This window comes from Cynocephalus volans, chromosome 6 (assembly GCF_027409185.1).
Source record: "Cynocephalus volans isolate mCynVol1 chromosome 6, mCynVol1.pri, whole genome shotgun sequence".
NCBI lineage: Eukaryota > Metazoa > Chordata > Mammalia > Dermoptera > Cynocephalidae > Cynocephalus > Cynocephalus volans.
The window spans coordinates 133,778,115-134,066,472 of NC_084465.1; the positions used below are offsets into that span (position 1 = coordinate 133,778,115).

The window sequence follows — 288,358 nt, forward strand, 5'->3', positions numbered from 1 at the left end:
AATATCTTTTTAAAACTGTCATAACCCTGGATTATAACTATATTCCTCCCTTTCTTCCTCCCCACCTCCCCAGGATTTGATCCATAGAGTTGTGTATTTCTGGATTCAAATTTAGTAAAACTGGTTTCCCCTCAGAAGTAAACAGTGCATTTCCTAGGAGTGTCATTGCCAACTGCAAAGATGGAGCAGCATCTTTCAGTGTTGCAGCACAGAGCCTGCGGCAATCTGGAGGTCTTGGCTGTGATTTCAGTCTTTGGGGGAAATTAGGAAAATAAAGCTGAGGCCAAAGATAATTGACACATAGAGAGAGATAGGACAGTCCGGATCTTGTTGGTAGAAGGGAGCAGCCCTGAGAGACCAGAGCGAGGCAGGCAGCTGTCACTAATAAGAGAACTCAGTGCTTTCCTGTGGGCTTGGAACGGAAAGCGAGAATTTGGAGGACTAGGAAGTAGGGTTGATAGCAGGATGACTTCTAATGCTCAGCTCTTCCTTCTGGTCGTTTTCCAACCTACTCCAACACTTTAGAGCACCCTGGGGTTTGATCTCAGTAACAATTTAGAAATGCCACAGTCTTTGTTGGAAAGAAAGTAAGAATTTATTTTGAAAGTAAACAACTTGGAAAAGACTAAGGAAAGTGTTTCAGAATCTGGTAGCTTTGAATTTGGGGTTTCATATCACTGGCTCTTTTTAGCTACGTAACACCCCCCACCTTACCCGTTAATGCTTCTTAATATAGAAGGTAGTAGGCTGGAGTGACGCAGTTTCCATGAAAGATAGCATTGAGATGTGGCTATTTCCTTTGTCTGAACATCTTGAAGAGTGTAACTTAATGGATTGTGCCTTCTCCCTCCCCCAGTACACTCCCATGAAGCCCCTGAAAGAATAACTTTATCCCATAGAAATTTATGGTACGGTATCATATTGGGAGACTTGAGCCCAAAAGCACTTTCTCACGGTGTGTTGATGTAAGAGTTTCCAGCTGTCCAGAGTGCGAGAGCCAGTGCTGGTCCCCAGAGGGTTGCTATGGGAACAATGTTATGGCAACTGGTTTTCATCACAGACCCTGCAGTCCCAAAGGCTGACTTATAACCGCATGCTAGTATTTAATGGTTAACAATAACCTTAAAATCTTTTGAAATTTAAAAATAAGTTCTGGTGGTGTGGAATGACTAGGGGAATGCAGTGTGGCTAGCAGTGCAGCTGTGGTATGTATGAGCTGATCCCATCCAAAATTTTGGAACCATGCTCATTAGAAAGAGTGTTTTTGATGTTTTCCAAAACAGCTTATTCTGAAAGCATTGATTATTTACTTTACTCCCCATTGTAAACTGGGGTACTTTAGACCACTTGCTTAAACTAATCCTTGTGTTGCCGATAATGGTTACTTTAACTGGCCGACTTACTTCTGTTTAGTCTCTTCTTGCCTGTTCTTAAGCCCTAGCTTTCTCAACTTTTCTTCGCAGTATTCAGGCTTAACACATACTTTCACCATGGAGAGCAGCTAAGGAGGTTTGAGCTGCTTTTTGAGGATTGTTGGTGATCTCAGATTCATTCACTTAATTTGCTCTTGATGGACCGAGACTATCAAGAGGCATTCCCGCAGTCTGCTCTCCCTGCCTTTCTGAACTCCGTTTTACAACTGGCTGAAGTGAAACTGTCTTTGCTGTCAAACTGCTCTCCCCTTAAGTCTTAGGAGACATTAGGACCCATGAGTATTGCAGTCTCAGCCTGGCTTAGAGTTTCTCCCGTCCAGTGAAGTGGGAGAGTTGAAGCTGTAGTGTCTGAAACTTTTGAGCCACAATTTACAGCAAACACTAACAAATGAATCCAGACCCAGGATTACATACGCATGTACAAACGTAACTGGAACAAAAGCACTTCCTATACTAAGTGCGAGGCATACTTGTATTTTCTGTTCTGTTGCTTTTCTTTAAACAATATGCTGGTCGTGACACACTAAATTGATTTATAACCCATTAATGCATTGTTACCAGCAGTTTGAGAACTACTGCTTAAAGGAATTATCAGCAGAGTTAAGAAAGAAAATGATGTGTTCGATGAATTCAGGGCAAAAGTATCTATCTTTTTTTTTTTTAATACGGAGATAACACTTGGCTCTCAAGGTTAGTGTGAAATTGAGCAGATCATAAAACCTTGAGTAACTTCAAATGCTAAGTACTTCAAAAGCAATAATTCTTAGATTTAAAATGAGACTTGTCCAGAAGAACCAAAACAAGCAGCATATAAGCCATCTTTAAGGCTACTGGCAGCATGGCTGGCTGTAAATTGTTGGGTAAAGTAAGATTAAACAAGTGTTGTAAAATAAATGGGAGGTCAGTTAAAGTATGAGATAGTGTTGAAACAAGGATAGGCAGAGGGAGTTTAGTGTTATGTATCAAAAGTGTCTGTTGAGAGGAAAGTGGTTTGTTCAGTCCTTTGACAATTATTTCCTAAGACTCAGGAAGCGCTAGATTACATTTCTTTTAATGTTTTTAATTGAAGTATAAATATATATAGAAAATCATAAAACACATCATGATACATTTTTCACAAAGTGAACATCTCCTAAAGTAACTAGCAACGAAATCAGAAAAGATAATGTCATTAATGCCACAGAAATCGCTCCATGACTTATTCTAGTCACAGCTGTGGTCCTGATTTCTAACATCATAATTAAAAAAAAAAAATCTTTGTTGATATATAATTCACATTCCATAAATTTTACCCAGTTAGAGTAGGGGCTTTTGGTATATTCATAGAGTTGTACAACCATCTCCACAATGTTAAGTTTAAAACACCTTCATCATTCCAAAAAGAAACCCAATTCCCACTAGCAATCCCTCCCCACATAGGTTAGTTTTGCCTGTTTTTAAAATTTTGCCTGTTTATGTTTGACTTCTTTGGCTCAGTTTAGGGTTTCAGATATTCATGTTGTGAGTTGTTCATTCTCAATGCTAGAGCCCACATATGATCCATTCTACTGTTGACGGACGTGGGTTTTTTCTGGTTTTTGCATGAACATTTTGTACACATTTCTTAGTGAATATAAATTTCTGGAGGGTATATAGCAAGGTGTAAAACTTCTGGGTCGTAGAGTTTGTATATACTCAGCTACAGAAGATACTGTCAGAGTATTTTCCAAAGGGCTGATGCCAGTTTACACTCCCACAAGCAGGATTTGAGAGTTCCACTTAAGATACGTCCTGGTCACTCTTGATATATATATATATATACATATATATACATATATATATATGTATATATATACATATATATATATGTATATATATGTATATATATATATATTTTTTTTAACTGGTAAGGGGATCGCAACCCTCGGCATGGTGTGGTCTGCACCACGCTCAGCCAGTGAGCACACCGGCCATCCCTATATAGGATCCGAACCCATGGCCTCGGCTCTACCAGCACCGCACTCTCCTGAGTGAGCCACGGGGCCTGTCCTCTTGATATATTTTCTGTTATTAGCCCTTCTGGTGGTTATAATGGTATCACATTGTGGCTTTAATTTGCATTTCCCTGATGACTAATAAAGTTGAGCACCGTTTTCATATGTTTAATACCCATTTAGATCTTATCATTTGCAAAGTTCCTATTTAAGACTTATTTTTGTCCATTTTTTCCTATTGAAGTGCCTGCCTTTTTCTTACTGATTTATGGTTCTTTATATATTGTGGCTAGACATATGTATTGCAAATAGTTCTCCTGCTTTGTTGGATAGATATAGTGTGAATACTTCTCCCATCCTGTGGCTGGCCTATGTGCTAGAGTACTTTTTATGCAATGGGGAAATAATCTTATGACTGACTAGCTCAGATATTGGCATAACCTTTGTTAGCTATCTTTGTCAGATTTTATAAAGATAAAATCATGTTAATCTTAATGTAACTTTTCCTCTTGTTCAGTGAATGTCATCATAATGGCATGCCTAAGAGTATAGAATTTGAGAGAAGAGGAAAACACATGAATTTCTGCACTTTTTGTTACACTTTAGTTTTTTTGGATTATTATTTCATTAAAGACTTAGCTATTTTTTTTCTTCTTTTGTGTGCAAGTTTATTTACCCTATATGTGTGGTGTAGACACTGCTAGTTGCTTACCCTATTTTCATTCTCTCTCTCTCTTTTTTTTTTGTACTAACGGCACTTATTTGTTCAGAGCTGCTCTGTGCAGTTGAAACAGTTAAAAAGATTCTCTTCCAGGACTCTTTGTAGTTAGGGTTGGTCATGTGACATGGTTCTGCCAATGAGCTATGGATAGATGTCTATTGGGTGGAACTTCCAGGAAAACTATTGCTTTTATAAGAGAAACTAACATACATGTTTTGCCCTTTCCCTGTGGTCATGCTGCTTAGATGCTTGGCAGCCATCCTGCGGTCTTGACAATGAGAGGCACAAAAGATGACAGAACAGCATTCAAAGCCTCATTCTTTGCATTGTGGAATCATCATATGAAACTTGTACTGCTGCATTAGGGTTCTTCAGAAAACAGAACCAATAGGAGATAGAGACAGAGAGGGATTTATTATAAGGAATTGGCTCATGCAGTTATGGAGGCTGAGAAGTCCTATGATCTGCTGTCAGCAAGCTGAAGACCGAGGAAAAGTGGTGTAGTTCCTGTTTGAATCCAAAGGCCTGACAACCAAGAGAGCCAGTGGTGTAAGTTCCAGTCTAAATCCAGAGGCCTGAGAATTAGAAGAGCTGATGGTATAAGTTTCAGTCCTAAGGCAGGAGAAGACTGATGTCCCAGCTCAAGCAGTCAGGCAGAGTGAATTCTCCTTTACCCCATCTTTTTGTTCTATTCAGGCTTCCGTCAGATTGGATGATGCCCATCTACAGTGGGGAGTGCAATCTACTTTACTCAGTCTACTGATTCAAATGTTAATCTCATCCAAAAACACTCTCACTGACATAACCACAGAATAAAGCTTAACCAAATATCTGGGCCCCCCATGTCCCAGTCAAGTTGACCCATAAAATTAGCCATTCCAACTGCCTTCCTACAGGTCTCATGTTATATGAAAACAATATTGAGTAAACTCCCACAATTGAGTTTTCATTATATTCTGTTTAATTCAGTCCCTAAGCAGTATACACATGTAGTAGATTGAATTATGTCCCCCCAAAACTCACTAAAGCTTCAATTGTGTCCCCCAAGTTTTATGTATTAGAAACTTAGCCCCCACTGTGACTTTTAAGAGGGTGGGAAATCCTATTATGGTAATTGGAAAGGTGGAACCTTGAAGAAGTGATTGCATTGTAGGACCATGCAATGGTGAATGGATTAAAAATGTTGGTCAGGGGTGTGGTTCTGAGGGCTTTAAAAGGAGAGGAGAGTCTGTCTTTCTCTCTGCTCTCTCTGCTTCCACCATCTTGCAATGTGAGACTCCTGGGTAGCAGATGCCACCACCAGATGAACTTTGGACTTCCCAACCTCAGAAACTGTAAGCAATAAATTTTGTTTTGTTTATAAATCACCCAGTTTCAGGTATTTTGTTATAAGCAACAAAGACGGACTAATACAACATATAACTCAAATTTCTTGGCCTTCAAAATCATTGCGACTCATGGCAAGTTTGTCATGGTTCTCTAAGGTTATGTCTGTCTCAACTGGAATAAAATCTGACTTTGCCACAACTTGCTAAGATATAAATAGATATAACAGCATTCACTTGAATTGGTTCTGTGGATATTGGAATAACGTGGTTTCAATTACAGGAAAGCGATAAATCAAACTGATGTTAAAAAGCAGTTTAAAGACAACCAGGTATTGGAGCAGATGCCAAAGGAGTTCTTCTGGCCTGTTGTTGAGATTCTCAGTCACCCAATTTACTGGATAAAAGCAACTAGATCTTGTTCCTCTGTTGTGTTCTTCCCAAATCTCCATTAGAGTGAGAAGTGACTTTGAGAAGAATAAACTCTCTTCTGAATATCTGTCATGGATACGAAAGACATTTGAGAAAATGCATGACTGTGACTTCATCATTTTGGTAAAAGTAGCTTGATATGCTTCAACTCATTATTCCTACAATCCCTTCTAAGATAGCAATTCACATTACACTAATGTGGGCCAAAACAGTAATGTTTTTTGTCCTTTATGACATTTTTTTGAAATTTAAAAATTGAAAGTGAGTTTGTCCTGTATATTATAGCAGTAGATTGTTGAGGTCTCTATGAGGTTTTAGAGCCCTTTAGTTCACCTTTGACTGGGAACCTCTAGTTGACTAGCAACGACTCGGAGGTGAAGGGCCGGATTTCTGGTCAGTACTGTGCTGGCTCTGTAGCTGTTACCTCTCAGCTCAAAAGACACCTTCTGTAGTGTGTGTTGTCATAGACTCTGCAAACCAAGTCTCTCCTTTGCTGGCTGGCTTTTTGTTAGGTTCTGTGTGTAGTGGACACATGAGAGAGTGGCCCCTGGGAGACGGAAGAAGGGATCTGCTCCTTTCTGTTTGCCTCCTGTTTCTAACAGTGAGGACATAGCAGTGGTTCTCCAGCCAAGCAGTGACAGGTAATTCCTGGAGGAACAGTGGGTTCCGATGTACAGTTTTTACATGCTGTGGCACCAGCTTCATCCCGCCACTCAAAGATCACAGCACCATTAGCCAGCACCTGCTCTTCACAGGTTTGAATCCAAGCTCTGCAGGATCCTGTCAAGTTCCTGAAGCACCTGTACGTCAGTGTAAGCAGCGTCTACTCCTGAGAAGATTGACTCCCAGCTTCATGGGCTCCTTCTTCAAGCTTCTCAATTTCAATAAGCGCAGGCCATTGCCTTTGTGCCTGTCCTAAATATGGTAGCTGCTTCCTGCAGTTATTGTCTCTGTGATTCCCAAGTGTCCTCTTTTTGCCTCTTTATCTTGTCACTCTCTCGTTAGTAATTGTGTATATTAAATCATCTCTGTTAAAATAATTAGTGTGGTTCTTGGTCCCTGATATGATGGGCAACCAGATTTTCAGTTCTTGAAAAAGGGGCATGAGACCCAGGTCATCTTCCAAGGAAACCCCAGATCAGATGGATTTTTCCACTTGCACTTGTCAACGTAATGTATGGACTTTTCCCTACATGATTCACCTCCCATGGGGATAACTGTCAGAATATGTGAAACTACCTACTCTGGCCTTGTTCCCTCCTTGATTCCCACTCTCCTGTTCCTCAGTCTCTTCAAGACATTCTGTCCATTCATTCCTGTTTCTTCCTACTTTATCAGCATCTTCTTGGCTTCCCTTTTCTCTCTAGTCAGTCTAGATCCCACTGTAATCATTTCAGTCACTCTCTTACCAGTACCTTCTATAATTTTTGTCCTTCTGCCATGCCCCACGATAAAAGCCCACACCAGATCATTGCAACATTCTCCCAAGCCCTGGCCAGGAAGTGCTGTGGGAAGGAATTCATGACCACTCAACTGCTAAGTGTCCAATGTCAGCTGGACCCTCACTGATGTAGGTCTTCTAATGCCTCATGACTGCCCTATCCTACCCTACCCTGCTGCCTCTTTCCCACCTCACTTGGAGAGTGGCCTCACCTGTCTTTCTCATGCCGGGTTGACTATGGAGGCAATTTTCACTTCTATATCCACCTCCAAACTTACTAGCATTTTTTCTCATCCAACTTGGAGGAAAAAGTGTTCCTCCTCCTGCTTTCTTGCCAGCTTCTAATATGTTATATAATTTACTTTTTATTTCCTCCCCTCCACCCCCAGTGTAATATATGTCTCATAAAGGCAGAGAATTTGCATCTATTTTGTTTGTTGCCTTGGTGAGGTATGGGAAGATTCCAAGACTTTTGGCCTGAGCGCTGGAATGGTGTAGTCACCTGTAACTGAGCTGAGGAAGGCCATTGATGGAGCAAGTTTGGTCGGGAGTGTCAGAGGCTCAGTTCTGGACATGGTAGCATGTTGGACATCCAGGTGGAGATGTTGAGTTGGCAGTAGGATGTGCTAGAGAGGAGGTCCAGGATGCAGGGAGAAATATAGGTGTCATCAGCATATAGATGGCATATAAAGCCATGAGACTGGATGGGAGCTACAAAAAGTGTAATTGTCCCTAATAAAGAGATGGAGTCCAAAGACTGAGCCCTGGGACACTCCAATGCTAAGAAGCCAGGGAGATGAAGAAAAACTATCAAGGAGACTGAAAAGGAGAGGCTGTGGACTGTAATAATAGGAAAACCAGGAGAATGTGATATCCTGCAATTTAAGTGAAGAAAATGTTTCAGTGAAGCATGGGGTTCAACTGTCCAATGTTGCTGGTAAATCACACAAAATGAGAACAGAATTAACCATTGGATTTGCATTGTGAGGAGTCATCCTTGACCTTGACGGGGGTGGGTTTGGTAGAGTGGAGGGGATGAAAGCAGGATTGGTGTGGGTTCGAGAGAAAAATGGATGAATGAAAGAAAAATAAAAGGAACCTGTTAGCTTGGGGGATAAAAACTTATGAAGTGAAAAACTGGTTTTTGATTAAAAACAAAAAACAAAACCCAAAAATCTTGGAGCAGTTGTCATACTGGGCGCTGTAAATTTCTCTCTACACTGTTTATTCTCCTGAATTGCAAATACAGGCCCTTGGCTTTTGCTTGAATGGATACTGACTTTGCTGGAGCATGGCCTGGTGCAAGCCACAGACTTACACCTTAGTTTTATCTCCCTTTTCCTGCCATCTCTCTGATGGGTCAACTCCCTGAATGAGGTAGCAGTGAGAGACCCCCTGTCAACACATTTGTTGATCTCTTGTCCTTGGGAATCATTTTAATCTCTTCTATCTGTTTGATGCTGGTGACCTCCTCTCCCCTTAAGTTGTGGTAGTGTGCCTGTCCCATCCACGAGAGTGGAAGCAGAGGAATGACTGAGAAGCTCCAGGCCAGCTCACTAGTCTCATCAGTGGCTCCTTCTCACTCCTCTTTTTAAGAGTTTTACAGAAGAGCATTTTTGAACTGGTGTTCTGGAAAAAAGTGCTGGCTATTTCTAGTGCTTTCTACTGGGGTTCGGGTGTTTACTTTGTATTCTCTAATAATCCAAATAGTAACTGGAATCACCTTGTTGGCACCATGTAAGGAAGGAGAGAGAGAGAAATGTGGGAAAGAGTAGGAAAGAAAGGGAAATAATCTCATCTTCCTGCGTACCAGTTTCTTTCATGTGACAGAGCTTAATGAGGAGATAATAGATTTATTTTCTGAACTGTGACATATTTACATGTAAAAGGTCCTTTTCTTTCTTTGCAGCTGGCTAGTACAGGGATCTGAACCCGTGACCCTGGGTTATAAGGCTGCGCTTTAACCAGCTGACCTAACTGGTCAGCCCTTTCTTTTCTTTTTAAAGCATAGATTATTTGGAGATGCTCTGGTTGCTTCCCTAAGGAAAGAAGGCTTCAGGCTCTCCCACAGGCAGTTTTTAGGGCTTAGGAAGTAGAAAGTGCTGTCTTAATGGGATCACTTTCAGACATGATTTACATTCAGCTGGCTCTAGTGACTGGCATTTCAGCAAGGGCTTCCTATCTCAGGGAGGCCAGACTTTCCAGTTTCCTGTTGGTGAAGGGATGCCTGTTGGGTTGGGGTCCAGGGGTTCGATTGCAGCAGGCTCTACTAAAGTCAGCCAGCCGGTCACCGTCTTCCCCATAAGTAGGGGGCTTTTTGTACCTGCGGGCCCAGTGGGCTGTTGCTTTGGTGATGGGATGCAGAGGGTGGGCAACACAGAGTTTAAGCTGCAGTGTGAGCACAGAGGGTGAACAGTAGGGGTTGTAAAGAGCCTGAGCATCCTGTGTGACTGACACTTTACATCCTACACGGAACCAGGGACAACATGGAGACAGACTAAGGACAATACCCTAAAGCCCAGACTCCATGTTCCTTTTACCATGGACTGTTCTGTGGGGACAGTACACTTACTACACATAAGGAACTGTCTGTAATGAACAGTGATACAAATACTGAAATAGTATCCTGACAAAGACCGGCCTCTATTCTCAAATCCTTTTTGTAGTAGAAGGAATACGAAATTTAGGCTACTTATCTTGTATAATTAACAAAAAGAAACTAGAATAAGAGGGAATTAACCTCTACTAAACAAACCAAGCTTGTCTATATTATCAAGCAAGTCAATAAGAATACTACCTATAGACTGACTTTATAAAATGAGCACAGTGAGGACACAGGCACCTAAACTACAGATTTCTAGAGCGTGCTTAAGCATTTGTCACTTAGAAATAAACAAAATCCGCAAGAGGCAACTGGGATCTTTTCATTTTGAAAATGCTTTAATAAGTGTTGACAACACTGTTTTGCAAAATGTAAAGGTATTATACAAATTCTTAATACAAAAAGAATAAATTAAAAGCAGATTTCTTTTTAATTCTGCAACTTTGTCTACAACATACATCTTTTTCATTGATTACAGTTGAACAGAATCCAGTAAAATCATTTTACATGCTCTACAGTCAGTTTCAGGAGCAACCTAATCTTTTCCCCCCAGTATTAGAGTCCATTTTACACAACTTGTAATAAACTATTGACATTAATGTATATGTAAAACTTTACACGTAGTTAACTAAGCAGTAACTGGTCGTCTGATAGCACCTGGATGGGGTTTGCTATATTTAGAACTAAACTAATACTGAATGAAAACAAATTGGAATTTTAAGTTTCAACACTCACCTGCATATTATAAAATAAAAAAATCAAACTGGCTCACAACATAGTCTGATGTATGTGTTTTCACCAGTCTCCTGGCTTAAACCGGCAATTTCTTACACACATCCAAAGAATCCAGTAGGGTTTTATATTAGATCAGAGGCTTCATAGTTCATCTTATTTTGTTTTAAAGAAATAGGGATATATAAAGAGTTTGCAAGTGCTTGTATACAATAACTACATCGTTTCCCACCACACCGATCATTAATCATGTCAGTCTGAGGACTAACACTTTATGTACATTTTGTATTAATTGAACACAGCTAAACAGTAAAACCTGTTTTACTTAATCTGTCTTTACTACCAGACTATCATGATGCTTGCTGGAACTGTAATTCCTGTTTCCACTCCATTCTTTTCTGCCCCCCGAATCTAAAATGTAACCCATGTTTAGAAAGAATTTCTGCCTCTCATTTCTTGTAACCCAACTGGGCTACAAGCTTGATCCGATTTACTTTAGACTTGAATTCAAACTATTATACTTGTCGTATAACCTGTAACCGTGTAACCTCGTCACCTTCTCTAATTTCCCTTTTGACTGTTCCTGTTGCACATAGTTCTGTCTGATTATTCATGTATCTTCTTTTGGGAGAAATCAAAATGGCACATGTATAATGTTTCCGAATGGGGAAGGAGAAAAACTGTAGCTCTGACCATCAAAATAAGGCAACAAAATCAATCAGTCCTTAGAATCAATTAGTAACATCATAACCAGTTTCTATTTATCCTGCAAGTTTATCCCTAAAACGTTCTGGAACTATTAATCCCTCCTGCAAGCTGGAGCCACCAGCCCAACCATGCACAGAGCTGGGGAAAGTAGACCCTGAATCGTTCATAGAGAGGTGACAGAGGCAGCCGTGGCCCACCTGGTCCCAGCCAGGTGTGCGTGCTCCGGCTCAGCTCCTTCCAGTGCTTTCCAGGCTGCAGCAGAGGGAACACCGTGGGTATTTATTTCGTTTTAGTGTTCATTCTTACTCCTGGTCTGGTAGAGTCTATTGGTATTCTTAGATTACACATACATGAGAAACAAAGATTTTTCTTTTTATGCTAAAGCTAATTTCAGTTTTGCCTTCCCATAAAACCACCCCCACCCCAACTCCTGTCCCTGGCTGTCAAATGCCTTTCCGATAGGAAGTCATTACAGGTGAGAACCCGCCCCCCCACTTGCGCCAACAAGGACAGCATACCACCTCTGTGGAGGCCTTTTTGTGCCATCATGAATAACCAACTAAGATTGTGCACTTGTTAGTTACTACAAAAGTATTTTTGAGGCCTTTGAAGATTGATGGCTTTCCAGTTGTGTATCAAGCACAGCTCAAAACACATGTAAACGTGCAGCTCCCCCACGTGTTATTTTTTTCTTCTTTCTTCCTCTTTTGCTATCTGCAGACAAATGTGGTGCATTAAGGTGACTGATAATGTTGTAGGTGTCTGGGCCCTTTGGGAGCTCATATTTTTTTCAACCCTGCTCTGCCTGACGGCTAGTAGACACTGAGTAAAATCTTTTTACCTAAGGGCATAGTTGGGTTCTTTGAACACGTGACACGCAGGAGAAGTCGGATGTGAGCTCTTTGTCACACAAGTGCTAACAAACATAAAATAAGCCACAAAGTCAAACACTTGAATGGGCCGCCATGTGCTTTTTCCCTTGGTTTCCCATAAAAAAGAAAATGAAACACCTTGTGCAAAAAATAGGATACACTTTTACTGGTCGTTTTAATGAGAGAGAACCACTTTTGGCAATTATCACCTTACAAATCCAGAAAGGAAAGCAGCACTGTGTCTGGGGCTTGGGCTGAGTCACCCGCACAGAACAGGGCTAAGCGTACACTCTGCTCCTCCCCATGGTCTCTCTTCCTTCATGTCCAGGTTGGTGGAGGTTCTGGGTCACTGTGCCAGCAAGCCTCCCTTGTCTTTACCATCACATTGGTCAGTCCTTACCATCACATTGGTCAGTCCTTCGGGCTCTCTACCGAGAGGGAAGGGGGCCGTCAAGGGAGAGAGGACACAATTAACACATGGGTGACTTTCACTTGTGATGTGTAATTAGCAGTTTAGAATTGAAAAGGAATTTCATTGCAGAAAGAATGTCTTCCTCGTGGCCCCTCCTGTTTTTGTGTTTTTATTTTATTTAATCTTTGGCAGCATAGAATTGATTGTGATCCTCTGATGGGTCTTGCTTTTCATCCTCCCCTCCCACCACGGCTACTCCCCCCTCCTCAGCTGTCTCATTAAGGACTATTTCAGGTGTGAACTGAATATCCCCCCAGGTGTCCTCTTCATGAAGAGCTTGGTTGGCCTACAGGTGGCAGGCTGGACACAGCTGAAGAGTCCTTCTGGATCACCCTGTACTTAAGTCCCCTGTTCTGTACTCTACCAATGCTACTTGTCTGCAGGAATTTGATGCCAGCAGCTTCCCTGATGGTTCCTGGCCTGGGGAGCTGTCATGACAGGGGGAAGCCACCAAGGTGCCATCGAGGATTGGTGTCTGGTTCTCCGTGGGCAAGAGAGCCAGGGGACACACAGTGGGACCGGAACCTTCCAGAGTGTCTCCTCAGTCAGGTTTTTAAGGGTGAGGGGATGCGGAGACGGGAGGAAAAAAGTGCTGAGGGCCGAAGCTGGTGCAGGTGACAGTGCATCTGGGTAAGGCAAATGAGAGGCAGTGAGGTGATCTCAGAATGGCGTTGAGGCGGTTGGATTGGGCCGGGCTGGCTCACACGAGGGTCCCGGGCTTGGCCTTTTCCTGCCCGTACCACTGGACATCAGCTAGTTCTGGATAGAGGGAGGAATCCAGGAAACAGCTGTCACTGTAGCTCCTGCGGGGAGTCCGAGAAGGGAGATGTGCGGTTAGTGGAGAAGTGGGGCGCTGCAGGCCTGCATGCCCACCTAGCGGGGCCTGTGTGCTCTCCGGTCTCCCTACACAGGGAGCCTGGCTAGTGCTCCCCACAGTGCCAAGTGGACAGAGGCTCTCACAGACGGAGAGAATCCATACAAGGGGACCTCCTGAAACGCTGAACATCTGTGACGGGGTGAAATGCAAGCTGCCACTTACTGAAGGCTGGGGTTGTCAAGCTCGGCTGCAGCCTGCAATCCCCGGGGATTTTCAAACATGCTCACGTCTGGGCCCCACCCAGGGATGCTGGTTTAATTGGTCTGGAGTGTGCTGGGTCCTGGGGGGCTCTCAAAGCCCCCACAAGTGATTCTCAGATGCAGCCAAGGCTGACAACCCCCTAAGCTCTTTTCCACAGGATGGCTTTTCCCACACAACAGATGCTTGGGTTGTGCTTACAGGAGACCCAAGGGGTCAGAATATTTCACTAGTAGATTTTTATTGTGTCTTGGAAGGACATTCCAAATGTGAGGTTTCCCCATAGTGAAACTGAAGTGATATTTTGAATTTTGTTTAAAAAAATGTTTTAAAGTCGATGCTGACTTTGCTTTATTCTAAGTAGTATGTATCATTTTGTGATTATATAAAAGAGTTCATTTAAAATATACAGGAAAGTACACAGAAGAAAATAAAAGTTTTTAAAAAAAGTCTGTTTCAGGTAGACATTACTATTTAAGTTGGGTAGAAGGTTCTTGAATATCAAGAAGCGATCTCATAGATATGCTGAAGTCAGTAATCATTACTAGGCATCATTAGTAGGGAATTCACCAACTATCCTAAACCAGTTCTTTCAGCTCCTCCCCTGCAGCTGATCTCCCTGTACCCAGTGCTAGGAGTATGGATGGGGATGGGTGACAGGAAGACACCTTAATCCAATGTAGTTCAAAGAAAAGAGAGTTTCAAGAGAGTCTTAGTAACAAACACAGCCTCATGCACAGTTTATGATTGAGGATAATCAGCCATCCCCATTTTTCTGTTTCCTTTGCTGACTTCTCTAGGAAAAAATGGATGAAGGTATTCTGGACTTTGTAAATGTTTCTCATCTGTCCTTAAAAAATTCATGAAAGCTGGAAAATGCCAAGGTATCTATGAGCGTACTGATGGATTTTAACGTGAGTCCTATGCTTGGCGCACAGAAAATATACCAGGGTGAATTCTGCTTTGATGTGGCTTCAGAAGCAAAGTAGCAAAAGGCCCTGAATTATGACACTGGTCATGAACATTACTGTGTTAGGTGGCAAATGGACGATTCTGTTATACCCACTCTGCAAACGTTCTCTCCACCCTGACAAAACTGCCTCTTGCAGTTTGCCTGAGGGACTGAAAAACTTCTGATGGGAAAGGTGGCTGTCCCCCCTTGGGGGACAGTCTCTTCCTAACTCCATGTGGTCCTGGTGGTGTTCTCCACTATGGTGCCAGGGGTGGACAAGTGACTTAGGTGGATTGACCACAGTTACTGGTTCAAAGATGGCCACGTGCCCAAGCAAGGACAAGCAGCTGTGAAACCTCGAGGATGTCAGTTTCCTCCTAAGAATGAAATCGACAGGAGCAAAGCTAGAGATGGAAAGGGAACTAGCCAACCCTGGCCCAGCTGCGCCTTCACCTCCCCAGTGACATCAGCCAGTACAGGCTCCCATTTGCTTACACTTGTTGAACTGATTTCTTCTTCATGTGCAACTAATACTGCCACATTTAAATACAGTAGTTTCTTAAACTCTTGATGGAAATTTTGTGTAGGAGACAAATGTGATCTGGATCTCTTTCGGACAAAATTTTCTTTAGGGGTATCAGAGAATATAAGGAACACCTCAGCCAGTGTTTCTCAAAGTAGTCCTGTGAGATGCTCTGAGGAAATAAAAGAAGGTTCCATGGACAAATAAGTTTGAGGACTCTGCCTTTTGGAGCACTGCGCTGTACATGGACATATATAAAGGCTCTGTGAAGTCCTGCATTACTTTGTTTCACCCAGAACTTACCAAACAGCATCACCTATTAACATTCACAGAACACACTTTGGAAAATACTATCTTAAATAGCCTAATATTATAAAATGTGATTGAATCTCTCATATATTGAAGCCTAAATGTCTTCTGGTTGAAACTATTACAGTCAAAAAAAAAAAATGTTGAGTGATAATTATATCACAAATACAAACTACCTCCGACATATAATCTGCTTCAGAGGAACTTAACAGTCCTCTGTAATATTGATCACTAAGGCTCAAGGAAACGCCATGAGTTCAGAGCAGTGGCATTTGGACGAGGCAGTAGGTTGTGTTCCTGTGGTAGTTTATTCTGTGAAAAGACAGCCTAACTCTTGCTTGGCCCATACTGCTCTCCTGTGGTTCATCAGAGAGGCTCCTGGATCACAGAATCCCACATATGATGGGGCATTCAAGATATTGTCAAGTCTTGTGGTTTTTACACCTTTAAAAACTCTTGGACTTTTTGTTTAGCTCATTAGAAATCCAATGCATAAAATAGATAAACTGAGATCTGAATGATGGGGGGTGGATGGGAGATGCTGGTGGGTGCCCTTGATTGGTGATTTGGTCCCTACCTGGCCCCTGGTGGGGCCACAATGTGGAAGCCACTGGCCTGCCCTTCTCCCGTCTCAGAGAAGGATGGAGCTGACAGCATCCCAGAATGAGCTGCCATTAGTCTGAAATGTAACTCTTTTTCAGATCAAAATTTATTTACTAAAGGAATAAAAGAGAAAACAATGACAAAATGAAGCTAGAATAAAAGACGTGTTCATCCATACTTTAGATATTCTACATAGAATATTTGTTAATGATCCCCATCACAATTGAAGTACGTGTTTTCTAAAAGCTGTAAGTGCTGCTTAATGTGTTGGTATCTGATTCTCACGTTATAGGGAAGAAACCCTTGTTCTGGTGGCTCAGCCAAGCCCTTGCTTCTCATTGTACAGATTTAGTTCTGTGCAAATAGTCAAGAAATGCCATGTGCTAAGAAAGCAAAATTAACAACAGAGACCCTTGAGAAAGCAATTATTCTTCACAAATAATACAAACAGGGTGGCACTGAATAGTCCCCCTATTAAATTTAAGTAAGTCATTTACTGAAACATGGCTTACTTATGACAAAGATCTAGGTGTGTTCTCTAAACTGTGACCCAGGAGAGAAGCTTAGACCTGGGCACTCTTGGTTCTAAGCCACCGTGGGTTCCAAGAGCAGTGACTTCCATGCCTGCTGATGGGATCTGCCTATGGGGACTTCCACTGCAAGTGGGCCCCTTCCTAGGGTTATACTCTGAGATGGCGGGTACTAGTTAAGCCAGGGCCTCTGATACCAGACAGGTGGTGAATTCATGAGCCTCTGTCACCCACATCTTAGTGGAGCTTGTACCTTACAACTGTTTGACATAGGAAGGTGGGTGTAAGATCTTGGAGGGAGGAATTTCAACAGAATTATTTTTTGTAAATTTTACAAATTAATTTTGTAAATGTACCTTTCAGCAATGGTTTATCTTCCTATCTTACTAAATGTCAGGCAATGCTTTATCTTTGTATCTCATTAATAATTGAGAAATGTGATTTGACTACATTCTCACAGCAGCTCTTAAAAACCTGTTTAACTCTCAGCTTCCTACTACCACCCCCAGTCCATCACCCTTAGTGGATGGTCATGCCCTTCATCCCGGGGGAAAAAAGGCAATTCTTTCGACTACAAAAATGTCGATCTCATGTCATCGTTCTAGCTCTAAACTTCTCTTCTCTGGCACCAGAGGAGGAGGTGTCCATCTTCCTTTGACAGGCTAAGCCCCTGCTTTTCTAATCCCGCATCTGCCACCACAGGGAACTTGTAGTAAAAATTGTTGCTCATCTCTCTCCTCATTTGTTCCCCATCTTGTCCCAACCTACTTGTCAGGCTGCAGTCCAGCCGTTTCTCTACAGCAAAACAAGACTCTGCTGTCCCCAAACACCCCCACTAGTTTCGGCATCTGTATTTTTGCCCATAGAATGACCTCTCTCAGTTTCCACCCGTCCAAGCCCCCTCCTCCCATCTCCAGCCTTTGAAGCCAGGCTTATGTAGCATCTCCAGGAACTGAAAAGTGACCCATCTCACCTCTGAATCCTCTCAGCATTTTGTTTTTAAGTCAGAGCACTTACTACAAAAGCATGGTGGTTTCTTATTTCCCTTGTATAACTACTGGTGGATTTTTAAATTGCTGATTTGAACTTGAACTTCTGGAACTGCAGTCTCTAGCATGTTTCCTGGATTATAACCAGGGTTTGATATTTTTTATCTAATAAATTTATAACTTTTTATCCACTTTTGCATGATGTTCCTATCATTTTAGTTATCCCTTAAAATGTTATTTAATTTCAATATCTGTGTCCCAATTAGATTGTAAAGTCCCTGGGGCTGGGAACCAGACCAGGGGTTACAGCTTTATGCCCACTGTAGCAGTGAATCACAAATTTCAACATGCATTTGATTCATCCAAGAATCCTGTTAAATGCAGATTCAGATTCAGTAGGCTGGGGTGGTGCCCAAGCGTCTTTCTAACGCACTCCCAGGTGATGGTGATGGTGGTGATGGTGATGATGATGATGATGATGATGATGATGATGATGCTAGTCTTTGGACTACATTTTGAAAAGGGAGGCTCTATAGAATTTCGTACAAGGAATAGCTGTCATTTAGGAATGCTGGGATGAAATTATGGGTGATCTTTGGGTGTCTGAACAATTCAGTTTGCTCTTGGTACTTTGAAACTTACATTGCAGTGATGATGTTCCTTTCATGGACACTGATTACTGAATCAGTAAAAAGCTTCTACAAATACTTGTGTGTACGTAGAGCCTGGGAAGGTCTAAGACATACTTTTGGGGTCTTTTCTGGGAAGTAGCATTGGGAATATCTAACACCTGATGTAAAAACATATGTATAAACATATAGTTATTCATGTATCTAGAAATAAGATAAAAATAATGGCTTCCACATCATTCAGACGTTTCCTTCTAGACATTCTGACATGGGTAAAGGCAAACATACATAGCACAGCTGGGATCACAAACTCACGGGCAGTAAGAATGAAACATGCCCTTACGATACCTCTATTCATCAGTACTTTGGTGAGATGGAGACTCAGACCCATCCATAATGGGTGAGTTTTCTGTTGCTTCTCTGAACAAAGGAAAGCAGAAGAAGGAAGAGAAGAGAGGTCATGTTAAAGAAAGGAATTGACATGGACATGATTAGTAGCTTATTAATACATTGGAAAAGCCCACTGATTAGACACCCAAGTGCTAGAGACAAATACGCAAGTCCTGCAGAACTTTCAATCCCCATAACTGAGTCAAAGAACTCTTTAGTTTTGTTAGACAGGCAGGCCTTGGCACTTTTTACCCGTCGTCTCATTATTTTATTACGTCATAGAGAACAGTATTGTTTGCTAGTGATAATTCAACTCTATCTGGCAAAACAGTTTACTTCAAGGACCAAAACATCTTTTTGCTTCAAACTTATCTTGAGTCCCAGGCTAGCTATTTGTTGTGAAATAGGCAAGTTTTAAGACCAGCTTAAGTGCATAGACATGTGAGGGCTGCCCGTAAATTTCTGAGCCTGTTGTCAAGTCAAAAAACACGATCATATATTTGGATCAGGTGAGACTGAGCGTAATCCAGAAAATTGTGAGGATCCAGAGAGGTATCTTGAGATCTGAAGTTCCCTATTTGAGTGAGATGGCTTAGCCCCAGGAGATAAATATAGAGAAGATGTGTTATTCTTCTATGAGTTAATCTTGGTGAGACTCTTGAACCCTAAACCTTGCAGAGGCTGCCTAGCTACACAGGCTAGAGCTGGAGTGTGGATGGTATGTGAGTGTTGTTAATGATTTGTAATGAGGACAGAGGGGTAGCTACCACCCAAAAGACAGATTGAGGGGTAGGAGTGGACACAAGAACACTATAGTTGGGACTATAGATTCTCTTAATTCAAAAGGAATAAGAGGCAGCATGTGGGATAGTTCATTGACTGTCAGACTTGAGTGTGCGTCAGAATCGCCCAGAGGACTTGATACAACACAGCTGGCTGGGCCCCAGCCCCAGAGCTTCTGATTCAGTAGGTGATGGGTGGGTTCGAGAATTTGCATTTCTGAAAAAATCCCAGGTGAGGCTCATGCTGCTGGCTGGGGGACCAGGCTTTAACAAGTACTGGAAAATGACAGGGTTTGGGGTCACAGAGAGCAGGGCTGCAATACCAGTTCCCTCCAGATGTGTGACTGGGCAAGGCACATACTTTCTCTGAGCCTCATCTATAATACTAAAATATCTGGCTATTTCCCTGGCAAGGGTGCAGTGAGGATTATATGTATGAGCTCATGTATGTTAGGAGAAGCTCCCAGCTTTTGAGTACACAGCAAGCACTCAATCAGTGTTAGATCCCCTTCTCTTCCGTCAAAAACAAAGAGTCCAGAAAGCCTGATTTAAAATCACTACAGGTAAACTTGCAAGAACAAAAAATGCCTGCCAAGGGTAGGAGCCTGAAATGTTGTCAGTGGGGCCAATTCTGGAATTGTGGTCTTTTCATGATTCAACTCACAGACAGCTGTCAAGGTTTTCCAGACATCTCCACCGATGCAAACCAGAAACTGTGGATAAAGCTGGATGAGGGGAACCCTGACTCCTTTAACCAACAGATGTTTAGAATGTGACGTCCACTTAGAGGTAATGTTTTAGGAGCAATACAAGAGGCGTATAGACCAAAGCAGGTTGCCTGCATCTGCCAGGCCCTCCGGTAGATCAGAGAACACTAACTGGCCATGAGATTACAAAGCTCTATGCCTACATTTAGACCTGTGAACGGAGCTGACTTTTGGTTTCGTTATTTTGCTGTGGGCAGCTTCTACTTGAAGGTCTCAAGGTACCTGATCCCCTTTGTTTATGGATAAGGAGCAAGAGGTTGGCCAGGCACAGCCTTTCTTCTTCAGGGGCATCCTGATACTGAGACAGCAGACACACTGAGATGCATGTGAAACACCTGGCCAGGCCCAGGACAAGGAGGTGCTTAATTAGCTGTCTTTCCCCTCAGCCGTCCTTGACTGGCATTTTGAGTTGGCCTGTGTGTAATCTGAACCCAGATCAAATGTTCTCTGGAATTCTGACCAAAGAAGCACAATTGTACATCCTGGTCTGCTTGCTTACATCCTGGGGACCACGACCTACTTTAAAAGAGAGCACAAAGAATTCACCCCTGTAAAGGGACAGCAAGGGGCAGGAGTGAGGTAGATGGGGACAGCAATTCATGGGGCTTCTTTTGAAAGGAAGATGTTTCCCAGTCATGAGCCCTCATCATGCATTTGCTGATCCATCTTAATGTCACTAGGATCTTAATATCTATGACACTCTTCCGAGCTGACACCACCTAGAACCTGGAAGAGGATTAAAGGCCTGGAAGAAGAACTCACCCAGTCTGCCAGGTCAGGATGTGGTGGGGACTGCTTGGGGGGGTGGCTCCAATTTCACTCGACGGTGTTGAGCTTCTCTGGCTTTGAGGTAAGGCAGCTGTGTGTAGGTGGCGTGGGAAAGGCAAGAAGACAGCGGTCAGACACAAGTGGAGGAGCTTGCGACTCATTGGCCCACATGAACCCAGGAGTCACCATTTCCAGGAATGCTGGGTATGACCTCATGGCAGGGTCTCAGTGACCCTACAGCAAGGTCACAGTGGAGAAAAACCTCTGCCTCCACCCCTGCACCCCACCAATTACATTTTCTCCCCTAAATCATGTTCCTCCATTCTGAGTCAGCTGACCTGGGAGAAGTGGCCATAGGATAGAGACGGCTTCTACAGCAGCAGAGAACCTGAAGCCCCCGCCAGTCCTTTGAGGGAGATTTGGGCAGGCTCATGCAGGCAGGGAGGGCCCATTTGTCTGGACAGCAGGGAGATATGCCTTAGGGCATTTTCAGATGTGGCCTGCGCAGGAAAATGATGCTCTCCATTATAAATAGAGAGCCTCGAAAAAGGTTCTCAGGGCTTGCTCTCTGCTATTTCAGGATTATCACTGGATGCTTTCATACACTTCGAAGGGGGCAGGGCTTTTAATAGCTCATCCAAATCTGACTACTAGGAGTTTACTGATGTGGGCAGCATAGAAGTCTAGTCAGGATTATTCAGTAGGAAGTAAATCCTACGTAAATGCATCCTTTGCTTTCTTGAGAATCTTTTTCATCAGTAAGCTTCAGACAGAGTTTCTTAAAAATTTTACTCTAAAATATGTTCCAAAAGATCTACCTAATCTCTTTAAGTAAAACAAACGTACAAGACAAGCACTACAGTTTTGATAGAATATAAACACTCTTGTGTCTTTGTTGGCAATATTTACAAACCACTGTTTCTTCTAATAGGGTAACAGATGATCATGCCCTTTAAGTGGTACACATTCTCAAAATGTGGATCCATTCTCGAAATCTTCCTGGGAAGTCAATGGCAAATTTCACTGGCCTTATTTTTACAGATGAAGATGGAACACGAACATTCTAGGACCTTGAAGGTCCACGGTACACTAATGATTACCTGAATCATTTTTATTCTGGTCTCTGGAGCTTGTCATTTGGCCAATGTGACATGATATACCAGTCAAAGGTGTGTGGGGGCAGAATGCAGGAGCCTGGCACACCTGGGCAGCCAGGGTTCCTTTTCATCCTGCTCACTCCAGTCTCCAAAAATCTCCTCCAGTTCCCCAAAGATGAAATCTCCCCCATTATCTTTCAGATAATTCCCCTTTCCCCTGACCTTTGCCCTTACTTAACCTACCCTCTTACTTAAACAAGTCGTGGTTTGCTTCTAACTTAATTTATTCTTACAATGTTTGTCATTCCTGTTATGTCTCAAAATCCTCCCCCACTTCCTTTTCCTACAGTAGGATGCAGAATCTCTTATCACTTCTGTCTCCCTCTCTATGGGTGGTGTGAGCAGGCAAATGAGTGTGTAAATATGCTAGTGCTGAGACCTGTGCTGCACATGGTAACTGCTCAACCAATGTTAGTTATTATCACTATTATTGGTTCTTAGGGAGAGGGATGAGAATGTAACTTCTTAAGGAAGTTTTTACTTGATTTACATTTTTACTTGATTCAGTACTGCTCAAGGCTCTGAGCACAAGAACATAAGGTAAACCTTAGTTTGATTGCAGGAATTTCCAGATGTAATATCAGGGGTATTGAAAGTGCTTTACAAAAATTACTCTGTGGATGTATCATAATATTACTGAAATGGGAAAACCAGGAGCAACCAAGAGCTATCTACCAAGACATCGATGTCAAGTGCAGAGAGCCCGTCTGCCTCTACCTGGGGAGACACTGCCAGATCTCAGGGCTTCAAGACCCATACCCACCCCCAGCCCAGCTTTCCTTTGCAGGTGTACAACTCGGGTCTCTAACTTACTAGAACCTCACCGTTCACCAGGGTAAAAGTGCACCTTTGGCTGGAAAAACCCTGAGACAAGACTTCACATAACTGTCTTAGATTTCTGTCCTCACAAGGGGAAGCGCTGGAGGGATGGTTTGCTCCCTAACTAAGGTAGGGCGAGGTGGCTCGGCCCACTGTGGAGGGTCAGGTGCACGGTCACTGTGCAGGACCAGGGGCAGAATGGGAGGGGGCTCTGCGGGGGGCTGGAAGCCCGCAGGTTTCCCACAGCTGACAGCAAGGTGCTGGAGTCAATGACAGCCCTTTCCTCTCTGCGTGGTCTAAGGTCGCCCGCTCTCACCTGACGTGGCCTTGCACATCTGGGGCATCCTGGTGACCCTGCTGTGCGCCACGAAGGTGCTCTGGGAGGAGGTGCTGTACTGAGAGCCGCTGTCCGAGGAGGTGGAGCTGGTGTGCGACAGGCGACTGTGCTCCTTGTGCGAGGCGGTGGAGCGCTGGTACCACTGTCGCAGCTCGTCCGAGACGGCGGCGCGGCCCGCGCCCTTGTCTTGGGCACCCTCGCGGCCCAGCGACGGAGTCCGCAGGATCTGCGAGCGCGACGGCGTCAGGCGGCCCGTGTCGCCCTCGTCGCCGCCGCAGCCGCCACGCCAACTCTCCTTGAACAGGCCGCCGGCCGTGTAGGAGTTGGAGGTCTTGAACTGCGCCTTGACGCTGTAGTGGCCCTCCTGGTCGCTCTCCAGGCTGCGTACCACCACGGGCGTGGCGCTGCCCTCGATGTACAGCGGGTACTCCTTGATGCGGTACTGCGAGCTGGGCTGGCTCTGGCTGTGCAGGTACACGCCGCCGCCCGCGCCCCGCGCCCCGCCGCCGCCGCCCCCGCCGCCGCCACCGCGCGCCGCCAGGTTGGGCATGCTCCCGGAGCTGGCCGCGCCCAGCGCGCCCGCCGCCCGCGCCCGCGCCCGCTCCCGCTGGCGCGCCTTGGACGGCGAGTCCTCGGCCAGCGTCGAGTAGTTGGCGTTCATCTGCGCCGGGTAGTAGTGCTCCGAGCTCGAGTGGCTGGTGCACGACGAGCAGTCGTCCATGGGGTCCGAGCCGTTGCTGCTACGAGTCCGCGGGGTGTAGAAGTCGGGGCTCCCCGTGTCGTTCTCCGAGCCCAGGAGCTTGCCCTGGGACTCCAAGCTGGAGCTCCGGTGCCTAAAGTGCAGGGCGAGGCTGTGCAGTCGCGTGGGGCTGATGTCCACCGACCTGCGGGGAGACGGGCTGGGTTGGTCTGGGGGTGCCCGGGGACGGGGAGGGGGTAGAGGCTCTGGGCTCACCGGACTTGGGGCAGAGCAGAGCACACGCCGGCTCAGAGCCTCCGGCCAATGGGAATCCAAGCGCGTCCCACTGTCCCCAGGCTAGAAAGGGAACTGCTGGTCCTTGGAGGTAGAGTGGGAAGTGGGACTGAAGTTAGGACTCGCACAAGGGTTTCCTCTGGAAAAAGTATGCCAATAGCCGGGCGTACTTTTATGTTTTAACCCAATACTGTTTTAGAACGCACATAAAGAGATCCCCATTCCCCCAAAGACTCGGAAATGGGCGGCTGGTGGAGCAGGAACATGTATAATGAATGATGTGCATCCTCCCCCACCACTACTTTGTCTATAATCCGTTCTGCTTATTTGAGTCCTCACTATCAATATCCGTCAATAGCACCTGGCAGACGGTGTTGCCTCATGCCAGGACTATGTGTGAGATTCCTGGTGGCCCCCTTGGCCAAGTACAGGAAGCAGTGGGTTCCAGTTCTGACTGTCACTCTGGGTAGACTCAGTAGCCCCCCCACCATGTAGCCTTCTGTGACCTGGTTTTGCTTCTTTTTAGAAAATGGAGGTATGATTCACAGAAGCCTAATTTTTGCCTGTGTTTTTTGTTCTTGATGAATTTATACCTTAAGGCCTTAAAGGAGTCTGGTATAAATTTGGTCTCAGTAGACAGATATAAGAAGACTATGGTATCAAATAAAGATCACCCCATCAGTGCAAGGCTGTTCTGGTCCCCGCTTTTCCCGAGCTAGCCTTTCTTGCCTCCACTTCCAGTAGGAAAGCTCCTCCCATGCCAAGTGTCTCCAGTAGCCTGGGGATTCTCCCGCTAGGTTCAAGTAACCACTGGATGTGGACAGTGGGCTGTAATGGGTCTGTTGGCTAAAGTGGGCTTACTGCTGCTCGCTCAGTTTTTTATTCTGCTTCATTCATAAAAAGAACCTAGCTCACAGATTCAGGCCTGATGCTAGCCGACCCATTATTTGGGCCAGTTTTGGGCCAGCCATACCTAATTTTACAAAGGAAGGGCTGGTCCAGGGAGGAAGGTAGCCCAAAGGCCTGGCAGACTCACCTCGTGGAATGGACGTAGTGGGGACTCCGGACCCGTAGGTCTGGTGTGGACGGCATGCTGGACTGGGAGTTCCAGTGAGGAAGGCTGCGGATGGGGCTGTTCTGCAAGGAGCTGCTTCCTCCTCCTGCCTCGGCACAGCTTCCTGTGCTGGGGAAGCGCTTGTGGCTACTGCAAACCAGAAGAAGCCACACTGATCACGGCTAGACAGACGGTCCCTTGTCCCGCGGGAGGGCTTGCTTGTGACATAGATGTTGATGTGGGGAAAGCTTGTCCAGGACTTCCCCTCTTTCCCTCTGATCTCTTCTGTGGTTCTCAGCCTTTCCCCCCAGCAGTGGGTGGGGGTCCTCGTCCCCGATGCCCCACCCCCCTCCACAAGGCAATATGAGATTTGAGACTCCTCAGCCTTCTCTGTAACAGGCAGTGTGACTGTTCTGTGACACCCCTGCCCTCAATCACAGTTTTGTTTTCCAAGAGACAAATATTTACCTGTCGGGCACCCACATGGAGCTTTATAGGGTATAAATAAAAGCAATGAGAAAAACAGAAAAGCAGAAAAAATGCCTTCCAAGAAAACCTCTGTACAATATCAGCCCTGTAATGAGCTGATAATGTACAGGTCCGATTACAGCTGTTGGCTCTGGAATTCTGCTGGATGATGGCTTAGGGTTCCACACCACTTTTGGATTCCTGGGAGTGGACTCCCATTTGCCATTTAGGAATAGTGCTGCCTAAGACTCTCTAACTAATTCCGGTGGAATTTAACTACATTAAAGCCATCTGCCAACACCTTGATTGTGAGCCAAAACCACAATTTCCCTTTGAATGACAAATCTGCACCTCAGTAGGATCAGCGGCAGAGGGCGCTGTGAGCACAGCACTGTTGAAAGGCAAACCCAGGAAGGAGGAACTAGGTTGATTTGACTTCGTACTTTGCGGTTGCTATTTGGGATAGCCCTTTGATTCTTTCACAGAGTGGACAGTGACCTCTAGTGTACTTCATGACCCAACTCACCTGGAATGACTGTGAGAGGAACGTTTCTTGACCTTCTCGTAAGGCTCATCTAAGGAGGACTCACTCCACATTTTGGGCTTTATGGGTGACTTGTCATAGTCATTGCGGTGACAGTGCATCTGCCTGAGTCCCTCCAGGGACTGGGGAGGTGGGGGCCTGTTGTGCGATGGTGGCCGAGGAGGGAGTCCCTTATGAGGAGACTGTAGGGGGGATATTGTGCTGGTAACCTGAGAGTCTTCTGTGCAAAGACAGAAAGACAGAGAGGAACTGAGCACGGGTCATCCTTCTCACAGACCTGAGACACAGCCCCCACTCTACCACCACCCTTACTTCAGCACCTTGAAGCCACACGGGCACATTCACACTTTTCCTTCCCTCAGATAATGAACAGCCTCATGACCCTTCCCCATTACTTCTCTTCTTTAAGAAGAGTCAATCCAAACCAGAGCAAAGCAAACCCAAACTTCAAGCAGAGTTAAATGGGAAGAGATGTATCATGTCTCATTAGACACAAATGAAGTCTGAATTTTATTAAACACTGTCAGTAAATGATTGCTTCACAGCAAACAGCAAAATGTAGTTATTATTATATTGTATGTTTTCTTTCAGTAGACACTAAGCATCTGATTTGCTTTGGGGGAGTTTAAGCTCCATGAGGGTTTTGTCTATTTTGTTCAATTATATCTTCAGTGCTGTGTGAATGCCAGCTGACACACAGTAGATGCTCAATAAACATTTGTTGGAGAAAAAATGAACGAATGTATGTCTGTTCAGTGTAGTCATTGGTGGTGAGTCTGGGTATCTACTCTTTGCTTTTTTTTCAGAGCTATCTATATTCTCTTTTAATCTGTTCCCATATATTTTAATTTTGGAACTGCTTTAAATTCTTCGGGAAGGGGTTGAGCTACAAGTATTAAATATTAATAAATCATTTCCTGCCTTCAGGGAGTAATGATCTAACACATTAATGTGCTCGAGGACTTTCTGAGGAAGCAAATTCAGTTAGTCTAGGAGTGCACTGTCTGGAAGGGCACTGAGCAGTGGATCTGCAGAGAGGGAGATGAAAGAAAGAACTGGAGCCAAGGCGTGGGGGCGAGGAGGTGGGGGTCAGGGGCAGGAGATCTGTGGGAGCAGACAGCCACCGTGTGCACCAGAGGGGCAAGGAGCTCAGCTGCTGGGTTTGAATTCCAGGCTAATGGGTTGGGATTTGGTCTGAAAGCCACAGGAAAACTTGACAACTTCTCATGCACGGATGTGTCAGGGTGAAAATCCTGCTTTAGAACTATTCATCTGGGGCCAGCCCCGTGGCTCACTCAGGAGAGTGCGGCACTGGTAGCGCCGAGGCTGCGGGTTCGGATCCTATACAGGGAAGGCTGGTGCGCTCCCTGGCAGAGCGTAGTGCAGACAACACCAAGCCAGGGGTTGCGATCCCCTTACCGGTCAAAAAAGAAAAAAAAAGAGCTATTCATCTGTCAGGGTTCAACAACGGGCAAGGCAGAAGTGAGAGTTGCAGGAGAAGAACACACAAAAGCACACAATTCCCAGTAACCTTTCACTTGACCCTAAATTCATTTCCAACTATTATTTTTTTCACAGCCTAATTCACAGTACTCCTGCCTTGGACATCCACTTCCATTCCCCCTTGGCCCCTTGAATCAGTAAAAAGCAGTCCCTCGGGAGAGCCCGCGATGGGAGTGTGGGGCCAAAGAGAGGCAGTAACGTCTCTCAGGAGGTGTGGGCTCTGGAACATGGAGAAGAAACTGTAACCATGAATGATGTCACAAAATCAAATCAACTAACGACGTTATCCATTGCTCCAGCAACTCCCCTGCTGCAAAGGAACCCCACTAATGTGTTCCTGTTCCCTTCCTTGGAGAGACTGGGGTACACAGAGGCCAATGACAGGGCTGGGGTCTCTGATATTCACACGCCTGCCTGCTCCCTGGTAGCCCCATGTCCTTCCCACCCACATAACAAAGCAGACAATAAAAATATCACAATCTGATTTCTAATAGCAAGGCCAAGACGACTGGGTAAATAACCCGCCAGGTTCTCCCCACATCAAGAGAAATCATTATTATGATGATGATGATGGCAATTATCATTATTACAATGACTTGGGTAGGGAGGCCTTTTATGTTTTCCATCTGCATAGCTACTTATCACTGCCCGCCTGAGGTTTCCCTAAAGGCAAAAAAATTATCTGCCACTTGATGTATTTCCACATCATTCATGCCCTCGCCTCCCCAAGTTGTGGCTTAACATCCACAGGAACATTCTCAGAGATGGTCTGTCCTGGGAATTCTTTCTTCTATGTTTAGTGGTGATGGTGGTGAGCTGAGAAGTTGGGGTGGGAGATCAGTTCTGTTTTTCTAAGAACTTCCCATGAAAATATCCTGGTTATCCTTAAAATGCCAGATTTTAAGTGTTCAATGGGAACTAATAGAACAATTTTCAAGGCCTGGCTAGGTGTCTAAAGGGACATCTCCCATTTCTTTTTCCCTGTTGTCTCAGAAAGGGAAAGAAGGTTGGTTTTATTCCTTCTCACCACCCCTAGATTCTCCTAGTGGGTTTCTGTCTTTGATCTGTAATCCAATTCAGTGTATACCTCTTTCCTCCAGATCTTATGAGTACTCAGAAGGCAACTATGCATGGTGTTCAGATCTCTGTTGAGTTAAAAATGTGATTTTCGCTGTAAAAAAGTGAAGCACCACTCACTGAATACCACTTTACATCTTACCTCTGGGCCACAGGATATACAAAAATTCCAGTAATTATGTGTTTATGGAGCACCCACCCCCTTCCAACTGAATAGGTGAATACTGGAAATGAGAGTTTGCCGGGACTCGGGCTGCCAGCCTGACCTGGCTTTTGCCTTTGCCCAGACGACACACAGATTCATCTCTGCTTAACCTGTGCTCCATGGTTTTAAGCAGGAAATAGGTAACCTACCATCCTCAAGGACGAGGGCATCTGAGAGGGAGCTGTCTTCACTTGCAATATTTCCATCTGAGAAGACAAAAGCAAAAGTCTATGAGTTTAGCTCATCCCTTAAACAAAGCTCTATCTGTAAATACAGCGTGTTTCTCACCACCCCATAGCTTCCTCTCTGTGCTCAGAAAGAACCCATGAGATGTAATACAAATGCGGTTGGGCGTTTATTTTGACAGGTCCTGTCGGGGGGACACTAGCTTATCCTCCCCACCCTGACAGTGTTCCCCTGTCTTTGTGTATTTGGGCTCTTGTTTCTCAGGATGCTGTCGTGCAAGTAGCTTAACATCCAATAGAGAGGCTGCCCAGGCCTGGTTCAACCACATCATTGTCCCAGAAAAACTCAGGGCATGTACCGACTAAACCAGAGGAAGTCATCTGCTATTTATCGTACACATGCGAAACGAGGGTAGGGAACTTTGCTTCAGCAATGAATGGCTTCTCAATAAACGTCTTAAGTTATTAGTAGAGAAAACAAGCTTGCTAAATACAGACTCCAACTCTCCAAAGCTTATTTTTATAGATACCATTCAATTAACCAGGAGAACACACCCAAGAGGGAGACAGTAAAATAATCCTCCCTGTTTAACTACTGGGGAAACTGAGGTGTAGCCAGGGAGAGTGGTTTGTTTAAGGCTGCTGTGCACCCCAGGCAAAATTAGCAAAGGTCCCAGGTCTTTAGATTCCAGGTTTAGTGTTTTATTTCTTGAAATAAAAGTCATGCTAAGGAGGTAAGAAGAACCTTAATGACTCCTAACTCAAGTGGGGCCCTGTGATGAAAAGATCGTTTCAATAAGGCAGCACGCAGAGAAGGTATATTCTTGAGCAGTTAAAAAAATTGGCCATAGGCTTGGACACGAGGATTCATGAGCTGGTACAGATGAGGATTTAAAAACTGACTGTGTTGATAGTCCAAATAGAACAGCCCTCCCTTTGGAGGCCAAAAAGCAGGCTTTCCTGTGGCTGACCAGCAACATGTTCATCCCTGAGGCTGGGCTCTGTTAGCTCTGCTGGATGTTTCTGCAGTGGCAGGAAGCCCCGAGTGCCTTTGAGGGACAGAAGGAGGTCTCACAGGAGGCATAAGACAGACAAAGGCTGGCTGACAGCAGTGCTGCTAGGAAGTGAGGAAAAGTGACATGGTCTTGGCCAAGGACAACAGGGAAGGGTGGGTATGTCAGATTTCCTAGAGCAAAAGGATTTTTTAATGGTCTCTCTCTCTCTTTTAAAACTAAGAATTCACTTTATTTGTATTGCTTCATGGACTGTGAGCAACTGAGAGCACTGACCGTGGCATCCTGACATCTCCAGTAACTTTGCTTCCCTAGTGTGCCCACATTTTCAGGTTGCAGCTAAATATACATGGAACTGTAGAACAACAGCCATAATGTCAAATTTACCATTTTTAAGTGTCCAGTTTGGTGGCATTCAGCACATTCACACTGTTGTGCAACCGTCTTCTGTTTGGATAACGTTTTCATTTTCCCAAACTGAAACTCTGTACCCCTTAAGCAATAACTCCTCATTCGCCCCTCCCCCCAGCTCCTGCTAACCACGATCCTACTTTCTGTCTTCCTAGAGCAAATGTATTTTAAACATGCAAAGACTGGGAAAGAATACTTGAGATATGTATTTTCAAGAATTTGCTGACTTAGAAGAAAAGGATTCTAATGGTTTGGAGGGACTTGATGCTTGTTGGTGGTATTTCCTTCTAATGTTTACCAAAGATAATCACCCAAACTCCTAACCCCTGACATGAGCTCAGGGCTCTAGACTACTGGAGGGGGGGTGGTCCCATCCTCCCAAGATTCAGCTCTTGGGATAGGAGAAACCTGCAGATAGGGTCAGCCTGAGGGGGACAGAGGGTTGGCAGGGGCTGCTCCAGGACAGGAGGCCCTGCCACTGTGTACCCCGCCACCCACCTCTCCTTCTAGACTTGGGGAGGGATGGTCAGGAGAACGGCAGAGCCTGGGCTAGCCTGGGGCGAGGCTGGGCTAGCCCAGTCAACTCGGCTCAGTTCACGGTGAGGGCTGAGAAGAGTGTTAGCTCGTGGCTGCAGGTTCTCCCTGGGGGCAGTGATAGTGACAGTGACGGTCCGAGCTGCACAATCCTTTTCTTCTGTGGATGGAGTGCACTCGCTAGCTCTCACCTGTTATCAGGCCTTATTTGCTTCAAATTATGGGTGGACAAGTTAAGGCACAGGGTGCTTAAGTAGCTGCTTGGGTCATGCAGGGGGCTGGGCTTTAGGACCACCATGGGACTGGGTGTCTGGCTCCCCGAGACCCTCGAGTGGGAGTAGTGTGGGGCAGCTGGCTTGGCACTGACCGTCTATGATCAGCGAAGCCCTCTGGGTGGGTTTCTTCCCAGACTTGATGCGGTTCTCGTTGATCGCGTTTTCAATCTCCTGCAGCTTCTTCAGTGCGTTCAGATAAGAGGTTTTCCTTTGTTTCTTCAGTTTTTTGCTGACGTTGGGGTCACTGGCTAAGCGGCGGGCAGCCTCCGTAATCTGGGACTGAATGGCAAACTCCCGTTCCAGGCGTTCCAGCTCGGCTTCCTGTGGGGGGAGAGCCACGGCTTACACTTACTGGGGATGCTGAGCAGGGAGACGCCCATCCTCCCCACCGCCTGTCCCTGCCCCAAGATGAGCCCCCCTCCTTGGGGACACGCTTACCAGGAAATCGGCAGTCCCAGTGCCTAACCCCAACCATACTTGCCTGACCCCACAGTGGCAAGAGAGTGGCCCCATTCCTAACATCTCTGCCAGCCAAGGGCACACCCACTTTCCAGACCCGTGGCTGCTGTTCCTTTCTGGGGACAAGTGTTGGTCTGTACACTGGCACCATCATTAGGAAGCAGAGATCCCATGTTGCAGGGCTTGGGCTCACTGGCTCCATTTCTACTGTCCCAGCCAGGTTCACAAAGACAGAAGCTTTGTGGAAATTCAGAGGCCACTGGTTGTTACTTCCTTTTCATTCCAGGCATAGGGTGCAGCATTATTTTTAGAGCAGTCTTTCTGTCATTCTTTGCTGTGGGTGTGCCAACAGGGAGCTCACACATGTGCATGTCCCCCTGCCACATGACCTCTGTCCCACATATGTGTGCCCCTCATGTTGGGATGCATGCCCACTCACCAGTGTATCTTCTGGAGGCTCTTTTTGTGAGCTCCAGCTGTCCTTCCCACACCTGCCTATTCATGGGAGCTCTGCTCAGGCCACGATTGGGCCCTCCATGAGGCAGAGACCGTGGGTGGCGGTGGCCAGTTTCCTCCAGCTCCTCAGGTGAGCTTCAGGGTCTCCTTCCCCTGCTTTTGTGTAGCTCCCCTCCCCCAAATCCTTTCCTTTGGCCAAGAGGAGCAGATGGGTAAGTTTTCCCTCGTACATGGGCCTGGGTGACATGAAGCTGTGGCTGTTGGAAAGCCTGGTGGACCAGATATGATGACCAGATGGTGTGCCCACTGTGGGCCTCTGCAGAGCACCGGCTCCTCTGCAGCACGTGCATGTGCACCCGTGTGCACCACAGCTGAGGGGCAGGGGAGGAGGTGGCATGCGTGTGGGGATCTGGGGTGAATGCAGAATCCCTGCAAAGTGTCAGTCTGTCCCTTTTCCTATTTCCTATTCCCTAGTGAAACTCCTGGGTTCAAAGCTAGCTCCAAACAGCACCTTCTAACATTATGATTCTTAACTGCGGGCCACCTCCTATCTGGCCAGGCAGGGGCCAGCAGTCTGGGCAGCACCTGCAGGAGCTGCAGACTCTCTGCCTAATCCACACCCAATACCCCCATGACAAATGCACCAGAGGCTTCTTCAAAACAAGTAACAAGGGAGGCCTGGGGAGATTGCACATCTTCCCTTAGGCAATTCACAGTACAGGAGCTGGTCTGACCAGGTAGGAGGAGATCGCCCTGTTTGCTGGAGCCAACAGCTCTTCCTAGTTAGTGGCCCCAATAAAACATTCTTGCCTCTGGGCACAAAGCACCAGGCTGATTTTTCCATCAAGACAACGTTCTTAGCCTGATTCCACTTACTTTTCCACACTTTAAGCCCAAAGGGAGCAGGAACCAGGACAATGTGCTCCTGCCAAATCCTTCAAATGCTGGCCACACTGTTCTCTCAGAGGGAGAGGGATACTGAGAGGGACTCCTGCCCCGTGTCTTGGGAAAGGCAAGTCACCAAAGGATGAAGTCTGTTCTGTGAGTTTGGGCTCCACCGAGCAGCTGATCCCCAGCTGTTATGATAGCTCTGGCCCAAGACACTGACCTAGAGCTTTGTGGGAGCCCAGGACAAATTCTCACTGCCTAAGCTAAGTCCAAGGCAGAACGCCCTGTCTGTGCACGTGGCAGTCTGTCGTATGAACAGGGAAGCAAAGCGCATTTCCAGGAGAAACCAGAGCAGCAAGAGAGCCGAGGCAGAACTCTTCCTTCCCAGATGAACTCTTGAGTTCCAGCCGTGTCTGTGCTGTCTCCTCTTACCCATTTAGGGAAGAGAATATGTGGGACAAGTGAGGAAGACATAGAATTCTCAGGGGACTGGAGTCATCCTTTACTGAAAAGTGTGACAGGTACAGTGGGACTCTGGGAATCCCAATGCGGTGGAGGACTGCCCACTAAATGTGGGGTTGCTTTGTAAAGTTTAGTGCCGGGTCTCTGCCGAAGGAGAGGAGCTGAAGTTCTTAGGCAGGTCTGATCAACAGGTGGAAGTGAAAAATACTGAACCTGATGGTCTCCTAAATCCCACCCTCCTCACCCCTGGCTCCCACCCGCAGCCACTGTGCCCCGCATAACATTTCTTCTCCATGTCAAGCAACTAATGTTGGTCAAGTGTCAAGCAGGTGCCAGGTACCAGTTACGTGTTTTTCTTATATACTAGCTCATTTCATCCTAGTGACAACCCAAGGAAGTGAAGTAAAGGGTTGTGAACTTCATTTCACAGAAGAGGAAAAGTGCCTTGTTGAGCTTTAATTTAGGATGAAGCAGTCTGGTGTGCCTACCAGTCTCCTAGGGACCTGCAACTGCAGATCTCAGGAGATTTGTCCGGCACTTACATTGGCCCCAGGGCACTTGGGTCCCCTTTGAAATCACCCTCATGCTAACCCTACCGCAGGTGTTCCATGAGAACGTCTGTTTCCCTCAATCACTTTCTTAAAAGACTAAAAATACACAGTATTTCTTTTACCACTGGCTTTGAGACTTGACCTTTTAAGCCCTCTGTTCAGTAGCATGTTAATTAGTAACTTTACTCAGAATAAATTTGGGAAGACGAGGTCTGAAGGTATACCTGGCCTTTAATTTCTCTTAGTCTGAGGCTGGATACTTATTACCCAGCCAAGTCTTATTACCCAGACCCAAGTTCCAGCATCCCCCACCCCCAAATCTGAACTCTGTAGCCCCAGCCTCCATCTGTGTTCAGTCCAAAGAGGCTCAAAGTCACTCTTCCAAACACAGACAAGCAAAAGCAGGACAGACCAAGCATCTTGTTCATGTACTCGCAGCGATTCTAGCAGCCTGGTGAAGCTAAGACCACAGAGAGCAGGCTTGGCTGGTCTCTCCCAGACAGCAGCACCCTTGCACCTGTTGACATGGCCTAAGTCTTTCTTCCTTTTCGGTATTTTCCCACAGATCAGACATTAGGCTTGACACTCAGTAACAAAGGGCTGATTAAAAGATAGCACAAATCTTTCCATGAACTTTTGGAAGTACCCTCATACCTGAGTATTATTGGAATGTTCTCCCCAAGCTTAACTTAGCCGGTTGTGATAGGCCTATCGTGTTAGACAAATAGCTTCACAAGAAATCTAAATGCTCACTAATGCAACCAAACTAATCCAACTGAGGGGAACCACGTACCGACTAAGGAGTTCACTCGAGAAAGGTTAAAAGGAGAGATATTGGCATTGTGTTGAAATGAAGAAATTGTTACAGAAAACCTGGAAGCTCTAAGAAATGGGAAAATTGAGGATAATGCAAGAGAATCCAGCAACAGAATGGAAGGACGCACCTCTCCTTTGGGCAGGATTTTCTGCTCATCCAGCTTGAAGGCTGTCCCTATTCTTCTCCGAACAATGGGGGGCTCCTCCCCTGGATCCAGAGGATATTCAACTGGCAGTTTGCCTGTGAGCTCCTGTGCATGTGAAAAAGCATTTAGAGTGGGCATAAATCAGAGTAGGGCACATGCTGCTTTTCTAGGATGGAAACACGCACACACACACACTTCAATGCACAGACTCAACGCATAGATTAGAGACATTAACATTAAGCCCTATGCCTAAATAAGAGTTCATGAAATGAAATTTCATTTCTCTAACAATGTATGAGAGTAATGCTCTCTTACATAATAGATGCACGTCCAAAGCTTCTTGCAAAGTACATTTGTTGAGTAAATAAAGTTGTCATTGGCTTTCATTATAAAACCAGAGTTTCATTCACTCCTTTGTTAATATACTGAATGTCTGCTGCATGTCTGCCATGTGCCAGGCGAGGTCACAGCTGGTAAGGAGTGGTCAAAGCGAGTTCTCGGGTCTTTCTAGCTCCAAACCCTGTGCTCTTTCTAGAGTGTATCAAATATTCCCTCTCAGATATCTAAGTTTAGAATTTCTTTCCAGCGAGTTTTCTTAAGAGGAGTGGTATCTCTAGGACAAATCCCGGAAAAGTGCATTATTACATAATTTAGAAACTGAATATAGGTAATAATTATTGCACTCTGGCCAGATGCAAATAGGCTGCACTTAAAACACTAAACTATATACAAATAAGAGTTTTCGCAGAAAGTGAAAATTGAACCCATAATATTGATACGGCTACTAAAAAAAATCTGTTGTGCGTGTGTGTCTTGGCTTCTGGAAATCTATGGGTTGTGGGTACAATGACAGTGAATTCAGTTGACAGACCTCCACAGGGACAATGATTCTGGGCAAAGGCTGAGGATCCGAGGAATGATTCCGGGTTAAAATGAGGCTTTATATCAGTTTGTTCCATCTGGGCTGAACAGATATCAAGCTTGAGTCAGCAGCCAACCCACACTGCAGAGGCTGGTGTCAGCTGCAACAAGTCACTTCCAGAGACCAGAAAGAGCAGGGGCAGCCACTGTGTGTCTCCAACGACAGAGGGGCACTTCCAGACAAAGCCCAGTGCTGGGTTTCTAGCCCCAAAGCAACACAAATGCTGCATAGAGACTCAGGGGGCTGCTCTGATAAGGAAATGCCCACAAGTTTCTTCTCAGGAACACCCATCGTCCACATAGAAAGCTTTTGTGCAGGGCAGCCCAGTCCTGAGTGTCCAAGTAGTGGGAAAACCCAAATTGTGGGAGGGTGATTCTGGTCCCTTCTCCTGCACTGCTGTGTGCCGAGTGCACGGGGGTGGTCACGTGTGTGCATATGTGTGTGCATACGTGTGTGTATACGTGTGTGTGCCTGTGAGCACACACACACTCACCCCGTCTCCTGAGCCTCTTTCCTTCTGTGTTCAGATACCCCGGAAATGACCCCTTGGACTTTTTATTCCTCAATGTAAGCATTTCAGAGCACAATGGCCAACTGTTTGAGTATTCAACACTCTGCAATTTTCTTCCCTATTTCTTTTTTTCTTTTTTAAAAAAAATATGGTTTAAATGTCTCCAAAGTAGTTATGTGTTTATTCTGCAACTTTATTTTATCTGCTTCCCTGAAAGTCTGCCTATAAATAACACAACCTATTGAGGGTTTTATATTGTGAAGACTTTTTTTTTTTTAAACCTTGAAACTTATAAAAAAGAGGGAAAAGTTGTTAAAAATTGCCATGGATTTATAACTCTAAAGTGTTTGTGGTTTTAAACCGTATTTAAAAAATGAGGCTGCTGAACTTTCACTATCCGCTTGAAGGTATCTGAGTCAAGGGCTTGATTCTCCAGATATTTCATCTGAATTCACATGTAACCAGAGCTGTGAGGTGAAGCAGTCATTTAATGCTCAGTTGTGGGGGCCTTGGCTTGGTTGCTCGCTAGATTCTGCCAAATGCCCACACTACCTCATTCTGGCCAAGGGGTCAAATAGTGTTTCTTGTTAGTCTGAGCTGAGGGGAGAGATATATGTGAGTGGCACAGAGTTAGCGAGACGACTTCTCCAATCCCTTTAGTATAGATGAACAAGAGACTGTGATGGGACTAATACTAAGAAAATGAGCACGGGAGAAATCTGCCTGCAGCTGCTTCTCATTGCTTCTCCTAACGCTCACGTTATGTTTTCTGGTGTCAAAAGTATAAGAAGTGGGACCTTTTGTTTTCCTCCTTTTGCTTTATTTTTTAAGAGACAGTGAGACTTTCTAATGCATGCTAACCTTGCCCTGACACGTTTCTGACATTTTCTAATGTTGGTTCCCTGCTAGGCTTAGGGAATTTTCCTTTATTAAAAGCAAAACAAGGCTTTACAAATTATTAAAGGCAGACACCAAAACCCATATTTTTTCAATGCTTCAAGCATATTCTTTATACAAATGTTGCTAGTATTAACAGTATCACACAGCGCACTCCCCAGCCAGACCAATTACTTTCCTAAGATTTGCAATGGATTTGTGCTAATGTGGTTCTGCTTTGAGCGGGCTCCGGTTTAAATCAATCCAGACCATAATTAAGCCAAGTTGAAATGTAATGTGATCTCGTTCTATGGGCCCTTGTTTCATTCTTCCTGCTGCAAGGCATTATTATTTGGGGGAGGGGAATATGTTTCTTTTACTTAGTTTGGGACCCTCTTTATATTTCCCATTCTGAACTGTTTACCAACCAGCTCTCTGTAATGTTAAGTGGAGCACGATTTCTCTCCAGAGAGCTCCGCCACATTATGTCATGTGCAAGCACACGCACATGTGTGAACACACATATGTACAGTAATATGAATTACAATAAAAACAAAGTCTCCAAACATTTCTAACAAAGAGTCGTGGAATAAACAGAATAAGGTGGAAGTGACCATTTAAATAAATATAGACAGTGGTTTACAGCAGCCTCTTTACCCCCATGAAAATTGAGACCAGTGTATACCCAGGCTCAAGGAAGCATTGCTTTACACAATATTTAAACATACCACTAGACCAAGACTTCATTTCTTTTTTTTTTTGGCCACTGGCTGGTACGGGGAACCAAACCCTTGACCTTGGTGTTATAAGGCCACACTCTAATCAACTGAGCTAACCAGCCAGCCCAGATTTCATTTTAAAACTTAAGAGAGTTAAAGAAATACCAGACCACGAGGTTTAAAGGGGATTATACATTAAATGAAATCTTGGTTTCCTTATTAACTTCCAATGATGCTTCTTAGTATGATACCCAAAGACAAATTTGAAATATCCTTGAGAGAAACAAAAGCTACCACAACAATAAATGTAGGCACGAAATCGTGGGAAGTTGATGGTGAGCCATTCCATTCATGAGGTAAAATCACATGAGGCAGGGCTTTATAAACTGTGGTGTACTGTGCTAGTATAAGGGACTTTCATTATGACTGGTCACTGGGCCTCTCGTGGGGTCCCATTTAGGATTTTGCCAGCACAATCTTTAACAGGTTTCACAGTGTTTCATCCACACCTGCTAATTCTCTTTCTGACAAAGCACTAGAGATCTGGGCATTTCCAACATTTGTGAGAGATCTCACCACCCTGGTAGGCTCTCTGGATAATCCCCACCCTTGCTTTTTGTCAACACATTAAGATTGATAATGTCACAGGCAACATGGACTTCCCCGGGATGAGACAGTGAGTGCTTACAGCTTCTCGGAGACAGAGTTTCTTCAACTCCTCCAGCCTCTGGCGCAGAGCTTCTTCCAGAGCTTCCTGCCGGGATTTCAAGGCGGCCAGCATGTCTTTCTTGGCTGACTGAGAGCTATCTGATTCCTGAGAACCTGCCAATAAACAGTGGGGTTATTAGGCCAGCTGACAGGGGGACACACATCTGGACTACTGATGAATTTAACTGGAGCCAATGCAGTGGATATGGGGTTTACCCCAGGAATCAAGGGAGTGTGAAATAAAACAGGTGCTCAGAGTTCCAAGGGTGAGGAGCGAATTCCAGCACCACATGGGATGTATGGCTGGTCGGAAGGACAGGGGGGTAAATGGACACTCCTGCAAAAGCAGTTTATCTTTCTTGATTATCTTAAGATATGTCACATACTCATTTGAATTTCACTAGCATTTTTAATAGACTTTACACAAGCCAGCAGTTTTAATACGTATTTTTAATTTTCTTTTGCCCATTTAAAAATGCTTATTTATTTTTGTTTCATGCAAAGATATGTATATTTATCATAAAAAATTTGAAAATGGAGACAGTTGTAAAAATAGCCCATAGACTAGTCATCCGGAAATAACCCCTGTTAGGCATTTTCTTTTGACCGTTTTAAGACATACATTCAAAAAGTAAAATGAAAAATTTATTGTGTTTTTTTTTAAACTTAATATTGTATCTTGAATAAATTCCATCCTAATAAAAGTTATACATATTTTTACATGCTTTCCTGGAGAGACTATCTGCATGATGGCTCGAACAGCAGGCTGCTAGGAAACTTTTGCAAAAGGCAAACTGTGAACCAAACAAAAAGAAAATAAGCTAAAATGCCAACTGGAGGAATTAGGTTAGATCAAAAGAATAATTTCTAGGCTGCAATGTTTGGATTCTGAAATAGGTTTCCTGCAGTGAAGCCATTCTACTTTCTGACCTTGGAAAAGGCACATTGACTCCCTGGAAAAGGAAAGGCTGTATAGGCTGGTGATTAGTTTTTTTCTCTTGCCCGTAGTGAGCAGAAGTGTTAGAAACAGACAGGCATTACTGGGTGGTCATTCAAGGGGCTCAGCCCATGCTGTTGACCACAGTGCCAAACAGCCTCAAATACCTGAAAGACTAATCTAATTAAAGCTGTGCAAAATCTCTACAGTGGAAATCATCACACTCTGCTGAGAAAAATTAAAGACCTAAATAAATAGAGAGACACCGTGGGCATGGATTGGAAACTTGATGATGTAAATGTGTCAATTCTCCATAAATTAAACAATAGAATCAATGTAATCCCAATAAAAATACAAGCAGGATTTTTGGCGGGAGAGAGTAGGAACTGTATTTCCATAGGAAACAACTGAATTTTTGGGTTATTCAGTGAATGCATGAGAGATTTGAGAATATCCAAACAGAATTCCCAGAGTCAATGGTTCTGTTTCTTCCAGTGGTAAAGAAGGCATCTCAGAATCAGAAGGCTAGAAAGAACTTCTATGCTTTTGCATCAAACAGCAAACCATAAATATACAACTCTACTCTTTAAAGTCTGTCGGCAGGAAAGCCCCCATTCCCTCAATCGCCATGCACCTAGGTTCCTAAAACCCTCATAGTCAAGAACTCTCAATGTACATTCTGAACTCTGTCTTAGGCTGTGTTCTTCCCCCCCCCCCCACCATTCAGTTGAGCTTGAATTAGAGAATATCTATCACTGCAGGAACGAGCTCTCTTCATGCCTCCACAGCAGCTAATAAATAGCAGCTTGAATGAACAAACAATGTTATCAGTTACATCCTTGGGTGCTATGATTAAATTGTATCTCATCTCAGTAAAAAAAGTCTAGTATCTGTAAGCTGTTACTTTCTAGAACCTTCCTTCCAAGCTTTGAATCATGTTTGCAGCTCTTTCCTGGATTTTGACACGCTTCAGTTGCAGGTTTCCAAATTCAATAGCAAACTCAAATGAAAGCTTGATCCTTCCAGTGCCTCATGGTTCTCATATACTAAATCCATATGGGATCATACTCATGCAATAATATCACCACTGGATATTATTGCAGGCTCCCCTTTTTGAAATGGTTCAGGTTTTCCACCTTCATAAGTCAATTACCCTGTGCTTATCAGTATTAAACTATCTCCAGTCTACATCCATCTAATGCAACATGGCTAAATCACTTTGAATCTTAATCTGGTTCTCTTAGTAATAGTCGCCAACGACAGTTGAAGACACAGGAAAATTTAATGAGGTACTCTCTGTTCCATCATCTAAAGAATTAATAAGAATGTAAAACAATACTGGAAAGAAGTCAGCCTTTAGATTTAAAAAACAGGCCTGGGGAAACCTGGGTCCAAAAAGACTAGAGGATTTCTAGCTCAAGTGAAAAATTCTTTGTTTTCCCCTCACCCCTGCCTAACCTCTCAATAGGAAATGGTGATTTATTAAGTCAAATCTAAGAATTAACTATGTTGAAGAATGGCAAAAATCACAACAATATGAAACTCTGGGAGGTAAAGCACACACAATTTTTGTTTGATTGGGTCTCTAGTTATGGGATTAGCTAAGATTTGGCCTTGAGTTACAGGGCTCATTAATACTACCTAAATTATTGCTATTTATAATAATTAGCCTAAATACTAAGCCCACATAAGACATGCAAGATAGTCTTGGCAGGCTGGATGGCCCAACAGTCCCTCTCTGCATCTGGCACCACTAACGCTGGCTGGCTCAGTCTCACACCTTCAGCCTGGAAATTGCTCCAGGAGGAATGTGGTGTCTGAGTGCTAAGTCATATCCCTGCAAAGTAACTGAGCCAGATGGCCCTGGACATGTGATTTCCATTTTAGAGGTTAAAGCTGTGTAGGGGGTAAACCAGATCTGGGTTTGATGCAGTCTACTCTTGATGTGTGATCTTGGCAAGTTACCTGCCCTCCTTAATTCATTGTAAAGACTAAATGAGATAATGCATATACAGTATTTAGTACTGTGCCTGGAATGGGGAAACCCTCAATCTAGGGTAGATTTAGCATGAGTGCACGCGCACACACACACACGTTCACCCCCTAGTAGAATTAGAAAGAGTGAAATGATTGAAACTGCCTCCTCACTGTTACTCAAGGAGGTACTGGTCAAAGAAAAGATCGTCACTATGCAATTCAGTTTAAGACTTGGGCTCCTAAGCTCACTTTTAGAAAAGAGCAATTTAGGTCTAGGCAGTGTTTACAAATTATGTTTCTGGAGCCACTGGGTTTGCAGATGTGCCTTTGGGGCTGCTGTGGATGAAAGTGGGAACAGGTTCTAGGAGGTACAATGGGCCTGGTGTCCTCCACTCCATACTCCTCAAGCTGGAGCAGCTCCGCGTTAACCTGTTTTGGCGGTTTGGGTTGTCATATTGCATATTGCATATTGAAAAGAGGTTCCCACTGGCTTTTCTTCTTTAAAGGAAATCCACTGTTTTAGGGCAAGGGATCTGAGTTCTCATGGCTCTCAGTTTCAGAGCTGGGGTGATGTGAGCCTGTAGGCTGTTACCTGCAACTAGGCAGACACGGCCACGAAGAGGAGAGGCGGCCAATGCTCAGTAACATGGACACCCCAGTACCAATCCCACAGAGAGAAGCTCAAAGGGACAGGATGGGGTGCCTGCCCTGCTCTGGGATGCTGACCAGGCTTTCCCTCCTCCACAGGTGCCCGCTAGGCATGCCCTGAAGTATCCGGTTGGTTGGCTCTGAAAAGTGAGAAGGAAAGAAACCAGCAAGATAGGCAGAAATCAGGAGGCACAGATTCACTCTTTGGCTGGCCAACTTCATCTGCTCAGGTGACAGAGCAACTCCAGGAAGAGCCTCAGGGCTCAGGTCAACGGGAGGGTCACAGAGAAAGGTTCATGAGCATATAGAAAATGACTTCAGACACAGGAATAATTCCAAATCAGCACCTGGACTTGGGGAATGGAATGGAAGCTCTTAGTTCCTATGATTTATCCATTCCCAGTTATTTGAACACATATGAGGGTGCTTCAAAAAGTTTGGGGAAAAATACAATTGAAAGATAATATAAACCTTTCCATGAAATTTTTGAAGTACCCTCATACATGCCTTTGCACATGCAAGACTTCTCCAAGGTTATGTTTAGCTCCTTAGAAATTTAAAAAGAATGTAAATTTGCTATCTTTGAGAGGCGCAGTGACTGGTAGGAAAGACACCTGGATTTTCATCACACATCTGCTATTAAATGGCATAAGGCCTTGGGTTACTAGCCTCCTGGAGCCATCATGTCCCCAACAATAAAGTGACCAATTGGCCAATCTCCTGGATTCCTCCAAACTTGAAGAATCTATTACTTAATAAACAAGCTAGGTAGTTCCCTCTTGCTGCTAGCAGTCTTTTTTTACAACTTTTATAAAAGAAACCTTTTACACAGTACAATCTCCCCTCCTTTCTTTACCATCCCAACCGTAGGAAAACCCAGCATTCTGCCAACTCTGTCCTCATTTCAGTTACTGCTCTAGCCACCCTCGGGTTGGAAGGGCATGTCTACTTACCAACCAGAGCCTACAGGATTTACTTCTTCATCTTATCAACAGACCAAAGCAAATATTTGTCATCTTGAATGCTAAACAGAGTTTAATCTGAGCTGCCATTGGGATTAATGAAGTAGAAAGATGGATGGAACCTCTTTACTGTACCTAGAAGAGCAAGATTTAAAAATTTATAGATTGAAAAAAAGCAGTAGCCAAAGGCTACTTGGAAAGGGCTGTGCAAGGATGAGGAGTTGGTAAAGAGTCAAAGGAAAAACAGGTGATTTGAATAGTTTTGAAAGGTACATGTAACGTGTGAATATATACATTAAACTTTCTAGGAATATCAAAGTTTATAGGAAAGAGTGTTCTGAATATTCTTTGGAAAACACAAACTGGTATTGCAGTGTCCTAAAGCAGATGCCCACAGCCCAGCAGTTTAGAGTTACCAGGTCTGGGTGTATGTTTCAGCCTTGCTATCAAGGAGCTGCAGGGACTTGGGAAGGTTACATAACCTCTCCAAGTTTCAGTTTCCTCCCCTATAAAATGAGAATGAAAACAGAACTTTTTCAAAAGTTGGGAGAATTAAAAGGGAGAATGCTTGGAAGATGTTTAGAAGAGAGCTCAGGACATACTAAGTGCTACATGAATATTAGTTATTATTTTTTATTAAAGAGTGTTCTCAATCCTTGTTAGGAGTTGGCACCCCATTCTAGAAAGCCCCATACTGTAGAAGAGGAAGAGCATTTAGTGGACAAGCAAGCAGACACATTTAAAGAGCATTTTGTGCAGTGCTGGTAGATGCCCCTCTGTGGCCCTGTCAATTAGGGAAGCTCAGGAGAAGGGAAAGGAAACAGATTTTTATAGAACTGCTATGCAGGAGCTCTCTACACACCACACTTCATTCAGTCCTCACAGAACCATTACCCCATTTTTGCAGAGGAGGTCACAGGGGTGTGAGGAGGCAGAGCTGGGATTCTACCTCGGCTCTGGTCTGTTTTGTCCCCTTGAATGGAAACTCCATGAGGGTGGGAACTTTCTGTCTTGGTCACTATGGGGTTGCCACAGTAAACACAGTATAGGATGCAATCATCTCGGCCCTCCAAGCCTAGGCTCTTTCCATAGGACTGCACGGATCAAAATGCAGAAGGAAGCAGGAGATGGAGCCCGGCGACTCCAAAACAGAAGTCTCACGTGTAAGGTGAGGTGGGGGAGACAGGTACCGTGGACATGCTTATAGGAGAGCTGAAAGATGAGCCGAGCCTCAAGAATAAGAGGGGCATAGTTGCCACAGAAGGGGGAATCCACATCCTGGGAGCCAACTGGGTAATCAACCTGGATTGCAGGTGATCCCCTCTAGTTGGGTTTTTTTCTCTCCAAGGAAGTTAAACCTCCCTCTGTTTTACTGCCAGGAAAACAGAGTGTCCGATCAGTTTAAACATTTCCTCCCAGCTATTGCCCAGTAAGCATCTATTTGAATGATACTAGATTGAAAACATAATCTGGCCCATGTGGAAGAGAAAAAGAGCCGACCGTAAAGAGGACAGTTCTTATCCAAACACTGCCAGAGAGAGATTGAGTTATTCGCTTAATGTCAGAAAGTCATTTGCAGGGAGTGTTCGGCAATCTTTTAAGTGAACTACCCAATGCTATGGATGTTATTGGAGACCGTGGAGACACTGTCTCTATCACTACTGGTTTTCCATTTTCCAGCTGGGGAACTCCGCACCTCAGGCCCATGGGCAGCAGGATGTGGGGAGGACACCCGAGGAAACTGCAAACACACGGAAGGATATCCTTCCTCACTCAGCTGCTCTCCAGAATTTGCTCCAATCATTCAAAAGAGCCTGGGCGACTCAGCACCGGACGGGAGTGCGCATCCTGCTTAGAGGACGTTGTCCGGACGGTGGCTCATCTGTTTTTACACAGACAGAATACTGGTGACCAGCCACTGATTTCAGAGACAGAAGAGGTACTTTCCTCTCTGGAAGAAAGGGAAGATTTGAAACAAACAGTGTCCCCAAGAAGAAAGAAATCTGTTATCCTAAAAATAAAGGAAGGAAATGACAATCTGTCTGTTTAGGTCTTTAGGAAAAGAAACCACAACAATAAAGAAGGCATATTCCCAGCAGATCTGTAAAAGCTACAAGGAAAAGCTTTGGCAGACACCCCAGGAACAAAAATGAAGAAAAGGTTTGAACTCTTCTTTATGATAAAGAGATATTTAGTTCCCTGACAACTCCTCAGTAATGGATTCCTTACAAAAAAGATGTCCTAGGAGACCATGTGATATAATGCCACATTGCAGATTGCAGAATAAATGTGTTATCTCTAGGGACCGCCTCAGAGAATTAAATGTGATGTTGAACATGAAAAATGCATGCTTGGAAAACTTTTCATCAGGCTTAGAAATTTTAGAAATAAAATAGTTCACTTCAGAGAGTATTGAAATTGAAGCTCTTTGAAAAGCAAGCACCTTTTGATGATAGCTGTGTGTGTGTGGGGGGGTGTCTCTGGATAGCTTTACCTTCTGGCTACATTTCATGGCTCAGTGGCACTTTCACGGCTGAAGAGTACATATGTAACTTAAGAGACAGACAGACAGAGAGAGAGAGAGAGAGAGAGAGAGAGAGAGAGAGAGAGAGAGAGAGAGAGAGAGAGAGAGAAGGAGGGAGAGAAAGAAAAAGAGAGAATTGAACAATTAAAAAAAATTAGCAGCCTCTGGTAAAATATCTAGCTGAAACTATTGTTTGTGAATAACTCATATAGTTTCCACACTTAGACTGTGAAATGAGGGAACTGATTTTTCGGGTTCCAGGATTGTTATTCTATTGCAGTCTTGAAGTTTGGAAATTAATTGTCAATATCAATGATCCCAGCAAAGGGGTACTCAAACAGAGGGCTGGCCTAAATGGAACAGAGAAATGCCTAGGAGAGGTGATAGCGATATTTCTTTTTCAGTGTTTAAAATTTCAATTGGAAAGATATCCATTTACATTACACATTGTCATTCTGTCCTGGCTCTCTTAGCAAATATTCCTTAACTAGTAACACCCCAGGGCATAAATATAGCAGTATAAATGAACTTATTTGGTTTTTTTTTCTTCCCAAAATAAGAGCAGAAAGGGATAACTATTCTGTCTCTTCAATTTTGATTCAGGCCAGTCCTGCGCAAATAAGTTCAGAAACATTCATTCCACAGACAGAGATTTTGCAGTGCTCCTGGTTACACAGTCCAGCACAAACAAACCCTGGCAGATCTGACTCCTTTGGCTGAGACTGCTGGGCTGTGCCCATGGGCAGAACAGAGGTTATGAACAAAATGAAGGCTCCTGGAATCCTGCTCATCATTAGACCTAAAAGGAGAGGCGACAGGCAGCTCTAATGGAGAACTTTAAAAGGCCAGAGAGAGATACAGGAAGGAGATAGAGTCAGGGCAAAAAAAGAAGGGATAAAGACAAAAGACAAAGCAAAAAAGAAACCATTGTGATTTATACCAGCGTAAGGCAGTGAATTTTGAGCTGATTGTAGCTATGACCACAAAGCTGGCAGCTGCCTATCAGATCACCTCTCTGTCCGGAGCGATGGCAGATAGCTGGCATCTTCATTGTTACATTAGTTATTAATAAACGTTCTAACAATGGAAGGAAATGCTAGCATTCAGAGAACGAGAATGTGTGAATAGTTGAGTAATGCATGTGGACAGATCCCAGGCAGTCCTAGGACCTGTGCTTAGCACAACATGTTTTCTTCCAGAGTAGAATGTGTCAGAGCTGGGGTAAAATAGCAGACTGCAAGTTTTGTATAATTTTTAGTTTTTTAAACCAAAGATCCATCATGGATTCTTCACAATCCTGCTGATCCCATTAAAGATGACTCGATTGACACCTCATTAATCACACAAACAAATTTCTATTTATAAACACACCATGTCGTTTTGTTTTGCAGAGAATGAGTAGTTGAGGCCCCTATATTTCCACTCAAGGAGTCTCATCATTCCATTTAAGAAAGGATGCATAGTAACATTTTTTGTTTGGGTGGTTAATGCAATAAGCCACAGGCCCTGCAGAACACCGGCTATTTCCTAATCTGGTTTATGCCATTTTCTTTAAATAGCCTGAGAGCAAAAACATATCTCTCTTGGACCCTGGATCCCACTGATGTGAGAATTGTTCTGTGATGGAAAATCCCCCAAACAATGCTTGGAACCAATCTGAGACTCTCTCCCACTTTCGGACAAGCTATGAAAAGGCCATGTGTCTTCAGCTACAGTGACAAATGCATCTGCTGTTTTTGTTTTGTTTTGTTATTTGCTTTTTTTTTTTCTCCCCTGCAGTCTTTCCTGGGATTTCAAGTAGTGGGGGAAGGGAAGGGAGGAATAAACCCTTTGAAGTTCCCACAAAAAGGATTTTGGAGCCTTTTCCCCCACCCCCACCATGAAACATCTTAACCAAATGGTTTGCATTCATAGCTGTCCTCTCAAACTGTATCTGAATCTTCTGAAAATGTGTTTCATGAAGCACATATACACAAAGGCAATGGACAGAGGCATCTACAAGTTTGGAGAAAATAATGTAGGTTCTTACAGGCTGAATAAAATGTCCCCTGCTGACTCACCTCCAGTGGTCAGTGAGCAGGTTTACTGAGCTCCCGCACAAATGGAGTTAGGATCCAGGTCCCATAACCTTCCTCAGATCTGAATGCCACACAGTGCTGTATCAGGAGGTAAGAGTTTGATTCCTTTGATTCCAACATGGGCTGACAGCTCTGGCTAAGATAATACACAACCTCTAAGGTTCTCCCCTAGGACACAGTTCTACAGGTCTCAGTACAACAGGATTCAGGGTGTCCTGGCCCTAAGTCTTTAGAAATCATTTCAAGTATGTTGACCTTCTCTTTTTGAAATGCTAGCCCATGGCTCAGGGCATTAGTAAGTGTGAACTTCTGACTTCTTCCATAGTTATCAATGACGTTTCTTTAGCATCTGGAGCCTCAGATACCAAGTACTGGACTTCAGTAATTTTAAAAGCAATTATGTACCCTTAAATAGGAAAACCACCTTCAAAGTTATGGCAGCTTGGAAATATTTTATCTCCATATTACATCAATAAACAGTATGCAAAGTCATTGCAGAGAGATGCTACAACTTTTTTAATGCTGTGTATAATAATGCTCCTAGCATAGATAGGAGCTAGAAAAAGTGTTTGTGTCATATTACAGTGCTGTTGCACGGCTCAGTACACCACCATTTGGGTCTAGAGAAGGGAAGGAGGACACATGAAAGATCACAAGGATGGACACTATTGCAGTACAAGGATGATTTGATATGATTAACCTTTAAAGGTCTAATACCAGTATGACAAAGGGTTACAGCACAATTTGAGGGAAAATGTTGGTGGCAGGTCATATGAGAGTTCTTAGCAAGGCCCAAAGATACCACATTCAGGGAACATGGAGGATTCCTAAAGTACAGCACATGCAGGAGTCTTACTAGTATTCTTCAAAATTTAATTTCAGTAACTGTGTATTGAGCACCTACTGGGTGTCAGTCTCTGGTCCACGGTTAGAAGAAAGGATTTTCAGATGGTGACTAGTTTCTCAAAAAGCTTTAAAGGAACTAGACACCATCTAATAAGGGGTGAAGGAGAGAAAGCAGTTTACCAAATTGGATACTGGGTTACATGTACCCCAATTTCCAAATTTAAGAATATAAGGTCTGGAGAGTGTAATAAGAGTGTTTAATATCAGGGCTGTCCTGGAATAGCAAGCCTGTGAGCTTGTCCTATCTGTGGGGGCATAGGACAGGCAAGAGGACAGAAAGGACACAAAAGAAAAGGGTGGGAGACTGGCCAGCCGCCTTGACATTCAGGCCCACAGCAAGATCTCAGCATTGTGGGGGATGTGAACTCGCCCCTTCTGCGGAGACTACCACCGCCTGTCTCAGGTCAAAGGTTCCTCCTCCCAGTGCAAGAGAGGACAGAGGGCAGCTGTCAGCAGGCCTGGCGAGAGTGAGGACAAGCTCTGTGGATCCTAGGAATTCCTGCTTTTAGTGATGGAATGCTCTGGAATGCTTCCTGTTTGTGGTCTTTCCCGCCATTGTCTGGACTGTCGCTCCTAAATCATGGGGGTGGGGGTGGGGCATCCAAGGAGCTTAACCTTGGCATTAAAGGATGTTTTTCAGGCTCAGACTTGCAGGTCTGGGAAGGGTTTGACATGCTCTGAGACGAGTCATGGGGCCCTCTCCTCACCCATGTTTCTTCTTGCCTAGCTATGTGGCAGCAGAAAGGGCTGAAGGATTTAGAGGTGACCACTGGAGCCAGTCTGCAAGTGACCTGGGCTCCTTCTATTACCTCCTAAACATCTTAGCCTGGGACCCCATCACCAAATTATTAAACATTTGAAATTCACTTTAATATCTTGGGATACAGATGCATAGACAAAGGGTCTTCAAAAAGTTCCTGGAAAGATTAGTTTTATCTTTTAATTCTATTTTTCCACAGACTTTTTGAAGTACCCTTGTATATTAGGTATAGATTCAACGAGAAGGTTGTCTTGGGATTTATCTTCTAGTCCACCAGATTGATTATTAATATCAACCTGATGGCAGTAGTGGAGATCTCTAGTCTTGAAGATGCTTGGATTTCACTTCTGATGGTTCCATGACGCCAGTTTCATCTCAGGAGGTTTGGGACTCCTGTTCACAACCTCATCTATAGCTGCTGTTAGTTTATTGCATTTGACTCCCTGGATGTTGCCAGATATGGGTGGCCCATGCAGATGGAACAGGACCCAGGCTTAAAATACCTGGGTTCCGTGATCTTGGACCATACCCCCACCTCATGGTTTTGTTTCTTTAGCAGGAGTGACCTTCAAGTATAGTTCCTGAACCAGCAGCAGCAGCAGCAGCAGCAGCAGCAGCAGCAGCAGCAGCAGCAGCAGCAGCAGCAGCAGCAGCAGCAGCAGCAGCAGCAGCAGCAGCAGCAGCAGCAGCAGCAGCAGCAGCAGCAGCAGCAGCAGCAGCAGCAGCAGCAGCAGCAGCAGCATTACTTGCAACTTGTTAGAGATGTAAATTCTCAGACTCACCCCAGACCAACAGAACCAGAAACCCCGGGGGATGAGGAGGCCCACCATCTGTTCGAACACGCCCTCCACATGGTTCTGATACATGCTTAAGTTTGAAGAATCCATGCTGGAGTCCAGCTGGATTCCCTGTGACTAGGCAAGGAGGCAGGTGGGCTGACAGATCCAGGCTCCAATCTGAGACTCTGGGCTTTAACAGGGGTTGAGAAGAACCACTGTATGTTGTGTCTAAATACAAACAAGCTGTTGGCCCTGGCACTGTCCTCTGCACCCAGCAAGAGACTGGGAGTGGCATTTTCTCTGATAGAAGATAACATTCTCTACAGTCTTCACTGCAAACTCCTAAGCCTGAAGAATCTGAGGCAGAGAGAGGTTTCTAGTGAACCCCGTGTTGATCTGGCAGAGGCAGATGCAGGTTTTACAGAGCCTGAGCTTATATAATTTGGGGGGCTCTACTTAAGAAAAACAATACAAAATGCACTAGGATCGCAGATTTTATAAGACAGCGTGACCATGTGACCTCCAGTGAATGGCCCTGGACTTAAGCTCTGCTCGCCACGCGGTAAATCTGCCTCTCAGTTCAGGAAGGGCGTCCATCCTCTCCCCAGTCCTTTCGTGGTGAACTTGTTCCTGGCTATGAGTGGATCACGCAAGCCCAGAAGCTAACCAGACAATTTTTAGCTCCTCTTCCTCTCTGGTCTCTTCCTTTTTTATTTGTTGTTGTTTATATAGTTATATAAATTACCCTGGAAGCTGAGGAAGGGTAATGACTTCTCTTCTCGCTATATTTTCCTGGCTCAGAGGCAAGGTGACGTGGCTCCACTAGTCAATCAGGCTTTTCTCATGTGGCCTGGGGAGTGACCTCCAATTGTTACACTTTTCTAATATTTCCAAACCATTTCTGCCTCCCTCTCTCCCCTCCTTCCCCAAACCCACTTCTCTTCCTGCATTTCAGCAAATGACTCCAATGCTCCAATGGCTCGGAGCCTTCTGTCCCTCCCAACATCTAATGACAAAATGGCTTGCCCAAGGCTCACAGAAGCAGACATGGAACTAGATCTTCTGACTCTCAGTCTCAAAAGGCACTTAACCACTACTCTACTCTCTAATGGTTGCCAGGGTTAGGGAGGGGATGGGGGGGGGAGAAGGGATGGACTAACGAGTTCAAACTATGCTATCTGCCCTAAGCGAATCATTGTGCATCTACCCTAAGTGAATCATTCTACAGTATATGCATGTATTGAAACAGCTCACTGCACACCACAAAAATAAATATAAATAAAATTGGGAAAAAAGAACCCCCACCAAAAGAACCCAAAAGGTGCTTAATCAAGACACCACATCCTATGACAGCAAGTTTCTCCTTTCCTACATGAGCATGAGAATTCTACACTTTTTAAAGTCCTGAGATGTCTACCTGGGAATAGAACAGAGAGTCTCTCAGCACCACGACCCTGAACTTGAGCCCTTCCTTCGTATAACCCCTCTTTCTGCCCTTGGAGGTGACATTCCTCACAGTTAGCCACGGGCATTCCGGAAGGCTCTCAGGGGTACTCGCAGAGGCTTAGGTGTGACCGACAGTCCTTCCCACACTGTGTGGTTCTGCGGGCTCTCCCCCCCAACCCCCCTTGATGCTTTTGAGCAGTTTTCTCAGATTCCCATCTGGCTCCAAACCTTGATCTGGAAACCAGGGCCAGCTGCTGGCCAGCAGGACAAGCTGCCTGCTGTCCCCGCCTCCCCAGGGCTGTGCTGGGGTCGCACCACCATCAGGACTGCTGTCCCCCCACCTGAGGACAGCAGGCTGCCGCTGCTGCCACTGATGAGCTTCCCTTTGCTGCCCATGTTGGCCAGCTTCGAGGTCTTCAGTGTCCCCGTCTCGGTCAGGTCAATGGCGATCTCACTCAGACTCCGAGCCGCATGGATTTTGGACTGGAATGGAAAGAAAAGCAGGTTACAGAGGGGAGGTTCACCTGCGAGACAGAGCAGGAGCCACTTGCCTGCTCGTCCTCCTTAATCCAGCAAACCGACTTACCTCCCCGACTTGCAGCATTGTTATGTTTGTGTCCTTGGCCTGATCATTAGTCACTGAAACTCTGTGAAGGAGCAGAGGTGGCTCGAGTATACACAAATGATGGACTTGTTTCACCTATGGATTCTGAGCCTGATTTTAGGACAGTTATTTAATCTCACTGAGCCTCATTACCCCCAAGTATAAAACAGGGAGACACCACCTCCCACCCAGGGTCTGGTTAGGGTCAGAGGAGGGATGGCGTTCCCTCTTGTCCCCTGTCCTGTCCTCCCCTTTCTTTTCTGCCTGGCACACAGCTCTCAACAAACAGCTGTGATTATCATTATTATGTGCTTAAGCAAGGAGGAAAGAATCATTTTCAGCTCTCTGAATGACATGAGATATGTGACATAAATTCACAAAGTTTCAATAAATACTAAAATGATTTAACCTCCTTAGATTGCCAGCCATCTGTCCACGGAAAGTGCAGATGATGAAGTTATGATACTCTAGACCTGCAGTCACAGTGTGTGCAGGTAAGAGCTTCTGGAACAACTGCTCATTTGGATACTTGGGGCTCACCAAAAAGTGTTTGACACGGCGCTTTGTTTCTGGTCCGCTTCCTACGTGCACGTGCTGAGGTCTTCAGAGTATGGTTCAAACACCACTCCATTTAGGCCACACGTTAATTGGCCAGATTTGGCTGATAGTCACAGCAGGTTAGAAGAATTAGAAAAGGGTTCTGTAGTCACAGTTACATTCCTAAAAGTAATTGTTCTTAGTCAAGCTATCTGCTCTGTTTACCCGCTTCTGTAAGGGAAAATGTGTTCGCTTTTCCTGCACGTGTGTCTGACGTTTGTTTTTTTTTCTTCTTCTTCAGGAAGTCAGTTTTCTGAGAGAGTGCTTCAGGCTACACCATGAACTTCATGAAGACAACTACAAGGCATGGTAGAACCCACACATCTGCCCATCTGTCCGTCTTTCCGTAGCCATTGGCTGTAGTACACACAGGGACGGAGCTAGGTAAGACTCACAACTGGGGTGTCCAGTCACTTAATGGAGGTCCCCCCAGGCCTGTGTGACAGGGTCTTCCCCGCACACAGCAGAAGGCTGGGGAGGGCCTGTAGGCTGCTGCCAGCCCGCCTTGGCTCACAGGCTCCCTTCTCTGCCCAGGTGCCCTGGGCTGCCCAGCAAAGGCATGGGAGCCCTGGTGGCTCTGTCTTTCCTCTGCCCTTGATGTTGCTGTCACCACCGGTGAATTAGGATGACTTCCGATTGCTGTGCACTTTCCTCGTGTTAACAGTAAGAAAGTCTGTGGGCCAGAGGACACGCCGAGAAGTTCTGCTTGATTTGTTGACCTTGCACGAACTGTCTCCTCCTCCTCCTCTCTGTCCTGTGGTTCCTTCCTTGACTATGTCTCCTGTCTAACCTCAGCTTCTTCCAGGTCGACTTCCCCTGGTTAGGGTTTCCTTGCTCATACAACAATCCTGGCTGCTGGGCCCTGGCAGGATTTTGGCTACCAGCAGAACGCAGGCAAGGCTTTTTATTTCATCCTGACGTGGCATATCAGTAGCGCGCATCTGCTTCTGCTTTACGCTCCAAGTGAGCACGGCGAGCAGAAACCATGACTTCTTTTCTTTCAGCATTACTTTTACCAAGACCCATGTTTTCATCAAAAGGAGCCCACGCTTAAACAGTTATGCAGTAATAACTCATGAAGACCCAGACCAAGTCAGGACAGTGGTGAAGGGTCCGAGCTCTGAAGTTAGAAAGACCTGGATTAAAATCTCGGCTCTTCCCAGTTAAACATGGTTGGATCTTGATCCTGAACCTCTCTGATCCTTGGATTCCTATTGTAAAATGCAGACCTTAAAACCCACGTCATAGAGTTGTGATAGGACTAAATTAGAATAGGATATAAATTAGGCAGTAGTTTGCTAACTGAGGTTAGATTGATATGGCTCAACCCGATATTCTGGGGATCTCATATATCACATGCAAAACCTGTATCTACCTCCTCCCCGCAACTCCTGCCACACATCAGTCTCTGAGGCCGAAAGCAAACATATGGAAAAGGGAAGAACAGATCTCCTTTCTGAGGGAGACTAGATTCTTGGAAGCTTTAGGAGACTACTGGATTCTTTCTGGGATGGAAATAACACAGTGACCTAGCACTCAGAGGAGAGAGGCAGGAAACCGAGAGGCGATGAATATGACAGGAAGAGTTTCTCCTTGCAAAGTCACGTCTTTGAGCAAACCTGAAAGAGTCTCCAAACTTCTGAACATTGCCCTATAAATGTTGCTCAGATTTATTACTGATACCCCGTGAGCAAGGTTTAATGGTCTCCTACCGTGCTTTCACTCTGCTTTTGATTCCAGATGGAACGAAGAAGAGCAGACTTGATCAGGAAGAAATTAGATAGAAGGAAAGACGTTTGGATTGAGGGCCAATGCAAGAAGTCCCCACTTCGAGTTCAGAGGAAAAGTGTCTGATGTTTACTCTAAACAGTTTGAACTTTCAAACATTTCCCTCTGAAGCCCATAAGACATTCCTTGGCTCTGGGCTACAGAGGTTGCTGGGATCTAGCTGACATTTCTGATATTTGGGGTCAGCATCTGTGAGTTACAGTCATAACTGGTGCCTGCCCAGCTTCTCATTCTGTTTTTTTTTGGGGGGGAGGGGACACAGGGAACCTAACCTTTGACCTTGATCTTACAAAGTGGTACTCTAACCAACTGAGCTAACAGGCCCGCCCTTCAGTTTCTCATTCTGAATAAGCCACAAGGAACCGACCAGTAAGCTTCCCTCCACTCTGCCTTGAATAGTGGAAGGGTCCCTGGAAGTACATGTATGAGACCTGATGGAGGGGACAGAGGTGGCGGGAGAGAAAGCGGGGGAGGGTAGAGGGGACAGAGATGGACAGAGGGAGACAGAGATGGATAGACATTTTCTTAAATGATTTGCACAATGACCCTGAAGGAAGAAGATAAATACCGAGCATCAGGGGAGAACATGAGACTTCTTGGCTACCCCTCCTGCTGACTCAAACCACTAGACCGCACTTGTCTCTCTGGGGTTGATAAACATCACTTGGGAGGCCTGGGCTTTGCTGAAGCACTTCAGAGAAAGGAATGGCTGGCATGGCCCAATACAGTAGAGCATGGAGCAGCGGCCAGGATGCCAGCCAGCACTGGCTGTCTGGAAATATTCTGAAGCCTTTTGTGCCGGGCCTGTGGGCCGTCACCCACCCAGAGGCCGTACTGCCCACTGGAGATGGATTGCCCCACTGCTCTATAAAGAACAACGTTCCAGAAAGGGAAGGTGTTGTAACATAATTCCTACAGGGAATTTCATCATCTCTGATTTAATTTGGGGACCTGTTAGAGAATTTAAACTTTACGAAAGTGCTGGCCAGGGGATAGTAGTAGATTAATGGTGATGTGAATAAAAGACAGTGCACATTTCCTAAAGCAATTTCAAAAACATTGTGCCATTTGACCAATCAATAATTTTGGCCAGGAATTTTCTTTTCTGTTCTCTATTTAGGGAACACGATGAAAGACTCGCCATGGTCATCGAGCTGGAAAAGTCCCCCAATTTCCAGATAGGGACCCTTGCTCCTCCCCCGTCACTGAGGCTGACATGCAGGGCTCTGGAGTGCAGTGAGCACACGCTTCCTGGGGGGAAGTTCTTCTCCTGAGGGTTTGGGTGTCTTCTTCAGTCCCCCAGGGTTACTAAGAGGGCCAGCTGAAATTTTCCTAATGCTGTGGGCATTTGGTTTTACCTCTTAAAAGACACTGCTTGTTAATAAGTGATGTACGATCATTTCTGTTCGAGGTTTACTTGTTGTACAAGCGGGCTGACCTGTAAGCCTGTTGAATACAACTTCCCAGCTGCAGAGTAAAACCATCTTCCAGAGATGATCCGAAGAGCCCCAGAACAGGCCTCCTGGAATACCCGAGAGAGAGACTCTATGCAAAAAGCCAGCAAAGGGAGAAGGAGCTCGAACGGCCAATGTCGGACTGTCCATAGGGTGAATTACACTTTTTCTCTTCTCCTTTCCTGTGGTACCAGTGTGTGGGGGGTCTGCCCTTGGGAGGAAGTGGCAGTGGGGCTCAGGAGAATTGCCTAACCCTCTACCCCTCAACAACCCCCACCCAACAATTCAGAGCATGAAATCAGTGCTCTAAGGCGTTGACCTCCAACTCTTGCCCCTGGTGAGCAACACGCCTACCGTCTCAAGTATACAGCATTACTCAAAACACCTTGGCCCTGCTTCTTTTGATCTAATCGAGCTCCCAGTTCCGGTGCCAAGGCCCATCAGTGCCAAGAGAGCCATGGAACGCTCTCATTATTCCTAAAAACAAAGACACTCCAACCTGTACTCATTCACCCCAGAAAATGACCCAAAAAGGGGTCAGGAAGAAGACTTGGTAGAGGAAAAAATGTTTTACAGAGGAGAACGTGGCTTCCACATGGGACAGGCCCTGATTTAAAACAGAATCATGGCTGGGGGGATGATTTCAGTTCTTCCTGTCCTCTTTTTCTTTGCTCTCTCTCTTACCTGCTACTCCACTCCGACTCTCTCCCTCCCTCTCACCCCGCTAAGGAAAGAGAGACCCCACACAAAAGGAAAAGAAGAACCCAAGATGGCACCGACCCAGTGAATCTTGGGCCCAGTAAGCACAGGGTCCTTCTAGCCCCTCTGAGGAACTCACACAGTGGCAGGAAAACCTTCTGTGGGGCTGGGACCCACCAGCCCAGGGCCAAGGTCAGTCTCGCTCCGTACTGCATCCCAAGCCAGCAGTGTCCTGGAGGAAGTTTCAGGGCCCACTTTGGCAGGATGCTTCCCCTGAGGGGGAATGAATGGGAGCGGCTTGTGGGGGGACCAGACTGGAGGAAGAGGGAGCAGAGTGTTGACAGAAGCCGTGTGTGAACCAGGGAGACGTCATTCTCCCACCCACCAGAAGACGCAGCCTTGTGTCTGGATGCGGGGTGGGTAAACAGTCTACCCAGGCCTGAGGCGCTAGGTCTACCTTAGGGAAACAGGGTTGTTACTTTTTTTTTTTTTTTTCACTTTACCAGTTTTACATTTTTAAAAATGGAGTTGGCAGTTGGAAAAGCCTGGAGGGTGTTCACAGCAATTACCTTAAACAGTTAGGTGATGTCTATTTGTTGAGAACGGTTACCTTTTTTTTTTCCTTCTTTCAAAAGGAAAACAATATGCCACTGTTTAAACACCAAAAAGGGCTTGACTACTTGCTCCTAGGAGAGTTTCCTGAGGTTCAAAAGCGTGGTCGAAATTCCTCAGCAGGGCCCTACGTGCCTGCAGGAAAAGGCTTGAGCAGCTCTGGCTAGGCTGGAGCCCCTGGACTGAGCTGCATGGAATGTGCCCTCTTGTAGAGCTAGTCCCCGTCCTCCCACCCACTGCCCTAAAAGGCAAGTCTGCACCTGTGTGTACCTCAGGGCCAGAGACATGGTGCCTCCCCCACCCATGACAATGGCCCCAGCTCACCCTCGGGCCAGCTCATGGCCTGGTGAAAGGTCTGGTCACTCACCTTACTCTGCTTTCTGTCCAGATAGAACTGGTGTTGGCTAATGGCCATAGCCCAGATGGACTTGATTAATGCTGGACACGCGTACCACGTGTGCACTGCAATGCCACTGTGCCCGAATGTCCTCCTTGTCACTGAAGCCCTGGGAAAGTGAGAAGCACATGGTACAACCACATTTACCACGAGAGAGTCCATTTGTCAGTCAGCGCTATTACTGACAACCCACCAGGTCATAACATCCCTGACACAGAGATGACAGATGAGCTCACATACAAACATAGGTGTGCACACATGCACACACATGTGCACATTAGGGAAACTGGCCAGCAAAGGCTATCTTTCAATGTACTGACTCCTTAGGGCTCAGAATTTGGCCAAGCCTCTGCCTTGTCCGGGATAAATTGGGTCATTCTAGGTCACTGGATGGTCCTTTCTGATCTTCAGCTCCTGGCATTGGGCCAAGACAAACTTCAAAGACAGGAGAAGTCTTTGACAAACTCTCTATTAACTGGGTAATGCTGCCTACAGTGAAGATGAGTGAATTCTTTCCTAATCGCCACAGGCGACAGCACTTGGGGGCATCAGGACTTCTTATATCATCTAACTCAATGTTCCTGGAGAGATCTGATTATCAATTTCAAATATATTCAGAGATGGGGAGGGTATAAGGAATCAGGAAGAGGGAGATGGAGAATAATGATCCCAGACAATCCCCCCAACCTTTATAAATATAGGTACATTTATAAAGAGAATATATGTATGGAGAGAAGCAATCAGACTTTAAAAATGAAAACAAGATACACTGGCCTCCACATAATTCACCACATTCATGAAGTCGGGGGAAAAAAGAGTTACATGGTTATGTTAGCAGAGAAATATATTTTATAGAACAGGCAGATTATTTTGCACATGAAATCTGAGAATGTGTTTGCACTTGTGCCCTGGAGCGTGTGTGTGTGTATCTGTGTGTGTGTGACAAGGAGATGGGACAATGGAGTGGGGTTTGGAGCATTTGACCTGTAAGTCAGAAGAAAAATGTGTGTTCTTAAGATTAAGATATCTAATTTGGAAGAAACTTGGGGTAATCAGGGCTTGTGAATAGTAGCATTTTTTTTTCATGGCAAATTTTGCCTTGAAGAAAATTGAAAGCTGCTCCTATCATCTTACTCTGGGGACTAGGGATTGAACGATGGGGTCTTCCTCAGCCTCACTTTTAAGGAAACATTAAAATCTGGTTGTTAGTTCATGGTACTGATTCTAGGCAGCTTTTTCTTCCCTTTGGTTCAAACAAAAGTTAAGGAAAAAATGGCAGCGCATGAAAAACAGTTGAAAATAACTGAACAGGAGCTAGTGAGAAAGTGAGGCGGGATCCCAGAGGTCCCCGGAGATTTAAAAGAAACTGATCTGAGCTCCCAGTCTGGCTTTCATAGCAATTGCTGCTCCTGGGAGCGAGTAAACATTTTTTTCCAGAAAAGCTGAATTAGAGAGGAAAAGAACTTTTAAACGTATTTTAGAGAAGGGGGTGCGAGCTGGACTAGGCCCGGTGCTTCTCTTTTCCAGGTAAGGGGAGTAGGGAGCGTTAAGTGGCTGGTCAGGTCTAGGTGGTTCCTAGGCCATCTACACACCCGACAGCTTTCCTCCTTCCCCCTTATTGATTTCCCTCCTCCACTCACCTCTCTCCCTTTAAACACTCCCCTTCACCCTGACTTTTCTATTTTGCTTAAACTTAGAAATGGATTAATCGCCAAGCCAAGGGAACTGCAGAAGCAAAGGGAGGCATGGAGTTACGGGGTAGAGGAGGACAGGTCCATAGTGGATCCCGTGCTCTGAAGCAAAAGGACGACAGGGAAAGGTTGTCATCACACCTGTGCCAATCAACTCAGAAAGCACCCTCTGCCCTGGATAATCCCGTCACTGTGGCTTCCCATGGATGACATTGTCGCTGAATGAGTCTGTGTGGCACTTCTCGCCCTACCCCTACACATCATCCCACTGGTGAGGTCGATTAGATTCATCTTCCCTGCTCCCAGTCAGAAAGGTGACAAGCAGTAGGAGCGGACATTCAACTCAAAAAGCACCACGAGGCCATGAAAAGAACTGAGTGGGACTCAGACCTGGTTTTGAGCTTGGGCTCTGCCACTGAACTAAGTAGCTGAACTTGAGCATCTAGAAAAGGTGTCTTTAATGCTGTCGTCCACTTGGGTGTCCGCCTCTGACCTCCCCAGGCCTCTCTCCTGCCTCATGCCCCCTCCCTTCCTGTCTCTAGGATAACACTTGGGGGGATCAAGGGCTGTCTCTGGGCCTCCCACTTCCCACTTACCTTCTCGCCAGACCCTCCCTTGCCCACCTGACACCTCTAATTCCCCCTTAGGGCCCACATCACGGCTTTAATCCCAGTCACCCTTTGGCTCAGCTCAGATCTCTCCTTCTAAGGAATCCTCTCCCAACCTGCTGGGCCTTTGGTGGCCGTGACATTCGGCATTCATGGCCTGCATCACTTGGCATTTAGTACATACCACCTTGTGTATAATACAGCAGTAAAGCGCATGAGCTTTGAAGCCAGAAACTTGCTGGGTTCCAATCCTGCCTTTACTACGTCCTAGCTATTTGTAACCTAAAACAGGTTACTTTATTTCTTTTGCCTCAGTTTCCCACATGTAGAAGAGAAATACAGTAATACCTGTTTCATGGGGTCGCGTGAGGACCCGGTGAGAGAATGGGTACAGGTACGTAGCACCTGCACATGGTAGACCTTCTCTAAGTGCAAGTGCCTTCTCCTGCCTACTTGACTCACTGCGCTGGAAGTTGTTGAAGGAAGAGGACCCTGCCTCAGACTTCTTTCTGTACCCTGCCACAGCTAATGCAGTACCTGAATGTAGACGCTTCTTGACAAACGTGATTGATTGCTTTTGTGTACCAGGCGAAAAGCCCACTTAATAGTAATAGTAAGATTTGGACCCTCTCCTATATTTCTGGACCTTGGGAAAGGGAAGCATATTTGGTATTACTCACTGATAGGGTGACGGATGCAGAGAGCATCTGCAAACGCACACATGCTTACACACGCGTGGTGAAAGGATTTGTCCAACATGCCTCTGAGTGAGCAGAATTCCCAAGACAGCACAGCACGGTGGGTCTGTCTACTCTCGTGCTCAGTGCCTTAGATTATCCAATCCCTAATTTTTATTCTGTCAAGTATCCCCTTTCTGCCTCTTACCCACTGTGCAAAATTCATTTCACTCTTTTTACACTTAAACTTTCTCTTAGGCTCATACGCCTAAGAATCTGGTCTGACACAGTTCATCTGGAATAGTAACAGTGGGTTTCTTCTTGACTGGAATATTATTTGGGGCATCTATCTCCCTCCCACCCCTTGGCCTGTACAGGATTACTGCTCTACCAAAAAGGGTCTTCTGGCCATGAAACCCTTCACAGCACCCTGAGAAACGATGAACAAGCAACTCTTCTGCTAATGCTGTCTTCACCTGACTGCAGAGACATGAGCGCTCGAAAACCTTCTCCAATTGCTGGTCCTGTTGTAACTGCGGGGCCGGGATAAACTCTTGCCTGCACCAGGAGCTGCTGCTTGAGGCAGATTACAGCAGGGCAAGCGGCACATCAGTCCTACCATGTTATCACTGGCTGCAGGAACAGAGGTTACTGCAGAAGCCTGAGCACTCTTGCTGGGGGAACGTCTCAGTCATGTGTCCTGAGCTCACTGGGGGAGGGGGGAATGGTAGCTTGTTTTGAGGGCTTAGAAACCATGTGTGAAGTGCAGTTCGTGCCAACCCCTCTTTCCAAGGCCAAGGCTGGAGTTTCAACGATGCCTAAAATCCATCTTGGCTCCTCTAGAGAGTCTGATCTTTGTAGTGTCTTCCCAGGCAAAGACAATCTTTGTATTGTCTTACCTCCTTGTTGTAAATCTGTTTTCAGATCTATGGAAAGTGATTTATTCTTAGGTGTCAGGCCTGGTTTTAGGGAATTCTGCTGCCAGCAACTCAAGGACTGGTGGTAGACAAAGAGAGGACAGGCAGTGGGTATGAACTGCGCAGACCCTGTCCATGCTGGGCTCGTTGCATTCCAAACCGGGGCCCTATTGTCTGGCATCTGACTTACAGAGCCCGCAATTGTACACTGGGGCTTCTGGGGTGCTATGTGGGGTGCAGAGAAAAATAATAGCATTTCCTTCACATCCACCCACACGCTAACACCCTAAGATTACAGCTCTAGGAATAAAACATTTGAGCCCACTGCTTGGGTGATAGATTCCTTTCGGTATCGGCTGTCCTGTCTGAAACACTCTTAGAAGCTCTGACAAGGGATCTGTTAGACTCTTCTCTGGCAAAAGCTTCCTAAAGAGACTTAGGTCACTGCCCAGTTTCATTTGGTGCTTGTTATGAAGTGGCACAAAGCTTCTGTGCAATATCCTAACATGTCAGACAAATCTGCAAACACATGAGCAAGTGACACATGTGGCCAGGTCAGGGAAATGTTAATTTCACACACACACACACACACACACACACACACACACACACACGCACACACGCACACACGCACACACGCACACACGCACACACACTTGAACCCACCACATTTATCAACACATGCAGTACAAAATGAAGCTTTCCTGTCTGATTTGAACTCCGTTTTTCATGACCCACCATCCTCTCCCCACACCCCAAACTGAACACGAACGATGATAACAAACATAACAGTGTAACTCCTGTGCCGGCGAGCCAAGCACTGGCATAAGAAAAGGATTTTTCAAGCTTACCTGCGTGGGTCATGAACTTCCACGGAAAACTTCTTTTCCCTGAAGTACAGGTTCTCCAACTGTCTCCACTGGAATATCTGGACAGAAAAGAACGTAGTTTAAATTCAGGAGCCGTTGGCTCACGGCTGCTGTCCCCTCTTTGCCGGTTAACTTTCCACAGCTGGTGGTTTCCTTATCAAAGCAGGGACTGTGCAGTTGTCTGTGCCTGAGACACACGTGCACACACACACACACACACACACACACACACACACACACAGCTCTCTGCAGTTCAAGTCCAGGCAAGGTGGGTGTGGATTTTCCTGCAGGTCCTTCCAGGGAACGGAACAAGTTCTTTTCAAGTCGTTCCCCTCGGGTTGGCCTTTGTTGCGTTTCCCATGACAGCTCCCAGCTTTTCAGGCTTTTCCCTCTGAGGAGGCGGTGGGGGGCGGGTGCCCTCGGAGGCGGTGGCGGCAGGGCCAGCTGCGGGCCGGCCAGCGCCAGCGGGCTCCCCCCTCCAGTGCTGAAATGGGAAGGCGCTCACATTCCCAGCCTCCCGTCGGGACTCCACTTCCTGCCACTAATGTGCAAGAGCCTCTGAGAAGGGCGGGGGCTGCCCGGACCTGATTTCAGGGCAGGCAGGCGACTCATGATCACAGTATGAGCCGGTCGAGCTCATTCTTCCTGCTGCACAAAGAAAAGCGAGAGTTCTGCTGCTGGACTACAGCTGGAGTCTCCCCAGGCTGGGTCAGAGGGGGGCGAGAAGGGAAGAAAAGGGGCCCTGGTGGCCATGTGGCCGTTCTTCCTTCGGACCAGTGAACCCGTTAAGGAGGAAACTGACTGTCATGTTTGGAAGTAATTAGGGCAGCATCCGATTGCTCTAACAACAGGGTTCCTTTCACTGGAGGAAAAAGCAAGTTACTTAACCCTTCAGGAATTGTTACAAGAGGTTCAAGTTATGTGCACACACATTTGTATTCATATTTGGTGGATATTGCCTCCTCTTCCTACTATTTAGGATTTGAGTTTATTTTGCTGAAAGGGGACTAAAGCAGGAATCTCGTTCTTGTCTTTCCCCCTGGGAATGGCTGATTCTTTCCTGCTCCCCCTTTCTCTGCCCACTGAGTGGACGTATATGCTTTTAAGGGTCTCATTCCAGACTCTGAGTCCTCAGATGTGAGGCGCCTGCCCTCTCTGACCTGCTGCTGTTCTCTCCACCTTAAAGAGGCGATGGTCATTTCCCTGGATCTGATCTACCTCTGGGACCAGGACACTGCTAGTCAATGCTTGGCCCGTGAACCTACCACCCCATGTAAAACCAAGCTGGAATAAAGAAGCCATCTCTAGAATGGCTGCATTCTTTTATCTTCACAATCTCCTCTCTGGCATTTTAAAATTATTTTATCTGCATAAGTAACAGGAAGGAGGACATCTATTATCTCATTGTAGAGCCAACTCTTCTGTCTGCTGCTCAGAGTGCATTTTACCCCAAAGCCCAAGGAAACTGTACTTTTCTTTCTCTTAAAGGTCAATTCCAAGCAGGTGGAGAGACATTTCTAGGAAAGCAAACGACCCAAAGCCCCGCACTGGCTCAGACAGCTCTGCGTCTGAGACACAGATTCACTGATGCTTTAGCAAAGTCTTTGTTACTCAAATACACAGGTCCGAGCCTCATGCTCCTATCTGATGCTCTGCCGGTATAAATCCCTCAATGAAACCCAAAGATTCTCTCTGGCCCCAGCTGTTAGGTATTTACAAACATTCCACCTGAACTCAGCCACAGCCTCAAAAACACCAGAACTAACCAGTTCCATGACATTGGCCTCATAACCTTGGTACAGTATACAGAACAAATTGGTCAGGCATGCAGGCTTCGGAGTCTGACTATGTCTGTTTGAATTCAGGTTCGTCTGCTTTCAAGTTGCTGGACCTCAGACAAGTTACAGACTTTCCTTTAGCCTCAGTTTTTGCATCTGTAAAATGGCAATAAGGGCCCCTCTAAGGTAGATCTTAGCAATAGATCCTTAGTACTATATTGGCACAAAGTAAGCACTCAATGAACTTGGATCTTACTATGATTCCTAACTGTTCTTACTTCTCCCAAATCCTGGCAACTCAAAGAGAATAACTCCAGAACAACCTGAATAATTTTTTTCCTTAAATTTCCTAACTCACGCTCTGACTTTGGGGATTTTTTAAAAAATAGATTATTTGTGTGTTGGAAATCTTCAAGTATAAGGAATTATTCTCCCACCCCTCCCTTTCTCTCCCCTTTTCTCAGAAGAAAAGGATGTGGGTGGTAGATGGCTGGACCCTGCAGGGGTCCCTCAGCTAAGTTCTGCACCTATTTTGGTCAGGCAAAGTGGGGCCTCGAACAGAACCACCTTCATGGACCTGAGGGCCCCTTGCTCAGCAGAGCTCTGGGCTTGGTTTACTGCTCTGCTGTTTCATCTTGAAATTCTTAGTGAGTTTTGATAAAGGGGCCCTGCATCTCCATTTTGCACTGGGCCCTGCACATTATGTAGTTGGCCCCGGTCTCTGGTCCTGCTGGTGCTGGCAGGCTCTGTGTGGGCTCAGCATCATGTGGGATAATTTGCCCACCCTGGGTCTGAAAGGCAGGCCCAGAGAGGATGGATGCTCTAGCCCTCCAGGAGGAAGAAAGAAAGCTAAACCTGGTGTGAGCATGCCTGAGAAAACCCTGACTGATGCGGAACCCCAGAGCAGAATGCTGAGAGGTACTCATTCCCTGGCAACTCATCCCTTCTCCACTCCTTGCAAAATAAAACACAAACCAAGCCTTTGCTTTAAGTGCTCCCTGGTGTTGCTTGGTGTGGAGAGCCTTGCGGCTGCCAAACGACCCAAACGAAACCATCTGGACTGTGCTGTGGGCCCCTCAGCCACGGCCACTGTAGCAGCCCGTGGGAAGGCTGCTGCCTGCTGCTTCTGCTCTTGGCGGTGAACCCTGGAGTCCTGGCTCCCAGGCGTATTTCTCGGATGATGCACACGGTGTGTGGGAATTTTTGTAACAGGGTGCAGAATGATGGATCCCCTTCAATGTCTGCTTTAAGCATGAATTTTTTTGTTTTGTTTTGCAAATGAAATACTGGGAAGGGAGGGTGGGAGTAAGGTGAACGAATGGGTAGTTAGTTTTTCAGGATTGGACTTTTGCACTGGGACATTAGAAGGGTCCCAGGATCTGCAGAGGAGGTGTGTATGTAAAAACATTGGCCTGATCCTTTCCTCCTCACTTAGGGGAGAGAGGAGTTGGGGGGCTGGGGAGCTGGGCACACTGGTGAGTAGGAGTATGACGGTGGTGGGCACAGAGAGGGCGGGGGCAGCTGCTGGTGGCCTCCAGGGCTGGTTGTCACTTGCTGTAAAGGCCTGGTACTCTTCATGAGGGTCTGGGGAGTTTCTGTCTATGGGTCCCTGTGCCCTACAGCTTAGAGGCCTTCCTGCTACACATGCGGTTCTGAGGCCGACAGGTGAAAAACAACAGGCAATAAACAAACAAGACACTGGACCTTGCCTCCCCCTGGTAAATGGCGTAAGGTGGGCTCTAACTGGCTGGTTTCGAGCAGCCCAATTGTCTGTGCCACATCAGGGGAGCCTTCTAGGCTCGGTCTAGCTACCAGGCAGCCATCATAACCCTGCCACCATGTAAAGACGTCTACGCACTTTGTGACTCCACATAAAGCCACATCAGACACGCATGATGATCATCATTAGGACTGGGCTAGTTCCCTTCGGATTTTGCACAACTCCCATGGCCCTTTATGCCCAAGGAGCTAATTAAAAGCTAAAATACGTAGTTCTATCAATAACCAAAGAATTTATTAATTAATACCTATTAAAGCAAGGCCCTTCTCATGCACTTCATTTAGGAATCTTTAAAAAGCTCTGCAAACATTGTTTCTTTGATCATTTAGCATCCCCTAAGAAGACTGAGAGGGATATTTTCTTCTTGGGGAAAACGAGGTCCAGCAAAATTAGGGGAAACTGCCTGAGGCCACACAGCAAGTCAGTGAAGGAACCAGAAATAGAAGTCAAGGGCACCTGGTCCATTACTCTAACCTCTAACTATGTTGCTTTCCCCATGAGTCCCCCAATTAGTGGGAACAGCTCTTACTCACTAATGGGTGGTTAACTTTACAAGTGGAATAATTTTTACAAATGAGAAATGATGTGACTGTAAGTAGGAAGTCTAAAACCAAATCTTTTTGATTCTACATGATGGCTGTTGTTTTCCTTTTATACTATAAACGATAACTTCTTTCTTTTCTTAGAGACTTGGCTTCCTCTAGTTTTCTAAGACACTGCAATGCGTCTTCAGTCACTTTCCATTCAAGACTAAAAAACAACCGTAACCATGATTAAGAACAACCCGAATGGTTTGGTCTTGCACAGAAAATAAAAATTTAAGAGAAACCATCGGGAAATGGTTTCATGGAGACAGTGTTTGTCACCATTGTTGGGACTCTGACTGGTACCAGATGTAGATTTTTAGTTTCTGACCTAGATCTGCTGTGATTTGCAATGTGATCACAGGCCCTCCACTTTCCCTTTCTGCATCTCAATGTCCTCAGGTATAAAATAGGAGATGGGAAATGTTTATCCACGGAGAGCAAACCAATGGCTTATAAATACCGCCTTTGAGCTCTGAGTGCACCAGGGTACCCTATAAATGCTTAATGAGCAGGGACCTGGTACTGGTTCCTATTAGCTGGTCTGCTGGACTCCCACATCCTGTGCATGGCTGAAGGTTGGGACATGGGATTCCTCCCCAGCCAGCATTTATTGAGTGCTCAGATAGCATGTGGAGAGGTGGGTGAGTTCTCAAGATGATGAGGGAATAAAGTCTTGACAGGAAGCTCAGTCTAGTGGTGCTGATTCTTGAGTATGACTTCAGGGAGCTTTGTCTTCCTCCTGTCCCTGAGGTTGAGTCACCAAGCCTCTTAATGACCTCCATATGAGTAACTTCCTGCTTTGTCCAGAGGGGCCATTATAGAGAATCACAGCAGCCATCTGGTCTACCTCCTCCTTTCACAGATAAAGCAACCCCAGTGGAGAGAAGTGAAGGGACGGACGAGGTTAAGGTAATTGATTCAGGACCCACATCTTGTGACTTCAGATCCTGAGCTCTTCCTAACACATGATGAAGCTCTGATGATGAATGAGAATAAAATCATTTCAAGCTTCTGATTAAGTAACTCATCACTTCTTCAAGTGGTCGGGTTTTTGGCAGTCTGAACAATGCTGTATGCTTTCCAAACACAAGCAAGTTTTCTAATAAGAATTAGACTCCTGGACAGAAATAACCTCTGAGCTCAGAATGAAACATACAAACTAAAAAACTCACTTCCTTGTCTCATTTCTGCTCTGTTCACTTTTTAGAAGCAGACTGTCACAAATCTCTAGGTGTGTTTATACCTTTGGCAAATAAAAATGAATTGCTACGCATCTTGAGGGCTACAGGACAAAAGAAGGGAGTTGCCGCACTCGAACTGGATGGAATTTAAAATGTGAAAGCGCCACAGAAAACTTCAAGTCTGTGCTCTCAGAGGGCTTTATCAGGTGTGCCTGGTAAGGTTCTGCTATTGTGGCACGAGCTCCAGGGAACAACAGAGGCAGGAGTATGTTTTTATTGGGTCGAAACCATATGTCAGAGGTTTTCTTTATATCGGTTCCATAGGCTTTCAATATATTTTACTTCATGCGTAAGAAGAGAGAAGCATGCCTCTTGGGTTTTGGGCAACATTTAATCCCCATTCCTTTTCCAACCATGCGCACAGTGGGTGTCTACTTTGTACTGATCTAAGCTAACAGGCAAGAGGAAGGACACGATGCCTAACATGCTTATGTTTATAAGGAGTTTGCAATCCAGCTGGCAAGACAAGACATACACAAAGTGGCCTGTGTCTGTGCTGTAGTAATTAGCACCATGATGGAGTTTTACATTATCTCTGATTTCTGTACCAGGCTTTTAAGACCCTATAGAGGTACTGGGCTGCCTTATTAAGATAAGCCTCAGGCTTTTGTCTCAAATAATATTTGTGGCTGTTGGTCATTCATGATTTTGTCAGTTCAGAACATTTTTAGCAGCAAGAATCCTGGCTTGGAGGTCAAGAGTCCTCAGTTCTAGCTGAGGACTTTACAAAGCCTTTTACATCTTAGCTTCCTTGTCTCTAAAACGAAGGGGTGTGTGGGCATTCTTACATTCTCTGCATGGGTTGAAGGTCAACATTATAAATCCAGAGAATGTCACACTGCAACTCTTTGGAATTTAAAAATAGAGTAGTTTGTTTTAAACATTTCCTACTTATGAGAAACAATACAGAATAGTACTGATTAAAAGCATGGTTTTCAAAGTCATACTGCCTGCCACTTACTGGCTGTGTATCCTTGGCAATTTATTTCTTAGTTTATTCATCTTTGAGATAATACTACTAATAACACTTTTCTCATAGGCTACTGTATTCATGAATTAATACATACAAGGTGCTTAAAATAGGGCCGGTACCTAGTCAGCACGCAATCAATACCAGCCACGATTATGTCTGTTCTCCTGCATTCCTTACTTGCCAGTATTATTCTTCATATTACAAATAAAAGTTCTGAATACTTTGAACATATATCAGCCCAAAAAACAGGTTTTTGTAATTTTCTTTGAAAGACGACTAATATGGTGCCATGGGCATTTAAAAAAAATGTTCTGTTAAATTTGATTTTTTACAGCACAAGCATAAGCCTAATCCAGGGCTCCCGTTCAATCCACTTGCGCTGGAGTTTGCTGTCTTCTCTTTGGGCTCCTTCGTTCCTAGCTTTATCCAGCTAATTCTCCTGTCTACTGCAATTTTGACCAGAGTCAGTTTTGACCATTTTCCTGCTACGACTTCAGATCTCAAAACATTCACCCTGAAGAGAACGTATCCTATTGTAATATGACTCAGTCTTATGCAGAGCAGAATGGACTATAACAGGAACCAAATCAGGCCCTCCAAAATGTGTAAACTATGATCAAAGATCACTAGCTTTCCAAATGGGTCTGAGTGTGTCTCCCATTGGAAGAGGGTTCCCTGGCACCTATTTTCTCCAGAGATGGCCCCATACCCAGCAAGAGAAACAATGGCTAATTTTTCTCTGCAGCCAGACCTAATGGAATCCAGATGTTCCTCCGGCCAGTTGTCCTCCTCACTGTCAGACAACACGAGCTCTAAATTGATTTGGTTAATTCAGTGATAGATGCCCAGAGCACCAGCCCTTGACCCTTTAATGGATGGCCTCTTTTTAACCCATCAAAAACCTTTTAGCTTCCTTTGGCTTAAAAGTCACTACTAGGGGAAAAGAGAAGGACGTTAACTAGTACTTAACAAGCCTACAGAGAAGCAGGCGGTTTTATTTTTTCCCATTGGACTCAATTTCCTTTTATTCTTTTCCCTAGAGGGTCTCTCTCTCTACATTATTTTCCTGTGTGTACTTTGGCCTTTCTTGCCGAAAGATTTTACCAGAAAGCTTTGGCAAATGTAAATACTTTCAAGAGAAGCTGAAAGCTGGAAGTGTTTTTCCTTTCTCACCCTCTGCCTCCTGATGTAATTTCTTCCCTCCTCAGAGTCTGCCTCTGGGGGATCCATGAGGGTTAGTGTTTGAATGGCAGAAGCTGCCGAGTGATCCCCAATATCTGGGTCTAGCTTTGGTTTTTCTAACAACGAGCAGTGTGACCCAGTGACGTGTGGCTTCACCTCTCTGTGCTCCAGTCTTTCCTGTAGAAAACGTCAAGGCTAACGATACCTGCTATGACTTACTTCAGTGGGATGTTTCAAACGAGGCCATCTCACCTACTTTGGCAAAGACATCGCTTTTTGGATTGCTGAATTTTTTTGAAGTAGGTTTTGACTACTTTGGAAGGCAGACTTTGGGGGAAACCCTGTATTTTTCTATTTTGGGCTGGCAGTTGTCAGTTCTCTGTCCTGAGGTGTGGCGTACAGAAGCATCCTGATCTTCTTTGTAGAGGTTGTCTGACTCCATGGAAGACAAATAGGATGAGAGAGAATGGGTTGGAAACCGATTCCACTGGGAAACACAGGAATACACTCAGAACTAAACCCTGATTTATCAAGCTTAGAAAAAAGATAAAATGGCAATACTCTATCCTCATGTTATCTGTGTGGAGCAAAGTAAAAAAAAAAAAAAAAAAAGCAAAAGCTCTTTGGGAGTAACTAACTATGTAACAGCAGCTTGTTTGTATTTCAAAACTCCTGGTGCTTCCAGGTTGGCTCATCCTTGCCAGGGAGGGCTGAGCTCCCAGTGCTGCTGTCTGGAAGACCTTGGTTTCGGTGGGCACCAGGAGGGGGTGGACTGCCTGCTGCGGAGGCTTCAGGTGTGAGCTCCAGGTCCTCCTGGTTGGAAAGCGTGCCAGGGAGCGAGGCAGGCAAGCAGGCACTGGGCCAGGGGTCTGTGGCTTGCTTTTCAAGTCAAGCTGCAGCTGGGAGGACACTTGTGGTGTTGTCGGCTGCTCTGCAGTGTGGCTGCAGTCAGTGGAGGGGAGACGGGGGGGCTTGTCCCACTCCAGCCTGGACTTGCTGCTGGAGGGTCTGACCCTCCCAGCTTGACCTGAGGCGTGTAGGCAGCCGGGCTTGGGCCACCATCTCTGCAGCTGGGGCACTAGCTGACTGTGATGATTTCTCTCTATGGAGCCCCTGGCTAGAGTAATTCTGCATCTGCCCCACAAGATTTCCTTCCCAGAAAGAAGAGGGGAGGAGATATTTTCTAGAGGTGAAGACTTGAAGTCTAGAATCTCTGTTGGTCCAGGAGGGCGGGTCCTACTGAAAGCTTTGCTTTTCTCAAACCTAGAGGAATTCTGAAGTGGGCAGTCCAATTTGGGGAACTGCGAATTTTGGGGAGAAGGGGTAGGAATAGAGGAAGAAGCAGAGACTTCTACTCAGCAGCCTGCCCTAAACCACTTTCTTTCACTAGGGCTGTCCCCAACTCCACAAACTTCCCAGCCCCAGTCTGGGTTAGTTCTTCCAGATATGTGTAAATGTACCTCCACCAGAGCAATTATCATCTTGTGTTGTAATTGTCTTTTTTTACTCAAATGTCTTCTCCACCAGACTTAGGCTACTTGAATGTATTTTCCTGGCTCCTAGCACAATGCCTGGGGGCTACTAGGCACTCAGGAATTGTTGAGTGAATGAATGAAAGAATGAATGAAGAGCTTTATGAGGTAGGTATTATGGCAACTGAAGTTCAGAGAGGTTAAGTCACTTTCTCAAGATCACACATGTGTCTGCTCAAATTTAGGCAACTTTCATGATATGAGGAGCCTCCAAGGGTTGATCCCAGACATCTTGTTAAAAATACATTTCTAAACTGCTAGGAAATGGCAACAGGCAGGTAGGGCCAGCGCAAGGAGGGAGAATGGCAGAGCTGTCACCAAGAAACCACAGCCTTTCTTTTTTTTTTGCTGGCTCAGTCTGAGCTAGGCTCGATTCCAAAGTAAACTGGAGAGGTCCACAGTCCCAGGAGCTTGTGGTCTCAAACTGCAATCCTAGTCCCAACCTGGAGCAAATCTTCACAACTCATTTTGCCTAGACACTGCCTCAGTTTGCTTGAGGCTCTCTGTTAGGAGTGACCCGGGGCAGGTCGGACCCCTCCTGTGGTGCTCTCTACCTCAACCTGCAGGCGCTGATTCTGAGGCCAGGGTGGTGGGTGGAGTTGGGTACAACACGTTCACAACACGTTCTGACTGTGCTAGGGTTTGGTGTTAAACAGGTTTACATCCTCAATTCAGCCTGGATTTCCCCCTTTGACTCATGCTCATTAAGAAAAACAAAACCTCACAGAGTTCCCTAAGTATTGCATAGTTCAGCAGAAACCATCTGTTAAGAACTCCCAAGACAAAGCGAGGGTTACTAGGATTCAACAAGCAGGGTTTTCCAACCTAACACTTCCTGCTACTAGCAAAAAAAAAGAAAAAAAAAAAAGGAGTTCGGATAAGCCAGAATCGTTCAACGGTCTGCAGTACTCCAGCAATTCGTTCTTGATATATAGTTACTATTAGCTCTTAGGTTCCCTTTGGTCCAACAGACAAAAAGTAAAGTCAAGAGAGAGCCCAGAGGGGAGCACATTTTTATGCTTTTCATTTTTTCATCAACAAATCAAAGCTGTAAAAAGCTATAGTTCCTCCCCCCTCCCTTCTTCTCCCTTACAAATATCTCCCTCTGTATGCAGAGCTCTCTCAAACTCTTCCTTACGTGAGTTATACTATTTATACTTAAATTTTTGAGCCACTATACACATACACATGGAGATGTCTTCCAAATTTGCAGTGGGTCACAACAAGCTACAAGGGTACTTCAAAAAAATTCATGGAAAAATTTGTATTATCTTTTAATTCTGTTTTTCCACGAACTTTTAGTAGTACTGACAACTTTTATTCATTCCAGAACTATTTGTTGGGTGTCTGCCATGTGTCAGGCACCATTCTAGGCATTGAGAATACAGTAGTGAATAAAACTGCCCTGCACATTCTTATGAGGGGAGAGGCAAATCATAAATAAATAAATAAATAAATAAATAAATAAATTAATAAATAAAACTACATAGTACAGTAAGTCAGAGGATCCTAGGTTCCAAGAACAAACGTAAGCAGAAAAGGAGGGACCTCTGCTGGTATGTGACCAAGCAAACTGCCACAGACTCAACTAGTGAGAAATCTGGCCGGTGACCAACTTTTTAAATGCTTTTTCAAACCCCAAATATAAAGTCACTCACGTATTAAGAAATATACATGCGCACACACACACACACACACACACACGCTCAGAGGAAATTCACTCAGCTGTGACTTCTAATGATTACTAAAGGTGAGGCTGGGGTTCGGTTTCCAGTCAAACATAAATACCTGGAGAGACTGGAGTCCAGAGCCCCTCTGGCTCTTTGCTCTCCCATTAAAAGGCCAGAACAGGAAGAGCCATTATAAAGAGGCAGAGCACTCTCCAAGGGTGTAGAGACCCCATGGACTACATTATGTGCCTGTCTACACCTTCCAGAATGACTATTAGGATTGGCAAAGAGACTTGCAGGACCCCATGTAGCCACTAGAAACACTTGTTGGAAATGTTAGAGAGAAAGAACTGAGTACCTGGCCAGTCTACTATTTCATTGGCCAAGGTTCTTTGGAGTCTCCCCAATCATTGACCCCATGCAGGTCTGTCATGAATTATGCCGTCTGTGGATAACTTCTTTATTGCTTAACTAGAGCTGTAGGATAGTCCTGGCTGAGACTTTAAGATGAGAAATATCACTAAAGAGAGTTGTGAGCAGATCATCTGGTATAACAAGCAAAAATAAGAGGCCGAGAACTGTTTTAATAGGTCACCATTCTGATTAGAAAGGTCCCCATGCTGGTTAGATAGGTCAATATGTGCCTTTGCCTGTGACAGCTCTGGTTTGTCTAAAATCATGGCAAACTTACTAACCAGTGCCCTTTCTTACTCTCTAAAGTCCTGGTTTGGATATTAAAACCCTATGGTCACAGAAAGGCAAATACTTCGATTTCCCTTGTATAATGTATCTCGAGTAGTGACACTCATGGAAACAGAAAGTAGAGCGGTGGTGGCCAGTGGCTGCTGGCAGAGGAAATGGAGACTTCTTGCTTAATGGATACAGAGTTTCAGTTTTGCAGAATGAACAGTTCTGGAGATAACAAGGTGAATACACTTAATACTATTGAACTGTACACTGAAAAGTGGTTGAAATGGTAAATTTTATGCTATGTGAATTTTATCACAATTAAAAAAAATGTTATGGTTAGATGATTCTGAAACCCTTCACCCACAATTGGGGTATATAAAATGTTTAGGAAGGTAGAAACTGAGAGAGCATTTTTAGAGGAGACATCCTTGGAAAAGAGATGTACTGAGCTCTCTCCTACCCAGATGGGGAAGGTGTAAGATGCCTACTGTTTCCTTCAAACCCAGGAAGAGAGCATTCACTAAGATCTCCGAGAGGGCTTGACAGGTGTCCCTTGAAGTCAGATGAACTGAAGGAGAAATGGAGACCAGTGGAAGAGGAGAGATTTAACTTCACAACAAGTTTGGACCTTTGATTGTCATGAAGGACTAGACACTCTAATTTTTTAATAAAAGCTTATTTTGTTATTTAAAGTGACCGTGTGAGTTTGTATTACCTGAGAGTGATCAGAAAAGTCAGGGGCCCACTTGTGTTTTGATCGTGGGACAAGGAAAGAACACACCAAAAGGAACAGTGTGAAATAAAAGAGATTTGCCTGTTGAGTCCCATGTGGTCAATGTTCTCGTTATACTAGCAAAATCTTTGCTTTTTAAGCCAGAAAGCCCAAATCTGTTCATAAGTTACTACTGGTTCACGGCTCTTTTGGAGTGGGGCTCTTCTGCCGTGGCTTGGGATCCAACGATAGCATTTGGTTTTGATTTGCTTCTTGAAATTGCATCCAAGGTCAACAGGGCTCCTTGAGTAGTGGGAGTCTGTGTCTGCAGAGTTATTCAGAAGCTAGTCAGTCTCAAGCGGGCTGCTGCGCTGTCTGGCTGGGTGTTTATTTGCATGTTACAAATACCTAGTGTTGTGTTTGACCCCTACTATACACACAATCAACGTGGCTTTTTATGTGACCTTTCTTAGTGATGGTACGTGTGCCTGTTCAGGGACAGGGAGGACAACACGTCTGAGGAGACCATGCATTGGTGTGGGAAGCAGAGGAGTCCTGCGAGACATACCACAAAAGACACATCAGCTGGGGGACAAAAACTAGTTTGGGTCATTTAATCAGATCTAGCTTTGGCTCGGCTGCAGAACAGTCAGAGATAGAAAAAGGACTACCTACTCAGAAACCGGCATTTCCTCTTCTACCGCTTTTTTTCTGGGAAATGTTGCTTTTCATTCCTCCTTGTGTTCACTACCCCTCTCTGGCCTTAAAATGAAATTGCCCTTTATTTCATTCCTCTTCCTGTTTCTAGTTTCAAGATTCCCTCAACCTAAGGATTCCTGATTGTCTATATCAACCACCTAGTGGAGGACGAAACCAAGGCCCAGAAAAGTGACCCATTTTGCAGGGTTGGAGTTAGAACCGAGGTGTCTTGACCACCAGGATGGATCCCTTGCCACTGCTAAGAATATAATGCTTGAGGATGCATGAGGTGGGGGCATGTACATAACACCCCATGACATAAGGGTATGTCAGGCCTGGAGACTGACCCCAGGGATCATTTGGAGGGATCTTCAGAGCTTGAGAGTAACCCTTCCAAGAGGTGCCTCCAAGTATGTCATCCTGGGAAAGATTTGAACCTGCATCTCTTTAGGGGATAATTGTATTCCTCTCCTCCTGTACCTTTGCAGAGAAATTACCCTCTCATGATAGCTTCTCTCTAAAAATTTTACAGCTGGATGGGGCAATGCTTTTTTTTCTACTGACAGACAGATCAACCTTCCTCAAAGGTGACAGTCTGACAACAGCTCGAGCTTCAACAAGATTATAGCAGCAATACTAGCAGGTTCCCTGGAAGTGTGGCTTCCTCAGGACCAGGCTCAGAATGGCCTCCACGGGAATCCATGGGAACTAAACAACCCTGGGTTCCCAGATCCAATGACCAAGAAAAAAATTAATCCTCCTAACAAAGAGACGTTGTTTGCTCTTTGTGGCGATTCCGCCTCTCATGTTCAGTATAAAAGAGACTGTAACGATATTTGCTATGTCAAGGGCAACAGAGCCTTTTTTTTTTTTTTTTTTTTTTTATCTTGGGGAACGGAAACTCTTTGAGAAGTAAACTTATTCAAGGTGGAGAAAACAAGACTGCATCCATCCTATGTCTTACAGTCTCCATTTCATCAAAAGAGGCACAGAGAGCTTAAATAGGTTGTGTATCATGACTTTTTGCTGAATATATTGGCAGTGAGTTAATGGCACCAAAATTCGTCTTTGGTTGAGATCTAGTTTGGGCCTTTGAGTGGATATGGAGGTTACTGGTTTGCCAATCATCTTTTTTTTTTTTTTTTTTTTTTTAAATAAAAAAGATGTAACTGATCTAGGAAGAAATTCTATTTTAACTCAGATTAAAATATCTTCACAACCACAAAAACAGCAAAGTAGGCTCACATAGAAAGTTCCTTGTTAACTGCCTGTAATGCAGAGCAGTGGTCCCTAGACTTCATGGTGGGTGTCCAAATCACCCCGAGGGCTTGTGGAAACAGACTGCCGAGTCCCATCCTTAGAGTTTCTGAGTCTGTAAGTCTCAGGTGGAGACCCTACCTGACATGTTCACAGGTGATGTGAAAGCTTCGGGTCCAAGGACCACACTTTGAGAACCATTGCAGTAGAAGCTCCTGTGCAGAACTGAGCAGCCTCCCCCTTCAGGATTGAAGGACTTATTCTCTTCCCCAGAATCTCTCTCAACTGGAGAAAGTCACCTTGCCCAAGGTGATAACTCCCTCCCTGGGGGTTGTCGGCATGGCATCTAAGACTGGTTGATGCTGGCGGACAAGGCCATCAGCCTCAATGGCGATGGCGATGGCCCTGAGGGTCATTCCAGCTTCAGAGCTTTGTTCCACGTTGAGTGATGCCATGTTGGGACTGTGTCAGAGCTCAGCTTCTCTCTCTCCCTGGTCCCACTTCTTCCCCTTTCCCCTTTGGTGTTTATCCCAGAGCACCCCCCAATAAGCCCTGCATGTGAATCCACCCTGGATTGCTTCCCCAGGAATCTGATGTGCAACACTCTTAGAAGTAGAGTCACTTAAACGTCCCTGCTTAGAGAGACCACTGCTGACCACCCACCAGGCCTCCCACTCTTCCATATCTGATTTATTGTCTTCATAGAATTCAATACTCTGACAGTATACATTACAGATTTATTTAATGTTATCATTTGACAGCCTTCCCCACTAGACTGTATGCTCTGTGGGGGCAGGGACCTTATCTCTCTTGCTCACTGCAGTGCCTGCAGAACCTGGCACCCAACAGGCACTGGGACAACATTCATTAAACAAGTGAATGAACTGCCAGGCAGGAAGAGCCACGCATCCTCACCAACAACTCCAAAAGTTCAGTGAACTACAAAGTCTAGGAAAATGGAAGGTGCTTTAGAAAGTGTTGTCTGTAACTGGTAATGCCTTAAATTTGCTTAGTGCTTTACAGTACTTTTTTTTTTTTTTTTAAGCGTTCATTCAATAGTTACAGCAACCAATGTTGGGAGAAGAGCAGCTGGCCTTGGTGAGGTTGAGGGATGTGCCCACCCAGGGTCGAGTGTGCAGTAATTATGGCCTGCACAGAACAGATATGCTGGTCTCCTGGCTTCTGGAGCTGTGATCTTGTCTCTGAATTGTTATCAGAGGCAAACTCAAGTGAGTTCCCTTCAAGACTTACTGTAAGTCTGACTTCCCCCAGTAATACTCGTAGAAGAGCCATTTCGTTGGATAGGTTTTCATATGCAACACCCTCTACTGAAGTTCTAAGCGCTAGCTCAGGGCTTTCAAGGTTACAATTCTTGTATGGGAGGAGACACTGGGTCTTCTCTTCCAAATGAAGATAACTCAGCCATGTCTAATACTGTTGATTTGAGAAGGGGGATGTCTAAGACCGATGCTTTGAGAATGGGATCTCAATTTTCTTAGGATATAATTGCTTTTTTCCTTTTTAAATTTTCTTGTAGAGTTATTTTATTTATTTATTTTATTTTATTTTAATTTTTTTTTAAAAGATGACCGGTAAGAGGATCTTAACCCTTGACTTGGTGATAGCACCACGCTCTCCCAAGTGAGCTAACCGGCCATCCCTACAGAGGGATTCGAAACCGTGGCCTTGGTGTTATCAGCACCACACTCTCCCAAGTGAGCCATGAGCCGGCCCTGTTGAGTTATTTAAAAATAGCAAATTCTGGTAACTTCCTATTCTCCCAGCTCCCTCTGGTGGGCCTGGTCCTCAGCTTTGAGCTGCCCCTACCGTGACCCATGGCAGGGCCTGTGTCTCACAGGCTTGGAGCCCCCCAGATCCACTTGGTTCTGCAGTGAGATCTGAAGGACTGACAAGAGGCAAACCAAGAAGGCCCTTTGATCCCACACTGAATGAGTGAGGGCTACAAAATGCTCAGAATGCCCAGGTATTCAGTGGTGCTGTCCTTCTAGAAGTGCACAGGTGTGGTCGCCAAGGGGAATGTAGATGCTGGCGTGAGGGAGGTGCCTGCTCGGGGCCAGCCAAGCCACAGAGCTCTAGAAAATGAGTCAAGTACATCCAAACAGAAGCTGAAAAATCAGTCAGCAGTGCACTTAACTGAGCGCTTATCACATTGAATAATTCAGCAGGGCAGTGCCGCGGGGAGCCGGCTCACAGTTAATGGAATATTTCCTGTAAATATTATTTTCCCTTCCCGTCTCATCATCTTGTAAGTTCAAAAATCTTTACTAATCTGGGGAGGGTACAGTAATGCATCAATCCCCAGAGCCCACGCCCCTGCTTCCGAAACACTCTCAAGGATCACAGGAAGTCACGCTGGCTGCTTGGGGACAGGCCATTTACTCTGATTCCCTCTCCTAATGCCTCAGAGGGGACCCCATAGTGCTCCTGATTGTGCATTGGAGTGTACATAACTCCCCCCTAATTGCACATCAGATAAATAAGTAAATGCTGTCTGCTGGATATGTAACAGGGGCTGGCATGGCCATTCTTTCCCAGTGGGGAGTTTCATTAAATATGGCCTGCGAGTGGGCTGCGTCTGCATGTGATGGTTTACAGATATCGAGTATTCCTTCTAAAGGGGAATCTTACTCTAACTCTCTTAGTGCCCCCTTAGGAAAGTGTTTTCCATTTGAATACATAATGGCTTCTGATGATCAGATGGCTGGTCTGTCCACAGGTTTGAAAAGTGCAAACTACAGGGTTTCTATAGAGAAGAGAGCCTGGCACTGGTGTGAGTTGAGTCTTCAGTGCAGGGCTGAAGCTGCCAAGACGGGACAGATTGTCCCAGAGATTAGAGCTTTCAGACTTTCTTAGGCTTTGATCTAAGGAATGCAAGGACCTCCTCCTCTAAAGGGGAAGCCGTATGTGAGACAGATTTTGCCCAGCCTTGTTTATCTCTGTCCCATGGAACACCCATTCTGCGAGAGTCAACAAACAATGCCTCTTCAATATATACCATTCGCTTTTCACTCAAATGTCTTCAGAGATGAAAGAGGAAAAACTCCTGCTTGTATCAGCACAACTGCCTGAAGCCCATGGGATAGCCAATCCGAGGCATGTCACTGTTGATGGTCATTTTACACTGCTGGCACTTTCTTTTCTTTTTTTTTTTTTGATGGCGTAGGTCTCTTTACTTGACTGTAAATGCAAACTAAGATGAAGCTTGAGATTTACTTCAAGTGCCCAAATGCCAATCTGTCACTGTTTCACTGTCCTCTGAAAACAATAGAACTCTGATTTGTGAAACACAGAGTCTCTTACGTAGGCGGCTCTTATTTCCACATGCATATAAATGCGCACGCGAAAACAGAATTTGGTAATGACGATAAAACAGGGTAAAATACTCTATGCCCCTGCAGGTGGGGTTTTTTTTTTTTCCACTGTGACTTTCCTTCTATTTCTCTTACCACTGCTAGAATGAGACAGTTAGGCATGTAGACACTGTCAGCTCCCGTAGTCTGATACTATATCCACAGCTGTGCATAAAAACTATAGAAACATAACCCTGGGAAAGAAGACAGGAGAGCCACAGTAGCCAAAAGGGTTGTTTTCAAGTGTTTTGTTGTGTTTGCGTGTGAAAAGCAGCTCAGAAGTAGGGAGACAGGCAAGGAGGGAGAGGGAAAACATCACTGGGTGAAGGGTAGAAGTAGAAGGATTTATTGAGAGTTGATAAGGAGATAGTTAATGGCTTATAAAAAATTCAGCAACCTATCCTCAGATACTGTTTGGGGTTCCGCTTGATCTTTTTAAAAGAATTTATATATGTAAGCAAGGGCTGATATTTGTGGGAATGTGCATGTATGGTGGATTTCATTTTTTTTTAGTCTTGTGTGCTGCTTTTTAATGACATTTTGGGGGCTAATCTCCACGTGTCATTCTAAAATGCTATGGAAGTTGTCCTTCCAAAGCTCAACATTTCTGAGCTCTTCTGAACACACACAAAAGCCCAAACCCATCTGCTGGGTGTCCCTACATGTCTAGCTCTTCCTGACACATGTGCCCTGAGGACAAAAGCTGTTTTCTCTTTTAAACAAACCTCAGCAGCCAGCATTGAGGGCTGTGTTTCAGGAAGGCCAGGAACCCTTTTGTGTAGAAGGTCCAGATAGCAGATAGTGGGGGCCTGATTAGGAGGGGACTGAAGTGTCCTCTCTTCTCCAGTCCACCTGTGAGCTGCCTCATGTTGTACTCCATCTCTCCCAAAGCCACCAAGCCTCCGAGGGAGGGGTGAGCGGCTTTGGGTAGACTCTGAAACCAGAATGGCAAAGAACTAGGAACAAGCTACAGTCCTGCCGGCCTCTGGATGGCCATCAGCTGCCCCTCCTTGGTGGCTTTTTTTTTGGTGGGCCACATGGAAACCCTTGAGTGGATTCTCACCAGCAGCTACTGAGCTCTGCAGCTGTGCTAATGGTTTGCTGAGGCTATTAGAGTCGAGTGTGCCAGTTCATGCCCCTAGGCCCTTCAAAGAAAGGGAGTAGGCTCACCCTGCCTCTGCCTCTACTTGAATGTTGGTTCTTATTATTGTGGCGCCATGTGACAGAAGCCGCTGTAACTGGGTCAGAGTGTCAGGGAGGGCTCTGTGTGCCGCTGGGCAGGAGCAGCTGCCTGGGCTGGAGAGGCAGCTGGTGCTGCAGAAGCCTCTTTCCTGAGTGCCCCTGGAGGCTCCCTGGTGCCAGGAGGGAGTGGCGCCACCTGGAGGGCCATCGCTCACATGCGGCTCACCCAGCCAGCCCTGAGTCCTGTGCTTGGGACTCCCCAGCTCACAGTGTGCAGGGACACTGTTGGCCACTCCTGCTGAGCCTGGCTGACTTTCCCCAAGCCTGAGCTTGCCAAGGAAGCCCAGATGGCTGCAAGTGGCAGTCCTCATCTCCAGCCACCCACTGGAATCCTTGTGAGGCTCTCTGGGCTGGGTCAGAGATGGCGGCCAGGAGGGCCGCAGGAGGTGGTGGCATCTAGACAGTCCAGCAGGTTCATATGAGTTTCTGATGCACAGCGGAGGGTAAGAACCACTGGCCACAGGCACGAAAGACAGGCTTCTGGCACTTTACACATGAACTTGCATTGACATTCATTGGCACATGCATGCGTCTCTTTAGATTCAGAGCTTGGGAGTCAGGCTGTGTATTTTGTGCTCTCAAGACTCACACATGCTTTAAACATGCCTTTTTATGATGGCAATGAGGCTGGGCATGAGAAGCAGCAGCAGGCACCCTCTCTAGCTCTTTCTGAAGCTGGGACTTAGCTGTGGCTCCCACTGAGTCTCTGGTTTTACCTCTAAGTTCCACCTGACATCTTAGCAGAGGAGGGGACCTTTTCAGGCTTATGAAGCTGAGGCTTCGCTTCCCTTCTCAGGCCTTTCTTAATTTTATATTCAGATTGTACATTTGTTTCTTAAAGAAAGACCCAAATCATATAAGCTTCAGGGTCCATGCAACCAGGACCTGCCTCTGTGTAACAAGGCGATCATCATGACAGGGGACTGAATCTCTTACTCACAGCTACTGGTGACCTTTCTGGTGTGCTGACTGCCTCCTGTTTCCCTCCCCATGCAGTCTCTGGTTCAGTTATGCTTTAGAAATTCACAATACTCTTGAGCTTGGATGGAATACCCAGCTGCCCACTTGTCATAGCTACCTGGATGTCCCAGGTCAAGCCCAAAAGTTTGCATGTCCTATGCACTCTCTGGTCACTCACAGATCTCCCCTTCTCTTAGACTCCGTGCTTTGTCATTCTGGACAGTCCTCCTCCCCTTTCCGCCAGGCTCTTCCCCCACACAGTTGTCCCCTTCACCCTCCTGTTACCGAGAGCCAACCTCAAGCCCCTGCCGATTCTGGTTTACACTATCCTAATAATGTCTTGTGTCCCTCTAATCCATCCTCTCACACAGCTGCCAGAAGGAAGCTTCCAGAACAAGGAAAATGTGATATGGTGCTCCTTGGCTTCGAATACTCCATGGCTCCCACTGCCTCTAGAGGATGAAGTCCTCTTAGCAAAGCCTAAGACAGCACCAGCTACTCCCCTCCTACCTGGTGTCCCAGCCACGAATGGCACTGTCCCCTTCACTGTGCACACTGGTCTCTCCTGCACGCCTCCCCACCCTGTTCCTCCATCTGCGACTCTCTTCCTCCTTTGAGGGCCCGCTTACTCTTTGCTTCCTCCATGAAGACTTTTCTCTTCTCCCCGACTCTGTATCGCACCTCTCTGTCCTTGATACCCTGGGCAGGCCTGGAGGACGTGACTTATGTCCCATTTATCTCAGTGCCCAGGGGTGTGCTGGGCACACAGTAGGTACACAATAACCGTCTGTTGAATAAATAAGTGAATGATGGTTTGGATAGCCTGAGCTGTCCTTCAGTTAGTAATAGGTTTCAGAATTCTAACTTCTTCCTCGAAGGCCACAGAAACAAGTTATTTTAGATAACCACTCATTATGAGTTAGAGAAAATGCCCTGGAAAAACATATTGACCTTTAAACATTTTTAAGTCACTGCCCTGGAAAAGTTTCACAAATTATTGTAAATTCTATTATTCAATGGCGGATGATTCATACCTTAGCTTCTTTTGCTTATCTTGAAGCTTGTTTTAGAATCTTACAATAATAGTCACACTCCATTTTGTCCTTGCTATTGTCATGCTGTGTTTTACAAGTATCAAGTGCTATCTCATCACCTTTTAGATCTTCATTAGAACTTCAATTAGAGAAATAAAGAAAGCTTAAACATATTAATAAACTGAACCAAACAAGGATGAATACTCGTTAGCATGTCTTTGAAAAAGCTTAGAGGGAGAGGAGATTTCAATTGCTGGGTTTTAATTAACTCTGCTATAGATCTCAATTACCCACCTTGGCCTTGGGTCTTCCACCAATGTGGCCAAGAGAGAGCTGACTCTACTGCAATCAGGATTTTGTTAAAGGCTTTAGAACTATTCTTGGCTTTTGCAATCAGAAGAAGCAGGCAGGTGGGTTGAAAAGAGAGTTTACATAAAAAGGAGGGAGGACACGAGAACTCCAGAAGACAAGAAATGGAAAACTTAAAAGGCCACGGGGGAAAAGCCCACAGAGGAAGCACGAAGAAAGATCTAGTGAGGAGGAGGTATACACCCTGTGACTGAGAAAAAAAGTACGGAAAAGACAAGAACACAGGGTCCAGTTCATTTCTTGCAGCACAGAAATGGGAACGAGAGGTTTTGGAGATACACAAAAAACAGCACACCCCCCAAAAAGCCATGTTCCTGCAGAATTGTTCCTAATGAATAATTCCACCATTATTTTCTCAGGATCTTTTCTTAGACCTTAACTGACTTTTACTGATCAATTGAGTGAAAATCTTCTCCAACTTAGGGCCATTTCACCCCATTATCAATTTAATGAAGAAGTTGACTAAGGACAGATGTTAACTGGATAGATCATGATAAACTGAGATACATAGTGTGGGTTTCAATCCCACTCATGGACAGAGAAGCTTGGAAGGCAATCTGGAGTGGCGTCATGGACCAATATGGCTTTCTCTCTCCTAGAGCAAATGTGGTTTAGATGGATTTTTAATACGTATTTTAGGGTTTGAACTGCATACCATCTCCCTGTCATTCTCTGCCAGAGAATCTGAATGACAGCACTTGCCTCAAAGATATTTTTCCATTATAATTTTTCAATTTGTTCTGGTCTGAAAAATGTGTGTAAATGAAAACAGAGAGAATCCAAACTCCGCGCTCCCTGCCAGCACTCCGTTGTGTGTTTACAATGACTTTGCGGACCCTCGTCCTCTCCCCTTTCTCTTTGTCCAGATTTTCTGATCACTTCTGGTAGGCCCTAAGATATTTGCAGGATTTCCAGGAACTCCACTCAATCTATTTTTTTTTTTTAATCTCTTTTTGACCTACAATCTCTTCTTTCAGCTCGCTCACTTCCCTTCACCTGGTCCCGAAAACCTTTGGGGAAATCTCAGATTGGCCTCGGGATTCAGAGCGATGTCACCTCCTTTTCCTAAAATATACAGCCCCCCAGGAAATGTAGGAGCTGTCTTGCCTTAAATAATTGTAACAGCCTGGATTTCCTTAGAGACAGGGAGAGAAAATATTTACCCAGGGAGCTCAGACCAGATTGCTGTGGAGTAACTTGTCTACTACTAAACCAGCAGGGGATCGGCTGTTCTTAAGCTGCACGTGTTCTTTGCTCATTTGCCTGTTCCTCCCTCGATCTGAGAGCCATTAAGCCCACAAAGGAGCCCCCATTTACCTTCCTTGGCTTCACTTTATCGTGGTAGTCATACTGGAAGATTCCTTTGTAGCTCAGCCCCAGCCACCACGGTATCCCCTGCTTGTCCTAGGACATCAAAAGAAATAGGGGTAAATATGGGGTTGGAGAAGATAAACATGAACCAAGAGGAGATTTCCTGGCTCAGCTGAAGATGAGGGGAATGCAAGTTCCGGGGAATGGAGAGAGCCCACCAGTGTACTTTTTACCTTAGCAGATGTGCCCATCATCGCGTGATGCTTGGTTACGTGAACATGTGACAGGGAAGCTACCCTGGGCTGGGGACCCGGCTGTGCTGCACAGTCGCTTTCTCCTTTATAAGTAACGAGCAAATGCCCTGTTCTTTTTTTTTTTCCTTCTGAGACTTTAGGCTTTCCATTTTGGGTCCCTCACTCACCACAAAGGAAAATTTGGGAGATGCACATTCTAATGAAATGATCGACCTTCTGAGCTGAGAAACTCATCGATTCTCAAAGCTAGAGGGGATCTCAAAACTAGAGGGGACCGTGGGATCACGGAAGCTGATTCCCCTCATTTTAAAGACAAATCAGAGTGAAGTGCCAGCCCAGCTTTACCCAGGACCCTTCCAGCCCCAGCAAGCCACAGGGCAGAAGATGTCACCCTGACGTCCTGCTCACCCGAGAGGACAGCTGGGTTCCAGGCAGGATCTTAGGACTCATGCTGTTGAACAAAGTAGCAAAACTGAAGACGAAACATCTTGGGACTGATTTAGAAACCCCAAGTTCCTTTGTTTATTCCTTTAACAGAGACCTCTTATCATCTCAGTGTAAGTTGCAATTTTCCTTTCAAATAGGAGACTGAGTTGTTAATTAAAGTTCCCAAATGCTATGATTTTATAGTGGGCATATCAAGCTGCTTTTCCCTAGATTTATCCTAATTTCTATGTCTCTGAATAACCTAATACATGCCCATGATAAGTGTCTGAAAAACCCCAAATTAACATGATGGTTTTCAAATATTTGTGGGACATGAGTTATTTCAAGGAAAGCTCAAAGACAAAAGAAATGTTTTGAAATTTTTGAAAAAGTGGCAGGGTATATGATTTATTAAAAAAATTTAAAGGTAGTATGAAATCCTTATCTTAAACCCCTGTCTCTGGGAAGTACCTGTGTGCACTGTGGTGGTTTCAGAGAACAGACCAAGGTGAAGCCCATTGCCCCTTTAACCTCAGATTGACCAGTGAGTGCTGTCATGCACGTAAAATAGCGCATCAGTGAGATCACAAGGCCATCAAATAGTGAGCTTGACATGGTTGGGTTAGGCTTGCTTACGCTCACGTGCTCTTTTTCCAAATAGGTAGCAGAGCAATTGCTTGTGCTTTGAGATTTCGAGAGCCAAATACCCATACTCATCTGGCCCTTTGAAAATCACAAATCCTGCTCTTGCTCTCTAGCAAAGTGAAAAAAGAGCACCTTTCTAAAGTTTTATGAGAAAGTAGAAAGCATACGCAAGGAGTCTTCAAAAAATTCATGGAACGATTTGCATTAACTTTTAACTCACGTTTTCCACGAACTTTTTGAAGCACCTTGTGTACCAGAGGCAGCCTTTTTGTTAAGTTCTAGGGCTGACAAAGAAATGAACCACAGGTGCAAGCAAGCTTCAAGACCAGACAAAGTGTCCTGTATCTCGAATAGTCTTCCAATATTCAGAAGACGTGTAGGGGGGGTGCTCAGGGAGGCAAATTTCTTAATCTCTCTTTTAATAATAAGAGATGAAAATGAGCTCAAACTTACAACAAACAGCAAACCAGAGAACACAGTCTAGAATTCCTGGATTCCTGGTTTCCATTCTGTAATGCAGACCCCTTTGCTACACATGACCATGAAATATTTCTGCAAGTGAGAGAAAACCTCACGGTTTGATGTCTCGAAATGCCTCTTATCATAATGTCAGGAACTATTGTTGGATCTTTATGTTTCCTTTATGGTAACAAGATGGCAAAATAGAAAAGGGTTCCACAACTCTCACTAGCAGTATGGTTAACACTGGCAGCCAACACAGTTGAATTTGAGCCTATTTTCATGCAGAATTGAATTTCCTTTGTGGAGCTGACTGCCCGCTGACTCCAGTGGCCACCTGCAGGCACAGCCTCATATGGGGATAGTCTCCCTATAGGATTCACCTTTCTCTTATGGGACAGAAGTGAGCCCAGGAAGCCAGGTCACACTGCCCTAGACAGACTACAGTTTAGGCTTGAGAAGGGCAGGGCTGGTTGCAATGGTTGTATGAGTTCTGTGAATGACAGTGAGGAGGGATTAAGAATGTGCATTGGTGGGAAGAACTTTGGTAGGACATCAGGAAGAATTTAACCATTGCAGGCTTTAAGAGATCCTAAGCCAGGCTTCTGGATGGGACTAGAGTCCCCACACATGCCTCATAGCTCTGAGCTCCACAACTGGAGTTCCAACATTAGTTCCCATCATGGAAATGTATACATCCGACCACTCAACTTGATTCTCAATACACATTTACTTAGTAAATATTTACTGGACATCTACTATGTGCCAGGCACTAGGCTGGGTTCTGGGAGTAAACAACAGAATACAACACGTAGTCTTTTTTTTTTTTTTTTCCGAGAAGATGACCGGTAAGGGGATCTTAACCCTTAACTTGGTGTGGTCAGCACCATGCCCAGCTAGTGAGCGAACTGGCCATCCCTATATAGGATCCGAACCCGGGGCCTTGGTGTTATCAGCACCGCACTCTCCCGAGTGAGTCACGGGCCGGCCCCCAACACGTAGTCTTTGCCATCAAAAGCCTGCACTTCAGCAGGAGATACAGGCAGGTAAATGTGTACCAATGGCATGGGCAGTGTTACACAAGCGGCCGAGGATGACATAAAAGGAATGAAACACGGTGCATGTTGTAGTCAAAAGAAATTAAAAACATAGTTGGGTGGAAACACGGGGAAAGACACTGGCAGAAGAGCAAGAGGTCGGCTGGTAGAACTGTCTTGAGTTCAGAAGTGTTTTGTTCTTTTTGGCTGGACTGTGGGCAATGACTTAGTTAAACTTTTCATGGAGGGGTAAATTAAGGAAGGGGAAGGAAGGGAAGTTTTTCTTTCTCATCACAGAAAAGGGCTCAGAGGGACAAATTCATCTATTATTTCAAAGAAGAGTTCCCAGCCTGGGTCTTTATGTATAAAATTATAGGGAATTTAGAATGAGGTTAATGTCATGTTGGACTCGCCATCACAATATTTAAGACAATAGATCCTGTCTCCTTAAGCAGTCATGTACTCAGCCTGTCAGCCTATCAACCTCTCTCTACTGCTGTGACGTTGCTTACACATCATTTGACCACCAGGAAAAACACTACATTGAAAGATTTTGTTCTTCACAGCTCCTTGCATTTAGATGGAGTCTTCCTCCTGAGATGCTCTGTAGTTCTGATCTCTAAGGATTCTTCTGAGACTGAAAGGAAGTACGGATTTTTTAAAAAAACCATTTCACAAAAGAGAACATGAGTTTTGGAGGGCAAATGTATTGAGTCTTACTGCACTGGGGGTAAAATTGACAGCTCCCCCTGGCATGCAATCTTCCTGACCAAGTCCTGCCCTGCCTCACTCCCAACAAAATAATCTTCAGTAAGATTAAAAAGAAAAAAAAAATGAGAGGTTTTGTTTGTTTGTTTGCTTTTTCAGGGCAGGCTTGGCAGCCTTCAGCAAATGAGCTCACTTACCTTCACTGCATAATAGTGAACCCCGTAGGTTGGGAGAGACTCCACGATGCTCATGTAGCTGGGAAGACAACACACACGCAAACACACACACAACGCACACAAGGGTGGTTATTCGGCAGAACTGGCATTATATACATATTTTTGTGTGTATGTGATAAAGTTCTCAGTGTGATAGTTTACTTGAAGATTAAATTGAAACACCACCCCCCAGAGATAACGTCTTTCTGAGCAGAATTGAACAATCTTGACACGAGCTATATCCACACACACAAGCACAATCTTCATGAGAACTGGGAAGGGCACTTACTTCACGATTGCTTGACCTCTTGTCTGGCCATTCAGTTTCTTGTAGTGCTCAATGACTCTGTCTTCACTGGAATTAGAAGAAATGAGTTCTGTTATTGAGTCCCTATGTCAATGGCCAAGCATCCTGCTAACTGAGACCCTTCTGAGTCCAGTCAACCTCATGAGAAGCTCCAAGGAACCAACAGCTCCTGGAAAAATGATTTGACCTGAAGTGACATTTCCAAACGCAGCGTAAGTGAGATCCCTTGGGCTATCGATTTACTAAAAAAAAGTCTGTTTTCCCCTCAGAGGACTTGCATTCTCTGTACCTTGGACTTCTAATCAGTGGAAAAAGATGAAATTCCAGATTTTGGGTTTGGCTTCTTGTACAAAATGATACCATGGGAGAAGAGGAAGAGGCAGCCAGCAGAGAACACGAGGGGACACATTGGCTAAACTGTCTCGTGTCCTCCTCTTCACCCGCCTCATCTCCTGAATCCATCTCCACATCTGCAGGGCCTCCTGGGGGAGGGCAGGTGTTGTCTTCACCGAGTGCCCACAGCCTACCTACTCTGAATGCATAGTCAGGGACTGAGTGCTTCCAAGGAGGACAGAAAGTTCTAGAATCTGGGCCTGGTTAATATGAACCATGAGGCAACAAAAGTTCCCAAGGAACACTGGAGAAGCAACAACAAACCAGCCACAAGAATTAGATGGAAACTCCTTTACCTTTTGAAATCTCAGTTCTCAAACTACCAGCAATTAGCTGGCTCCTTGGCACTAAGAGAGGAAGGCAGCCTGGCAGGGTACAGAGAAGTGACCCTGGCACCCAGTGAGATGGGAGCTCTGGCTGTTCCCACCGCTGCCTTCGGACCTGCAGAGCCAGCCTTGGGACCCACGGGGACGTTGCCGGCAGAAGGCCTCACATCCCACCTGCTGCGGAGACAAGTCCAGAAGCCTCACATTTCCTCACCACGGGCAAGGGGACTCTTTCCTGTTCCCCATAAAAGCTCCACGAGGGGAGGTGACCCTGGGAATGTACCCTCAAGATCTCATTCTTTGATCTTTATTGTCTATTATTAATTTATTATCCCAGAATCTATCTAAAGCTTTCTGGTTTTCTGTTTCCTTTTTCATCTGGGCTGTCTTTGGGGGTAGCATGTTCTGTATATTCATTACCTAGTCCTTGTGGGTAATTTATTTTTCAATCACTATCTTCACCTCCAATTGATATCTTTTGATTTGAGTACTTTGAAATTTGGTGCATGTAAGACAGTCAGAGCTCTTCACAAGGAAGTGTCTTTATAAATACCCAGAATGGAGACTGGCTGCCCACTGGGGGCCTTTCTCTGGCTGGAGAGTCATTTCTGTGGGGTCTTGGGTACCCTCTGTTCAGAAAGGGGCGGACTTAGCCCTTTCTCTCCTCAGCTCCCATATGCGGTGGAGGTTCTACTTTGAGTGTGACAAAGTCCTCTCCTGACAGACAGTTCCCGAGGTGCATCGTCTCCAGGGTAGGCCCCGGCCTCACGAAGCCTTTAGAGCTGTGTCAGTGGATTCTGGGGCTGTTCTAGCTTCCTCCGCCCAACACCCCCCACTACATCAACAGCTATGCTGGCACGTTTCCTACCACACAATCTGGGATTTCGTGGGGTCACCTCTGAGATCCAAGGTCAAGCCACTCAAAGTAGACAGAAGCCTAATTCCTTTGTAGCCCTGGGAGAGGAGGACCCTGGGTTGAGGTGGGGACATGACAGTCAATACAGTGCTGTGGCCATGAACCCACGCCAGGCTCACAAACACAGAGAGAACATCAACAACACTGTCAGGCCGCTGTTCAGCTCTTTACCAACTAAAAGGCCTGACCAGGGGGTCTCATGGTGCCTGGCAGCTGCGGGAATCTTTGCCACTGCCCACCACCGTGTATTTCCTGCTGCCTGAGACTGGCTGCGAAGCCACAACAGCCACCTCCTCCTTCCCCAGTATTTCCCGCTTCTTTTGCCCCATCTAAACAGCTTGGGTCCATCGTGTGACAGCACACTTGACGCTGGCCGGGACCTTGTCTGGACCACCGAGGCCTGCAGAGCTTCACCCTCCACAGATAGTCCCTCAGCACCCGGGTCTGCGGTGGGTCCTCAGTGGAGTAATTGGGAGAAACCCTGGGGCCAGAGCAAACTGAATCCCAATGCACTGTCTGCAGGACACACAGCAGCACATGGAGGAAAAAGGCAAATGACCCAAGCTGATGTGTTTGGCCATGGGCTGGGCCGTGTCACTGAGTTAAATCACCTCTCTGCAGATAAAGCGTGCAGGAAACGCATGGGTGACATGATGTCATTGGCCCGCACGGGTCAGTGATTTGGGAGGAGAGGAAGATGTCCCCACAGACCCTAGCTGGTTGGGGAGGTCAGGGTGGTCAGGGTGGTCCAGCAGTCACTAGTGAGGCCCATGAGGGAGACTCCAGGTGAGGCCTCGTCCCATCTTGTTCTGTGGCCCCGGCACATAATTCTAACATTGTACCTTGGATGCCTCCTCAACAGGGAGATCACGGGACGTGAGAAGTCCCTGCTTGTTCAACACTTGGGGAAAATTAGCAGAAAGGATTATTGCACGTTGCTCAGCCTTATTGTGCACCTTTCACTGCTTTTTATTATGTGACTTTTTATTTCCTAACTTATTTACAGTCTGAAGTCGGTTGGTGTGGTCCATCCCCTTTACAGATGCATAAATCAAGGCAGCAGAGAAGTAACGAAAGCTACCTGGACTGTCATTCCTTCACAGTTCACAGACTGTCTGGCTGGGACCTTAAGACCCACTGCTTTGCTCATGAGGCTGTGATGCCCACCCTGGCAGGTGCGCATGGGCTCGCGATGGCTTATTCCAGCTGCAGTTTGCCCATGGCATCTGTGAATGCCACGGGGAGCAGAAGAGGCCTGAAGAATGGTAACTGCGTATTCTCAGCTCAGGAATGATCAGAGCAACTTGGGCCTGTGGGCAATGTGATTATGACCAGGATGGAGCAGGGGGACAGTCTCCTCCAGCAGTAAGGGGTCATGGTTCCTCTTGCTGACACATGGGTGATGCTGAGGCCAAGAGGGAGATACTGTGAGCAAGCCTGGCCCACTAGCTCTGTCTCCCTCCTCATCCTCTACTACATGGAGCCTGAATGGCATTTATCCCTCTCCTTGATTCTGTGCTTTTAAAAAATCCAAATACATAGGTTGGAATATCAAAGCCAACCACAATAAAATAAGGTGAATAGGGCTATTGGTATTCTTACTATTTTTAGCAATGTATCATCTGTACGGCCCATGCTACTGACTTGTTTATGCATAAGCTGGGCTGTGAAGCTGAGGACACCTGGCTTCCCTGTCCTGCTACCTGCTCAATGCATTCAGACAGTGGTCTGGATGCCCATGGGTCTGAATGAGGCCCAGGGAACGTGCTGGCCTGGTCCAGAGATATGGGTGTTCTAGCAAGACAGCTATGGGTGTGGATGCAGGTGAAGACGTTCATATTGACAAAGAACAGAAAGCATGTGCCTGAAGGAAGGCATTTCTATATCAGTAGTATGTGTGCACACAGAGCACAGGGTGGAGACAATGAAAGAAAGACCCAGAGAGAGAGCGAGAGAGAGAGAGAGAGAGAAGAGAAGAGGAGTTCATAACTCTGAAATGCACATGGGAGTTGCTGTGGATTGAATGTTCCCCAAAACGCATTGAAGCTTGACCTTTATTGTAACAGTGTTAAGAGGATGGGAAATCCTATTATGGTAATTGACATGTGGGGCCTTTAAGAAGTGATTAGATTGTGAGGACTGTGCCCTCATGAGTGGATCGATCCATTCATGGCATAATGGGCATGGATCTCTTGGCTTTAAGAGGAAAGCCTGTGAGCAGATTAGCTCTCTCTCTCACTCATTCTTGCCATGTAATACTCTGGTTGTCATGAAACCTTGCAGAGAGTTCCCACCCAGAAGGCCCTCATCGGATGTGTTTCCTGGACTGTAAACTTCCCAGCCTCCGAACTATAAGAAATAAATTTCATTTCTTTATAAATTATCCTGTTTCAGGTATTCTGTTATAGTCAACAGAAGTGAACTAATACAGGGGTGTAACAATGCTTAGAAACACAGAAATGAAGGGACAGATGATCGAGGGATGGATCAGACCAAAGGCTACTCTGACCCCAGACAACCAACAATGCAGCCCACGATGGCAAACATGTCACCTTGTCTAGGAATTCCTGGTCCCTCCAGTTATCTTCCTGCATCCCCATCTCCTTCTGCACGGGTTTCCTGGAAGTGGGACAGTTCGGAGGATACGGAAAAGGCCCAGGGAGTATAAAGAATTGAGGTGGAGGACAAGAGGTTCCACGAGCAAGGAAACGAAATGTCACTTTGTGGTATTTATATTGTGAACTGTAAGGCTGGAAGGTTGGAAGCAGATGCTTGCAAAATCCCTGCAGGTCAAATAGCTTTTGCTCTTTGGGGTTAGATTATAAGGAGAAAACCATTATTAACTACCTCTGTGTTCCTGAAGGAAGACTGGCAACAAAGCAGTTCAGAGAGATGAAATTAGGGCCACCAGACACAGAAGGGGGTCACAGCCTCGGGCCTGGAGTCCAGCTCCCCCACGACTGTGGGCTCTCAGAAAGAAATGATTTATTCTGCTAATGAACTTGACATCAAGACATGACCTATCTCAGCCAAAAGAATCTCCGAAAGTCACCTGAATGGTGAATAACGAGTTTACTGTCTGGAAAAGTGTCCATATGAGATGAAATGTTAGTAATCTGTATATTTCAAAAACGTATATAGAAGTACCTAAGTCCCATGTTGTAGCTTATTAGGATTGACTTGTTCCGTGGTCTCTGCTTTGTTTTTTAATAAAAGCAGTTGTGTTGACTTTTCTGAGATAGGCAGAAGGAATCACGGAGAAGTGCTGTGGCTGTCCTAGCGGCCAGGGCTTCCGAGCCCAGAGGCTGCCCATTCACCAGCCGGGAATGCAAGCCGGGCTCGGCTGTGGCCCAGACTGCAGTCTGCCAACTTTCAAGTGGCCGAATCACTCAGAATCAGTAATTTAGGGCCCGACAGATGAACTACGGCATAATGTTACATGGCAGCAACATCAGGAGTTATGAACCATTGAAGGAACATAAAAGACTCAATCTCTCGCTTCTGCAAAGAAAAAAAAAAGCAAAAAACAAAACCCATGGTTCTCCCACATCTCAAAACTTCACACGTCCTGTCATCAAATGATGTTCCAAAATGAAACTCAAGTAGCGCATGAAGGTTCCCGAAGTGGGCAAAGCTTCCAAAGTGAAATTGTAGAAGGTTTTTAAAAAACTTTTTTTTTTTAGGAAGAAAAGAACAGAGAGGGAGAGATCTCACATATACCATGTCATTTAAATAAATGTAGAAAAGGGTTTGGTGAAGACATGAGATACTTGACACAACTGGGAGTCGGGGTTGACGTGCGAGTGGAGGGTATGCTCAGGGGTCTGGGCCTGTGCATGGGAGGCGCTGGCTCCTAGACAAGACTCTGGGGTCTTACCAGTAGGCCAGGGACGGGTGCTCCTTCAGGGCTTGGGTGGGAAGGGCTGGAAGCTTCTTCAAGTCGCTCCTCACGACTTCATTGCTGAAAGAGAGAACACCGAGAAACACTCTTACCCTCTGAGAAAACAGCTGCTCTATCTGACACGACCTGACCCAGCTGCGTTGTCTGAGAGACCCCACATCTGTTGCCTTTTAATGAAAAGTGGTGGGAGGAATGGGGTGCTTTCTTTTTATTTATTTACTTAATATAGATGAAAGAGAAGGCATTAACACAGAGCCGAGCAGCCTTCCTTTCTGCTGCAGAAAGCAGAGAGCTCACAGATGGCCGAGGCTGCCTTTTCGAACCCTGCACTCAAAGAGGGGCGGCCTTCGTCAGGAATCCAGGGAGGAGAGGGTCCCTGGGGTCCCCATGGGGCAGGATCCAGGAGACCGTCCCTGGGGCCCCGCTGTTAGGCTCACAGGGCTCCAAGAATGGGCAAGGCCGCGCTTTCTCCTTGGGAGCTGCTTGGCTCACTAATGCACAATACCAGTTTTCCTTGCTTAGACTGACCATGCACTGGAAACCGCTTTCTGAAATATGATAATAAGTAACTTTGCTTCTGACAAGGCTGGAAACTATCGAAAAAGTGTAAGTGGATTGTCTGGTACTATTAGGTGGCTTGATGAGTCTGGTTCTGGGATCAGAAATTCTTTTTCCTGTAGGCTCACACATGACCAGGTTTGGAAGATACTTTAACGCCTCCCTCCCTCCCGACCCCCCAGTTTAACCAGCCTTCTTCAGATGCTCGACTCCTCTCCAGACACTCAGCAAAGCTGCATCCCCTCTGGGCCAGGCCACCTGGGGTGTCCCCCACTCACAACCTCAAGAGGAATTAGTGGCATTTGCTTCGGGGGTTCTGGTATTGAAAGAGTGTTTCCCTATACTGGTCCACCCAGGAGTCTCAGGAACTCAGCTGGGCTGCAAGGCTCATCTCGTGGCACCCTGCCTTGGACCCACAATTCTAACCTGGGCTATGTTGGCAGCTTCTGTGTTGCTCATACAAAGCAAGGCAAATATTGGCCACCAGGACACTGGGCGGTACCATGTAAGAAGCAATGAGCTAGGAGCTCACTAAGTAAATACAGAAGAAGGAATACTGCAGTCACAGATGGGGAGCACCTGAGACATCTGGATGGCAGACACCCCAACATCCATGCTGGTAACTGGAGGATGTACTGTTCCATGTGTCCCCAGTGGGAATACCGCCAGTAGCCATGGAATCAGCAGTTCCACCATTGAATACCAAGTGCTACTGGGCAAACCATACCAACACTTCACGTTCATGTAGGCAGTGACAAACAAACACGTGGATGGTTGGGAACATTACAGCTGCTTCCAGAAAGGGCAGTTTCAAGTGCAAGAAGAAACAATGACAGTGATGTTTGTGAACCCTGGCTTCGAACAACCAACCAGAAGGAAAAGCCCAACTTCTGACTGTTTGGATCAGCACATCCAAGTACTTGAACTGTCATCATGTAGGTGATCAGGAAAGGACTTATCAATTAATAATCAATAAGCTGAAGGTATTTTTGGAGTTCCTGCTATTATGTGGCAAGTATCATAGTGGCTACAGAAAACAATGAGACATAGTCCTTCTCCAAAAGGTGCTCAGGAGGCAAGAGGCATGCATGCAAGGATAACTGACCACATGGGTAGTGTCTGATCATGTCAATTCAAACAACAACAAATTTGAAAGCTCAGAGGAAGGGAAGGCCTCTTTGGGCTCTGGTGTAAGAGCAGGTTTTGGGGGAGGTCTCGCATGAAGAAAGGATAGGAATACTATTTTCTCCCAAGCGGAACACAGCAGAGCTGTGGAGGTCCTAGAACTTGATCTGAAGAGATGAATCAATTGGAGTGTGTGGATGTAAGTGGCAATACAGTGAAAAGGCAGGTGAGGCACAGAATTTCAATGCCAGGTAAGAGAATGCAGACTGCCCCTGTGGGCAATGGGTTTTCAAATAGGTAAGCTCCCAGTGTGTAGGAAAATTCAGCTCGCAAGTATGGTTTGGAATTTTTACTCGCATGCTAATTAGGCATAGTTTAAGCAAGTATTCAGTTTGCCAAACACTCGAGAACCCACAATGATGAATTTCTGGATCTTCTCTCCCTGTTTAACTGTCAGTTGCCTGAGAAAAGTGATTCGGTTCATTGGTTCATAAGCTCCTATGATGGTGTCCTAAATACCAAAAGGCACTGTTATTGGATAAACTTTTACTGGAAGAAGCAGTGAGAAAGGCTATTAGTAGCAGCTCCTTTACTGAGCTGAAACATGAGTTGGGGTTTACCCATCTGAAGTATATTTGCGGAAGGAAGGATCTAAAGGAGGATGGGATCATTTTACCCACCAAACACTCATTTGTTGGCAAACAAGTTTCCCGATGACAGCCACATGCTTGACTCTCTTGCTGGAGGTTGCAGTGGCTTCTCTAGTTGTCCTCCAGGGCAAGGTTGCACAGGAAAATATAACAAGGAATCCCCAAGCGTGAAGCTTGTCCAAACCCATTACATTCTGGAAAGAATCCATGACTCTTAATCCTTCCCAAGGGACAAACATGCAGAAATGTTCTGTTTGCCTTTCTGCTGTTTATAAACATCTGTAATAACTTAGAGGTGTACAGCCCTGTCAAACTGGCCAAACTCTGTGGCTGAAAATCAGAAAACTGCCCTAATGGGCGTCCTGGTCACTCTAAAAATGAGCTAGAAGTTTCCAGCTTCCTCTCTCTATGTCCTCACTTTGACGTTTTCCCCAGAGTTCATTGGACCTGATAAATCCCAACTTATAAAACACCTTAACATAGTGCATTTTTAGAAAAAAGCAGAAGGGTCTCTTAAAGAGCCAGTTGCTAAACTCAGAATAAAACTCACGTCTTCTTATTTTTAATATTAACCAGATTTTATTCAAAACTTTTACGTAGTCATTAATGTTGCCAGCAAAATAGTTGTGTGTGAATGCTGTGTTGGCCTTTAATTTAGAGTTTTTTCTTTTTTTGAGATGATGTGCCTGTCTTCTGCTGCCTAAACTGCTCATACAACATGGTAAGTTAGAATGATCCACTGGGGAAGAATGAAGATTTCTAGCAATACATCAGATAGGGAATTTGCCACAATGAACAAAAACAACAAATTTAACCGAGACACTGTAAAGTGAAGAAAGCACAAATAGCACTTGAAAGAAGGATTAGAAAATCCGTAATGTGTTGGTTTTCCTTTTAAAAACTAGGAAGTAACTTTTACAGGAAACTCCCCTTGGGTTAAATAAGATGTGCGAGAAGCCTAGGGCAAGCAGAATCTGCTTAGTGCTGCAGAATTCTCCCTGAAACCAGTTTTTTTTTTTTTTTTTTGCTCTGCACTGGTACAAAAACAATAGAGCGCTAATGTTATGCTGGTGTCACATAAAGGAATAACGTGAAATTCAGAAATGGTAATATTGTGCTAGCATCGGACTGACTCCTCCATAGTTTATGAACATATCATGAAGATAAATTTCTCCAGGGAGATGTATTACCTTAAGTAAAAAGGAGCATTACAAATCCTCTATCCACTATCCACAATTCCAAATCCAAAAAGCTCTAAGAAACAAATTTTTCTTAACCCATTTGGTGGCAAATTTAACTTTTATGCATGTGGCCACGTTTGGCCTTCATCTCCCCCACTTGGTGTGAACACCCATATTTTGATGCGCGAGTGTTGATGTGTTCGAGTCTGGGTGCTGCCCCAGACCCTGCCCAGGGTGTTCAGGAACACACGGCACCAGCAATGAATTACCTAAGACCTGAACAATTCTGAATTTGGAAACATGGGGACCCTCAAGTTTCAAATACGCATTGTGGATCTGAATTCCTTTCTTCCATCATGTAATGAACCTAGAAAACTCTGAGACAGGTGAACAAGGGAAGTCATAGATTTTTTTTTTCTTTGCTGACCTTTAAAAATCATGCGGTAAACAAACTCCTTTCCTTTTGTTTTCCTTCCTCCTCCTTCATTTTTTGTGAATCAAGGTGAAGGTGAGGTTACATCAGAGAAAATGAGAATACTTGTCTACCTCCACCCTATCACACACTTTCCCCCCCAGGTGTGCAGGGAAGGCTCAGTGAAGCTGAGGGGGTGGGAAATGTTGTAGGTGTCTTCTCTTTGCACTGGCTGTGAAACTTCTCCTGCCATGTGTTTGATCACTTGGACACAAAGGGAAGCACCTTGAGACTCGCAGAGATTTTTTTTTTTTTTCCAGCATGCGATTCTGGATTCCCGGGCGTGTGTTGTAGATGAACATGTCACACTAATTTACCCACTGCACAAAGGGGCAAAATTACAAACACATTTATGAATTGCACGCCTTTGTCTCTGATGCTAATCGATACATTATAAAATAATTTATTTATAATAATTAAAATAATAAAAATATTAAAATAATTTATTCTAATAATCTTTATTCCTTCTTTCCTTAATGAGTCTGCTGCAAGGAAAGTTTTGTGAATTTCTAACTTGGTTGTAAACGTGTGAAATTCAAAACAAGTTTAAAAAATGGTTTCAGAAGTCTTCAACTTCAGGCAAATAATTTGACTCAAACAGCACAAGAGGAAACAAATAATTGATTTTCTACAGTATCACCCTTTAGATTGGGAATCTCAATCCTGAAAAGCTGACATAGTGTCATAGCTGTGAAATTTTTTGTTATTCACAAGGTGGACTCAAAATGTGATATTGATCTTAAATGCTTAACCAAAGAGATAAGCTGTCATAATATAAAATTTCCTCCTTGCTTTTATAGCTAGACGATTCCCATAGAATTTGAAGAATATCATCCTGCAAAAAAAACCTATCTGAATACTTTTTTATGCTTTGAAAATGTGAATTACACCCTCAAAACCTCAGCCAGATGGACTTTGTGCTCAAAACAAAGCTTTCTGTAACAATTTATAACTTTTCCACTTGAACATTTTGCTTCAACTTTTCACAAATTCTGTTCCTTTCAAAAGCTCTTGCTGGCGTGAAAGATTCCAGCTGTTCCTGAATTACTCATGGTCGTCAAAGTCGTTTTTAAATCATGGGAAAACACCCTTCTTTCTTTCTTTTCGTAAAATAATATATAAGAATGATATTAATTTCGATTCTTCCCTCAAAAACTCTTTTTTGGGTTGATAAGTGTGTTTCAGGTTTAACAGATGACTTTTTTTTCTAGGATGTTTTTAGTAGGGAAATTCGCAAATTTAGGTATTAAAGATCCTGTTAGGTTATGTAAGTCATATTCCAAATGTTAACTATTCCAAACATAGCTGTCTGAGTATTTTTTGAGTAATTATAGTGCCAGCTGCTTTCCTTGAAGAGCCAATTAAAAATTGTAGGAAAATATACCCCAAATGATCAAAATGGCCCAATAATGATTTAAAACTAGCTTGCTCAGAGTTGTAGTACTAAGAGAATCAAAGCAATGATATCGGTAAACTAGGAATTGTGACTTATAGCTGCTACTTTAGATTAATCAACTCTCTGTGTTGTCTGTTAGCTGGGCAAGAAAATAACTTTGTCATCTTTTTAAAGCTAGCAATCATTACAAATGTTTATATTACTGAAAAAAAAAAAGTCTTTTAGAAGAAAATTAGCTGTTTGCCTTCTTTCCTTGTTCGTCTTCTGAAATTCTTCCTTTAACCTATATCTGCCTAGAAGGCATCCTCTGTCCTGACAGGAAAGACTTACAAACCTGGAATTTCAGATACCAGCTAGCCAAGTTTAGTTTACATTAATTCACAAATGCTCTGTGAAAAAGCAGAACATGTTTCAAACAAAGAAAAAAAAAATCAAGAGGGCACTCTTTTGGTCACAAAAAATGTCTTTCTCTCTAGACTAGTGACCACACAGTCTTGTGGTTTATAGAAAGTAAAATATTAAATGGTCTTCACGCTTTTTGCATCTAACTGCTCTCCCAGGGACCTAGGAACATGAGGTCTGTGAAGCTAATGGGAATTTTTCAGCACAAATAAATACTCCAGTTCCTCTTCTAAAATGGAGTTGAAAATCAATTTTCCTTGTTAATAGATGATTGCTATTTGTTTCTATTGATTGAGTAATGTGTCACTCTATTTCTAAAAGCAGGACTTTTTTTTTTCTTTAAAGAAAGAATTAGAAACCTGCAGACTGCTAACTCACAGACATAGGAAGATTTCTTACCGACCACTGAACTCTAATAAGTGGATACTCTCTCACTTGGACCAGCATTTAATTTTGTACAGATGTCATCTAGACTGACCCCCCAGTATTCAATCAAAGCCTCACTTCTGTTCCTTTGGTTGCTGTGTTTATTTGGAATGGCAAGCCTGCAGAACCTTCCATGGCCTCTAAAGCATGCGACAGGCTCTGCTGAATGGGGAAGGCTCCAGGCAGGCAAAATGTGGCCCCTGGATCTTAACAAGAAATTTCCTTAATATCAATTATTTTTAGGGGCTGTTTGCTTACTGGCCCAATAAATCTCATGCTGGGAGAATCCTGTTTTAGTGATTAGCATCAGTACATCCAGTCTTCTGTAACAAAGATATTTTCAGGTTCCCACAGATGGCCCAGAGTAACAGAGCTTTACTGATATGGTTTCAATAAATCTTAACAAAAAATTCTATACCACAGGCATTTTTTACTCTGTTAGTGTATGGGCGATTCCTTATATCAAGGGTAGTGTGATTTTTGGCATTTATGATTTATGCTGCCCAGCATAAAGCATTTTAAAATCACTTTACTTTTGTAAGATGTTTAAAATTATAATCTTAAAAAAAATTGTCACACTTTTAGAAAGATCAGAAGGGCTGGCAGAAGGTGAAAAACTAAGTGATCCTCAAAATCAGGGCAAGAAGATTGGCCGATAGGGTTTTCAGTTAAGGTCACCTTTGAGAAAAAGCCAAAAATCAAGTACTTGCATGTAAATACCTTGTTTACTAGAGTGTAGCAATAAGTCTTCTACTAAATTAAATTAGAATATATCTAGAAAATTTGCATGTCTTGTTAGTTGATTAAATGAGGTGTTCTCTGCACTGACCTTTTAAACAAAGAGGATATTATTTTTCTGCAGTAACCCAAAGGTCTTAGAAAAAAGTTCTTGAGTAGAAAACATCAGTGCTCTACACTCAAATCACTGCAGTGCCTGCGATGAATGAAGTATGTATAAATCATAGATAACATCCATTAGTCGACTAATGTTCAACAGTGATTATCTAATGAGAGCTTTTTGTTTTAAACTGAGTTGGCCCTTCTCCGCCTAATATTTACTCCTATAGGTGTCTTGGTTAATAGGCCTGAGGCTGTGCAAAATTGTTTTTAAACAGAAATGCCAATTTTCCTGATTTCCTGATTGTTGATAGACATGAGTTTTGTTCTGTTTTTTTTTTTTTACATGAATATACACCAGGAAATGAAATGAGATTACTACATGCTGTGCTAAGGAAAATATTAAAAGTGAGAAAATATTATTTTTAGATAAGACTATTTTTTTAACCCTTAATGACAGCATACAAATTTGTCCACCATATGTTAGAATATGAACACGTAGAGCGTGTATTTCTTCTGATCATAGACAATACTATTTGTCTATCTGTATACCTCAGTCATGTTCTTTCAGCAATGCTAAACCCAATATTTCATGGTAAAGTTCCGAAAGGCAAGGAAAAGCACAGGCAACAAAAGAAAAAATAAACAAATGGGATTATATCAAATTAAATAGCTTCTGCACAGCAAAGGAAACAATCAATAGAGTGAAAAGACAACCTGCAGAATGGAAAATATTTGCAACCATGCATCTGACAAGGGATTAATATCTAGAATATACAAAGAGCTCAAACAACTCGATAGTAAAAAAACAAATAATCTAATTAAAAAATGGGCAAATGAACTGAACAGACGTTTCTCAAAAGAAGACATACAAACGGCCAATAGATATATGAAAAAATGCTCAACATCACTAATCATCAGAGAAATGCAAATAAAAACGACAATGAGATTTCATGTCAACCGAGTTAGAATGGCTATTATCAAAAAGACAGAAAATAACAAATGTTGATGAGTATGTGGAGGAAAGGGAACTCTTACACATTATTGGTAGGAGTGTAAATTCGTACAGCCATTATGGATAACAGTATGGAGATTTCTCAAAAAACTACAGATGAAATGATCCAGAAATCCCACTACTGGGTATATGTCCAAAGGAACGGACTCTTGTGTTTATCGCGGCTCTATTCACAACAGCCAAGAGTTGGAACCAACCTGAATGTCCATCAGCAGATTAGTGGATAAAGAAAATGTGGCATATACACAGTGGAATACTACTCAGCCTTAAAAAAAGAAATGATATTTGCAGCAACGTGGATGAACTTAGAGAAAATTATATTAAGTGAAATAGCCAGGCATGGAAAGCGAAATACCACATGTTCTTACTCGTATGTGGAAGCTAAAAAGTTGATCTCATAGAAGTAGAGAGTAGAACAGTGGTTACTAGAGATTGATAAAGGGACGGGGAGGTGGCACAGGGAGAGGGTGGCCAATGGCTACAAAATTGTAGAGAGATAGGAAGAATAAGATCTATTGTTCTTGAGCAATGTAGGCCAACACTACAGCCAACAACAAATTACTGTGTAACCTCAAGAGGTTGTCGAATGTTCCCAACGTAAAGAGGTGACAAATGTTTGAAGTGATGGATGTGCTAAACACCCTGATAGCATCATTGCATACAGTGTAAATGTACCCAAATGTCACATTGTGCTCCATAAATAGATACAACTAACATGAGTCAATTAAGAAAAAATAAATTAAAAAGAAAATTCAGAGACAGAAGTAGATGAGAAGTTACCAGAAATGGGGCAGGGTCTGGGGTGGGGAAGGAATAATGAGTAGTTATCGCTCAATGGATACAGAGATTATGTTTAGGATGACGAAAAGTTTTGGAAATAGATAGAGGTAGCGGTTACACAGCATTGTGAGTGTAATTAATTACAAGCAATTATATGTTTAAAGTGCTTAAAATGAAAATTCTTATGTTATATATATGTTTTACCTCAATAATTAAAAAAAAAGGCATGGAAGTGAGCATTTCCATTAACTGGAAAGAAAAGAGTTGTGTAAGAATAAGCCTCAGTGACCTGCTGAGCAAACAGAGTTCCCCCACCAAAAAAACCAAAAAAAACCCGCCCCGAAAAGCCTTTAAGTTTCATGAGAAAGGGTAGTTACAGTTCTGGGTTCTCTTTCTATTAAACTATTTCAGCACTTCTGACTTCTTCTTTTGTAAAAATAACTCTTTTACTCTTGTGCTTCAAGAAGTTTGCTCCCATAATTCATAGATTTTCGAATATTCATTTCACATAAATGTAATTTGTATTTAGTCACTGAAATGTAAATATCTAGGATAATAACATCATGGAGAAAAATAAATTTTTAGGAAGTTATCCATTCAGAACCTCTTAGGCTATGAAAGACTTACTTTGTCTTTTGTATGTGACCATTTATTTAAAAGGTTATTTGATCCTCTGGATTCTAGAATATCTCAGAGTCCAACCCTGGACCCTACATTTTATTTATTTATTTACTTTTTGGCAGCTGGCTGGTACGAGGATCTGAACCCTTGACCTTGGTGTTACATGGTGGTACTCTAACCAACTGAGCTAACTGGCCAACTCTGTTTCATTTATATAAATGTCTTCCCCAGGGTTCTGCATGTTCTAAGCTGACATCTTATTTTATTAGTTTTGTTCAGGAAAACATATTATATTTACAGGGTATGTTTATAAGTCCAAGTCATTCAGTTAAATACAACGAATGCTATAGAGTCATGCATTAATATGGCAAAAATAACTTTCTGTAATATTACATTTTGGACATCTGAAACACCTAATGTCCTGTCACCATTTGGTTAAATGTGGTCAACTTCAACGTTTTGGGGCTCTTTCCAAGTAGAGTGACTTCTCTCATTCCAAAACTCCCAGCTACCCTTTCCTCTGGACCTCTGACGAGAGGTTTACTACCCATGGGCCTGCTACAGACAACGGGTGTTTACGAAGGCATCCCGTGTAATAGATCACCTCCACCTTCCGTGGTGTGGGTTTTATGCTAGGAGAGAAACTGACCTTTTGGATAAGGTGTCTGACCTCCCCTCCTCCTCTGACAGCTATTTCTTTCCCAGACAGCTGCCCTTACAAACAAATGGCTATGCAGCACTTTGACAAATGAAACTCAACCGGATCCTTTGTTTCCCTGATTTCAGCCAAGAAGCTGGCATTCCACAGGCTCATTAGGGGGCCGTGAATTACTGCTGAGGAGGCCAGGCCTGCACTTCCTCCTGCCTGGCAATCCGTGTGACCACTCGTTGTTCCCATGATCTGTGGGGCCAGATTATGCTGTTCCTGGTTCACATTCCATCCTGTCAGAGTACCCCCCAAAATAAATAATATTTATGGCAGAGTTCAGAGCTGGTGAGAGAAAAGGGGGAGAAAACATATCTTCAGAATAAATAGACTAGACACTGGAATCCATTGGATTTGTGGTTTTTGAACCACTTTTCACGGGACTCCAGAAATGTTTGTAAGTAGATATGGATTTGTATTTATCAAAACCCCAAATTCCAATACCAAATTAAGGTCATAAAAAAAATAACAAGAAACAATGTAATATGGTATAGTTTCTATAAACTGAAAACTTTTCATTCAATAAATTCAGTATATGGTTACTGGCCACATACAAAGTTCAAGGTCTCCATCTAAGGCTCTTTAGAGCCACGATCTATTTAAAAATCGGACTACCTCTGCTTTATACCAAGACTTGGGAAACCTAAATAAAGGGGGCTTGGAGATCTCCTTGCACAAATATTCAAATTGAACCAAAGTTGCTACATTTTGGATCAAAGGCCAGCCAACCACATCATGCAGGCCAAATCCAATCCTCTGTTTGTTTTTGTATGGCTTATGAACTAAGAGTGGCTTTTACATTTTTAAATGGTTGAAAAAAATAAAAAAGAGAATAATATCTTGTGATACACAAAAATTTATATGAAACTCAAATTTCCATGTCAACAAATAAAATTTTATTGGAACACAATCATGCTCACCCATTTACCTATCATCTGCAGCTACTTTTGCACTTAGAAAGGAAGAGTAATTGTGACAGAGACTGTGCAGCCTGCAAAACCCAAGGTATTGACTGTCCCTTTACAGAAAAAGTTTCCCAACTCTTGTTTTAGATTGAAAAATACTTTTTTGCTTTTGCAGAGATACTTGAGAACATATACCACAGGCTTTATTAGAAAGTCTTAGAAACACACAGGGAAAGGAAAGAGGAAGCAGTTAAGACCTGAAAAACCAGTGAATGTATAAGCTTGACAAAGACAGGCAAGGTAGGCCTCCAACTGACGTAGCTTATGCTGCATTTACAGATCAAATCCGTCAAAGCATGGGAAACATACACGTTCCTTAATACAGTAGAAGTATGACTTGTATTTCTTTTTAATACCAACTTGCTAATTTCCTACTGATGGGCTAGAACCATATGCCTGATGCTTTGCTCGCCTGTACATGTGGTTTGCTCTTTTTGCCTCTAGACCTTGATGCTTAAAGAATGGGCTAACCTGGACTTTTCTCAGAGGAGTTTGATAAGACAGAATCTCGGGAATAACGTCTGTCTTTGAGCAGACTGTCCTGTCAATGGATGGCTACACCCTCTCTGCTCTGGGAAGACTCCAGGGATGATCATGAGAGACTATGAGGTAATTTCAGCCATGCCGGTCAATAGGCAGTGCTTAATGACAAGATTCCAGGTTGCAGTTCTATAGGGTATTAAAGCTGTTCACAGGTTCCCAGTAGTTATGTCTGTTTAACTTAACATCCTGTGAAGGAAGGACAGTAGAGGTGGAATACTTATGTTGTGACACTTTTCTGAAAGAAATCTCCCTAGGGGACAGCACTTTTCCCCTTGAAGATTGGGGACTAAATTGAGAGAAGAAGAAGACGTCCACATACTTGTTAGGACTGTCAGGTTATCTGCAACCATATTCATACCGCAGCAGTGGTTCCAGGCTCCACGGAGACACCTGGGAAACTGGTCAAACCTCATACAAACCTCAAGCCCGGTTTGACATTGGGTTCCAATTTCAGCTTCTTAGTAATGTGTGGGCTTTTCATTCAGTATAGAACATCCTCCTTGCTATTACTGGTTTCTCTGCCTGATCCATCTGTTTCCATTGACAAGTTGGATCTCATCATAATACATCATATTAATACAGAATACATAATATTAATAAATTGTCCTCCTACAAAGGACACACAGAAGAGTTTCTTTTCATAGAGAGACATCAGAATACATTTTTAACAAAACAAAACAAAACAAAACACTTTTGTAAACTCACCTAGAAAAATCTCCCTTTGCCTCCTGCAGAAGGAAAAATTCAACATCAGTGAAACACACTAATCCAGTATATAGACTTTAAAATACATTCTATAATCACAACTCCTCTCCTGAACAAGTTTGGCTTCCTACTGCTATCATTCTACTTGCTACAGGAACATAATTAAGAAGGAACACATGCATTTGCCACTTGAAAATGACACACTAAACTTTAGAAAGTCACATACAAAGAGAGTGATTCATAATGACAAAATGCACATTTCTACCTCTAGGCCCTGGTCTAACTTGTTTTAGTTTAGAGATCCTGAATCTGAACGTGTGCCTGGATAGAACTATTTCTTGGGTTACTTTTTGTTTTGTTGTGTATTGTGGGCTATTTCCCAATTATACCAAAGTCTTTGGAGGCAGGGACCATGGGAATTTTAGTGAATCTAGCATAATGCCTTGAGCATAGTAGTTGTTCATTAAGTATTTATTGAAGATATAAATTAATGATATCATTTCAACTCATCTTGCCATTGTTACAGCTAATACTCTGTAACACTTCTTGTTGCTTTTGCATAAACTAAAGTGCTTTTCCTTGTCTTTCTTGGGGGTATGAGGTGATTCTTTGGCAACTAATTCTAGGTATTTACTTGGCTTTCCCCAGGGTGGAGGCACCAAACCAAAAGAAAACGGGGTCCTTGAATGATCTCAGTTTCTCCTAAGATCAGATAATACACGTTTCCTTTACAGAGATATGCTTTCTTAAACTTCTAGAATACTAAAATCCCCTATGTACTGCCATGCTATCAGCGTCCCTAATAGCTCTTGCCAGCTTGTGGTCAGAGAAAGTTAAGAAGGCAGATAGTGGGTATGGCTACTGGCCACGCTTTCTTCCATGGATGGCCCTGGGACACACAGGTGGGGGAAATACTTACCTGTAAAATATAGGAAGCTAATTCAAACACCACTTCACTGTCAACATCAATAAGCTCCTGAAAGGAAAAATTAACAAGGATGATAAGTTTGGTACTTTAACGACTACGTCTTATGACAGCTTTCTAAAAAGAGGCCTGGTGTTGCTTTTTTGAGGAGTTTCCTAGAATCCCAACTATTCATAGATTATCTTTGTCCTTGAGGCCACTGCTCTGAATTACTTGGTCCCAAATACTCCCTCACATCTTTTTTTACAGCTCTTAGCCAAAATGGACTAGTGTCCGGGGCCTACAAGGCCTCATGTTTAGATATTAATGAGCAATTAAGGGGTGAGCCAGTCCCCAGCTTTTTACAAACCTTTTAATCTTATTAATCACTAGAGTATGGTTTCTTGATAACCACTTGGATGATCTCAGTTTCTCCTGGTTTACTTGTGTTTTCCTTGTAAACTCTACTTCAGAACCAGTAGCAAGGCTTTATTAAAAGAAATGTCACAATGGGATTGTGACTCTTTAAATTAAAATGAAATGAAATTAAAAATACGGTTCCTCAGTTGCCCTAGCCACATTTCTTTCATGTGCTCAATAGTTCAGTGTAGCTAGTGCCTACCACATTGTCAGCACAGATATAGAGCATTTCTATCATTGCAGAAAGTTCTGTGGGCCAGCGCTGTTACAGCGGCTGAGTTTAAAAATGCTTCTCCTCTATTAGTTCTTCCCCCAAATATTTAATTGTGATCTAGGGACATGTTCTTAAAAGGACATAAACCTCTCTTTGGTTTTGGAAAGAAATCTAATGTATATCTTTTTTTAACATGTACATAGTTCATATCTTTTTTTAACAGCTTTATTGAGGTGTAAGTGAAACACACAAAAAACCCCTGCACATGTTTAATGTATACAATTTGATGAGTTTGGACATATGCATATACCCATGATACCATCACCACAATCAAGAAAATAAACATATTCCTTACCCCCACAAATTTCCTTGTGTTCTTTCTCGTGTGTGTGTGGTAAAAACACTTAACATAATATACCGTGTTAATAAACTTTTAAGTACGTAATCCTTTATTGTTATATGTAGCTCATATGTTAAAGACAAAGGGAGAGCTGGAGTTCATCAGTATTCAAGAATAAAAACAAATTAATTCACCTCCTGTTTCTGTTGTCAAGCTTAAGTAGAAATGTCCACCTTTATTTTTCTTTCCCTAATATCACTAGATCCTATAATGAGTGACTGGACGACAGAAAGTTACTGCTAGGAGAGATTTAGAGACCAGCTAACCTAGCCTGGACCTTTTGTTGAGAACGGAAATCCAAAAACACGAAGGACTTGCCCAAAGTCACAGGCCTTAATGGGGCTGGAAATGAACCCCCACTTCTTGCCAAGTATTCGATCTTCCTCAGGATGTACAGTTTCCCCAAACCAATAAAGACTCAGTTTCAGCCAACATAGTCTCAGAACAATATTTATAATTGAAGTTAGCTTAAAAAGAGTTACTTTTCACTTGAATTATAAACCAAATTGTGCGGTGGATTTTCTGATTATTTTGGGGGGTCCAGAATTGGTCCCTGTAATTCAAAACAATGCGTTCAAGCAGGCCTGAGTCTTTTGAAGGAGGTATCTCATTCAGGCTCTTTCTGGCCTAGGAATTTCAAAGATGGATAGTAATATTTGCAACTGAACCACCTTAGAAGTGGGGACTGAGAGCACTCACAAGCATAGAAGAATCAGGGACAATAATTCTTCCCGTGTAACCAGCTGAAAGAGTTTTCTGGGCGCTGTAATTGATAGTGACAGTCGGGACTGGAATGTGGAGGAATGTTTGGAATTGCAGTTCTGGGATTACCAGGTCCCATCAGAATGCAAATCATTTAACAGTGCACAAATGATTTAACAGAAACATTGTCCAGGGTTTCCATAATAGATCATTCCCACTCTCATGACGTTCGTCTCTTTTCCCACCACTAGGCTTCCTGGATGGGCTCGTGTGCGCTTGCTGGTGTATTGGGATGTCTGTGCTCTCTGTCAAACATTTACACCTACGTTACAGCTAAAGGTCAAGAGTGGGCTAATAGTTAACATCCATGGAGAGGCTTATCTAAAGTGCAACTCAAAACCAACCGTCAGAAAACAATCCATTTAAGTGGGAACACAGCTGTTAGTTCTTCATGTGGTTCATCTGCTCAATGAAAATGTCTATAACTCTCTGGGAGCAGGGGTGAGGGAAAAGGAGGAAGGTGTTTTACATTATTTCACACAGCCCATTGTGTAGTTCCATGAGGTACTGTTGGTGAATATTAGCTGTAAGGTACTATTATCCAGAGCAAAGCTACCCAAAACGCACCATGAAATGTCTAACCTGATCTACCCCCAAATCTCTCTCACCACAGTTGTCCTCAGGGTAAGTGAGAACTAGCACTTTTAACTGGGGTGACTTTTCACCTTCTCTGACCTTGACCATCTCTCAGTGAAGATATTAAAAACAGCGTGAGTCAAAATGCAGCCAGTAAAAGGGAAAAGGACTAAAGGATGACGTGCCCCAAACACCGCACACACGAGAAAAATCTGATGGGAAAGGGAGTTGCATTGTTACCTCTTACCTTTCCTATTTAATGTTTATTAAGTTCAAGGATCACCTCCCTGATGTCTCAGAGAAGTGGACACAAAGATCTAAAGAATGTGTATAAAACTAATCCAGAAATGGTGGGGAGATGCATTCCTAATTGTTAAAAAAGACTTTCATGTCCTGGCAGTCTCTGCCTCATGCCCTGATGTCTCTTTTCATGATACTCCCCCCGCTTTCCACGTCGCCCTCCCAGGTGATTTTTATTTTTAAGATTCTACTGCGATGGAACAGAGCTGTAGAATTTTTGCCCACTGCACCAATTTCCCATTATACTTCAAAACCCGAAAGCCGAGATCCCCATAGGGGGGCTAATAGATGTTTCCAGGCATCTTCGTGTTAGAAATGTGTGCTGCACAGCATTAAAAAAACCGAACTCTACCTTTTTCTCATCTGACTTCTCTGGCAATCCAGAGGTGGTTTCTTTCATGTGTTTGTGCTCAAGCACAGAAAATAAACTGAATGAGACCGCGAAGAGTGTATGCAAAAATCCCATACTTTCCTGGGGCTCTGGGTTTTCCCTTAACTGAGGACAACATGGGAAAGTGGGAGAGCAGGCAGAGAAGACTGTCGAAGGAGGGTCTACTGATGGTTTCCACCTGGCCATCTGAGAGGCTGGTGGGGTGACGCTCCTCTGCACTTATTTAATCCACAGCTCTGTGTTGAAGGCCCCAAAGCTCTCAGAGCCACTGGAGGAGTGGTTCCTGCAGGGCCATTTTCTGAGCTAGACTCCTGCCTGGGAATCTTGGGTGGTCTGGTGGGAATGTGGTCATTTTACCTTGAGACTCACTGGGAAGAGGGAGACGCTGGTGGAAGGGAACATAACGTCTTTTGGTTCTTGTGGCCTTTTGGTGTGCACTCCGGGCATCTACTGTCCTTACTCCCGAATGATGTGTGCTGCTGTCTTTGGTCATGAGAAAAATGGGATGGGAAGACAAAACGTGACCATCTGCACGTGTGTGCATGTGCTTTGTGGAGCACCGGGGAGGATGTCCCCACTTCCTCTCACTCAGCATTGTTTCATCCCTGGTGATTAACCAGCTGAAGGAAGAGGCCTGAGGTCATTTATCAGCAGCATAATGACTAACACTATTCTCAGAAAGATTTCCACCGAGGGTCTCCAAGTGTTCCAAACAAACAGCCCCAGGAGACCCCCAAGTGGCAGGTGTTCTGGATAGTCTCCAAAAGTCCTGAGAGCTGGAGGACCCCTTTGCTCTGGGGCACTTGGTGGTGGTCTCTACACTCAACTGAGAATCTTAATGAAAAGCATTCCTCCATGGTCAGGGATTAGAGAAATTCCAACTTCCATGTAAGATTAATGAAATAACTGCATTATAAAATGTGATTAACAACCATATGGTAGGTTGAGAAGTTTCCAGTAAGGATGACCTTTGCAAAGTCCATTCAATGACGTGCAGGGCCGGTGCAAGGGTTTTGTTAATGAATCCTTCTCAACTGTTATCTTTCTTCTCACCCACAAAACATCTGAAGATTATAGTGTCTTGCCACCCTCTAGATCATTTCTACTCTCCCTTGGAAGTTTCAGGTTCTAGTCCCAACCCCCTGACAGCTTGGGGATATTGGCTAGATTGCATGAGCTCCATGAGTTTCATTGCCCTTATCAGTAAAATGGGGGTTACAATTTCTTTTCCCATTATTTTACGGGGTTTGGTGAGGCATAAGTATCAAGATGTTTTAGAAACTACAAAACACTCTACAAATATCATGTCCATATTATTTATTTCTGTTCATCGGTGTCTACAGATAATCTGATCTCCACAGTTTTGTCCCCGTTTTTTCAGCATTTCTTAATATTTATGGGAATCGTTAGTAGTTTTTTTACAAATGAGAGGGATAGCATTGTGTGTGCGTGTCTACATGCTCGTGTATATTGGTCACTGTGTATGTGATGATTAATTTTTGTGTCAACTTGACTGGCCATGGGGTGTCCAGACTAAACATGTTTTTCTGGGTGTATCTGTGAGGCTGTTTCTGGAGGAGATGGGGATTGGAATCGGTGGACTCAGTAGATGGCCCTTCCCAATGTGGTCGGGCATCACCCAATCCCTCGAGGTCCTGACGAAAACAAAAGGTGGAGGAAGAAGGAGTTTGCCCCTTTTTTCAATTTTCTTTTTTTTGCCCCTCCCTATCCCAGCTGGGACAACTCATCTCACCTTCCCTGGCCCCAGACTGGGATTTACGCCATCAGACCCCCTGATTCTCAGGCCTTCAGACTCAGACTGAAATTTCATCACCAGCTTTCCTGGGCCTCCAGCTTGCAGACGGTGATCGTGGGACTTCTCAGTCTCCATAATCCCATAAGCCTCATAATCTCCCTCACAATAAATCTCTTCTTATCTCTCTCTATATATCCTACTGACTCTGTCTCTCTGGAGAACCCTGACTAGCACAGTGTCTGTCATCACAGTGGGTCATGGTGCCCACACTTAGCCACCCTGCGCTCTTCCTCCTGTGACTCTGTAGCTGCCATGCCTCATGTACAACTCGTGAAAATTCCACGAAGTTGCCCCTGGACAAATGTGCTGTGATGCAGGATGAGACTGATGTGATCTTGGATAATTCCCCTTTCCCTGTTTCCCGGCAGTCAAGTCACTTCATGTCTGTTAATGATCCCCAGGGGTGCACGCCATTCAGGCTGAGCCAGGACCAATTCTGTGGCATTGGGATCTCTCATGCTATCCACTGCATGCAGCCTGTATCATGATCCTAAGGAATCTCTCTTTTAGAAGTCATGGGCACAGCCAGATGGTGGGTCCATGTGAGTTTGTTCCTAGAGAGTTGACAAAGGAAGTCACTCTCTCTCCTTCTCTCCTTCTGTTCTCTGTCATACAGGGCACACACTAAACCTGCATCAATCAAACTAAGAGATAAGGACTAGGATTCTGTAGGTCTGAGGCTAATATTTATGTTGGTTCCTTTGTCCCATGGGACTTGATTCTGTGCTTTGTTTCTCCCACCTACAGATGAGATGATATCATCTGCTCATTAGCAAAGCTCTTTGACAATCTTGAATAAAGACCATTTATTTCAACATCAGCGAGACTGATAGCATTAGACCCACTTGGTAAATGTGGAAGATTACTTAAACTTCAATAATACATGAAGCTCCCAGACCAATACAGGCATCTTGGAAAGCAAGGCTGGGCAAGACCTCCTTCCCACCCTCTAACCTCCAAGTACACATAAAACAGGCATTTTAAGCCTTTCCTTTTCTGCCATGATCTGCTGTCAATGCATGTATGTAGGCACCAAACTTGGTGATTTCCCATGAAATGTGCAAATCCTAGCTCCCTGGTTTTGGAAAGTAATAATTAAAAACAATTTTCTGGGCATCAGCTATGTGCCCAGTATAGTGATAGGTCATGGAAGGTGATCATAAAAATTCACTTGGAAAAATGCTTGTGCTAACTTTCCTCCAACCCAAAGAAACACATTTTAGTCCATCTTCAGATGGTGACCATGGGTCCTGTTTCCTTGGTCATCATGGTTGGACAAGGGAAGTGTTGAGATCAGACATAATTTAAACGTGACAAATATACTTTAATAGTGGATGGCCAATCCCTTTGGGCCAGGGCAGAATTAGATAGTTATCTGAAGATTCACAACAGCACATTTAGTCATTCCAACCAGCCACTCACATCACCCAACCTAAATCAAATGAGTATGAAATTACTCCTCCAAGAGGAACTGAATGGAAAGAGAAGGTCTTTCAATGTGAGAGTGAAGTTTCTTCTCTCTCTGAAAGGTTTGTATGTGAAGGAGATTGGGGACCGGAGCTAAGGTTCCTTATTTCTCTTCTAACTTTAAGATCTATAATTTGTGGAAATCTTTCTCTTTAAGAATTTAAACAGACATTTTATGAAGTAGTATTTGCTGTTTGCAAGGCTTCAGGAAATTATTGCAATGAGTAATTTTTGATAGTGACCTCATTTTGTCAGTGCAGAACTCAGAGCAGGCAGAATTCAATCTTGCAGCCTGAAAGTGGGGAAGAGCTGAGAGGATAGCCGGCGTCCACTGAATCTCTGCTGTCTTATGTGACAAGACTGCTGCCTTCTGTGGGGGACGGCTGGTGGGCTCTTCACTGGTGCGTAGAAAGCCACATCCAAAGGCAAAGACCAGATGGAAAAGGCTTGGCAGGAGAGCTCTGCTGTGTCATAAGTCTCTTCCCAGGAAACACACAACATCCCAGACAGACTTCCCAGGGAAGTTTTCCACAGAACTGGACACACATATCTAAATGATCTTTATCCATCCCTTGGTAATAAATGTCCTTTCCATCACCCACCTGTAAACAGTGCATTAAAACACATCTGAAATGCTGTTGGACCATGTGGGGTGTCCGGGAATCCTATTGTACACTTCTAGCTCCACCTAAAGAAGACGATTACGGCCCTGCTCTCTCACAAACATAGTTTAATTTCCTGCAACTCACATAGATTATGACTACATTTTTCTACTCTTTTTGTACAAAATAGAGAGATGTAAGGAAAGGGAAAGTGAGGGAGAAATCTGCTGTGGTCATGCTGTCTGCGTCCTGAACGAGAGGAAGGGAGGAAGGTGGTGTTCGTAATCTGGGAAAGATAACAAAACACAGTGAGACTCCTTTCCTCGCCTTTCTGCTACTGAAGGGCTGTTCTCCGGAGAAGATAAGCAGCCAGCTGGGATGCAGTGGACTGTAAGTGTAGGAATTAAAAGGAAGTCTACTTCCAGATTTGAGGCCACTCCCTTCCCCAAGCCCTGGACATGGGAGGATTTGTCCTGGCAGGAAGGGGGAAGGGTCTTTGGGGAGAATGGAAAGCCACAGAGAAAGGATGTCCAGACACTGATATTCAGGGTTCCCCATGGAAAGAATCAGCTTGTCACTGGGTCATTCCACAGGGACATCCACCAGTGGACCATTTAACCTGTGCCCTCAGAGCATCTTAGTTAGATTTTATGTGCATCACTCTTAAATGTGAAAGGACAGGCCAGGATCCACAGAACATCAAGGAAAGCCTCGTACAGAAAAGGTAGAGACCAAAAATGAATGAATGAATGAATGAATGAATAAATAAATAAATAAATGAACAAACTGGGGGGGCGGGGAAGATCTGGAAGGAAACAGAAAGAAAGCAGGGAATATGTGTGATAATATTATAATTAATTATAATAGTATATTAAAAAGATGATAAGTTAAGGATATTGTGTTCCTAAGACAATAATAGGATAATATGAAAGAAGAGAAAGGTCAGATACTACGAAGGAATTCTTGATAGTCAAAAAATTCCACAGCAAAGGTTAAAAGGTTCATAGAAGAGATTAAAGATAATACTGATGAAAACTACCAGAAGGAATAAAAAGACAGAGATGAAAAACTGGAGATAGAAATGTCAAAGAAGGAGGCTGTGCCCAGCATCTGATCCACAGGAGTTCCAGAAAGACAGGGCAGACACACCAGGGGAGAAGATATCAGAGAAGCAATACAAAAGACCCCCCAGAACTGAAAAAGAATACAAGCCTCAGACTACAAGTGCCCATCGAACACACAGCATAATGGATTTACAAAGACCCCAAGCAGGGTACACCACCCTGAAATTTTACATCAGGAGGAATACAGAGGAGAACCTAAAAGATCCCAGTGTTGTGGGGAACAGGAGGGGGTGTCACACACAGTGGGTAGGATAGTGGACTTTTCCAGAACAAGACCTTTGATATTCTGAGAGAAGTCTTCATTCTATATTTCTATATCCAGTCAAGCTATTAACCAGATAGGAAGGCAGAACACAGCCTTTTTTCAGATATGCAAGGACCCATTCCTTTTCACATGCACTTTCTCTGAATGTACAGGAAGATGTTCTCAAGTGTAACACTGGGGTAAAACAAAACCCAGGAAGACTCAGGATCCAGGAAACAGAGGGCCCAGCACGGAGCTGGGGTGAAGGAAAGAGCCCAATTAGGGAAGGGGCGTCCTGGGGTGAGAGCTGTGGATGCCGAATTCAGAGTGGAGGAGGCTGGGGGCTTCCAGGAAAAGCAACAGTGGCTGCAGCCAAAATCAAGCCAAAGAGAGGAAGTGACGCATTACCCAGCGCGTTTGGAAACTGACGTTGGTATGCATTTGGGAATCTGGAGGAGCTTTTGGAAATAAAAGTGAAGGGTTCATAAAAACTAAACAAGGCACTTATTCCCTTTGGGTAAAACAAATGGTTGTCTAAAAAAAGGAATCGCCAGTGTAGGACACTACTTGTATTAGTCATAATAAAGTCATGCGGATGACTGAAGCTGTAACCCAGAATTAGGTGGGAAAGGGGGAGGGGGAAGGAGCTGGGGAGAAACTGCGTAATGGACACAAAGAATAAGTACGTTCTGTAATGACAAATATGCTAATTATCTTGACTTGCTCATCACATATGGTACACGAGTACTGATAGTCAACTCTGTACCCCACAAATACATATAATCAATTATGTTTCAATAGAAAAAATAAAAGAAAATGGGATAAGGGTCAAGTGTGGGTGGTAGTTTGGGACACCCTAATCCTCACCTGTCTTAATAGGAATTCAATAAATCTCAAGTGCACAAATCAAGGACTAATGACCAGTGCCAATTATTTAGATATATAGAGGTAAATATTAGGGAAAAAACAGCTAAAATTGTTAAAAGCGGCAGGACTTGGTGGGGGATTGGGGCTCTTTTTCATAAAAAGCCTTTTAGAACCACTTGACTTTTAAACTATGTCATACATTACTTTGATAAAAATAAATGTTAATACTTTAAAAAGTGAATGAAATAGGACTTTGAGGAAGCAGGAATAAAGGGCTTATTTTACTTGAACAACTTAGATTCTAATACATTGTAGGATTCATTCCCCAAGAAACCGGGGCTGGGCCGGGGAGCTGATATTAAACCTGTGCTAAGTACAGCAGGTCTGGCACTGCCCTCTGGGCTCCCCAAGGTCTCAGAAGTGCCAGGAGGCAGTGCCAGGGGCACAAAGAAAATCTCAGCCAAGAGAACCAACTTGAGTCTGAATCCAACTAGCTAATAATGTGCCTGGCCCGGTGCTATGCACTTTAGATGCTTTATCTTGCTGAATCTTCTGCCTAAGAAGGGTGTGGGTGGAGTCTTGTAATATCTTGTTCCATCAAAGAGGAAATGGAGCTTGGAGACATTGCAGAGGGTGTTCCGCACTGACTGCATTTACTAAGTGGCAGAGGCCCCGTCTGTCTGACGGCACACGCTCCACTCCTAATCACTCTGCTGCAAGGCCTCCCCCTCTCTTCACATATTTACAGTTGTGTAAGACAAGTTACATGACCTGTTCATCCACTTCCAGTTCCTTGCCTTTGAGTAAGTTCCTTAAACTCTCTGAACACCAGCTTCCTCCAGAAAGTGAACGAGCCCTGCCTGCTCTGTCCCACTCAGAGGTGAGGAGGCTCAAATGAGACAATACATGTGAAAACATTTTATAAACTTTAAGTGTCAACTTATGCAAATTAAGACATTAGTTTTGATTACTGAGGGAGACAGGTGGTCTCACGATGCTATCTGGTCACCTATATAAACGTTCAACATACCATCCCTTGGTCATTTATGGTCATTTGCATGACCAAGCTGAGTACAGATTTTGAGAAGAGACAGCTGGCAGCTTGGGATCTGGAATGACACTCAGGAGGGAGGCTGATGCAGTCGGCGCCTTGACCCTAAATGTGGCTGCCTCCAAATGCATCGTGGCCTCCACTTGGGGACCCTGTTAATATTTAGTTCTGAGGATTTATTCTTTTTTATTTTCCATGAATCCCAGAGTCCTTGGCATGCATGACGTTGAGAGGGCTGTTGCCTTCAGTACCAGCTCAGCACTTGGGACGAGACAGAAATGAAGAATTCCAAGAGAGAAACTGTCTCTTCTCTTTTTACCCAGGGGTCTATACAAGTATAATTTGTATAAAACTTTTTAAAAATTTATTTTTAAAATTGTCACTTTGCAATTTATGGGGTACAACTTGATATTTTGATACACGTATATGCTGTATAATGATTAAATCAGAGTAATCAGTGTATCCAGCATCTCATGCATTTATCATTTCTTTATGATGAGACCATTCAAAAGCCTCTGTTCTAGTTATTTTGTAATATGCAATACCTTACTTTAACCGTCATCAACTCTCCGGTGCAACAGAACACCAGAACTTATTCCTCCTGTCTAATCAGAACCTTGGATCTGTTCATCAACCTCTCCCCATCCCTCGCTCCCCTCCCCACAGGGCAACTTTTTCCTTACTTGGCTTGGGAATGATTTCATGGATTTAGTGACTTTGCAGCCATTTACTTTATTGGCCAAGTCTGCCACCTGGTGGACAGTGTTCACCTTTTATTTCTGAACTTTTTCCTTTAAAAAACCCGTCAGATACTCTTACAATCTGTGAGGTTTGTAAGGCTGGCATTATTATTTCCACTTTATAATGGAAAATGGGGGCTTAGAGAGAGGAAGGAATTTGTAAGTACCTGGAACAGCAGTTAGAGTCTTTTTCCACCATTCAGCAAAAACCAAAATCACTGTCGTCTGAGTGCTCTGGGTTTGAGCCCAGTTTAAGTCCTGGCTCAGCAACTGCCACCAGGTGAGGTCTTTCCACAGAACTGCATTTGGTCACCACCAGGTCTTCTGTTATTTTGAACATTTGCCCTTGGTGGAACTGTTCTGTGCAATGAACGTGCTAGATAAAGTACTTCCAGAAGGAAAAGTGACAGCCAATATACCTTTTCAATTCTCGTGTGTGTGTGTGTGTGTGTGTGTGTGTGTGTGTGTGTGTGTGTGTGTGTGTGTGTGTGTGTGTGTGTTTTAAGGTTCACTAGGTTGTTGAAATCCCCCAAAACTGAATTTAGTTAAATTCAAAAATACAGGCAGCAAATCTCCTTGGACTCCTTCAAATACATCCATTGACCACTTTACAAATAGGTGTCCTTGGCTTTGAAGTTCCCTGTGTGCTGCTTGGGCATTCTCTGCTCCAGGGAGAGTCTGCCCTCCAGGGTGCAGCATGCCCCGAGGCTGAGTTCTGTGATCTGGAGTCAGGAGCCTGCTGTGACCCCGCCTGACTCTGTCATTCATTAGAGATGGGACCTGGGGGTGGGGGGGATCTCTCCCTGGGACATCTTCCTCATTGGGAAACCAGGGATAAAAAGCAGTATTCATCTCAAAAGGTGTGTGAAGTTTCAGTTAGACTATTCACATGAAGCACTCAGCACTGAGCCTGCACATTATGTGAGCTTTGTAAGTGTTATGGGTCAAATGTGTTCCCCAAAAGCTCATGTATTGGAAACTTGACCTCCATTATAACAGTGTTAACAGGGGGGAAATCCAATTATGATAATAGAAAGGTGGGGCCTTGAAGAATGGGTTGATCCATTTATGGAGTAATAAGCATGGTTCTGATGGCTTTATAAGGGGAGTGAGTGAGGTTAGCCCTCTCTTGCTCAGCCCGTTCTTGCCATGTGACACCCTGTGTAGCCATAGATCACCCCTCAAGGAAGGAGGCCCTCACCAGATGTGTTTCCTGGTCTTTGGACTTCCTGGCTGCTGACACTATAAGAAATACATTTCATTTCTTTATAAATTACCCAGTTTTAGGTATTCTGTTATAAGCCACAGAAATAGATGAATACAGTAGGTATTAGCTGTTCTCTGTGATTGCTATTGAGCAGACATAGGAACTGTGACAGAGGCCGCATTTATGAGACATAGAGTGCAGGCTGGAGGCAGCCAGGGGAGTGGTTGTTTACTTTACACATGTCCTCCTAGAGTGGTTCTCAAGCTAGGAGGTGGTTCTCAAGCTGGGAGGTGTTCTGCAAGCCCCTCTCCCCACGGAGGAGGTGTGTGCTGGAGAGTGTGTGGGCGTTTTAGATTATCCAATGAAAGGAGAGACTACAAGCATATGGGGGAATTGGATGCAGTGCAAGGTATTGTACCACTCAATTAAGAAGTCTCTGTTCAGTAGACATCTCTCTAAAGAAGATATGCAAATGGCCAATAAGCGCATGAAAAGATGTTTAACATCACTCGTCATTAGGGAAGCGCAAAGCAAAACCACAAGGAGATACCACCTCACACCCATTAGGATGGCTATTATTAACAAAAAATAAGAACAACAACAAAAAATTTTTTAAAAACCCCAATAACAAAAACCCTAGCAAAGACCAAAAAAAGAAAATTACAAGTGTTGGCAAGGATGTAGAGAAACTGGAACCCTTGTGCACTGTTGGTGGGAATATAAAGTGGTGCAGCTGCTGTGGAAGACAGTATCAAGACCCCTCAAAAGATGAAAAATAGAATTACCACATGGCCCAGCAATTCCACTTCTGAGAATATGCCCCAAAGAATTGGAAGCAGGGACTCAAAGAGATATTCACATGCCCATGTTCTTAACAGCATTATTCACAATAGCTAAGAGGTGGAAGAAACCCACGTGACCACTGACAAATGAATGGATAAACAAAACATGGTATACAAATGCAATAAAATATTACTCAGCCTGAAAGAGGAAGGAAATCCTGACACCTGCTACAACATGGATGAACCTTGAGGACATTATGCTAGGCGAAATAAGCCAGACACGAAAGGACAAATACTGTATGATTCCACTTATATGAGGTCCCTAGAGCAGTCACATCCACAGAGACAGAAAGAGGAATGGTGGCCAGGGGTTGGGGGAGTGGGGATGGGGAGGTATTGTTTAATGGGGACAGAGTTTCAGTTCTGCAAGATGAAAAAGTTCTGGTGGTGGACGGTGGTGATGGCTGCACAACAATGTGAATGAGCTTAAAGCCACCAAACTGTACACTTAAAAATGATTAAATGGTAAATTTATGTGTATTTACCACAATTTTAAAAAAAGAAAAAAATTGTCTCACTTAAAGTGCCAATAGCCTCCCTTGGGAGACACTACTAGGCTATCTAAAAATGGTCAAATATACTCGTATTTGGTTCTAAAAAGTTCATTCATAATTTTGAGACCTAAGTTGATTAATGCATTTGCTGTACGTGTCTCGGTTTCCTCTTTGTCTCAGCTGACAGAGACCTTTAGAATCAGGTTAAGGAACACCTCCACGGAGCCAGAAACACAGCAACGCATGGGAAGAAATCTCATTATTTAGCTGATGCCTCTCATTTCATGAAGTTCTCATTTCTTTATAGTAACTAATTTATAAATTACATCCTAATCAATAAAATCACCTTAGGGGGCTACAACTTGGGATTTCGAGCTTCAAATGAGACTTTAGGATTTCAATGGGAAACTGAACAGGAAGAGAAATTTCCTACCTTGTAGATACAGGACTTAGCATTGAGGAAGAAGAGCTCGATGGTGGCATTATCCTTCAGGTACGAAATGCTCTCTATGTAGAACCTGGAAGAGAAAAGCTGCATGTGAGCCACAGAAACAGCACGAGCTACTTAAGCTGCACGATTTGAGATAAGGACTGGAACTCCTAATCCTAAACGAACAAAAGGAAAAGGCATCAGCTGTTTTTCTATGACTCCCTTCCAAGTACCCTTGTTTTTCAAGTACATTTACAGAGGGTTAGGGTTGTCATACCTGACAGCTCTCACCTTAGCCAAAGAACTGGGCCTGCCACCAACCCATAAGCGCAGACTCCAAACGGACATCTACTTTCTTTTTCCTAAACTGCTTTCCAATTTTTCATAATGTTACTTGTTTTCATTACATTGTTTTTTTGTCCTAATCATTGTTGAGTTGGATTTCTAAAAGATACTTTCTTCTGTTTAATCAAATAAGGGAGGGGGGGGGTCACATTTCTCTTCCGGAAGGTGGTGAAGTATGATTTGATTTCTACACATCCAGGGAGCTGTGGTAAGTGTCCTTAACACTGTGATATTAATGCATATTAAGCCAAATGAGAATTGGATTTCTATCCAGATGGAGCTTATAGATTTTTTTCAAGATGAAACATGCTGACATTATTTAAGTTTACACTAAATGTGCCTTTACACATTGGCCTTGGAGTTTATTAAATTCTTTAATTGGATAATGTACTTGTACGGTCTGAGGATCAAACACACCGAGGGAGTAGGAGTTGAGATGGGGGTAGGGGAAGAGAAAATGACTGAAATACAGTGTCTTGAAGGGGAAGGAGATTCTTACTGGGTGTGACAACTCTTAGATCGGACTAGGAGGGCACTGGGTACTGGTCTCTTGGAAACTGGGTGTACCAAGATGGGGCAGAGGGTGAAGAAGGTGAAATGAGAAAAAACAAGTTCTGCGGTCTTCTAGAACAGTGTTACAATCTGATGACAAGACTCCTAGGGAGGGAGTCAAAGACTGGTGGTCTAGCTCCAGCTCTGTCTGACTTAGGGCAAGTCACATAATCTGACTGTGCTTCTGTTTTCTGGACTGCAAAAGAAGAGGGACTAGGCCAGTGGTTCTCCACCTAAGACGTCTACTGACTTTTAAATATTGGAAAATAATTCAAATTAAAATGATGACAACAACAACAGCACTAAAAACAACAAGCCTGCGTTGTACTTCAAAAAATTCATGGAAAAACAGAATTGAAAAAATAACAGAAATCTTCCCATGAACTTTTTGAAGTGTCTTTGTATAAGGCAAACAAAGCATATCCATAGGCTAGGTCCAGCCCAAGCCACTAGTTTGCAGCGTCTTGTCTACAAACTAAATAAACAATGTCTTCTATCATTTTTTCAAATGTGTGCAGAGGCTGTTGTGATTAATATAATACAGATTCATTTAAATCTGTGAGTGAATCCAGAGTAACTTCAGATTATAGGAGATGTTCTCAATCAACAGATACTAGTAGTACAATTACCATCATGTCAGGGTCTACAGAATTTTGGGGAATTACAAAATGGGTCCTCATACTTGCAAAGCCTGGGAATGAATGGACTGGTGGACCTCTATCCACCTCCAAAAGCACCTGCCTCTTGCTTTTGGAGCAAGTGTTTTAGGCCATGGAGGCCTCCACTTTGGGTTTGCAGTGGTTTTAGAGGTTCTGCAAAGTTATGCAACTTTCAGTTTTCTAGTAATGGAGAACAGAAATACAGTAGCAAAGTTTACATCTCAAAGCAAAATAAGTTAAATTTGATTTAATTTAAAAAAAGCGCTAAATCTATATCCTTTACAAAGGCCTTTGGCAAGGGGTAGTAAGAATAAAAAAATAAGTGGAAGGAAGGAAGGAAGGAAGACAGAGGGATGTGGGGGGGGAGAAGGCAAGGAGAGGAGGGGGGCAGGATGACAGAGGCTTGGGATCAGGGCTGTAGGTGTTTAGAGTAGTGCCAAGGTGTGACCTATTCTAGATGAATCTTGCTTCTGTGCCTTTGTTCAAAGGCATTCCTCTCACCTCCCAAATAATCCTCCTCCATACACAGACTGTGTCCACCCACTGCAGTCCCTGCTCACCCTCCCCACAGAAGAGTGTCCCCGCTCCCTGACACTCTGCTCACTGGATGGCCCAGGCGCCTGTAATTTTCTGATCACTAGGATGCCTGCCAACTCCTGGAGAGCCAGGAGCACACCTTACTCAATTCTGTATCCCAAGCATGAACACAGTGCCTGGCACAGATAGGAGCTTAGTCAATATCTGAGAATGAAAGACTTTGATTTCTGACATTTCCCCTCTGTCTCCATTCACCTTGGTTGAAGTTCCTGTGGAGGCAACTCAGGAGAAAGAAGAAACAAAAATGATGTCCCAGACGTCGTAAAGTTCCAGGTGATGGGATTCCATGCAGCCAGTCATTACCACCAAACCTTTCTCTCACTGTTAACATGGAAAGTTGTTAAAGCTGCTGGGGACTTTGTGTGCTAATGCCCAAATAAGAGCAGAGGCCTCCTGAAGTGGACGGGAACCTTAGTACTTTAATAGTAATTTTGAGTCTAAATCTGTAGAGTCTGAAATAACTTAATTTTGAAAGCAATGCCACACATCTTTATTCCATTTGTGTTAGTTCTTGAGAATTAAGGACTGAAGGCAGTCTGTGACCCCCCCACCCCAATTTTTCTCCTTGATATTATACAAGGGTACTTCAAAAAGTTCATGGAAAATGGAATTGAAAGATAATATAAACCTTCCCATGAACTTTTTGGAGGCCCCTCGTATTAAGAAAGCATAACATTTCCCTGTTCTTTTCAACTCTCTAATAATGAAAAACTCAAGTGAGTGGCAAATTCTACATATTTTGTGACAATGTTCATTTCCACCACGTTCTCTGTTGTCTGGCCACACAAGAGGCAGAGAAGGCAGAGGAAAGAACAAGCCTCTTCTGAGATGAAAAAAATCACCTCCTCTTTACAGAAACTGGAAAGCAGTTTCCTATTGAACTTTATCACCCAGACAACAGCCTGAAAAACCTGTGAGTTCCAGGCCTGTCATATGATTGTTCTGTAACCTTGGATATTCAACTCATCCTGAACTTTCCATCCCCGCCAGGAAACTGCTGGAGGAAAACAGACCTCCGATGTCCTTACTCACACACCAAGCAAGGGACACGCGGGGGGAAAAACCTTCTGGGAAAATGGGGAGTGTTGATGGTTTGGATTCAAAGCCAAGATTTTCTTTTCTTGTTTAAAAATTCTGTTCCTTTTCTGACTTCCAGGAGAGCCTCGTCAAATGTCCCTCCTTCAGCAGTAGGTGGCGGTGTCGCATTTCCTTTACTACCCGTGTGGGCAGGGGCGGGCTCCCTCAAAAACCTGGCTGACAAAGAAGATTCTGGTCTCTGGGCAAACCCGGGGAAATGAATGATCTGTCTCGGATTCAGAGGGTCTGCACGGACAATTCTAAGTCTGGTTCTGGATTAGCCATGTCTTTCTGATACTTTGAAGTCTGGGGACTTGCTGACCCTGGAGGGACTGCCCCTCCCAGGAGTAGCCAATTCCTAGAGGTAGTACTCAACAGTGAGCATGACTTTCATAGGCAACCAGCCAATCCTACACCTCCCACCACCTCAGCTGCTCCTTCCCTGCCATCATCACCCAGGGACTCACACCAGACAACTAGGGTCAGCCCCTACGCCCCAGAGCCTGCTGAAATTATTCAAACTAGCCAATCCCAAGCCTGCTTACCCTGCAGACACCACAATAAAGGTTCTTGCCCATATCCTTCCTCCCTGATCGACCTGATATGCTCCTGGGTGGCCCTGGGTGGCCCTGCGTGGTGTGGCATGCCCCCTCCTCTTGGGAACTATGAGAATAATGAGCTATCTTTTCAATGGCAGAACTCCCCTGATCAGTCTCCCACACCTGAATAATAATAACATCTATATTTTAAAACAGATTTTTTGACACATTTAGCAGGACTGAATCTCAGGGCTTCTTTGGAGTTGAAAGCAGCAGCACTGTAGACCAAGAGCAAACCCAGCTAAGAGGGTTCCTTGAGCCCCAATGGCAATGTCACTTTCCAGCTAGTTCAGGGGGTCCTGACCTGAGAACATCCTATCAGACAGTCTGGAGTAGGAATAAATATGTGTTCTGTGTTTATGTGTTTGCTCTGAAGCCTCGGGGAGTCTCGTCCCCTTCTTTAGTTTGTGGAAGCCTCCGACCATCACAGATGGAACACCGCCCAGTCAGATGGCGAGGGCCAGCCAGGTGACATAAGCCACGTCTCCTCCTCCATCCCTCTTGCTCTTCCCTCTCACATCCACCACCCCTTGGCACTTGGGAATCACTGAGTATTTACAGCAAGTGTTAATTAAATGGACGAGTGATTTCATTTTGCAATGAGCATAATGTCACATTTGGAATGCTGACTTCTGGTGGCAAAAAAGAGCCATAATAATGAGGACAATCAGCTGTGAGTTTCTGCAGCCAAATATCTCCCAGGTTTAGAATTTTAACAGCTCTGCTGTCTTAACTGGGACACCCTGCTGAAATAGAGCAAGTTCTGGTTAGCAGGCACCTCAGTTTAGACCCACATCATCATTGCTACGTGAGCGAGCGACAGGAAGTAGAAACAGCTGTCTCTCTCAGCCAAGGGAGACATCGACACAAGGACCACGGACTCAGCTGTAAAAGCCTCTCCAGATAAAGCTTCTGGCATCTCCTCTCTTTCTTGTCTTCTACTTCTCACTTCAGTTTAGTGTTTGTGAAACTCAGAGTTTGAAGAGACAAATCTGATCTCTATTTTCCTACAAACAGTATAGATGGTCAGAGTTACAAGGACACTTGGTTGAAAAACACACAATTAAAGGAAGTCTAGACATGTAGGAATCGTTCTAAGCACAAACTTGTGTCTGTAAAAAAGACACACAGACTTCCTTGGGGTGTAGGCTTATTTTCTTTATATTTTTTCTTGATCTATTTCTTAAGCTTGCCTGGTCAGAGAGTCATTGTTCTCAAATTCTGGGAACTTGCCTTATAGCACTAAACAATGGTTTGTAGTTGAAGACGGTCTTGGTCCTCTATCGAGCACTGGCTGCTTATAAAGAGTGTGTGTGTGTGTGTGTGTGTGTGTGTGTGTGTGTGTGTGTGTGTGTGTGTGTGTGTGTGTTAAGGGCTAGAGGTGTAGAGAGAGAAGAGGCTGGATGGGTAAGCAGAAGTCAGATCATACAGAACATATTAAGGACAGCCTTTTTTTCCCCCTGAGGATAATGGGATGCCAGAAGAAATTATGAGCAAGGATCAGATGAGAATTCTGGAAAGATGCTCAGTGTCAGCATATAGGGCAGATTGGAAGGGATCAAGACCAGAAGCAGATATGAGCAAGGATATTTCAAGTCCAGGAGAGGTCATCACAGGCAAGCACAGAGAGTAAGGGATGGATATAAGAGCTATTGAAAGTGCAGAAATAATAGGAAACAGTTACTGAGGGAACAGAAGGGAGCAGGTTGGAAGATAGAAGTTGAAGTTAAAATTGACTCACAAGTTTCTGGCTTGGAGGGCTACATAGGTGGTGGTACCAATCACAGAGATAAGGAGGTGCCACCAAAAGAGGAGCCCACTGGGGGCAGAAAGATGCTGTCATCTGATTCAGGCTGCTCCTGTGTGCATATGCCTAGAGTGTAAATGGCCCAGAGATCAGGAGCAAGGTCAGGACAGGGGCAGGGGACAGAGGGTCTCCAGTGAAGAGACAGTACTGGCAGCCACAGATGGAGGTGAAATTGCACACTGGGAGGCCAAGGGAGAGAACAAGCAAGACGGGACCTCATGGATGCCAATGCTCATGGGTGAGCCAAGCAGGGGAACCTACAGCAGAGGCAGGGACAGAGGAGGTGGGCCAGCACAGCACAGTGCCATGAAGGCCAGAGCCACAGGAGGCCACCTCAGAGAAGGACAGCGAAGCATCACTGGAAATGGGGGCTAGAGACCTCTAGCGACCATGGGGTATGATGGGACCAGAGCTGATGGCCACAAACTGAGGAACAAGCGAGATGCGGGGAAGGGGGACAGCAAGAGTAGACCCGTCATTCTGAGCCTTTGCTGTGAACAGAGCAGGTGGATGCACACCACGGGGGTGGGGGTGGGTGGGTACTTCCTTTGGTTAGGGTGGGAGAGACGTGGTCAGGAAGGGGACGAATCCTTGGAGGAGAAAAAGCTTAAGACTGAGAAAAGGGTCACTGAGATGAGGGTCACTCCTCTGAGATATGTGTGGTGTGCATGTGTGTGTGCAGTGGTGGGTGATGGGCCACCAAGACGTGGGCAGATACAATTAGGCATGTGGGTAAGGAATGAGGATGTTGATGGAGCCTACTCATGCTGGCTTCTGCCCTCTCTGCAAAACCACAAGCAATGTCATCTTCTTGGAGCAAAGGGTTTGAGTGTCTGGTTTAAAGTCTGCACCAAGAGGTAAAGCTATTGTGGGGAAAACAGACTCTGCACAGGCCACACCCGACAGAACTGGCTAGAAATCAATCACAATCAATCATTCACCAACCTGCAACTGTATGAAAGCTTTTTTTTTTTTTTCTTTTTCCTGACCATACTCAGCAGCTCAGGGGTTAAGAATAAAAGGTGGGTGTGATGGACTGATCCATCCCCAGGGAGTTGTGTGTGTGTGTGTGTGTGTGTGTGTGTGTGCGCGCGTGTATGAGACTGAGCTGCAAAGGTAGGTGAGGCCCAGGGTAAGAGAGTGGTTGGAGGGTGCACAATTGGGTTTGGACTGCATTGGTAAAGAGATACGACAGGCAGGGCTGATAGGTTCTTGGTGGCGGGGGAAATGGACATGAGGTTGCATGAGGGTGGGGTTTGTCAATTTGGCTCACCGCTCTGCCCTCAGCTCCTAGAACAGTGTCGAGACCATAGCAAGTGCTCAGTGAGCATCTGTGGACCGATGCACGAATGCATCGAGCGGTGCATGAGCAGCGCTGCAGTCGGCTGCAGCACTTTACAGCTGGGGTGACGATGGCGCACTTTGGCTCCTAAGGGTCAGCGGTGACTCAGCCCAGGGTGATGACAGGATGCAAGTGGACTGTGGAGTTTTCTTTATAGGAGAGGAAAGAGTGCAGGTCAACACAGAACACCTTTCTGCTGGTAACCGCTGTGTTTGGAAAAATGGGAAGATTTTCTTAAGTGGGACTAACAGCAAATATCTCAGCTCCTGGAAACTCCTACTTTACCGTATAAGACAGCCCTTCCTCATCCAGTGTGGAGTTTCCAACAGATCCTCTGTATCCTGCGGGGGGCGCTCTGCCCACGGAGATCTGGGTTGGGTAGTGCTGGACCAGGGCTCTCCACAGTGCCCCTGTCACCCGGCGCAGGGGTGCACCTATTCCTAACACCATCTTTACATATGGATGCTGGTTCTGTAGATGCAGTCATGTGTGGGACACAAAGTGGCCCAGGGGTGTCATTTTGCTGTGGCTGTCTCTGGCCCTGCCTGCACAGGGAGCAACAGCATCTCTGCCGAGCAGTTAGGGTGTCACTTTTCAATTGTCTTGTAGGGGGAAGGGCACGAGGTTTGGAGTCAGACCCAACAGACTCCATACCTTATTAGACATGCCTTAAGGGTTGTTGTGAAGATTAACAATCACACTTAATAATGGATAGGTGCTTAATAATGAGTAGTTTTCTCCAAACGTTTTCCTTTTTAGGTAACTACTAAGATCCTGAAGCCGCCTATGATCATTCCTGGTGATTGGACTGCTGAGGAGTTGGAGGGACCAGGCCCCTCTCAGGCTAAATAGCTGGTCACTGAAGGCGGGTTGTCAGCCCTCCACCCTGACATTCTGAAAATGTCTTGTAGCAAGATCCCAGCTTCAGACCCTCTGCTGAGGAAATGCATGGAGAGGAGACGCACTCTGGCTTAGGAGGGGAGCTGAATTCCATGAATTCAACTCCATGTTATCTAATACATTTGGCTCTTATTTTTTTTTTCTAATCTGTTGAATGGGGGCAATAATTCAGCCCATATTCTTACAGACGTTTTGAATATGCATTACAGCAAAAGGGTATATAAATGTTAAATAACAGCCCAAACTCAGATACTCAGGGACACAGTGTTAATAGGTCCACTCTGTGAGTTCCTAAAACTTGGCTTAGGGCAGATCATCTTTTCCATGGTCCTCTTTCATTAGGTGGTTTCATTCTGCTTTGCCATGAAGGCTAAGTGTATCTGTGTTATATGGGTTGAATACATAGATGTTTCCACTAAAGGAGAAGACTGTGAGGGCACGAGGGTCAGACTGTGTCAAGATACACAGGTGTGATGGCTGGTTCTCGAGGCTGGCAGAGCCCAGCTGCGCTTTTGTTTAGAAAGGTCAGTGTGCACACCCAGGGAAAGCACCCAGCTGGACAGAGCTCTTTCATGCACTGAAGAATATTTCAAGTTCGTGGTCTTTGATGAAGATAATTTATCTGGCCACTTCTTTGGAGAAAATTGCCTGAGGGCATCGCTAGAAACCCACCAAGTTATAAGTAGAGAATTCTTCACAGGCTGCAAATCAAGGTAAAAATGTAGAATTCACCTATGTGGAGAATCTGCCTCCTCTCTTGGAGAAAACACACAATTGGTGTTTTGTTATGGTGCTTCTTGGCTAGCTGAAAAGTGGGAACTCAGGATAGTGAGGGTGGCAGGATCCTCTGTGGCTAGTACCAAGGTGACACCGACCCAGGCGGGCTGCTGCCATAGTCCAAGTGACAGTAAATGAGAGTCTGAGTTCAAGTAAGAAAGGGGACAGGACAGGGCAGAGAGAGATTCTGGAAATAGCAGCAGAGAATTAATGCACATAAAAATTCAAGGAAGAGGAAAGAGGGAAAGACTTTAAGACAAATAGCCCATAAGACTGAATGGATAATGATGTCACAGATTTGATGGGACCTTAGAAGATCTGGGGAGAAGGGAGGAGGAGTGGGAAGATAATGAATTTGCCTTTGTACTTGCTAAGTTTGAAGTACTCAGGTGGGGCTGTCCAGGAGGCAACTAGAAATAGAAAACCTGAAACCCTCCAGAAAGATCAGCTTTCCCAGGAGCTGGAGTAGGAGAAGCAGTATCCTGCTAGGTGGCATGTATAAAGAAATGGAGGAGAGTGACTGTCCCTAAATGTGGATTTGGAGATATTTTTCTAATGAGTGTTCTGTGAAGTTCCTGCTGCAGTCAACTAGAAAAATGGGTGGCTGATGGCAGAAATGTCATTTTTGGCTATGAATGAGAAGTGGACATAATATTTGGGTCTTTGGCCAACCCATTTCCCAGTTCTCTCTATTGATATCACCTGTTATTCCTCTGCAGTTCTCTGTTACCTGGTTTTGTGCACAGAACACAGCTGGAGTGATTTAGAATGATCTGCATTTTCTCAGATATGAGAATCTTCAATTGAGGACCATCAATCTCAGGGTACCCCAAGCTTTCCTACAAGGGCTTGGTTCCCCAAACCTACAAATAGCTCCTAACAGACACTTGGATAAAGCAAGTAATATGCAACCACATCCAATATGGTTGGTATGTTCTTCTTAGTTAATGTTGGCAAAAAAAAAAAAAAAAAAAAAAAAAGCCCCAGGAAGGAGGGAGAGCCTGGTATCTGGTAAGTGGACTCATCAACACCTGTGATTATAGGTTAATGAACTGCTTCAATTCAACTTGAGTCTTCACTGATGCCACCTGCCCCTCCCGGTGGAATTGTTACTCTTTGCTTTATATGGTTACTTTTCCATTAACTGAGAGACTGTAGACACCATTAGAGAGAATATGATATTGAAATCATTCCTATCAGTAATGGAAATGGCTAAGATTAGCTCTGATACGTTCACAGCTGCTAAACAAATCAAAAAGGCATTAAATGCAAGTTTAAATTTACTCTGCCAGCTGAGGTCAAGACACATACTCCAGCCTGTTAAATGCACCCTTTAACTCTTATTTGAGGCTCTTCTAATGCTTTTTGTGGTATCAGGATGTCTACTGTGGAAACTACATACCTGACTGTGCTCTTCAGAAGAACTGAATTGCAAATCGTTTGTATCCTGCTCCTGAATTTCTGCTGGCATATCGTATAAGAACAGGGTGTAAGTATTGGGTGGAAGTGCTAGTGTCATGGAAAGACCTGAGGCATCAGACTTCATGCCTCTGCAATTGTGTTGCAATCAAGGATCTGAAGAAAGAGCCTGGTGTTCTCAGACTGGGTGCTCAGGGAGCTGCTGGATCTGGGGGCTGAGATTCCAATTTTGCTGCTGATTTGAACTTTGCCCCTGAACCCCTGACTTGCCCTCCTCTGGCTTCCAATAACCTTTTGCAAATAGAAGTGGTAAGTCCTGTGGACTTCATAAGACTATTGCAAATGTTAACTATTAGAAGCACTATATCACAAATAGAGTTCCCTTTGCAATCACAAAAATATAATTCTTATAACACATTAATGAACAGAAAATACCCATCGTTTCTGATATTTTATTATGCCATATCTTCCCTTGCCAGGAAATACATTGACTTGTGGTTTGCTGCTGGGTTTCAACTACTATTTGGGATAAAATACATGAGTTTCAAGAGGTGCAATGGGCATTGTGATGGAAGAAAAGAAAACAGAGGCTTTAGCTATGGAGCTTCAAATTGCCACCAAAAAAAGAATCCCAGGGCACGTGCTATGGTAAGAGACTCAATTTAGTTTGAGATATATGACCCCCTCCTCCCAAAAAAACAAAATAAAAAAGTCTCAGTCTTCATTCCACATAAGCACCCTCGTGCAAGAGCACAAACGTGTGTCAATGCACACACCGACACACCTTACACACTCATGCCCGTGTTTCCACCTGCTAGGAATGAAGCTGTACTACGACCTTTATCACTGGCAATGAACCAAGACAAACTTGATCTCCCTTTCCTTTGAATCACTCTTACCCTTCCAGACTTTTCTGACAAAGAAAACAAACAAAAAAAGCCCAAGTGTGGACAGCAGGTGTACGTACCTGACACAAAAGTATAAAACCACTGGTCCTGACTTTTTAGGGAAGTCATGTTCCAATACTCTTCGATCTAGTTGAAGCCAGTTTAAGTGCCCCCTGAGGAAAATAGAGACAAATTGGTTAGGGCTTTGGATTTTGCAGAAGTTTCTTGGGAAGAGGGTGTATGTGGAGTAGAACGTGCTGGATTGCAGGTAAACATGAATTTTCGCCTCACTATTTGCTTTTCAATCTCTGAAGAAACCAAAGGAGACATCTGGGAAATAGTGCTTCAGCGGAGGTACTGCGTCATGTGATGGGGGAGACCAGGAATCAGAAAGTCAAGGTGTTGAGACCTGCTGTCTGTTTTCTAGACTGTGCTGGAATGACAGTGTACTTGTTAACTCTCTTTCCTGTCCTGGATTCCCCTTCCACCACACTCCTCCCACTGCCTTTTCTCCTGACCGACTCAAAACACACTTCAGAAACATGTTAGCAATCTTCCCAAAGTCTTGCTGGAAGCAGATGGGGTGAAAAGTGAAGCATAGACAGTTTCTTAAAAAATTGAACTTATACCAACCATGTGCCCTGGGCATTCTATTCCTACGTATTTACCCAAGAAAAATGAAAGCTTATGTCCACAGAAAGAATTTTACACAAATGCCCATAGACACTTAATGGCTACTTCATAGACATTGTGCATGAATAGATACTTCACAGACACTGGAACAGCCCCAAACTTGCAACAACCCAAATGTTTATCAACAGGGGGATGAACAGATAAATGGTGATGTATTGACACCATGGAATACTACGCAGCCAGTAAAGAGAATGTACTATTGATGTACGTGGCAACATGGAAGAATCTCAAAATAATTATGCAGAGTGAAAGAAACCAAACAGAAAAAGGAACAGATGGCAGATCAGTGGCTGCCTGAGGTGGGCGTGGGGAGCATGAAGGAGCATTTGGGAGTGATGGGTGTGTCCACTACCTCGATTGAGGTGATGGTTTCATGGGTGTAGACATATGTCCAAACTTAACATATTGTACACTTTAATATATGTAGTTTATTACATGTCAATCACACCTTGTTAAACCTATTTTAAAAAGTGAACCGCAGAGACACGTGTTGACACAGAGTTACTTCTGCATTTCTTTCTTCCTTCCCTCCTTCCCTCCCTCCCTCTCTTTTTTTCTCCCATAAATATTAACTGAACTTCTTCTCTGTAAAAGCATCTGGAGATGCAGAAGTGAGCAAAACAGTATACTCTCATAAGGAGACAGACACTCAACAACTATCTCCACAATTAATTACGTAGTTACTAAGAGCAATAGGCCCATGAATTCTGAGAACACTAAAGCAGTTGAGCTAGTCTGAGGGTCTGAGAAGCACTTCCTGGTGTTTGAGCTGAGATCTGAAAAAAGGGCAGGCATTAGCTTGGCAAAGAGGAAGGGGAACCACTTTCTGGGCACGGGGATCAGCATGTGCAAAGGCCCTGGGGTGGGAAGGAACTGGCATCTTAGCATCATGTGAGTAGAAAGGGATGAGGCTGGAGAGGTCTTTGGAGGCCACGTTGTGGAGGTTGGTCTTTGAAGAGCAAGACAGGGCCACAGAACTACCGGCAGAGGAGTCCACTCTTTTCCCTTTCCCCTCCTCTTACTACTCAAGAGGATAACACAGAGTCTCATAATCACTTTACCTAGTACACTCACATTGAGGAAACCAGACTGACTACACGCCATTTCCTCAGGTGACTGATGCTGGGTGGCTCCAATGTTTACAATGTCTATACATGCACGAAAGGCTGGCACATATTCTGTGTATAATGAGAAGCGAAATCTGTCTGCATCATTGTATAAAAATGTTTGCTCCTCCAAGCACCTGTTTGCCTCCAACAAAAAAAGAAAACATGCTACAAGCTCCCCCGCCCCCCCCCCCTTTAAGACTTCATTCCAACTGCAGCTTTTGCATAAGAAAAGAAAAATCCCTCTCAATGAAGTCCATGCCTGGGACTCGAGGGATGACATTTGGATCTGTCTCAGACTAGTGTCCACTCAAAGAACTCTGGCCTCTTTTACCTCCTTCTAAGAACTTCAGGTTGAAAAATTTTTTTACATTAACTTTACTTTTTTATTACCTTGCTCTGGATACAGGAAGTAAAATGGACCAACTTCTTCCAGAAAGGTGGGATGAATTTCCATCCCACTAGAACTAATGATCGGGAAACGGAAGGCCTGTGTGCCAGCGTCATCTCTGGTCACCCCCGAAGTGCCCACAAGGGACCATGTCATTTCAAACCTCTGTGCCTTGGCCTATGTTGTTCCCTCTGCCTAGAACGTCCTTGCCCTCATTCTCTGCCCCGTGAAGTCCAGCCCATCCTTCAAGACTCAGCTCTCACGTGTCTGTTCCAGAGTCTTCTGACACACCTATACCACGCCACACACCAGGCTGGGCAGGGGCTCCTCCTCCGGCTCTGGCAGCACTTCCCGCAGAATACAGAACCTAGTCTGTCTGCATTCATTTTCCCCAATAGACTTTTTACATCTGAAAAATGTCACGAGACCTACCTCATAAGGTAAAAGTGTGTGTGTCTGACCAACTGGAAGGTGTTAGACAAATTATTGGAGGGTAATAAGCTACAGTCACTCCCTTCCTGCCTTGAAAAATGCCCCCAAAGTCTCAGGGTCTTCTCTCTCTCTCTCTTTTTTTTTTTTCTTTTTCGTGACCGGCCGCACCGCGCTCAGCCAGTGAGCGCACCACCGGCCATACCTATACAGGATCCGAACCGGCGGCCGGGAGCGCTGCTGCGCTCCCAGCGCTGCACTCTCCCGAGTGCGCCACGGGGTCGACTCTCAGGGTCTTCTCTTTGCACTCAGCCTCCTGCAAGCATGCCGTACGCATGCTCACACCACGACTTTGCTCATGCTGTTTCTCCTGATGGGAATTGGAAAATTGTCTCTCCTTCCTCTTTAATGGAATGCTTAGCCATTGTTCAAGGTGGAGTTCAAGTCTAGAGTTTCTTTCAAAGTTCTCCAGAGCTTCTGGTTTGTGTCGTCTACAAGGCATTTATAGAATAATCTTGTATAATTTGTTATTTAAAAGACATGACCTGTCTCTTAACTAAGCTGTAAATTTTCAACATTAAAAAAAAATCATCTCCAGAACCTAGCACAGTGCTTGGCAAATAACAGGTGCTCAAAAGCAGTGTTTGCTCATTGATTGAATGACTACCTACAAGAGCAATCCATCCAGTGACCACGTAGATTTAAGTTTTCATCTTTTGCCTTACGCTATTTCTTAAGAAAGGGTCTGGTGGGAACAACCTCTTCCTGGTCCTCACAGGAGAAATCTTTGAATCACCCACACACTAGGATGGCACAAAAGCACAGGGATTTTTCTCTGGCCACAAGCTCGAGGAACAAGGCAGACCTGAGAGACAGAATGTTCCACATGTGCTCTCAAGACAAGTCGGTGGTCCAGGCTTGAGAAACCCTTGCTCCACACCAATGGCACAACATTCTTGACCATTGTCATTGTGACCATTCTTGACCACACAGACTGCTGCGGAGTAGACTTGTGTCTGTAGGAGCCTCATTCACATGCTTGTGTGAAGAGACACAAGTGTCACTTGGATACCCCTCTGCTGGGTTTGCTCGTGCTTCTTCCTCTACATGAACAGAGGACAAATTGGTGGGTCCCCTCTCCAGAAAACTTCATTGCCCACATTAAACTTTTGAAAAGAATAACTTTTTAGCAATGGATTTTTCCTGCCATATATTGGTTTAGCATTTACGCAATTAAATGACTAGAAAGTAAGAGAGTGGTCAGGAAGCAAAAGAACAGGGAGGCCAGCGTCACCCCTAAATTGAATAGGAGGAAAGATGACTTTTCTTTCTCTACTTCCCCTGCTTCCTCTTCAACCCCAGTTCTGTGAGGGCTGGTAGGTCGCACACGCGTGCTCAGCTCTGATATCCTACGGAGAGGCGGACATCCCTGCACCTGGAGTCCTCGGACCCTCGGGGGAAGGGGGTCAGCTCCCGCCTCTTAAGAGACTGTTAAGAGTCTCTGCACTGAAGGCTGCTTACAAGGGGAACACAGAAGCACCGAGTGACTCATCCGAATTCCCTTATCATAATTTCTCACTATTTGGGCAAAAGCTAAAAATTAGGGTAGATTAAAAAGGAAAGTGTAAAGCATAATTCTGGGGCCACAACTTTTGGCTGCAGTACGACTTGTTAAAATGTTGTTTTCTGCTCATGGTCTTGGGTCCAAAGTCACAATGCCTACAGCAAACAGGGCTTTTTCTTTCCTATTTAACACCTCGCTGTCCTGACACCAAGTGTCACCCTCAAACCTTTCTTTTTTTCTCCTTTGAGTTAGGATGGGATGGAGAGCCAGGAAGTAAAGAAGCATTTCCTCTATATAGTTAAACTAAGAGATGCCTGATAGCTTGGTTTTCATGATTCTCATTGATTTTTCATTTGGGAATGCACATCAACGCAATTGCCAATAACAAAGCCAGAAAAAAAAGGGGGGGGGGTCCCAACAGACACTTTAAGTATTTTTGTTATTAGGTGACAAATAACCATCTTTAGTACTGAGTAGGATAGCACTCATTTGGTTTATGGTTGCAGCAGGTCCAACTGCGGGGTCAGTAATATATATGCAATTGCTTCTGGGCAATAGAAATTGGATGCATTTATTTAACGGATGGCTTTTAGGCTCTACACATAATACAAATAGATTTTTGGTTCGAGTGTTGGCACCTTCGATAGAGATGGCTTCAGGGTGAGTTTTGTTTATAGAGTTACCGGAGGGTGGAGGTGTGGGATAAGTCTATCTGAACCGATCGCTTCTCAAACCCGGTGGGAGAATGATACTGCATGCCTTTTAGATGCTTTGATTGTAGATAGATTATATCATATGGAATTAGTTCCTACAGGAAACCAAAGCAAGAGCATGAAATTCTTATAGATGTCTCTACATAGAGTGGAAGATTGTTTAGCTCTTCAGTGACCTTGACTCCAAAGTGTATGTGTTCATCAAGGAGATCTCAGGGATACTGATTTAGCTACAAACCCTCAAATAACAGAGAAAGATTAAAGTAGGGTGTGTACTGGGAGACCAGATTACTAAATCATGGGCCATTAGGTCCAGTTGAATTTCTGGCTTCAATTTTATTTCTTTTTTAAAATTTTATTTTTTTCCCCCATTCAAATCCAAATTTATTCATTGTAACTACATACAAACAGGCATTTGGCTATTTTATCACATTGTCTAGTAGTTGGGCTCACTGATTTCTGGCTTCAATTTTAATAGAGGAATTGTTTGCTCAACTATGCTCTCTTAAGGTTGGCCAAATTTTCTTTTAAAGCACCTCCTACACTATATTTTATAAATTACCTCCCGAACTACAAACACCAGCTCAACAAGGGGTCAAAGGCCAGTTATTTCTGTATTTCCTGTGGTTAACAGCAGATGCTAAATAAATATTTGCTAAGAGAATGAAAACATCAGATTCACAATATGCCCCATAGATCAATATTTTTGTAGGGTCATTGACTGCCACCCATATATAGACACAGCTCCAGCCCTAAACAACCAATCCTCAGACTCAGAAAGAATTCATTCTACTCCTGGATCCAAGCTCCTTCATATCATCTGCACTCGGAAGGAAAACATGAGAATAGAGCCCGGGTCCCTAAACCCTCCTCAGATTGCACCAGTCATTTTCTTTATCTCAGCTGCACATGGCAAGAGTTATGCTCAAGCACTTCTCTGGTCACTAAATATAAGGACTGACGTTTGCATAATGTCTGACAGTGTAGTGCAGGCATCTAGGAGGCGCTCGTGAGTGCTGAATGCCATGTTCCCAGAAGAAGCTATTGCAACCCAGGCACCGAGGCCGTAACCGTGGACTCACTCCTGTCTCACCGTACAGGAGTTAATGAATGGAAATCCCAAACCTATTTCCAAACAAATCACTTTCCCAGAGCTGCTGCTTCTTATTGTTTCTTCCTCAATTGGAAAACTGCATTTTTATGCTGTTTGTTTTTAAGTTGTAGATCAGCTCATGGCTGGGAATGCTCATCAACGAGACATTTTCAGATGCCTCAGCCAGTGCCAGTCACGGTTCTACTCTGCGCAAGGACACAGGGACAGTGGAGAATAGAGACCGCTCCCAGGTACTGGCGCCCCTGGGTGGGTCTGAAGATGCATTTCCAAAGAGTCGGGGCATTTTAGACTTAATAAAGTCTGGAAAAACCAGACTCCCCAAACAGTACCAATCAAAAGGTGCAATCAACTGAGACAAAGGATGCTGAAAAAAAATCCTTAGGTTACCTTACAGGTTCTGGAACTAGGACCCTGGCTTCAGAATGTCTGTGAACCCTCTAAAATTTAAGCAAAATTTATTCTGAATGCAAACACTTGTGGCGAAGAGGGGATATAACAAATTTCAAAGGGGTCTGTCATTAAATAAGAGGTTAGGAACTACTCGTTTTCTTAATTGGTATGTGAAAATACATTCTAACTGTACCTGGTTTTTAAAATATGCAATAATGGTTAACTAAGTTTCTTCTCTTTCTCCCTAAAGTTTCTAAATACTTTTTAAAATGTTTATTTTTTTAAAAAGATAGACACTTATTTTCAGCATTAGATGAGCAATTCTTAAAATTTATGACAGGAGATACAAATTAAAATTTAAATACTTTATGGCAATCATGACTTCAACTTGCGGTGTCTTTGACTATTTCTGCTGAATAGTCTCAGAGTTGTTTAGTTACAGTTTTTGATGATGGGGTCCTCTGTCCCTCTCCCCACCCCACCCCCAGCCAACAATTAAAAAAAACAGGTAAAACTTGGGTGTTAAACCAGCAATGGAAATATTTCAAAAATAAAATGTAAAAATGACTTTCTCTAAATGAAAATCTCATTTACACTGTTTGTACACATAGGAACACTAAATCTGAACTTTAGAGTTGGTTCTCAAACTGTTAAGAATGGAGCGTGGAAGGGAGAAGGTCTATAACTTTGCAGGCCCCTGGGATGTGTCCTTACTGGTTCCAAAAATCCAATGTTCAGGTAGAATCAGCTTCTCTTCTTGCATCGGGAGGGAGGGAGCAGAGGAAATTTACTCCAACATCCCCTCTCTAGAACAGGGGTTTCCAAACTTGGATGCATGTTAGAATCAACTAGGGAGCTTTGAAAAATCTCAATGATCAGGCCACACCCAGAACAATTAAGTCAGAATTTATGGGGGTAGGTCCCAGGCATTGGTGTTTTATAAAGTGTCCTAAGTAATTCCAATGTGCAGCCAATGTTAAGAACTACGACTCTAGCAACGCATAAATAAGTATTTTGAGATCAAATTTATACCAGATTCTTAATTTGCTTCAGAATATTTTTAAAGACTGCCAAAATGTCATTGTTTGCACGTATCACCACAATTCAGGTCATTTATAGATGACCTCATTTATATCTCTTTTTATTAGGACAGAGTAAGTAAAAAGAGAGGTAGGCTAAATGCAATTGAATCCTAGAACAGAAAAAGATGTTGGTGGAAAAACTGGGGGAAGTTGAATTAAGTCTGTAGCTCAGTTAATAACACAGTACCAATGTTAATTTCTTAGTTTTGATAAATGCAACATGGTTTGAAGATGCGGACATTTGGGGAAGCTGGGTATATACAGGAACTCTCTACCATCTTTACAATGCTTCTGTAAGTCTAATTATTTCAAAAGAAAAAGTTTAAAAAATTGAATTAAAAAAGTCAAGGCAGAGTTGGTATTGACGGTGCAAAACTGTTCATTAACAATTTTAAATATTTAAAATATTAACAATTTTAAATCTTAAAATTAAAAAGTTAATTTTAATTTTAATATTTTAACAATATTAAATATTCTTGGGCATAATGTCCTGCACTGTGGACTTAGACACTTTATCAATGAATTCAACTCGTAGGGTGAGGGAAACTTGGGGAAATTTCCAATTTCCTGTCTACATTCTGCTTTATATATCTTTTCTCCAGTTTCATCTAGATCCCCAAAAAATGTCAACAGCAGTTAATTTCAAAAGAACCACTGATAATATCTGACCTGGGAGTCATATATTCCACTATTAGAAATTCTACTATTAGGAATGATAACACTGCGGTAATAAAATCTTGCACTTGTACAGTACTTTATAGTTTGTTTATATGCACTTTCTAAGCATTAATCTTGTTTGATTTGCATCAAGAAATAGGCAAATACCTGTGGTACACTAAATGCTTTCATAAAGAATGAAGCTTCTAGTGCATTTTATTATAAAACACCTAGCATTGCACCTGTATAAATCAAACACACACTCAGCTCACAGTACACAAGCACAATTCGAAAGCACAGTTATTAAAAGATCCCGTGTTAGTGTCAAGTGGTATGTAAAGGGAAGGCAGGGGACATACTATAAAGCTGGTGCTTACTGACTTATGAATCCCCAGTCCAGAGCTGGTCACACTAATTGGTGGGGGCAGCTTTTGTTTTTCCCTTTCCTGCCAGGAAAAGGAGAAAAGTTTGGATTACCAAAGAGGCACCCGTGATGTCTGCTGGCCCAGGTGCTGTCTGGCTATGGCTCACTGCCCCTGAGTCACGGCCACCCCTGTCCCCCTCTGTTTCCATCTCCTTGTGCTAGTGTCTCCAGTGCTAGTGCTACTGGTTCTTGATTTCCTCTGGGCCCCCGCGGTGCATCAGGCCCATCTGGCCGTTAGCGTTGGCCAGCTCTGGCTCTTTTCTGCTCACCTGCAGCTGGCTGCCCGCCACGCCTCCCACCCTGGAGAAACCCTCCACCCAGACTCCGGGAAGGTGGTGCAGATGGCAGCACTTTCTCTGAACCATGCCAGAAGGAGGACTCATACCCTTTTCATCACTGTCCCCCACGAAGCCAGCATGCTGCCAACTCCACTGCTAGAGGGAGTGAGATGATTTTCTCAAGCCTGGCCTCTATGCATGCATGCACACACACGCACACACAACAAACACACACACACTTTGCTGGCCGGCACAGAGAACCAGGCGTAGCTGGATGGGATGACTGGACTTTGCGGTGTGCACTTCCTTTCTGTGATGTGTGGCTTTCATGCCCTGCCTCTCCCAGGAGAAAAGTGACTTCCTACCTTGCAATCGATTCCTTCTGGCCAGTGCTGTTAGGGCAGCCACTGGGGCGTCCCTCTTCCTCTTCCGCCCAGGAGAACATGCTCATTGTTTGAGTCTTGTTTACTCAAAAGTGAAGTCTAATTGGGACTCATCTGGAGTTCACGGGCTCTTTTAGTAGAGTAAACTTACTTGGGAAATGTGAACAATGGAGATTTGATTAATTGAAACTTATGGTTTCCTTCTAATTAGTGAAAAAAGTAGGAAGAGCAATGTACGAGGTTTACAGTGATTCTCAGGAGAAAAGGGTAGAAACATTTGCATGTGTGAAAGTAATTGTTCTAGATGTGTATTTGTTTAAAAGCACTTTTATTATTATTACTGTGTTGGCTCCTTTCCACTACAGCTTCTCTCTTGCCTGCCCTCTGGCCCAGTTCCCTGCAGGCTCCAGGGACAGGGGCTGACCTCAGCGCCCCCCCTATTTCTTGAAAAAGATGTGGGGTTGCTTCTGCTTTCTGTTCCTGAACACATCACCACCTACAATGTCACTAATTTATAGTTTCCAGTTTGCCCAAGTCAGTCCCAATTCACATCCCCTTTTATTCACAGCATCCTAGTTCAGATAATAAATCATATGGCCACCCTGTCCGTTTGCAGCTCCCCAAGGCTCAGTGTATCCATGTGCAGATACAACTGGTCACCTCTCCTCCTGACCAATGTGGATGCCGCCTGTTCTTGCTTTGGAGCCCATCCTGCTTTGATGGCAACGTTCCTGGAGCAACAGCTCCCCCATACTGTCTTGCTTAGCCACTAACCTAACTCTGATCTGTTAGTATTTTAGAAAATCATCTCTGTAATTCTAAACATTCAAAGGAGCACACACGCGTGCATGTGTGTGTGTGTACAGAGGAAAATGAGTATGAAACATTTGCTTAGAGTAGCTTATTCTTATCTAGGAATTGGTGCAGATATTCACTGTACTCTTTTGATAACTTTTGCATTAAGAAGAAAATTGAAATTTTAGTAAAGATATTCCTTACTTCTATTGCAAAACACCACGTTATAAAGCCAAACTGAAAGACCATTGAAAGCAAATACTTCTCGCAGGATGACTGATCTGAATTTTTGATTTTTTATATTCTCTTTGCTTCAGTTTAGACAGTGAAACTGCACAGACACTTTTCATTTTGAATTTATCATCAAATTCACTTCCTGTTATTGTTATTCCCACACTGGAAAGAAATGTTTAATTTCCAGAAGTTTTCATTTAACTTTAATAGAAAACAAACCCATACAGATCTACTTTTTAAAAAAAAAATAAACATTTTGGTCTGAACACGAATCTGCTTGATTATAAGAAGTAGTTTACCTAATGATTTCATGATATTAGCATCACCCTAATTATATCCTTTGGCTGTTCCAGGCATGATCACAAGGCCTTTGAAATTTGAATGATGAACTTGGACTGACCCCAGACCCCGGGACCCAAGTGGCCTGCAGCTGATTTCACTGCGGACGTTGTTCAGTGCAATTTCAGGTTCTGAGCTTTTCCTCCAGGTTCTGGGGGCCGGGCAGCACTTACGTCTCATCAGTGAATGCTATTCCAAAGTATTCCTTTTCCTTCAGGTTGAAGTGAGATGCCACGAGGTCAAGAAGCTCCTTGGCCAAAAGCTTGGGCTGGAGGGAGAGCAAAATGGAAAAAGGGTAAGTGACCAGAGACGACTTCTCCTAAAACATGCAATCTCAGGCTTCTATAATGTTTTCAGTGGAATGTCTCAAAGCCCAAGTATATCAATGCATATGATTTTTATAAATCCCAAAAGAGTAGACAATGAGGACACCGCTGAGCAAAGAGCAAGTAAAGGGTCTTCAGCGGATTGAGACCTTCTGCCTTGTTTCCCCAGTTTTGTTCTTTCAACATATGGTACTTGTCTTTGGCAGGGCTATTAAACCCTGTGGCTTTCCTTCCCCACATTTTATGCTGAATGGACAAGAAGATGCCTTATTTTTTAAAAGAAATTAATATACTTAACAAACACTTATATAGTTTTTTGCTCTGTGACAGGCACTGTTCAAAGCACTTTACAAATATGGTCCGCCCTCTGTGTCCACGAGTTCTGCATCCCAGATTCAACCAACCACAGACTGAAAATATTTTTTTAAAGAAAACCAATAAAATATAAAAATACAACAATAAAAAATAATACAAATAAAAAACAATACAGTATAACAACTATTTACATAACATTTACACTATAAATAATCTAGAGATGATTTAAAGTACATGGGAGGGTGTGCATGGGTTATATGCTAATGCTACATGCTTTGGATTGAATGTCCTCTCAAAACTTAATCCCCACTGTAACTGTTGAGGGTGAGAAATCCTATTATGGTAATTGAAAGGTGGAGCTTTGAAGAGGTGATTAGATTGTGAGGACCATGCCATAGTGAATGGGTTAATCCATTTGATGATGTAATGGCAGTCGCTGGCATGGTTCTAAGGGCTTTAAAAGGAGAACATAGGAGAGTCTCTCTGCTCTGCTATTTTGCCATGTGGGATCCCTGTGTCACTGTCACCACCATTAAGGCCATCACCAGATGTGTTCCCTGGACTTTGGACTTCCCAGCCTCCAAAACTGTAAGCAATAAATTTCATTCTCTTACAAATTACCCAGTTCCAGGCATTTTGTTATAAGCAACAGAAATGAACTAATATACTACACTATTTTATATTTGAGCATTCTCAGATTTTTGTATGCTTGATGGATGCTGGACCCAATCCCTGTTGGATATGGAGAGACAACTATACCAGCATCTTTAATCCTCATCACAACTTGATGAGGTCATCTTATTATTAATCCCCTTGTGCAGGGAGGAAACAGCACCTGGAGATTAAACAAGTGTTGGGAGGGACTGGGATTTGAATCCTGGCCATCTGCCCTCAATCACTCTACATGTTCCCATAATTTTACATACAAACAATACAAGTGCCCTCCTGCAAGAAATGTTAAAATTAAGGTGACAGAGCCTTGGGAATAGCATTTGAGAATAAACTAAAATTTTACCCTCCTTTTACCTTTTCACAAGAGGAGAGCAGTCTTCACATAAGTATTTGTATGTTTTGTTATAAACTCTTTCTTTAAAATCTCTGTCAATCTAAAGAAGTACATCTGAGCTTGAGGCATAAAATCATTGCAGATGTTTGTGAGCATTGTCAATACGTTGTTCACCTTGGTCTATCACTATTGAAATGGCCACAGAACACCAAGCACTGCAGTGTGGGAGGAGGGAAAGCCTGTCTGATGGAAATATCAAGCTAAAAGAGGTATTTCTAAATTACTTCCAGGTCATGCCTGGGAAAACACATTGCCTTTTCTCTAGGACAACTGCTCTATTCCAAGCATATTCATTGGACATCTCCAAGCTCAGAGCAAAAACAGACTTCAGAAGAGAACATGTGTATGTATCTAAGTATGTGTGTGTGTGTGTGTGTGCATTTATGTGCATTATTTTCAGTCTTCCTGAGAATATTTCCTACTCTGGAGGTTATCTTTGTTGCATTTCTGTGTTCAGAGACTGGATAAGATATAAATCAAGTTACATGACAGTTTGATTTCTTATTTCACTTTTTGGGTGCTGCTGTGGATTGAGTTGTGTCTGCCCAAAATTCATATGTTGAAGCTTTAACCCCCAACACAATGGTATTTTGATATGGGGCCTTTGGGAGACAATTAGATTTAGATGAGGTCGTGAGAGTGGCCCTCATGATAGAATTAGTGCCCTTATAAAGAAAGACATCAGAGAGCTTGCTTCCTCTCTCTTTCTCTCTCCCCACCATGTGATGACATGGCTAGAAGGTGGCTGTATGCAAGTCAGGAAGAGAGCCCTCACCAGAAACAGACATTGATCTGGGACTTCCAGCCTCCAGAAAATAAATTTCTTTCTCACGAGAAAATAAATTTCTGTTGTTTAAGTCACCCAGTCTGTGAAATTTTGTTATGACAGCCAAGCAGACTAAGACAGGTGCACTTCCTTTAATTCAACAGACATTTATCTATTGAGTACCTACTGTGTGCAGGACACTAGCCAAATGCTGCAGGAGATACAAAAATGAGCAAGAAATAGCACCTGCCAATAAGGACCTTCGACTTTCATCAGGGCCACAGAGTCAGAGCTAGTGTTCAGTTTAAAAAGCCCAGGCAGGTGCCTGCCACCCTTTGCTGCCTGGTTCCTAGGCTCAGGGAGGTGACCTCAGGACCCTGAGGACCATCAATCTACCAGTGAAAACCGATTCAACTGACAAGAGTGGGTTTGAAGTTATGGCGGAACTTCCTCCCCAGAAGACAGAAATTAGCAGGGGAATCCATCTTGATAAATCAACCCCATCTTATAATCTGTCCTTCCATTCACACTAAACTTTGAGAAAGTGAAAAAGCAATCTCTGGAACCACCAGCAAATTCAAGATTTTATGTCAGGGCCTCCTTCATTGATAGCAGAAATTCTACCCTGGGGGAAGACTGAGGGGTCAACATAGCACATCTCAGAATGTCACTGATGAATTATGAGGTAGAATGCAAGCGAGAGATCCTGAAGCATCATGGAAATGATTGCTTGCTTAGGGGCCAGCACTGTCTCCCCACCAGAAGGCATCCGGCTGCCCAGTTAAAAAGCACTGAATGCACTGGTTGTGACTGGCTAAGGTAGTGTGGCTGCTTTTTAAATTGCAACACGGAGATGCTCTTCAACTGACGATGGGGTAATGTCCCAATAAACCCAATGTCAGTTGAAAATATGGTAAGTTGAAAATGCATTTAATACACCTAACCTGCTGAACATCGGAGCTTAGCCTCTCCTACCTTAAACATGCTCAGAACACTTATATGAGCCTATGGTTGAAGAAACACATGACACTTAGAGTGTCAGCTGTTTACCATTGAGACCCCATGGTTGACTGGGAACTGCTGCTCACTGCTGCCACCCAGCTTCACAAGACAGTATCACACCACATATCGCTAGCCCAGGAAAAGATCAAAATTCAAAATTCGAACTACCTTTTCTACTGAAAAATCCTAAGTCAAACCATGTAAGTCAGGGACCATCAGCACTATAATTTTCTTGTTCAAACAACTGCCATCCCTTTCAAAGTAGACACAAAATTTCTAAGATGCTTGCTATTTCTAAAACATTTTTGGTAAGATTTTTGGGTTTGTCCTTGAAGCTTGTGTCAGATTTGTAAAAGCACCCTCACTGGTGATAAATCTTTCTGTGCTCAGAACAGATTCGATTTTTTTTTCAAAGGTCAAATGCCACATGAAGTCCAGTCTAGTGAATGGGAAGCGAGGAGGAGGAGTGGGTGGTCATGCTGGGTCCACCCTGTTTTCTAAAATGAGGTGTGACTATAAAGTAATTATCGTGGGTTCTTGGGCACGATGGCGAGAGATCCAGGCCACACTTGCAAATGACAGAACTAAGATTTCTTTCTCTTTGAGAGTTCAACTTTAAAGCAACATCTCAATGGGCTTGATCAGAGATGCATAAGTTTACCCAGAAAGAGGAAGAATTATTCGCAGGGCTGGTATAGTTAATCCATAACCTGCTTCAATGTATTCACTATTCCATGGAGTGGGTGGGGGGTGGATGGAAGGTGGGGTGTGCAGAGGGGGTTGACGGAGCAGTTTGGGGGGAGGAAGACAAACTGAGGAAGCAAATGTGATTATAGCCAATAGGCATTGAGTATTTGGGCTCTTTACCCAGTGGTAAGGCCTTTTAAATGGCAGAAATGGAGGTATGGGGTTGCTTTAGCTGATTGTATTACATTTAACTCTTTTTCTTCTAATTCCGTGCCCTCCGAGGAACTCACTGAGGCATTACTATGTCGTGGATATGGTGCTGAGCATCCTCACATGTGATCTCATTAGTGTCTAAAATAGAGATGATCATTCCTTTGCCAAAGAAGAGTCTAAGGCTTGGAGATGTCAGGCAGGCAGTCCTCAGTCTCCTAGCAAAGCCGAGATCCAAAATGAGGTCTCGATACACACAATGGAATATTATTCGGCCTCAAAAAGGAATGAAATTCTGACACAAGCTACAATATGGATGAACCTTGAAGACATTACACTAAATGAAAGAAGTCCCACACAAAAAGATAGTGTATCATTCCTTATATGAGGTCCCTAGAATAGGAAAATTCATAGCAACAGTAGAATAGAGGTTGCAAGAGGTTGATGTGCCCTGAGGGCCCTGTCTGGGTAAGGATTATACACTCATTTGAAGCCAGGACACTGACACCATGGATTTATACATCAGTACTTTGAACTTGGTTAATACGAGTCTTCCCCAAGGGTGAAAAATTAGGTGTCTGGGCTTCAAACCTAAAGAAATGACTCCACACACTGAAAAATTCATCAGAAGAATGGATACTACCTTGGGGGCTTGTGGAGACTGACTTTTGGTCTCTCCATGGTGACTTGTCCTTTTTACATAGGAACTTCTACAAAAAGAAAACAAGTTTTCTTGGTGCCTTAAGAACTGAAGGCAATTAAAAGGTTCTGGGCAGTAGTAACATGACGGGAATAAACATTATCTTCTCAAATGAACTCTTTTTCAAGGATTGCACCTACATGGATGTGTATCTTTTGTTAAAAAAATTACAAAGGTCAGTCTCATTACTTTATATGACAGTTATTCTAGATCATGCGTGTGGCCACTCTCCATCAAGAAAAGCCTCCATCTGTCACCCACAACTTACAAATGGAGAAATAAAGGCAGTGAAGAAGGTGACAATGGATCCCGGAAGACGCTGAGGTTACAGCTCCTGAATCTGAATGCCTTTTAAAAGCCACACACTTTTTCCGTTTTCATGGTGACCGGCAACAGCCTGGATGGTGGCTGCTCCATCTGTGAGAGTGAGAGCTCCCACCCAACACCTGAAGGATGTGTGGTGTGAGCAAGATATAAACCTCAGCATTGAAACCACTGAGACTCTGGGGTTTATGTGTCATCATAGAATAACCTAGCCCATCCTGACTGATGCAAACACCAAATCTTTGATCTCTGTACGGTTGGTTTAAAACCATTTCAGGCATCAGCCCCTTGATTTCCCGATTTTGCAAATGAAGACAATATCCCACCTTGACGTGATGGTGATTAATGAACTACATTGTTCTGAAAGTTTCTTAAACTCATTTAGAGAAGGTTGCTGAGTAAGCCGAAAGCTGTCTGCTATTATGCACTTTGAAGGGATGTTTACAGAATCCTGCTGATTATAATTTGCCAATTACTCATGCAGTAAACGTTTGTGGAGCTTTGCAGGGATCGGGGTGGGAGCGAGGCCAGAAAGGCAGCCTGTAGCCCAATCAAGTTCTCCAGGACAAACTGGGCAGGAGCCTAAACACCATCAGAATCAGGCAAGAACTGTGCATCCTGGGTTAGAAACAGCCTCTTCTGGGTCATTGGTGCCAGCCTGACCCTACAAGGTCATTGCATTTAAGACTGACGTTCTCTCAACCTGTCATGAACTTTATTCACTCAACATTTTCTCTGTTCTCTTTTTCTTTCTCTGTCTCAGCCTTTCCATTGTGCATCTAAGCTTTCATTCCTCTGTATATCTGACAGATAAAATCTCGTTGCCTACACCCCCCTCAAAACGCACTGCTTGGCGGTGCTGCTCATGCGCTAACAGGATGGAATTTCCAACAAGAAATGAGCTTGAAACCTGGACTTCAGCCTCGTCCTTCAGGAGGGACTTCAGCCTCCACCATGCACATCTGGGTTCCGAGGGCTCTGGACTAGTTCAGTGGGAACCCTGCACATCCCCAGTATATCATAGGTTCCAGATTAGGCCCTGTCTATTTCTTGGCCTGCCTTCCTCCAGGTGGGACATGACCAGTAGTAATGCTCAAAATAGCATTTAACCTGTGTGCACGGCTGACAGGTGCTCTGGGCACATCCACAGGACAATGGTCCTTCCAGGAGTCAGATGATGAGGGCACCTGGCACCTCTCCAATTCTTCCTGGAATAGATTTACCATCGCTTACATATTACACCACCACTTTAAGCCTTACAGGTATATATCCCAGATAGATGATCATGGACAAATAGTATAACCTCAACCTCTCTGGGCCTCAGTTTTATCACCCATAAAATGATAAACTAGAGTCGATGAAAATGGATCCTTATCTGAAAATACTGTTCTTTATGTTATTATTAAATTTATCTCCTTCTTTTCCTAAAACTACCCAGCCTCCTCAAAGTTCTTATTCACTCATTCTAAAAAAATTTTACAACCATTTGCATCCTCCATGATTTCTTAACGTCCTGTCTTTCCTATATTATCTCAGGCAAGTTACTTAACCCCTCTGTGCCTCAGTTTCCTCAGCTGCAAAAGGGGGATAATGACTGTTTCCATATCACAGGCTGTGATGAGGACTAAATGAACAAGTAGTGATCTACATGATGCACTTAGAACGGTGCCTGGGACATAGAGAGTGTTATATATGTTCATTATTTCAGATCCTCATGACCTCATGTATGAATTATAAAAAAAACCTTCTAAGTGGTATTGAGTTCTAAATGCCAGTGTGGTATTTAAAGCCACTCTTAGAATCTAGCTCATCTACCTATCCAACCTCACCTTTGCCCAATTCCTTACAAAAATAATCATTTCTGTTCAATCTAGCTGTATTGGACTAAAGAAAATACTGATGTCATTTTCATTTCCAAATCTTTGTGCACACCATCCTCTCTCCTTCCCCTTCCCATTTAAATTTTATCCTGTGCCAAGCCCTCTTCTTCCAGGAAGTCCTCTTCATCATCCCACCTACAAATGGTCTCTCTCTCCTTTGAATTCCCATATCATTCACTGCATGTACCTCATTTGTGCTTGCCATGTATGCTGTTGTGTGGTGGTGAATTTTGTATGACATGAGTTGTTGCCCCCTATCATGCACTGAATATCTTCAAAAGGTATGTGCACATCCCAATCCTGGAACCTGTGACTATTACCTTATATTACAAAAGATGTGATTAAGTTTCTTGCCAGGCAAAACTTATCCAATATTATCCAAGTGGGCCCTAAATGCCATTACATGTCTCCTTTTAAGAGAGAGACAGAGAGATTTTTGAAATAGACCCCCACACCGGAGAGAAGACAGAGAGGGTGTATGAAGACAGAGGCAGAGATTGGAGTGTCTTTATCACTGGAGTCAAGGAACTCCAGCAGCCATCAGAAGCTGGAAGAGGCAAGACACCGATTCTCCATCCAAGTTGCCTACAGAACTGCTGGAGAGTAAGTTTCTGTTATTATCAGCCACTGAGTTTGGACTATTTGTTACAGCAGCCACAGGAAACTAATACCCACTCTCAGATTGAAGCCCCAAAGATCTAGAACCTCCCTTCCCAATCCCCCCAGTTCCTGGCATACTGTTCCTACTTGCAGGACACTCAGTATTTGCTGGCTGTTTGAGACATGAGTGATCTCAGTTCAAAGCCCTTTTTTGGTATTTGTGTTCCCTCTGTACAGTTCTGGTGACATTCTGGGCAGGGAAAGTGGAAGAGCCTTTGTCTCAGAGCTGACCCTGGACCAGTCAATGGCAGAGTGGGCTCCACCACGGCTGGCGGACTCTCCCTCCGCAAATCACAGATTCTAAATCAAAGGAATTGCCACTTCTGAGTTAACTGCATTGAAAAATAAAATAAAACCTCAAACAGCAACCATCAAACGGCTCCCATCTGCACTTTGGGAGCAATCATAGCTGTGTCTGAGGACCGACCCTCTCAATTCTCCCTTCTCGCCAAGGGTGTTTTTGACAATTCACTTGTCACTGCAGGGTGCCAGGGGAGGGGACATGCCCATCCCGATGACACGGCCACAGCTGGGCTCTGTGCCTGACGCTGCCTGCCCCCCGCCCTGTGAGATGGCAGAGAGGGTCGGTGGCGGGAGCAGGCGGAGTGTGGCCAGTCTGCCCCTTCATCCTCGACAGGAGGGGCTGGGTTAACTTTCCTGACAATCCAGAGGGAGGGAGGGGGTGAGGGGGGCTGCTGGGGTGGAGGACACCTCTCTGAAGCCCTGCCTGTTATCCTGTTTCCTCGCCCTCACCCTGGGGCTCTGAACAGCCCAGCAATTGTGCTTATTATTCCTGGGGAGGGGACGTGAGGAGGGGGCGCGGGATGCAGTCACTCTGGGCAGCTTCTGTGCAGTGCAGGGATGTGGGCTGAGTGGCTGCTCCCCTCCCCCATTGCCCTCTGGGTGCTGCACTGATTGGTGGGAGGCTAATGTCCTTCTGCCCTCTCCCAGCCTCTCCCTGATGCTGTGGCAGGCGACAAAGGAAGGCTCCTTCCTTTATGCAGATTGATGTGGAGAACGATGGGGCCTGCAACTTCTTCTCTCCCCAGTACCCCAAATAGGTAGGGGAGGTCCCAAAGAGAAGGTCAGAGAACCTCTATCAGGCAGCAAGCTGGTCCTGCCAGAGGGAGTGTTTCTCTACCCCGTGGTCCATATGCACCTGAATCCAAACCCATCAGTGGACATGAGACAAACCCTTCACCTCCAGCTTAGGAGTGAATGGCCGCATAACATCACAGCAGAGCTGGCTGCAGACACGGTAGCCGATAATGGCAGTGACTGTTGAGTGCAGCATCTGTCCCAGCCTGTACTGGGCACTTCTCATAAATTCACTCAGTCAATCCTAGAAACCAAAAATCTGTGAAGGGGATGCCAGGATTACCCCTTTCTGATAAAGGAGGGAACCAAGGCACAGAGAGGGAAGTAAGTTGCCAAACTTCCACAGCAAAAGTGGCAGGGCTTACACTACAGTCAGGTGCAGGTCATGGGTCACTGGATTCTGTGAAGAGCAAGAGACCATGACCTGGGCCACTTAAATCACACGGCAGGAAAGGAAGGCTCAGAGGGGTCCAGGCACCTGTCCAAGGACAGGGAGGTCACCTTAGTTAGCAGTAGAGGTCGGGCCAGCATCCCAGGGCCTAATCACATTCTCTGCCCCTCCTGATAGTCCACTTAGGTAGGGACGGAGCAGGTCACAAAGCTCTGAAGCAGGAAGAAAGAAAAACAAAAGTACACAGAGGAAAAGGGGGTGCTGGGAGGAAAAGAACAGACTATGCTCAGGTCTAGATGCACTGGGCCCCCTCCTCGGGGGCTGTTCCTCTCACTTGGGGCTATGATGCACCAGCATGCCCCCCACTCCCTACTCCACCTGGTTCTGGGCTGCAAACTCTACATACATCACCTCACTTAATCTTCAAAACAGTCCTGCAACAGTCTAGGGATGAGGACACTGGGATTTAGAAGTGTTCAGCAATGCACCCAAGATCACAACCCCAAAGGGCTCAGGGTCTCCAAGGGGCGTGGGTTAGGGCTGACTCCATAGCCTCACTTTAAAAAATTTTATTTATTTATTTATTATTAATTTAAATTTAAAAAATCTTAAATTTGACAACTAAAAATTGTACTTATTTATGGTGTACAACATGATGTTTTGTAATATACGAATACATTGTGGAATGACTAAATCAAGCTAATTAACAACTCCATCACCTCCCATCCTTACTTTTTTTTGCAGGGACAACATTTAAAATCTACTCCATTAGCAATTTTCAAGTATGTGCTACACTGTTATTAACTATAATCACCATGATCTACAATAGGTCTTCTGAACAAAGCCTTGTTTTAAACACTGGGGCATAGATTAGCAAGTCACAGGCTACTCTGAAGTCAAAACGTTCAGGAGGGGTTTGCAGTTGCTTTTTCTTGAATATAACAGGATTTTGCTAGAGAGTAAGTTCCCAGAGGGCAGGGACCACTTTTTACTAATATTTGTAGCTCTACACATTAACACAGCACCTGACACCCAGAAGATGCCTAATAAAGGTTTCCTATTATGAGAACGGGGTAGACTGAAGGGTGGATTATTCACTCGTGGTACCAGCCCAGCAGGGACACAGACACGGGAGAGGATGAAGCCTGGTTTGAAGCAGAGAACTGCTAGGCAGAGCTTGTGGCACCTCACAGCTAGACGGGACCAGATGTCATATGCTGAGTGATGCCGGGGTCACCAGGTTCAATCAGATCGTACATCCCCAGGCACCCAGGAGGGGGTTCCGTGATACATACTTTGGCAATGTTACTTGTCTACTCAAGGAAGGACGTGTCCTGAAGGACGTGTCCTGTCCCAATTCCTATCCCCCATATGAATGTACCTCTCCCTCCCACCCCGACTTCTCCCCCAACCAACTATAGTCAGAGTCGGCTCCTTTAACTGCTTCCCCCCTCTTCCCCTTTTCTCTCTCCCCCTCCAAGGGACTCTGCCATTTAACCTAGAGATGGGGACTCCCTGGCAACAGCCTTTTCAGTGTCCTAGCTGTTCCACCCCTCTCCCACCATTCCTCTTTAGACTTTTATTCCCTTAGTGTCTTCCTCTCATTTCCACATAGCTCCTTCCACATTGTTCTCAGAGCATTCTCTGAGAAGCTTGGGTTGTTATCAGCCTGGGAGGGACCCTTTCTCATCGTGCATTTGAATGATGCCCAATGGGAAGGCTTTGACAGGCGTGCATAATTACTGCTTCCCTAGAAATGCAAAGTGCTCGCCAGCCGGCTGGGGAGCCCACTGTATTCAGGATCCCTCCTGGGGACTCTGAGAGGGGGCAGGTGTTCATTAGGGATATCTCCTTATTAATAGAGTAACCCCCAGACCCCAGCTTGCTCATGGCAATGTCACTAGGGCTGTTAGTCCACGGTGACTCCCCTCGGCCACCTCTCTGCATCAGTGAAACGAAAACTCTGTTTTGGTGAGGGGAAAACACAAAAAGACACGCAGAACTCAACTGCCTCTGCTAGATAGGGCTGCCAAGTCTGCAGCCCAAGTTCTGAGATACCTATTGTGAGTATGAGGAGCACAGCTTCATCTTCTCAGGATTCAAAGCTTCATCTTCCATGGCCGTCTTGTCTACCACTTCCATTTTTTTTTCTTTAAAAAGAAGCCTGCTCTGCACACAGTAAGGACCCTATCTCGTCCTACAAAGAGGAATAAATTACCATTTTGGATATAACTGCCCGTACATTTACTGGGAGGTGAAATAAGTTCTCTAAGATCAAACAACACACTGATAGACTGGTTACCTTTCTAGGGGCCACCTGGCACCAGGGCCAATTCAAACCAGTGTCTTCATGACACTGCACACTAAATAATCCCACTTGTTCAGTGCTCAGGGAAAATCTGAGAGGGGTGTCATCCAAGAACATGGGGAGCAGCCCTTGACACTGGAGTTTTGAAATAGGTTCTCCATGGTACGTATAGACCCATGAAGCCTTAGGAAAGATTCAGTCATTTGAACAGTTAATATTATAGTCAGCACTAGCTAGGAGCTCTTAGGAGTTCACTAGTAAAGGGGTGGTATAGCAATAGCGCAGAGAGGAAGAGTAAAGGTGGGGCCATTTTCAGGGACAGGTAGGTTGCTTGGTACCGTTCCAGTGTAATGGGCCAAAAGGGTGGCCCCAGTGATACCTCCTGTCCTTTGCCCTGTGCGTGGGTGGCATTGGAGAATGTGGCTCCATGGCCGCCATATTGGATAGAGAAAGTGTGCCTCTGTTTTGATGGTGGTGACAGTCAGGAATTCCAAGTGGGTTAAAAAATAATAAGATAGTGCTGTGATTTCCCTTAAATGTAAGAGCCCTTTCATCAAATCTGGGCGGTGGATTTGTAGTTGGACTACAGGGCTTCAAAACCCTATTCTTCTGAGGTGTAAACTGATCAGCAACTACCTGCACTTTGAAACGTTGGGACAATAACGCTTCATAAGATTGTTTATAAATTATCATTTATAAACTATTTGGTGCATGATAGGTGTTCCCATCGAGGGTTCCCCCTTTCTCCTTAATCGGTAACTGAATCCCTATAAAAATTACTCATTCCCTTGTCACTTTGACAGGGACCGTCTCTGACCAGAAACTAAATCCTCTTTGGAGTGAACTGTCATCCTTTATCTCGGGAACCATGAATAAATCATCACTACATGGTAGAGTACAGAGAACAGACTACTTTCCTTGGAATTAACTTATTTGAGTAGCTTTACCCTAAATAGCACACTTTCTTGGTCCTAGTGTCTGCTCAGTAATACCCGCCCCATTCACGGGAGAAATTCACCTTCTCACATCTGTCTCTGGCTATTGCTTCTTTAGGGTTAAAATCACATTTATGGCTAGAAGAAGAAGATGTCTCTCTCTGGCTCCAGTGATTTGCCCCAAGACACAGCATCGGTTGTCAGCATTTTAATTTGGAAGCTCCCTAAGTCCTGTCCCGGTGGCTCCTTATCCGCACAGTTCCTGCAGATTGCTGGCAGGTACATGCTAGAGAGTTACATCTTGCTCTGCTGATGATGTCATTTTCAACACAATTAAAAAGGCACTCTCACTGGGGTAGAAGAGTAATGAAAAAGTACACAGATCCTGGTCTCCCAGGAGGCTAGGGAGCAAAGATCCACTTTTGGCTGGAAAATATTTATTCCTGAAGAGCAGTTTCATGGAAGTCAGACAAGCAAAGATGCAGAGACAACACAGCCCCCTCCCTTCCGATATGCTAATTAAGTGGATGAAAATAAATGATACACAGAAAACTTGTATGTTTCTAATACCCTTGTTCTTGGACCAAATATATTATTTTATTATTTACCTACATCCCACTTACTTCAAAATGTTTAGAAGAGGTTTACAGAATTTTAAGTAAATTTTAAAACAGGGGTATTAAGAACTCAAATACGACAGAGTCCATCAAAGAGGATCAGGACATGAGATTAACTAATTCCTATTGCCGGGTAGAGTTTGACTGTGGAGGGAAATCCCAGTAGGATACAGGGCTTTGGTAGCAGACAAAAGAAGTAGGTACATTCATTCATAGAGCAAGCCTTTTCCTGAAGTACACGCAGGAAGTCCACACAAGGTACATCAGAGAGCATGTCTTCCACACAGTTTCTGGGAAAAACGGAAATGTAGTGGACATGAACTGCTTCATAGAGTAACCCCTCAAAAACCCCACACATGGGCACTTTCTGCACCATTCCCAACAGCTTGGAGCAGATTTAAAAACCACCTCCTGAAACCAGATGGGATATTCTGGGTGAGACCTGATGTTAGATATTTATGTGAGTGAATTAGGCCAGAAATTTTGGAGGCAATACTTTATTAGGTTTTTAACACGTGCTAATGTCGATCATTAGGCAGCTCGGCACTGACTTTCTGTCTGGGTTCTTAAGCCAAACCACGTAAGAAATAAAAAGTCAGTCCTAATTCAGCCAAAGTGAAACAGCCTCCTGCAGACTGATAAGGCGAGAGGAAGGAATGTTCAAAAAATCACGTTCAAAAAACTGAAAGCAGATGCACCAAGCCAAGTGTCCTCAGATCCGAGAGAGGGATTGGAGGTGCTGGTGTCATCTGCCAGGAAGTGGTGAATAGCTTGATCTGGGTTTCCTCTTGGCGGGTCTGCAAGCACATCCCCAGGAGCAGGGAAGGCTGAGGTCCGCACACCCAGGGCTGGGGTGGTGGTGCGCTGGGAGGCAGAAGGGGTCGCTCTCCTCCCATTTGCTTCTGAGAGCCCTGTTCTTTAATGCTGGGCTCTGCCTATCCCTGCATAGCTGCTCCCTTGGTCTCAATGCCCCTTCCTCTTTCTCTAATGCCCAAAGTACCCTTTTTTCAAGACCCTGCTCAGTAGCCCCTCTGCAGAGACAGCTGCCTGGTCACACACCCCTCTCTCCGGCAGCTCTACACTGGGCTCTCTGGCCTGAGGCACTCAACCCACAACATTCCCATCTTTGTTCCTAAATCTATTTCTTGTCAAGGATGGCAATGTCTCAAGAGTAGGAAAAGTGCTGTGTAGATCTTTGTTTGCACAGAGCCTGGCCCAAATGGTCAATGTTAAATGACTATGTGGATGGGTCAATGAATGAATGAAAAGGTGAGGTGAAGGATGAAAGGTGAGGTGGAGGCAGGATTTTAGCAAGAGACACTTCCATATTGATAAAAACAAAGCAAAAGAAATAAAAAAAAAAAACTGTGTTCCCTCGACTTCTGTTCCACATCAAAGTCCTTCTCAATCTTCACACGAGCCTTGGGTGAACTCATCTGTTCTGCTGGTTCTAACTGCCACCAAATTCAAGTGCTTCCCAAGGACAGTGATGAATTCAGCCACTGCAGATCTCTGCTTGTTAATTAGTACTCCTCTAGATATGGGTCCATGTTAGGTCCAACACCTTCTCTTCCAGGTATTATCCTGTTAGCCCCTACCAGCCTTAATTAGTGGGGCTGAGGCAGTGCAGAGGGAGATCCCGCAGAGCCAGGATAAAGGTGTGCATCCCAGTCTTCACTTTTGTCACCTTGCCTGTCTCTCCTTGTCACAAGTGTTTCATCACAATAAATCAGGGGCCTGGCAGGGCCATCTGAAACATTTAACTTGAAGATTGCAGGGAGGTGACCCACATGCAGAGCGGAAGACCTCCTGACCCCTCTTGTTGCTGGTGCTGGAGCCTAGCAGTGACCTCATCTGGGATATGACTGTCCTCGCTCAGTCTCTCTCGTGAGGCCTGACATTCTCCTTGCTGGAGGAGAGTTAATATGCTTTACATTCATAACAGTGCATCAATGTGTAGAGAGAGAAATCATCACAGGCTATGACCTCATGGCAGCAAGTGTCACTGCCTGCCAGCCAGAGCATCTGTCAGGCACAGAGCTGTCACTCTTTGTCCCCTTCCTTTCGTTTGTAGGAGGGAGGGTCAGACTACCTCCCAGGTCACAGGCACAAAAGAAACTCTGTTGTCTGTGCTGCTGCCTCAATGCCTGTCTGACAGACTCCCTTCAAAGAAGTCAAGGATTCAGGATGGCAATTGCATTAGAATGAGAAGGTGGGGGGAAAAAATCTCCCTCCCTGAGCTTCTCTAAAGCCATGGTGTAGACTTTGAAAGAGCTCTGGGCCAAGATCAGAGACCAAGGTTCTTGTCCTGACTCTTCTGGACACAGCATCCAATGGTTGTAAGAGAGAAGCTGGGATCCACAGCCTACTCCCAACTGCCTCATTTAACCTAGTCCTACCCTTGCAGAATCAGCATGCAGCTTCAAATTAATGCAGCCCCAGCACTGCTGTCTAGTGCTTTATGAGACGTCTTACTCAACTTACCAGGGAAAGCAAGGCAGGGTGCTGAAAGAAAGGGAAGTTTGGCCAGGTATGTTCATGTTCAAGGTCACGCAGTGTGTGTGTGTGTGTGTGTGTGTGTGTGTGTGTGTGTGTCTGTGTGTGTGTGTATGTGCATGTTTGCACTATCATAGCTTTTGATTTTTCAAAATAATTCCAGACCTTTGTCTTTCTACCTGACACTTCTTAGCTGGACCAAAAGGCACAGAGAGAAAGCTGAGACACTCACTTTCACAGTCACTGCTGGACTTTTAGACCAAATGCAACTTGTCAGAGCTCCTTCAGATGACTCTGACCTTACTCGTTGCCATCTGGACACCTGGGCATCGAATCCCAGCCTTAAGAACTGAGGATCACTGTTAGAAAACAGGAAGGCTTCTGTCTTAGCCCATTTGTGCTGCTATAACAGAATACCACAGACTGGGAAACTTATAAGAATGAAAAGGAAATTTATTTCTCACAGTTCTGGAGGCTGGGAAGTCCAAGATCAAGGTGCCAGCATCTGGTGAGGGCTGCTCTCTGCCTCCGAGCCTTGAACGCTGCGTCCTCCAGAGGGGAAGAGCATGGTGCCCAGGCATGGTGGAGGCAGATGTGCAAAAAAGGGCAAACTCCCACTGTCAAGCCCTTTCATAAGGGCATTAATCCAGTCATGAGGGCAGGGCCTTTGTCACCTAAACACCCCCCAAAAGGCCCCACCTCCCAACACTATTGCATCAGAGACTGAGTTTCCAACACATGAATTTTGGGGGACACATTCAAACCTTAACAGCTTTGGGTCAGAGACCTAGATCAGAATCAGAGCTTCATGAACTGTTGTGGGATCATGGCCAAGTAGCTTAACTTCTCAGAGTTTCAGCTTCTTTTTTGTAAAATGGGCACAATCCCACTGACATTCTGGAAAGTCATGGAGATCAACAAGACAGCATGTGAGAAATGGAATTAAGTTCTGGACACATGATTATAACTCATTGCTTGTTAATTCCTTCCACACCCAACCTATTATCAATATCCTTCTTCTGAGTTTTCTTCTCTGAGCAGGAGATCCCCCAGTTGTCACTGGCTGGGAACACCCTGGTGTTCACTGGAATGTGACCCGGTTGGGTGGACTCCCACCTCTACCAGAGTTCCTCCAGTCCAAGAGCTCAGGACTTTTTTAGATGAACCAGAGAAAAAAAATCTCCTCCTGGCACATAATCTTCAAGATGTTCAGTTCCTCACTAAGAGTGGAAGGAAAAAATCAAACAGAACAAAAACAATAATACAGCCCTGTCCTGGGCTTACGTTCTGACACAGGTGAGGTGGATCTGATGAGACGAGGAGAACCCATTCACCTGCTTGGATCCCCAGGGGGAACCCGGACACTGCTTTTCCTGCCTGCTTTTGACTGGTCCCTTTCAGCATCTCTGCCAAGATCCAGCCCAAGCCATCCTTCCTAGCTACTCGATTGAAGTGTGCTCCTGATGGACCAACAGCAGTAACATCAAGGACTGCGCTGCACTTGGAAGATTCCTTCCTCCAAACAGATCTTGTGCTTTGTTCAGAGCCAGAGGGTCTAGAACAGGAAGCAGGAGGTCTGTGCAGAAATGTCACTTGTGTGTTGTCCTAAATGAGTGACTTTCAGCCTTGGCAGCACATCAGAATCAGCCAGGAAGCCTAAATGCTGTAGGGATCCTGACTTCTGTGGTCTTGCGTGGGCCCAGGAATCCAATAACTGTAATGTGCAGCTGGGATTGAGAATCTGCTCTCCGGAAAGAATCACCGTGTTGCAGGGAAATGTTTCTTTGTGATGTTATCAGAATTCTGGCACCTTTTATTTACAGACTGCTTTGATATATAGGGTCTCCCTGGATTCAGTATTTATGGAGCACCCATATGGGCTGGGCAGTGTGCTGCATGCCAGGGACATGCTGTAAGAAGCCACAGTCTCCAAAATTAAGGAGCTCACAGAGCAGCCTCATGACTGCTGACATTTATGGGGCACTTGCCCTGTGGCGGGTGGTTAACAGCCCCGATTCTAGAGCCACTCAATGAACCTGTCTATAAAATAACAGTACCTATCTCATCAGAATGTTGTGAGAATTAAAAGCCTCATAACGGGGAAAGTCCTTAGAAGAATGCTTGGCATCTAGTAAGGTCTTTACAAGTGTCCAGCAATACAGACATTATTGCAGTTAATCTTCCGAACACACAGTATTGCTATTATCATTCTCACATTCAAAGTCCTCCAGCTATGACACGGGTGAGCTGGGCTTTACACCCAGGCATTTAGCAATGAGGCCCTAACTCTCTGCTTCTGGTGCTGCTTTCGGGGAAGAAAGAATAACTAAACAAACAAACAAAAAAGCCGCTCTATCTCCTAGAATGTGTGAGGGCTATAACAGAAACAGCACAGCATGACTTATTAAAAGTTGGCTGGATGAACAGTGACCCATCTGAAGGTGTGTGGACCCCCAGGGGATGGCCCTACAGAGGAAGTCAAAGACCTTGAGATGTATCACAAAGTTGAGATTGGTTCTACAGGCTTGGGGGACAAGGACATGATCAAATGTGACCACTACAATTATGTGGAACTCAAGAAACATATAATTACTCCTTTTATTTCTAGAGAAGCACTGAGGCTCAATAGAACACTCAAGGTCACAGAGGTGGCAAGGAGTAGAGTCCAAATTCAAACCTGGGGAGACCACCAGCTGAGCCCTGACATAACCTCAGTGTGAGACCACTGCCTCTCAGTGGGAAATGTTTAAAACACCTCTACTCCCATTTCAAGGAGAAGCTTCACTTAATGCCTTTTAGGGTCTCTCCATGCCCTGGCGTTCTTTCTGGGGGACCAATAGGCTGGGTGGTATCCCATGATCAAAGTCTGAGCTTTCAGTCAGGAGTAGAACATTCCAGAATGCCAAAGGGCTCCACTATTAGCAGGACCTGGCAGGAATCTTCTGTGTGTTCTGGAGGGAGAGTGAGTGTGGGTGGGAGGAGGCAGGAAAGGGGACAGCCTCCCACCGACCTATAACCCAGGGCTTCGCTGACCTCTCCCTGCCTGGAAGCCCCCCCAGCCTCTCTCCTTCCCTGGGAATAACTCCCATGGTGGGAGTGGCGGTGTTCCCATCTGGACTTCACACTGGCTGTCTGTCTTTCCCAGGGATCTCCTCAGGGCAGGGGGCTAACTCTGTGGCCTCTTTCAGGGGGCAGGTCTGGAAGGAAGAGAGTTTGGATTCTAGCAGAGGAGTCTCAGAATCTCTGAGGAACCATCCTTTCCTCTTCCTGAGAATGAACTGGTTCAGAGAAGGTTCTGTGAGGTTACTCTTTAAGCCTATTTGTGCTATGACAGCATATTTTACACATGGTGTTAAGTACCTCTTTACTTCTATCCCTTGAAGAGGCTGTGATGTGAGATTCTATGAGGAGAGAATTAACATAGACATTAAGAATTCCCTCACTCAGAAGGTTTTGGCTACCAAAATGCTTTCCAAGAAGGTTGCAAGGTATCAAGTACGTTTTTAAAAATTGTAAAACAGACATCAGCTAAAATTACCATCTTAACCATTTTTAAGTGTCTATCTAGTTCAGGATTATTGAGTACATTCACACTGCAGGGTGACCAATTCCCAGAACTCTTTTTATTTTGCAAAACTGGAACTCTATATCCATTAAAAGAGGTATCAAGTATACTTTAAAAGAAAACTAAATAAGCAATGTTTGCAAAATTGAGCAGGTGTGGCCTTCAAGGAAGGGTGAGGGTGAAGTACCCAAACTTACAGGCCTTTTTCAATGTCAACTCAGAATTCTATCATTTATCCCATTTCTATTGCCTGATCCTTCCCTCAGATGTTTCATGAATACAACATATTAAAAATGTAATAAATAAATATAATCATTAAATAGAAAAGTCAAGTTGTGCAGAAAACACAATAATTCACCAAGAATCTGACCCAAGAGTATCTTCTCCATTTGTAGATCACACCAGCTTTGGAAAAGGGATTCACATATTTTATGTTGTTTTTCTTAAATCTTTTTTTTTTTTTTTTTTTTAAGCAGTCCTGAAAGGAAAATCTTAGCTATCTGAGACACAGCTCGTTTCCTTCTGGCCCAAATTGGCGGGTAAATGTCATGTATATGTCACTTGAAGCAGGATGTCCTGCTTTTCATGTGCACCAGACACTTTTTTGGGGGCCATTTTTATTGACACAGGCCTGTGCAAAAGGTCTGACTCTAAATTTACCTTTATCTAAATAAATCACTACCATGACATTGAATTGCAGGCCACAGGCACAGGCAAACTTAGAATCTTCATGGAGTGAGCATATCCCATGACACATAACAGAGGGCACCTGGAGTGATGGTAATTACAACAGGTGAGACACATAATGTGGATCGTTTGTTTACAAAGCCGTCGAGCATGACAAAGCTATAGGACTGTTCATCGCTGCAGTCACACCAGGAAGAAAGGTATCCGTTCTCTTCCGCTTGTGGCACTATCTTTTGTACTTAGATTTGAAGTAATTGCCTTCATATAGGAGCCAGAGGCATCAATAAGGTGGATGTGTTTGAAATGAAACTTCTTTAACTCAACATTTGGAAAATAACAGAACCTTGGTAACTTCTGTGGACTTTGGATGACTTGGCTATACACCTGGGATGACATCAGAGAGCTTTCCCGGGAGTTCAAAGCACGATTGTGAAGTGTTTTCCAAACACCAAGAGAAAGAGAGAGAAGGTGGATGGAGCCAGGGGACAGCCTGGAAAGCGTGTGGGGTTGGACCCAGTGCTGATGTTTGCTGTGTGTCCACCTGCTCATGCCCGCCCTGTCCCACGCTGTCTGTGCCCTCCTTGGCATTATTTTCAGGTTCAGTTCCTGTTGAAAAGCCCCATTCCTGGGACTCTTCCTGCCCAGTCTTCCTGTCTCGGTGCCTAAGAAGAAGTGAAAGCTTCCACCCATGCTGAGTGTGCCCCAGAGCCCAGCATGCGAATTACCCACCACTCACAGCCCATGGTTCATTTGTGCCTTTCAAGTCCAGGACAAGATCTAGTGATTGTTCATGACCCAGAACACCCCAGCTTAGAGTCTGGGGGTAAAGACAAGAAGAAGTAAAAAACCAATCAACAAAACAAAAGAAACACTTGCCTTTCTTTTAAAGAGCTCCTAAAAATTCCTGCTGTGGTTTCCTGAGAGCCTATGAACACCCCGTGACAATCTGCTGGCCCAGCCATCACTGGACTGCATTGTGGTATCTTGTGACCAACAGTGTCAACAAGAAAGGATACTGAGTGGCTGGGAGTCCCAGGTGGGCTCCGGGAGACACATGGGGTTGTAGAACCAGCTAGAGACATTTGGATGGTCTCACAGGTTATACAGACATCAATCAATACGACCAAACTGTATGCTTTAAGTATGTGCAATTTGATGTTTATCAATTATTCCTCAATAAAGCTGTTAAAAATACTTATAACTTTTTAAAACCAAAAGGTAGTGTTGCTTGTGTAAAATTCAAACAGGAAAAGGAATCCACGGTGGTGCATACATTCCTCTCCCAGCCTCAGCTGCCAGGTCCCTAGTTCTAGGAACTTTTTAGACAGATGCTCTGGTCACACAGAGACAGGGTCTGGGTGCTTAAAAGTTAAGTCTAAGGTAGATGCACATTAGGAGAAAAGTAAGTTCTCTTCTCTGAGAATGTGCGAGCTCGTTTGAAGAGTCCAAGTATTCAGGCAGCAGAACCAGTTCTCTTAAGAAACCAGTCTCGAGACACAATGAGTTTGGCTTCCCTAAAACATAGCCCTGTCTGCAGACATGAGCTCAGTCCCTTGTCCTCTTCTCCAGGAGGAAGAAAAACGGGGAGAAATGAAACCCCTTACCCCTGAGGCTCCTTTTAGTTCCCCTAAGTATTAATTTCTGAATAGTCACAGGGCACCAGAATTTGAAAGCCTGAAATCAGAAAGAGAGCTTTTGAAGAGACTGACTTCATCCCCCAGGGCATAGGGAAGACTGAATTGATGTGCCTGAAATCTCTGGTCCAGAGAATAGTCTTCAGGATTACAAAGGGCATCAAGAGAAAAAGGAACGGAGCCCACAGGAGGTGAAAAGGGAATGGAGACAGATCCATGTTAACATGTCATACTTCCAGAAGGCTACTCAAAGCGGGTGATTTAAAGGAGTTCGAGAGAGAGCCAAATGGCTTTTTAAGCTGACAGGGTTAACATTTCCCCTCTTGACTATGCAAGACCTCATTCTTACCTCTGAAATTCATCTCTACTCAGTTTTTTCCTTAGTCCCACTTTGGCAAACAGACTCCCAGACAATCAGATTAAGTCCCCATGATGGCAACGTGCAGAGAGAACATATCTCTACAGTATCATCTATCAAAGACCAAGAGTCAGGCTGCCAAAGGGGGATCTAAGACGGAGGTCATTAGGATGTACTGGAAAGAAATATATTTTCTCTTCCTTTCCAGAATGCAGTCACTCAGCACAGCGGCAAACTTCACGGTGAAGCGTAGGGCTTTGGTATCAGACAGACTTGGGTTTGAGCCCAGTTCTTTTACTCGGGGAGCTGCATGAACTTCAGCAACTTAACTCTTTGTGCCTCAGTTTCCTCAACAGTAGAATGGAGATAACAAGCAACAGTTTCTCCTAGAATTATCATAAGAAATCAGTGAAAACATACGAGGGTATTTAGCAGTGTGCCTGGCATGTATTTATAATTTTATATACTGTTATACTATTTACATATAGTTATATACTCCTTCTGTATTCTTTTTGTTATTTGTTGATTCACTAAAATATCTACAGAGTGCCTACGGTGGGCCTGGCACAACCCAGCACAGCACAGACTTGAAGATTTTAGTTTTTCTTTAAGGAATGGGCATCAGTCTTTCTTGGAAGGGACTCCTACAACCTACATCTGATATTTTGGTAGCACCATAACTCAAAGCATTTTTATGTCATTTCCTTGATCTTGATAGCTTTCCTGGGAAGGAAAAAGAGGTAGTTTAGAAATCATCTTTTTTATTGTTATTGTTGGGAAAACTGAGGCACACAAAGGCCAAGTGGCTTGCTGAGAGCTATCTTGTTAGCCCCCGGTGGAGCTGAAACAGGACACATCTTGACACAGTCAGATGTAGCATTTCCCAGAATGTATTAATACAGCTTTCGTTCCTGTGGACCTTAAGAAGCCGTATGCTCCTCAAGGTCCAGGAGGGAGGGTTTTCATGGTTAGGGAGGCCTGGGAAGATTGACTAACCAGCAGTCTTCTCTGCAGGGCTCCTCAATGGTTTTTAATGGGCAAATATGCCCATACCTCAGATGGGAACGTACAGCAAGGCACCTCTCAAACTCACTCGACACAGAACTCTCTCCAGCACCTGTTTGGAAATACTGGTTCAGGAATGGTTTCCTCAAGAGGGTTACCCTCTGAGAGGACCATTCAAAATTACAGACATGAGTTTAAGCCAACCTAACTGCTGCCTTCCTTTCTCCCTTAATATGGTCACTGAAGGAAACTAGATGGTCACTGAAGGAAACTAGAAAGAAACTTCTTACAAAACATACTGGGCTGAGCCCAGCAGGGTTCCAGGGCCCTGCCACTGGCATTCTGGAGTGCTGACTGGGCTCTCAGTCACAGCTTCTCCCGTGACAAGCACCAAGAAGCCAAGAATTCCAGCCAAGATTCCTGACCACATTTAATGAAACAGTTTAATGCTTTCCATAGATCAGAATGTTGGCAGTGGGGAACATACGACAGCTTCTAATTTTTTATCCGGTTGGGCAATATTATCACTCAGTGTCCATCTCATCTGGATGTCAGCACCAAGATGACCACTGGCTGCTCCGACTGACAGTGCACCTTGCATTCAACACTAACAAAGATTGTGGCACCGTCATGACTCCCAGACTCCTTCACGTCAAATCCCAATTCCATTCCTCTCCTGTAGCGTATTCCTTCAACGCACATGGGGCTCTGGTTACACAGGACTGTCGGGCATCTTTTATATCTTCTATTCATGTCCTCACTCTCTTCTTTCTGCTTCATGTTCCAGCAACATCACAGCTGTCAGGAATCTGGTGGCCTCTATGATAACACTACGGTTTGAATGTGTCCCTCAGAGTTCATGTGCTGGAAACTTAATCCCCGATACAACAGTGTTGAGAGGCCTCCTAGGAGGTGATTAGGTCTTGAGGGCTCAGCCCTCATGAATGGATGACTGTCGTTATCATGGGAGTGGGTTAGTTATGGAGAGAGTGGGCTTGTTATACAAGCAAGTTCAACCCCCTCCTGCTCTATTGCTTTTGCACTCTCTTGACCTTCTGCCATGGGGTGACGTAGCACGAAAGCCCTCTCCAGATGCCGGTGCCATGTTCTTGGACATCCTGACCTCCAGAACCGTGAGCTGAATAAATGTCAAAACAAAATGAACTAAGACAGGTAACCTACTCAGTGAACACCTTTTAAAGGGAGGGAAGAAAAAGCAGGCTTAGCTTCTCTAGAAACCATCCTTTTCCTGAAAGATGGGACATTACTTTTGTTCTCTAATTGTTCCCCTATTCAAACATGATGGGAAAGTTCTCTGAATGGCAATGCACCATTGATGGTCTTCTTTGTAAACTCACCGCTTGCTGAAGCACTTCTTGGCTGCTGCTGTGTTTCTGCTCTGGATTGTTTCCTCCCTACCTGACTATACTGACATTATATTCTTTAGATTATAAGCTCCTGGGAGATGGGGACATTGCCTGCTATCCTTTATTATGCAGCCTAAAATACTAACCATAACATGACATTGAATAAAAGCCATCTGATGATGATTAAGATAAACACAATGATTAACATAACTTCAGGGCTTGGCTGGAAGAATCACCACTTCTGAAGGCATTGTGATTGTGGGGAGGTCACCATGTATTTAGTCATTCATCTGCACAGAGGACTAAGGAAATTATATTTATGAGGAAATACTTTTTAAATGAACCTCCTCAGTGGTAATCACAGCCAACAGGATTCCTGCCATAAAATGCCCACCAAAATAACTCTGAGGAATTCTGCAGATACAGTTGGAACTCCTAAGGTGAGGCCCCAGTTAGCTTGGCTTTGGGTACAGTTAGCATCTTTCTCTCTTTTCTTTCTCCTGTAAGCTTATAGAACACTGAGAACTCACGATGCACGGGCTGTTGCAGATTGCCACATGGTCATGTCAAAGACATCCAGCTAATGGCCCATCAAGCCCCAGGCCACATCACAGCTCGCTGCATACTGCTCCTGGCTCAGGAGAGGAACAGAGCTGTATGAGACCATCAGCCACATCTTGCAGCGGGTGAGAGCAGGGAATAGCAGACACCCAACGCCAGAGCCATGACTCAGACCTAAACTGGCATGTGCTGACCCAGCTGGAGGCCTGACTTCCTCTGGGGAAACGCTGAGTGTGGAGGCTACTGTGGCCTTTAGAGCCAGAAAAGAGCAGACCATTCCCGAGAAACACTGACTTCCCAGGTGGAGAAACAGGAGGCTCATCCCAGGCAGCAAACCAGTTTGTCCCCATAAAAATGATGGTGTGAGCTCAGCCCTCCACTTTACACACATTGCTGCTTTGGTGCCTCTCAGTAGCCTTTCCAAGTAGGGATCATTACCAATTCTTTTCTTTTCCTTCCTTTCTTTTTTTGAAAAAGAGATGTAGGTTCTAAAGCTTAAAGAGGTCATTTGCTCAAGGTCACTGTTATGGGCTGAACAGTGTCCCTCCAAAATTCATTGCTGAAGTCCTAACCCCAGTACATCTCAGAATGTGACTCTATTTAGAGATAGAGCCTTTAAGGATGTAACGAAGGTTGAATGAGATCATATGTGTGGGCTCCAATCCAATAGGACTGGTGTCCTCATAAGAAGAAGAGACACACCAGGGACGCATGCACAGAGGCAAGGCCATGTGAGGACACAGGGAGGAGAGAGGCCCCAGGAGAAACCATGCCTGCCGACAGTTTGATCCAGGACTTCCAGCCTCCATAACTGTGAGAAATAAATCTCTGTGTTTAAGCCACCTAGGCTGTGATATTTTGTTATGGTAGCTCGAGACAACTAACATAGTGACAGTTAAGAAATGGTCTAATGTCAAAGTTCATGCTTGGGGGCCGAGCCCGTGGCGCACTTGGTAGAGTGTGGCGCTGGGAGCGCTGCGACACTCCCGCCGCGGGTTCGGATCCTATATAGACCTGGCCGGTGCACTCACTGGCTGAGTGCCGGTCATGAAAAGGACAAAAAAAAAAAAAAAAAAAAAGTTCATGCTTGGCAGGGGCTGTGGGGCAGTAGAGACCTCGTACATTAACTGTCGTCTTGTTTCAAGTCTCAGGCCAAGGCTTAAGATTTTGGATTCCTGCATCGTTAACTATTGCTTTCTAATAAAGAATTTGATTGGCTTCTGTCCCTGGTTCCTGGGAGGGTGTATTAGTCTGTTTCTGTTGCTTATAGCAGAAATATCTGAAACTGGCTAATCTGTAAAGAAACAATATTTATTACTTATGGTTTCAGAGGCTGGGAAGCCCAAAGTCCAGGGGACAGATCTGGTGAGGGCCTTTTCCTGGTGGTGACTCTGCAATGATGCAGGGTATCATTTGGCAGATGGCTGAGCAGAGAGAGAGTAAACTCCTCACTTGCTCTCATTTTAAAGCCATTGGAATCACTCTCATGACCACCATGAAACGATCAATGGATTAATCCATCCACTGGGGCATGGTCCTCACAATGTAATCACCTCTTCAAGGCTCCACCTTTCAATTACCATAATAGGACTTCCCACCCTCTTAACACTGTCACAGTGGGAGTTAAGTTTCTAATACATGAACCTTTGGTGGACACAATTCATTCCATAGCAGAGGGAGACACTAAATCCTTGGAAGAGTAAAGGAGTGTATTTGTTATTCATGAGCCCCTTGGATCACCCCTGAGTTCACATGAATGAGATGACTTGGGATGGGGGCTGGTGACCAGGAAGACCAACCACGTGATTAGAGACTTGGGGTTTTGAGCCACCTGTTACCAGCCTGACTTCTCAACCTCCAGGGAGGTGAAGGAGGCCGAAGACTGTGTTCATCACATGGCTGATGATTCAATCAATCACAGCTATGTAATGAACCCTCAATAAAACCTCTGAGTGGTGAGGCCCAATGGAGCTTCCTGGTTGGTAGAATATGTTGGTGTGCCAGGAGAGGGATGCACTCTGATTCAGGAAGGAGAAGGCACAGGAGCTCTGCATCTGGGACCCTCCCAGACTTCACCCTATGTGTATCCTCATTTGGTGAGTCCTGATTTGCATTCTTTATAATGAAACTGTAATCATGAGTACAGCACTTTTCTGAGTTCTGCCAATCATTCTAGCAAATTATTGAACCTGGAGGGGTCATGGGAATCCCCAAACTTGCAGCCAGTTGGTCAGAAGTGCAGGTGGTCTGGGGATCCTGGAGTTGTAGCTGGCATCCAAAGTGAGGGCCATCTAATTGGTATTGGGCTCTTAAACCCGTCGAGTCTGCACTAACTCGGGATGGTTAGTGCCGGAATTGCACTGCAGTTATAGCAGCTCTCCTTCCTCTTGTCCACTCAGTCGGCAAGTAACACCATATTGCTTTGTCCCTTTCACAACCAGAGGTGCTGTCAGTCACAGACAGGCTATTATGCAGCTGAGCACTTGAAGGCAGTGGTGTTTGGGACCAATGAACCTCAAGGTCAGTTGAATTTTAGGAATTCGAATGATTATCTCAAGAATAATTTGGTGATCCTGTGACCCATTCCTATGTCCCTCTTCCTGCTTTCCAAATATCATCTGGTGTATACACTTGGATTCACTGAAAACTAGTTTAAATGAGGACAAAAATAAATGAGGACAAAGGCCATAAACTGAAGAAATAAGAATGTTTTACTTTGCCAGCTGTCCATTCACTTGTTTACCCAGTCAATAACACTGAGTCAATTTTTTGATAGCATCCACCACTTCTTGGACACCCAGATTTCGGGGACTAGGAGCTTAGCTTCATCATCTCTAATTCTCACCCATATCCCGCAACATAGTTATTGTAATTCCCACATTAATAATGGGAAAGCTGAGGTTCATAAAGGTAAATCTATGCTCAAACCACACACCATCAACAGGGAAGACGCAGCCAGGATTCAAACCCAGATTTGACTTTATCCAACGTGTGAGTTTCTCCCACATTGATGGCTCTTCAGCCTGGTACCTTTTCCATGGGCCAGTGGCAAAACAAGAAGAACAGGATTAATGAATGTAAAGTTTAAATAAAGCTAAATGTATCCTATCTGAAAGGCTGTCCTTTATCCTGATTTCATATCCTTTTTGTTACACTTTTCTTCTTAATTATATAAATGAACGTTAAAGTAAATGACAATTTTTTTATACCCTTCCTTGGCAAAAGGAAACTATTCCAGCTCTTTTCCTTTTATCTTTAAATTTTCTGGTCCCTTAAATTCAGACATCTGGAATTCCCTGCATCACACTGTCCCTACCTGTGCGCCACCGAGGGATGCTCTAGAAAGGTGTACGGTCTGTACTCTCCCTGCATGTTCAATTCTCACAGCCCTAATGCACCATGCGGGGGATAAGCATGCAATCTCCAGATGCAGCCTGCATCGGTGTGGGGATGTGGCACTTAGGGTATCTGGAACCATCCTGTGACCAGCTTCACCATTCCCAGGGGGAGGCACTCAACTCAAGGAGCCTGCAGGACTTACTTAGAATCAACTGCATTAAACGTCATTGTACTCAAAGTGAAAGTGCATGGAAAGATGATCATTTTTGTCTTGCTCATGAGTATAGTTTGGTGAGGATAGTGTTGTTGAACTAAGGTTTACATGGCAGTGCTGCTCTCTAAGGTTTATGTGAGTGTGCGTGTGCTTATGCATGCGAGTGTGTATCTGTGCAGTATGTGAGTGTGCACGTGATTGTGTATGAGTGTGTGTGAGTGCATATCACTGTGTGTATATGAGTGATTGCGTGTGAATGGGCACTTGAGAGATCAAACTTAATGTTGAAGGTATTTCAGTATCATAGTATTCATTAGTTTATACAGCATTTTATTAATCTTTAAAAGGTGGGTGAAAAGGCAGTGATTTCTTACCCAAACTTCTTACTCTGTTACTCATATGTGGTAAAATGAAAGGGAGTACTGAGGTATTTTGCAGGATTATTACAGTTCTAAAATACTTTTGGATAAAATATAGAGATATTGGTCTACTGATACTCTTTGTTGTTTTATAATTCACTATTATAAGAGTAAGTAAAGTCAAAGTAAAGGAAAGCTAATAAAGGATTTTTATAACACCAGTGTATGGCCCACTTTATTGTCAACATTTTAAAGTTTAAGAATCATTGTACTGATCAATTGCCACCCTCAAAGGACTCCATGTGAAATTTTAAAACCTCCCAGAAAAGAAAATATTTCTTGGTCGGGTTGAACTGGCAGTTAGGCATTTCCAAAGAATGAGGTTCTCCAGGGAATTGCCTAAGATTGCTGGGGTTCCAGCAGGCCTTGCTAGTCATGTGCTCTTCTGAGCCGTGCACAGTCAAATAGAATATGTTTGAATTCCCCCAAATGTGCCCACTGTACAGTACAAAATCAGGCATGATGTCCTCTGTGAAGGATTCAGCTCCTTTTGGGAAACAGCATTTAATACCTGAACTGGTGGCAACTTAGTTTGTGAGTAACAGCCTGGGAAATCCAGTCACCACCTTCAGCTTTTACCTTCCCATATATCACAGCCAGTAAGACCCCTTTGTATATAACTGTGCTTTGGCATCATTTTAATGTAAAGCATTAAAGATGAGGTCATTTATAGGACACTGGGAGGCAACCATCAAAATCATTTTTTTTTCTATTTTATCTGTAAGAATGATAATTGGCATGCTTTGACATAATTGGGGCACAAAACCTATTTCACTTATCTGGATGGCTATCTGGACTCTGCATGACTCCGATGTACATCCGTATCCTGCCTGTCATCCTATAACCTTGTCATATGAGTTGTATGTGACATTGGAAGGCTGAGCAGTGATAAAGATCAGGGGACGATGTGTTGGGAAGCCTGGAAGGTTAGGCAGTTAAGACATTTTTTGATAGACTGTCAACCCATCATTTGTCAAGTGAACTTACACTGAACTCTATAAATACTCCATAAAGCTTTGTGCAGAATCATATGGAAGACCAAGTTATTAGGAATAATAGCACTGTAAACTATGTAGCACTTCATAGTCTCCTAAATGCTTTCCTGCAAAGCCAAGGCAGTTACCATTCCCATTTTACAGATGAGGTAGCAAAGGCAAGAGACTTGCCCAAGTTACCACAGTGACTAAGTTGTCCAGCTGGGGCCTCTGGTCCTAGGCTAAGACACGCCTTTGATGTGCCGGGGAGTCTTCTGGGCACTTCACAGGTTCTAATTCATTTAAGTCCCAATCACAAGTCTCTGAAGGACCTCCTAGTAGCACTTTACAGATGAAATTGCAGCAGGAAGACTGGTGGCAGTCACTGTTCTGTGTTACAGATGAGGAAACGGAGGCTTGAAGAGTTTGTGCAGCTGGCCAAGGTCATGGAGCTGCCAAGTGTCAGAGTGGGTTTCGAAGTCATCTGACCCCAGACCCGTGGGCTCTCGGCCTCCTGGAGCCTGCTCTTACCCTGGAGCTGGGTGGCCTGGTTTTGAGTCAGGTCTCCATCATTTACTAGCTGTGCAACTCTGAATAAGTTACTTAACTTCTCTGTGCCCCAATTTCCTCAACTGAAAAAATGAAAACAGTAACTGTTACTGACCTCATAGGGTTGTGCAGCTGATTAGATGATTCAGCACATATTCAGCACTTAGAACAGAGTCTGGCACAAAAATAAGTGTTTAGTTGATGTGATGATTAATATTAAGCTATACAATTTCCCAAAGCACTTAAAATACAGTTTGTATAATTTAAGTTCAATTTACATTGAACTATTCAGGAACATTTTTTTTGCATAAAGTGAAGGATACTTATATTTTCTATCATCTGCTTTCTATCTAGAATAGTGTTTTCCAAACCTACGTGAGTCTGCTGAGGCCCCTCAGGTACTTCTCTGTTATTGGAGTGCGGGGCAACAAGCTGGCGGGGTTCAGACCTCTTGCACTTACATGACATTGGACAGAGGATTCTGCAGCTAAAAGAAGTCTGAGAACCCTTGGTCTAAAAGACTATAGCAGGGTCACGTGGTCGCTTCTGTCCATTACTATGAATGCAATTCTCTGCCTCTGTGAAGTTCAGGGTCCCCACTCTACTGGGCAGTGTAGCAAGTAAATGCTACAGGTAGTTTTGGGCAAAACTCCACTCTTCGCCTTTTTGGTATACTGTCTCTTGTAAGCAGGACACAGATATGGAGGAACTTGAAAGTCAAACAGAGAAATTCAAACAGGAAGAGCTATTGAAGGCTTTTAAGCAGAGATGTGTCATAAAGTAGCACTTAAGAAGGAATAATCTGGTTATGTTGTACAGGACAAACAGGGGTGGCCAGAAATACAGAGTTAGGGAGGTCAGAGGAACTGCTACAGGTTCCAAGCAGACAGAGTGGTGACAATGTCCACACCAGGTAACGACTGGAGTGAAGAAAGAAAGTCGTTCCCTTACGAGGGGAAAAACTTGGCAAGACTTAGGACGGGGATGCAGTTGAGGAAAAAAGTCAGAAAGGAGCGTGGGTGATAAACACTGGTTGATGTGGAGAATCGTGGGCTCATTTACAAAGCAGGTGCAGGGAAGCAATGGCCAGACTGGATGCCAAGGGGAGTGCTGTGCGTGGGCTGGCTGTGTGGGGTTGGGGCTGTGATCCAGCGGCCAGGTATAAAGATGGGGCAGGCAGCCAGAGGTGCGGCACTGGGGCTCTGGCAAGATCTGCAAATCTTCCACACTGTGTTCACAGTGAAATTGTTAGCTCTGTGGGGCAAATGAGGAAACAGGCAAATGGAGACATGCAAGCGCCATGGGGAAAGTCCATGGGGGTAGAAGAGGCAGGGAAAAAGGAGAGCAGTTGAGACTCCTTCCTCCACCTCCTCCGACAGCTGACCACACTGCATTTCTCTCTCAGGAGAGAGGCTTCCTTCTTTCCTTCTTTGGGCTGGGTGGGACCAGGTATAGCAGGGGCTGCAGGATGAGTCAGCCCGTCTGCCCACATTCCCCTGTCTCCCTCCTTGCAGGCCAGGACAGGGTCAGTGGGTAGCAGTGCCTGGAGAAGGGGAGCTGTCCCAGCCACCATGGAGCAAGTAGTGAGAACACTCAGCCCATGTTAGGAACAGGAAGAACCAGCTATCCCTGGACTTGCAAAAAGTTGTGCAGCCTAAATAATCATTTATCACCTCTAGACATGAACCTTTAGCCCAAAAGGAAAGCAGTTAGATATGCAGATATTTACAAAATAAGCAAGTATTTGAATTGAGCAATGTGCCAAGAGTTAATCTGTGAGTTACGGGTAAAAAAAAGATAACCCCAGGCGTGTCCATTCAGGTCCCTCTCAGCCCCTCTTTTCCAAGAGGGCCGGGTCTCTCCCGATTTCCGTGCTCTTCTGAGAGGTGTGTGCACGTGTGTGTGTTCATGTGTGCCTTTTTCCTATAAATGCAATCATTCACATTTTGCTGAGCTGCACTGTGTGTTGAGTTTGTTTAAATCTCCTCCTCCCTTCTTACCCTCTTTAGCAGAGAGACAGAAACGAGGAGCATCTCCTGAGGTTCCTTATCTGCACTCGCTCTTAGACAGTCATCCTAGAGATTACCTGGAAAGGATTTTGTTCAGGGATCATAGAAAAAAATGACTCAGCAGGAAAACAAAAGCAAACACAAAAACATAAAAACTAACTTTCTGGAGAGCTGTCCCTGGGAGGGAGGCAGTCGTCGTCTTCCCTTCCCTTTCCTTCCTCTCCTTTCACATTCCCCGTTAGGGCCACATGCAATTGTCTGTGTAGTAGGGCAAAGTCTGCCAAATACTGGCAATTTCAAATAGTTCCAATGAATACATTTAACATCAAGGGGGAAATGAGGCAGAGACTGGGGTGTTATTGAAGGAGGGGGGAAGTGGGCAAAAAAGGGATGTTGCTAGGCAACCAGCAGCCTGGACCAGGTCAGCGGGAGATGGAGAGGAAGACGGGGATGGAGATTGAGGTGGCCTGCCCTGCTGTCCTTTCCCTGCCCTGTGCCTGGCTGGGCTGTCTGGTCCTGGAGCTGTGAGTGTGGGAGGGGGGGTCCCCAGATGACTGCATCAATCTGCTGTATCCTGACAAAGCCCTCCCTCACAGCCCCCCAGGGAGAATGGGATTTGCCTTTGTTCTCAACTAGCGAGGAAAGAGCTCACTAACTTTTCCTCGTGGGAGAGGGGAGAGGAACCAGGTCCCCTCCATCCTCACCAAGGAGGGAAACCACTTAGCTGCGTGTGTCCCCCAAAGGTATACTTTATGGACTATTTTTTATTCCTCCACACCATGAAATGAACTTTTGATTACATAGAGACTTACCATTATGTTATCTGTCCTTACTCTATATCTTAACATTTATTTCCTTCATCACATGCCTTTTAAATGTTCAATATTATCAGCCACCCCTATGGTCTGGGAAGACATCTGTTTTGCACATTTGGTGGTTTGCCCAGCTTTGCAGAGTGGAGCCTAATAAATGACAATGGCAATCGCGGTGAAGTCTGAGGGCAGCACAAATCGGTGCTGCTGACACCCCTTTGGCTCTTGTTTTATGAGGTGGCCTGGTGGCCTGGGAGGTCCTGGACAGAAGGTTCCTAAAACAGAGTCACTCTGTCTGCTCCCAGCTTCTGCACACAGCTTCTCAGCCTTGGCTGAGATGGTAACTCTTCGTGAACTCAGCCCAGACAGGAGCAGATGGCAGACCTGGATCACGCTTCGGTAGATGGCTTCACAAGCAGATCAGAACGGGCCCACCTGCCCAACCTACTCAGCTGAGAAGACATGGAATTAACTCTCTGTTTTTCTCTTGGCAACATGCGGTTTGAGGGAATTCCTGGTTTACTTGGTAGAAAACAATCCCTTGCATTTTTACAGAATACTATTGACCACAGAAGTAGCTAAGGCTGGGCTATGTGGGTGAGTAGGTATGTGGTGTGTGCCCACTTGGAGAGAATCCAAGTCTATTCATTTATTCTGCATGGAACTGTTAGGGTTCTAGATTTTTAAAATGTCATATATGGCTTTTCTAGCCTGTTACAGGACAGAATATTTACTTTGTCCTCAATGCTACTTTGCTCAGGCCATGTTAACTTACTTAACCTTTAAGACCAAATAGCACCAGCATCGTTGTCAGACAGAGAAAGCGATGGGAAGGACACAATTGTTTCATCTACTTCTCTCCCACTTGATAGCTCAAGGCTTATACATGATGTAAAAATCTTTCATCATGATGTGTCACATGTTTAAATCTTCACCAGATAGATTAGAAACTGAGTTCAATGACCTGGGTAAACCCATCTTCAGTTGTAGACCTCAGATAAGGTTCCAAGTCTTTAATTCTCAAAATTTCTGATGCTGGTATTAGGGGCCAGTGTAGTAGCCACAGTATAGGGGAACTGCATCCTGTTTCAGGTTTTTATGGTATATACTTGCTATGGTGCAGTGAAAAGAGGATGAGATGTAATATCAGAAGACCTATGCTCAAGCTATAGACACCACTTAACTAGCTATGTGACCCTGAGTAAGTTATTTGACCTTTCTGAATTTTTGTTTGCTTATCTGAGATAGCACCTACTTTACATGGTTGTTGTGGGAATTAAATAAAACTCTATAAAGAATTGTAAAATGTAGTCACTATTGTGCAGGGCATTCAGTATTATATCTTGGTAACCCTAAACAATTCTATTATGTTCATAATTTTTTCTCTTGTTTATTTTCTCTCTATCCTTTAGAGATAGCTGCACAACAGAAATATAGTATGAGCCACAAAACTGAGCTCGATACACAATTTAAAGTTTTTAGTAGCCATATTAAAAAAAATAAAAAGAAACGGGTGAGATTAATTTTACTACATATTTCCTTTAGCCTAATATATCCAAAATATCATCATACTGACATGGAATCACCAATACATAAATCATTAACGTGACATTACAAAACATTAACGCAATACAAAATCTTTCAAATCTGTTGAGCATTTTATACTTATAGCACATCTCCATTTGCACTGGCCACATAAAGTGCCCAACAGCCATATGTGGCTGGTGGCTACTGTACCACACAGCACAGCTTAGACCTTTCCAGATGCCTCTGTCCCAGTGGCTTTCTCAAGATTAGGAACGCAGCATAATATACAGCAATAATCTAGTTACTATCTTTAATTCTCTTGGAAAACACTGATTAAAATTTGTCCCCCTTTTCAACATCATGGGGACAATTTGTTCCTCTATTTTTAACAGAAGTAGACAGTTATAAATGTCTTGATAGAGCCACTGGGAGACTGGGTCAGAGGGGAAAGACACGGTAATTGTGGGGCCACTTGGAACTTGGAACACAGTCTTACATCATAGGGCGTGAGGTTCATTGTGGCAGAATTGGGGAGCAGAGAGGACTTCAATGTCTAAAGCTCTATCATCAAAGGGGAGAAATTCTGCCAACAGGGTATAATATCTACTCCTTTAATGTAATGGGAAAAGGCAGTAAAACAAGGCGTCCCTAGGAGGGGAAGGCAAATGTCCTTCTCTTGCGCTGGCCTGACTTCCCGTAAAACAGGATATCGTATAGTAGCATAAGCCTCAAGAGAACCTAATAAGGAAGGGCCACACCTCAGCCATTCCATTCTTGTGAAAATCTGTTCTATTTTTAAGAAACCCAGGAGAGAGAGTCCAGAGTCTACCCTATTAACGGCTTCCAGTACTCCATCTATTGACTCCCACTGGAAATTCTTCTCAAAGTCGTACTTCAATTATTCTCACCCTGGCTAAAGCACATTTCCCTTTCTTTGCTTTCAAAATGCTCTCCCAAATATGCATTCAGATCAGAAAAAAAAAAAAGAAGGAATTTTAACAGAAAAAAAAAAGAAGGAATTTTAAAGGAGCAACGATATAAAGACAAGACTTGAGAAATTTAGTTTAATGCAAAACATGCACGACACTCTCTTATCTGGCTATAGGAGCCTCAGAAAGAGGCCAGCTCCAAGACTTAGATGATGGTGGCCTCTCTCATTTTAAGGAAGGCTTTTTGAGTACATTTCTAATTGGTGGTAATGATTTTGGATGACACAGAATGCCACCATGTGCAGGCTGGCTGGGAGGTGATCTGGCTGTGCCACTGGCTGCACATCCAAGACCCAGGTTGAAGGTATGCTCTGCTTCTGGACGCTCGTCTTTCCAGCTGTTCTGAAGTGGAATTGAAGGACCAAGAAGCTATGTGGTAAAGACGTGGGTGTCAGGAAATTGACTGCGGATTTAGGGATGAGCCTTTTAAATGTTAATTCCTAGAAAGTCAATCTTGACCTTCTGCCCTCCCCCAGGGTTGGTAATGTGGGATTTACTCGGGGCAATCAGGGATTTGGAAGCGCCGGTTTTATTCGGTAATCTCAAAGCGTTTTATAGAATAAGCCTTAAATGTTAGGATTAGGGCTATTTTCTCTGTAGCCCAGGGAAGGGAAATGTTGTACTTGGAGTGGCTGGCTTTAATACCATTGCATGGAATTTGTGGCTGTCTGGTTACCAGCATCCTTAGGAAGCGATTCCTGATTTTCTGAGGTGGTGGCTAGAGGAGGAGTCAGTTATCAATAACAAATCAGCTTACTCATCTGACGTTTATGTTGTAGAAGGTTCTCTGCTCCTGAACATCTGATGTATAGCCTTCGGTGAGCCTCCTACCTTAATAGTCAGTGGCTAAAAAATCCAACCTCCCACCTCTGCCACTTCTCATCAATATCTTTCCGTCAGTGACCTTGTGTAAGCCCATTTGTGTCTCCACGGGAGAAAGACACTTCCTCCAAACTTGTCTCTCCATCTTACAAGCCTTGTTAGGGAAACGCAGGTGCCTTCTCCATCCGTCCCATCTCCACAGCTCCAGGCCGAAAGATCGGGAAAGGCATCGTTCAGTCTATGGCTTATTACAAATATCCTGAAATTGTTCTTAACGATAACAACACTCGGAGTTTTTAATATTTTTGGTGACTAAAGTGTAAATGAATCTGAAGGTGATCAGTCTATGAATGTAAAATATCAAAAAGAGTATGGGGTCAAAAAACTAGGTTATTAAAACCTACAGGTAGGTCCAAATGAGCTGAGAATAGGGACTCCCTTTAGAAGGATTCTGCTGAAAGAATATCATCCCAGACAACAGAACTTTGTAGAGAAAAAAGAAGAGTCATATATTTAAGTTGGCTTTTGTCCAGTAGTTTTAAACTTGTTTGTCCAAATTTTACTTAAGTCCATTTTGCCAGTTTAGAATTTTTCTTTATACACACACATGCACACACATATTTATACATACATATATATTTTTTATATACATATATGTATATATATTTTATATATATATGTATGTGTATACATAATGCTAGACAAAAGCCTGTGCCAAGCAATTGGCACTATGGCAAGAAGTCCTTTGAGGAAGAAATGTCAAGGCATCTTAGGGTTCATCCATTCTTTCATTCAACAAGTATTAATTTAGTAATTTATGTGCCAGGCACTGGGCTGGGGACTGGGGATACACAGTGATCAAGACAGAGACCCAGCCCTCAAATTGTTGGGGGCTCTGCAAATAGCAACAAGTAAACATGCAATGACACCGAGACCATGCTGTAAAAGAAAGCACAGGAAGGTGCAGCTAAAACCTAGACTTGGGAGGGGTGGGAGGAAGGTCAGGGAAAGCCTCTGGGGTCGGGTGGGATTGGGGGAGTGTCTTCCAAGTCGTGTACTAAAGACTTAAAGGAAGCCAGCCAGGTCCAGGGGGCTGGGTGGGGGTGGGGTGGGAGGGAGAGTGTTCTAGAAAGAGCAAATAACATGTGAAGCATGTTGTATAAAGGGCTGGGAAGAGCATGAAGTTCTCCCGTTTGTCCTAATTCAACATTTTCTAGATTTTACAGGGTTGGGGATAACTGTTCCCAAACTGTGCACATCCTGTGATTCAAGACATTTCAGCTGCCCCATTTGTATTTTCTTAGGGCAGGCTGGCCAACAGACATAACTGAACTGCCATTTGGAGGTCTCATTTCCTGTTCCACAAAGTGGCTTTTTTTTAAGCCACTAAGCTTTGATATGAGAAAAGCATATAAAATGTGCCAGACCACTCACCTATAAACATCTCACACGGATTCTTAACTATTTAAAGCTTCAAATCTTTGCTGGTTAGTGATTCTGCTGATTGAAGAGATCTCGCTCAACTTCACCACTTCTCTTTGTTGCCCCACTCCCCCAAATCCAAACCACAAGTTTGACTTTAACAAGACTGAAGGCCATGGAATCTAGCCTAATAAGGACATAATCCAAAATGTGGAAGAGTCCTAGACATAGGCATAAGTAAATCACAGCATTTACTTGTAATAGCAGAAAAGTTGCAAACAAACAAACAAAAACTTAAACGTACCCAAATGGGTGAATGATTAGATAATAGTATATCCATTTTTGGAACTTACGCAGCTATTAACAGATGACAATTTATAGTAACCTGGAAAATGCTAGTAGTGAAAGGCAATGTTAAGTAAAAAAAATAAAATATATAGAATTATACATACATTATGATGACAACCTTGCAAGAAATATAAATATGAAAAATGCTGGAAAGAATTCTACCAAAATGAGAATAATTGTTGAATTAGCAGGTGTGATTTTAAGCTTTTTTCTATTTTCCTTTTCCTATTTTTTATAATTTGAATTCTACTGAAAACATTAACTTTTTTTTTTTTTTTTTTTTTTAATTTTATTTTGTCGATATACATTGTAGCTGATTAATGCTCCCCATCACCAAAACCTCCCTCCCTTCTCCCTCCCCCCTCCCCCCCAACAATGTCCTTTCTGTTTGCTTGTTGTATCAACTTCAAATAATTGTTGTTGTTATATCTTCTTCCCCCCCCCCCCGGTTTGTGTGTGTGTGTGTGTATGTGTGTGTGTGTGAATTTATATATTAATTTTTAGCTCCCTCCAATAAGTGAGAACATGTGGTATTTCTCTTTCTGTGCCTGACTTGTTTCACTTAATATAATTCTCTCAAGGTCCATCCATGTTGTTGCAAATGGCAGTATTTCATTCGTTTTTATAGCTGAGTAGTATTCCATTGTGTAGATGTACCACATTTTCCGTATCCACTCATCTGATGATGGGCATTTGGGCTGGTTCCAACTCTTGGCTATTGTAAAGAGTGCTGCGATGAACATTGGGGAACAGGTATACCTTCGACTTGATGATTTCCATTCCTCTGGGTATATTCCCAGCAGTGGGATGGCTGGGTCGTATGGTAGATCTATTTGCAATTGTTTAAGGAACCTCCATACCATTTTCCATAGAGGCTGCACCATTTTGCAGTCCCACCAACAATGTATGAGAGTTCCTTTTTCTCCGCAGCCTCGCCAGCATTTATCGTTCATAGTCTTTTGGATTTTAGCCATCCTAACTGGGGTTAGATGGTATCTCAATGTGGTTTTTATTTGCATTTCCCGGATGCTGAGTGATGTTGAGCATCTTTTCATATGTCTGTTGGCCATTTGGATATCTTCCTTAGAGAAATGCCTACTTAGCTCTTTTGCCCATTTTTTAATTGGGTTGCTTGTTTTCTTCTTGTAAAGTTGTTTGAGTTCCTTATATATTCTGGATATTAATCCTTTGTCAGATGTATATTTTGCAAATATTTTCTCCCACTCTGTTGGTTGTCTTTTAACTCTTTTAATTGTTTCTTTTGCTGTGCAGAAGCTTTTTAGTTTGATATAATCCCATTTGTTTATTTTTCCTTTGGTTGCCCGTGCTTTTGGGGTCGTATTCATGAAGTCTGTGCCCAGTCCTATTTCCTGAAGTGTTTCCCCTATGTTTTCTTTAAGAAGTTTTATTGTCTCAGGGTGTATATTTAAATCCTTAATCCATTTTGAGTTGATTTTAGTATACGGTGAGAGGTATGGATCTAGTTTCATTCTCCTGCATATCGATATCCAGTTTTCCCAGCACCACTTGCTGAAGAGGCAGTCCCTTCCCCAGTGAATAGGCTTGGTGCCTTTGTCAAAGATCAGATGGCAGTAAGTGTGTGGGTTGATTTCTGGATTCTCTATTCTATTCCATTGGTCAGTGTGTCTGTTTTTATGCCAGTACCATACTGTTTTGGTTATTATAGCTTTGTAGTATAGCTTAAAGTCAGGTAGTGTTATGCCTCCAGCTTTATTTTTTTTGCTGAGCATTGCTTTGGCTATTCGTGGTCTTTTATTGTTCCATATAAATGTCTGAATAGTTTTTTCCATTTCTGAGAAAAATGTCTTTGGAATTTTGATGGGGATTGCATTGAATTTGTATATCACTTTGGGTAGTATGGACATTTTCACTATGTTGATTCTTCCAATCCAAGAGCATGGAATATCTTTCCATCTTCTTGTATCCTCTCTAATTTCTCTCAGCAGTGGTTTGTAGTTCTCATTATAGAGATTTTTCACCTCCTTGGTTAACTCTATTCCTAAGTATTTTATTTTTTTGGTGGCTATTGTAAATGGGCAGGCTTTCTTGATTTCTCCTTCTGCATGTTCACTATTGGAGAAAAGAAATGCTACTGATTTTTGTGTGTTGATTTTGTATCCTGCTACTGTGCTGAAATCATTTATCAATTCCAAGAGTTTTTTTGTAGAGGTTTTAGGCTGTTCGATATATAGGATCATGTCATCTGCAAACAGGGACAGTTTGACTTCATCTTTTCCAATCTGGATGCCCTTTATTTCCTTCTCTTCTCTGATTGCTCTGGCTAGTACTTCCAACACTATGTTGAATAGGAGTGGTGAGAGTGGGCATCCTTGTCTAGTTCCTGTTCTTAAAGGAAAAGCTTTCAGCTTTTCCCCATTCAGGATGATATTGGCAGTGGGTTTGGCATATATGGCTTTAATTATGTTGAGATACTTTCCCTCTATACCTAACTTATAGAGGGTCTTTGTCATGAATGAGTGCTGAACTTTATCAAATGCTTTTTCAGCATCTATAGAGATGATCATATGGTCCTTGTGTTTGAGTTTATTAATATGGTGTATCACATTTATTGATTTGCGTATGTTGAACCAACCTTGCATCCCTGGGATGAATCCCACTTGATCGTGATGAATAATTTTTCGTATGTGTTGCTGTATTCTGTTTGCTAGTATTTTAGTGAGGATTTTTGCATCTATATTCATCAAGGATATCGGCCTGTAGTTTTCTTTTTTGGTTATATCTTTACCTGGTTTTGGTATCAGGATGATGTTTGCTTCATAGAATGAGTTTGGGAGATTTGCGTCCGTTTCAATCTTTTGGAATAGTTTGTAAAGAATCGGTGTCAATTCCTCTTTGAATGTTTGGTAAAATTCTGCTGTGAATCCATCTGGTCCTGGGCTTTTCTTTGTTGGGAGCCTTCTGATAACAGCTTCAATCTCCTTTATTGTTATTGGTCTGTTCAAATTTTCTACGTCTTCACGGTTCAGTTTTGGGAGCTTGTGTGTGTCCAGAAATTTATCCATTTCCTCCAGATTTTCAAATTTTTTGGCGTATAGTTGTTTATAGTAGTCTCGAATGATTCCTTGTATTTCAGATGAATCAGTTGTAATATCGCCTTTTTCATTTCTAATTTTTGTTATTTGAGTCTTCTCTCTTCTTTTTTTTGTTAGCCATGCTAATGGTTTGTCAATTTTATTTATCTTTTCAAAAAACCAACTTTTTGATTCGTTGATCTTTTGAATTGTTTTTTGGTTTTCAATTTCATTTAGTTCTGCTCTGATCTTAATGATTTCTCTCCGTCTGCTAACTTTAGGATTGGATTGTTCTTGTTTTTCTAGTTCTTTAAGGTGAAGTGTTAGGTTGTTCACTTGCCATCTTTCCATTCTTCTGAAGTGAGCATTTAATGCAATAAATTTTCCCCTCAATACTGCTTTTGCAGTATCCCACAGGTTTTGGTATGATGTATCATTGTTTTCATTAGTTTCAATAAACTTTTTGATTTCCTGCTTGATTTCTTCTTGGACCCATATGTCATTAAGTAGAATGCTGTTTAATTTCCATGTGTTTGTATAGTTTCCAGAGTTTCGCTTGTTATTAATTTCTAGTTTTAATCCATTGTGGTCTGAGAAGATACATGGGATAATTCCAATTTTTTTGAATTTATTGAGACTTGATTTGTGACCTAATATGTGATCTATCTTGGAGAATGATCCATGTGCTGATGAGAAGAATGAATATTCTGAGGTTGTTGGGTGGAATGTTCTGTAGATATCTGCCAATTCCAATTGGTCTAGAGTCTTGTTTAGATCTTGTGTTTCTCTACTGATTCTTTGCCTAGATGATCTGTCTAATATTGACAGTGGAGTGTTCAGGTCCCCTGCTATTATGGTATTAGTGTCTATTTCCTTCTTTAGGTCTAATAGAGTTTGTTTTATAAATCTGGCTGCTCCAACATTGGGTGCATACATATTTATGATTGTTATGTCTTCTTGATGGATCAGTCCTTTTATCATTAAGTAGTGTCCCTCATTGTCTCTTTTTATGGTTTTTAGTTTAAAGTCTATTTTGTCAGATATAAGAATAGCCACTCCAGCTCGTTTTTCTTTTCTGTTTGCATGGTAAATCTTTTTCCATCCTTTCACTCTTAGTCTGTGTGAATCTTTATGGGTGAGGTGGGTCTCTTGTAGGCAGCATATAGTTGGGTCCTGCTTTTTGATCCAGTCAGCCAGTCTGTGTCTTTTAATTGGGGAATTTAAGCCTTTAACATTAAGAGTTGTTATTGAAAGGTGTTGATTTATTCTTAGCATTTTATTGGTTGTTTGGTTGTCTTAGGTGTCTTTTGTTCCTTGCTTTCTGATTGACTGTTTGGTTTCTTTGTTTGTTGGTTCCTTAGGTTGTAGATAGTGTTTTTGTTAGCTTGTTTTCTCTTCATGAATGCCATTTTTATTGTACTAGCGGGTTTAGATTTTTCTTAGGTTTTTATGGCAGTGGTAGTTATTTTTCAGGAACCAAACCCAGTACTCCCTTGAGGATTTCTTGTAAGGGTGGTCTTGTGGTAGTGAACTCCCGCAGTTTTTGTTTGTCTGAGAAATATACTATTTGCCCCTCATTTCGGAAGGATAGCCTTGCAGGGTAGAGTATTCTTGGTTGGCAATCTTTGTCTTTTAGTATTTTGAAAATATCATCCCATTCCTTTCTAGCTTTTAGGGTTTGTGATGAAAAGTCTGATGTTAACCTGATTGGGGCTCCCTTATAGGTGATTTGACGCTTCTCTCTTGCAGCTTTTAAGATTCTCTCTTTGTCTCTGAGTTTTGCCAATTTGACTATGACATGTCTTGGAGAAGGCCTTTTTGGGTTGAATACGTTTGGAGATCGTTGAGCTTCCTGGATCTGAAGATCTGTGATTTTTCCTATACCTGGGAAGTTTTCTGCCACTATTTTGTTGAATATGTTTTCAATGGAATCTCCATTTTCCTCCCCTTCTGGAATACCCATGACTCGGATATTTGAGCGCTTGAGGTTGTCTGATATCTCTCTCAGATTTTCTTCCATGTTCTTGATTCTTTTTTCTTTCTTTTTGTCTGCTTGTGTTATTTCAAACAGCCCATCTTCAAGTTCAGAGGTTCTCTCTTCAACTTCGACAAGCCTGCTGGTTAAACTCTCCGTTGTGTTTTTTATTTCGCTGAATAACTTCTTCAGTTCAGCAAGTTCTGCTACATTTTTTTTCAGGACATTGATTTCCTTGTATATTTCCTCTTTCAGATCCTGTATACTTTTCCTCATTTCATCATGATGTCTAGCTGAGTTTTCTTGTATCTCATTCAGTTTCTTTAGAATTATCACTCGAAATTCCTTGTCAGTTATTTCAAGGGCTTCTTGTTCTATAGGATCTAGAGTATGAGATTTATTAACTTTTGGTGGTGTACTTTCTTGATTTTTTGTATTTCTGGTGTCTTTTTTTTGGTGTTTATTCATTGTGGCAGGGGGTTTCACAGTCCACCGGTTTAAGACTAATGACTAACTAGGATGTTGCTGTTGTTGCCAATTTGGTATGGCTCCCGCCGTGACTGCTCAGTTGGCCTCTAGTGTCTTGTGTGTGTGGTTGCCTCGGGTCTTGGGCTTCTCCGGGGATCCACCTTTCTGGTCAGCTTGTACTCTGCTGGGCTGGTGGATCACGTACCACAGGGTGTGTGATCTCTGTTGAGCTTTCACTTTCTGTACAGGACTTCTCCCCGTTCCGTGTGCTCTGGCCCAGGCTGTTAGATCGTGCAGTGGCGACCCCACCGGGTGTGTGGTTTCTGTCGAGTCTCCGCCTCCCTGGCCGCACGTCTCCCACCTCTGTGCACACTGTGCTGGGTTGGGGCGTGTCTTCTGCACCCCTCGTCTATCAGCTGGGCCTTCAAGACCCTGCTCAGCACCGCCTCGCCCAGGAAGTCTACCAGGTTTCTGCTAGGCACAGTCGACCGGTCTCTCTGGGTGCCTTTGTAACACTGTGTAGATCTTTCTCGGGTCTTGTTCACCTTTGTATCCCCCCGGTATAAACCGAGTCTAGTGCCCGCCTGCAGCCTGCTCTCCGGCAGGTTCAAGCGGACCTGGGAACTCTCCTACCACACTATTCCCAACCAGAAATTCGTTAGGCTTTTTTCCAAACTGGTGGTCGCAGAGATGGTATCTGCCTCCCAGTAACAGGAAGTTTACCGGGGCGGAGTCCAGGGTGTGGTGGAGTGACAGTCGGCCCGCCCGTACTTCCTAGCCCTCCCAAAACTGGTCGGGACGCCCCACACCCACAGCCCTGCCAGAGAACCGCGGAGGGAGTGGGAGAGGAGGTCGGCCCGCAGGGTCCGGAAAGCCCCGCGCCAGGCCAAGCAAATGGGCTCAGTGATGGCCGAGCAGGGCGGAGCTGCCCGCACCTGGGAAAATGGAGGCAGCACCGGGGCAATGAGTGGCCTGGTGGTGCAGGCGGAAGCCGCGTGGGCATCCACCCCCCCCCGAACAGATCTGTGCCAGGGATCACTCACAGTGCTGTGCCAGGTCGGGCGCTCGCTCTGTCTCTGGTTTGTTGCCTTCCGTGTTCTCGGCGCTGCCGCCTCGGGCTGTTCAGTCGCGGCGCCGCTCGGGCGCTCCCAGGAGTCTTCTTTAATGCCGGCCTGAAACCTCGAATCTTGAATAGGGCAGCTGGCCGCCTTCAGTGCGGCCCCAGCCTCCGGGATCCTGGCTGCATCCACAGCAGCCCTGGCGCCGTGTTCCCTGTTTCAAGACTCACTTTTGCAGCTAAGAATCAGTTCTTTTCCTGCTCCACACTTCAAAGCTGTTGCCTGTAAATGAGGCAGCCTCTCCTGCCGGGGGCAAAGTGGTGTTGAGCCCCCACGACCGGCCAGCAGCAGCAGTCCTCCCTTAAGAGATGGCCAGAGGAAGGTCCACAAGTTTCCCGGCTGCCTGAGGCCCAGTGGCCACCTTTTCCACCTCAGCTACTCCGCGCCAGCCGCCGCAGCCGCCGCCATCTTGAAACCTCAAAACATTAACTTTTAAAGTTCGCCATTTAAACATTTTCAAATTAAAGCAGATGTATGAGGCAACAGGAGATGTAAGTGTCTGTATGTGAATCTCTCCTTGAAATGTATAACTTCCCCCTGTGAATGAGCAGGTGGGCATCCCTGTAACCCACTGATAACTGCAGCTTCTTCATGGTAAAATGTGATGGAGGATGAAACCCCACATCCAAAGAATCTGAGACAGATGTTTGAGAATATCAAGCACAAGTAGTTATAAACATTGCAGTAGAACAACAGATTTGGAATTGTAAGCTCTTTTAGTCAGGTTTGGAAACTTTACCATTCTTTAGGTCTCTGGGTAAAACAATGACTTTTCAAGAGCAAGTTGAATGAGACCAGGGTCAATGATTCTAATTACTTCTCTGACATTTCTGATACTGATGTGTTGTTAGTTTGGGGATAAATTGGTTGAGTTCCCGTGCCTCAGTTTCTTTAGATGTTCAACAGTGATAACAATGTCAGCCCATGGGATGGGGTAAGAAGGGCACCATAAGGAAGACAGACACAGAGATTGTTTCGCTTTTTTCACCTCTATGAAAGCTAACCTCGAAAAGAAGAAACTGTTTTCTATCCCTTCTGAGCAAGGAAGACTAAATCACTTCTAGTTACAGCAAGAGTTATTCAGGTTACATTATAGTTAACTCCTTCCAAGCAGAAAGAATAGCTGTTGGCAGTTGTGGAATTTCCTTTTCTGGAGATTTGTAACAATAGGTTAGATATACATCTAGCCTTGAATGCCTTAGGCACTGTGTAAACAGAAACAGTGAACAAAAATAGCACGCACACACAACACCCCGGTGCATCCTTGTCATTCTCTCTCAGATTTTAATAGATAGAGATTTAAGAACAGTTTACATCGTTCCCTCCATCCCCTGCTGAACCACATTAGTCTCAGAAGAAACTTAGAAAGTTGACAAAAAGTGACTTACCTGTACTAGGAGTTCCAGCTTCCTGTCATCAAGGAGATGTACTTGACATCGACGGCCTTCCGTCATCTAAGAAGGAAGAGAAATGAGGTCACTGAGGGTCTAGCAGCTGGATGGAGGGTCATAGGGTCCCCTACGCTGGACTCTGCCAGGCGTGTTTCTCTGGGCACAACTTCTCTGGGAGCTGGCGCTGTATAATGCCAAGAAGTGCCAGGATTGGTTCATTCATTCATTCGTGCATGCATGCATGCATTCACTCAGGCATTTTTACTGAGCATTTTCTATGTGTCAGGCATGATTCTGTAAGCTGGGTGTATAAAGCACATAGGACCTGGTCCCTGTCCTCATGGAGCTTACATTCTAATGGAGGAGACATAAAATAAATTAGCAAATACATATATTACATGCTATCAGGCAGTGGTAAGTGTTATTTGTTTTCTTATTCATTCTTACATTCAATAATTGTACCACCACACATTAGGGACAGAGCTCGGGGTCCAGTCTCTACCTCCTCTTTACTTGTCTTTCTGGCTGACCAGCAGAGAGTAGACAACCACCCAGCTGGCAACTGAATTTGATTTTTGTGTTAATTATCCCCTCTCTTCATGTATGACCCTAGTTCCTACAGTGCTGTCACCAGTCATAGAAGAGCCCTGGAGATAAGTGCCCACAGCTAAATCTGTCCCCATCCCTTGTGTCTTTCAGGATTGATATCCCTAAGCCATGTAACAGACAGGCACTAGGAGACCCAAGTCTCATCTTGACCCTGCTGGTTACTGACTGTAGGACGTTGGATGAGTCTCTGTTCATCTCAGTGCCCCAGTCTCATAAACCTATAACAACTGGCTTTCTGGGAACAAAAAGCTTTGATTTGTAGCATTTGCTGGAGTTCTGGCATCGCTCTCAAAGGAAATCCTTTGAAGAACAAGGCTTCTCATAGATGTCAGCTGCTGACATCTAACCATAATTTGCCTCGTTGCACTTCCAGTACCGTTACTGTGTCTGATTTGAAGCTACTGTCATGACAACACTGCTAGTACTTCCAATATACACATGCAAAAGCCATAAATAATCTCAAGAGCATAGAGAATAGTAAAATAATTAGAAAGTGACGGATTTTGAGTATTTTCTACCTTTGTTTTTAATATAATTTATATGAATTATATTAATAATTTGTTTTAACAAATTATATAAATTTACATAATTTAATATTAATAACGGCTGTTTTACAACTGGCATCCCGAATTCCTGAAAATGTAGCAACTGGCTCTCACAAGTTGGTATGAGCTGGCTCTAACATCACTGTCTGGCTCAGATGACCCATAAGATTCCTTCCAGCCCTCCTATTTTATATGACTCTACAGCCCCCACTAAGGACATTGTTTTCTCCAGCTACCAGCCACATCGAGCACATCAAAAGAAGGGCTGCACATGGCAGATGCTGGCCTTGTCTCAATGCATGGCCACCAGAGTCCTTCTCATGAATGCTTCTTCCAGGAAAGATGGAAAAGACAGTCTGTTGTTCAACGGGGATTATTCTCTGACCACCAGCATGCCATGAGAAAATGCCCCTGTGCCTTCCTCCAAAGAAGCCATCCCATCACGCTTCATCAAGTCAGATTTCCCTAGTTTTGGGATTTAAATCAAAACAGCATGTCTCTTGATTCTGAGTTGTAATAATGACCTAGCAGTCCCCCTTTCTGAGAAAAACCATCAGGAAATGTTTCACATACTCATAAGCACTCTAACAGAGATTAAAATAGATTCAAAGTAGAGGCAAAATTTCAGCCCAGAGGCTTGCCATTTTGCAAGTAGAAGCCAAAGCAGGCAGCTATGGACAAGAGATGAACCTGTGCAAAGTCCTTATATACTTTTTGAACTCTTAACTTCAGGTGTTAATTGCCTTAGCAGGAAAACAGGCTCATGTCCTATTAGAATCCATCCACTTTGCACATACTAGGCATCCTAACTGACTTAATTTTAAAAATCCACCAGCTTCATTTCAATCATCCCCCTATCTAAGTTCAGTGAAAGCCACTACAATTTTAAATTAGACAGAAATATGTGCTGCTGTACCAATCTGTATACTTCATCAAAAAAGGTACCCCACAAATGTTAATTTCCAGTTTCAACAGCGCAGTTAATAGCACTGCAGAGGAACTTTGGACAAAATTTTTGAGCAATTCAGTTCTCATTAGAAATAGAACCTAAGGTTAATAGAGTGGAAGTCTCAGGATGGAAAGTGGTGAAACTATCCAGCATATTATTTTGAAATTCTTTTAAAAATCTTAATCACAGGTTTGAGAACATTGTCTGAAGGCTGGAGAATTTTAAGGAAGAAATGCTGCTTGTCCTTTGCATTTTTAAAACGCGACTTTTTGAGCTTCATTTTATTGTAAAAGGTTAAGTGTATAAACACATTCTTGAGTTACTTATTCACATTCTAACACATTTTATGAAAACAAATTGGCATGTGAAAGACATTACTATATCAAATAAAGTTTTCAGCCCAGTAATAAAGAAGAGGTAGTATTATCATTTTCTCAAAATACTTCAAAGCCCCCAAAGTTCATACCTATACTTAAAAGTTTACCCTGAGGTTCTCCTTTTCATGTGAAAAATAAAATTCTCACTACAGTCCATTAAATAATCTCACCTTATCTGCTCAGCAATTGAAGGAAGTAACTAAGTATTCAGATGTTAGTATCTACGTAAAAGTCTTCCGAGTTCATCTCACTCTTCAATAAGGCCTCAACACTACTTCCTGGGGAATTTGTAAGGATACTCCATATTTTAATGCCTCCCTTGTAGAAAGCTAAATGTCCCTGCCAAAAGGCAGCACAGAGAAGTGAATCTGAACAGAAACTCACCTTTGAATCATCGTGTATTTGAACATACAGCTTGATTTTGACAGCGCTGCTGTGGTTCGTTTCTCAAAGGGGGCACCTGTTCGCTGCTACAAACTCAAATAAGATCAGAGTACCCTGTTCTCATCATCAGTTCAGAAAAGGTTCACCATTCTGGGTGTGTTCGGAGAAAGAGTAGACATCTGTAGCTTTGTTGGCTTGCCAGGGACACTGAGATTTTCTTTTGAATACTAACAATTGTAAAACAATACTGCTTTCCTTTTTTTTCATTTTCAGCTGCTCAGGCATGACTGGAGCCCTGGCATCACCCTCAAAGGAAATCCTTTGGAGAACAAGGCTTCTCATAGATGTCAGCTGGCTGCCATTCCAACCATAAATTGTCTTGCTACAATACAATTCTTTACCAAGCAGAGGCCTGCCAATGTGATTCTAGAGGATATATGGAAAAGTGTTATTTTGAAAGTGAGATGTCTACCCCAATTTACCCTACTTTGCTGTTAAGATACATGAAGACAGTGCATAAACATGGGAACATTTGTGATATTAGCATAAGTGAGCAGAGTATGAAATAATATATGTACTATAAAGCAGCCAATGAAACTGTCATGCATATGGACAGGGATTAGGAAGCAAAAAATAAAAATGGTTGATGTGCTAGAATAGTAGGCTTAGTGGTGGTTTCCCCCCACCCCACCCCACCCCAATATTACTTAACATGTTCTCTCTCTCTCTCTCTCTCTTTTTTCCAGTAAAAAAAAGTGTAAGAAAGAAACTTTATCTGGAAAGATTAATGACACGGTTTGAGGTCAGCCATAGGAAATGAAGCCTGAGAAGTTGCTTTCTCAGCAATGTTGCTTAGGTTGTATTTTTAATACACAGAGTCAAATTTATTAATTTACAAAGAGAAATTAGAGGTGTCACATTGGCCAGAATACTCCAGATTGAATGGCTGACACATTCTCTCCCTGTAGACAGAATTAATGGGAAGCCAACTATGACCAGAAGTGATTCAGGGAATAGAGAATCCCTGAAAGGGAAAGGGGGATTTATAAATATCTATGTTTGAGGATGTCTGTCTACAACAATCTGATATATTCACAATGGTGGAACAGGCTATTGCTCAAAAGTGGCAGGGGAGTCCCCACTTTGGGGCATTCAGGGTGTGAATTTGCTTTTTCTGGCTTAGGCTGAGATTGGAAACAGTCATAGGACGGCAACCTCAAAAACATTCTGCTGTCCACATGACACAGAAATACGGAGGGCAATGGAATTCAAGGTTTGGCAAGTCTTTTCTTAAAGACAGTGTAAACATTCTTAGTTGGGAAAACCCCAAATATGTTTTATTAAGACTATTTTCTCTTCACATACATGTCAACCCCATTTTCACGTGTTCCTTATTATTCCCTTTTTCTTGACATACCACATTTTTTTTTCTCTGTCTTTTTGTTTTCAGTCATTTCTTGGATGTCTTCTCTTTGCCTTTCTTGCCCTTCACTAAATAACTTATATTCCACATTATATACACATGTAGGAAGAGTTCTGAAGAAATAGCCCTAGTTCCTTTGTTTATGACATTTTTATAGAAATATAATGCAGTTGTGCAAATGACTGAGGAGTCACATATCTGGAACTCACAAAAAGCACGCTTTTCAAAAAATAAACTAAAGAACAGTCAATCAACACATTGTTACTATATTTCCCCAGTTTCCTAAGGCTAATTTACGCTGAAACTGTTATCGCAAAGACACTGGGGGATGAGATGAGGGATGGGTGGGCAAGGGGAGAGAGCTCTTTAGGGTCGTGTTCATAGGACTGCAAAAGAAAAGTTTTTAACCTAGTTACCAAATGCCTACTTGTTTATGTCTCCATGCAGAGTTAGTTACCAATTATGACTCATATTCATTTTTGAGGCAATACATTTATGAGACAATAAAATAAAAAATATTAATGACTCACTAGAATTGCACAGAACAAAGAATGCACATTTCCAAGACATGCTTTATTTAGGAAAATTACCAATATTCCCTAAACAACTTCAAATGCTGTCCTTTAAAACTTTACCATCAGATAGAAAATTTAGATTTCAAAAGCATCTAAGTCAAGGCAGGAACACAGAGATTGACCTCTTCCTCCCTACCTTCCCTGTGTATGGTCTCTAAAACCACAGACCATCCCAAGGATACCGGATGCATGACAGCAGCACCTCACCATCTGCCCTTTGACATGGGCCATGTTGTGGCTCAGAAGGAAATTCCAAGGCCATGACCACAACTTCCTGGCACAAGTCATTGTTGAAACTCCTGGTCTTTGGGTCACCTTAAAAACATCACGTCCCTCTCTCTACTTCAGTTTCCTCCTGAGAAAGATGAAGACCCAGGAACCAATCTAGGTACCAAAAAGTGGCCAACACAAAATCTCAAGAATCGTAAAGCACATTGCAGCCAGGAGGAGATGAACGAACGTCCCTCCTGGCTGTGAAGAAATTCAGCCTGACAGTCAGTACACAGATAGAAAGGGCTTCAGACAACCTACAATTTGTTAAAAATATTCCTTCGATCCACACCCACACTTCAGCTGTACTGTGGGGATATCACAAATAACTACAGTGGGCACAAGGGACCTCTGCCCATAACGCTTAAAGGTTAAAAGGAGATTGTCTATTTCTATTAAAATTCTTCCGTCTGTCTGATTTATCTCAAGCTTACATTTTTTGTTTTGTTTTGTTTTTAAGTGATAACACATGAAATAAGACGATAATGGAAGGAAAGGAGATACAGGCACCAGACATCAGAAGTCTGTTTCAGAGAGACTGACCTTGTCTCTCCCTCCATGACCTCTGGCAAAATACTCCACCACTGTCTTTATCATGGTGCTTTTGAATTTGAAAGAACAACACACACAGACAGGCGTGTCCTTGCGACTCTTGGCTGCTGAATACAGCTGTAGCTTATGAAACCCACATGAAAGTTATTAAGTTAGTGGCTCTATTGGAAACAAATTAACATGACAATACAGTGCAGTATAAAGATGGGAACAGCAATGCATTCTGCAAAGCTCAACCCTCTGCAAGACTGTATTTGGTGAGTCATGACCGGGCCTGGCATTTCACTCAAGGGTCTTTGGAAAGCATGTTCTAGCAAAGCTGCTGCTGTTTAGGGCTCTCTTCTCACCTACAGCAAAAGGAAGTTGGGTTTTCTCTGATAATGCAGAAGAGAAGTCATGGTGTCATAGGTCTGTTGCATCTGAGGGGGTCCCCTGACAGCACTGCTATTAGAACCCAGTGGTCTGTGTGCATTAAAGTCACAAGTCCTGCAGGACAATCAATTTAATCCTCTCCAGATGATACGGCAGGGCAGAATGTCAGAGAACACTAATAACCAGTCTCTGAGCCTGAAGTTCAGAAGCCAAGGAATGGATCTGGGGAGGTAAGAGGCAGGTGCACTCACGAAGCCCCACTTATGTGTGTCTTTCCCATGTGATCTTAAGGAAGAGGAGCTCCAACTCAAAGCTCAGCTGCGGGGTGTGGGGAAGGAAGGGTATGCTTCTGCCTCCAACAAGACCTAACGCTGCGAGGCACCCTCCCTGCATGTGGTTGCCAGCCCTCTGACTAAATAGTCAGGAGGAAGTGGATGGACATTGGGAAGTGCAAATGCTGGGTCCCTGAGCTACATAATGTACCAGGACAGCAGCTGAACAGCACAGAGCAGTAGCCACTGCAGAGTGGTGCCGGCAGGAGCGGGGGAGGCCTCCAAGCACCTGGCGGGAGCAGGGCTTCCTATGGGCCACTCTCCCTGGCTGGACATCTAGAAAATAGGACCTGATTGTCCAACTCAGGTCCCGCCAATGCTAAAGCATCTTGTGAAAACAGGATTTTTTTTGGCTCCATTTAGAGTACGTGATCACAATTTTAACCCACTATTCTATCCCAAATATACACACTTATTAAGACTGGTTCACGTCACTCACAACACAACTGCGGGTTTTGCTTTCTGCTCAGGCCTAGGAACCCGGCATCTCTGCTTCTGCATTGGAGCTAACATAGTCTCTGAAGACACACAAAGATTTAATCCTATTCAACACCATACTATTATTATTATTATTTGGAGAGGGGTTGGGGAAGGGAATAGAGTCTCATCCTTACTGTGGGAGGGCAGTTGGGCATCTGGATCAGAGAGGGACTGCTGTGCCATTGGGAAGCAGAAGCTCGGTGGCGCAGACAGCAGATCCAGGCCGAAGGCCCGGGGGGAAATAAAGGCCCTAGGAAGAGCTTCCTGATGGGTTTGTAGAACATCTTTGGTCATCCACGTTCTATCGCTGATGCTTGTGAAAGATGGATGTCTGAAAGCTGGCTGACAAGCCTCCAACATCCAGCCTCACCTCTCCAGACCCACTTTTCTGGATGCTCTTTTTCCCCTGCCCCTCAGTCTCAACACTCTCCCTTGCCTCAGGCCTTGCCCTGCTTGTCCGTGTGCCGGAAACACGTTTCTTCATGCCTGCAGTTGAAGGACCATTGCAAGGGTCTACTCTACACCACGTGCTCAGCCACATGCTGCGGACACAGAAGTGACCAGAGCAGTCGCGGGCCCAGCCCCTTGGTGGTTACTGGCTATGAAGCCGGGCCACATACCTTTTCCTTCCCGCCCAGCCTCAGCTGGCAGCTACCTGGGGGGCTGGTGTTCCCCTCTCTCCCTGTCCCCTCCTGCTAGGACACCTAGTGGGTTTTGCTTTTTACAAAAGACTGGAAAAGCCACTGACTCTGCCAGGTGTCTCTACTTTCCACCTCGCACTACTCTGTGGCTTGCTGGGGCCACTGGGCCTGGAGGCAGCTGTGGCCCACTCCCAGTCCCCAGCCATCTGGGGGCCTGGAGGCGCCAAGCCAGGTGCTGCTGGGGCTTATGGTGGGTAAGAGGTAGGCTTCGGAGCTTGGCTGCCTGGGTTTGCATCTTATCCTGGCATCACCACTTGCCAGCTTAGCATGGCCCTCTGCAAGTTCCTTCACCAATGCAGGCCTCATTCCATAACCTGTAAGGAGGAGATGATAGTACCCACCTCGTGAGGTTGCTGTGAGGAGGAAATAAGTCAACACATGCAAAGAGTTTAGAACCCCGAATGCTGTACCCCAGCCACCTCAACAGGCTGGAGTTGGGTCTTGAGCCGCTGTGCCCCCCACATGCACACCTATAGGACAGGTGAGGCAGGGCTGTGTCTTTCTGTCCACTCATACTAGGTTTTCTGCTACTGTGTAGGGTGGGTGAGGAGGCTGGCTTCAGACAGGTGGCATTTGGGTGGCTGTCCCTAGTGACTGAGCAAGTGCCAGGCCTTCATGGAGCAGAGTCTCACAGGCCCTGGTCATGTGAAGAGGTGGGTCCTGTATCCAGAGTAGGCTTGGAGGCCCAGTTCTTTGCCCCAGTGACAGTGGTTCCTGGGGTCATCCTGGGTTAACCAGCAAGCAGCAATGGAGAGCTGATATGAGGAACACTGGAGGTAACCTAAGGAAGGAGGATTAGGAATATTGATGTAGGTCGGTGGGGAAATGTTCAGGGTAGTTTTCTTATACACACGCACTATTCACGTGTCCTCGCAGACATCCTGCCAGGGTGGCCGCGTGAGGTACAAACCCCAAAGAAACAGAGAATGCAACAAAGCAGCAAGAACCTCTGTCCCCACCTAATGCCCCCCTGTTCTTGAAGTGAGAGGAGATGAAAGAAAAAAACTTCTGTTCTTTGCCACATGGAAGTTTGGCTTCAGTATCTTAGTGACAGAGATTTATTTGTTTTATGAGTGGAAAGAAGAGGCTTTTTCCAAAGGAAAAGGCAAATATTTATCCTTTCTTTTTGTTTTGATGAGTGTATTTGGAATTTTTAGAATAGAAAAGGATACTAAGTCAAGGACCGCTGACTCAAGGAAGACAGTTTTTAGTAATCCAGAAAAAGATAGGGTTAAAAAAAAATTGACTCTATGGATCTAAAAGAATATGGTTTGTATGGAATGGTGACTTTAAAAGTAAACATCTGATAACATAATAAAAATAAATGAGACAGTGAAGATCAAGACATCCAATGAACACAAAGTATCTGCATGGAGCCCTCCCAAAAGAGATTGGATTTTAGTACAACATATACAAAGTATCAAGGGCACATGTCCTATGAGGAATATTTTCAGTGCACCACAAATTTACAGGGACAGAGTTGGAAAACTGAAGATGATATTTAAAACAAGGAAAGTCTAAGGACAATGAAAGAAACTTTAGAGATATGTTCAAAGCAAGAAGAGCAAGGGAAAAATAAATGAATTCACTGTCTGGAGCAAACGAAATTTTGTTAAAAGACGAACTGCTGAACTACTCAGCTTTTTGTTTCAATCTTCCCAATCAAGAAGGGAGATGGAAGGGCTAGCCATTAAAAGAATATAAACTAACTGCACCTGTTTGCCCAGAATAAGTCCCAGGAGGTTCATAAAGTTAAATATTAAAAATAGGCAGGTGATTATTTATTAAGCCTTTCTAAGCACAAAAGCAATGAATGAGCCTAAAGGGGAAAATGTATAGATTTGATTACATTAAAAATAATTCTAAAAAGTAATAATTGTACTCCACAAAGTCCCATAAGCAAAAATAAAAAGTAAAAGCAAATTTGGGAGGAGATGATAGCAACTATAACGAGGGATTAATATGTGAAAGATAAAACTAATTAGTAAATAATTGCAACTTAATTAGAAGACCACTAACATCCTATAGGAAATAAGCAGGACTGGAATGTGAATGGTGAAAAAGCTCAGATCCCTTGGCTTAGTCATTTCTTTTCTAGGAATCTATCCTAATGAAATAAGGGAATTGGAGTCAAAGGATTCTATATAACAATGTTCACCACAGTGTGTGTTCACTGCAGTGCTTATGTGTATTTATTATGTGCTGGGCATCTTATTAGACACATTATGATGAATGTGATTTTGTTCTGATACTTAAGGAGCTTCTATATTCCGTAGAAGAAATACCACAGTTAACAGGCAATTACAGAGTAATCAATGTGACAGCGGGGCTGGGTATAAGGTGCTACGGGGCTGGGGGGAGATCCTAACTCACACCTGGTGGATTGGTGAGTACTCCAGTGAGAGAGTGACATCTGCAGAATGGGACATCTGGCAGAGGCAACATGATGTAAGAAGGCTTGGAATGGGAGAGAACATGGAATATTCTGGGAACATGAGTCAAGCAAAGAGCTGGAGGGTAGAGTGGTGGGTGGGTGGAAGCAGTGACATGGACAGCCAGAGAACCCTATTTATAATAACAAAGAAGGATGATCCAGTGGTCTGAGGATGGTTAAAACACTTATGAAATAGTAAGTAGCCGCTCAAACACTGTTTTCAAATCAATTTCATCATAAGTGAGGCAGAAATGAAGGGAATCTGGAAAGAGGGTCCCTCTGCAGAGTTGGAAGCTCAGAGCCCAACAAGATATACAAGCACTTGGAAAACCATAAAGTGATACTAAAGTACACCGGTCTTTCTCAACGGATGTTTTTCCCCCAGTGATTTGTAAACAGACACAGAAGGCATGCTTATCAAATTTACAGATGGCAAAGAAGTTTGGATAGTAGCTTCCAAATTTAAAAATTGGGATCATATTGTTCATATTGGTTTTGTGTCCTACTCTTAGTCCACATGCTAGAAGCATGGCATCCGGACCTAAGAGGCCAACACTCTACCATACTGTTTCTGGAAATCTGTGTGCCATTTTGGGTACCATATTTTATGTAGGAAATGAAAGAAACGGAGGCAAGGCCAAAGGAGGGTAACCAGATGGGTAAAGGTCCAGAAACCACGACTTCCCAGGACTGATGGAAAAACTGCATACATAGCCTAAATATCAAAGACTCTAGTGGTGGAGACCATGGAATGCAAACTGGTGTCCATATCAAGACTCTTTTGTGAAAGAAAAGGGAGGTTATTATTGATTACACGGAGGGAACAGATACAAACTAGGACTGTCCTGGGCATACCTGAATGTAAGGACTTGCTAATTGGATGTGTGTAATGAGAACTTTGTTTAGATGGGTAAAAAATAGAATCAGTGAGGGGAAGTTCCAGAAGACACATTCAAATTCAATAGAAGGAAGAACTCTTGAACAAGCATCTGTTCAAAATGGAAAGGGTTATCCTTTATCACTGCAAATGATCAGGAAGGGGCCAGAGACCATTAGCCAGGGATGATACAGAAAGGATCACAGGACCCGGGGAAGGCAGGACAGATGGATTCTTCCCTCCCACTCGAATAAGCTGTGACATACAAGACATGGATATATGTGCACACCCATAAACAGGAATTCCAAGAAAATGTATTCATACTAAAAACTGATGTGTTTACTTGTAACATCTCCTGTTACAATATTACATGCAGTTTGATGAAGCAGATATTGACAACATTCACTTTCACTGCTCCAGAGGGCTTTAAAAAATTGCTCTACAGACTGATAGGCACAAACATATTTTTCTACTTTTTTATCCTACCAATTCCCCTTATATAACAGTGTAATCAAATGTCCCCTATTTAAAATGTAACATACGTGAAACAGTTCCATGTGTCTGTTGTTGGTTTGGTAGAGTATTCATGTTTGATAATCACGAACCTCAATGATATTTTCTTGGTAACATGAATTTGCCTGCTTTGCTCCAATGTCTAATTCAGTCTTCATTTTAAATATAATCTCTCTTATTTTTGTTTCTGTTGTGATCAATGGGAGGAGACATGGCACTATTTACAAGAATGGGTCTTATTATATAAAGAGTCATCACAGTTGTAAAGATTTTATTGACATTAAAATGATATTATGTGTGATTGAAATAGAATGATATGACTGCCATAACAGGCACTCAATAAACATTTTACATAAATTAAAATTGGTAAAGGGCCACAAAAATGATTACATTGTATAATGTTGAATATACTAATTATCCTGATTTGAGCATCACATATTGCATACAGGTACTGATACTCAATGCTGCACTCCACAGATATGTACAATCAATTACGTTTCAATAAATAATAAAATAAATTAACATATATGTTTAAATATATACATAACATATGCACCCATGTAATATAGTACCTGCATAATATAGATATTATACAACTTAATTTGCATTCAGTAAGATATGTTTTAATTTACCCATTCTGTAGAAACATACCCTAAAACCCAGGCTCAAGAACATGTACATTCTTCGTAGTTCAAACATGACCACATGTCAAGCAGAATTGACATGAACCTGCCATCAGTGTAGCTGAAGCGTATTGCCTCATAGGTAAGCGAGTTTGGGAATGGGTTTTCCTCCCATAAACAATCCTCTTTGTGTATTGCTATAGTCATGCCCTCTATTGCCCACTGGGGATATGTGGGGCAGAAAACAGTATTCTAGACCATCTGCAAGCTTTCAAATTCCACCCTTGGGTATTTGGTGGCTCTTGATGCATAGTGGGAGAATGACCACCTAAAGAATTGGTATGGCCAGCTGGGCCACCTGATTTGGCTAAAACTGCATTGGATAAGAAGCAGCCACTCCTGTCCTAAGTGCCTGAGTCCAGGGGCCTGAGTGCTCAGATGCCCAGTCCTGCCACGTTTGGCAGGAAGCACTCTATCCTGACAGCTGACCCTAGTGAGACTATCACATCAGATCAAAGTTCCAGTGGCACCACAGCAAAACATATCCAAGGAACAGGTGTGCTCCTGAATCGAAAGCCACCAGTCCTGCAGGGTGGTCACTGGGTGCCAGCTCGTGGAGGTCAAAATCAAGCCCCCCCTACACCCCACCCCAGTGAAATGTTGCAGGGAGAGCTTGGGAACCTGTGGTGCTTACACTAAGGGAAGTTTTGACAGCTACTCTGACATCTGTACGGGGCAATACATCTGGGCGGGAGGCTGCCGCCTGGGTGTTTACATAACCGAGTTCTTTGGAAAGGATTCTGCTAGAATGTCATTGGCAGGGACTTCTTGCTCTTGCAGGAGCTGCACTAGCAGATCCTTCCCCCCATTCATCTTGTGGGAGGTTTCAACACTGGCCGGCTGCCCTATAAACCACCCCAGACACATCGTGGAGACGTGCTCCAGGGGCGCCTGATTCTGCCAGCAGCTCCAGGGAGAGGGCAAGTTCCAGAGCTGTCCCCTTTGTAACCCAACAGCATTTAACAGTGGTGGTGGGGAATCAGGCTGGGACAGGAAGGGAAATGGGGAGGGGGGAGAGAGGACTCCAAAACCAAAAAGGTTCCCCCCCTCCTTTTCACCCCATGGTCTACAAACCTCTTGGTGGAAATGGCTGTCACAGGAAATAAGGCAGTGCCTTAAAACGCAATGACCATGGCAAACAGGAGTTCTAAAAATATCCAGGGTGCTGTCATTAGTGAGCAGTTACAGGAATAAAGATGTTATGTCGTATCTGTTAGTCAAATCAAAAATTCTAATTGGACACAGAACAATCTCTCAAAGCTTTCGGCAGGAGGTAATTATGTGTTGACTACACATAGGAAAAAAAAAAAAAGGCTGAAACTGAGCCTACTGTTTGGGCTGTTTCCATGAAAGAAGGAGTGAGAGATATGCTTTTGCCTGGATCGGAGCTGATGAAAAGGTGGCAGGATTCCTGATCTTTGCTTCTTCCTGGCTTAACTAGTAACACTGGTGGCAAACAGTTTACAATGTTGCTCCAAACCTTTTGTTAACCAAACTTCAGTGTATTTTCAGCATAACCTTCAGAAAAGACTTGGAAATGAGTCTGTGATTAGATAACAGTATACGAAAAGCCAGAATTTAAAATCAGGACAAATACATGAGGCAGAGACGATGATTACATTTTATACCCTTCATGGTGTCTCACACTGAGCTTGAAACAAACAAAAAAGATTCTCAGTAAATATGATTGATTGAAAGTACGGAGCTACAATTCCTGACTGTGGTCGTTTCCCAGTCCTGTATGTAAGTCAAAACTTATCCAACAGTATACTTTAAATACATGCAGTTTATTGTATATCAATGATATGTCAATAAATCCATCTAAAAATGAGACATATTTCTTTCATGTACCAAAAAGAGGGTAATATGGAGCATTCAATTTATGCAACAGCACGTCACAACAGTGCTCTTCACACTTTGAGGAATTACTCCATTTTTTATACATCATATTCTTTTTATTTGAAGTTTGGTGCTTACAATTTTTCCCAGATGTTGTCATATTCAGGACTGAGCCATAGAGTTGGCTGCATTCTGTGCTTTAAAGATCATCTATACACAGATGAGTCCCAACTTTGGATCTCCAACCTGGTACCCTCTGCCCAGGCTTGTGCAGACGTCTCCACTTGGACATGTGCTAAGCTTAGCAGGTCCCAACGAGAATTCCTGATCTAGCTTCTCCCCCAAACCACAGCTTTCCCTCTCAGGTAATGGAGGTTTCAACTTTCCATCTCCATTTTCTGTTCTTTAGGCCACCTCCTGGCATCCTATATAATTTACTCATTGATTATGTTTACTGTCTGCCTCTTCCTCTTCAAATGCAAGCTTCCCAAGGGCAAAAATTTCTGTCAGTTGTTCTCACGGACACATTCTTGGGATATAAGAGGCATACCCTTAAGAATTCATTGAATGACTGATAAATTGATGGGATGAATGAATGAATTCGTGTGTCCAAACACCTTCTGCCATTTTGCCAGCTGGGGGTTGCAAGTCTAACCCTTTCATATAAAGGATGAAGGTGTGTCCCACTCTCTTTATTCTCTTACCCTTGACACAGAAACATGCAGTGAGAAAAGGATGAACTGCAGAGCAGAGAGAAGAGTGACCCACAGGTAAGGCTACCAGCTTAAGCAGGAAAAACTAATTCTAGATATATGCAAACATGAAATGAGAACTTACAAGAGGTGGCAATCAATTATTCATTTATATTTTTGAGCATCTACCAAATGCCAGGCACAGTGTTGGAAGCTGCGGAATCAACAATAAATAAGACATGGTCCTTCTCTTTGGTAACCAAACTACAGCGTACTTTCAGTACAACTTTCAGAAAAGACTTGGAATTGAGTTTGCATTTAGATAATGGTATACAAAAAGCCACAATTTTAAATCAAGACAAATACACGAGTCAGGGATAATGATTACATTTTATATCCTTCATAATGTCTAGCACTGAGCTTGAAACAAAAAAAGATTCTCAGTAAACACACTGAAGTTTGGTTACCAAAGGGTTTGAAGCTACATGGTGAACTTTTTGCCACCGGTGTTACGGTTAAACCAGGAAGGAGCAAAAAACTATGATGGAAGATGTATGTAAACAGCTCATTACAGTTCATGCAATCAAACTGGAATAGCACTCTGGAGGATGCTTTGGGAGAATAAAGGAGGGAGACTCCCTCTGCTTGGAGGGACAGAAGGAGATAACACTGGAGGTTCCAATTAAAGGATGAGTAGGGGGATCCCAGGCATAGAAAAGAAGGGGGCATCTCAACATGAAGGATGAGCAACTGCAGAGGCTGAAGTCCATGTCAGGTCAAGTGCACGTGGAGAGAGGCCAGGGAGTGTGTATGTGTGAAGGATAATGTAAGAAGGGGAGTTTAAGAAATGAGAAGCTGCTAGATGGTGATGGGTCTTTCATTCCATGCAAAGGACTGTGGTCTACAGGGAATAAAGGTGGGAAGACAGAAACAGAGTGGTGTGTGTGTGGGGCGGGGAGGGGGGCATGTGTAGGGGGAGGGGATAGGAAGTTTTATAATAACTCAGGAAGAACAAGGGAGGCTCCGATCTGTGACCACAGCAGTGGGCACCTCACCCTAAAAGAAATTGGAAATAAAATGTATGACCCAAGCTTTGGAGAAATTTGATTTAAAAAGTTAAATGCTGTAATGTAACAAAGAGGAAGTGCGAGGCAGACACTGTGAGTCAGTCATCATAGGACAATGACTGCTAAGCCTTAGGAGGAAGAGGAAGGGGAGTAATCAGAAAACCACAGGTGGGACGCATCCTAACTAAGGGAAACAGGCAACAAAGCACGTGTACGCCCTGGGACGCTATCCCAGGGAGGCTCCTGTGGGCAACAGTATTTAGAGGAAATTGATAAAGTAGCCAAACCAAGAATCAGCCATTTCAAAGCCAGGTGACAGACAACCTCATTCAGGAGGATCTGCTGAGAAGGGACAGGACACACTCCGTGGCTGTCCTCATCCTCACCTTCCAGCCAACTGGCAAGTGCAGGACCCTAAGCCCCTCCATCCCATCTCTCCTACGAACAAGGAGCACGGATGCTCATATGCAGACTTTTCCTAAGTCTAACATAAAACCAAAAGCCACACTTTAGATCTTAGAGTTTATGTAATTCTTCAGTTGAGTTTTATCAGTTCTCCAGAGTGTGGTTAGAGCTACTGGCAAGTAGAAAAGAAGAGTATACCTGCATAAGAAACAGAGGACTGTGCATTTGGATATAATTCTCTGATTATCTAGATATCTTTCCAAATTGGAAGCTGTAGATCAATGTATTGAAATAGCACAGAATCCCCACTGACTAAGTTACAACCTTCAGAACAGGAAGGCAGACAAACTAAATTGTTATGGACTACAAAAACCATATTTTCCACAATAAAGTAAAGAAGGAACTGCACACAAATACCAGCTTATAATTTCTCCATTAAATGACAGACACACTCCACCCTGTCTAGGCAAAAGATGGCCATAAGCTATTCCTTAGCATTCACCTAAAACATACCCTAGTCTTGGATGTGGATATAAAGTTCTATAAATATTTTCTCTGTTTGTACATTTGTTTGATGTTTTTATTCTGCTGCCTGTGAGTGCCTGTTTAATCAGTGTCCAAAAGATGGGTCATCTCTCATTCTGATTTATTTTATTTAACATCTAGAAGGTTATTAAGTGCTTAAATAATTTTTGGTGTATATTATGCAAATTGGCATGCTGTCTCTCAGATGGCAGGGAAACTATCCCAGGATTTTCAAAGTGGTTAATGCAATGGAAACAACAACAACAACAACAAAACTCCAACAAGTGTCCAGTACACATAGGATAGAGGCTCATTTCTGCCATTAACTTGCTGCATTAATTATTTGGATGAAATATAATAAATAGGAGTTGAAAATCTTTCTAATTAATGGCAATGAATGGGATGCAACCAAAGAATATTATGAAATGACTAGATTTTTGCTTTTGTTGTTTTTTCTTAAAAAAAAAGATGGTATTACCATTAACTGACATAATCTTGGTCATTCTTGTTTCTATTCTAGAATTTTGTCAAGATAAAAGCCCTAAGAGCTTCCTGATCATTTTTGGAAAATTGAAGAATTTTAGAAAGTTAGGGAGAGATAAGGCAAAATCCTCTTTCTTCTCTTCCTTTTCCTCTTCCAATCAACCCTCCCCTTCGTAATGTTCCAGGACTCACTGGAGACCCGGATGCAGCAGTGGAGCCCCTGCGCTTTCTCATTAGCTTCTTGTTATCCACGTTCATCCCCTTTCACATCTAGGAGACTCTATTCTACATGCATCGCCATTCTTCATAAGCTTTCCCTGTTCCCAACAAGCTAAGGATTGCTAGAGTCATGACTTTAGCTGCAGAGACCTTTCTGGAAGTCTAGGTGACATTTATAAATGATCAGAGCTCATGTTTATTCCCCGCATGCTACTTTCTCTCTATAAAACTCATTTCAGTAACGTAAGAAGCATTTATTTCAGCAGTATCTCCACTTCCACAACCAGTTGCCTTCTTACACCCCAATGTGTTCTATATCCCCCCAAAGTTAATGTTGTTGAGGCTTCCAGTGATATTAGTAAGCCAAGTTGGGGAGAGGAAAATAACAAAGACGAAACTTCTTATTCTAAAAGAGTCCCTGGTACTTTTTGAGTGTTAGGTGCATCTCAGATATCATCTCATTTGATCCTCTGAATGTAACTTTTCTTATGAATAAGACAGCTGAGGTTCATAGAGGTGCAGAAATTTACCAAGGCCTCACAGGTAGTAAGTGGCAGAGCTGGCTAGACGATCACACCCAGGGCAAGGCGATACCACAGTCCGCTCTCCTAGAGAGAGCATACATCATGTACATAAATCCACATTGGGAGGCGAGCTCCAGCCTTGGTGCACCCAAGACCTTGGAGAGGTCCTCAACATCTGCAAACTCTTCCTCATTTGCAAAAATGCTCTATATACCCCCTTCCATTCCTAAAACGCCATCTACCTGAAATGTTTGATTTGATTGATGATCCCCAAATCCCGTAGGCACTTGGTTTGGAGAGTGCACTGAACATTGAATGGGACGTGTAGCCCTTGCCACTACTGCTGCAGCCCTTGTTAATAGCAGCTCTTGTTACTGTCACTGTCTGCACATGTCTCCTCCCTCATGCCAAGACCTGCAGGCTACATCCGTGCTACTGGTCACTCTATCATTCTTCTGTTACAAAACTCTCAACCATTCCAATAAAAGGGGATTGAGAAGGAAGAACACTGCTCTCCATTGTGAGTGGCTCTGTGCCTGGCTCATGTCCTCATCACCCCCCTCCCCTTCTCTGCTCTCTCTCTGAGCAACAGAGAAATAAATATCGGATATTTATTGGGGCTGGCCCGTGGGAGGAAGGAATTGGGTAAGCCAGCACATGTTCCCGGCTATGTGTCCCTCAGCCCCAGATGGCTCCACACTATTTGGTTTCCTAGTTTGGGTTTGCCACTTATCCATACCTCTTACAGGCATGTGGCGAGAGCGTAATTGTGCATTTTATGGTTATGAATGGCACAGCTTGGCAACTCTCTGATTACTATTTCCATTTGCTGTCATGCATTATCAGCCTAATTCCCCATTACATGCCATTTTTATCATGCATGCCTTATACAGTAAGGACAGAGGAAGGCAAGAACCCTGCAAAGGACACTGCAGCACCAGAAGAACTGGTGAATTCCGGTGGAAATTGTGGAGATACAGCCTCAAAGTTTGGAGAGAGGTTTTGGCTAATTTGAAGTGAAAAAAATTGTTCAGAGGTTTGTATTTTGCATTAGCATGAAGATGTTGGCCCTAAGGTTGGCGATGTCCTGCTGAGAAAGAAGAGCCGCACCACAGCCCAGACTAAGGAAAAGTTAGACACATGAGGACCTAACGAGTTCCATTTTACTTAGATCCCTGGGTTTTTCAGGTTTCTAATGAAGCCTAAATGGTTCAGTATTGGAGTGTGGTAAGATGAACTCACTCAGGGATTTGTGTATTCAACAGGATCTATGGGGTGCTCATCACGAGCAGCAGGTTAAACAGAGTGAATATTAAGTGAACAAAAAGCATGCAGCGGCCATGGACTGGCAAATAATTGCTAATAAAATAGAAGCAAGAAGGAGCGTGTGAATGTAGTCAGAGTTCGAGGCCAAGGGCGTATATATACCAATGCTCTTGACCACGAACAAGTTTCTTCTTGTATTGCAACACAGAATGGCTGAAGCTCCACTTTTAAAACAAAAAACTAGAAAACACAACACGTGATTGAGATCATGCTTCCTAACGAGCTAGATCCAACGAGTGCCATTCTCTGAATCTGAGTTAGTTGTACTTATGTCTGTAGGGTGGTTACCCATTCAGTTCAAACCAAGGACACCAGCTCATTTTTTTTGTCTTGGTTATTGGTATTAATAAGGCCATTGACCCCAACAACCCAACCAGATCCCTAATATTCCTTTATTACTTTCTAACAATCGTGGCCTTTATTCCTAGCAGTAATTTCCATCTTCAAAGAGAAGAGTATTTCTCTTTGGGGGGGGAAATACCCAATTTCTACTGATACAATTAATAGTTGAACACACACACACACACACACACACACACACACACACACACACACACACACACACACACGAACCCAAAATAAGCATTGGTGCAATTTACTAAACTGTGGCAACAGTTCTATCCATCGTCTGTAAAAGTAGCAGCGGCACGATGACAGATATTTTTAGGATAATGTTACCAGGGGTGAAGCTGTCCACCCTCAATGTCAGGGTGTGTCTAAATTTTTCCTTGTAAGAGAAAGACATGCTGATCCTAGGGGACAGAGGAAAGGGTGAGAGCTGATGGATTTAGGGAACTGAAAGGAAACTGCTGTGGACAGAATTTTGGACAAGCTGGATTTATGCTGATTCGGAAAACTTCTCGCAGAAGAGAGCACTGAAACCATCTGGCCTTTGTGTGTGATAGTGACCATGAAGCTCAGAGTTCCAAGAGCTATTGTCCCAGCTCTTGAGAAGAAATGCTCTGGGAAACACAAAAACAAAAATAGAAAATACTACCAACGTAGTTCACTCTGATGATGGCTAGAATGAACACCACAAGATAAAACACTTGCAGCCTGCCTCTCCCCAACAGGTCAGGTTTTCAGCAGCCACTCTTCCCAGAGACTCTAAGACTCTTATTGTAGGAAAAGTCCGAGTTTCTACATATCCTACACAACTGATGAAACGATCCCTTCTCTCACTTTTCTCATGGCAACACTTAGCTTTTCAGAGACATCCCATATCTTCTTTTGCTTCTTCAATTAATTTTCAGAGAGCAGTGGACAACAAAGAATCAGAAATGGGCACAGTAGGCTGGCCGGTTAGCTCAGGTGGTTAGAGGGCAGGGTTGTAACACCAAGGTCAAGGATTCAGATCCACGTACAGGTCAGCAACCAAAAACCCAAAAACAGAAATGGGCAAGGTGGAGTAAATGGATTAACAATGTCCAAGGAAGGTCACAAGGGAATGTGGGCCTGAGTTCTCTGCGAATCCGGTAAAGGTAAAGGAGCTCCCGTCTTGCCCCTCGCCTGGCTCGAGGAATTAATTTTTGGAATGTAGACTTACTAATCATTGGAAGATCATTACCCTACTGCCCTCCTATGAGGTCCTAGAAATCACTTCTAATTGAGATGCTGAAATTTTTCCCAACAAATAAACCTAAATAGAGAATTTTGGCAACAAATTTTATTGACATATCAGGTGATATCCAAATATATATATATGAATTAAAGTCACTGGTGAATCCCAATTTAGACATTCTGATACTGTGTAGTGTGGTTTAAAATAACTTCATAAGCTAGTTAACTGTTAGCATGCCTATTTCTCATTTTGACATATTTAACTACAAATTCTCCAGGAGTTATATATACTTTTTTTTTTTTTTTAAAGAAGTACTTACTTATGCAAAAATATCTAAGAACAAATTAGATTGTAAATTGCCCCGTCATATTTTTGGTCATTCATTGGGGTGTATTGAGTTAAATCCAACTCTTACAAGGAAGAAGTACAGGGCTTGCAGGACACGTGAGTAGAATATAAGCGTTTCCCCCCTCCACACACACACACACACACACACACACACACACACACACACACACGCCAGCATAAATAACGTGAGCATGAGTGGTGTATTTACACAGTCAAGTCAGTAATGATCTTTGAAGGAGGTCTCACTCCCATTCCACACTTACTTAAAGACAAAAGTAGCCCCACAGGTCCCCTCAGTACAAGATTTCCTGAACCTTCTATCTTACTACTCTTTCCCATCACAAACCAATCACACCGTTTTCACCCACTCAGAAAGGCCGACTCAAGAGCCCTCGCTTGGACAACTCTTGCTTTTCCCCGGCTTCCAGAACCCAAGCAAGGACTCATTTCTTGGCTTTTCCTTTGACCTCAGGTTGTAACTGCTGTGACAATAAAATCGAGCACTGTACACATCTGGCATGCGATTCTCATGGATTATGAAATCAGCGACTTACTGAACCTCAAGGGGTCTCAGTTTCCCAAACAACAAGATAATGCTAATGGCACTAGCCACCTGCCAGCCTATCAGGGGACTTGGCAACAATGTGTACAAATTACAAAGAGGCCCTGTGCCATAAATAACAAGTCTTATTAATAAAATTAGTTCAAGACAAATGCCAAAAAGAATATAGCAATAGCAGCGGCAGATCACACTTGCTCAGAACAAAAGAGGGTGGAGAGATTTTCTGATCCTCATTCCTACTAAAACTGTTCCCCTTTAACACAAAAAGAAGAGTAAAAAAAAATTTTGTTCTAAAAAGTTACTTCTGTCCACACAACTTTGCACATCAAGCCTTACTTCTTTCCAAGTTATCTGAGGGTAACATTCTATTCATTGGCTGGACAACATAGTGTTGATTTCAAAGCATGTCCAAATATTGCCTCTAATTAAATTAATTATAGCTATTTAACCTCTCAGGACCAAATAGATTCCAGTCTATTTGCCACAGGACCTTCATTCCTGTTGTGCCTTAATAAAGCCAGACTTCATTTGCAGCAGAATGGATCGAACAGAAGACAATGTACAAGTTGGCTTATCTCCTGACACTCTAGGTTGCAAGAGACAAATAACACTTAGAGAATCAAAACCAGATTTCTGCTGATCTGAGGCTTTGGTCTTCTGGCCCTGTCCAAGTCACACTCCAACATAAAGGGCACCAAATGCTATGAATGGGCTTGGCGCAATTTAAAGACCAGAAATAAAACAATGAAATGTGTCCTTCTCCTCTCTCCTCCCTCGTGTCCCTCCCCACCCCCAAAGCACTTAGTTGCACATTTTAGGGATGACGTACAAAGCTAAGTTCCATGAAGTCTAAGGGACAGATTATCGCATCCAACTCCTGAGGTACTTTCCCCAGCGTTGGCAGTACTGGGCTTCCCTGGATGAAGTCAGCAGTTTGTCCTGGGCTCTCCGACTGGTGCTTTCCCACATATCAGTCGTGCTTTTGGAAAAGGATGAGACTTAGGGATGCTGAGGTGGAAGGGGTACGAGCAGCTGAATGCTCAATCTGACAAATGCAGATGTCAATCCAAAATTAAACAAGCTGTCACCACTGACCAGTTCAGATTTAGAAATGTACCTATCTAGGTTTTCTGGGCATCTCTTTCGTCAGAATCGGTGAGGATTCAAATGGAAAGAAGCCAGGAACAGCAGCAGCAGCCTCTGCTGGGCTGTTCCATTCATAGGGGAGCCAGACCTCATCCATTCACGGCAGGGTCAGGGAGTCCTTTACGGCACTGGCATCAGATCTGGATTCTCAGCTAGCTGCGCTTCCCCGGGGTCTGGCATGGCTGCATCATTCAGAATGAGGATGTCTATTAAGAAGCCACCGCCGGAGCTATTATTAGAACAGCCACCCCTTGGAAATTTCGCAGAATATGCTTGAATCTGCTGAGCAGTGACTCTGCTAACTAACAAGGCCCTGGAGAAAGGCACCGAGTTGCCCGTTACACACACAGGCAGTCCACACTGCCTGCAAAGTGCAGGACTGGAGAATCTCTTCTGAATTCAACGTGCACCAACCTTTGGGCCGCTCCCTACAACACAGCAGCTCTACGTTGTACCATTTTTCAATGAGCGTGGACTAGAGGGGGTTCCCTCCTGTTCTTCTCCCCTCCTTCCCAGCTCCCCTTTTTCTCCGCATCAAACTTGCTGCAGCCATTTGGAACGTAAAAGAGCAGCAGTCCATCTTAGCATCAGCTGCCGGCAGGCTGCCAGCCTTGTCTGAAACGCTCCTGCACCCAAAGGACCCCTGTCACTTCCAGAAAATGGTTTAAAACAAAATCCCACCCAATTGAGCCCACAGCAGTATCCTTTCCTTTCTCCCTGCGTAGATTCAGACAGTAGTGAGATTGAAGTGCCCAAGGAAAGTGTGCGTGTGTGTGTGTGTGTGTGTGTGTGTGTGTGTGTGTGTGTGTGTGTAGGGGGAAGGGTGGCAGAAGGGAGTACAGTATGTGCCCCACGTGGGATTTGCATTTGAAAAATGTAACATACGCGAAATAAAAGACTCGAAGCCCCCATTAAAGTAGAAGTGGCATGTCCCCTTTCCCCAGCCCAGCATGCAAAAATGGAACTAGAAGTACTGCAGAATCAGTTGCCTCCCTGCCACCGCCACCGGGAAACAAAGACACATTACCTTCTATTTTTTGCGCTTCCACGGGAGCCCAGGAACTTCGGGTTGGAAGCGGCTGGTCCACCGAAGCGGGCGTCCCATTCGCCCCGGGGCGCAGGCCCGTGGCCTACCCGCGGCCTCCGCGCCCGGCGCCGCCTCCTGCTCCGCGGCGCCCGCCGCCACCCGGCCGGTGCTGGCGCGCCCCCGCCCCGCCCCCGCCCCGTCCCCGCCGCCGCCGCCGCCCCGCCGCGGGTCCTCCGCGTCAGCCCATCGCCCGCCCGCGCCGCTCCCGCCGAGCCTGGCCGCGCGCCAGGGCGCACCGCCGCCGGCCCGCCCCTCGCCCGCGCCCGGCCCGCCGCGCCACGGTGGCCCCCGCGCGCCCCGAGCCCGGGCCCCGCCGGCCGCCAGGTCGTGAGCGCGGCGGCCACCGCGCGCGCCACCGCCGACCCCGGGACAACAATGAGTGCCCCCGCCCCCCGCGCCCGGCCCGGCCTCGGTCCCCCCGGAGTCGGGGACGCCCCGAGTCGCCCCGAGCTGGCCCCGCCCGGCACCCGCGGGCGAGACGAAGTTAGTGGCTCCGGGATGAGGCCGCCGAACGCAGAGGCTGCGCGCGTCCGAAGCGTGCGGGGATGCCCGGGACGCCGGTCCCCAAACGCAGGACACCCCTTACCCCCACGACCCAGCAGAAGCCACCGAAAGCTTCCGTGCCAGGCCCTCTCCTACCCTGCGAGGCCGGGGGAGGCAGCTCCCTTGGCGGAATGAACCTCAGGCGCAGTCTTACCCCTCGGTCTGGTCCAATTGTCTTGAATTTTAATCTCCCCGCAACTCTTTGGAAATGGAAGTCGCTGCGAGATAACCGAGTCATGGGGCTATTGTCAGGGATTCGCAACAATTCCTGGGAAAGGGAGACTTCCATCGGTAGAGACCCGGGAGGAAAACAGGGCTGGCACGTTCTCTTCCCCCAAAGAGAAACAAACTCCGAGAGGATCCCCACCAGGAACAATAACTCAGTTCACATTGTCTGTCTAAATGTTTACTGCTACAGGAGCTCAGTTTGCTCTAGACACGTTTTTTCATGAATTGTCAAAACACGGTTGATAAAATAAAGGGAGAAGCAAGCTTAGCAAAACCTGACTTGTTTCGGGGTAAAATCTTTCTCTAGAACCTGCTCATCTCTTGGTTCCCAATTTGCGTCCATTCACCCTTCGGGGGAGAGAGTGGTTTTCCTCCCACTGTAAATGGAGACCCTGGTGGATCTAGCGCCGTCACTTCCAGGGCACGGGTGGGCAGTGAAGGCTCACAAACTTTGTAATAGAAAGACATCTCTCACATCCTATCTTCCAGCTGATTGAAAATTAACTCTTTCTAGACACAGGTGATGTATTATATTCTAAGATCACCGGCAAAAATTTTTGAGAGTTCAAAAGATCTCACAATCAATAGAAGGGAAACTCCATATACATTTAGCATTGGAGAAAGAGTGGAACACTGGGCCTATCTCATTGCAAGCTGTCATGATCACACACACTCATGACTGGGGGACTTGATGATCTGATCTGAGTAATGGGAAGCTGGGTTGAATGGGATTTTTTGGTACTTTTGGAGTTCTTGAGGATAGCTCTAATGTGAAGCACAATTCTTTTGCAATGGACTTGAAGCCTATCTCCTCGTGCTCTGAGGCCCTCAGCAGGATTCTTTCTTTGGAAGCAGACGACCTCCAGTTCTGATTTGTTCTGACTGCAGCACCTAGTAGCAGTGATAGAATGTTCAGCCCTACAACATTTCTCTTCCAATATTGAGTTCCCATCCTTAAGGAGTGGTGGGATTCCATCCACATCTACTTGCTGCTTTTCCACTTTGGCCATTGGAGTTTTCAGAATGTCATAAACTGAACTTGTCCCCCTGGCAAATCCTCCTTCCACATTTCCTCTCTTACTAAACAGCATGCTCCCTCCTGTTCCCTTAAGCCAGAAACAGGGACGGGGGGGGTCTTTCATCTCCTTCCTTTTTCAACGTTCCTTCATTTCTCCCATTCAGTTGCTCATCAAGCCTGTTCTCATAAACACCTCTAGAACATTCCTTGAGAGCAGCCCTCTGTCTGACCTATTCCAGCAGTGCATCAGTCTCATTTAGTCCACATCACCTGTCACCAGGATGTCCCTGGCAGCCTCGTGGAGGGACTCCCGTCTTGTCTTTCTCAAACACGTTCTCCACACCGGCTGGAGAGATTCTCCTAAAACTCGGATCGGATTCTAGAACTTCTCTGCTTAAAACCCATTCAGGGCTTCCCTGGCTTTAGGAATAGAGTCCGCACTCCTTTGGGTGCCTGGAATGCCCAGAGGACCAGACCCCTGATCCATCCAGCCTTGTCTTTGGCCACCTGAACTCTTCCAGGTCCCCATATATTCCAGGTGCTCACTCACACCCTTTGTCACCCAGCAGCCAGGACTTTAGAAACAACTCAGACCACATCACTGCTGTGCTTAATTAAAGACTGCCAGCGGCTTCTCATCACTCTTGATGCATCCCATATTATTCTCCCTGTCCCTTGCTGTGCTTTGTCACACAGGCCTCATTTCTGTCCTCTCTTGGCTTTTCCATCTCCTGTTCCCCTTCCCTGGAAGGCCCATCTCAACTCCACTCTCCAGGTAGCTGGCTCCTGTCATCCTTCAGGTTTTAGCACAAATGCTGCCTCCTGGATAACCTGTGCAACCTTAGGCAGGTTTCTTAACCTCTCTGTGCCTCAGTTTTCTCATCTATGAAATGGGGATAATAATATTGCCTACCTCAAACGGTTGTTTTGAGGAATAAAGGAATTAGTTAATACATGTAAAGCACTTAGAACAGTGCCGGAGTATGTAAGCATAAGCTCTGTGAGCACCTTTATGTGTCTTCCCACTGTGTCCCGATGGCCTGGACTAGTACCTGGCACAAGATCTCTCTCTCTCTCTCTCTCTCTCTCTCCCATGTGGAACAAGATCTCTTTATCTCTTACACCTTCTGTGCTTAGAGCCTGGACTGGGAATGCATAAGAACTAAGGGAAGAAAAACTGTATTTGAAGAATTTGAAGTACTGAGAGAAATAGTCTATGGTAAAACTTGATGAATGAAATAAAATTCAAACCCAAGTTACCTGGAAGTTAAGAAAAACATGAAAGAAATATATTGTCTATTTCACCAGTGGTTATCCTTGGAGTTGACAGATGAAAAGCTTTGCCAGTCAAAACTCTGGAATACTCTGTTTCCCAAAGATTAGCCAGTTCCACCAGTAAGAATTCAGGCAGTTACTTGCAAAGCTATAAAGAATTGACGCATCTTTGGCAAAATGTTGGTCTACTGACCAGCCCTAACATGCAGTTGTGATTAAAGAGTACAAGTGTTTCCATTTTCAGCCTGAGTCTGAAGAGTCTTACTGAAAAAAGAAACTGGCAGGCTGGTTTATGGACATTCACCTTTGTGCTTTGCTTTCACTGCTGGGGAAGAGTCCGAAAGAAGAAGAAATACTTTTTCTGTTTGCCCTTCTGCAGGGCAAGCAGAATTTTGAGACCTGAATACCCAGAGCTCCCCTTGCCTCTTGCCTGGAGTTAAGGACTTTGTTTTGAAAAAAGCTGAACTCACAAAGAGAGGAGAGGTGCTCTGAGGCTTGGGGGAGGTAGGAAGTGGCGGAGAAGGGCAGAAGCCCCCAGAAGAAGGAAAGTGGCGGCATCTGTAAATGATGAGCAACGACCCCATAACCTGTGCCCACAGAGTGCCTCATGAGGGGACAGGTCATCTGATGGGCTAGCATGTGGACACTGAGTGGGGGTGCTAAATTCTTGGAGGTGTGTCTGAGGCTCAGCAAGGATCCTGAGGTTCTATCAGGAGGAATGGAGTCTTTGGTTTTAGAACAGACTGCAAGTTCTTGGACACTGAGCATTTTAGTGGCCACTCTGTTGAACTTCTTGATGACAAGAAGCCCTTCTCCTGTTTGAAGGTGCAACATGAACTGAGGGAGAGGAAAGGAGCAAATTCTTACCATCTTGATGAGTGAGGACATAGTCAGATTTAATTGGGTCTAGAGAAGTGAATTAATGTGATCTTTAAAAAAAATGCCCAAAGTTGTGGAGCAAAAATTATACCTTCTACACTCATAAAAAGTCCCAGGTTCTTAGCTCTGGGATCTGAAGTCACAGTTGTCTTAACAAGCCCGGGGCAGAATGTGGGGCAATTAGGAGTCCATTGCTCAGCTTGGGTCTTGGCTAGAGTCCTGCTGTTGGTGGAGAAAGGTGGCTCCCACCCAAGCCTTTGTGTGTCTGCTTAGCCAAGGACAGACGACGACGTGGGGGTGGATCTGAGGTTGGGCTGCGTAGTCTCCTCCTAGGAGTCAGTAACAGTGGTCAGCCCTGGATTCCTTGTTCAGTGTGTCCTTGACTGAGTCTCCCCACTTGCTGAGGCTAGTCTCTTCACCTTTAAAATGGGCCAGATCATATCTATCTTTAGCCTTGTAAAGACTATGGTTCAACATACAGTATTTCCAACACATACAACTGATAATAATTAATAGCTAACATCATTATGAATAGGCGCTCTGTATCAGGCATGGTTGTAAGAACTTTCCAAACATGAGTTAACTGAGTCATCCTGGGATTCCTATGAGGTAGAAGCTAGTTTATCCCTCTTAGACAGATGAGGAAGCTGGACTTTAAAAGGAGGAAGCAGCCTGCTGGAGGTGATTCTGCTAATCAGATGAAACCAGAGTCCTCCTGTCGAGACCCTGAGCTCATCCCTGCTTGACTATCCATGTGAAATATACCGGCAGTCGTAGTGAGCATGGCCACAGATTTACTTTATGTGCCCTATTAATTATGGATTCAATCACATCTGGTGTTGGATGGCACCTGGGAGTTGACGGTGTGCTGTGTTGCTACTCTAGGTCCCAACCTGCACCGTATGAATGTAGCTTTACATCCCAGTATCTGTATTTCTGGAGAATAGCACTGGCACCTTTTTCTTTCATATTTCAACCAGGTTTTAAGGACAGTGAACAAACCCTTTGGGGCAGGTTAAAGTGCTTGGCTGGTTTCAAATGAACTCTATTATATTTTTATACCCAATCCTTTTTTCTTCTAACTTCCAGGTCAATTAAAGGCCAATTCTGAACCACTTCAATCAAAAAGAAAGAATTCTATTTCCTCGCATGGCCTGAGATCAAGTACTTAAAACCATGGTCCCTGGGGTATATGAAGAAATCATCTAATAGCTGTGTTTTATTTCGTTATTTTTTAAAATAGCAATGTCATTTTAAAAATATATAGCTGTGTTTTGTAATCTTGTTATGTTCTCATTACATTAGATAGTTGCTTATTATTTTTTCCTGGTTGGGAATCATGGTTTAGACTGCCTCAACTCATGGCAACAAAGACCCAGGGCAAGTCTTTCTGAAATGCAGACAAGAATCAATCAAAACATCGCAAGGTAATTAAGGTAACTTGGAGCCCTAGGGAGCAGCTGTATTACAGATGGAGTAAAATCGGTTAGCTTTAGGAGTACACTCAAGTACCTTAGGTTAGCTCTCTAACCAAACCCTTTCTGTTTATTTGTTCAGAAATATGTATTAATAAGAATAGTTAACACTTAGTTGGCACTTACCAAGTGCCAGGTACTGATTATATGTTTTACATAAAATAACTCATTTGATCTTCTCAACAACTGTATGAGATAGGTACTATTATTAACCTCATTTATAGGTGAGGGAGTTAAAGCACAGAGAGAGGTCTGATAAGCCACTTCAGGTCCTACAGATGATAAGTGGCAATAGCCAATTATCAAACTCAGGCAGTCTGATTCCAGAGTTGGTCTTCTTATGTTATATTTCGATGGTCAAGAACTTGAAGGCATTACATTCCTTATAGGACCTAGCATAGTGCCCAGCAGCCAGAACTCAATATTTATTTATTTATTTGCTGGCCTGTTCCCTCATTACAAAAGGTAGTTAAGGCAGAAATATCTATAAAATCAAATGGAACATTTTTTAGCAAGTATTTCTTTTTCAGTTGTAACTTCTAATACTGTGAAGGTTTACATGCAGGTGACATCAATCAATCAGTCAATCACTCTTTCAAGCAGTCAATAAGACTGTATTGAAAGGATGAGCCAGTACAGGACATCAGAACTGCAGGGTTTAAGGTAACATGGGCCCCTGGGCCCCAGGGAGAAAAGGTGACTCAGTTTCTCAGAGTTGAGAGAGGGCTGAAAACTGTCACCAAGTGAAGACTTGTGAGGTAATGATCTCTCCTGCCATCCAATAAAAATCAGACCTACTTCAAATTATAGTGGCATATAATGTGTTATAAAGAATCCCATGAGTTCAGGTTAGCAAATTTCTCAGATTCTGACTTCAACACATTGGAAGATGATTAGGCTATTTGTCGAGATGGGGATTGGACACACAAGATTAGAACTCAAAAAGAAATATCTGGGTGGAAAATAAAAAGATGCAGAACATTTAAACCTATAGCAACTGATGAGATCATATAGGAAAAATACTGTAGAAAAAGAGGAGAGCTCAGAACCTAGCTCTAAGGCAGTGGTTCTCAGACTTAAGCCAACATGGAAACCACCTAGAATGCTAGTCAACACAGATTCCTGGGTCTCACCTCCACTCCCACCTCCAAACCCCGTGTTTCTGATTCCTAGGTCTGGGTCATGGTATAATAATTTGCATTTCCAATAAGCTTCAGTGATGTTGATACTGTTGGTTGGGGGCCTACACTCAGCACCAGTAGTCTATCACTTCACCCTTCACCCTGGCTCCAGGCACCTGGCATCTTTAGCATGAACTAGCCCCAGGGTCTTTGCACTTCTCTCTGCTTGGAATGTGCTTCCCCAGATATGAGCAGGAATCAAGCCCTTGTTGTTTTCAGGTCCCCGCTCAAATGTCACCTTCTTAGTGAGATCTTTCCTAACCGTTTTTCCTAAAAGTAGCTGCTCTTTCACCTGTCCTCCTGCTACTCCTCTCCCAAACCCCTGCCCTGTTTTATTTTTCTCCACTGTTTGTATCACCTTCTCACAGACTACATGATATTTACTTAGGTGTTTTATTATCTGCTGCTCATCAGAGCAGGGATTTATGTCCATTTTGGTTTTTGCTGAATCTCCTGAGCCTAGAACAGTCCCTGACACATATTAAATGTTCAATAAATATTTGTCAAGTAGGTGAATAAAAATAATGAATGAGCGTTTTTAGATGTAGAATGGGAGTTTTAAGAATTTAAATCTGATAGAAATGCTTGCTATCTGATTGTCCCCATATTTATAATGAAATGCGACCGTATTGCTCTGCTTCTGAACAATCTCCTCTCACACCCAGCATATATTCAAAACAGGCACTGGTTGGGGCTGGGACATGGCAGGGAACAGACTCCAAGGTCCTCGTTTGGCTGACAGCTGGTTGTGGACAGGGCCCGCCTGCCTGTCCAGCCTCACCGATCACCACCCGCTGCTAGCATCTCACCTCCCAGCAAGGGAGAATCTCCCACAGGTTCCTGTTGCTTCCTGCCTTCTTGCTGTTCTGACGCTGTACGTCTGCACAGAGGGCCCTCTATCCCTCCCCACACCTAGTTAACTCTCACTCACTCTTCAAACTCAGCTCCGATGCCTCATTCTTTGGGAAGCCTTCCTGGGGTTCCCCTCTTCCATACCCTAAATAGCCTGTGCACATCTTTAAGCTGAGCACCTTATCATGCCATCTTTGCACGTGTCTGTCTTCTGTTCTCTGTTGGGAATCTCTCTAGAGTAGGAATCATAGCAATGCTTTCTGTTTTTGTTTTAAGAATTTTCTTGTATTCCAAGTCCTCAACATTTGTTAATCTGTATATGGTGTATTTGATTTTGCTTTATCATTTTCTTTTGGCCAAGCATTCTAATCTCTACTCAACAGATTTTTATAGTTAAATCCATCCAGCTAATAAAAAACAGGAGAGTCTATGATGATAGAAAACAACATTGTATCAGTGTTAATATGCTATTCCATATCATTGTTTTAATAAAGGCAGCCTAAATTATAGTCACTCTGAAATGGTGAGTGGGTTCTATCTCTCGTGAGTGAGCTGTCATACCAACAGCAAAACCCACTTTTGGGGGAATACCAACAGCATTTTCTGAAGATTCCTGACAGCCTTTGTGGAGGCCTAATAAAAACTCTTAATAATTGAGCAGGTATAATTTCTATCTTGAAACAGATGCCTTCCATCTCTCCTCTCAGTCTCTCCCTAATGAACTGTAAATTGTTTTGATGTTTGCTTTCAGAAGTCCATGGTTATTCCTTCATTTATATTTCTTTAACTTCTCTAGTGTGGTTTTGGGAAGGTCTTCACATGACTTTTCTCAAAAAAGAAGTTGAATTCTCAGTAGAAGAGGAAATGTACAGTGGAGAGGAAGGAAACCACCCTTGGAATCTTCAGAGAAGACCTCCTGTGCTCTTTACGAAGAAAATTCCCTTGGAAACAGTTATAACCTAAACTATGATCAGTTAATAATAATAATAATGCTAATAATTAGAATAATAATATCTATTGTTTACTGAGCAGTGCCAGGCACATTACGTGCATTATGCGTAATCTTTTCAGCACACTGCACAGCAGCTATTATTAATTCTCATTGTATAGATTTAGAAATCGAGGCTCAGAAACATTAAGTAACTTGCCAAAAGTCTACACCCACAGAGGCAAATTTGAATCGAGGTCGGTCTCCAAGACCTCCACAGTGTGCTTTTTCTACCGTGGCTTAATGTCGAGCCACAGGAGACATTGGTCAATGAAGGGCTCACAGTGAGAAGAGTCTCAGGATTGGTTTCTGGTGGAGTGGAAGGGCAGCCTGAGTAAGCAATAGGAAGTGAGAAGCATCAAAGATATTGTTCAGCTATGTAACATTTTTGCTGAGAGCTGCCCCAACTGGCCCTGAGAATCAGAATCATCTGCACCCAAAGAGAGCTCTGCAGGCATCTGAAGGTATTCTGCACCAACAGGGCCAAGTGCAATGGCAGGGCATCAGTGGAGTCACTGCTATTCCCCAGTTTGCAACCCTGGTATAATTCTTGGCATGGACTTTTAATGTAGTTATTTATGGATTCTCTCTATTTTCAACATAATCCTAGTCACTACCACAGACAGTCCTGTCTCTGATTCTGCTCCTCCTCCCCATGGGGCTCTGAACAGGTCCATCTGAGTCTTCCATCAGGGCCTTCCTTATCTGTCTACACAGCAGGCTGAAACTGGTGTTATAATCCACTTTCCTGCCCAAAGACACAGAGAGCAATGACACAGTGGTTAGGCCATGGTACTAGACTGCTTGGGTTTGAACCACAGACTGCCAATTTACTAGTTGTGTAAACTTAAACTAACGAGTTCTAAACTTCTCTTAGTCTCAATTTCTGACTCATAGGCTGTTATGAGGATTACACTGAATAATGAATACAGAGAGTTTTGGGCACAGAGCATGTGTTTAATAAAATATATGCTATTAGTATTCTTATTTGCATTATCTGCATCAGCTTGGGGCAGGAAATCTGGCAGCTTTTGTCTGCATACAATACTGCCTTGTCTACCACGTTAGATGTTGAGCCTTGGTTTAAACCCTATGTGCAAGTGTTGTGAGCTTTAACGAGACCCCAGGTGAGTTAAGTCCTGTAAATAAATCATAGGAAACATTCTTGTCCTAAATAATTGTGTCCTAAATTCCATTGCTTTTCTCTGAGTGCGCCACGAGTCCTTCTCCTCGTAGAGAATGTTCACCCTGTTCATCTGTGACCAACTTAGGAGAGAATTCAAGGGCATTGAAATAGCCCACAGCCTCACTCAGCAATTGGGGGTAACTTGTTTGCTTTCAATGGATGCCTGTGGGAATGTTGGTTAGTCACAAAAGGTGCTTGCTCTGACTTCAGCCTTTATCCCTGAAATGTCACTAAATCTTATCCTCAGATGCGTAGTGCAGCATTTTCATGCCCCTGTGTGGACTTCTGGTTCCTTCTACTTGCTCAGACCCTGCAGCCCTATGTCACTCGAGAAGCCAGCACCAGCACTCACAAAAGTGATACAAAGCCTGCAGTGTTTTATTCCATTTCTTAGGAGTCAGAAAGAAAATTCTATTTTATGAAAGAAAAAGTCTGTAAAGAGAAATAGAAAACCAGCCTGATGTATATAAATGTTTTTAATCTTCAGTTCCCAGGGAAATCCAAGGTGGGTTGCAGATCAGACAAAATGAAATGCCATGACTGTTCATTCTAATGACACTTGCAGGTCTGCATGGCCATTGTCTTATTCATTGTTCAAGGTGGCACTTTGAGGGTTGAAGGTTTGCTTATGTCGTCACCTCTACCTGACAGACAAGGAAACAGGCACTGAGGGCTTCCTGGCCTGCCCGATGGCTCTCGATGAATTTGTGTGACATTCAGAGTGAGAGTAGACAGCTTCTCACTCTAGGCCACGAGCACTGTCACCTGCCAGTGGCACAGGATCATTGCTAGATCAAATGCTTACATTCTCATAAGTTACTTCCTACTGTAGTGAGTTCCTAATAATATAAAAGCCCCTAAAATTCTGTTTTTCAAAAAAAATTTGAAGTCATTCTTTAAAAAGTGTTTTAAATAATCAGACATTACAAGAATCCAGAAAAGTACAGAAAATACATTAGACTAGCATGTAAATAATACTAAGGTGAAACACTTGGCCCTACTTGCTTTAGACTGCCTTTCTTAGAGAGAGAGAGAGAGAGAGAGAGAGAGAGAGAGAGAGAGAGAGAGCATGCACTAAAGCCATACGTCTCACCCTTCCTTTTTCCTTCCCTCCCTAGATGTTGACAATCTCCTTAAAATGGTGTTTGTTTTTGTCTTTTGACTACCTGTGAATGTAGCCGTAAACACTATATACTGTTTTTTGTGTTTTTAAACCTTACAGAAATGCAATCAGAACAGATTTATCTTTTCCCAATTTACTTTTCATTCAACATAAAGTTTTTTAGGTTTATCAATATGGACATATTTGGATGAATCCATTGATTGGATTCCATCATGCAAGTAGACCACAGGTATTCATCCGTTCTCCTGCTGAGGGACAAGTTACTCCTTGGTGTTCAGGATTACAAACAGCTAGTGCCTTTGCACTCACTGTTTCCTCTGTCTGCTGTGCTTGCCTCCCCATCATTCATTCATTCAGCAATGTCTCATCCTGTCCATTTAACTTGCTCCCTAATTCCTCCCAGTTTTTTACTTGGTTGTTAGTAGTAGGACTGTCAGATAGAATAAAGGACGTCCAGTTAAATTTGAATTTCCAGCAAACAAGTAAATGTTTAGTGTAAGTTCTAAATATTATATTTACACTAATAAAAAATATTTACACTAACCAAAAATTTGCTGATGATCTAAAATTTAAGTGGGAGTCTTGTGTCTTGTATTTTCATTTGCTAAATCTGCAACTCTAATTGTCATGTTCTCAGTGAGGCCATTCCTGTACATCCTATTTAAGATTTTAATCTCCTCCTGAACACTTGCTATTCTTTTTCTCTTTTATTTTTCTCCATAACATTTATCACTAACTTACCTGCACTATATTTTAATTACTTTGCTTACTTTCTGTCTTCCTCCTCTACAACATAAGCTCCTTGAATGCAGGATTTTTGTTTTGTCTCCTGTTATGCCCATAATTCCCAGAGAAGTATGTAAGACACATCATGTGCTCAATAGATATCTGCTGAATGAACGAATGAATGAATGAATGAATGAAAGTATGCAGTGATCATTTTTGCACGTCTCTTCTGTACTGTATGAAAGTTTCTCTAGGATAAACATTTGAAGATGGAATTGCTTTTAGTAGGGTACATGTTTTTACTAGGTATTGCCAATTTGTTGTCCAAAATGATTGAACTAGTATCTATTCCCATCAGCAATGTATAGAAGTCCCCATTTCCCTGCATCCACAGTATCTTTCTTTTTTTACCTTTGAGAATACAATAATTTTAATTTTAACAGTTGAAATCAGTTTGAAAACATATGATAACCCTAGTAAACTACAACCACTGAATTTACAATAAGTACTTGGGACTAAGTACTTACTAAGTACTTAGGACTAAGATTGTTAATCCAAAAGGTATCAGATGTTCTTAGGTGCTTATTTTAAAAAATGGGTTAATTATTATGGATGTGCAGACAATTCTAAGCCATGGTGTCTCTTGTGTGAGAAAACAAACAAAAATTGCACAAGCCCATCATTAGTGCAATGACACTTAAAGGCCCATTATAAAATTTTGAAGAAAAACCACTTATTTATTTTTTCTTTCACAACTGAAAAGGAGGAAGTCTTGGCTAAGAGCAATAAAATGAAAACACATGCATGAATTGCATGGCATGTGCTTTAAGATCAGCTTCAGACTTGTTAGAAACATGAAACTCATATCAAAAGAGAAAATTTGATAAAGTTCTTTGTTATAGATATGGTCAATCTCTTGTAGGTCCAAATGATAAACTTAAGCTATACATAAAAAAAAGTTCTATGATCAAAGGACACACCAGAATGACACACTATAATGTGTTCTTAACATTCTTGAACAGTCATGAAATAGATTGTGGTATATTGCAAAAATGGCCACAATTCCTCACTCCTCCCTATATCCATGTCCTTTGTACTGTGACTAAGAAGTGATGTCTAGAACTAAAGTCTATTTTCTTGAATCTGGACTGGTCTTCTGACTTGCCTGGCTAATAAAGTTCAGAAGAAGTAAAAATATGCGAGTTTGAAACTTAGACCTCAAAAGGTTTTTTATGCTTCTACTTGATCTCTTGGAACACTGCCTAGCTGCCACGTGAACAAACCTGGACTAGCCTGTTGGAAGATGGGAGACCAGGTGGATCAGAACTGAGGCAGCCTAGTTGTCTCAGGTGAGGCCTTAGAGAAGTGACAGAGCCCAGCCAAGATCATCAAAACTGCCTACTTGACTTGTGGTTGACCACAGATGCATGAGAGAGACCAGAACCGTCTTGCTGAGCCCAGCCTAAGTTACTAACATACGCAATCATGAGCTAAATAAATGTTGGTTATTTTAAGACAATACATTTTGTGATGATTTGTTTCATAGCAATGGTTAATGGGGACACAGGCTAACTTGGTTCTTCACCCTATAGAAAGCAGAGCTGTTAATTTCTTTATTTTGTTTTGCTACATTTATGTTGATGAAATTGGTGAACAGATCTTGATTTGCAAAGGGTTTGATGGAAAAATAATTGTTTTTTTTTCAACAAAATATGTAAATATTTTATTGAGCACAATATCAACTGGAACCAATAAACAATCATGTATATAGCTGGGAACCCATCAGTGACAGACACACAGCTGGGTCAAACTGTTTCACCCTGTGCCTGCATTAGCAATCGCTGAATCATTCACCAGGAACACCACACAGTCACGTGACACTTAACAACGGGGATACATGCTGAGAAATGCATAGTTAGGCTAGTTTGTCATTGTGCGAACATCACAGAGTATACTTACACAAACCTAGATGGTATAACACCTAGGCTATATGGTATAGTCTGCCATAGACTGAAATGTTCTAACGTATGGTACATGACTGTATAATACTTTAAAGCCTCTGGGAGTTTCATGAAAGAAATACAGTGGTTTAAAAACTTTTTTTTTTTTTTAAAGGAAATATGTAAGAAAATAAAAACTGCCTCTGAAATTTGACTTTTTTTAAAAAAATAACATTCTGAGTACATATATCCTTTTCCCTCAGCCCAGGAAAAGTGCTAGTTGGAGTTTTCAAATTCAGGGATCAATTGTTAGTTTTCTTCATGGAAAGCAAATACAAACAACCCAAAAACCTGACTATGGCCTTGAAAAACTCAAATAAACAATGTTAATTATGAAGAGTGGTTCACAAAGCTTTTTTTCAAAGGTGAACTTTTACAGTTAGCCAGTGCAAAACAAAGCTATGAATGTTTCCTCCTGAACATTAAAAAAAAAATAGTAATAAAATAAAGCTCTGCAAATAAATGCAAAGTGTTTGTGGAGAACAGTTAGTCTTTTGTAACTCTAAGTTGGGTTCATGTTATGAAAACCATAGTGTTTAGTATAAAGAAAAACATCCTCAATCATCTTAATTCACTGAAATAGTTTTAGATCCTCGAGCATTTAAAAGAGATTGACTAGTGGACCAGAATTTACTTCACCATGTGCAAGAAGAAGCATTAAAAAAAAAATATTTCCACCTGCAGAAGCTTAAAAATGCACTCCAGTTTGGTAGCATCCTGAGGAATCTCTTCATTGATTTTGCTGCCCCAGCATATAAGGCAAGGAGAAAGCTGCTGCACTTTGTGCCAACCTATTTATAGGAGTCTAGATCCTCAAAATACTGAGGCACCAAAGCAGAAGAGAAACTTTCTGGACACTGAATCTGACAGCTTTAGCTTTCTTCCGTTTACTTTAATGCAGCTCAGTTTGCCAAAATGAATAGGCATAATCCAAATGTTTCCCATTTTTGTTTTTCCCTGATTTTTCTTGATGGAAAATAGTTTAAATTCAACAAATGTACCCTTTATTTTATGGAAAAATGCAAAATTTATGAGATATGTAAGATACACAATGAGATTAAAAAGAAGCATCCTACCACAGCAGTGCTGGTAAGAATGGAGAGAAATCAGAATCCCCACACGCTGCTGGTGGGAATGTAAAAGGGTGTGCAGCTCCTTTGGAAAACAGCCTGGTAGTTCCTCAAAGTGCTAATCAAAGAGTGACCACGTGACTCACGCCCAGATATATAACCAAGAGAAATGAAAACATATTCAACAGAAAACTTGTACACGAACTTATTCATAGGAACATTATTCATAATAAGAAAGAGCAGAAACAACTAAATGTCCATCAGCTGATGACTGGATAAACAAAATGTAATCTATCCATAGCCTAGAATATTATTCAGCCATAAAAAGGAATTAAGTACTGATCCATGCCACAGCGGATGAGCCTTGAACACATTATGCTAAATGAAAGAAGTCAGTTACAAAAAAACACATACTGTATGATTCTACTTACATGAAATATGCAGAATGGACAAATCTTTATATACAGAGTGTTTGCTTAGGGCTGAGGGCATGCGGTCAGTGTGTGTGTGTGTGTGTGTGTGTGTGTGTGTGTGTGTGTGTGTGTGTGTGTGTGTGTAAGGGGATATGACAGTTCATGGGTACAAGTTTTCTTTTTGGTCAGATGAAAATATTCTAAAATTGATTGTGGTGCATTTCTCTGCAACTATACTAAAAATCACTAAATTGCATACTTTAATGGTTGAATTGCATGGTATGTTAATTATTTCTCAATAGCAACAATAAATATAAACTTCCAGAAGGCCACTGTCCCCAGGCTCTGGTGCAACTCTTTGCCATTTTCTGCCCTTAGGGTTTTTGGTGCTGGAGGAATTCTGTAATTGTAACAAAGGTCTGGAGACATTCAAATAGGGGTCTAGCCATACAAGTACACGATCCCCATTCATTTATTTAACAAACATTTATTGAGATCCTACAACATGCCAGGCACTAGTCTTAGTACTAAAGATACTAAGTACTTAGGACTAAGGACATAATTAGTGAACAAAATAGACCCCCCCCCAAAGTTCTGTCCCTGTTCTCCTGAAGTTGACATTCTAGTGGGGGTGTCAGACAATGAACAAATAAGTAAATAAGTAATAGTATATTAGATGTGAATGAGCTGTGGCTGGGGAGGCAGGCAGGGAGGTGACAGGCAGAGTCCTCTGAAAGACAATCATCACGAGTGGGTGAAGAGCCTGGAGGTGAGCTTGGCTGGGAGGTGTGGCTCAACCACCTATAGACCCAACACCTCTCGACCTCCCTGGAGAAACTTTGCATCCTGGAAAGGAGACCGCCAGCGTCAACGTGGAAGACCTGTCAACTAAGTCAGCTGGTTAAAGTACGGTGCTGATAACACAAAGCTCCAGAGTTCAATCCCTGTACCAGCCAGCCTCCGAGAATAAACGAACAAACAAACAAAAAACTGAAAAAGGCCTGTCAAATGACTCAGCTGTGGCCTGTTCTCATAGAGCATTAACGGGACTAACACATTCAGAACATATACAGAGACGACTGTATTCAGTTTTGTAGGCTGCATTTTAAGATGGGTGTTTGCAAATGTAATTGTATCCACACAGAGCGATTAGGATAAGAAGTGTTTAGGGTCAGTTTCAATGGCTGAAGGGATGGTGATGTTTAGTCCCCAGAAGAATAGCTCCAGTGGAAGGAAAGTGGGTGTCAGATACCCTCCTGGAGGGCTGTTCTCTGAGAGATTACATGTGTCAAGTGCTGGTGCAGGAAGGTGGGACCACTATAAGGTGGGGAGGGTCAGGAAGGGAGGGCTTATAAGTGGGCGGATTTGACAGTGACTTCACGAGGGCCTTCTGTAGCTCAGAGCTGCTACCAGATGGGACGGCTTCCTGTGAGGCAGTGGGTGGGCATCCTGTCACTGGGAGTGTTCCTGCAGAGGCCAGGCGCCACCTGTGATCCTGCTGTGGTGGGAACCTCTGCACCAGGTGGGTGGTTGGACTCTTGACCTCTGAGGTCCCTTCTGGCTCGTGGAGTCAGGGACCAAGCACTGCAAACAAAGAGCTCCAGTTGGGTGGCTGGCTCAGGCACTGTGGTTTCCCAACACTGGTAATTTGTATTCAGAGAACAAACACAACATTGTCTGAACTGAACCACTGCTGAAGGCACAGACTTGGAGAAGTGACCGTTATCTGGAATGGCGCTGACTGCAGGTCAATTAGAAATGCAAAATCTCTCCAAGATGGAAGGAAGCGTTTCATTGATTGAGACCTGCACACTGTATGGCTGCCTGACCGGGCGTGGCCCCATCCGTGGCTTTGGCTGAGAGGTCCTTTAGGCTTCATCCCTTCTCCCTCCCTTGTGGCTGTGTCTCAGGGAGCCCCTCTCAGCTCTGTCATTGGAACTACCTCCTCTAATCTTGCCTCATCACCACTATAGACTGTGCACTTTGGGGTTGCTGACTCTTTCCTTGGATCTGTTGAATAGTTGTCACTCCCTGAAGCTCCTGGGCCTCACTCTTCCTTTGGCTCCGCATCTGTTCTAGGGGCTCCACCCTGCCCACTCCTTCTCTAGTTTTTGGGTTGTAGCTCAGGCCAAGGCCTTTATTGCCTTGGAGGGAGGGTTCAACAGGTGCATACTTGCCACTCACTGGCAATGACATAGTGCCATTTATTGACTATTTCATGTGTGCCAACACTTCATCTATATTTCATGTAATCCCCATAATGACATTTCAGAGCAGGTGTTATGACCATTTTACAGAATGGGAAGCTGAGGCTCACAGGCTCAGTATCTTGCCCAAGGTTACTCAATGAGTTGCAGAGCTAGAATTCAAACCTCTTTCAATCTGCTTCCAAAGTCTACATATTTGTCTAGTGTACCATGCTGATCACGGTAGTTTTGGATCTCGCACGTAGGTAAAACTATGCCAGTTTTACAGCGAATGTTTGTTGATTATTTCTTTTTTGTTTGCTCACCTTTTTTAGGGAATGAAGACAAATATTTCATGCATTTTCAAAAAATCAGGCAATAATCTCACAATGCTTTGACATCAATGGTGGTTGAGTGTGTTTAAAATGAAAGCTTTGTGTCTGGCAGATCTTTGTGGTTTTATACTTGAATCATTCTAAGTAAGAAAAGAATTGTCTCTGCGGGCCCACTAAAGTCTTGGCTCTCAAAACAGTTTTTTAAAAAATTTCAGTACAGTGGGGATGACTTCCTGATAAAGACCCTCATCACGAAGAAGTGGCTTTAGGGTGATGAATACCATATCAGATGATGGCTTGGATGACAGATGCATGCAGCACCCTGTGTGGCAGAGAGAGCCGCTCCCAGCCAGCATGTGATTTGAGGTTGATGAGTTGGGAGGGTGAGCATGCTGGTGGATATCTTTGGGAGAGTCTCTCATTTTGCCCAGTTCTTCTCTCTTGTTGTATCTTAACACTTGTCACAGGTTTTAGTTAATGCTAAACACACCCTGTAGTTTTATTCTCCCTAGGGAGAAAAACCAACCGACTGGGAACTGTAATGATCAAACTCCATGAAAGAGCAGCTCTGAGCAGAGCACAGACACGAAAGCACAGGCTTCCTCACTTTCCAGGAGTGACACAGACAGTCACTCTCTTTGTGCCACCAGGCAGAGGGGACAGGAAATCTGGGCCACAGCCAGGCACCAGCCCTCACTGGGTGTATGATGTTGGCCAAGCTGTTTAATCAGTTCGGACCTTCAGTTACATTATTGATAGAAAGGGGCCTATAGAGACCTCACAGGGCTGCAGAAAAGTTCAAAGGAGGTGGTGCATGAAGGTGCACTGTATAGTGTAAACCACTCTGTGAAAAATGGTTACTATTATCTTAGTCAACAGACTTTTTTCACTGCCGAGAGTTCAACTGACCCATTATTAGAAAGGAGTCACCCCACCTAAACTTGCCCCCATTGCTGGTTTATTTTCCCCTTTGAACTTATCACTTCCTACCATCCCATATGTTTTATTTGTCCGGTGTCTGTTTCCCTGTATTAGACTGGGATTTCCGTGAAGGCACGATTTCTGTCTGTTTCGGTCTTTGTTGTATCCCCGAGCCTTAAACAGTGCCTGGCACATAGTAGATAAATCTTCATTGGATGAAGGAATGCCAGATGGCATCTCTATTCTAAATAAGCTCCATTGTAGTCTCCAGCTCTAGAATGGCTGGAATAAATCACAAAATCAGAGTTTTAGAAACTTGAGTGGATTTGAGAGTATTTTATTCATCTACTTATTCATTCACTTAACTGATTTTTATTGAATATCTACTATGTGCAAAGCTCTGGGCTCTGCTACATGTCTGTCACGAATATCAGTCAAGGCTAAAAATGGGCTTTGTAAAAAAAACTGGTTTTAAATACATATTTAAATGACAAGTGTCCCCCTAATTTCCTACTCATTCCCAAATCATTCTGTTTGGTATCTTCATAGCTCAACAGACCTCTTTGCTTTTTGGGCTTCTTTTTAAAATTAAGAATTTGTTTTAATTTCCAAAGTGACATCTAGTTAGATGCTGGGGGGAAGTTGTCTGCTTCTTTCTGCACTTGCTTCTGAACTAGTTGGCAATGACTTTAGATGTGCGGATTTCAAAGATGGTATCAATGAGTGCAGAAAAAAGTCTCTTTGCAGAAAAGGTTAAAAAGAAAATCTCTGTTCTAGCATGATGAGTTTTAAGTGAGCCAGTTGTCTCTGACTTTGTTTATACTGCAGTTGGGTATCGTTTTACTTAGGAAGCTGTTCATTCATCACTGTACTACTAATGAGTTAATAAGTAACTAGACGCCTGTATTTTCCAATTATGTGCCCCACTTTATTTCTGGGTGGTAACAGCATGAACTATTTGAAAGCAAGGGTCCAAGAGGGAAAGAAAACTTAGACATATCTTAGAACCTTTAGAAATATGTTTGTATATACATCTCAAAGGGTAACATATTATCTCTGGACTTGGAGTGTAGAAAATACTTCTTCACAGTGAGATACATATACATACATACGTGTGTGCGCACATGCATGCACATGTGTGTGTGTGTGTGAGGCGTCTGCAAAAGGTTCCTGGAAAGATTCATATTATCTTTCAATTCTATTTTTCCAACAGCTTTTTGAAGTACTCTCATATATGTATCTATAAATTAAATTAAATTAAATTATGTAAATTAAAAAGGAGTAACTAATGGAAAAATACCTGTTTCAAAATCCTAAGCTATTTTTAATTTTTTTATTTTTTGGCTGCTGGCTGGTTTGGAGATCCAAACCCTTGACCTTGGTGTTATAACTCTGTGCTGTAACCAACTAAGCATTTTTTTAAAAAAAACTTGGATTGAAACAATGTTCTTGCATGTGCATCTGACCTGGCTTATATGACACAATAGAAACTATCAAAGAAGCCAGAGGATACTCCAGAAACTCTTCCCCCATTGTCCCAAATGTCTCCTGTCTCTCAGAAGGGGAGGATTTTCAGAGTAATAAGAGTTTACAGCAACTGAAGAAAGCAACCATGGAGCCTCACCAAATCATCATGAGACCAGTTAGATGCCAAAAAAAAAAAAAAAAAAAAAAAAAGAAAAGAAAAGGAAAGAAAAGAAGAAGGAAAACAGGTATTGTATCATTCCTCTAACACGTAGGAATTTTTTGGTGGAAGCAAACCTTTGGAGCTACTGACTCGAAGCTATGTTTTTAATTTTAATGTTTTGGCCTTGTTAGGACAATACTGTCCTCAAAAGCTAAGATGAGATTCTTTAACTGAATGCCTTTGATGCCTCCCTTCCATCCTACCTGCCCTTACCCACTCCTACCCATTATTTTGAGAGTGTTTTCTACTCTTTCCTCTGAAGGTGATTACAGGAATTCTTTCTAGGAAGTAAGGACCTATAATACAATATATCCTTTGGTTGCATCCAAATTTGGGCATGGAAATTTTTTCACCCAAAATTCACAGAGCCTGAATTTTGACATTGTAGGTAGGTAGTGGAAAACCACTCGTGTATAGGGAGTATTTCCTTGTCATTCCTAGGGTGTCAGAAATTAAACACTGAGTTTTCCCATAGGATCATTGTTTGGGACTGGGATCCAATTTTTATATTCAACGCTTTGCTTTTATTCCTATCTTTTTTAAACCTCCCTGCAGCTCTTAGAATGTGACCGGTTATGCACAGGTGCTTCAATTGTGTACTAGTAACTAACACGTGATACATTCTCTTTGTGTGTCAGCACCACACCAAGCACTTCATCTATCTTAACTCACTCCTTATAACATTCCCATCAGTCCATTTGGGCTGCTATAACAAAATACCAGAGACTGAGTGGCTTATAAATAATAATAACATATTTCTCACAGTTCTGGAGGCTGGAAGTCTGAGATCAAGATACCAGCATGGTTGGGTTCTGGTGAGGACCCTCTTCCTACTTATAGACAGCTGCCTTCTTGCTGTGTCCTCACATGGTAGAAGGGTCAGGGGACCTCTCTGGGACCTCTTTTACAAGGGTACTAATCCCATTCATGAGGGCTCTGTCCCCATGACCTCATCATCCAAAGACCCATCTCCCACTACCATCAGAGTTAGGTTTCAACGTGTGAATTTTGGGGGTCAGAAACATTCAGATCATAGCAACAGATAAGGAATAGAGTCAAAGAGCTGCTGACTGGCAGAATTGAAATCCAAACCCAGACAGTGTGGCTCCAGTGCCCTTACATTATTCTGTATTGTTACTTGTAGCAACTTTTGCCTTCTGTGTGTTAAGAATTTAGAAATTTTATATGGTGACTGCTAGGGACTGAATTGTGTTCACCCAAAATTCATATGCTGAAGCCCTAACCTCCAATGTGATGGTCTTTTGGAGATGGGGCCCTTGGGAGGGAATTAGGTTTAGATGAGGTCTGAGAGTGGAGCCTGCATGATGGGATTAGTGTCCTTATAACAAGGGGAAGAGAGACCAGAGCTTCCTCTCTTTGCCATGTGAAGACACAGTGAGAAGGCAGCCTTCTGCAAGCCAGGAAGAGAGCCCTCACCAGGAACTGAATCTGCTGGTACCTTGATTTTGGATATCCAGCCTTCCAGAGTTGTGAGAAATAAATGTCTGCTGTTTAAGTCACCTAGTCTATGGTATTTGTTATAGCAGCCCAAGCTAAGACAGTGACAATTCACTTGTCTATCCCTGATATTGGTTATATGCAGTGAAGAATAAAAAAGGTACTATGAAATAAACTGGCAATGGTTTATAAGATCAGTGTCAATACATGTATTATTACAAGGATTAAAAAATTTCGTAGAGCCAGAAAATATGTATGGTCCAACTCCTTCATTTTATAGAAGAAATTGAAGCCCAGAGAGGTTAAATGACTTGTTCAAGGTCACACAGAAGTGAGTACAAGCAGTAGACAGATGGTGTTTATTCCGTGGGACTAGAGAAGATAGTTTTCTGTCTATAAGGTAAGCAGACTCTGCTCTAAAAATACAAAGCTCTCATTTTCCTCAAACCTTGACTCAAAGTAGAAGGTAAAATTCCTGTTTTATTATTTTAATGACAAGATCACACTGCTTCTGACTAGAAAAAGCCAAAATATGACATAAAGTTAGCATCACCTGATGCCAACTAAAAAGTATTTAGAAACCCACAAGTTCAGTGCTTTCTAATTTTCTATTCTCACTCTCCAGGACACAGTAGAACTGAATCATTATAAGGAGGCATGTGACAGAAATGTTGACTATTTCTGCCATGTCTGTCTATTTATGACCTCTTCAGACTACAGTGATTGTCAGCAATAAATAGACTGTATTCAAACAGCACAACTGATTTGCCATTCAGTATTAAAACCAACTGTGAGTAGTTCATTCTCTGGTTAAATTATCCTTGTAAGAAGTGAGAAAATGGGATGAAAAAATGCACTCCATCCATAATGATAACCTAGGGTAGTCATGTTTTCCTGAAGGAAATATCGAGAAATGCACCCCTCGGTCACACGGTAAATACTGTGGTGGAAGACCCTAGCATGGAGAGTTCATGTCAAATGAGGCTTTCCAGGAGCAATTTTATCCCAGATCTCTGACTCTTTGTTTCCATTTTAGAGGCATCCATTTATGTTTCCTTGAAGGTGATATTGAACTAAGTTCTCTCTTTCATCTTAGGAGAATCTGCAGCATACATGCAAATAAACAGCTATCTACAGATGTTAATGAAGCTCAGGGCCAAGGTGCAATGTCGAAGAACACACAGAACCCGGCCTCCACACAGTTAATCCTGAGTGTGGCGTGTTCTGCTTCTAAACTATGGGTACCACGATTTCACATTTAGGCTCCGCTGGCTAAGCCCTTACTCTGATGACATAGAAGATAATGTTTTCATTCACACCTGTGTGCACACGCACACGCACACACACACATCCAAATTGAGTATCTTAGCACATCACGTATATCATATGATGCTTTTGTTCTGATCAGCAAATGGCCCAAACCTGTGTAGACCATAAAACTTGATTAATATTTTTAAAAAGCAGCTGTGTCTCACTTATGCCTCACACTGAGTTTGAGGTCTGCTAAAAATCAGATTATTTTTGAGCCTGGAATTTTGTAAAGGTAGGCCTTTTCTATCATATACGTAAATAGTTGATTTTTTATATATTTCCTCTCAGAGGTGCTAATCGGTCCTAACAGATTGCTAAAGAATTCACTGATTCAGAGAAGTGCTGAATTCCTACAGCATGCCAGCCTTGGGTAACGGAGAAGTGGGTAAGCTCCACCCTGTTTGCAAGGGTGGCGCGGTATCGAACGGGAGGGAGACGACTAAGCCTGCGAGTCATGGAGCATTGTGTGCCTGACATTCATGAAAAAACCACATGGTGAGTCGCCAGGTGGGGTCAGGGGCAGCTGGGGGGGAGGAGGGCAGTGGAGGCTGCTATTTAGCCGGGATTTGCAAGTTAAGAAGAAAGTCTTTTTTAGATCTTGAACCTGTAATTTTTCCAGCCTTGAATTATTTGCAAGTGTCATGAACACGCTCCCTCTGTTGCCCAGTTAGGGGATGGCTGAAAACAACCTGGGCTTTAGAACCAGGCCTCCTATAGTTTATCTCCACGCCACAGTCAGAACTCGTTTTCAAAATCATAAGCCAGATCGCATGTCCCAGCTCAAATTCCTCCAATGACTTCCCATCTAATTAAGAGCAAAATCTAAAGTACATGCACCAGCCTAATAAAACCCAACATCGTGTGGCTACCTCTTCCCTACCCCAACTCATCTCCTCCCTCTTTTCTTCTCTTCCTCTCTTTATTCCCATTATGAGACAAGCCATGCTCCCACCTCCAGGCCATCGCACTAAACCGTTCCCTCCGCCTGGAACTCTCTTCCCCCACAGGGCGTCTCTTGGTGTACAGAGGACTTCTCCCAAAGAGAAGCCTTCCATGACCACCCAGAGTAAACAACACCATTTCCCATGCTATTACTTTCTTTATTTTTTTATAGCATGGCCTATCATCTGACATAGCACAGATTTGTATTTGTTTGTTTATTTTCTGTCTACCTTGGGTCCTCTTCAAATGGAACTTCCATGAGAGTGGGCGTGGGCATGTTTTATTCTCCGCTTTATCCCCAGTGTTTAGAGGAGTACCTGGCACAGAGCAGGTGCTCGGCAGACATTCATTGAAAGAATGACATAATAGAAAGAGCAAGAGGAGCATTTCTTCACTAGCATAGGCTGCGTGTCTGCCTGGTGGCATAACTGGTGGGACTGCACTGCTACTTCTTTCAAGTAAGAGAGGCACTGGGATGCTTGGGGCTCATCCTATTGCTGGGTGGGATTTAATTCAATCACTGCACCATGATGGGACTTGGACTTGACCACTGGACCAAAAGAGAGAGAGAAATACAGACATCATATGAAGAATTTTCTCTAATTACAATTTTTACTGTCAACCAAGTGCACTTGTATGTTTATTTTTGTGTACAAAAATTCAACCTCACTAATCTGATCATTTCCCACTTTCTGCTCTTGGTTAGTCAGACCATTTCCCCAGGAAAGTTAATTTGCACAAGAGGTAGAATGCCAGCGCTCTTTAGTTTTTAGCTTCTCTCCCTTCATTAAAACCCATTTTCAGTGCAATCACTATCAAGCCCAATGAAAAGTTCCATCACAGAGAATATTTTCTTTTTTTTTCATATAAATGTCCCTTTTACCTCATGCAACTTTATGTTATCAATCAGTAAATTTATTTGATTGATTGACTATGGTGCATGGTCAAAATTTGCTGCTCAAGGAAATCGACTGTTCATTTCTCCTTTTAAGTGTCTTTTCATTGCGTGTTGTTCAAAGAAGAAATTCCTGGCTGTGGAGACATGAAAACCACAGTGAAGGGGAATATATTCAACCCAACTTTGACCTGTTTCTGCTTTTGTGTATTGAGCATTAACTAGAAGCAATGTGAAGAAATAGAACAGAGGAGAAAGTGAGCCTGTATATCAGGAGACATTTGTCAACCTGCCCTGACAGACCGTGAACAAAGACCCCCAGAGAACCAGTGAAAACCTCATCTTTGGGGTCATTTGCAGCTGGATTGGTCTAGATGTTTGAGATTTTACTGTGGGGAGTAATCCTGTCTGGACCCCTTAAGGCCTGGCGGGGGAGGGGTGACAATGATCTCATAGGCTGTTTCCTTTTGTCATGGGTATTGATTAACGCCAAGGCAATACCCAAAGCAATTCCAGTCCATAATAAAAAGCAACATAATGACAGTGCCAATCATCAGTCAGCAATTTAGAAGCCAAAGGTAAAGATCAGAAGCCTGGATGTATTAAGCTTCTTAATGCCATCTCCTTCAAACACTAGCATAAAGTGCAATATTTCCTTTGTGGTCCACCAGTTGCCATTGAAACAGAGTTCTGACTGCAGCAATGAGAGGGCAAGTTTGTCTCACTCAGAGCCCACTGAGCATGCCTATCTTCATGTGCCCTCTTCGATTTAGTTTCCTTATACAGGTGAATAAGGAAAATGTGTTCTGGGTGAGAATGTATAAGCATGCACGCAATGAAGGGCGGAAAGATATCCAGAGGCACCACCAAGCCCAAGATACTTTCAGAGCAGAGAAATAAATAGCCACCGCAGGGTCACTTCTGCAATCTTCATCTTTATGAATCCCCAACTTTCCAATAAAGGTGGTATGGTTAAGTTCTTCCAGGTTCAAAGAGTTCAGTGTAAGTCTTCATTTAAGTTTCCTGTTCAGAACAAAGCCAAATGTCATGGTTTTCTCCCCTAACATATAAAACCATCTATTCAGAAAGACTGATTTTACTATAATGGAAATGTTTTCTAGAACCTAAGCTTATCCTAAATTCATGTTTGCCCACGAATTTATGCTTGAAGATTGTTTTACAGTTTACTGAATCATACGAATATTGGTATCTGATTTTTCTCACACCACTCAAGAAGTAAGAATTTTGAATTTCAACTGGATTCAGGTGGTTTCTTCCTTTTCTCTGGGTACAAGTTCTACAAGGAGCAGAGAGATAATTATAAAATAGCCAGGAAATATTCCCCACATGAGGAAAGGACCAGGAAAAGGGTCTAGTTATTTCCATTAGGCAGTCTCTTTTAAAAGTGAAGCTAACATGATAATGAATGCAAAGACTAAATTCTATAAATGCATAGAGACTGTCTGTACAGAAGAGAAGCCTGCAATTTTATAACAACATATGGAAAGTGAACACAGTTTGACCTTTAGATTCTAAAGTAGTTGGCAGTGTTGGAAATTCAAGAAATTTAAGTTCTTTTGGAACATGTAAGTTCAGCTGAAGATCGTGAGAAATGTAATTGATTTTTTCCTGTTATCGTTTTTAGAGTTCATTTTCAAAATTTGACTGAATTGTATTCAGGATTTAAAATTATAGCTCAATGGTCTATTTTAAAAAGTAGAAGTTCAGCCAGAAGAAAGAGGATGGTTACATGTAGCATATCTTTAGCTAATTTCACAACTGAATTTTTTTCTCTTCTACTTAAAAAAAAAAAATCCTAAACTCTGAACTCTAATCAATAAATATCAAATTACTTGCACAGGTATTTGGATTGGCATTTATATCCTGACAAATGATCTAAATGTACATTTTTCTTTAACCCCATTGAATTAAAAAATAAAGAACCTTTCTAGGAGACTAGCAGTTGTTTTTTATTTTAGTGGCTCTATTTCATTTCTCTTTGCATGCATTCACTGATAAATGGAGCTGATATATTCTCCTTAATGGCCTGTTCTGTGATTTCACACAGCACCGAGGCTGGCTGATGATGGTTCTGAGGATGTGTGTGGGCGTCACTGAGTGGGGATGGGACATAGCTGGGAATGATATGCCGTCACCCATCCATCAGTCCTAGAGATCAGGTCCGACTGGGCCACTTGGCCAGCACAGATGGCTCAGAGGGTACAAGTCAGGGGAACTTTTTCCAGCTTCCCTTTTCCTATTCCCTCCACCTGCTGAGAGGTGTGCTACAGAATAATGAGAAGCAAGAGGCCTACTTGGAATAATGTCACATGGAATTTTTAATTTAGCAGGGCCTCCACTGTGCTCCAGACATGACTGAGCACTGGGTGGCATATTAGAAATTGGTCCAAAACTAACTGGACATGCTTGGGATGCTTTTCTTCCTGTGCCAAGCCATTCTGTTATTCTCACATTTTATCCCCTTATTATTTGTAGGAGTGTTTGGCTGCACAGGAAGCTACATATTATTTGCAGAATGAGAGCCCGCAGCAATTTTTTATTTTTAAATGAATTTACCATTTGACATACAAAATGTAAATTTTCTGTAATCATCTAGTCACAGTGACAGCCCCATGTTTCACAATTTGTCTGGTCCATTCTCTTTCCATATGGAATAATTAGCAGATGGTCTGGAAGACGTCCTGTGTGTCCCAGGCTGAGTTCTTGCTAAAGACTACCTTGAACTGCAGGTACAGCTTCTGCCTGGAGACCTCATGCAAGCCGGGGATGGTGCAGAAGCTGCCCCCTCCTGATCAAGCCTGCCCGTGTCTTGGGTCACCTGCTCACAAGAGTGACCCACCTTTAGGCTTTCAATGGTAAAGTCTGGTGGGGGAGCCTGGTTGTCACTTCCAGAGTGAAAACCAAGTTATGAAGATGAGAATTGATGTCACTTCTGGAAGGAGGAACCAGAACAACTGGTTTAACATCTGGAATTTAGACTTGTTTTTCCACCTGAAAACAAAAGTGGGGAGAGGAGGATATAGCACTCTCCAAAGCTGGGGGCTCACTTTCTAATAGTGCCTGTAAGCCATCCCCAAGTGTGAACTTAGGCAAAATATTCATAACTTTCTGTATTTAAATTCTCAGCAGGCAAAATGGCAGTAAGGTATAGCGGTAAAGAGACAGGATCTGGGGTCAGACTCCATGAGTTTGACTTTTGGTTACACTACATACTAGCTCTATGATGGGTAACAGTAAGTTAAACTTTCTGTGCTTTTGTTTCTCGCCTATGAAATGGGCATAATAATGTCTCTCATAGGGATGTTGTGAGAATTCAATGAGATATGCCATGAAAATCACACAGAACAGAGCCTGCCACGTGATAAGCATGCAATTAACATTAGCTCTAATGACTACAATTGTTATTATTCAGTGCCAGGACTTATAGTGAGAATTAATCCTTTTCTGCAAGAAAAACTCTTTGAATTTCCAGAAGGAAGAGATGCATAATGATAATACAGTGTCAAACTTAGTAAGAGGACAGAGGTGACTTCGCTAATGCACAGAGCTCTGTGTTTGTGAAGTACATGCAGCTTAACAATTCCAGTAGGCTAAGTCCAGCACGCGCAGGGCTGAACTAGATTTACCTCCCTCACTCATTACACCCTGTTTAATCACAGGCGGTTCACTGGATTTGGTGGCTTCTGTGGCTCTGGCTCAGAATTGTAATAAAGAGGTGATGAGTGACGAGAGTAGGCTCCTGCTACTATCCGACTTCTCTGTTAAGTGTTTGATAATGCTGGTCTATGCTAGATAAGCTACAGGGGTTATGTGTCCTGTGTGAGCCTTCCAAGGAATCAGAAAGGAAGCTGTCAGCTCCACAGGCCTGTTGGTGCCTGCGGAGGCTTCGTCGCATGGCCTGGGAATTGTTTCTCAGTGAGGTAGGCTTTGTCCCTATGGTGCAGAAGATGATATCTCTACTCTGCTGTAAAATCCAGTCCCGTGCAAAGGGTGTCACTGCCAGATATTCCCAAAAGGACCGGGGGTGAGGGTGGGGGTGGGTGGGAAGAGCCAGATAAAGGGATTTCAGCTTTAGGGGAAAACAATGTTTGATGGAAAAAAACTTAAATAGGAGTATAACAGTGCAGAATTAAGAATAAAATGGTACATGGGCCTTTGCTGTGGAATTCCAGAATAGCGGCTCTTAACCTAAGTTATACTGTTCCCTGGAGAACTTTCTAAAATTTGAACTTTAGACCAGGTGAGAGGGAGACATGTAAAGGTCAGGAGGGAGGAGGTTAGAGATAATTCAGTCCATCAGTAGGTTGCCAGGAAGGAGGCTGATGCTGGAGACACTCTGTGAGCTCCCCAAAGTCCCAGAGCTAAATCTAGTCCATGGTGGGTCTAGAGTCAGGATCACCTGATTCCTGGCTCTGGGCCTTTTATTTATCCCACCTGCCCTTTCTGGACTGGATGGCTCCAGCCAATGAGAACTTCAGTCTCAGGACTGACCAAATCCACTGTCCTTCTTACCGGTACACATTGCTATGTCCCTTTGGGCCCCTGCACCCATGGCCCTGGTCACTGATGAGCTCCTGTGCATTCTTCACATCTCACAGTTGACATTCACACACTGATTCTCCAAAAGTCTTTCCTCACCCCCAAGTGTAGGTTGGACATCCCTTCCCTGTGGTTCTAAGGCCCCTATCATGTCCTCTATGAGGACACAACTCACAGCGAGGTTTAATTATCTCTTCTTGAGGGAATTTAAGAAAAAGCAGTTAAATAGGAACACAAAGATGCAGAATTAAAAACAATAAGGCTAATGGCCTCTTTTTATTTCCACAGAACTGTAGAGAAGTAGTTCCTAACCAAATTCTATTGTTCCCTAGGAAACCCTTTGGGTCCGCGTCACCAGCTAACTCTTACATTTCACTAAAGCAGTAGCCTGTCCTCTTCTTTTTCCTCTGTTTCCCAGCACCTGGCACAGTAAGTGGCATACAGAAGGTGCTCAACAAATGTTTAAGGAAAGTTAAATAAATGCCTTAATTTTAATTAATTAAGAACTTATTATGTCCTTCCTGTGTTTCTTCTTTAAGCTAAACATCTCTGAGTTTTTTTGTTGTTGTTTCTTGTAAGACATGGTTTCCACAATCTTCATTTCCGGACAACCTTTTCTGGGCAAACAATAGGTTTGGAAGGGTCTGTTTAGCTGGTAACCGTGCAGGTGCTACACCATGCTTCAGAGGGTGCCAGCTGGGAGGTCTGATTCGTTCCTCCCAGGAGCTGGGCCCTGTGTTTGTTGGAATTTGCCTAAGACTATGTTCCTTCCTTAATCATGGGGCAATGCTCAGCTCTTCTTGAACTTTTACCCATTCTAGACCACCATGTAGTTTTAGAAGGGACTGCTGCCAAGGAACTTACGTTCTGAGGAAATTGAGAACAACACACATAAAATGATAGCAGATAATATATCATAACATACAGGGGTGCGAGTACTCAAACAAGTAATTGAGTATTTTCATTGTAATTAAAAAATATTTTCTGAGTGCATTTAGAAGAGTGAAGGGTTCCAAAATTATGTACACTATAGAAGTTACTCTATCACACTGGATGTCACTAATACAGAGTATGTCATAGGGGAACCAGATGTTTTTTAAGGTTAGGTTTATCTAAATTTAAAACTTTCTCTTCCAGGTTTTCAATATAAGGAGAAGTCTTGTTTTTGTTGATATTTTGGATAATCATGGCCAATATATGTTGCCTCCCTCCTGCATCTCTTCTCCTGGTGGCCCCTGAGGCACAGTTGGAGGAACAGATGAGAGGAAAATTCCATCTCTGTGGATCATTAGGAAAGCTGAACTCTGGGCAAGATATAGAAGTACAGCATTCTCGACAGCTCTGTAACTAGTGTGCAAAAAAAAAAAAAAAAAATAGCAACAGCCAGCATCAACCAAGGTCATAAAGGAACATTAACACCATTATGAATGAAGATCTAAAAGATACGATCAAAAAAAGCACTCCAGGATCTGGCAAGCCCCTGCATGCGGGGCTAATTAAATTTTCACACTCTGGAATAAATACAGTTCTATGCCTAAAAAACTTCAACTAGGACAGCATTAAGGGTGGCAAGAACTGTGCAAGGGGCCTTGAAAAAGGCTAGAAAGGACAGTTTTAGGGATACACTGATCTTATTTTTTATCATGTCTAGATCAAATAATTGCTAGAACAAGGAACAGATTCTGTTAAGGTGTAGACAATCTAGCTTCTAATTGTGCCAGCCAGAAGAGCAGAGAGGACTATTTAGCCTGTGGATGTCAGAATTTGGAGAAAAGTCTGTGCTCTTTACCTCCACAAATACCTGAGGACTTGCTTTATTCATTAAATTCCTGGATAGACAGGCTTAATTTTATAGCTGGAAAAACAAGGTCTGAAAATGTCCTTGCCATCCATATTAAAATGTTTTTAAAAATTAAAAAGGTTGGCTGTCCTTCCACATTCATTGACCAAAAAAGATAGAGGGAAAAAGCATTGCAGGGTGATCCCACTTAAATCTGTGTTGACAAAGGCTGAAGTTTCCTTAGAATAGGCGCTTTTTCACTCTATGCTTGCTGCAGTAAAATGCTCTGGCCCTTTGTTAGTCTTTTGCAGAACATTTTTACATAACATAGCATTAGGCTAGAACATTAAATCATATTTTGGTTTTGTTCTAGATAAACTAGAAGTGGAACAAGTGATCATTACCTTGTAAAAAATTCAGTATCAGGTTATGAAGAGAACCATGTGTCTCAGTTCAGGCCACTATAACAAAATACTTTACATGGGGTAATCGATAAGCAACAAAAGTTTATTGCTCTGGAGGCTGGCAAGTCCAAGACAAAGCCCCTGACAGATTTGGTGTCTAGTGATGGTTCTGTCTGCTTCATAGGTGGCACCTTCCTGCTGTGTCCTCACATGGCAGAAAGACAGGGCAGCTCTGTGGGGCCTTTTTCATAAGGGCACTACCCCATTCATGAGGGCTCCACTCTCATGACCTAATCACCTCCCAAGGCCCCATCTTCTAGTACCATCATCTTGGGGACTAGGTTTCAACATGTGAATGTTGGGGGGACACAAACTTTTAGACTATAGCACCATCTAAATTCAAGACTCGGATCGCAGCCCTTCTTTTAGAAGCAATACCATGTCGTCCATGATTTCCAAGAAAATCCCCAAGGCAATCTGCACACAATGTGTTAAGTAAGAATATTGTTGGAGAAGGTGTGCCGTATTTTCCAGAGAATGGGTAAAGGCCAGTTTATCATCTTTGATATGTATTTTTCAGTGGGAAAGTGAAGCAAAGAAAGCCTAGGAAGCAGAGAACAGCCTAGGGGAGACCTTTTCTGAGCACCTGCTATGCACTGGGGCTTTGTCATGCTCTTCCCACCTGTTCTCATGTTGTATCCTCACACCAGCCCTGGAAGCTTGGGAACTGAAATCCTCCTTCCTACAGACAGGAAACTGAGGCTCAGGAAGTTATACGAATTCCCTAAACGCATGCATCCTGTAAGTGGAAAACTAAGACTGGATCCCACATCTGTCTAATTCTGCGTCCATGCCCTGGAGGGGATGTTTCCCTCTCCTCTGCCCCTACCAAGGTACCAAGGTACATTTGTGTAAATAAAGAGAAATGTGTTTGCACTAGAAGTATTTCTTCAGATTCTCCTTCATCCAAGTGACTTTGACCAAGTGACCGAGTCAGATATTGACTCAGTTCTACTGAACAAGATGTAAGAAAGTTGATGTAATTCCAACCCTGAAGGTGCTGGTACACAAATAACTATAACACAGATGTGTATAACCTAGGAAAGCTTCATGAAAGGGACAGCATATGAGCTTAGGGGAAGCAAAGAGTGTCAGCTGGACTCCTTATATCACACAGTACAGGGTTCCTCATTCTAAGTCACCCAGGGGTGGTGGAGTGGAAGGGATGGCCCAGAGCTATTGTCTGAGCACGCAGTTCTGTCACCAAACGGGGTTCCTTGGCATAGCTTCATACTCAGTGAGGGGTGGATTAAGAAGACTGGTTCTTTGCTACAGACTGAATGTCTGTGTCTCCCCAATATTAGTATGTTGAAATCCTAATTCCCAAGGTGATGGTATTAGGAGGGGGAGCCTTTGGGAAGTGATTAGGTCATGAGGGCAAAGCCCTCATGAATGAGATTAATGCCCTTACATAAGAGACCCCAGAGAGCTGCCTCACCCTTGTGTCATGTGAATACACACTGAGAAGAGTGGTTTAAGAACCAGGAATTAGGCCCTCATCAAACACCAAATCTGCCATGACCTTGATCTTGGACTTCTCAGCCTCCAAAACAGTGAGAAATAAATTTCTGTAGTTTATAAGCCACCAAGTCTATGGTATTCTGTCATAGCAGTCCAAATGGACTAAGACACTATTTATTGTGAGTGAGGGGGTGAGCACAGATGCTTGGGTTGTTTTGTGGCCCAAAGATATATGATTCTATGTTCTACATTGATTAAAAAAAACTTTCTCATTTTGTTATGCTTTCATCACTTAGGAAGAACACTCCTGTTAACTAAGCTTTTTCCCTTAAATAAATTGTTGTGACATTTCTTTGAGCTACATCTGATCCACTTACTAGATGCTGCTGAGGTTCCTGCTGCCGTGACTAGAGGGGCTGCAGCTGCGCTTCTGGCTGGGCTGGCTGGAGGAGCCCTGGGTTCTCTCTCAGCAGCAAGAAAAGACCCTTGATGGCAAATGGCATGTGGAAAGAGTTCTCTGGGGGTGACATTTCTGCAAACCTTTTGGCAGGTAACACCCTTCATCCCTGGAAAGCAACAAATGCTTGCCATCCCCGGAGGCTACACGTCTTTGGATCCCCAGAGGCTACGTGTCTTTGGAGAGAGGCAAGAATAACATGCATTTGGTAACAGCAGACCTCAGGTGGGTTGTAAAGGAGCTCGTCCTCCAATTACAGAGTTGCTTCCAGCAAGATCTGAAATAATCGTCCCCATGGAGAAAGCACTCAAGCACTCAGTGAAGCAGAAAGGGGTGAGGCAAAACAGTAGTCAACAGAAGAACCAAAACCAACTTTAGGTTATGGGCAGATAGCTCAGAACTCTTCATGCTGTGAAAGTCAAGACTACATCCCCCCTCCCCAACCTGACACCAAGCCTTTGAATGTTGGTTGCAGAAAAGGGGTGGTGGTGGTTTCTTTTAGGTTTAGACGCATCTCAAATTGAGTAGAAAATCTTCTCTCTTTTACACTCAAGTTGCTTTTTCGTTAACTGCAGTAGTGATATTCATTATCCTTTGTGAGTGAGTACCCTGAGGCCCTTTGGGCATTGGTGCTCATAAATTAATATTTATGATGGAGATTAATATAACTGAAATGAAAAAAAAGGGACTTAAAATTAAAATTTAAAAAGCTCTTCAATCTGTAAATCCATTTCCAGTGAAATAGATGAAAGTAGTACCACGTATGTTCTAAAACATTCATCACAGGCAGATCTCTTAATTGTAACCATTTTCTTATGTTAAGCATGATCCACTAATCTCTCAGTTTCATTCTCTACTATTTCTTATCTAAGCATATTCTTGTTTTTTCTCCCATGACTAGTTCTTCAATTAAAGAAGGAAAAAAAAAAAAAAAAACCTCTTGTGAAATGATTCACTTTTCCTTTGTATTCTTGTATACTCATGTGCCTTTCTGTTTGTCCTTTTTGTTAAGTATGAAAGAAACCAAATAAAAAGTCTGAAAAAAGACTTTAAGAGAACCCTATTATATTTATGTGTCCCTAAACCACCCACTACAGATAATCTTGTAACCTAGTTTTTAAAGACCCTCAGAGAATGGCACTGAATATATTCCATTATTCACCACTTTGCTGGGTATATACCCAAAGGAATGGAAATCATCATGTCGAAGGGATACCTGCACTGCTATGTTCATTGCAGCTCTATTTACAGTAGCCAAGAACTGGAGCCAACTTGAATGTCCATCAACAGATGACTGGATAAGGAAAATGTGGTATATATACTCAATGGAATACTACTCAGCCATAAAAAAGAATGAAATTCTTCAATTTGCAGCAACGTAGATGAACTTAGAGAAAATCATGTGAAGTGAATAAGCCAGGCACAGAAAGAGAAATAGCACATGTCCTCAATCATAAGTGGGAGCTAAAATAAAGAAAGAAAAGAAAAGAAGTAAAAAAGAAAAAAAGAATGAAAGAATCACAATAATACATCAAACTTTCAAAAAAAGAAGAGATCAGAACTGTGGTTACTAGAGGTGGGAAAGGCAGGGGAGGGGGGATTGATGAGAAATTAGTTAAGGGGCAAAAAGACTGATTATGTTTTTTAAATGTGAGTATACTAATTATCCTGATTTGATCACCACATATTGTATTGATCACCATATGTACTGATATTTGATTCTGTACCCCACAAATATATATATATAATCAATTATCTTTCAATAAAAAAATTCGCTCCCCCCCAAAAATTAGAAAAGTTTTTCATTGTGTTCAGAAATCCCTCCTGTTGTGGTTTTAATGTACTACTTTTTGCTCTTTCTTTCATGAACTTAATAGATCATAATACTGTATGATATATTCATCAGCACAAATTTTAGGTTGAGTCTATGCAAAGCTTTGTACTGGGCATGGAGGGGTTAACAGTGTTCTCAACTGGGGGTTATTTTGCTCCCCCCAAACCTCCAGGGGACATTTGTGGACATCTGGAGATGTGTTTGGTTGCCACAACCAGGGGAGTGCTATTGGCATCTGGTGGGTAGAGACCAGGGATGCTGCGAAATATCCTGCAATGCACAGGACAGCCTCCCACAACAAAGAATTATCTGGCCCAAATTGTCAAAAGCAGGAAGGTTGAACAGCCGTCAGTAAGAGGAAGTGGCAGCTTCATGGGACGTGCCGACCATTGAAACAGCTGTAGGGAATTCAACTCGGGTACCAATCGTGGGCTTCAACTTGTTCAGTCTCGTGGGATTAATCAATGAAGGGTGAGATTAGGAAGAGAAACCAAGCTGGAGATCATTTGAGCTTTCAGAAATTGTTAACCATATGCTTTTAATTATATTTTGGATCTACTTCTTATTTTATTGTGAGATTACCTACCCAATTCGCCTCTATTTTTCATAAGGTAAAAGCTGTAATGCATTAGTTTGGAATTCTAATTTTTCAGGAAATGTTTTAGTTTGGCTGGCTTCACTGTCAGCCCTGGACATGCTTCCCTGGTAAAACAAGTGGGATTTATTTGTAATATAAACTTCTGGCTGGTTAGTTCCTGGCTCCGACTTTAGAAACTGCCACATTTTTGAGGGTTGTACTTTCCCAGCATTAATATGAGAGTTTGGATGTTTTTTTTTCCCTCCAGAAAAATGTCCATATGTCAAAGGTCAATGATATAAAAATATTCTGAATTTAACAGCAGGCATGACTAAATATAGAGTGAAACAAAACCTTGGAATTACTTTGTGGAGCCAACAACAACAAGCCAATGGTGTTGCTCAGTGACTTCCTCCCTGACAACGTCTAAATGTGTCGCAATTCTTTTCGGCAGGATGGCCACAAGAGAAGACGGTATCCAGCCTATGTTAAATCAGATTTCCCGTTCTGGCAGCAAAACCATTTTCCCGTCTCATCACCTTCATCGGAAAACAAAGCTCAGTGTCCTGATAGATACGAAGTACTTTGTAAATTACAAAGCAATACATTCTTGTATGGCTTATTAAGCTCGCAGTTTCCAAATAACAGTGCAGGTCTTTGATTAAAGTAAATATGCAAAAAGAACTTAATACGTGTTGAAGTCCTGTCCACCATGAGCCATTTGGCTCTATGAGTTAGGAAGTGGGAAACATTACTGCAGCCCGTGTGTGCGGAGTGAAATCGAAGGAGCTGGTGCTGAGTCCTTGCTTCCCTGGGGGGTCTGACAGAGCAGCTAACTGAGGCCAAAGTCATGGTTGATTTCTCCCACGGGCAGCCAGCTTCTTCAAGTCCTGTGGCCAAAGCCAGTCCTGCTAGCCTTCCCTCACTGTCCACTTACGAATATGTCGACTGCTGTAGCAGCAAGGGGCAAGAACGTGGGGTCTTTCCTAGGGGGTACACTTCCACGAGAGGTCCCCATTCAACATGGTGTTGATTTCATATTCAGAAGACAGGGGTCATTACATTTAATCCAATGCCATATACGTCACTGTTTCTTGTTCTATTTTTAAAACATTTATGTCCTTGTGTTAAAATTAGATTTCTGCTTGATGTCCGTCTATTGGCCTAGGAGTGTTTCTCTTTCTCAAGCTCCATGCTGTGAGTCTGGAACTAGAACGGCTCCAATCCTGCTTTTCCACACCAGGTTAATTCTCTTACCTGGGGGGTTCTGAAAGGATTCAGGGATGGAGGATGACCTGGGGAGTGACGGGATGGGAGTGCTGAGAGATCAGGGTCTGGTTGCTGTCTGGGGAGGACAACCGTGTCCACGTGGCATCCCCAGGCAGTCTGGCCCTGTGGCCTTATCCACAGGCTCATGGATGGTTACAGCTCAGAAATGTCTTCATGGTCTAACCCTCCAGGAACTGTGGGCCAGAGCGGTTAAGTGTGTCAGTGACCACACGGCTGGAAGGTGGCCAGGCTGGGATGAATTCTCTACCCTGTGGTGACACTGAGTATAAATAAAGAAACAGGATGGGAGGATTCTAATGAACTCCTGGGGAGGATGGATAAGAACAAGGACTTGAAATTCCAGCACCCAAGAACCATGGGACTTGGAGTTTGATCTAATTCAATACCAAGTGTGTATAGCAAAGTGTGAAAAGTGAATGTATAGTGTCACTCCTCAAAAAATGGCTCCTAAGGAAACGTAAGGCTCAGAAAGCAAAAGAAAACAAAACACAGGGGCGGGGGAAGACTCGGGAGTGCTTCTTCTCCTGGAGCTGGGGTTGGTGGAATCACAGTTAGGATTTGTGCTTGCCCTTAGAGAGAAGGTGGCCACAACCCCCTAACTGCCCCTGGAGTGGAGCGAGACCTCTCTCCTGCTGCACCTGTAGGGCTCATCTTACCCTGGCCTGGAGGTGACCACATGTAGGGAGCACACGAGGGATAAAGGACTATAGTGGAAAAGCTTTGAGGCCTTCCAGAGCAGTAACTGCAGCGCCCTCCCTGTGGGGTTGTGGTGGGGGGTTTCCTATAGACGCTACCCCTGCTCCAGGCTCACCGGTAGCCCCACACCTGAGGAAGAGCAGACGGAGGGATCACGGGAAGGGGCAGGTTAGGAGCACCTGCCCAGCCCAGCACGCACCCACCCTGGGCTTCTTGCTCAAGTGAGCTCTGGAAGGTGCTGCATGGAGGCTGCAGAACCACAGGCGGCACACGGGTCCCAGGCCAGCCCCGTGACCGTGACCGCTGCTCTCGGTGCTATGAAATCTTCATGGCACTCTGTGAAGGGGAGCCCTATCCTTTCTCACGTGGGTTACTCACTCTGAGAGCTGCTCTGCGGCAGAGTAAATGATTCAGAACGTTTCTGATTCAGTCATAAATGAAACAGGGCAAGGCTCATTAAAGGCACTAACGAGCACTCCCTTTCACCCCTGGGGCTGTCTTGAGCCCTCCAATACTGTTGTCGCAATGCTGGGTTCTTGCTCTTCACGGAACAGCAGGCAGGGCAGACCTACTGAGCTCAAGCTCTGTGAACAAAGGAAGCCCCATCTGAAGAGCAAACCCATCGTGAAGGTGCATGAAAGAGATCATCACCCAGCTACGGGCCACCAAAGCCTCGTCAGGGCAGGAGCCAGGATGGCTGAGGGCCTGCCCGGGTTTCTGGCACTAGGACAGGCAATGGGACAGGCGGCTTGAGTTTTTCTGACCAAGATGCTTAGAAAAGGTGTGAATGAATTGTTTCACACCAATTTTACAAAGATCTCTGAATTTCATGCCAAAACAGAAAGATGGCAAAGAAAAGGTTTAAAAAAGAGAGACGTCTTTTGCTTTTATTTTCCGTGAGAGAAACAAGAGGTGTTGTACTGTATGTCATAAAATCTCTGATTATACCAAGGTGGGGAGATTTCGCGAATTATAAAATGCTGTTAAGTCATTCTAAAACTATGGGTTGTATGTTTCGGTTTGCACATTTCTATGACATTTGTGAACAACTGAGCTTTCTTACACGGCAAAATGTGCGCAACAAGGACACGAAAAGCCAGATAATAATTCTTGCTCAAAATGGATAATTTGATTAAAAAATAGACCCAAATCAGAGTGATGTTTTACATATAGCTATAAAACAAATAATTTTCATTTTTTTTTATAGCAGCCAGATATTGATTGTCTTTAAAAGTACCTGATATGGTAGTAGGTTGGAATGTGTGGGTTAAATTGCTAAAAGTTTGACTCAGAGTGGACTGGGGCAGAGTGGCCCTGCTCAGGTGGGAAGAATGTCACTCTCAGTGTGACAGCGTAAGACATGAGACCATAAATAACTTGGGTCATCAGTAAAAGCAATCAGAATGATTGACAACAGAATTAAAGAGCTGGGTAAGCTGAGTGGCCATCTGTGCAGGATCTCTCTTCAGGCAGGTGAATATCGAAATCATCAGGGCTGTCTGTGTATTTCTCGGGGATCTTTTGAGACAGGGACCACACACTCCTCAGCAGAGTGTCACAGGCCTGTGTAAGGTTCAAGGGGTTTTCCCTGGCATTAAATAGAAAACTCTTCTGTTTATATACTTATAGTTATTTCTGCAGACTAATGCTGCCTCAATTGCTGACTAATAGTCCTGGAAGCCTCTTTTGTAAAACGAGAAGGCTTAAGGAGTACATTCTGATGATGTACTTCTCTACCCATGCACACAGCAACATATAGAAAGCGAACCCTATCCTTCCAAGAAGAACACTGAATGTCTGAGTCGTCACCAGACACAGCCTATGAGAACTCTGTGGTATGGCCCTCATCGTGGGCAGGTCGGCACGATCGGGTTGAGCCATGTTTATGTGATGTCACCAGGGCAGGGATTAAGCCTGGCTTTACCTGGACATCTCCACTATTACAGTGGTCACCCCTCCCACTCCCTTCTCTTTACCAGCAATGGTGCAGTGGAAATAACATGGAAATGGACCCGAGCCTGGAGGGAGGTTGGGAAGGCAGCATGCCAACCAGATGAATGCCAAATCTAGAAACGACAGTGAAAAAGTAGAGTAAATGGACTGGGGGGATAAAAGAAAGGAATTTCTTTAGTGGGTATAATGAAAACAGCCAGGTCCATGCATTAAATATTTTCTTTCCAGTTAAATTTTAATCGGTTATCTTGGGATGAAGTCTGTGTGGTTAGTCTCTTTCTAAACCTGGGTCCAGCTGCTTGGCTTGGTCATGCGATTTTTTTTAAAGCAATGGTGAATTTTTAATAGGTTTCTTTCTTCTCTTTCTCTCCCACTACAGACCTGGGAAAGGAGCTTAAAACCAGAACACTATCAATCCTTTATGAAACATTTGGGGCTAATTACACTTGCTAGAAATCTCGGGATTTTTTTCCTTGCTTTTTTTCCCCTTCATTTTAATGGAACACAGTTCAAGTCTCATAAATGCTTAAATATGTAGTCATAAAGTTTGAGATGTCTCATGGGCACTGCTGTCTGCTAATCTGCCAGGCAGTGCTCTGCAGAAGTTCAAATTCGAAAGGGGTTTCCGCATCTCAGTGTGTTATATAAGCTGGGCTGGGAGACTTTACACGCTCCATGCCACAAGTCATTTAATAAAGCTCACTTGATTAGGTAGCCAGGGTCACCCCAGGAAATCTTGCCACCTCCCCATATAAACAGTGAGAAGGAGATATGCACTTGGCCGTTGCTACTTTCTCCTTATCCAGTTATCCCCAGCAACTGATCCTTCATTTCCTTGCGCATTTCTGCAGGCTTCGAGGAAGAAGGCAGACCAGGCCAGGGTCAGAGGCCCCAGTTTCACCTGCATCTGGCTGAAAACAAAGCCATTAACAAGAGCACGAGCTTTATTTACACATCCTGGAGGATGTGCCTTCTCCTTCTCAGAGCAACCCACCACCAAGTAGTTAGGGAGGCAAAAAATAAGATGGGCCAATGTGGAATAATTTGGGGGCCCACAGCAATGAGTTGGAAGCAAGAAGGACAAAGGAAGAGACCCCATCTACTCTTAAGCCCATTTGCTTATAATTCTGTCCCAACCTAGCATGCCCGGTGTTGAGGAGAAGGGCAGAGGCTGGGGCAGCCAGTAAAGGCAGAGGCACATGCAAGTGCCTCCTGAACCTCAGGGCTAGAAGAACGAACTCAGCTGGATTTTCTAGGCAGCCCTTTTCCTGAACACAAAGAACCCTTCTGATGGGTTGAGGGTGAGGCTGGAACCACGAGGTCCAGATGTGGTGATTACCTAGAACCCCTCCCTCCCTCCGCCATCTTGTTAGCAAGTCAGTGAGTGCTGGAGGCTTTGGGGGAGAGGGGAGGGTTTTCTTACCATGAAAAATATTTCAGGGGCTCCTGTGTAATTGCCACTTGTTTATTTACCTGACACAATTTTTCCAAGTCACATAAATGTGTCTTTTATTCACTGAACACAGGTCATCTCCCTTCGGTCAGTCTACAAACTCTAGTGGCCACTGACTCTATTTTTAACAGTCTTTTTGCGTGGGAATATAATCTAGCCTTTCTTTTTCTCATCTTCTCTTTCACAGCCTCCAACCTCCACTTCTATTCTTTTACTAGACTTTTCCTTGCCAAGCAATTTAGTGATCAGTCAGTCAGTTAATAATCAGCATGGACCGCCTATAATGGTCATATGAAAAGAACCGGTGAAGTAGGGCATGTGCCAAGTGAGTGGTGTGTTCAGTCTGTCTGTCTGTCTGCATATACTTGTCTCTCTATGTCTGTTCTGTACTTGGCCCTGTGCTCGAGATGCAGCAGTCAACAGCAGAAACATGGCCAGACCTTATGCAACTCAAGGCACACAGAGGAGAAGACAGACATTAGACAGACAATTACAAACTACAGGAGAGGTCATATGGGGAAGCTTGAAGGGCTTCGGGAATGTGTGTGAGCTGTAGGACTTCAGAGGGGAGATTATTATGGGCTGTGCAGGGCCATGACAGAAGCCTTCAATCAAAGTACATCTTAAAGGCTGGGTAGGAATCCAACCATCTGCAAGGAGGGATCACATTAGTCCCCAGCATTCCAGGCTGTGAACACTTCAGGACGAAAAGCAGAGACCAGAGTGTGCCGGAGTTTCAGGAAACAAACAATAGAGGATTTGACGATAGAGAGAAGTTTGGAAATCATCGCACTTTCTGTGTGCATTGTGCTACACACTTAATCTTCATGATAATATCATTATCTCTAATTAAACAGATGAGGAAACTGAGGTGCAGAGGCAGAACTGCTCACGGTCTCACAAGCAGTAAATTATGGGGCTGGACTTTAAGCCAGGGAGGCTGGTTCCAGAGTCCATTTTCTTAAAACTGAAGGTCTTGGATAACCAGACAAAGACCTATGGTTATATGGAATGCTTAGGGGATTCTATAAAGACTGGATTTAGTTTTCATTAAAAAATACTCACACACACAGAGACAGTATTTAAAAGCTACAGCAGATATCATGCTTATAATTTTCACTCAAATATGAGACTACTTCAAAGTGTTCATGGAAATAAATCTTTCCATGAGCCTTATGAAGTACCCTCGTATGTGCCATAGCATAGGGAAGGCCACCAGTGTTTAATTTGGGCTGCAGGTTTTGCATGTCTGGGTGTAGAACTTGGACCAGCGTTCCATCTGTCATCACTATGGGTCCGTTTGAAACTTCTGGAAACAGCTCACTGGCTGGTTATTCTCAATGTCATCAAGAACCAACAAGAGTAACTCTGTACTGGCCTTTTCAAACATTTAGGCCTGTTCATGTCCACTCCCGTAAAAAAAAGAAATAGAGTATTCTAGAATTTTCTTGTTATAGTGCAACCAAATATGGTCCCCATTGAATGGCCTTGTAATAAATAAAGGTTACACACTTATGCTGTTAAAATGCCATTGTCCAATCTATTTTACATATTGGGAGTTCAACAAATGATTCCATATAAAAAAGGGTTTTGCTTCTAAAACATTTGGCCCTGAAATAGGCAATCAGGGACCGCTAAAAGTATTGACATCTTAGCAGACAAATGACTTGTGCAATTGTAGGTGAAATGGATTAAACTGAAGATGGGAAGGAGTTAGGAGCAGTGAGCAGGCAGCTCACAGATATAGCAAGGGTGAAAAGGGTCTGAACGGAGAGCAGGTGGGGGGACAAAGAGAGGACATCAATGGAATTGATAAGGCCATAGCAAAAGAGAATTTTTTAAAAAGTTAAAATGCAAATAACTTATATGATCATTCAAATACCATTATGCCATTTGCAATAGGTGTTCAAGCTTAACTACAGCATGGCTGTTTGCTAGAATTTAGGAAATGGAACTTGCTCATTATTAGTATTGATTGATTAAATATTATTGTGTGAATACAATTCAAAACATGACATCCAATGGTCTGTAATTGCTGTACAAAAGTACTTCAAAAGATTCATGGAAAGATTTATATTCTCATTTAATTCTATTTTTCCATGAACTTTCTGAAGCATCCTTATATAACTGCTTTTCAAGGCCTTTTGCTTTCAAGATCGATGAACTCAGTAAAGGCAGGTGCATTAGTGATGCCTAGGGCAGAAGGAGTTGGTGACCCCAACATATGTGAGAGGAGCTATTGCCATGTTCCAGCAATGAAAAAGTCAGATGAGGTAAATGAGAGTTCTTCTGCTTGCATTTTCTAAAACTTAACTTTTGAAGTACAGCTTTGCTTAGTTACACGGCAATTTAGTTCACGTGGGAATTAGCGCATAACTTCAAGTTGAGTTTTTCGTGTGTACTCATCCCCCTGATTTGGGAACTATTGCCTAGGAGCTCATGTCCAGAGCCAGACTTAATCAAAAGGAGGTCTGGGAATATTTTGTTCTTGCAGCTCCACATAATGAAGACCAGAATTGATATAGCCAAGATTTTTCAAAAGCCTCAAACATACTTAAATTTTGTAAGGCCTTTGATGATTTTCAAAGCAATGTAACAAACTTGGGATCGTCCCATCAACCCTACTGGATAGGTTTTATAAATCCCTATTTTATAGATAAGAACACTGAGGCCCAGACTGGGTAAGTGACACTCCAATTCAAACAGTTAAGAAGTGCCACCAAGCCGATACCTGAACCTAGGTTTTCTGACTCCAAAATGCACCCTACACTATTGAGATTTCTCAGCATCTTGCTTCAGAAGCAATGGGCATGGAGAGCAGACACATCTGTGTATTTTTCTCTTTGGAATGCATGAATAAGATGCTAGTCATTTTCCATGTCATCAAGACTCAACACTCCTTATGACAGATCACAGCATCTCAGAAAATGTTTCTTTAATTAGCAGTGTTACTGACTTAGCAACATGAAGACTGTTTCCCTAGGAAAGTCTTCTGGCTTAATTTGATCTGACCTTAGCCTGTGTTAAGAATTCTCCTCCACCCACAGCTGGTCCTGCAGAGATGAAAAACATGCACACACCCTAAAATCCTGTCCCAGATGAATGGCTTTAGAGGATGCTAAATTCCCAGGCAAGCGGAGGCAAAAGAGAAAGGGACACTTGGCCTTAGCCATTGTGACTAAGTTTTACTGTTGTTTCATTCAGCATGATGCTATTTTTGGCATCATCTTGATTAGTGACTGGAAGACTGGTTTTAACTTGAGAAAGTCTGAGTCTACACTGACTTCATTTCTGTCTTCTCTTATCTGCACTGAAATTCAACTAATTTAATACTGTGTTGATCTAGCACTATAGGGGATTGAAAATAAGTAAGATCTGATCTTTCCACTCAAGGTGCCTACAGTGGGGTAGGAGAGACAAGGCATGATGTTAATGGCAGAATGGGTGATGTCTGATAACAGAGATACTAAGAGATGTGGGGATTTAATGTGTCATGGGGGAATCTGCTTTTCCAACCTCTCTTCCACCCTCCCCTTTGCTCGCTATGCTCGAGCCATGCTGTCTCCTCTCTCTTCCTATCACAGGTCATATCTGTTTCTGCCTCAGGACCTTTGCACATGCTTTTAGCTCTTTGTTCTTCACCTAGATCTTTGCTTGGCTTGTTCTTTTTCATCCTTTGGGTTTCAGCTCAGATGTTGTCATGTCAGGAAGTCCTTCCCAATATCCTTATCCTGCTTATTTGTTGACTTATTGTCTCTCTTGCTCAGCAGAATATAAGCTTCCCCTATATTTGAGAGTCATGGATAAACTACGCCAAGAACAAAATGGTACACAACAAATACTGAGATTCAAAGGAGGTAGATAGAGAGAGAAGAGAACGAGACAGAATTGATCTGGGGTTTTATCTGTGTAGGTGGAATGAGGTACAAGAGGAGCCAGCAATGGAACTGACATGGCTTGGAGAAGGAGGAGGAGGAGCAGGAGAGTTCAGGAAGATAGAAGCCAAGGGCGCTGAGTGTTTCCACACAAACAGGTGGTCAAAGCTACAGGAACATTGAGGCAGGTGAGAAAATGGCACTGGGTGTCACAACCGAATGGGGTGACCACTGTCCCAGAGGAAAGCAGGGACAGTAAGGACAGTGGCCAATGTTACGAGGGCTTAAGGAATGGGTGGTGAGAATGCAGATGCTCTCGGAATAGTGGATTCCACCTGACGTTGTCTAGGGAAGGAAGGAGAGAGTTAGTGAGCGATCCTGGCATTGTAGCAGGCTTGAGAGAACATACTGTTTTAGGGTCAGTGGGAAGATCTAAGCTTGAATGCAGACTGAGAGGGGAACCACAGAGGCAGGCATTGAAGATGATGGAAGTGGGTGAGAGCTGAGAGAGAAAGCTACTGAAAGAGGTGGAGAAGAGGGACAGAGAGAACAAAGGAATACATTCATTAAGCCAAGTTCGTGTTAAGTGTCATTCTGATTGATTGGAAAAGGACTACACTAAGGATAATGAAATATTATTATCTGAAATTTTACAGAGACATGGTAGGTATAAATAAATATCTGTTCTCTTTGCTTTTCTAAGTTTTGGTGTCCCTTTCTTAAGATGTTCTTGAAGATATTCATCTTAAATTAGGAAGTGGCTTGTTTTATATACAATTAAATCTGCTTTAATTTAACATCTCCAAGATGATGCAAGTGTGATTTTTTTGAGAATGTATTTTTTCCCTTTTTATGCTTTTTGTATTTTGTTTTTCCAAGTAATAGATGCTCATTGTAAAAAAAAAAATTGGAAAATGCAGGAAAATGAAAGGAAGGTGAAATGTACCTGTAATTCCACTATCCATAAATAACTGCTGTATTACAGAGTAGTGGCCAAGAGCATGAATTCTGGAAGCATCTGCTGTGATTCAAATCTGGCTCTGTCATTTCCTACTGAGGAACAGGTACAAATTATGTAAACTTTAAAGCATACTATATAAGATGGGAAAGACGGTAATAGTCACTGCTTTGCAAGGCTGTTGGGAGGATTAGATTATATAGTGTCTGCCGAACCTATAGCCCCATGCTTGGCATATGGGAAATGTACTCAAAGGTGCCTGCTTAGAATAATGCCACTTTCCTCCCAGGATCTTCCATAGAGACATTCTTCCCCTTGTGACATTGGGTTGCTTTGTATGAATAGTTTTGTATTGTTTTGGTTCCCACGTGCCCTCAACATTTGCTACATTTTCTTTTTATTCTAAAGGGAGCTACGGCATGATTTACCTAGGAAAGTGATAGGACTGCACATTGTCATTACCTGTGCAGTATCGAATATTTTTACCCTTTTTAAAGTTTGTTAACTAGGTGTAATCATAATCACGCCAGAAGTTTATTTTACAAAGAATCACCCCAGGGCAGCTGCCGGTACTTATTCCTTCTTTACAAAAACAAATCAGGAGCAAAAACAAACAATCCTGCCCTGTGCTAGGACGTCAGGGCAGAAACAGACCAAATTGTGCAGTTTTCAGTTCTCCACTCAGGCTTTGCTGCTTCTCTTTAGGTTGGGGTGTGTTTGTATGGAAATAAACAAAAGGAGAGTTCTCTTTCTAAGCAGAATTTCCTATTGTGCTCAGTGGCTCCGACTGCCCATGTACAGTACTCCCCCCTTGTCTGGGGGGATACATACCAAGACCCCCAGTAGAAGCCTGAAACCACAGATAGTACTAAGCCCTATATACACGATGCTTTTTCCTTTACATACATACCAAGGGTAAAGGTTAATTTATAAATTAGGCACAGTAAGAGACTGGGAACAATAATAAAACAGAACAATTTTAACAATGTGCCAGCATCACTATTTTTGCACTTTGGGGCCATGATGAAGTCAATAAGAGTGACTTGAATACAAACACTGTCATCCTGCAACAGTAGATCTGATAAGCAAGGCAGCTACTAAGTGACTAATGGGTGGGATCATCTACAATGTGGATCCGCTGGACAAAGGGACGATTCAAGCCCCTGGCGGGACAGAGTGGGAAGGTGCAAGATTTCATCATGCGATGCAGAATGGTGTGCAATTTAAAACTTACGAATTGTTTATTTCTGGAATTTTCCATTTAATATTTTTGGTGTGTGGTTGATCGTGGATAACTGAAACCACAGAAAGTGAAACCGTGAGTCAGGGGGGAGCTGCTGTAATGGGAAAGGTCTTGAAGATGAGAAATGTGGCCCCAGCCATATCAGAGCCCTCCCTGGCTCTGGTTTCATGGTCCATGGGGGCAAGTCCCCATCTCCTGCTGCTGGTGGTTTGTGTGAGATGTTGGGGTCATCAGCAAAACTCTGTCAAGGTAGCACCCGAAGTTTATCACAGACCCATAGGATTGGGTCCAAAACCCCATATTAAACCCTTTCAGAGTGCCTGTGTTCAATGCCAGGGTCTTCACAAAGCTTCACACAAAGCTTGTTACCCTTTTGATTTCTGATGCTTTAGGTGATAGGTAAGGCTAAAATCTTCAGCACATTGACCTTAAAAGCAATGTGAATTTTCTTCTAATAAAGGACACAGACTTGAATTCTTTTAGCTATAGACACAATTTTCTTTCTCAGACAGGCCCTATTTTTCAAATGTCACAGAATCTTAACACAGCATACATCATATTCAATTGTGTAAGTTAAGGTGGTCATCCAACCCAATTTTATTAATTCTGCTCTTCTATGCCATCCGATGGGTGATCCATCGTACTCCTAACCCAAGTTATTGAAGTATAAATGTACAAAGAAGGATCTGGTGGCTGCTGGGGCTGACAACACAGCGGGTGAGAAGGTTCCCTCTGGCTCAAGACACCTCCATTGGCAGATGAGCTGTGATAGCAGCCCGCAGGCCTTTTGCATAGGGCTAGGCACTAACCCTTGAAGTCTACAGTTCCCTTCTTAATTAAAAACACATTGTAATTCCAGAGGTGGTGTCTGATGGCAGGCTTCTTTGCCAATGTGGAGCCAGTGTCCCGCTGGGGTCTACTATGTTTTGGAATTTCTAGTGTTTTAAAAGCCCTACAGAGACACTGTGTTCCATATGTGGTGATACCCAGCCTTCCAGAAAAGCACAGTGCAAGGAGGTGGGGGCTGGTTAGTAGTCAATGCTGGGAGGAGGGGAAGGACATTATTATTTTACATAAAGTAGTATGGATGAAGAATATTTCTATACTTTCCAGACTCTCCCATTCTTGGTTGGAAATTAGTAATGTATGTAAAAAACATCCAGGTGGTTTTTATTTTAAGTCCTTTCAAATTCTTCCCTAAAGCTGCTGCAAAGGGCTTTCCTAAAAAAAAGCCAGATTCCCAAGAATGCTTCAATGATGAATAAAAAATTAATAATGAAACTACTACCGTTTATTGAGCAACTCATGTGTACTGTACAGTGTACTAACTGGTTTACGTAGGATTCCTCATTCTTAAAACAATCCAATAAGAAATTGATTTTGACCCCATTTTACAGAAGACAAAACTGAGATTCAGGACAACTAAGTAGCTTGCCAGGTTCATGCTGCAGGTGAATGCTGGCTGGAGCTGGAATTCAAACCTGTATCAGTCTGACACCAAAGTCACCAAAGCTCATCTCAGGGACACCATGCTGCTAATCTAAAATTACTAGCTGAGAAAAAAGAAAATTATTGTGGATGTATAGCTGTGTATTTTTCCCAGGGGCACAGAACATTGTTAATTGACTAGGAGACTTAGCAGTGAGTTTTATGATTCAAAAGCATTGACTCAAAAATTTTGAGCAGCACTAAGATTTAGTAGAACAGCATGAGGTTGGTTGAGAAAAGAAAACACACGGGCCTCTCCCAAGTGTGGGCCCTTAGCAAGTGCCCAGGACGGGCAGAAAGCATCGATATTGAGCATTTTTGAAACTGGAGATTCACAATGAGTTCCACATTCAGTCCTGATTCCCTCTATAGCCCCACCCTGGGCACTTCCTTGAGGTCTGGGAACTGTGTGTCTGCTGGTCCAGAACATTCCTGTCAAGTAACTGGCTTAGAAAGTCTTGAAAGAAGTCGGCAGGCTCTGAATCCGAAGGTAACCCAAACAGTTTACTGGGATCCAGGTCAGCCCTCTTTCTAGTGTGTGGCTCTGGTGTGTGGGAAGATGAAGTCTGTCCTGAGGCTGACATATTAAACAAACAGGCAGATACCTTTGAGAGGCCAGACCGCCACACTGTTTATGAACCTTACCCGTCCTTTTTGGTTGGTACTCTATCATACACAGAGTCCAAAGAAAAAAGAGAAGGTGAAAACCCTCATTTGCTGGGGAAATCCCACTGTTACATACTTACAATCTATCTGGGAACTGGGAATCCTTGGTGTTATCTCTGCCTGCAATACTAATTCACAGGGCTGAGCAAATTCGAGCTTCTTCTGTCTGCAGTTTCCCATACCGTTCATTCCTTCTTGTGTCCTTGTATCTTCTTTTGTCCTCCCTTTTCTCTCTTCCTCTCTGTCTGTTCTTTAAGCCACTTAGAAAGTTGATTACATATGGTAACTATAAATACACTATTTTTTCCCCCTACAACTTTCCCTTCACTTGTGCTGTTTCTTCTATTTAGAAACTCTCCCCTCTCCTGCAGCTTATATAAATGCTGTCTATTCTTTAACTTCCTCCCTGAACCCTGTTCTGAGCCTTGAAATCTAACAATATTTATTGTCTGAATTTCTCACTTGGCCTCTATTGACTACCATCACTGTTGCTATCTGTCTTTTTCTACTTATGTGACTGATTTACACAGCTACTTAAGTTGTAGCAAATACCAGAACCCTATTTTTGTGTGTTTCTCTCTCCATATTAGCACACTGACTAGCACATAACTCGGAATACGTGGGTTGATGGACATGTAAAATGGTAGTGTTAACAACAGCAACGGCAACCTTTTATGGAACATTTACCGTCTATCAGAACAAGGCTGAGAGCTTCACATGCAATACCTCATTCATTGCAACAAAATTTGAGGTCTTCTTATCCCTGCTTTACAGCGGAGGAAACTGGCGTTAAGTAACAAGGTAATGATCGCACAACCAGTAGGTGCTGAAACTAAAATTCAGCTCCAGAGCTCTGGGGTTCCATAATCACCACGCAACCCTACCCCAATCAAGAAATATTTGATGACTGATTAAAACAACAATAAAACAAGGCAGAGACATTTGAAGTTATAACTAACCAGGCTGTAGAAGTGGTGGGCAGGCGATCTAAGCTGAAGGAGGAAGATGATATGGGGATTCCACCAAAACAGCTTTGTAGTCAGCTGGTTTCTCATACTGACCCAGGGTATAGGCCATTCTGCTTAGTGTTTCAAACCCTGAACTCTAAAGTCAAACTGACTGGGCTTGAGTCTTGGCTCTATAACTTACTTGATGTGTGATCTTGGGCCAGCGATTTAAAGCTCCCTATGACTCAGTTTCCTCATGTAGAAAATTGGACAAGAGTTACCTCCCTCATTTGGTCTCCTTCAGGATTAAATATATATATGTGACATATGCCTATATCAAACATTAAGTAAACGTCAGCTGTTATAAAGAATCTCTAACTTAGACCAAAACAATAGAATCGAGGCTTACAGGCAGAAGTTGGCTATTTCATAAGATTTCAGTGTGTGAGAAAGAGCCCCGTTTTTATTATTCTTCAATCCCCAAAACAACAAAGAAGCTGCAAATAGATGTAGAAAAAGACAGAGGAGAGAAGGGTGACCTGATGGTTATCTTTTAAGAATTATCAAATGCACCAACGCCGTGCTGACCAGAAACTCACATCAGGACTGAGGTAGATAATCTTTGCTCAAATGGTGGTGGGAGCTAAGGCTGGACAAAAGGAAGGACCTCCTTATGGTAGATAGTTCACACTACTGTGCATGAATCAGTATTTTCTACTATTACTAAACACAGCCATTCAGAGCGGGCTCAAATCTGGTCTCTGATGGTCTCTTACAAGCTATGTGACTTTGGGCTGTGTGACCAAACCTCCATATACTTATCCATAAAATGGGGTAATTAATCAGAGTAGCTACCTCTTAGGATCATTGGGGGAATTAATGTATATGTAAAGCACCTGGAACAAAACTAAATAAACACCATTAGTTTATTTTACTTTTTATAATTATAACCAATCTAGATAAGGAGTTTCTTTGGGTGGTTGAGATGTAGCCCTGATAGAAGAGATTACATCGGACTAAGAAAACAAGATTTCCTAGCACTCCAAGTATTTTACTCTCTGAAGTGGCTTAGAGATGGGAATTTTATTGGACAGCATTGGCTGGGATGCTCAGCAGTGAGAATCCCTTCTCAGTAAAAGTGTCCCCTACCCCCAACAATGATAATCAGACAATGTCAAAATAAACAAATGGGATTATATCAAACTAAAAAGCTTCTGCACAGCAAAAGAAACAATTAAAAGAGTTAAAAGACAACCAACAGAGTGGGAGAAAATATTTGCAAAATATACATCTGACAAAGGATTAATATCCAGAATATATAAGGAACTCAAACAACTTTACAAGAAGAAAACAAGCAACCCAATTAAAAAATGGGCAAAAGAGCTAAGTAGGCATTTCTCTAAGGAAGATATACAAATGGCCAACAGACATATGAAAAAATGCTCAACATCACTCAGCATCCGGGAAATGCAAATCAAAACCACATTGAGATACCATCTAACCCCAGTTAGGATGGCTAAAATCCAAAAGACTATGAACGATAAATGCTGGCGAGGCTGTGGAGAAAAAGGAACTCTCATACATTGTTGGTGGGACTGCAAAATGGTGCAGCCTCTATGGAAAATGGTATGGAGGTTCCTTAAACAATTGCAAATAGATCTACCATATGACCCAGCTATCCCACTGTTGGGAATATACCCAGAGGAATGGAAATCATCAAGTCGAAGGTATACCTGTTCCCCAATGTTTATCACAGCACTCTTTACAATAGCCAAGAGTTGGAACCAGCCCAAATGCCCATCATCAGATGAGTGGATACGGAAAATGTGGTACATCTACACAATGGAATACTACTCAGCTATAAAAACGAATGAAATACTGCCATTTGCAACAACATGGATGGACCTTGAGAGAATTATATTAAGTGAAACAAGTCAGGCACAGAAAGAGAAATACCACATGTTCTCACTTATTGGTGGGAGCTAAAAATTAATATATAAATTCACACACACACACACACACACACACACACACACACACACAAAACCGGGGGGGGGGGGGGAAGAAGATATAACAACCACAATTATTTGAAGTTGATACAACAAGCAAACAGAAAGGACATTGTTGGGGGGGAGGGGGGGAGGGAGAAGGGAGGGAGGTTTTGGTGACGGGGAGCAATAATCAGCCACAATGTATATCGACAAAATAAAAATTAAAAAAAAAAAAAAAAAAAAAAAAGAAAAAAAAAATGATAATCAGACAATGTCTATTCACATTCAAACATTCAAAAACTTTGCTTTTTTTTTTTTTTTTTTAAGATTTGATATTATCAGGTAATATGCTGATTATCCTTCAGAGACCTTTTGGAGGAGGGTGTTTCAAACAATGGCCAGGTTGTGTCACAATAGCTGAGCTAATTTTTTCATGGGTTTACCCAAGGCATCATGAGCACGGGAGGTGAACTAAATATAACAGTCATTAGAATGAGGCCATGCCAACACCATCCATGTCCGCAGTTCCTGCCCCCACGCACACAGCAAGAGCTGGCACTTGGATCTGCTGCCATTCTTGGATCTGAGCCCTTAGACGTGATGTCAGCTGCAATTTGCCCCTCACGGCTGAGTATCAACAAGCATTTCTTCTTGCTTAGAAAATGCCTGTTGGGGGGGGGGAGTGGCCTAAGATCTATGATTTTGCCAAGAGAGAACACAAACTGCAGGTTATTTGGCCCAGACTAATAGATGCCGTGCAAAGGCCACAATGGCTGCCCTAGAGCAGGCAAATCGCAAGCAAAATGTTCGCTTAGGGAAGCGCAAACAAAGCCACATGGTGTAGGAGAGGAAGCCCCCGCATTTGGATCCAGGCTCAGAGGGAGGAGAAAACAGAGGGCTCTTTAGTCTTCTAGGAACCACTAACTTGGTGACCTTCATTCTGCTATGAGGCCCCAGTAGACGTCTGCCACCTGAGACACCAAAACTGCCTGCCTAGAATCTTTGGTAGCAGTTTGTTTATTTCCTGATAAAATTGTCTGTCAAAAGACTTTGTTGAATTTCACTGATGATAACAATCCTATACTTATGTTGGAAATTGAAGCTTTTATTGTTTGAGAGGTTAAGGAATATTGTTTTGTATTCCCACTCATCATTTCTCAGATGAGATGACGCAAAAGGATCCAGTATCTTTAAATTTGCTCTCATTTTGTAGCAAATGAATAAATTGATAATAATGGATTAACACTGATTGAACGTGTGCCATTTATCAGGCTTGGTCTAAGTACTTTACATATAATTGCTCATTCAGTCCTAAAGATAATGCCATGTGGTAAGTAATGTTGTTATTTCCATTTTATAGATGAGAAGATTTGGGTTCCAAAGGCTAAGAGATTTGTGCTTGGAGCCATCTCCTCAGAGTTGAGACTTATACCTAATTTACTGGCTCCAGGGCACATGCTCTTAACTCCATGCTAAGCTGACTTTCTGGGATAGGTTGACCAGTTGCCCAGCCACCTATACTTCCTGTCTAGCAGCTGGGTGTGGTCATGTGACTGAGTTCTGGCTACTGGGATGTGAGTACAAGAGAGGATTCCAAGCTCCCCTTCTAGGCCTGACTCATAAAAATCTCTCACTGGGGCTCTTCCATTCTCCGGCCTCCTTAGCTGGCTAAATTAAGAGGGTACTGAGAACCTGGGGGAGGGCATTCACAAGATGACATTAATGATCCCGTGGAAGGCTGCCTACCAACAAGAATATGCTGAACTTTATATGAGTTCAGAAAGAAATACATTTCTATTGCATTAAATTAAGTCACTGAGATTTCCAAGTTATCCGCTGTAGAGGCCAAAGGTACTTTAATTGGTGTATTCTCTGATCAAAATTGATTGTTCACAGTTAAAAAGTTATCGTAAGTGGATCCTTATGCCAGAATTACCACCTATGTCTACACCACATGCTCTCTCTCAGTCTGTACGATATGTGGCTATTACTTGGAAATTCTCCTTTGACTTACAAAGATGATAAAGAGACCCCATATCCTGTTTCCATTTTTCAAAGGGAGTTAGCATGACATGAAAATAATCAGATTGCACAATAATCATTCACTGGAAACCCATCTGGTGTGGTGATGAGCTCATACCCTTGAGAATAAAGAAAATTTCCATCTGAGACTAAATGGTAGGGCTTCCAAAATAGGCCAGCTGGTTTTCAAGAGGTCCAGTGGTGGGCTAGGACAGAGTGCGAAGAGTGTCCAGTGGTCAGCATGATTGTAAATGATTTAACAACCTATTACACTTATTAAATAAAGGCACATGATTGTGAGACCTAACAAATTCAGCACTCTTGTCTTCCTCCGTCTGCTGCAGGAGCTTTGGGTTGGTAGCTAATGTTATTTCTGCCGATCCGTCTTCCATCCCCTCTGCCTAGTTAACTCCCACTTATCTTTAAGATCTATGCTTAAATAGGGTTTTCTCTAGAAGCCTTCTCTGGCATCTCAGGAAAGGTAACTCCCCCTGTTACTCTGTTGTAGTCCATTAGGCACCTTGTCCACAAAGCATTGACCTACAAATTTAATTTTACATGAATTTGTGTTATTTTATTAATGCCGTTGAGTGAATGAGTGATTACCAGCTCTCTGTCACTGTAATGCAACCTCTGGGAGAAGAATACAGAATCACGTTTGCTTCTGTTCACTATCCTGTCTCCAGAACCTAGACAATGTTTGCCACATAGCATGTGTTCATCAATTATTTGTTAAATGAGAGAACAAACACATGAACAAATGAATGAATGAATGAAATTTCATTTAGTTAAAGGAAGAAGCTGAAGAAGAGGAAGCTAAATATACCGTACCTGAATTCATTGGAAAAGCTAGAAATATGATTTAGGATACTTGACTTCTGCAGTTTTTGCTAGCCATCTTCTTCCAAATGACTTTGCTGAAAGACCCTACTCCAAATAAACTATCACTTCCATAGCTGGTCATCACCCTAGAACAAACGCATGGTGCGTAGCTGCTGAGATCCTTCCCCAGAGACCAGCCACTAACTTCTCTGAGCCTCGATATGATAACCTTATATACAAAATGAAAAGGACAGTACTTACCTCCCAGGGGTGTTGAGAATCAAAAATAAAAGAATGCCTTTAAAAATACTCTATAAATTTCTAAAAGTTATGCATATATAGTTTTCTTGAAGTTAGAACGTGTGAAAACTTGTCTCTCAAAGACAGAAGTTTGAAGACTCCCATTTGTGAAGAATAGAACATTTCAAGGGTGTTTAGCAAGCAGACTCTCCATTTAGTTAAATAATCATTTTTTCAAAGTAATGGCGGAGCAACTAGATTCCCCATTGTCTCCATCAGTCCTACCCCAAGAGACTCCCAAACAAACATAATTTTAGTAACAAACTGGCTATTCCCTTCACATGGGATTACCGTCCCTGGGCTCCACCTAAGTAGAACTTCAGAAGCCCTCGCTGTTCAAAGGTACTTGGATGTTGATCAAAAGCTAAAATTCTGAGTTCATTTCCACAGTGCTTTGGCAGTAGGTTAGCATATGTTGGAAGGGGCAGACCAAAATGAGAGGTCACTGATGCAGGAACTGGCCACTAATTTCGAATCTCCAAAGTATTATTTTCTCACCAGTACAAAGAAAAGTGCTTTCAAGGAGGATGAAAACTTCCCCACGTCAGACTCAAAAGTATTCTATGGACAAAATAAAGACTGAGCTAGTACATTGTTTGAAAATACTGTCCACATCGAGAATGGACAATTAGAAAATTCAAGAATGGGAGTTTTGCTTTTGGTCCTATTGAATAGATGTGATTCCGTATCAATATAAGGAAATAGTGTCGCAAAACGCAGGGTGTGTATGGTTCAAGCACACAGGTGGAAATACGAACACATCATCCTTTACTGACGGGCACCAACAGCCTTAATGAGTGGCAGAAAAGATGAAAACAAACCAATCTGCAGACAGACTTGACATAGAAATCTAGTAACTTCTCTAATTGTTCTTTCCTGGTGCAAGCCTTTTTTTTTTCTTTAACCATAACACATGTTGTAGATCACTAGAGGAAAGGCTAAGCCCACTCCATATGCAGGCATTAAAATAATACACAGGGCATGGCCCTTTGAAAACATACATCGCTGTAACGCGGTGATGAAAGGGAACAGCAAAAATAGCAAATTGAGAATCAAAGCCCGACTTTCCACATGTGGAAATGTTTGTTTGAATCATGGCGTAATCTATCGGTACCAGATTGGTTATATTAGTGGTTTCAGAAGATAAAACGGAATCATTGAAAACCAATCTCATTTGAGAGGACTTGCTCATCACTGGAACTGACCATTGACATCATCATAACCAATCATGCAGACAGCTGATAAAGTTGCATTTTCAAAATAACTCATATTTCTAGAGACTCAGTTTTAGAGCACACATTCTACTAAGATGGAAAAACACAAACTGTGCTCTGTGGCTACAATCCCCATCCCAGGTTAATAGGTGATCTCATATGTTAGCTCACTTGTTTTTCTTACAGAGCCTGTAGGAAATGCCGTATCTGTAGGCTATTGCAGATCTGACTCTGCAGTCTACAAAGAGCCCATGTTAGAGCACTGGGTTAGAACTGCCATATAGATTTTGCTTTTTGAAAGACTCTCCCCTAATTCTTAACATTTGGGTGGTCTCTTTAGCCACAGGTCTGTATTTCCTTCTAGAAACAGCAGTAATGAGTGAGCCACTGATGTTCTTAAAACCATGTGACATCCAAGTGCATCCAAGCCATACTTCCTGGAGGAAGGTTGGAATGTGCCCGGTGACCTCCAGTATCTCTTATATCCTAAAGCCTAGAAGAGAAGAGGACCAGGTATATGGCTTCTTTGGTACTTTTGTCAGCAGGCATTAGGAAATAAAAGACAGAAACAAAGTTCTCAACTCTTACAAAGGGTGCAGTTTCTACAAATTGACCAAAAAAAAAAAAAAAAAAAAAAAAATCCAAAAAAGAACCAAGAAAAAAACCCAAAAAAACCTGCAAAACTAATGACATTCAACTTAAAAAATATTATAATCTAAAACAGGCTTACATATGCCATACATATGTGTTCTGCATCTTTGAGGCCAGAAACAATTTATGGTAGGCCAGTAACCCACATTGTTCGTCTTTTTTATTTTATTTTTCCTATAGTTTGTACTACACAACTAGGAGTGATGGGGGGTTGGAAGAGTGGCAGAGGGCACAGAGGTAGATTTATCGTGAAGCTAATGAAGCCTAAACTTCAGGGCTCCTCCTTTCTTAGGGTCTCTTTCCATTCTCTGCGATGATTCCTAGCAACATGCTCATGTGGCCATTTTTGCAAAAGTGAGATATTTTAATCGTCATCAGTCATGACTAATGTCTCTTTACACTTTGATGTCCCCTCTTTTAAACTGCCCTTCTTCATCAGGTACCATCAGGATGGCCATGGGCAGTTTTTGGAATTCAGCTAAGGGGAAGTTGAGGATACATTTAGATTGGGATAAGAGGATATATTTGTGAGGTTTGCAGGCATTTCCATCTATAGCCAGGTTACTGTGAGCTATTCCAGTCTAGGAATGGCCCCTAAGTGCTAACTCACCCTGTGTTGCCCATGAGGCAAGGGCTAAAGATCTTACCAAGATGTGACTGCGTCTTACAGCACCTAGCTGTGGAGGTACATGGCTAGCACAAGAGGAAATAAGGTTTAAAATGCTGAGAGCCAGAAGCCAGCCTGCGGAGAAATCTTCCAACCATCAGACTGGTAAAATTATAAGTAGAGAGTTCAGTTCTCACAACGCCTAGTCAAGGGTGGAAATTTTTCCCCTATCAGGAGTATATATACTATACAGCATACACAATTATAAAAGCACCATATAATTTTCTCTTCATTGAAGGAAATAGAATATAATTGGATTTTCCCACAATTCCTGTGTTAGAGGGCACACACCTGTAGTTTTACTCTAAATAGCAAGTATGCTCTACAATAGATCAGAGAGAGAAAAGCCTTCCCAATTTCTACGATAATTCTAAAAATTTGCACAGTATTTCCAACGACAAGTTCTGAATATGAAAGAAACCTTTCTAAACTATCAGTAATTAAAGAGCAAATGTCCTAGGCAAACGGAGACAGCTGGTCACCGTAGAGTGAGGTAACACATGCTGACAGACCTTCTGTGTTCCAGAGGTGTTTACCACACTCATCCTGAGCCCTCTCTGATCCAGATTTACTGACCATGGCCCTAATAATAAGGTGGGGCTCATGACATTGCATACATGTATTAAGAGGTTTCCTCAGTGATTCTGATGCTGCCTATTTGGGTAGAATGAGGCCCCTTTAGCTCAGTGGCTCTCTAGCTGAACTGCATATGAGAATCACCTGGAATGCTTTTCAAACATTCCAACACCCAGGCTTCGAATCAATTAAATCAGAATCTCTGAGAGTCTGGCCTGGGCATGGGTGTTTTTAAAAGCTCCCCAGGTGAATTTATCTAGAGGTTGACAGCCATCACTTTAGCCAATGGAGAGACTGTAAACCATAAAAACATTGCTTAAACAAAATACATAGAAATAACCATTAATCACCATATCACTAATAAATAAATGCCCTCCTGATGGATTTTTCCCAGACAAAAACTGGTAAGAATGCAGTATATTTAACCCCAGCATTTCACATTTGTATATTCTTAATATTTACAACACACTTTTACATACGTCTTCTTATTTAATCCTTACGACACTGTGAAGCTACTATCCCTGTCCTATAACGGAGAAAGCAAAGAGCAGGAGAGGTTAAGAGATTTTTTGGTAAAGTTTTCCTTGAGCAAAGTTAGCTATTCTCTGCACTTCTCTCAAAGCCTCTATTTGTTGAAATGCAATTATTTATGTTCGGACTCTTCCCCATGAAGCTATGAACAATTTAAGATGGGCCGGTACATTATTTTAAATATCCCTTTCAACCAGCCCTTCTTGCCAGTGGAAATGAGGCTGAAGCAAGTGAAACCTGCCCGGGGGTCGGTAAGTCTTGTCCACAGCTCATTCAGACCATCACTGGTCCAGGGCAGCTGGTTTTTGATTTTGGCATCCCTACCACCTCTCAGCCTGGCTCTGCAGATTGCTAACTGGGTGCTGTGGTTAACCTAGCCTCCCAAGTCAGTGAACTAGTTTAGACTTGCTGGCTTTCCCCTTAGCAACTGCTTTCCAGACCCATGTGCAAGAATTACCTCCCAGCAGCAGACAAGGCTGTGGGGGACAGAGGCATCTGCTCTCACAGGCTGGCCACTGGCTTGGCCAGATACTGGCCAGGGACAATCAGGAGGACTGATTAGCCTTTGAGTCCTAACTGTTTGTGACAGGGCGAGGCACATCACTGCGGCTCAGCAGTGTCTGCTGTGTTGAATTGGACTGTGCATGAGCAGGAATGCATTTTTTCCCAGGCCTGGTGGCCAGTAATGCCATGTTCTCTTCAGTATACTTATAAGGTTAATGGAAGTCCCACAAAAGCCCCCTGAGATGGGGCTGGCCCACACTGCTTACTTGATTTAGAAGCTCAGTTTTTACAAAACTTGATGAGACACGACAGAAGACAAATAGGGAGATGAAAATAAAGTGAGAGTGGACGGACGGGAGGAGCCAGGGCCCCGAAACCCACCCATCACCACAGCCACTACTGGAAAGACAGAATTATCCTCCATAATTACCCCAAAATACCCAGACGGGAGGCACTTGACTCCAAACCAAGGTTTCCGGAAGGCTTCAGATGGACAAGCCAACTGCATTACTGCTCCAATTCCCCAGCTGGGAGATTTTTTTCCTCAGAATTCTTTCAGATTCACAGCGTGCCATTGGAAATATTCTATAAAATTTTCAGATGGTTCTCAAACTTGGGACGATTTCTCTCAAGTTTCTTTTATATGAGGGGGTCTTCAAAAAGTTCATGAAAAGATTTGTATTATCTTTTTTTTTTTGACCGGTAAGGGGATCGCAACCCTCGGCACAGTGTGGTCTGCACCACGCTCAGCCAGTGAGCGCAGCGGCCATCCCTTATAGGATCTGAACCCGCGGCCTCGGCAACACCAGCACCGCACTCTCCCGAGTGAGCCACGGGGCCGGCCCTGTATTATCTTTTAATTCTATTTTTCAATGAACTTTTAGAAGTATACTCATATATGATCTATGACAGACATAGTTGGGGTTTATAGTAAAACTATAGGTACGTGCCCTTCAAGCACAAGAATTCTGGAAAAATCTCATCTCTAGAAACCATGTGAACAGTCTTCACCCAGACTTCCCATGGACAGATGAAGAAACGGGCTGAGCCCGTCTATGAAATGTACCTGTCACTCTGGGACATGTCTTCCAAGGAGCTGTCCCTTCAGTGCCAGAACAGACTTTCCACAAGGGGGTGGGGGGAACGGGTGGCTATCTGGTCCTGCGTTGTTTAGCCATTACAGTTCATTCAGGGCTTATACTCTGCCAAGTTATGCCTAACATTACAAGAGCCAGCTGTGCCTCCTCAGCTCCAAACACTGTGGTGAGACAGCTAACACAGAGAGAGAGAGGACCAAAGCCACTCTAGTTTACTCAATGAAATAAACTGGGTTACAGAAAACTGTCAGCTGAGGAAAGACAGTGACACTCCCCTCTAAGAACCAGGCCAGGGACATTCTCCCACCCCAGTCCACGCCCGGTCAGTCTGGCTCCTCTGACTCTGGCCTGGGGCTTTCAGGACTGACGTCTCTGTGGTAAAAGAAGGGATATAGGGTTTAATGCCACCAATCTAGACCGATGACCGGAGAAGGCACAGACTCTTGTCTCCCCTTTGTGAAGGGCTCTGCACCCCTTGACAATTGTCTCAACAGTGCCACCCTCCTGCAGAAAGTTTTCTGCTTCTCAGATTTGGGTGTAGGCTGTGTGTCTGATTTCAGAGGCTGCTACATCGTAAGCCCCCAAAGGGAAAGGGAGGTGGGGAGGGAGGTGACAGTCAATATTGCTGCTCGGTGCTGCCCCCACCCCTACCTCTTGTCCCACACAGCCCCTACCGGCTTGTCAGCACCACCAGTGCGTGCACACGCGCGCACGCGCGCGCACACACACGCACACACACACACACACACACACACACACACACACACACACACACACACACACACTTTGAGAAAACATCGTCTAGTGCAAAGAGCGTCCTATGTCTTTGTAGCCAGAAAAACTTTGGTTTACAACCTCAGGGCTCTGTCGTTTACTCGCTGGGTGACTTTGAACAACTTATATCCTTCTACGAGTTGACATATGTACCTCCTTTAGAGGGTCACTCCGGAAACTCAAGTAGGTCATGCTTACAGAGCACCTCACATGGCGCCTGGCACCTAGGAGAGGATGCTTGATTAAGATCAACCCGCTCCCTGTTTATGGTAGCATGTTTCAGACTCCAAAACATAAGTGACAGTAGTTGGCACCCCCTTCCCCCTCCATGCTGCACTGCTTTCTCATGCTGCAAAGAAATGCAAGAGGAGCTTCATGTCCCACCTGGTAGACAGCTCTGGAGATGCACCGTGGTGTCAGCACCAGCTGCAGGACTCGAAGGTTGCCCCCTCGGCATGTCCTCAGTGTCCGGCAGGTCAGGTCCCAGCTCCATGGCGAGCCCTCAGAGCCAAGCAGTCCCGCAGCCATGCCAGCTCCAGGCCCCACCGTTGCCCCGCTGGTCCCAGGGCCCACATACAGGGCTGTGTTCTTTTAGTAACCCAAAGTTCTTATGTCACTAAGATTTAATCAGGCAAGGAAAAAATGCAGTCAAAAAAATAACTCTGCTTTCCCTTGCACTCCTCTCCCCACCTACTGTCGCCACTACACTCACTAATCTTCAGAGACTGTTTTCCCTCCAGGATTAGCAAAAGGCTCCTAAATCAAAATGTTTTCTGCCTGACTCTGGGAACTCACCAGGGACAAGGTAAAAATAAACCTCAGCCTGCAGAAAATCACACCGCCCTGCCTCTCAGTGCACCGTCGCGTACACTGAAGCTGGCTTTTTTGGCAGGTTGAAACAGAATTTAGAGAAGAGCACAGACTCAGAGACATCACTGAGTTCTCATGGTGCGGGATTCCGCCCAGGGTGAGGAAGCCAGAGAAAGATCTGCAGCCTCCCCTGCCAACATTCCCAAGACATTCCATTTATTTTCTTAACTCTTTTCATACTTGGAGAAACCAGGACTTTCTGCATGGCCAAGCAAAAAGTCCCATTCTATATCAACACTGGAGAAATTGCTAGCTCTGTGGGCAATTTGTAAAATCCCAGGCATTTTCTTTAGAAACATCCCAAGTTTAAGCTAGGATTAAAACGGCTGTAAGAAAACTTATCTGATAGATTTAATATCAACATCCAAGATTTTGGTGGAAAATGGGTAAAGGAGGTGAAGGCAACCTTATCCCAGTTTTTCCCATGATGGGTTATTTTCTGCAAAAGTGCCGGCTATTTTATTATGTATTGGATAAGACACATGGGGAACTTAACCCAAGCAAAGACAGTTAAACGTGTTATAACTATTTGAGATTTCCATGAAGTTACTTTGATTTTTAATTATTTTTAGCTATGTTTCAGAAGGGCATCTGCATCTTATCTCAATAGGTTATGTAGCAAAAGGTGAGATTCCAAAGCTAGAAGGGTAGATAAGGGGGAGGGGAGAATGCAGTCACAACACAGCTCATGCCATTAACACAAGGGGCGTGGTTCAGCTTAATATCATTTTTACTGCATAGTCCTGAAAACCGTGGAAGATATTGAGGCTTGCTGGCCTCTGCACATTCTGTTTACTTATTTGTCATCTCTCACTTCAACTCTAACCTTTAGTATCATCAGAAAAGCAGTAAAGCCTAATCTACTAACCTCCTGGAATGTCCTGGAGTCGGACATGACCCGAGTTTGAATTTGGTACTACCACTTCCTGTGTGATCTTGGACAAATTAATCAACTTCTCTGACTTCTTTATCTGTAAGGTGGAAATAATACCTACCTCATTGGTTGTTGCAAGGATTAAATGAGGTAATATACTTAAAGTGGATAACGAGTGCATGGCATGTTGCTGATTTGTTTTTTTTTTTTCTTTTGTTTTTTTTTTTTAGCATTTACCATGATCTGGTAAGTCCAGGATATTTCCCAGCACGGATAATATGAAACTCTTGAGATCAAAATTTGTGTCTGTCTAAATCATCTTCTCTTAATCCCTTTTCTCCTTTTGCTATGGACCTATGCATTAATTAGTTTAATACATGATGATCATTTTCATTTAAATTCTTTTTTGGTGAGTTTTTTCATTTTTCTGTAAATAATGGCTCTAGGGTAAAATGCTATGCATGATTTTATTCCTGTATACTATTCCTTTATTTCCACACCCTGTAATAAAAGGGGGGAGGATACTAAAGAATCTTGCCCTTCTTCAAACACTCCATCAACAGAAACCGTTTTATTTAAAAGAGAAAGAAAGGAAGGAAGGAAAGAAGGAAGGAAGGAAGAGAAAGAAAGAAATTAAATTGAAAACAAATAGTATTGCAGGCGATTACGGTTCCATTCACATTAGCTAACCGCCATGGTATTTTCAAGAAAAAACAAATGCAAAATATATCATAGTCAGCTTCTGCCTGTGTGCCCTGAGCTAATGCTTTCCAGCCTCTAGGGATTTGGGCTGTGAACAAGGCTCTTATCCAAAGCATGTAATTATGGAATAGATAGAGACAGTTCTGAAGGCACTGTTTTATTCTATGATTAAATGATGCGACTTTAAAATAAAAAAGTTAAATATATATTTAGTTTATGGTCTGGGAATCTTTTAAGTATAAAAGTGCCTTAATAAGCTTTTTAAAAACAAGCCTGAATATAAATATCCAAATTCCTGAGAACAGTAAGACCTACTCAGACTGCCCAGAAGTCTCTACCACTTGTGGGGCAAGTGAACATCCTCTGTGGAGGCTTGTTCTGGAGTCTGAGTCTGGAATATTAGTGAACATCTGTCTGCAAGCCCATAGAAGTGTGGGGTGACAGGGACAGGTCGTGTCTGAGTGCTGGTGGATGGTGCTGCCTGATTTCTCTGGTCCAGTCTCTTCAGTTGACTCTCTGATTCTGCTCTAGACTTTAAGTCACTAATTTATAGTATCACAGGGCAGCTTCCCAGATGGCATCTGAGAGGCTGCACATGCAAACGGCATGGCTACATCTCCGTGATGCCCTGTGCTTCAAAAGGGGATTTAGAATCCTCAGAGCAATTAGATATAGATGTGTGTGTGTGCACGTGTATCTCTGTGAGTCTATGTGTGCATGTGCCTGTTGTGTGTCTGTGTGTTTACATGTGTGTCTGTGTGTCCGTCTCTGTGAGTCTATGTGTGTGTTTTTGTGTTTCTGTGTGTACATGTGTATGCATGTGTCTATGTGTGTATGTGTGTGTCCGTGAGTCTGCGTATGCATGTCTATTGTGTGTCTATGTCTGTGTACCTGTGTCTGTCTCTGTGAGTCTATATGTATGTGTGTGTGTGTGTGTGTGTGTGTGTGTGTGTGTGTGTGTGTGCACCTTCATTTTACAGAGGAGGAATCCACAGTGCAAAGGGTCAGAGTGACCCGCCCGGCTGCAGAATCTTGGCCACAATTAAATATTGTGATGGAACTGGAGCATGACGCCCGTGTTCACCAGACAAACAAAGGATCTGGACTTGTCTTACTGATTCCCAACTTAAAAAAAATCACTTTCTTTATTCTTTCCTTGAAAAGATAAAAAATAGGGGTTTTCTAGGCAGTTTGCTACTTCGATAGTTGATCACAAAGCTTGAAAAGTAATGGATCAGGACAGAATGACCTCTTGGGTATCTGAAGGGTGTCTAAAGTGGAAGGGTGTCCATTTCAGACATTAGGAGGATGTAATTAGGAACAATCACTGTATCACTCTACCTTGCATGAGACTTTTTTGCTAATATTTTTGGGGAAAAGAGTCAAACTATTAAGTTAGTTGGCTGCATGGGGTTAGTGGCTGAGTGTTGGCCTATCGTATATCCCAGGGGACATTGCAGGTGGAGCTGCAGTCTTGGTCCTGGGGTTCCACATTCTGGAAGGGCACCGAGGCTGGGAACTCTAAATCAGTGGCTGACCTGGGAATGAGGCAGGTATTGCTGAAGCCTTGAGTCCCTGTCCAGCACAGAGCAGAAGAGGTGAATGGGCCATTGCATGGCACACAGGACAGTGGTTAGGCACCAACATGCCCTCTCACCTCAGTCCAGCTAGTTTATCACCTTCCCTATCTCAGAGCCTCTGTGTTTTCTGTTCCTGCTCCCAGACCCTCGTTTTCTGCTTTTGTAAAGATAGAGGAAAAATTTTTTAAAGCAGTAAATGCCTTTGCCTGACTCTGTGGATGTTTTAAGACATAGTTACTGCCTTGGAAAGGGACTTGGAAAAACTCAGTTTAAAGTAACGTGTAGCACGATTATGAATACAATTTGCAAATATGTAAGCACACAGGTAACAGCACATATACACAGAAGTACATTTACAGCAACCAAAGAAATATATTCAGAAATGCAATCTAATGTAATAGCCATCTTAACCATTCAGTGATTATTTACTGCCATCGATTTTAGAAAACATCAGCTACAAGGTTGGCTGGAGAACTCCTACACTCTGTTAGGTAAATATTAAAAGTAAACAGCATTTAAAAATATTCTCTGGACACGTTTTGTTATCTTTTACTGATAGGATCTGAAGGTACAGCGTGGTTTCTCCAACATCAAAGCCCAGTCCAGTTGCGGCCCAATATCAAGAAACTTCAACCAGGAATTAAGTTCTTAGCATAAACCAGGTCTGTGCCTTTAGAACTAAAGAGGATCAATAGGCAACATATTCCCAAGAGAGGCTGAGAAGGTGAAAGGAAAATAAATGAGTCCACAGCAGTGCAGAGGAAAAGCAGGAATGCGCTCAGAAATGCCCATCAACCATGTTTTCAGGTTTTGAAGAAAGCAGATGTCTTCTGGGTTTTGTGTGCAGATAGCAGGCATACCCAATCTCTGTGTCGCACATGGACTTTTTCAGCTCTTAGCTACTAATCCGCATTTAATTCTACATTCCCCTCCTGCCTTCTACACAGGACTCAAACTGAGGTTAAAATTTCTTGCACATTTCTTTCTTTCCATCCGTGGAATGCTTTTGTTATGAAATCTCCATGTGTAATTAAAATGCCGGGTGGGGGCAGAGTTGGAAGCTGTTCCTTAAATTAAAGTGGCCCATAAGTCTATAGTGTTTAAAAACAAAAACAAAAACAAAAGACAACAGTTTATTGAGATATCATTTATATACCATACAATTCACCCCTTTGAAGTGTACTGTTCAATGTTTTCTTTTTTATTTAGTTTATTCACAGGATTGTATCACCATCACCACAATCTAATTTTGGAACATTTTCATCACCCCAGAAAGAAAGCCCATACCCATTAGCAGTTGCTGTCACTCACCATTTCTCCTCACCCCTTCCCCAGCCCTGGCAACCAGTAATGGACTTTCTGTCTCTATAGATTTGCCTATTCTGGACATTTTATATTAATGTGGTCTTTGTGCCTGGCTTCTTTCACTTAACATAATGGTTTCAAGGTTCATTCATGCCATAGTGTATAGCAGTACTTCATCCCTTTTTCTGGCCGAGTAATATTCCATTGTATACAAAGACCACATTTTATTTATCTGTTCATCAGTTGGTGGAAATTTGGGTTGTTTCCACATTTTAGCTGTTATGAATAATGCTGCTCTGAACATCTACGTACAGGTTTTTGCGTGGATGTATGTTTTTCGTTTCTCTTGGGTGTATACCTGGGAGTGGAATTTCTGGTTCATATGGTAATTCTGTGTTTATCCTTTTGAGGAACTGCCTGCCTGTTTTCCAAAGCAGCTGCACTATTTCACATCCCCACCAGCAGTGCATGAGGATTCTTTCTCCACATCCCCGCTAATCTTGTTAATGTATGTCTTTTTGCTTACAGCTATCCTAGAGGGTGTGAAGTGGTCACTTTCTGTTTTTCCTAATTGAATTCTATGACATGGCCTTTGCGTAGCAAAGGCAGCAAGCAGAAAAGGCTGTTTTCCTGGGACTGGACTGCTGTCCCTCCTGACTTAGCCCCCACCAAGCTGTAGCCGTTGGACCCTGGGGAAACTGAGGCTGGAGTGCCACAGAGCCCAGCATTTCTTCTTCCTCAACAGTTCCCCTCCATGCAAACCCCCCTTCTGCTCCTGACTCCTCATGCCCACCATCTGGGGCAAAAACCTCAAACACTTTTGGAAGTTACCATTTGTCACTTTCTAATCCCAGTTCCAGCTCTTTGGGAAAAGATATTTAGAAATCACACTTGTATGGCTCAGTGAGTGGGTGATGTGAAAACCCCAAATCCAAACAATGTTTTGAAACCCTGAGGCATTTCAGGACTGCTCACTAACACATTTAATCCCATATTTGGGTCTGGAAAATGTCCCAGCTCTGACACAGAGTCATGGTTGCGTCATCATTTTCCAACCTGAGAGCCCCGAAGACCCATTATATTAATGTTAGGGAACTTGCTACGTTCACGTTGGGGGTAGGAGGATCATTTCTGAAAAATGCTTGGCTGCGTATGTAAAAATATTTTGGGTCCCTGGGAAAGTGCAGGAGAGGCAGAAGCTGCCCTCTGGCTTAAGTACTCTGGAGCAGCCAGCCAAGAGCTATGTTTAGAAATATTCCCCCAAGCTCTACAAACCATTATATAAGTGATCCTATGGCCATAAAGTGATGTCATCTATCAGTTACCCCGTAAGGAAAGTAAATGATCATATGCTCGCCAGGCCTGCACAGAAATAAAATCAGAGCCACCTGAGTTGAATCAGTCCAGGCTCTGACTTGGAAATTAAATACCCTCAGCCTCTCTTTTCCTAATCTCCTGTTATTTGGTTTTCATGGAACTCAGTGGTCAGGGATGATTTTTGAGTATGTATTTTGCAAGCGAGTGTTTATGCGATCACAGCCTTGTATGAAAAAATACACACCGTGTTTTGTTTCGGGGTCATGAACACTCAGAAGGATGTAAAGTGGGGGTCTATTCACATGCATGAAAAGGGTCTGTTTATTTGAGGAGCGGGTCATTCTCACAGAGGAAGATCGAGCTGAATTAATGCTCACAGGGTTGTTGGTTAGGAAATAATGAACACTTTCCCTCCAAATAGGAGCCGAGAAGAGATTAGAAAATACGTGTCTGGGAGCTGTGAAGAGGTTTGAGGATAGCTCAGTGAGGAAAAGCTAAGGTCTCTTTCAGACAAAAAGAAAGGCAAGTAGAATTTATAAGAGGTAAACAGAGAAAAAAACACTTAGTTTTTATCTATAGCTTTAATTCCCCGAAACCCTTGACCCAACTGGAAGTATTTCGTTGTTTATAGTAAGATACTAGAAGGGTTTTATTTTTATGTGCTATTCATTTTTAGTAAAGTCTCTTTCCTCTTCAAAACTCCTCTTTTTAATTTAGCAGTCTTATTTTTTGTTAACCCCTAGTGTCTTGAACTTAACAGGAGTGTAATGACAACTGAATGAATGAAAATGTGTATTTCCTACATAAGCAGAGGCTGGGGTTTTTCTTGCTGTTCTTAGGTGATCACGCCCACATAACATCTACCCCTGCCTAGCTGAAACTCCCTAACAGGCAGAGCTGTTCTTATTTTGGCTTCTCAAAGAGCAGGTATATGAAGATTAGCCCTCCACCCCTTTCTTATTTGGGGATGAAGACATCACACCCTATGGCAAAGACAATGCCTTGCTCGTGTAGGTGAGGCCAATGTAGCTGCCATAGGTCAGGTGCAATTTTGGTGAGCTAATGACTTCGGGAAGCTATTTTCCAGGCTACGTTTTTCTCTTGCTTTCTTAGAATACTTTTCTCAAGGGGATATAGAAAGCAGAGGTATAAAGGCTGTCTGGGCAAACCCAGACAAGACTATCTGCTGACTGCGATGTTGTCCCACCGAGAGCTCTATCACAGTGTCATTGAATCCAGAGGTTGGTGCTCCAGCAAGCTCTTAGCCCTGCTGGTGTCTAGAGGACTGTATTTCAGCTTGGCTGTGGCAAAACATCTATTTTATTCTAGTCCATCACATTTTTTATACATGCTAGAGAAACCTCAGGTACTCTGGGGAGGAATTTATAGGTGATAGTTTAAAATTAAAAATATAAATTGCCTATTATTTTAGCAAAATTCCTCTCATGAAATGACACCCATAAAACAATGACAGAAAAAGCCAAAACAGAACAAAAGCAACCATGAATTATCTGTACTGAGTTGGTCAATGGAGATTGGATTAGTCAATGAATTGGACTTTAGTATTATAAATTCAGAGGGAGCCAAAAAGTTAATCCTTTGATTATATAGCAAATCAGGCCTGTTTTAGGATAAGAATCTTAATTTAGGGAGTTGCCTAGACTACTGCTGAAGAAATTAAGCTATACTTTTTGATTAAGATCTCTTATAGATAAAAATATTTATTGGAGTACTGTAATTACACCTTCCCAGGCCATAAAAGCATCTGAAAATTTATAAGAAAAACTGGATTAGACTTTACTGTTTGATTCATCATGAAAAATACAACAGAATTTTTTTTTCTTTTTTCAAAAAAAACCCTAAAATTTGAGGTAAACCTCCACTAGAGAGGAAGGAGATTGGATGGAGGTATGGGTTATATCTCCCTTGATGCAGAAACAAAGGCAGTGATTTTAGATTCAGAGACAAGGAGATACTTAAGAGCTGAGTGCCTTCTGTTAATGTCTCTTAATAAACTGAAAAGTGGCCTCCTTGTCCCTCAGCTGGGGCCAGGCTTCTCCTTAGTTGGCCACTGGTGCTGGACAGGTCTGAGCTCTCCTTGGTGAGTTTGACCACAGTGAGGTGGCCTGGGGTGCTCTCTCCGGGGGCATGCCAACTCCATCCCCAAAACACAGGACGGACTTCAAGGTGTTAAAACCCGAGCAGCCCGCGTGGTAGGGCTTTCACGAAATGGAATGTGTGTTCAGAGCCCAGACGCAGCCATGAAGTTCTCCCATGTGGCCCAGGGTGATAGATAACCCCTTCCTCATGTCATGTGGGATGGACGGAAGCATTCACCTGTTGGGTGTCACACCCCACCCCATCTTGGTTCCAGACACCAATCTTTTTTTTTTTAATTGTAAAATATATGTAACATAAAATTTACTGTCTTAACCATTTTTAAGTGCACAGTTCGGTGGCATTAAGTCCACTCGCATTGCGTGCAGCCATCACCATTGTCCAGTTTCCAGGCCTTTCTTATCTGGCAGTACTGAAACTCTGTACCCATTAAACACTAACTCCCCCGTCCGCCCTCTCCCCATCCCTGCTGACTCTATTTTACTTTCTGTCTCTAGGAGTTTGACTGTTCTATGTACCTTATGTAAGCAAAGTCATATGTATTAGTTCTTTTGGGACTGGCTTATCTCACTTAGCATAATGTCCTCAAGGTTCATCCATGCTGTAGCATATGTCAGAATTTCCTTCCTTGTTAAGGCTGTGTCATATTCTGTTGTTCTACAGACCACATTTTGTGGGTCCATTCATCCATCCATGGATACTTGGGTGGTTTCTACCTTTGGCTACTGTGAGTGATGCTCCTACGAATAAGGGTGTACAAATATCTCTTCAAGTCCCTGCTTTCAGTTCTTTTGAGGATGCATACTGGAGTGCACTTCCTGGATCACATGGTGATTTTATGTTTATATTGTTGAGGCACCACCAACCTGCTGGATACTCATCTTTCTCACCTGCTGCTCTGCTCTGGGCAGGTCTTGGTCCACTTCTGAGGCAGGCGGGGACTTTCCCACAGCCACACAGCCACTGACATCTAGGACTTGCTTAGCCTGACGAGTCCCATGCTCCTCTCATACCCCAGGTCAGGCCAGCTCACCCTGACCTACATCACTTGGTCTACATCACCCTACATCTGCTTAGTTTGCATTGTCATTCCCAGGCTGGAGCTAAAGTGCTACTCTCAAGACCAGCTCACATGTTTGGCACCAAACCCCCCTGCCTCAACCTCGGTTTCTCTCCTTTTGGACACTCAGGGTTGGCCGCTCTGCTCATCGTGACCCGTGGGGGTGGTTAGGTAGGCTGGTTCCTCCGCTCAGGACCAGGGCAGAGATTAGGAATCAGCATGGGTGGTGCCTGCTGAGTATGTCACACTGGCTATGGTGGTTTGGGGGGTCAGTGGGTACCGGCTGATTCAGGCTGTGGCCTCATGTAAATTACCCCGAACATAGGCGGGCTTCAAGGAGTGAGTATGAATTTGGGTAATGCATCAGGACCTGGAGAGCCAGGCATGAAATGGGGTGGAGATACTGAAAAAGAAGAGCACCCTTTCTGCCATGATGAAGGACCCTCAGCCCTGGCAGGCTCAGCCTCTGGGAAAAGCAGAAAGCAGATCCTGGCTGAGGGAATGAACCCCCTGGTCTGACCTGGGTTTAGGTAGAAACAGCCATAGCCTGGGTACCCTGGGTACACAAGGGTTCCTAGACACTCTAAACCACAGGACGCCAGGTTTTAGAGCAGATAGACTCTGCCTGTTGGTTCAGATCCTCCTCCCAGAACTAACCATGCCAAACCTGACCCAGGCTCATTTAGGAACTGAATAGCTTGGTAGCTTTTCACACGTGCCTGCTGGCTCCCAATGGAGTCCCTCCCCACCCCCACTGCCCCTACTGATCACAGTGAAGCTGCCAGTGTCTCTGGACACCTCCACTATCCAGATTGGAAAGTTTGTAGGGCTCTCTTAGATTCTGAACCATGGGCTGCTGGCACCCTTCTCCAGGCATCAGCATTTCAGCAGAGTCAGCAGCCCTTTTCTACCTGTTTCCTCTCTAACCATGGTCCCATGGCTGTCAGCCCTGGCTGGCTGCCTTCAGAGTCACCTGGGAAGGTTTTAGAGAAAGCTTTTCCATGGGCCCTGCTTCTAGGGATTCTAATTTTATTGGTCTGGGGGAGCGACTTGGTAATGTTATTTGAAAGAAACATCCCAGGGTTTCTAATTTATAGCCAAGGAAAAGAACCACGGCTATAGACCCCCTAGACTGTCACTGAGGTCTCTCTGTCTTGCCGATGAGTTCCTTTAACTCATGATGTCACCCAAGAGTCTAGGCCAGTGCTTCCCGGACCTCGGCTGCCTCAGAACCACTGGAGGGAGTGTTAAAACACATCTCTGGGCCTCAGTAGATCTAGTGCAAAGCCCAAGAATTTGCATTTCTGACAAGTTCCCAGGTGAGGCTGATGCTCTGGCCCTGGGACCACACTTTGAGAGCCACAGGTCTAGGCCCACACACCCCTTAATTTTCGGATTTAGGGAGATCGAGAGAAATAGTAGCTGTGTCATTCACAGCATTTACTGTTCACAGCTTCATTTTTCGACACAACTTCAAAAGATCTGCTACTTTACCTCTGCGGTGTCATAGGACGGATGCTCCAGTAGAGTAGCAGGCCCAGGAAGGGGTTAAAAAATGATCCTTTTTGCCTACGCAGGATGGAAAATGAACACTAAGAATCCTCCACTCAATTTTTCCCTGCCCCTCCCCTGAAAACAAAGTTAGATAAAAGAAATATTTTGTAACAAGGAACAGAATTTTCCTTCCCACCATGAGTGCCCATGTATCAACTCAGAATGCCTAAGTATTAGTAGCATGCATTGATTTTTAAATTTAAGTGACTTCTTAGTGATATGATATTTCAGAGTCGAGTTCCCCAGGGTCAGGAAAGAAGCAGCCAAGCGGAGACCCTGAGTCACTCACCCCTTTCTCTGTGGACTGGAGGCCAGAACATTCAGAGCTTACAATCTGCAGCCAACAAAGAGCACTTGGTCTCCTGTTTTAGAAATGCGTGACTCATCCTTGGGTCATTTACTTGTCCATCTCTCATCCTTCTTCCCTGACCACAGGGAAGCCGCAGGCGACACACTCCCTCTTCCTCATCTCAATGCACAAAGAACACAAACGTTGCTGGTCTCGGAACCTGACTTCCTGCTATCAAGGAGGACATCCTACACTTTCACAGGGCGACATTTCCAAGCACAGAGGAAAATCCAATGATTTCAGAGTTTGCTTCCCACCTACAATTAACTAGGTCACAGCTGTAGAGGAAGAGAAAAAAATTAAGTCACTCCAAGGCAGGAGCACTTAACATTATCTGCTCTGAAAAATAAACTCTTAATAGTTTTTCTTTTTTAAAAGAGGGAGTTCTCAGCCTAACAGAAACAAGCACTTTTGAGGTAGGACAGAAAATGAAAAAAAAAAAAAAATCTGATCAGACAGTAGGCAGAGGAAGTATCTTAGGTCTATTTATTTCAGTTAATATTTATACAAACCAGAGAGGGAAATGAAAATGATCTCCTTCCTATCTAAAGGCCATGAGGTGCCTTTAATCCATGCAGAGGCGTTCTTTAGGATTACTCCCATAAAGACTCCCATTTGGTCATACGAGAGTTATAGAATTTTTAAGGCCCAGGGACATACAGGTCCGTAGGACATCCAAATTTGGCAAATGTGAAATTCTTATAGTGGAGTCTTTGACCCTGGTAGGACATCAGGGAGGGAGAGAACATTTCAGAGTGGATTATATTTTTAAGTATCCAAGGAAGGAATGCTTTACAGAAAGGAACACCTCAATGTGTTAAGTTCCTTCCTTTCTTGCTTAAGACCATCTGTACCATGGGGATTTCATTTCTCATTGAGTGGGTTGGGCAGTCACTACTAATCTTGCCTAAAAGTTTGTATAAGGTAGTCATGGCAAAGATGATAGTTAGATAGTTAGGTGGATGGATAGATAGATGGATGGACAGATGAATAGATGGATTTTATCTATCCATCCATCTATCTGCATATTTGTGAAACAAAGATGAGAAAG

General features: G+C 43.6%; 1 protein-coding gene across 3 annotated transcripts; it reads right to left on the bottom strand.

The window, feature by feature from the left end:
* Positions 1 to 10,423: 10,423 nt before the first annotated feature.
* Positions 10,424 to 214,765, bottom strand: FRMD4A (FERM domain containing 4A). 3 transcript variants are annotated; one of them, XM_063099750.1, is made up of 23 exons: positions 214,733 to 214,765; positions 190,173 to 190,238; positions 143,962 to 144,056; positions 133,277 to 133,369; positions 122,239 to 122,323; positions 108,304 to 108,360; positions 107,385 to 107,407; positions 94,979 to 95,062; positions 89,449 to 89,514; positions 89,142 to 89,199; positions 85,422 to 85,508; positions 63,010 to 63,086; positions 58,236 to 58,374; positions 52,456 to 52,597; positions 39,078 to 39,211; positions 35,344 to 35,466; positions 31,676 to 31,904; positions 29,315 to 29,371; positions 26,363 to 26,600; positions 25,351 to 25,518; positions 23,321 to 24,225; positions 21,023 to 21,119; positions 10,424 to 13,514 (listed from the first exon to the last, which is right to left on the bottom strand). In XM_063099750.1, exons 2-23 carry the CDS (start codon positions 190,236 to 190,238, stop codon positions 13,412 to 13,414), a joined length of 3,126 nt encoding a protein of 1,041 aa, XP_062955820.1. In that variant the 5' UTR covers positions 214,733 to 214,765; the 3' UTR covers positions 10,424 to 13,411. The 3 variants fall into 3 exon arrangements, with proteins under 3 accessions (XP_062955820.1, XP_062955822.1, XP_062955819.1); XM_063099752.1 differs by lacking the exon at positions 214,733 to 214,765 and adding an exon at positions 214,675 to 214,709; XM_063099749.1 differs by lacking the exon at positions 214,733 to 214,765 and adding an exon at positions 213,976 to 214,105.
* Positions 214,766 to 288,358: the final 73,593 nt, after the last annotated feature.

Coding starts and splice junctions, on each gene's coding strand:
- FRMD4A (XM_063099750.1), bottom strand. CDS start 190,238: ATGACGGAAGGCCGTCGATGTCAAGTACATCTCCTTGATGACAGGAAG. Junction 107,408..108,303: donor TAGCTTCCTATATTTTACAG/GTAAGTATTTCC, acceptor TTCCTTCTGCAG/GAGGCAAAGGGAGATTTTTC. Junction 26,601..29,314: donor TGCCCTCGTCCTTGAGGATG/GTAGGTTACCTA, acceptor GTCTTTGCACAG/AAGACTCTCAGGTTACCAGC.